General features: G+C 51.6%; 15 protein-coding genes and 1 non-coding gene across 21 annotated transcripts in view; 5 read left to right on the top strand and 11 right to left on the bottom strand.

Annotated features, from left to right (window-relative positions):
• PNPLA7 (patatin like phospholipase domain containing 7) overlaps positions 1 to 80294 on the bottom strand; it is a 135930-nt gene extending 55636 nt beyond the window's left edge. Inside the window, exons 1-22 of one of the 2 annotated variants that reach the window (XM_059486427.1) lie at positions 80186 to 80294; positions 79301 to 79335; positions 76517 to 76582; positions 75725 to 75812; positions 75091 to 75173; positions 72892 to 72980; positions 72411 to 72551; positions 70965 to 71124; positions 69270 to 69350; positions 62276 to 62404; positions 60907 to 60987; positions 60011 to 60149; positions 58999 to 59091; positions 54601 to 54701; positions 51742 to 51888; positions 46846 to 46923; positions 45827 to 46032; positions 38870 to 39001; positions 35549 to 35672; positions 22108 to 22221; positions 9278 to 9338; positions 6212 to 6361 (exon numbers count right to left, since the gene is read on the bottom strand). In XM_059486427.1, the coding sequence (XP_059342410.1) occupies positions 6212 to 6361; positions 9278 to 9338; positions 22108 to 22221; positions 35549 to 35672; positions 38870 to 39001; positions 45827 to 46032; positions 46846 to 46923; positions 51742 to 51888; positions 54601 to 54701; positions 58999 to 59091; positions 60011 to 60149; positions 60907 to 60987; positions 62276 to 62404; positions 69270 to 69350; positions 70965 to 71124; positions 72411 to 72551; positions 72892 to 72980; positions 75091 to 75173; positions 75725 to 75812; positions 76517 to 76582; positions 79301 to 79335; positions 80186 to 80204 (2317 nt within the window). In that variant the 5' untranslated portion in view covers positions 80205 to 80294. The remainder of the gene's footprint in view (positions 1 to 6211; positions 6362 to 9277; positions 9339 to 22107; positions 22222 to 35548; positions 35673 to 38869; positions 39002 to 45826; positions 46033 to 46845; positions 46924 to 51741; positions 51889 to 54600; positions 54702 to 58998; positions 59092 to 60010; positions 60150 to 60906; positions 60988 to 62275; positions 62405 to 69269; positions 69351 to 70964; positions 71125 to 72410; positions 72552 to 72891; positions 72981 to 75090; positions 75174 to 75724; positions 75813 to 76516; positions 76583 to 79300; positions 79336 to 80185) is intronic. The other variant, XM_059486428.1, reaches the window with a different exon arrangement.
• A 191-nt stretch (positions 80295 to 80485) lies between these two features.
• On the top strand, positions 80486 to 81400 carry MRPL41 (mitochondrial ribosomal protein L41). The gene has a single exon (XM_059486301.1). It carries the CDS (start codon positions 80751 to 80753, stop codon positions 81156 to 81158), a length of 408 nt encoding a protein of 135 aa, XP_059342284.1. The 5' UTR covers positions 80486 to 80750; the 3' UTR covers positions 81159 to 81400.
• A 1399-nt stretch (positions 81401 to 82799) lies between these two features.
• DPH7 (diphthamide biosynthesis 7) lies at positions 82800 to 91841 on the bottom strand. 2 transcript variants are annotated; one of them, XM_059486617.1, is made up of 9 exons: positions 91669 to 91841; positions 90789 to 90925; positions 90269 to 90356; positions 89497 to 89591; positions 87798 to 87964; positions 86927 to 86999; positions 86074 to 86139; positions 85746 to 85918; positions 82800 to 84719 (listed from the first exon to the last, which is right to left on the bottom strand). In XM_059486617.1, exons 1-9 carry the CDS (start codon positions 91804 to 91806, stop codon positions 84109 to 84111), a joined length of 1548 nt encoding a protein of 515 aa, XP_059342600.1. In that variant the 5' UTR covers positions 91807 to 91841; the 3' UTR covers positions 82800 to 84108. The 2 variants fall into 2 exon arrangements, with proteins under 2 accessions (XP_059342600.1, XP_059342601.1); XM_059486618.1 differs by lacking the exons at positions 90789 to 90925; positions 91669 to 91841 and adding an exon at positions 90481 to 90664.
• A 3286-nt stretch (positions 91842 to 95127) lies between these two features.
• Positions 95128 to 107098, bottom strand: ZMYND19 (zinc finger MYND-type containing 19). The gene is made up of 6 exons (XM_059486361.1): positions 106973 to 107098; positions 106736 to 106795; positions 104635 to 104741; positions 99880 to 100020; positions 98579 to 98759; positions 95128 to 96638 (listed from the first exon to the last, which is right to left on the bottom strand). The coding sequence occupies exons 1-6, from the start codon at positions 107021 to 107023 to the stop codon at positions 96495 to 96497; spliced, it is 684 nt and encodes a 227-aa protein (XP_059342344.1). The 5' UTR covers positions 107024 to 107098; the 3' UTR covers positions 95128 to 96494.
• Positions 107099 to 109908: 2810 nt separating this feature from the next.
• On the bottom strand, positions 109909 to 112951 carry RPL12 (ribosomal protein L12). Its single transcript, XM_059486429.1, has 7 exons — positions 112780 to 112951; positions 112621 to 112694; positions 112193 to 112291; positions 111468 to 111549; positions 110802 to 110888; positions 110091 to 110203; positions 109909 to 110002 (listed from the first exon to the last, which is right to left on the bottom strand). Exons 1-7 carry the CDS (start codon positions 112814 to 112816, stop codon positions 109997 to 109999), a joined length of 498 nt encoding a protein of 165 aa, XP_059342412.1. The 5' UTR covers positions 112817 to 112951; the 3' UTR covers positions 109909 to 109996.
• LOC132082434 (small nucleolar RNA SNORA65) lies at positions 111687 to 111814 on the bottom strand. The gene has a single exon (XR_009419801.1). It is a non-coding gene; the product is annotated as a small nucleolar RNA SNORA65 (small nucleolar RNA).
• Positions 112952 to 113438: 487 nt separating the features above from the next.
• On the top strand, positions 113439 to 140034 carry LRSAM1 (leucine rich repeat and sterile alpha motif containing 1). 2 transcript variants are annotated; one of them, XM_059486287.1, is made up of 25 exons: positions 113439 to 113521; positions 116546 to 116716; positions 118494 to 118550; positions 120914 to 120958; positions 121410 to 121487; positions 122078 to 122146; positions 122739 to 122823; positions 124017 to 124138; positions 125746 to 125836; positions 126757 to 126887; positions 127464 to 127493; positions 128082 to 128204; positions 128290 to 128429; positions 128964 to 129008; positions 129977 to 130047; positions 130811 to 130910; positions 131595 to 131682; positions 132295 to 132369; positions 133992 to 134072; positions 136022 to 136117; positions 136620 to 136718; positions 137731 to 137862; positions 138225 to 138306; positions 138421 to 138569; positions 139169 to 140034. In XM_059486287.1, the coding sequence occupies exons 2-25, from the start codon at positions 116621 to 116623 to the stop codon at positions 139292 to 139294; spliced, it is 2211 nt and encodes a 736-aa protein (XP_059342270.1). In that variant the 5' UTR covers positions 113439 to 113521; positions 116546 to 116620; the 3' UTR covers positions 139295 to 140034. The 2 variants fall into 2 exon arrangements, with proteins under 2 accessions (XP_059342270.1, XP_059342271.1); XM_059486288.1 differs by lacking the exon at positions 113439 to 113521 and adding an exon at positions 114761 to 114791.
• Positions 140035 to 143310: 3276 nt separating this feature from the next.
• Positions 143311 to 168580, bottom strand: FKBP15 (FKBP prolyl isomerase family member 15). The gene is made up of 29 exons (XM_059486550.1): positions 168455 to 168580; positions 167207 to 167316; positions 166856 to 166931; positions 166267 to 166336; positions 164755 to 164829; positions 163611 to 163709; positions 163078 to 163227; positions 162311 to 162379; positions 161260 to 161403; positions 160690 to 160835; positions 159703 to 159751; positions 158922 to 159041; positions 158612 to 158705; positions 157835 to 157938; positions 157115 to 157208; positions 156326 to 156435; positions 155521 to 155631; positions 154818 to 154912; positions 154123 to 154225; positions 150727 to 150898; positions 149806 to 149942; positions 149138 to 149293; positions 148577 to 148729; positions 148191 to 148283; positions 147685 to 147795; positions 146784 to 146891; positions 145914 to 146599; positions 145415 to 145514; positions 143311 to 144786 (listed from the first exon to the last, which is right to left on the bottom strand). The coding sequence occupies exons 1-29, from the start codon at positions 168505 to 168507 to the stop codon at positions 144586 to 144588; spliced, it is 3789 nt and encodes a 1262-aa protein (XP_059342533.1). The 5' UTR covers positions 168508 to 168580; the 3' UTR covers positions 143311 to 144585.
• A 223-nt stretch (positions 168581 to 168803) lies between these two features.
• On the top strand, positions 168804 to 196213 carry SLC31A1 (solute carrier family 31 member 1). Of its 2 annotated transcripts, none has more exons than XM_059486551.1 (5): positions 168804 to 168834; positions 189058 to 189210; positions 191358 to 191430; positions 191783 to 191951; positions 192519 to 196213. In XM_059486551.1, exons 2-5 carry the CDS (start codon positions 189103 to 189105, stop codon positions 192718 to 192720), a joined length of 552 nt encoding a protein of 183 aa, XP_059342534.1. In that variant the 5' UTR covers positions 168804 to 168834; positions 189058 to 189102; the 3' UTR covers positions 192721 to 196213. The 2 variants fall into 2 exon arrangements, with proteins under 2 accessions (XP_059342534.1, XP_059342535.1); XM_059486552.1 differs by lacking the exon at positions 168804 to 168834 and adding an exon at positions 175223 to 175277.
• Positions 196214 to 198190: 1977 nt separating this feature from the next.
• Positions 198191 to 198868, bottom strand: CDC26 (cell division cycle 26). The gene is made up of 2 exons (XM_059486475.1): positions 198716 to 198868; positions 198191 to 198648 (listed from the first exon to the last, which is right to left on the bottom strand). The coding sequence occupies exons 1-2, from the start codon at positions 198794 to 198796 to the stop codon at positions 198469 to 198471; spliced, it is 261 nt and encodes an 86-aa protein (XP_059342458.1). The 5' UTR covers positions 198797 to 198868; the 3' UTR covers positions 198191 to 198468.
• A 513-nt stretch (positions 198869 to 199381) lies between these two features.
• PRPF4 (pre-mRNA processing factor 4) lies at positions 199382 to 209311 on the top strand. Its single transcript, XM_059486293.1, has 14 exons — positions 199382 to 199555; positions 200262 to 200439; positions 201131 to 201317; positions 202062 to 202149; positions 202867 to 202946; positions 203237 to 203330; positions 204180 to 204274; positions 204485 to 204543; positions 205103 to 205226; positions 206340 to 206429; positions 207167 to 207289; positions 207864 to 207971; positions 208056 to 208174; positions 208311 to 209311. The coding sequence occupies exons 1-14, from the start codon at positions 199505 to 199507 to the stop codon at positions 208502 to 208504; spliced, it is 1590 nt and encodes a 529-aa protein (XP_059342276.1). The 5' UTR covers positions 199382 to 199504; the 3' UTR covers positions 208505 to 209311.
• A 1087-nt stretch (positions 209312 to 210398) lies between these two features.
• WDR31 (WD repeat domain 31) lies at positions 210399 to 216829 on the bottom strand. Its single transcript, XM_059486575.1, has 9 exons — positions 216783 to 216829; positions 215994 to 216123; positions 215535 to 215609; positions 214520 to 214664; positions 214337 to 214437; positions 213341 to 213408; positions 212839 to 212983; positions 211871 to 212033; positions 210399 to 210559 (listed from the first exon to the last, which is right to left on the bottom strand). Exons 1-9 carry the CDS (start codon positions 216827 to 216829, stop codon positions 210399 to 210401), a joined length of 1035 nt encoding a protein of 344 aa, XP_059342558.1.
• Positions 216830 to 219442: 2613 nt separating this feature from the next.
• On the top strand, positions 219443 to 229229 carry BSPRY (B-box and SPRY domain containing). The gene is made up of 6 exons (XM_059486496.1): positions 219443 to 219486; positions 220261 to 220359; positions 221365 to 221595; positions 223192 to 223217; positions 224292 to 224416; positions 228441 to 229229. The coding sequence occupies exons 1-6, from the start codon at positions 219463 to 219465 to the stop codon at positions 228971 to 228973; spliced, it is 1038 nt and encodes a 345-aa protein (XP_059342479.1). The 5' UTR covers positions 219443 to 219462; the 3' UTR covers positions 228974 to 229229.
• Positions 229230 to 230344: 1115 nt separating this feature from the next.
• Positions 230345 to 231751, bottom strand: HDHD3 (haloacid dehalogenase like hydrolase domain containing 3). The gene has a single exon (XM_059486474.1). The coding sequence runs from the start codon at positions 231212 to 231214 to the stop codon at positions 230498 to 230500; it is 717 nt and encodes a 238-aa protein (XP_059342457.1). The 5' UTR covers positions 231215 to 231751; the 3' UTR covers positions 230345 to 230497.
• Positions 231752 to 231828: 77 nt separating this feature from the next.
• Positions 231829 to 239380, bottom strand: ALAD (aminolevulinate dehydratase). Its single transcript, XM_059486665.1, has 12 exons — positions 239341 to 239380; positions 236075 to 236216; positions 235861 to 235911; positions 235074 to 235170; positions 234606 to 234741; positions 234124 to 234207; positions 233879 to 233967; positions 233530 to 233585; positions 232805 to 232892; positions 232236 to 232322; positions 231982 to 232111; positions 231829 to 231902 (listed from the first exon to the last, which is right to left on the bottom strand). Exons 2-12 carry the CDS (start codon positions 236185 to 236187, stop codon positions 231829 to 231831), a joined length of 1005 nt encoding a protein of 334 aa, XP_059342648.1. The 5' UTR covers positions 236188 to 236216; positions 239341 to 239380.
• A 1160-nt stretch (positions 239381 to 240540) lies between these two features.
• POLE3 (DNA polymerase epsilon 3, accessory subunit) lies at positions 240541 to 244312 on the bottom strand. Of its 2 annotated transcripts, XM_059486636.1 has the most exons (5): positions 244275 to 244312; positions 244003 to 244078; positions 243336 to 243421; positions 242550 to 242668; positions 240541 to 242073 (listed from the first exon to the last, which is right to left on the bottom strand). In XM_059486636.1, exons 2-5 carry the CDS (start codon positions 244066 to 244068, stop codon positions 241850 to 241852), a joined length of 495 nt encoding a protein of 164 aa, XP_059342619.1. In that variant the 5' UTR covers positions 244069 to 244078; positions 244275 to 244312; the 3' UTR covers positions 240541 to 241849. The 2 variants fall into 2 exon arrangements, with proteins under 2 accessions (XP_059342619.1, XP_059342620.1); XM_059486637.1 differs by lacking the exon at positions 244275 to 244312 and having other exon boundaries at positions 240541 to 242080; positions 244003 to 244264.
• Between the last annotated feature and the right edge of the window lie 31793 nt (positions 244313 to 276105).

Raw genomic sequence — 276105 nt, 5'->3', positions numbered from 1 at the left:
TTCCAACCTCCTGCCCCAGAGAAAGGGGAAAAAACCATCACACAAGACATAAAACCTCTCTTTCTTGCCAGTGAGCAAGAGACTCACTTTGGTCATTTTTCCACAAAACACCAAGGGATGCAGAAGCAGGAGTACAGGTGTCCTAGTTCTAAGTCTAATAAAACATGGACCAAGAGTGGCCTGGAGAAATGAGAGGCCCAGAGGGCAGAGTGATTTCTGAGGCTCAGAAATGGTTTCAAATCCACCTCACCAGAAAAACACACCCACATCAAAAGACAAGGCCAGTACAATACACACTGTGGAAAAATTTCAGCAGAGCAAATTTACTTGCTTGGACTCCATTAAAAGAAAATTTACTTTTGGCCTAATAAAAGTCTACAAAATTATGTGGCAAAGTCACATAACTGATAAATGAGTTGGATGTCAGAGGATCTTGTCCAGCAAAAAAATACTAAGTGGTGCCAGGGTTCAGGCACCACAGTGAACATTTCACATTTAAATCTAATCTGTGTGTAAAGATAGACAGAACTGTAATTAAAAACTCCAATAAATTATTAGCAAAGATTTTTCAGTGAGCTGTCCAATACATTATACATTTTTAGAATTGAAAAGAAGGAAAATTTAAAGGGCAGAAAGGAATGAAAGAGACACACATGTTGGATTTGAATCCCTCCCTGCTTTAGTTTGAAATTCTATGAGATCAGAGGGCTCCCACATAGAACCAGAATTTGCACAGCCATGTGGTGTCTTTTAGCTGGTCTCAGGAAAGGAACAAAAAAATAGCCGGGCAAATACTTTTGAAAAATCTGAATACTGCAGAAGAACTTCTTATTAAAAGATGCTCTCAGCTCTACCAAGATTAAGAGGAAAATAATAAAAATAGACATCATGAACACTGACCAGAATTCATCAGCATGATGAATTGCACAGCATCAAAACCTGCCCCCCTTCCTGGCACTCCAGTTCAGAGCTGGAAAATTCTGCTCCTGCTTTCTGCAAGTTGGATATTGCACAGCCTCCCTTCTTGGAGACCCAGAGCCCCAGACGGGCTGGCACACTGGAGCCAGGGACAGCAGGGCTGCAGCCCCAGGGTCACTGTGCCCTGCAGGACATTGGGGTCACTGTGCTCAGCAGGACATTGGGGTCTCTGTGCCCTGCAGGACATTGGGGTCACTGTGCTCAGCAGGACATTGGGGTCACTGTGCTCAGCAGGACATTGGGGTCTCTGTGCTCAGCAGGACCTGGGGGTCACTGTGCTCAGCAGGACCTGGGGGTCACTGTGCTCAGAAGGACATTGGGGTCTCTGTGCCCAGCAGGACATTGGGGTCACTGTGCCCTGCAGGACATTGGGGTCTCTGTGCCCTGCAGGACATTGGGGTCTCTGTGCCCAGCAGGACCTGGGGGTCTCTGTGCCCTGCAGGACCTGGGGGTCTCTGTGCCTTGCAGGACCTCGAGGTCTCTGTGCCCTGCAGGACCTTTTGCTCCGCCCACAGAGCCCAGAGCATTTTTCTTTCTATCTTTGTCCCAAGGTGAAGGCAGGTGCAGCTGCCACAGCCAGGTCCCAAATAAACCTTCCATCCCACAGCTTGTGCCATCAGCAGAGCTGCCCCAGCCCGGGCCCAGCACAGGGAGGAGCTGGAGCTGCTGCAGAGATCCAGAGGAGGCTCCAGGGGGATCAGAGGATGGAGCAGCTCTGCTGGGAGGAGAGGCTGGGACAGCTGGGATTGTGCACCTGGAGAGGAGAAGCTTTGGGGGGGCCTCAGTGCGGCCTTGCAGGGCCTGAAGGTACAGGAAAGATGGAGAGAGACTGTCCAAGGGCTGGAGTGCCAGGACACAGGGAATGGCTCCCACTGCCAGAGGGCAGGGATGGATGGGATATTGGGAATGAGGAATTGTTCCCTGGCAGGGTGGGCAGGCCCTGGCACAGGGTGCCCAGAGCAGCTGTGGCTGCCCCTGGATCCCTGGCAGTGCCCAAGGCCAGGCTGGGCAGGGCTGGGAGCACCTGGGACAGTGGGATGTGTCCCTGCCATGGCAGGGGTGGCACTGGATGGGATTTAAGGTCTCTTCCAACCTGGACCATTCTGTGATTGGAAGCTCCATGGAAGCACAAACATCCCTTAGCATTTAACTGGGACACAATCCCACTGTCTGGAAACAATATGTGAATTATCATAAATCACAGAAACACCAAATGTCAAAGGAACCAGCACAAATTGTCTGGGGAAAGCTGTAGGTGGTCCCACACACTGGTGCTCCCTGGGTGCAGAATGAACCCCTGAGGGAGAGCAGGCTGCTCCCCTGAGCTGGTCCCATTACAAATCAAATCATTAAAAAAAAAGAAATTTGAAAACAAAAATTAAACCCAAAAAAGGAATTAAGCAATGAAACCACTTAGTCCTGTCTCATTACAGGCAAAAATAGATTTTTTTTTTTTTTTCTGGAGGAAGAAAGATTCTGAGTACATTTTCAGTTTTTGTGGACAGTAAATATTCACTATCAAACTGAAATTTTCTAGTTGTCATTACTTTTATATCTCTTTAATAATACAGAAGTAGCTAAAAATTATCAAGACAAACTCCAAAATCCTGTTGAACAGATTCATCTGCAACCAGCTCCAACTCCAAGCACTGTCCACAGCCTTCTCATGCCAATTCCGGGAAAAGGAAAACCATTTCTTAAGTGTTATACTGTGTTACAACCCAGCCTGCATTCCCAGCAGGACTGGGGTCAGGCTCCTGCAGCTGATGACTCTTGCAATGATCTCAGTGCTGCTCCCTGCATCCTCCTCATTCCTTCTATCCTCCTCTCCAACCTGCAGCAGGGGAATTCAAGGCATCACTGCAATATCCTGCTAAATTCATATTAACAGGAAGGGGAAGGAATTTTCTGTAATCAATATATTAATTTGCAAAAGAAACCTAAACCAGCTGTTCTCCCCACACATTAAGGCTGCTCTCCACTGCTCTGGAACAGATTTGAAGCCCAGAGCAATGAAATTATACAGATCAAATGTTAAGTATGGATTAAATGTTAAGTCAAGTATTGTAATCAGATGCTGCCATTTAATTTACAATTAGAAAAAAGGTTGGTTCAAGGAAAAAAAAAAACAAAAAAAAAAAAAACACGTGAATAGCAGCAAATGTTCAAAGCAATTTTCCAAACTGAGAGTTCCTTTCAGAGAAGATTTTCAATTAACCTTTGTCAAGCACATTAACAGCTCTCATTTCCATAAAGCCAGGGCAGGTCTGATCCCAGCTTACACACAAACCCCAGGAGAGCCCAGCTGGGAGCTCAGGGAAGGGCTCAGGGAAGGGCTCAGGGAAGGGCTCAGGTGGCAGCGGCTGCTCAGCAAGGCCCCAGTGCAAACCTTTCCACATGCAATCATGGAATGTTTGGGCTGGAAAGGACCTTAAAACTCTTAAAACTCATCTCATTGCATCCTTTCCATGGCAGGGACACCTTCCACCATCCCAGGCTGCTCCAAGCCCTGTCCAGCCTGGCCTTGGGCACTGCCAGGGATCCAGGGGCAGCCACAGCTGCTCTGGGCAACAGCTCCCTCATGCCAAATATGCAGGTGAATAAAAAAACAACCTGAAAACAAATCAAAATTTCACTCCACTACTCAGTTCATTTTCTGTTGCAGGAAATCAGAAGAAAAAAAAATCATTCCAAAACCCATCCCCTCCCCTGAAAGCCAAGCAACACCTGCGCGTGGCTCCCAGCACTTTGTGAGGAACACCCAAACAACCCCAGCCAGAGGGCAGAGGGGAAATACAAAGTTAATACATACATGGAAATACAAGTTTAAAAAAAAAAAGAGAAAAAAAAGAAAACCTTGCTTTTGCTAAATAAAGAAGGAAAACCTGCAGGCTGCCCCCAGCCCAGGCCAGGCCTGCAGAGCCTGAGGGGGCTCGGGCCTGGTGCAGGGCCTGGTGCGGGGCCCGGGCGCTCCTGTGCCAGCGGCGTTTGGGACCAGATGGCTCCTGTGTTTGCCCACAACACTTTCCTCTTCCCACTGCAGCCGTCTGCTCCCTTTTGGCAACAACTTCAGGTGCCAAGGGTGTACAGAACCATCTCGAGCTGCCAAGCACGGCACAGGCGTCAGCACAGGGGAGGAATTTAAAAGGGTGAAGGAGGAAAGGCCAAGTGACCCCCCCCAAACCCCCCTTGGGCACTGCCTGCTGCTTTCTGCCCAAATGGGTGTTTTTATTCTGAACAGTCCATCTACCTACTTAAGTTTCTGTTTGTTTTATTTACAGGCTCTTAGTGTTGTCACACATCAAAACAAGCTGGCAGTGATCCCTAAGGAGTCCCCATTAGCAATACAGCTCCATTATGGATTTAACATTTTTCTGCCATCTCCAAAATAAGAGGAATCTTCAAACACCCCCAAATTAGTTCTCACTGTAACAAGGCTCCACCATAAGTTGCACATAAATTCAGACTTAAGAGGTTAAAGAGCTCATGCACCACTGGCATCTTCCTCTGCCTGTTCACCCAGAAGATTTTTAAGCACCAACAGGAGTGTCAGCTCCAGACACTAAAAGTCAGAAAGAAAATTACCAATAAATGTAAGTGGTTCCACCTCAAGCACCACATAACCTGTACTTTTAAATAAGCCATGAGAGAGCAGACTAATAATTTCTCAAAGGACTACAGGAGATTCACTCAAGAGATATGTAACAGCATTTGAGGATGAAAAGAGGATGTTCAGAAAATGTCAAACACTACTAATGAACACAAAATGAATTCTGAATTAAATGCATGAGTTTTGTGAGGAACTGGAATGTGCATAAGCAACTTCACCCATGGATAAAGCAATTAATGACTCAGCCATGAACTGAACACATGGTTTTGTGGGCATGAGACAGACAAACAAGCTGGCAACAAATGGGACAATGATTTCAGACTAAACTTCAGATTTCCAGTGCCAATCTGGATCTCCCTCACGAGCCTCTTCCACCAAATCTTATCGTTACCACTGATGTACAACCACAATGCAAGAATACTGCTTAAGAAACTCTTTGCTGGATGAAGTTTTTCAGCTGAGGAGGTCTGGAACACTCTCACTCGTGAGCTGGACAGAACCAGACCCTCAGGTGCCATGGAAACAGTGCCCTGGTGTGGGATGTGTCTCCTGGAGTGACTGTGGGCAGCTGAGGGCAGCCAAGACAAGGGCAGAGAGGCTGGTGAGTATTTCCAAGTCATTAAGACAAAAAAGTTTTCCATTATAATTAAGGATGGGAATAGAGAAGCAAGAAGCATGGAAAAGGCTGATCCTGACCACTGCTGCAGATTCACAGAATGGTTTGGGCTGGAAATTACTTTAAAGATTACCTTTAAAGACACCTTCCACTGTCCCAGGCTGTTCTGGCCTGGCCTTGGACACTTCCAGGGATCCAGGAGCAGTCCCAGCTTCTCTGGGCAACCTGTGCCAGGGCCTCCCCACCCTCACAAGAATTTCTCCCTAATCTGTGTCTGTGCTCACAGGGGTCCCAGGATGAGGGAAGAGACGAGGATCTGACTCCATGTTTCAGAAGGCTGATTTATTATTTTATGATATATATTATATTAAAACTATACTAAAAGAATAGAAGAAAGGATTTCATCAGAAGGCTAGCTAAGAATAGAAAAAGAATGAATAACAAAGGCTCTGTCTTGGACTGTCTGTCCAAGCCAGCTGACTGTGATTGGCCATTAATTAGAAACAACCACATGAGACCAATCCCAGATGCACCTGTTGCATTCCACAGCAGCAGATAATCAATGTTTACATTTTGTTCCTGAGGCCTATCAGCTTCTCAGGAGAAAAAATCCTAAGGAAAGGATTTTTCAGAAAATATCATGGCTACATCTGGCCTAATCCTGCCTCGAGTTTATAACCATTCCCCACCCTCCTGTGGGGACCTGGCCATATAAAAATTCCCTTTCCCTCCTTTTTATAAGGCCACAGGATTCTCTCCAGAACCTCCTCCCCAGCCCTGTGAACATCTCCAGGTGCTGCTACCCCTTAAAACAGCACGGACACCCCTGTGACAGGTGCCAGCAAGTCTCACTGTAACAAACCTCCACCATAAATTGCACATAAATCCAGACTTCAGAAGGTTAAAGAGCTCATGCACCACTGGCTTCCTCTGCCACTGTGACCCCTCATGGCACTCTGAAGTGGCCAGCAGGGTTTGTTTGCTGTGATGGCACCATGAACACTCACCCACAGCACTGAGGGCGTGCTTGAGCTCCAGGGTGAAGGCTGTGAGCGGCACCTCCTCGGACACCGGCATGATCGCCACCGTGGACAGGTTGCTGGCAGGATTCCCTGCATCCCACTTGCTGCTGGAGCTGTGCAGTCCCAGAGGATGACCTATTCACAGAGAAAACACCTGCCATCAGTCAACCAGGCTGCTAAACGTGGAATTGTAATTTTTCCTAACTCCATGCAGGCAGGAGGGAAAGTGTCACTGTGTCACCGAGCTGCTCAGTGTCACAGAAATGGAACACAAACCTCCACAGCATGTGAGAGCAGAGTTCCCACATATTTCATTTCAAGAGGATGAAGATCAGTTTCCATCATTTTTGGTTGCTGGTACAGCATGTGTGGGTTGAAGTGAGGCAATTTAAAAATATGCCTGGAATATGTTAAATGAAGCATGGATCTACCTGACCCAGGAAGACAAAGATAAAAAAGCACTTAAAATCCCTTTACCACAACTTTGGAACTGATTCCATGTGACAGTGTTCACAGGGATCCAAGGATGAGGGAAGAGATGAGGATCTGACTCCATGTTTCAGAAGGCTGATTTATTATTTTATGATATATATTATATTAAAACTGTACTAAAAGAATAGAAGAAACTATTTCATCAGAAGGCTGGCTAAGAATAGAAAAAGAATGAATTAATAACAAAGGCTTGTATCTCGGACAGAAAGTCCAAGCCAGCTGACTGTGATTGGCCATTAATTAGAAACAACCACATGAGACCAATCACAGATGCACCTGTTGCATTCCACAGCAGCAGATAACCATTGTTTACATTTTGTTCCTGAGGCCTCTCAGCTTCTCAGGAGGATTTTTCATAAAAGATGTCTGTGACAATTCCACAAGAGGAATTAGCTTATCTAACAAAACCTCCAAACCTGTTGTGTCAGTGTTAAAATATTCCAAAATTTTCCAAAACTTAACAATCCTTTTCTTATGGCATTCCTAAGCAAGGAAGGAAATAGCTGTTTTCAAAGCTGTTTTCAACAGCTCCTATAGAAAACGTGCATTTCTACCTGTTTTCCCTTCTCTGCAAAATGCAGTTTTACAGATATGGGCTTAGGAGTATTAAAATATGGAACCTCTGAAGTAGCTGCCAAGTACCTGGGAACCATCTTTAATATAATTTGGTGAGTAAAGGCAGAGGAAAAGCAGTTTTTGAGAGAAATCTGCAGTGCATGTGAGGAAGATCAAGATCTTCCCAGAAAGCTTAAGCTGGTAAAGGTCAATGTTCTACAAACTGTTCTTGTTCTGATACTCTTTTTTTCCTCTTTAACTGAGCCTTCTCAGAAAATCCCACTCTGCTGCTAATGCCTGTCAACTCAGCCCTGAGAACACAAAAACATTTTGAATTCATGTTGGGATTTCACATCTGCTTATCTCATTTCACCCAGCAAAGGCCTAAGGTGTACCATCAAGGTGAATTCTTGAGCTGAGCATGTGGAAATACTTGATATCCCCTGTGCAAACCCATTCAAAGGCTCAATGCCAGAGTGACAGACCACTGCAGGACACAAAGAAATATCAGATAAACTTTTTCTAAAAAGAAATATATTCAGCAATTGAGTTATTCATTTCAAATCTTCTAAAACAGCTCTGCACAGAACATTAAATAGTTTTCCCCCACCTTCTGGTGATCTTCAAGAAGATATCTGTAAGTTTAAACAGGTTCCACATCACAGCTCAAGCCCTTCATCTTCACAGGCCCTTCCCTCCTCAGAACTTCAATGGTGATTCTCTGATTGAACTCCTGTTTTTCTCACTAATTTTCCTCCCATTTTATGTTTCCCCCATTTTGCCTAGTTTCCCAGCCTCTGCCCTGGGCCACAGAGGCATTTCAGCAGGCACAGAAGTTTAAGTACAATTACCATCAGGCATTTGTGCACAAGGGGCTGTGCCCAGAAAGCTAGCAGGTGAAGAAAGAGCAGATTCCCTTCCCCACACTGCTCTGAAACAGCAAAGTGGGTGACCTTCATTTCCAGTCTCCTTGGAATTTGGCAAAACCAGCAACTGAAGGAATTAAAACCCCCCAACCAAACAAAACCCAAACAATCCTCAGCATCAGAGAGCCCCACAACACCCCCAGCAGTCAACAGGCATCTGTTTGCTTTCAAATGCTGCTCAAGGAAATTGGGAGAATTCCCTCCCACTCCCTTCAGTCAGTAAAGAGACTTTGTGTTGGTGCTGCCACAAACACAGAGCTGCAGAAGCAACCCATGGCAGGCCATTTCCTCCCAGACAATTCATTAAAATACTGCAAATCCAGGCTTTGAAATCAGTCTGTGCTGCTGCTGCTCAGCACAGTGCTCTCATTCCAGCCCATTATACAGCTGCTGTTTCCAATGCTCCCTTCACATTGCTCTTGCAAGAAATTCCAGGGAAATTTCACTGCACACAGGCAGCAACACTTCTGGATCTCAATTGCAAATTATTTCATTCCCACACCCAGTTAGCCATGCTCTGCCAAAACCATCATGTGTACACAGACACAATGAAATCACCATCCACGTGCACCTGCAGCTGTAACAGACCACAGAATCTCAGACTGATCTGGGCTGGAAAGGATCTTAAATCCCATCCAGTGCCACCCCTGCCATGGCAGGGACACGTCCCACTGTCCCAGGCTGCTCCCAGCCCTGCCCAGCCTGGCCTTGGGCACTGCCAGGGATCCAGGGGCAGCCACAGCTGCTCTGGGCACCCTGTGCCAGGGCCTGCCCACCCTCACAGGGAACAATTCCCAATTCCCAATATCCCATCCATCCCTGCCCTCTGGCAGTGGGAGCCATTCCCTGTGTCCTGTCCCTCCATCCCTTGTCCCCAGTCCCTCTCCAGCTCTCCTGGAGCCCCTTCAGGCCCTGGCAGGGGCTCTAAGTTCTCTCTGGAGCCTTCTCTTCTCCAGGCTGAAATTTAGCAATGCATTTCCTTTCCAAGCCTGCACTGCCTGATTCCAAATTTAAGGATGCAAGTGTGGCTCCAAGGAAGCCCCAGCATCAATGGGAATAGTCCAGGAATGAGTCTCACCTCCCTGCTGCAGACTGCCAAGGATCTTCTCGCCCAGCAAGTGAATAAGTCTGGTCACAACCTGGGAGAGAAAAGGAAAAAAAAAAGAAATATTCAGGCAGAATGTACTGAAAGTAGAGCATCCACATGGAGACTTCCAAACTTTTTTAAGATGTTCCCTCGAGTTGAGCCACACAGAGTCAAGGGTTTGCAGCTGCAGCTTCTTTCCTGGCTGTAATGTGTGGTGATTGGTCATTTGTCTTGGTTTCTCCTACCTTGTTTTACTTTAATTTGGAAAAACAAGAAAACAAAACAACCCTGGAACAGGCAGGATTTAACTTGCTTTGGGGGAAAAAAAAGATTATTTGGGGAAACATGTCAAATTGCATTTCCAGCTCTCCTCATTTCTCTCTGCAGTGCACCTGCCCCACTAAGTACCCTCAGTGCTCAGTGGGTGCTGCACCTTTTGTAGGTGCTAAAAGCTCAAAAAGATCCAGACCCTTCCCCAATCCTGGTGAACGGTTTACAACAGCCAATTTAAAATATTTGGGGGAAAAAAAGAGGAACAAATACACCCCCTAAACACCTGCAGAATCAAAACAAACTGCCTAAAAAATTGCTTTCCCCTCAAATCATGTTTGCCTGGTAATTCATGTTTGAAGACACAGATGTGGTCCCAGCTGTTTTTCCAGCAGGACTCACATAAATATAAACTAATATTCCAATAGTCAGATGTATCTCCAAACTGACAAACCTCTCTCCAACATGACCAATCAATAATTCCTGACAAGTGGGATAGCAGAAGACTAATCCTTGCAATATCAAGAAGTGACAGACACAGAAAATGCAGCATTTATTCTGAAAGCTCTACACAGATGTTTTACCAAATAAGGAAAAGACTTATTTAAATGCATTAAGGATTAATAGAGCAATCATTAAATATTCCCCCTAGACAAATAACTCTAGGTCAAAATAGCTCAGGAGGACATGAAAAAAACCCCAAAGAACTGCCACAACAGAAGTTCTCCAAGGTCAACAAGCAAAACAAGCAGCAGCCAGGTTAGCTGGGATCCTGGATAAACCACAGAACAGGCACTTTGGGATGCAGCTTTCACATCAAGGGCCAGGTAGGCATCAACACAGGTCAGGATGCTCACCTGAGTCATTTACACATCCTGCCTTACAAACTAAATCTAATGTATCAAACTCCCCTGCACTGTGAAATGCTGAGGATAAAACACCGATGTATTTAAAGTTCTCTATGGGAAATGGGGGAAGAGCAAACAGAGGCTCCCAGCACAAGGGTGACTTGCAGTGGAACACAGAAAAAGAGTTACCAAGGTTATTTCAGGGATTTCATGGCATGGCTTGGGGTGGAAAAAAACTTTAAAGCCCATCCAGTGCCACCCCTGCCATGGCAGGGACACCTCCCACTGTCCCAGGTGCTCCCAGCCCTGCCCAGCCTGGCCTTGGGCACTGCCAGGGATCCAGGGGCAGCCACAGCTGCTCTGGGCACCCCGTGCCATTTCTGCCCCCTAGAGATGACTGCAGGTTGGTGAAGATGCCACATGAACAACAAGTGACCAGGACAAACCCTTGGAAGTGCTTCTTCCTTGCCCCAGGAGCAGGCACAGTGCCCATGCCCACTGCCACCCATGTGGGGAGGACAGCAGGAAAGCTCCAGCATCCTGCCTTGTCCTGGAATCTCAGAGAGCAGCTAAAATGCTTCCCCTTGTTCAAAACACAACAGAATCTGATGGTCATCCAACCACACAACTCAACCAAACCCCAAGGCTCTGGGATTCCCCAAAGGCACCACATGTGGCTACAGAACTAACCCATCCATGGGGAGAATTCAGGGAAACAAGGAATTCTTCACAAAAATACAGACTGATGGCCCTTGCTAAAGGAGATAATCTGCCCCCAGAGCACATTTGCTATACCCAGCTCACAGGCTCCACCTAAACCTGCAGCAGCACAGCAGGACTTTCCTTCAGCAGTTTTGGGAGGTGCCATGAACATCTTACACTTCTGAAGCACTTAACCATCAGAATTTTAATTACTTACTAAAACCATCTCCTGTATTTATAACTTTTTCTGCTTTACAGGCAGCTAAGGAGAGCTCCAGCTAAGTTACAAAATATGTCCAAGGTTAATGATGGAACTAAGAATAGAACCCATTGGTCTCATTTTCCACTTGGCTGCTCCTATTACCAGGAAATATTATTTGTCTTGTTTGCTGGAGCAAACCTTACAGCCTTGGTATGTATAGATAGGGAAAATTATTTCCCTGGTGACTTTGTACAACAAGCAAAGCTGCTCCCCAGAACGGGATGAGTCACTCTGTCGCAGTCATGGCAACGTCCAAGGAACATCAATTTGGGATCCGAGCTCAGAACTGAAATTTCCACAGAGTTTTATATTACATACACCAGATATCCTCTCAGAAAAAGGCAATGTTTTCCTCTAAAAGGGACTTGTCCATCCTTCTGAGGGAGAAGTCAATACAAATCACATCCCTCCATTGACAGCAGACCTGACCTGATCGACCCTCAGTGTGCAGGGCAGCAGGAGCAGCTCTCCCAAATTCAGGGCAGCTGGGGAGAGCTGAAAAGCAGCAGGAAAAATTCATCCTTCAGGTTTCCAAGCCCCTTTATTCTCACTCCCACACAGCAGCAGGGCATGAAGGAGCAGCACAGCTCAGTGCAGCCCAAAAGACAACAAGGAAGCCAAGGGATCTGGGAGGGGACAGGGATGGCTTGGGCAGGGACAAGCAGGAATCAGCCCTTGGGCTGGGAGCAGGATGACAGAGATTGAAGGGAAACAATTACTCCAAGTAACTGTCTGGAGGAGATGGAGGCAAAGGGCAGGTATAGGGTGGTGCCTCGGTGCAGAATCTGGGCTGTGACTCAGCAGTCCCAAATCCCTCCTGTTCAGCTGCACTTTGCAGGAAACTCAAGGTGAGGCTGGGTCTCTTCTCCCAGGTAAGAAGTGACAGGACATGAGGGAACAGCCTCAAGCTGTGCCAGGGGAAGTTTAGGTTGGATATTATGAAAATCTTCACTGCAAGGGAGGTGAAGCACTGGCACAGGCTGCCCAGGGCAGTGGTGGAGTCACCATCCCTGGAAGTGTGGATGTGGCACATGGGGACATGAGTTAGTGGTGATCATGGTGGCACTGGAGGAATGGTTGGACTTGATGATCTTGGGGACTCTTCCAACCTTAACAATTCAAGGAAAGCTCTGGGAATTGGCAGTGGGGCAGGGCAGGAACTGGACTGACCTGGAGAACTCAGTGAGTTTCCCTCCTCCGGGGGTGCAGCCCCAGCCCTGCCCCACACTCCTGAGCCAGGGACAGCCTGGGCACTGCTCCTCCCAGAGCCTTCTGCCCCCTTCCCCAGCCAGCCTTTCTCAATCCCAGTGCCAGAAGAGCCCAGAACACTTCCCAGACATCTGCACAAGCAGAATTCTCTCATTTTCACCATCACCCAGGGCTGGACAGCCTTCCTGGTCGGAAGCGTCTGCTGTGCTCACTCTACAGCACATCCTGGATTTTACAGCCTCTCCAGCACCCAGCCCTGCAAACACCCCTCCTGCTGGCACAGCATCAGGCAGCTTCAATTTAAGGCTTGAAGAAAAATCTGCAAGAAGGCAACGAGTCAGAGCCCAGACAGATCAAACACCACCAGCAGGTTCCTAAATGAGGCAAAGATCGTTAATTGCCTGTAGTAAAGCAAATGCAGCTTTTGGACCCCTCACGCTGGGGATGGAGCTGAGCTTGGTTCAGTTGCTGAGGAAGGGGAATTAATCCTTGCTCATGATGAGGAACAGCAGTAGCAGTGAGTGCAGCCAGCTCAGTTAATCACAGTTAATCACAGTAACGAGCAGCAGAGCTGTGGATTGGACACTTGGCTGCCAGGACAGGTCTGCTCAGAGCTCCCCAATCTGCCAGGGAACACAGCTTCCCACCCCTGCTCCCTGCCCAGGCTGGGAGGTGACTCAGGAAGGTCACAGAGCACCTGAAGAGGCACTACAGAGGCTCATGGAGTGAGTCTGGAGCCATGGGGTCTGCCCAGGTCAGGGAGGTGACTGAGTTCACCATCAAAAATATCCCCAAAGCACACAAAACCTCTCTCTCCTGAGCTTATGCAAGAGTTTTCAGGCCAGAAGGACAAAATCTGACCTTACAGGTCTAAAAAACTGAGTAAATCTCCATTTCAAAAGCTCCTTGGGGCTGCAGGTGCATCAGTGCTGCTCTCCAGAAGCCCCAAACTTCTCCAGCTCCCACAGACACCACTGCAGCTGTCACCTCATCACCCTGGCCCAGGGCAGGATGCTCAGGTAAAACTCTTTCCAAGGGAAATGGCCATTTCTCCTCCTCCTCCTGCCACCCACTCCCCTTTCCAGATGAACTCCCAAGACATTTTTGTGCAGGGCAAAACAGGACAAAGAGTTTCTGTTTCTCCAGTGGTGTTGGAGAGCACTTCCCTCAGCACAATTCCACCTCTCCCACCCAGCTCATCACTCACCACCTCACCCACCTACAAACATCTCACCTTCCTGGCTGCTTCTGATCAACTCCATCCCAGTGAGACCCACTGAGGCTCTCCCAGCACCCCAAACCTCTCCTGTCTGCTGTGACAGTCTGTTCCACCACCTGCTAGAGAAGCTTCTGGGAAACCATGAATGTTCCCTCTGCTTAATTAATGTCCAATTACTCCACAGACCTGCAGCCTCTGCATTCATGGCAGGGCAAGGCCCAAACACCACATCCCAAGGGGTTGAATTTCCTTTCTTTAGGAAGATTAATTCCTGTTTCAAGAGCAGGATGTGGCCAGGCAGGATTTCAGCTCTGCTCTTGCTGGTGCAGCACAGAGCTGAGTGCTCCATCCATCCATCCTGGGGCTGAGGTGTTACCAGAGCACCACTGGCTCCACAGCCACTGCAATTCCCACAGCAAGAGGTTACAGTCACTCTGCAGTGCTGTATTTCCTAAAATCCCTTTAAATATTTCCAACTACTACCTACCCATGCTAATGTTCCAAGGCTGGGCTCTGGTTAAAGCTTTTGTTCCTTTTCAACTGTGAAACTCAAGAGTTCATTTACAAAAAGCTCTTTTGAAAAAGACTTCCAAGAGAATTCAGTCTGAAAATATTTTCCTGTGGACATTTATTTCACTCTGTGAATACTAAGGGATGGCCTGGTAAATTGAATTATCTGCTGATAGACAACAACTAATCCAAACAAAGCTTCCTCCATCATAGGTAACTCTTGATTCAGAGAAAACTATACATGAAGGGGGCCTACAAGAAACGTGGAGAAAGATTATTTATAAGGCCCTGGAGGGACAGGGCACAGTGAATGGCTCCCACTGCCAGAGGGCAGGGCTGGATGGGATATTGGGAATGAGGAATTGTTCCCTGTGAGGGTGGGCAGGCCCTGGCACAGGGTGCCCAGAGCAGCTGTGGCTGCCCCTGGATCCCTGGCAGTGCCCAAGGCCAGGCTGGGCAGGGCTGGGAGCAGCCTGGGACAGTGGGAGGTGTCCCTGCCATGGCAGGGGTGGCACTGGGTGGGCTTTAAGGTTCCCTCCAACCCAAACCAGTCTGGGATTCTAAATCAGGGGAAAATTTCACAAATTCAACACCAATATCCAAATTCACAGCCACAAATAACTGATGTGAGGTCTTGTGTACTACAAATCCCTTTTAGTTACAACAGAAGAAATACATAAAAGCACATGTAAGAAGAAAACATACAAACCCCAAACTATTCATCACCTGAGCCCTACCCTGCCCCAGGGTTCAGCTTTCACTGTCTGTGATGTTAAATCAAAGCTCCTATGCACAGAAGCCAAGGGCCAGGCCCAGGAAGCCTCCCCAGCCCTGGCAGGTTCCTGGCAGGACCCTCTCATTGTCTCCTGCAGGTTCCTGGGCCAGGACAGCAGCCTTGGCTGGAGTAATGAACCTGCCATGGCTGTGTCAGCCCTGCACAGCCAAGGGGGGTGTGCAGCCCTACAAACTGAATGGGGTTTCCCTCTCTGGGTCCTCCACCACCATCCAGACCCAACAGAGCAGGATGCTGCAGGGGACAGGAGCCTTGGAGGGCAGCTGTGGACTCTCCAATGCCTTTCAAGTCTAACAATAAAATGCTTCTCTCGTTCATCTTTTAAAACTTCAGTCACCCCCAAACTGCAATCACAGAATACTCTGAGAACCTCCTGAGCTGGAGAGACCCCAAGGATCCCCCAGCCCAGCCCCTGTCCCTGCCCAGCCCCCCCAGCAGCCCCACCCTGGGCACCCCTGGCAGCGCTGCCCAAAGGCTCCTGGAGCTCTGGCAGCCTCGGGGCCGTGCCCATTCCCTGGGCAGCCTGGGCAGTGCCAGCACCCTCTGGGAAGAACATTTTCCTCATTTTAAACTAAACCTCCCCTGACACAGGTCATTGGTCACCAGAGAGAAATTAAATATGTTAAATAACAATCTACTGGTGCCTCCACAGCAGAGCTTCACGTCCAGGTGTGATTTAGTTAAAAAATCTGTAAAAGGGTTTTGTGCCACACAGAGGCTCTGTGGATGAGCTGCCATGAGAAACAGGTCTGCCAAGGGTTGGCTGTTCTACAAATAAGAACAATGGGAATCAAATAGTGCAAACAGCCATTTTTACCCACACAAATACACAGAACAGCTTTTGGGAAGCTCTTTCCAGGAGCTGAGATTATCCTTGACCAGCTTTCTTAAGGGCTTTTTTTAAGGGACAAGGGAGGAGGAGAGGTAAATTAGATCCTCAGCTTGAATAAAACCAGGGTGTTATTGAAGTTTCACATGGCCCCAGATCAGACAAACACTGGCTTGTCCTGGAATCAGGGAGCTTAGCAAGGGGTCTCTGATTGAAACTTTGACGTTTGATCAGCCTGTGACAAAGCAAATCCTCAATGCTCCCTCACAACAATTCCTGGCACCTTTTCAAATGCTGCTGAAGCCCACAGAGGAACTGAAGCTTTATCCTGGGGTTGTTTGAGCTTCTAATGCTTGGGATCAATCATGTCTTGAAGAAAAATGTCATTCTGGCACTGGTGCTGATTAAATCCCCCCTCCTGCCAGCCTCACTCAATGACCACAGTGCTCCCACTGAAGTCCTTCTCACCTTTTCACATCTACTCCTCTTACAATCAAGGAACACTTACTGGAATGGGCCAGGACAACAAATGCAGAAGCACAGCCTCTCCTGACCTATCTCCAGTGCCACATCAAGCCCAAGCCATGATGCAGAATGTGCCCAGTTCTTGTGGGCAGCACTTTGAAAGGAGGGCACATTACAGAGCTCACTTTGTAAGGCAGATAACCCTGGGGAGGGCTCCAGCCACTTCACAGAGGCTCTGGCTCAAATACTCCTATGAAGATAGCAGAACTCCACTTGGAGATGGATGACAGGTTCTGAATATATTTAAAGCCCAAGGGCAGACTCAGAGAATTAAAAGAAAGATGCAGAAAAACTCTTTCTATTTCTCAGCACGCGTTTCCAGCACGCCAAAGGTTGTCTCACAGTTCAGCCCCCACAGCTCCCAAGCAGATTCTCAGCAACCAGCAGGTCTAAATTCCAAGTTAGAATTCTAAAAACTAACTCAGCTCAAAAGAGTCAAAGCTAATCTAGGAAATGTGATCCCAGCTCTGCAGCAGTGCTGGAACATCTCTGTGATCTGCTCACAGATTTTTGTGCTCTCGCTGCTGCCTCGACGCTGCTTTGTGGTGCCAGGAATCGTGAGCTGGTTCCCTGTCCTACTTTCCAGAACTGAAGGCAGGGATGAAAATAGAAAGAATCAATTCCTTTCCACTCCTGCAAGGCTGGAGAGCTTTGAACAGCACCAGAAATGAGCACAGAGGCTGTCAGGGAGCAAATGCTCTGGCTGGCAGAGAACCCTGAGGGCTGTGCTGGAGAGCTGGGGGCACCAGGTGCACAGAAACATTAATTTTGGCACAGAAGCATTAATTTTGGCACCATGGGCCACTTTCCATTGGGAATGTCTAGGATGCCATATCCAGAGTGAATCAAGGTTGAGATGCTTTCCTGAGAAGCCACAAAATGTAAGCTTGACTTCTGCAGACTGAGCAGGATCTAGAAATCAACATCTGTCACTTCTGGGTACATAATCTGGAGTTTTGGCTGTTATTTATAACTGAGGTCAGGCTCCCCACATTCACCCATCTGTTTCAGCCCTCAGAATAACCTGAGCTATGGTGGGTCACTTGGAAGATCCCAGCAGATCAGCTCTTGTCCCTCCCAGGACCAAAGCAGCTCTCAGGAGACAAACCAGAAGGCAGTCACATGGATCTCCCCAAGGATCAGCCATTCCACTTCTCCAGATTGTAGATCTGAGCTCAAGGAACTGGAATGACTGCCTGGACTAACAGAGCACGATTTCCCTCATTTCACACAGTTCTCACTGCAAGCACCACCCACGTCCTACAATTTTCTTACGCACCAGGTAATGTTTTCTTACAATGCACTCCAGAGTTGGAACCCTTCCTGCATCACCTACAAACACAGCATGGCTGGGGAAGAGTCTGCAGGATGGAGTCCTCCCACTAATTCCTAAAATAAAGGGGTTTTCAGCCTCCATAGGAACTGTCTGGAGCCTGATGAGGGGGCAGCTCCCATCTCTGCTCCCTGTGACAGGGACAGGAGCCAGGGCACGGCTGGGGCTGGGCCAGGGCAGCTCAGGCTGAGCTCAGGGCAAGGCTCTGTCCCCAGAGGGTGCTGGCACTGCCCAGGCTGCCCAGGGAATGGGCACGGCCCCGAGGCTGCCAGAGCTCCAGGAGCCTTTGGGCAGCGCTGCCAGGGGTGCCCAGGGTGGGGCTGCTGGGGGGGCTGGGCAGGGACAGGGGCTGGGCTGGGGGATCCTGGGGGGTCCCTCCAGCTCAGGGGATATTTTGTGGTTCCTTGGTTCTGTAAAGCTCAAGGGTAACAAACAGAGGGAAACCCAAGCTCAGGAGCTGCCCAGCTTTTGGCTGTTAACACACACACATACACACCATTCAGGCTCTGCAGAAGCTGCCAAGCACACCAAAAAAATCCAGTTCTCCCTTGAATTCAGAGAGGATTTTACCTGACTTGGGGAGCAGCACCTCTCTTTGATCACTGTCCAGCAAGTGAGACTCATGCCAACTCACCCTCAGCAGGCAGGGCAGGAGCATGGAGCTGACAGAGGCAGAGCTGCTTCCTGCCCTGTGTTTTTCTGCTTTGCAGAGGGAAATCCTCCACCACTGCTGAATCACCAGCCAGCTCTTGCTACCCAGTCAATTATTTCAGAGCTATTGCACCTGCTATCCCTTCATTACTTTATTACTTCTGCTTGAATGGGGAAAACAACATCATAAACCCTGTGTATAAATCACTCTCCTAGAATAACAGCCAAGGAAATAGGACAGAATTCATTTGGTCCATCCCTCTGCTCAGCACTAAGCATTACTCCACTGATTGCTTTAGAAGAGGTTATAAAAACAAGTAACAATCTTTTAGTCTTTCTGGAGAGTAGAATGAGCTTTTTCTCACTGCAACTGCTGCCATTTCAGCTCAGTCCCAGTTGCTCTGTTCCAGTATGGTGAACAGCATCTGCCCTTTCTAGCACAAGATAATTTTATACATCTGAAAATAGCTACCATGTCTTCCCTTAACCTTCTATGGGCTTTTTGTCTTTATAGGTCAGTATTTCTAACCAGCACTCAGCTGCCTCTTTGTGCTCCAGACTCTCCTCCTTTGGTCTGCCTCTGCCTTCAGATGTGCTGCCAAAGGCTGGTGCTGAAGCTTTTCCAGCATCAAGGAAATATCAGACTTTCTTCACTCCAAAAAGCATTCTGCTAGCATAGTTATGGGGTTTTTGCAACTCTGTGACACTGCCCAGGCATGGACAGCTTTTGATCCTCTCATGCCTGGATTCTTTTTCTAATAAAGTGAACCAGCCCTTGTCCTCTGCACAACATTTATCAGTTTCCAGCTCAAGCATTTCTCTCCAGTAAAATCCTTTCAAGTTTACTTTGGCTGTTCTGGTTCTCAAATTTCTACACTATAGCTTTGCTCCATCACTTCAATTCTCTCTCACTTCCTTCCTCTCTTACCTGCATCCAAAGCAGGGTGGGCAGCAGGGCAGGGGGATTGTGCCCCTGTGCCTGTGCCCAGGTGAGACCCCACCTGCAGAGCTGCCCCAGCCCTGGCCCAGCACAGGGAGGAGCTGGAGCTGCTGCAGAGATCCAGAGGAGGCTCCAGGGGGATCAGGGGATGGAGCAGCTCTGCTGGGAGGAGAGGCTGGGACAGCTGGGATTGTGCACCTGGAGAGGAGAAGCTTTGGGGGGACCTCAGGGTGGCCTTGCAGGGCCTGGAGGGGCTCCAGGAGAGCTGGAGAGGGACTGGGGACAAGGGATGGAGGGACAGGACACAGGGAATGGCTCCCACTGCCAGAGGGCAGGGCTGGATGGGATATTGGGAATTGGGAATTGTTCCCTGGCAGGGTGGGCAGGCCCTGGCACAGGGTGCCCAGAGCAGCTGTGGCTGCCCCTGGATCCCTGGCAGTGCCCAAGGCCAGGCTGGGCAGGGCTGGGAGCAGCCTGGGACAGTGGGAGGTGTCCCTGCCCGTGGCACTGGATGAGATTTGAAGTTCCTTCCAACCCAAAACATTTCCTGATGGACTTAACAGACAAAAAAGAAAACACACAAGGACAATGAAATCTTATTAAAATATTTTACCTTAAGTTTTTAAGACAGACTGAAGGCATTAACTGCATAAATCACCTACAGAAAGTCAATCTTATGTTCCTCTTTCTATTTCTAGTGGGGTTCTAAAACAAACTCATAGAAAAAAATGCAAGCTCTCACATTTTCTACCAGCTTAACATCTACTTAGAATTTCGAGACCTCAAACAGCAGCACGAATGTGTCTTTCTAACAACCTGTGTTGCAACACATTTCCTTAAAATATCTATTTTAGCATTTTGTTTCATTGCAACTAATTAGCCAGGCCATAGGCAAGTCTAGAGAAAACTGATTCCATACTGAAAAAGGTCAGGAATTTGAGGCTGATGGGCTTTACTCTTTATACATGGGAAGACATTTGAATTCTATTACAAATAAATGTTTTGAATTGTGCTATAATTGTAACACTCAAGCTCAATTTTAACTGCAAAGCAAAGAGATTCACAGCTCCACAGAGATCACTGTTCAGGGGAAAACAGCTCTGCCAGCTGGCAGAAAGGGAAGAGAGACACTGAAATAAATTCCTGCCCCAGATAAAGAGGCAGAATTAGAACCCAGCCTTAGTGCAGAGCAGTGCTCAAGGCATTGCTCAGTGTTCAGGCCAGGCTGGATGGGCTTGGAGCAACCACAGCAGGGAACAGGACAAATTTTAAGGTCCCTTCCAACCCAAACCAGTCTGTGACACTGGAATTTTACAGTCTGTATGTTTAGCAGTTGCATTTAAAATCATCCACTACACAAGCAGAAAGGTGGGTTTGAATCCTCCCTGGGTCATTCCCTCCCTCCTGGGTCAGTCCCAAGGACAGGGATGGGTGACAGCAGCTCCAGAGTGGATGGCACATGTCTGGGATGTCCCCAGTTTGTGGGGAGCTCTGTACTGAGCTCCCAGTTCATGAACCTGGGCAGGGAATCACATTAAATAGAGAGGAATAAACTCACAGGTCTGTTCAAATGAGCTCCAGGGACCAGAAGTTCCTTAATAAGCCCCAACAGAAATTCAGAAACACTTGAGCAAAAATAATCCTTACAGGGAAACCAGAAAGATTATTTGTCACTGACATAACTTCTGAACACTTATTGTCATAATTAAATTCTCCTGGCAATAACACAGATAAAACTCCATTTTGCTACCATGAAAATGCCTGAATTGAGGCTTTATATTGCACAGTTTAAAAAAAATATTATAGGTGCTAGGAAAGCAAGAGAATAAAGTATTTAAATCAGGTTTATTATTTTTGCAGGATTTTTTAAAGAAATCTGTTTTTTAAAAAAGCCTAGGTCTTCAAGACAGCAAAATGACAAATCAGAAATAATGTGAAGTAACAGCATTAAAGAATTGCCTGTGAGGCCAATGCAATGATTTAGTGCTTAGTATAATGTCCCTGATGCACTTAGGGACAAAAGAATTAAATTTCAAGTCCGTCAGTCTCCAAATTTGCAGGAGAGAGATATGTCAAGTGAATTAAAGAAGATGGATGAGCTGATGGATTCAAAGGGGGCAATCAGAGTCACAGACAGATTTGGCAGCTGCAGGAGGAGGATTCACAACCTAAAATGGCAGGAAGAGGGAAACCACCTCCCAAATATCAAAGCTGTGGAAATAAAGGTACAGAGAACTAAGGGTGGAGCCTTGGAGATAACTGGGATGGAGATAACTGAGTTGGAGATAACTGTGAGAGGGATAACTGAGATGGGGATAACTGGGATGGAGATAACTGGGATGGACATAACTGGAATGGAGATAACTTCTCTTCCTCTGAGCCCCAGGAGGAATGAATGACATTATTAAGGGATTTTAGAAGCCAAACTTGCATTTCCCATCAGTAGCACTAAGTGATTTCCACTTTGCTAACATCCTGCATTTAAGCAGAACTCCTCCCAGATCCACAAAGCAGCCCTGCATTAAAAACCTGCTACAGCTGATGGGAGGACAGAGCAAGGAAAGCTGCTGGAAGTCTGGGATGGATCCGCTCAGGCAGACCAGGAGCACGCAGCGTTTCCTCAGAATTCATCAATCACTCAGCAAACCTAGAGGATGTGGTGCTAACAGGCAGCCTGAGCCTCCCAGACATCCTTGGAGAGAGCCAGGAAAATGCTTTTAATTGCCTTACCTGGGGGAATTTGCGTTTGATGGAGATCAGGGCCCCCTCCGGGAGCTTGGCCAGCTCCGAGTCCCGCACGGCGTGCACCGTGGTGGCTCTGGGCTGGTGGGTCAGGGCCTCCACCTGCAACACAGGGACACAGTCAGGGACAGGGACAGAGCACCAGAGCATCAGGGACAGCATGAGGGACAGAGCATGAGGGGCAGCACACCAGGGACAGAGAGAGCATCAGAGACAGAGTTTCAGGGACAGAGGGAGCACCAGGGACAGAGAGAGCATCAGGGACAGCATGAGGGACAGAGCACAGGGACAGCATCAGGGACAGAGCACAGGGACAGACAGAGCACCAGGGACAGCTTCAGGGACAGGGACAGAACATCAGGGACAGAGCACAGGGACAGATAGAGCACCAGGGATGGAGAGAGCATCAGGGACAGAGCACCAGAACACCAAGGACAGAGCTTCAGGGACAGAGAGAGTACCAGGGACAGAGCATGAGGGACAACACCAGGGACAGTATGAGGGACAGAGCACCAGGGACAGTTCCCAGCCTGTACCAAACACCAAACAGCAGCACCAAGGAGCTGAGCCCTTCCCAAGGACCCCTGTGCTGCTCCCTCACAGCTGGAGCAGAGCCCTGCCTGTCCCAGGGGTGTCACCCAGGGCACCACAGCTGCCACAACCAAACCCCTGTGCCATGGGACAGCTGCAGTTCCTCACAGAATCAGAACCCACAGCTCCAGGGAGTCTCCAGAGTGGACTCAGCACCACAGCAGCCCTGAGAGATTTCCACCCCTCGGTGCTAATGGTGACAAAGCCATCCAAGAGCCAAGAAAACCCTATTTCTCTACTGCTCCCTCTTTCCTCAATGCCACCCTGAAACATTTCCATTTTATTCTAGAAGCTGAATACCAATGACCTTGAAATAATTGAGATTTCCTAAAAACTAAAAAAAAAAGTGGTGAGAGCAGGCTGGGTGAGCTTTGAGCAACCTGGGGTGGTGAAAAGTGTCCATGCCCATGACAGGGGGTGGCAACAAGATGAGCTTGCAGGTCTCTTCCAACCCAAACTAGCCTGGGATTCTAGGGGCAAATCAGCACATTTGGGCCAAAAATGAGCATTGCTTTTCCATTATTTAAAATTTTTTTACATATTTATGTTTGCCTGTGCTGTGTAAAGAGGAATGCCAGAATGGTTCAGGCTGATCCAGTCCCACCTCCCTGCTCAAGCAGTCACTCAGGGCTGTGTCCAGACAAGGAAAATCCACACCAGAACACACCTCCCTGACCAGTGCCCAATTATTCCACCTAGAAACGTCTATTTTATTGACAGTAGAAGTATAAAGAAGATGGTGACACAAAGAGAGTTAATACAGAGATTTGCTCCTTTATGGAGATTCTGCCACCATATAAAACAACCTGGGGTAAAAAAACCCAAAATGCAGCTGCTGCCCAAATCCCCACCTGCCCCAGAGCTGCCACTGCCTCTTGTGCTGTGTGGAAATGCAGAAATGCAATTTCCTGCTGGAGTCTCTTCTCATGGCCAGTGCCTTATCCTGCAGCATCCCCAGAGCCAGCAGCAACAGCCTGGTGCTCCATCCTGGGAGTTCTAGCAGCAGACAACTTTTATTGGGCTTAAAATCCATAGATCAGCCATTTCCAAAAGAATGGTTGTTGCTGTAGCAGCTGTAATTACTGAGGTTAAAACACAAACAGAAAAATCCCTCCCTAACTGCAATTTACTCACATTTCAAATCAAAGTGAACATGACTTTGCATTATTAATTTTCCACTAGAAAAAGAAATAAATAATATAACAGCTTAGAGCTGTTTGAGTTGTTTAGAAGTTGGGGGGTTGATGGTTTTATTTGTTTGATTAATTTTTGGGGCTTTCTTTCACGATTTTTTTCAAAACTTATATTGACAGTGAATTCCAATAGAAGCAATTAATTCCTCACACTACCATGGGTTCAGACACACAAAATGAGTACCAGATATGAAAATATTATTATTATTACTACTATTATTACTATCATATGCCTTGTGCAAAACACATAGCTCAGTGATCCCACTTCCACCAAGATCCCTCCCTGGAAGGCTCCATGCTCACAAAATGGATAATCCAGCCAAGTAGAATATCCTGAGCTCAAAAACTTGCCATTAGTGCAGAAAACTGAGATCAACTTGCAAATATTAACTTGGATTTCACCAGCACCAACTGCTCTGCATGCAAAACTGCACAGGGAAATTTAAAGCACCTTCATTTTGCAAACCCCAGCTTTTGTTTTTTGCTCAGGTTCCAGGGATGTTTTGCTCTGTCATCACATTTTAAACTAATTATATAGAAGGGCAAAGAAAAAATCATCTTTGTACATACATTTATGGAGAAACAAACCTTCTAAAGGCTCCCCAAAGGGCTGTATAAGATGTTCTAGTTTATCTCCCTCCCCTATTACCAGGTTTTTATCACAGGTTCTTGGCTCTGTAATTTACCTTCCTCCTCCTGAAAGCAGGTTAAGAGTTTCAGCTGTTAAAATCAAACCTTTCCTCTCAGCTCCTGACTGAGTTTAATTTGTATCAAGAAAAACGCTCAAACTGTCCGAGATCCTTTGCCACAATTTCTGTGATATATGAGAGCATAAAACCAACTGTGCTCCAAGGGGCTCCTGAGCCTTTCAGAAAAGATGAAATTTGTAAATTTGTAGAAAAGGCAATTAAATTTTAACTTTAAACACAGCCACAGGGAGGGTTTTGGAGCTCCCAAGTGGAACTTTGTCTTTTTGACAGAGCAGAGGGCACAGGGAGACCTTTTCCAAACCTCCTTCCCAAGGAGCCATTCAAATATCCAAATTTGCACCACCACCAGTCCCAGAGACCCCTGCAAGTGCTGACTGCAATTCCCAAGTGATTACAGAAATTGCACCTTGGACTGCTCTTACATACAGGTACTATGGAAATCTTTGATATTTTCATTGAAATACACCCCAGTATTCCAGCACGGAAAATATCTGTGTCCCAGACACTGCACACAAGGAAATTCACACTGTGCTCTCCCCTTGGTACAATCACCTGAGTTCCCAATCTCTGTATTTATTAACAGTCCCCATTATTCACTTATTAATTATCCCAGAGCAGCTGTGGCTGCCCCTGGATCCCTGGCAGTGCCCAAGGCCAGGCTGGGCAGGGCTGGGAGCACCTGGGACAGTGGGAGGTGTCCCTGCCATGGCAGGGGTGGCACTGGATGGGCTTTAGGGTCCCTTCTCACTAAATAATTCTGGGATTCAATAATTAATTAAATACTTCCTCTTCACTGAAGGGTGAGGGCTCTCATTTGGATCATCTGCAGGATGATTCTGAACTTTGACCACACTCTCCCCTCTTCACACCCTGTGGTTACAGAGCCTTTTTTGCACTGGTTCTACATTTCCTGCACATGGAAATCTGCCAAACCCATTTGGTTTTGGTTATTCCCATCTCCTTTGGAGATCAAAAACATTCTAGCATTGAGTTGCAGCTCTCCCTTGAAAATAACACCTTTTTACTTTGTATTTTTAATTTTTTTAAATTTTAATATTTTGTATTTTTAATTAATATTTGAGATATCAACTAATTAATTTTAATATATTATTTTAATATATTAATTTTAAATGTATTAAAATATATTTAATATATATTAAATATATTAAACTATTAATTTTAATTAATATTTGAGATTAGGATATTTTTCTTCTTGCTTAGGAAAAACCAGAAGTCTCATGCCATATCAGTATTTAAAATAATTTCAATCTTAAACCACATTCAAGTCTTCTGCCCAGTGAACCTTTGGAACAGGTTTTCTTGTTTTTCCAGGTTTGTAAAAGTACAAGACTCAGAGATCCAGCTTGAACTTCAAAATTATCAAAATCCACTTGTGATCAGAAGACTGTAGCATTATTTCCTTGGTCACAAAAAGGGAAATTTAACATTCTGATCAGTCACCACAGCTGCAGCAAACAACACAAAACCACCTCCACAGTACAATTAATAACCAAATGTTTCAAGAAATACCATTATTATCTTTCAGATCTTATTGAACCTGACTGGAGAGAATGTTTATTTACATATTTGGTTTCATAATCCCCCAAGGTTCTCTCTTGAGCTCCTTCCCAGACTTCCATTAGCATCACTCATCCTCACCAGCACGGGCACAGCATTTGCTCCAGTGCAGAGAGAACCAGTGGAATCTTTCCCACTTCAACTCAGGCCAACACAATCCTTCTCTTGCTCGAGGCAATTGTACCTCTCTGTTCTCCTCATGTCACATCCACTCCTCCTCCTCCTTCCTCACAAGCCTCTAAGGAAGTTCCACCTCACTGCCCATTTCTGGGCTTCTCTCTCAGAGAGTTTCCTGCATTTGCCATGGTTGTTGTTGTTTTTCCTCTCTCCCTCCAAGAATTCTCTGCTTTTCCTGGAGTTCCTCACTGCTGAGCCCACCTCTGCTCTTCTCTTTGCCTCCTCATTATCTGGTGTTGTTTGGTTTTCTCTCATGCAATAAACTCAGCAGGCCCACACTGCAGTGCTAATTTCACTTGGAACTCCATCTCTCTGAAATCCTGCTGTGCTTTGTTTGAGCAGCCCTGCAAAAATGCTCAGTGTTCCCTTCACCACTCCTCTGTCTCCAAGGTCAACCCTTGGCTCCCCATCCTCAAAATCCCTCTGGATCTCCAGCCCACCCTCAGAAATCTGCCATCCATAACTGCCTTCACTTCCACTGCCTCTATTTTGGGGGAATTGCACAGGAACAGTGTCTCAAATGCTGGAATAATTCAAATGACAGAGCACAGAACCATTTCCAGTGTTACACACCCCGTGGTTCTGGATAACTGATCATGATATGGCCATGGGTGAGAGCCCTCCTGCATTGCTGTGATTCTGTTGTTCCTATAACAAAAGAAATAAAAACATCACAGCTCCCATTAAAAAAAAAAACCTAAAATCAGACCTGTGCTCTTTGTGCTGTTCCAGTGAATTCTGACAGGGAGGAGGTTTGAGCAATCAGGTGGAAGGGGCAGAAGGATGGAACTGGATGAGTTTTAAGGTCCTTTTAAAGCCAAACCAGTCTGGAATACCATGATTCCCACACCTTCTCTTAGCTCAGTATCAAACAGTGACAAAACCAGGTTTTGCTGCCTCCGTCCCATACGATGCACATGATTCACAACCCTGCCTTACAAGTTCTTCCTGAAAAAAAAGTGTTGCTGTAAATCTTTTACAGGGAGGGGAAAAGCAATTTATACTCTCATGACCTCTTTTGACTTCATTTCCAACAGTCATTCCTAACAGTTCTTTACAGCTTTCCAAATGACACAGTTGGGAAGTGAAAACCAGCAAGTGGCATCTTCTGCCAGTTGCTCCAAGTACAAATTCCTTTCTGAGCTGCATTCAAGAAATCACTTTATTTGCTTAATTTTTGGTGTGTGATGAGCACAGTTCTGCTGCTCTGAGACTTCCTGGAGCAAAGTGGGGCTGCTGTAGGGCAGGTAATTTGCTGGCAGGAAAATGTTGCTTCTCCAGAATTTAACAAAGTGTTGGGTGACTTTTCTCACAGTCAGCAGCCACTAAAAATGCAGATTGTTTCCAAGTAGTTTCTTGTGGAGATTATTTCTTCTCAAGTGAGAGTTCAAGCAGATCTAGTGCATGAGGAGACATGTCCAGTGCAAATGTTCAGAGCCACAGGCCTGCTCTCCCCAGCCTCCAGCCAGGAGCACATTTACACTCCTGGCTCTTCCTTCCCATCCATTTTGTAATGCACTTCTTCAGTTCCTCTTCATTATGGCCACCACTCCAACCAAGAATCTGTCATTCTCTCACACATCATATTTCTTCTTTTCCCATTGATTTTTCCTTGCTACCAGCTCACAAAAAGCAGCAATCTCTCCTCCCCAAGGGAAGCCTCCTTCAGACCCTTGTGTAAGAGCACACAGGGGAAAGCACCAGGTACAAGGAGATCCTGGGAAGCAGGTCAGGACCCCAAGGATTATTAAATTATGCAGCTTAAACTGTGTCCAGCTCAGGTTGGGAAGGACATTGAGATGAGAGCATCCAGAGGGGACAACGAGGCTGGAGAGGGGCTGGGAACACAAACCCTGTGAGGAACCCCTGAGGGAGCTGGGGGTGCTCAGCCTGGAGAAAAGGAGACTCAGGGGTGCCCCCATCACTGCACAGCTCCTGAAAGGTGCCTGTGCTCAGCTGGGGCTGGGCTCTGTCTGCAGCAGCACTGACACAGCCAGAGCACACAGCCTCAAGCTGTGCCAAGGGAAATTCAGGCTGGATAGCAGGGAAAAGTTTTTCACAGAAAGGGTGATATTGTGGAATGGCTGCCCAGGGAGGTGGTGGAGTCCCCATCCCTGGGTGTGTTTAACAAAGCCTGGATGTGGCACTGGGGGCCAGGGTTGAGTTGAGGGGTTGGGGCTGGGTTGGACTCCATGATCTTGAAGGTCTCTTCCAACCCAGTGATTCTGTGAATTCTGTGCAATCTCATTTTCCAAATTCTCCTCCAAGACAGCCACAATCAGTGTCTGGTAATTAGCCTGACACTTGTATTGTCTTGTCTCCAGCACAGGCTTGGCTCCCACCGGGAGCACCAAGGACAGGCAGGGTCTGCCCTCACAGGGACACAACTGTGTGACACTGGGGGTGCACAGACACCCACCCCCCCTCTGGAGAGACAATCTGCCAGAGCTGCTCCCCCCATCCTGAAACACCCACCCCACTCATCCACAGCCCAGCACAGGCTCTCCACAGAGCCACCAGCTCAGCTGGGGCAGGGCCAGCACAGGGGGGACACAGAGGACAGGAATGGAAGGGCACACACCCAGGGAGGGATATGGAGGAGAAACACCAACACTGACATCTGCTGCCAGTTCAGGGGGCTCTGGAGTAGGGACAGAGGCAGCTGACAGGTAGCACACCTGTATGTCACGGCCAACATCAGCACTGGAAGAGCCACCTGTGCATTGTCACAGCAGTGCCTTGGTCCAGAGCAGGGCAGGAGCTGCTGCTGCAACTGAATCCAGTGAGGCAACATCACCAACGTTACACAGAGGCCAACCCAACACCACATGGAACATTGACTGTTTTTGGCTTGAACACGCTGCCCTCACACCCTTCTCCAGCTCATTTGCACCTGGAGCACCAGAGGATGCTCATCCCAACAGTGTTTGCTCCAGCCCCAGCTCAGAAAGACCTGAAATATCAACTTGTTTGTATCAGAAAAGGACAAAGGAGGAGACACTGCTGGAAGCAGTGAATGAGTGGGAAGAGCAACCAGACAAACTGCAAATCGATGCTATTTGTGGGAGCAGTGCCAGTGGATGAACTCAGAACACCATGTACTCTCTAAAGTTGTTCTAACAACCACCTTCTGCATCTCCTGTGTGCCAAGCTCACCCCGTGACTGAGGACAGCCAGCCCTTCTGCTGTGTGCAAAGAGGAATCCAAACCTCCCTCCCTCAATTTTTAATAGAAAAATGTATTAAAAAGCCATGAAAGGCTTACACACACTCGTGCATGGAAGTCTTGTGTATCTGTACATGGCTATATGCAAGAGCAGATCTAAAATACAGGTGAAAATGAAACAAGGCTGAGCTTGCTGTGCTTTGTAATTAGGGCAGATGGAGTCATCCCACAGGTTCTCCCCAAAGGACTGAGCCTGCATTTTGTAGCTGTGCAATGACAGTCCTGTTGCAGCTGAGAACATCATTAAGGGACAAAGAAGAGGAAGATTTAAGCTAGGAAGGGAATTGGGAAAAGCTCAGCCTCCTGTATTTCAGTTTTACTCCTTGTATACGTGTGGCTGTAGGAGAGATCTGAAGTTGCACGCGTGTTGTGTTGCCCTAAACCCAACATTACAGTCCAACCACCACCAAAAACCCTGTCAGAAGCCACCTGAGACACCCACACCAAACACCCAACAAAACCATCACATTCACCAGGCTGATGGAAGAGGATCTGCAAGGGCAGTGCCCTGGGCAGGCTGCTCCTCTTTGGGTGAATGATACCTGAACTTCCAGAACAGAAAAAGAGAGAACAACCCATGATGAGCTGCTCAGGTACCCCCTAGAAGGGAGAGATCCAATTCCTTTCAACTCAGCTTCACACAGAGTCCCAAAGCTGGCTGGAGCTTTATCAGGGACCCTTCCCCACCCTTCACTGCTGGCTCTTCCCCCAAAAATCCTTCCTGCCACCTCCACTGCACTCTGCTCCCACCACTCAGAGCCATCCAAGCATTCTGGTGGTGATAACAAGGATCACTTTTATCTCTGTCTCTCTATCTCAGTGGTTTTTATTTAATGATGCTTGCCAAAAAAAAAGAATGTTCTACCAAGGAAAACAAAAATTTTCAACGGCCTTGTGCATTTTCCAGGGTTCAAGGGGATGGATGCAATTTTAGCCTTTGCTGTTCCCAGCCCAGTTCCATGTGGCATCCCTCAAAATGGAAGACAGAAAGGAGAAGGAAGGAAGGGGTATAAAAACTGTCCTGCAGGGGATCAGGGTGTGTATCAAGAGTGAGCTGATAGCTGGAATTATCACAAGAGACTTCAGCTGGAAGCAGAAGGAGACACCCAATATCCCAAGGAATGACAGTCCAACACATGAAATCACCTGTCTGGAACCCAGCAGGTCACAATTTCCATCACTGTCTGTCACCAGAGCTCCCCATACTCAAAAAATAATGTGGTCCAGCACATCAAGCACATAAAGCCCTGTGCCATTTGGGTTTAACAAAAACACTCTCAAGATGGGCTTGGAAATCAGGACACAGCTTCTCATTTCATTCTGACACTAATTCAGTGGTGCAAATGTGAACTCATCCCTCAGGCTCCCTCTGCCTCCCTTTGGGGCTGGCAAATACTGGAGGGGGTTGCTGTTTGTGGGTTTCAATGGATGGTTTGGAGTTTTTGGCTTTGCTTTTGTTGGTTGTTTAAAATATGAGTTCACACCTAAGATGCTGCTAGGAAAATAATCATTTTTAGTAATAAATTACCAAGAGAGAGAGGGGAAAAGATGAAAAGAGAACAATCCCTTCCAGGACCATTCTTCCAGCTCTGTTCCTGAACCTCACCCACCACCAATTCCCTCAAGTGCAGCCTGTGCACAGTGTGCCTGAGGTGCCAATAATCTGAATCCACCTAAAACAGCTTTGTAGTATCCTACAGCTTCAGCACATGCAGTAGTCATGGTTTGACAAAACCACAAAAACACAAGGAATTGGTAAAAAAAATCCACATGTTTAAAAAGGCAGAGCAAAGCAGCCTTAATGTGGAGGGTGCAGTGACATTCAGCTGGCTTTGGAGCTGCCTGATAACATTAATACTGATAAAGAACAAAAGCCTGACAAGTGTAATCCTGATAGTTCCCTTTGTGTGATTCCTTTGAGGATTACACAGCAATTAAAGATTTCTAACAGTGCTACATTTCCAAAGGACAATGCTCCAATCCCCTGAGGAAATCATAAGCCATTTACAGATTTTTCTTGGGTTTCAACTTTTTAGAGAGAAAAAAAAGCCATGGCCATTTAGCTGTCTTAATTAGATAAACAGCTTAACATCTGAAAATATTTAAAATGTCTTATTTCTAAGAATGTAAAAGAGGATTTCCTGCCCAGCAGGATCAGTGTGCTGCAGCACTGGCAGCTGAGGGTTCTTTTCTGCAGTTTCTCCCTGTGTTCCAAGAGTCAGTGCACATAAATGCCTTTCTGCACTTGTTCGGCACTTTCTGCACTCAGAAGTCATGGTGTGCAGCCCTCCTGACAAGAGGAACTTTCTGGTTGCTGAAGAGAAGCAGAAAAGGTGCTGAATTAATCAAAACATGGCTGCAGCTTCCCCCCTCAGCAGGTATTTTGGAAAGGTGACTGGTTTTGGGTCAGACCCTGCACACAACATGTCCTGGGAGGGGTTTCCAGTGAACCCAGCTTACACCACCTAAAAACCCAGCTCTGGAAAATATCTGGAGTTAACTCTGAGATTTGTCTGACATTCAGGCATCTCCCCAACACCACAATCATCCTTCAGAACTCAATGAAGACAAAGGTGGCCTTGCATAAAAACCCCATTGCATTGAAGGTTCCATCCCCCTGCAGATGTTTGAAGTGCACAAACAACTTCAATCCAGCAGCAGATTACTCTGAGGAATGGCTCTGATGGGTTTGCTGCCTTCTCCTCACCCACTGCTGTCCTCCCAAGAGTGCAAAAAGCAAAGAACAGCCACCTCAACACAGGCCTGGAGTTGTGACCCTGTGCTCTGAGAACCTGCCCTGCAGCTTCGAACAAACCAGGGGAGAACTGCCCCAGCCTCAGCAGCACTGCCAGGAACAACAGAACCTCAGAGCCTGGGCCAACACCTGCTATTGATAGGCACAAAAATCAATTTAAAAGGAATCCTCTCTCACACACAACATAGTGCTAATGAGATCAAGAAAACAAGAGTAAAAACTACAATTTCCAGTGGTTAATCAAGATCAAAACCAAAGCAGCAACATCAAGAAAAGAACTGAGAGACTAAGATAAGCATTTTAAACAAGTAGCTGGTGAAGAGAAGCCCTTCCACTCCATCAACACACAAATGTCTCCTCTGACCTCCTCTGGGATCACCCAGGGCATGGCAGAAATGATAATAAAATAAGAAACATGACCCTTTAGCTGGTAGATAAAATTCACATTCCAACATTTTTCCCTATGTGCATCTACAGCAATGGACCACCAAATTAAAAGATTTCTCCTAAATGAGTCAAATCTTAGTCTCTTGAAAGCAAGACTTATGTCAACTGTATTTCAGCAGGGAGGGAATGATTTAACAGATTCATCGTTGTCCTTTAAAAATTCCTTGGAAGTTTCTAAACTGAGTTGTGACCAGATACAGTGATTGGAGCTGCCCATCACTAGGGCCAGCAGCAGCCAGTGTCCCTCCACAATGTCTCCCTGAGAGTCAGGATCCTTCTCCCCTGACAGAACTGTCCTTGTCAGCTCCTCAAGCAACTCCACAGGGAAGGAAACTTCAGTTTCTAGCCTGCTCTTCTGCCCTGCACTGACAGACCTCAGGAACAGATGCCATTGAGTCAGTGCAGGGAACAAAACATTTTGAGCCGCAAGTTGAGCCCCGGGAGCGCAGGCACACGCTTGGAAATGAACATCCTGTCTGGAAGGCTTCATCCTGCACTGCTGGGCTCCTGCAAGCAGCAATGGCACAGCCCCATCTCCTATGCAAATGACACATGGCATTTTAAAGTTCTGACACAGAGACACTAAACAAAAAGCCATGGACTACAAGGCTCTCTGTTTGGTTGGTGCTCACAATTAGGGGTGACACAGGAGGTGTTCAGGGAGGATCAAAGCCACCAGTTCACCAAAACACCAATTACCAACACCAACTGCTGCTTTCATTCCCTGCAAGCACCCAAAACCCCAATTATGTTAATGTCAGGGAAAAAAAACCCCAACCCTTCAGCAGGTTTTTAAAGGTTTATAACAGATTCTGCAGAAGGGGATAAACAAAACTTTTAAAAAGCAAAAATATCGCTTTGCTAATGCCCTCTGAAATAATGCTGGCATTCTTCACAGATCCTCCCCCATGTTTGCAAAAGGCAGCCAGAGCATGGAGACACTTCCAACAAATGGCAGAGTGAGTCAGTGGGGCTGGGAGCTGTGGGCAGGAAGGAGATGACAACGTCCACAGAGCCACTGAAGTCTCCAACGTGATTCATGTCACAACGTGGATCCAAAACAGGGACTTGTGCGCTTTAGGCACAAACTGCAGGGGTATTTCTGTAGCCCTGCCTGGGCACTCACAGCAAACAAGGCCCTGCTGCAGCAAACACAGCTCAGTCCTTCCACCAACCCACCTCCTCCTTCCTGCCCAGAGAAACAGCTGGGCCAGCCTGGAAAAACCTGCACAGAGAGGTGAAGTTTAGGCCATTTCCTAGAAACACTGAATTGTAAAAAAGCTTGGGTGGGAAAGGACCTGAAAGTCCATCCAGTGCCACCCCTGCCATGGGCAGGGACACCTCCCACTGTCCCAGGCTGCTCCACCCAGCCTGGCCTTGGGCACTGCCAGGGATCCAGGGGCAGCCACAGCTGCTCTGGGCACCCTGTGCCAGGGCCTGCCCACCCTCTGAGCACCATCTGCTGCCCTGTCACTCAAAACTGCTCTCAGAAAGTAGAACAGGTCTGTTTTTAACCTGGGAACTCTGCAAAACTCCAGGAGCTTGACAGTGAAAAGCTGCAGAACACCACAGGCAGAGGAAAGCAGGAAAATGCCTGGATGTGACACTGACAATCCCTTCTTCACACCCCAAAAGGCTTCACACCATTGTGATTAGTCACAGAAGATGTCAGCTTTAGTTCCTGTCAAACCATGTCATTTTACCTTTAATGAAGTATCCCAAAGAAATTTAAAAAAACAAATAAAAATTGTGTTAGAAGCACATTCCAGCAGTGACCTGCTTCTCCAAACACAATCCCAAGCCAACACAATCCCATTGAGTGTGGGAACAGATTCCTAAATCCTGTGGAAATATCAAATATGGGGCAAGCAGCAGCCCAGCCCAGCCCTGTCTCTGCTGGGAGCAGCACCAAAACTGCCTCATGGACCCCACAGACAAAATTTTGGATCAGCTCTCTAAGGGGAGCTTCAGGATCCTTCCCCTTCATTCCCATAAAAAGGAATTTCTTCCCATAGAACTAATCCCAATTCACACGGCTTCAGAGCTATGCTAATTCTGCCTATAAACAGATACATTTTCAGTGCTTAGTTTTCAGCTCAGAAAGCAGAAAAGGGCCTGAACAACAAGCTCAGAACTTCAGAAATCTTCTGATTTTAAATATAAAAATCAAACAAGCCATGCATATTTATGACTCCTATTTCTGCTGTTAGGTCTGAGAAACAAAACTAGGTCTGAGAAACAAAAAACGAACATAAGAGAGAAATTAAATATGGATAAATACAACAATTCTGAAATGAACAGTTGCTTTAATAGCTATAATAATTACACACTCCCTGAAAAGCCTGACAAAGCTTCGAAGTCAGCTCTGCTAACTCTGAGGAGGTTGGACCACTCACTTCCAGGGTGAGGCTCATCCAAACTGGCTCCTTCTGTGGCACTGAATTTATTCAAATCCCCAGTTAGGGCACATTCCTGCAATTATTCCAGCCCTAATTTAACATGCTGGAATAGGAAAGAGGAGGAAAGTAACCCATGGCACAGAAGAGCACTGGGCAGGAATGAAAACACAACCTTTTTTGGGTTTATCTTTCTTTTCAACCCCATTCGCCAAACGCTATAAAAACTTCCCCGTCTGAAAGAAGCCTCCCATATTTTCAACTTTGGAAGCCCTAAAGCTGCCTGAGGGATGGGAGCAGCACTGAGTGTGTCTGGCAGGGAGCAAACCCCATTTCCCAGGGCCAGGCCCCTCTCACCACTCCGATGAGGTCCCCCCGGCCGTACTCCCCGGTCAGGTGCTTCTTGCCGTCGTCCATGCGCAGCACGGAGCGCAGGCGGCCGTTCAGCACGATGTACGTGCAGTCTGACTTGTCCCCCTGCCTGCAGGGACAACAACAACAGCATCAAGGGATGGCACAGGCTGAACAACAACAGCATCAAGGGATGGCACAGGCTGAATTGTCTCCCTGTAGGAGGGAGCGTCAGGGGTAGGATGGTCGGGATGGATGGAGATGAGAGATCTCTGCAGCCAGGTCTGGAACTTGGGGTTTATTGCAAAGGGCCTGGGTGCAGGGCCCTGCTGGGAGCTGCCAAACACAGCTCAGAGCAGGAATGAGAGAAGAGAGGGGGAGAGAGGATGAGAGGGTGAGAGAGCAAAAGAATAAGAGAGCGAGGTTCCCGTTACAATACAATAAATCTTCTTCTGTGTTGAACATTCTAATTCTCACTAACCAATCTAGTACAAGATACAAATCCTATGGCATTTACATACAGCCTATAAGAATCATTACATCACCACACTGTGTTACATTTTAAACCCTAAAACCTCCTCTTTGGGCCCCTTCTGCCAAGCTGTAGGGTCTGCTCTGACCCTTGGGCCTGTCTGCAAGCAGAGGGTGTTGTTCCATCAAAAGGGGATCACCTTCAGCTGCCCACACCATTGTTTTCCATTGTTCAGTAATTAAGGTATCTTAAAGCTGCTTTCATTTCAATCTCGCTTATAGTTTCCATATTCTCAAAATCTTTAGCCAGGCAATTATATTTATAAGGCTTTCCTGTTTCATCTTCTCCAACATCTCCCTGCCTGCAGGGACAACCAACCAGCATCAAGGAATGGCACAGTCACACTTGTCCCCTGCCTGCAGGGAGAACAACAACGACCAGCATCAAGGAATGGCGTCACATTTCTCTTCACAAAGAAAATCACAATTCTTCCCAAGAATATTTCTGGGTTTCACATTCCCTGAACTTCAGAGAAATGGAAAACAATTCTTATCTCATTTGCTGTGCCTGTGTTGTGCCAAAGTAGAATGCAATGTAGAGATTGTTTAGAGTGATGGTGTTTTGTTTCCTTGGCCAATCAGGGCTGTCTTAGGGTGATGTTATGATGTTTGTATCCCCATTCCTGTGTTCTGTTTATGCTGGATATCTGTTCTGTGCCTTCAAGACTGGCTCTGAAGAGTGAAAGTTTTGTTCTGGTTTCTTATCAGCCACTCCCCCATGGCTGGCGGGACACACAGACAGGGCAGTGCATGGTGCTGCTTTTGCTTTTTGCTTTGCTTTTTGCTTTGCTCTTGCTTCTGCTCATTAGCTAGTTTAGCTAAGCAGTCCAAATTTCTTCCTGGACTGTTTCTCCTTTCCCTTTTTTGGACCTACTCAAGCCTGCTCCAGACTGGGCCCTGGGAACACTGAGAGTTTGCACCTTGTGGCTGCAGCAGCTGCCCCAGCACAGGAGGGACTGAGAACAGAGCGACCACCCCCAAGAGAGACTTTCTGAATTTGTCATCTTTTTCAGAGTGGTGACAGAGTGGTGTCAGCTGGTATTGTTCATTCTGTGTGCTGAGGGTGCTGTGCCTGTTAAACAAACAGGTTCTTTCCACTTCTCACTGAGGAATTCTTCCCAAACCATTTGGGGGGAGAAGCCATGTGGGTTTGCTTTCTGGAGGGGCCCCTTTGGAGGTTTTCTCCCAAATTTGCCCTAAACCAGGATAAGGGCCAAGTGTGTGTGTGTGTTGGGACTGTTGGCTGCCACTCACAGGACTCTGTGCAATGGTGTGCAGTGGAGTGCTTGGCAGATTCAGTTTAGATGTAATGTTATATAGTGCAATATAATATAGAATAATATAGTACAATAAAGTAATTAATTAGCTTTCTGGTAAGATGGAGTCAGGTGCATAATTTCTCCCTGCACAGGGGTCATCCTTTTGATAGAGTCCCTGTTCAGCAAATACATGTGGAGGTTTTGGATAAGTTGGTGGTTTTTCTTTGCCTGGTGTGGAAGATGCAGGGAAGTGTTTAATTGATATCTAATGAGCAAATGAGAAATGAAGCAAGAACTTGTTAAAAGGTGACTGGAAATGGGTTTAATGTGTAAATGCACAGGCTGTGCACAGGGAGCTCAGATAAGGAGTGACAGGACGAGGGGGAATGGTTTCACACTGCCAGAGGGCAGGGCTGGATGGGATATTGGGAATTGTTCCCTGGCAGGGTGGGCAGGCCCTGGCGCAGGGTGCCCAGAGCAGCTGTGGCTGCCCCTGGATCCCTGGCAGTGCCCAAGGCCAGGCTGGGCAGGGCTGGGAGCAGCCTGGGACAGTGGGAGGTGTCCCTGGATGGGCTTTAAGGTCCTTTCCAAGCCAGGGCAGTGTGGGGTTCCATGCCAGGACTGGCAGGGCATGACCAGGGTGTGAGCAGGCCCCAGGGGACAGCACAGGCTCATTGCTGCTACTCAGGAGCTCATTCCCACTGCAAGCTCAACGTGGATGAGCAGAGGAAATTCTGCAGGTCAAAGAGCAAGATCCCCAAGTGGCTCCAGATTTGGTGCACACACTTTTCTCCACCAAGAACTTTTTTGCTGGCACAATTAGGAGTGCTGCTGGGAATGTCACACTTCTGGTGGTGGAGTTAAACAAATGCAAGGAATTCCAGAAGATTTTAACAAGATATTGACAGCTAGGAGTGTTTTGATGCACAGAGTAATCCAAAACTTCCATTGGCATTGGTGCTGCAGGTATGGTTATGAAAATTACAATTATCCAGATCATGTTCTAATTAAACTGTTACTCTCCCACCACTGCAGCAACCACATAACAGCTCAATTGCATCCTAGTACATATCCATAAAAATAAGTTTTCCCAAGGTAACTTTTGCCCCTTAAACACAAAATTCCTATTTTCAATTTACTGCTGAAAAAGCCTAACTGAATTACCTTTGAGTTTGGCTGTTTGTTTCAGAAAGGCTGAAAACCTCTGAGCAATAGATCTTTGCACCCTCAACAATGCAGAAACTACCACCAGAACATGGAACTGTGTCTTAATCAATTGTATCACTTAAAAAGCTTGCCAAAACAACAGAAAATATGAGGAATAGTATAAAATAATTTAGCAACATGTAGAGACAAGAGATTGAAGCAATGTTGAAGGGACTGCAGAAAGAAAATAATCTCAAAATAGGCAAACAAATAAAACAAATGGAATGGTTGATAAATACAGCCTGAGGTTCTCAATTTACACATCCCCAAGGCAGCACAGCTCATGAAGCAGGAAAATTTCAACAAACACACAATTTTGTCCACATCTCACCTGTAAACAGCTCGTCCAGCCTCCACCTCCATCCAGTCCAGGGCGAAGTCAATCTGCCTGACAAAGGGGGACATTCTCTTCACAACACTGTGGGCCACCCCCAGCACCACACTGGGCTGCTCCCTCATGATCCTGAGGAAAAAACAAAGAGTTACTGAGCCTCCACCAACAAGAACAGCAGCCCACATGTCAGAGCTCAGTGCATCCCTCTGGGTGTCCAGAGTTGCTGAGGACCCTGCCAGGGGGCTCAGAGACCCTGGCACAGAGCCCAGAGCACCTGGGGATTTGATTTTGACCCCTGGAGCAAGTTACCAGCTTTGTATGAGGACATGAAAGTCACACAGGTTCGAATGGTGTAATAACAAAGTAATCACAGGGTGAAAATGTAGATTTTAGGATTTTTGGTATGGGGGTTATGGGGACAAGATGGAGGAATCTGGGTGTGCCCAGCCTTTCTCCTTCTTCTTGTTCTCCATTTTCTGCAGTGCTGTTGGCACTTTGGGATGGGTTTAGAGTAGAAGCTCACTGTCTAACACAGGTGATGGGTATTGGGAATTAAGTGTAAATATGTTATATGTAGTTTGTAGTATAAAAGGACAACACAGAGTGCCTGTGGCTGCCCTGCTGAGCAGATCTCAGCTGGGCAGAAAGAAAATTTTATAGATAAGAATTAATAAACAACCTCAAGACCGAAAAGTGAAGAGTCCAGACTCGTTCCTCAGCTGTGTGGGCTGGAGCAGAGACACCCTGCACATCTGGGGCAGCAATTATCAACCAAAACCCGAGACCCACGGGCACCACATCCCAGAGCAGCTGGGCAGAAATTGCCAGCCCTGCCACCACCACTCTCACCAGGCACTCTGACCAAACAGGGGCTGCCCAGCTTCAACCCAGCCCACATAAATGGCACTGAGAGCTGGCACTGTCCTAGAGCAGGATGCCAGTCCTGCTGTCTGCCCCAGTTCCCTCTCCCAGTGCAGCAGGATGGGCAGGAGCCATGTGAGCTCCTGTGTGACCGTGCTCACAGGGGTCTCAGGATGAGGGAAGAGATGAGGATCTGACTCCATGTTTCAGAAGGCTTGATTTATTTTTTTATTATATATATTATATTAAAACTATACTAAAAGAATAGAAGAAAGGATTTCATCAGAAGGCTGGCTAAGAATAGAATAGGAAGGAATGATAACAAAGGCAGCTGTCTTGGACTCTCTGTCCGAGCCAGCTGACTGTGATTGGCCATTAATTACAAACAACCACATGAGACCAATCCCAGATGCACCTGTTGCATTCCACAGCAGCAGATAATCATTGTTTACATTTTGTTCCTGAGGCCTTTCAGCTTCTCAGGAGGAAAAATGCTAAGGAAAGGCTTTTTCATAAAAGATGTCTGTGACACTGTTGTGTATGAGCCACTCTCCTCATTTCCCCTCACACAGGTCCCTCCTGACTCAGGAAAATGTTCATCCTGTCCTCAGCATCTTCCCTCCCTGCTGCTCTGCCCATCTCAGTCCTTTGCTCGTGCTCAGTTTCCCCCACATATCACATCAGAATCTTTTTATATGTAAAGTCTGAGGTGCTTAAAAATAAAACACCTGCTCTGCATTTCAAATATTCCCTTTTCCCTCTTGCAAAGACCACAAAGAGCTGAAATATCTTCTATTAAAGCTCCCCATCTTCACACTGAATGTTTTTAGTCATGCTTAAAAGTCTCTAATAATAAAGACACCATATAATTCAGTATGTTCCTCAAACTGAAAAACTGAGAAGGTTGTGCCAGGACAACCTCAAACTCCACAGTGACTGTGAGGCCTAGCAAAAATCTCACAGACACCTGGGAATTGCTCAGGAATGTCTAATTTCTCCTCCTTTTTAGACTGAAGCTTGCTTCACCCTGTCAGTGTGGGAGTGAGCACTCAAATACCTCCTGAAGCACTCCCAGGGGTGAATGGATCACACACATGTCAGGCTGTTCTGCCTGTTAGGGCAGCTTGTCTTCCCTGTGCAGCATCAAGGGCAGACTACTAAAAAATAGTTATTTCACCAAAAAGAAATAACATCTCACAAAGAAGTCAATTTGTGTCTGCAGCCCCAGCATGAGAAATGCACACAGAAAGGTGAGGGAGCTGCAGAAAACCTGCTCATGGACAAGCAGGGTCCTCCAATCCCCAGTGTCCAGCCTGGCCTTGGGCACTGCCAGGGATCCAGGGGCAGCCACAGCTGCTCTGGGCACCCTGTGCCAGGGCCTGCCCACCCTCACAGGGAACAATTCCCAATTCCCGATATCCCATCCAGCCCTGCCCTCTGGCAGTGGGAGCCATTCCCTGTGTCCTGGCACTCCAGGCCCCTGTAAATTCTCTCCATGTTTCTTGCCAGCCCCTCCAGGCCCTGCAAGGCCACCCTGAGGTCCCCCCAAAGCTTCTCCTCTCCAGGTGCACAATCCCAGCTGTCCCAGCCTCTCCTCCCAGCAGAGCTGCTCCATCCCCTGATCCCCCTGGAGCCTCCTCTGGATCTCTGCAGCAGCTCCAGCTCCTCCCTGTGCTGGGCCAGGGCTGGGGCAGCTCTGCAGGTGGGGTCTCACCTGGGCACAGGCACAGGGGCACAATCCCCCTGCCCTGCTGCCCACGCTGGGCTCAGCCCAGGGCTCAGGGGGGCTCAGGGCTGGGGCAGCTCCAGCTCTCACCCCCAGCACCCCCAGCTCCCTCTCAGGGCTGCTCCAGCTGCAGGAATGCCAGGAATATCCAATTTCTCCTTATTTTTAGACTGAAGATTACTTCACCCTTCACCTGAAACCTCCTGAGGATCGTTGTTCAGTTTTTTACATCCATGTTCCCTTCACAAGGAAGGTGCCAGATTGGTAAGAAAATCTCCTTTTTGTGTTCTCTCTGAGCACAAATCATGTCAACTGTGGATCTAATCTCACCCTAAATAACTGAGGAAGAGAGAAAGGTGTGGAAGGAGCACTGCCACTCCTTGTTCCCTAACTGGATTACAGCTCTTATGGACCATTGCAACCCTGCAGAATCACAGAAAGCCCAAGCAGAGATCCACAGTCCATGACTGACAACACAAGCAGACTCCCCAGGAGCTCTGTAGTGCCTGGGTGGGGCACAGAACCTGCCCTGGAGTCTCTCCAACACCAGAACTGTCCCTCATGGGTGCCACTGCTGCAGCCAAAGCCCCAGAGCTGCAGGGACTGTGGGGCAGCAATGCTCTCCTCACCCAGAGCTCCAATTCATGCTTCTGCAATAATGGAGCCTAAAACTTCAGTCAAAAGCCCTGGAATTGAAAGAGCAGAGATCCACAGGCACATATCCCTATTTCATGTTGAACTCACCCTACTCACACACCTGCATTTGAATGTCTCCATGGTAAATTAAAATGAACACTTGCTCTTACATTTACAACACATAAAGATCCAGCAACAAACACCATTACCAAAAAGCAGGACAGCTTTTCTCTCCTGACCCTCTTCTCTGGCCCTGATTTTTCTATGCCATCCCAACCAAGATACCAACAGACACATGGAAAACACCCAGCCCTATCCTTCTCAGCAGATTCAAAAGTTAAATAAAGCCCCTAAAAACTCCTGGATGGTTTAGCTCATTGGTTTTACTCCACATGCTTATTTAGCCCTCAAAGGCTCTTCCCACACAGGCTGTCTGCTGTCATCAATAAAAGCCATTTACTCGTTTCCTCCCTCATAATATGTATCTTAATATTTAATGCATCCAAAATACAAACTAACAGCTTCATTATTTCCACCTGGAGATCTCTCATGTCCCTCAGCTCCATGCAGCTTCCACAAGAGAATTAACACAGAAGGTGAGACCCACCCTTATGCAGGAGAAGAGAAAAGAGGTTTTTTTCCCCCATTATCAGCCCAGTTTCCTTCCTCTCACGTGGGCATTTACATCCCTGATCTTCTGTTTGGCACAGGTACTGGGAAAATTAAAATCCAAAGCTCTGCACTACAGAGGTTTCTGAAGGGACTTTGAGGATTCTTTACTAGAAAGCTCACCAAGTGTAACAATAAGGGCTAAGCAGTTTCTGTCAAAGTCTGGAGCTTCTGCAGATATTCTTGGGGATGTGGCTGCAATGGGATTTTCAGCTTAGCTGGCAAGACCAAATAAAAATCAAAGCTTTCCTGCTTCTCTGGCAAGTGCATATGATGAAACCTCTGAAGTGTGAAATTTACGGAAGCAGAAAATGTGAGAGAGCCACTGGTAGCGCAGATCCTGAATGTATTCCCCCAGAAGATCCTGGTGACAACTTGATTCCTGATTCCAGGAGCTGCACACTGAGAGCACTGCAGGCACATTCCATGGAATCAGCCCTGGATTCAGCACCACCAGCTTGTGCCACCCCTGGACCTGCACTCTGCATCTACAGCCAGCAGCACAAAAAAGGAGAAATTCCACTGCCCTGGATTTTCATGGGAAAGATTTAATCCAACACTCAATTCTCCACCCCAAGCTCCTTCCATTGCTGTGCTCTTTGCCTCATGACAACCACTGAGCCCTTTCTGCTTCACCCTCTCATTAATTATTGAGAAAAAACACAGAGTGTTCCACAGGGCAGCACAGAGGAAAACAGGAAACACATGTGACAGGAAAAGAAGAATGAAATTTTGGAGAATAACAGGAGTTTTTGTCAAATTTCACCTAGTCTGTAAGCTAAGAGAAAAAATGAACAAATTAAGATAAAAATAATTCCTCTGAGATTCCAGGCAAAGGAGAAAGCTGAACATTGTGGAACTATGAACATAGAATTTACATTAAAATGACAAAAAGAACTACATCCTATTTTATTAACAAGTTTTTCTTTCTCATAGAATTCAAAGCAAAAATGAAGCACCAGAAGAAACCTGATGCTTTTCAAAGCCCTTCTCCAATGTCACTTTTAAATATGGGCCCAGAAGTGCCATAAAGCCTGGGCTTCAGGACGAATTGTGAAGATGAAATGGTGGAATATCACAGAGCTTGTAAAATTGAGAGAACAGATAATAGACTTTAAAGGAGAAAAAGAAAGATTTGGAAAGGACCCAAAAATAATGATGAGGTGATAGATTTATGGGTCTTGATCCCTGACTGGTAAGGGGTTAATGGGAGCAGAAAGGTAATCTGGAATTAACAGGAGGTAATTCAGTTCTTGAGAGAGAAGAGAAATCTCAGGAAAATGAGCTTCAGTAAAAGAGAAAGAATCCAGTCCTCAGTAGCAAAAAAACAAGAAAAAAAAAAAAAAAGAGGAATAGGTGGAATCTGCCAGGCTGGCTGAGACAACAAAATGAAATTTGAAGCCAGAAACAAGCAGGAAAACAACAGCAGGAAAAGACAGAGAGAAAAAGTGGCTGTTTAGGAGAAATAGCCTGGAACCACACGGAATGGCACAAGTGGGAAGCATCTCTCAAAAATTAGGCCAAAGAATTGACAAGCACCTCAGAGCCTGGGAAGAACACAGCTCATCAAGCAGCACCTGCTGAGCACAGCAGGTTCAGCTCCACGGCCTCTGCCTGGGGTGGGAAAACCAAAATCCCACAGTGAGGATGCTGGGACAGAGCTGGTCAGGAACACAAACAACAACAACAATTGCTTAGAAAGGAGGAGGTTGTGCAGAGATGGACATCACAGTGGCCTACAAAACACAACAAACCCCCAGAAGTGCTCTGTGTAACTCAGGACTCATGGAACATTCCAGAAGCTGGAAAAGGAGATTGTGCATTAGACACAAATGATGTCTGTGAACTAATTCTATCTCTAAATGACAAGATCACAGAATAAATCAAGGGCATTAATCATTATTATTGGCAACAAGGCTAACCACAGCCATCATATTGCATTTTTAATTACCTGTATTTCCTTTTAAGCATTAAATCCCAAATCAGGTGCTACTTCCAAGGTCCAGGAAGGAACCTGTCTTGTAGGGGAATTATTCTCTAACCAGTTCTATAAGTGAGCATTAAAACCCCACAGTTACACCCACAACAATCACTCATAACACACTCAACTCCCTGGCTCTGTCTGGGAACAGAACTGGGGAGGTTTTCCAGCAAAAAGGAATAATTAATCCAAGACAAAGGGCTTGGCCAAAGCAGCAATTAACCAAGCAAAGTGCAGGCTCTGGGCAGATTTTTTCATTTGAATTATGAAGTATATGAGAAACTTGGGCCATAATTCCCACCCCACTGGGTTAAGTGCTCTATAGGCCTTGAACAAAGACTTTTCTCTAAGCCATTTAATATTGTCACGTTCCCTGAATTGCTCCTTGCTGGAGTTAAACCACCTGAGAGAGGGACCACACTCCTATACCCACCCCATAAAAACATGGTTTGCTGTGGGATGCACCTGCAGCAGCACAAACATCCAACACTGGGATTAAATCCATGGCATCACTGCTATTGGAAAAGACCTCCAAGGTCATCAGGTCCAAGCTTTAACTGAATGCCTCCAGGCCCACTAAACCTTATCACAAAGTGCCACATCTTGGGTGTTCACACGTTTTTTGGAGCACCTCCAGGGACAGTGACTCCACACTGCCAGAGCAGCCTCTTGAGATGTCCAACTATTCTTCCAGTGAATAAATAATTCCAAAAATCCAACTTGAACCTCCCCTGGCCATTCCCTCTGCTTCTGTCCCTGTTCCTGGGAGCAGAGCCTGATCTGTCCCACTGTCCCCTCCTGTCAGGAGCTGTGCAGAGCCACAAGGGCCCCCTGAGCCTCCTTTGCTCCAGGCTGAGCCCCTGCCCAGCTCCCTCAGCCCCTCCTGGGGCTCCAGACCCTCCATGTCCTTCTTGCACTGAGTGGCCCAAAATTAACCCCAGGATTTGATGAGTGGCCCCTCACCAGCACCCAGCACAGGGGGACAGTCACTCCCCTGCTCCTTTGTTCAATACAGTAATAAAAATTCTAAAAAATACTTTAAAAATCCCAGATCTACGTATGTTTGAATGGCAGAACTCACTCATAGAAATGGGACTTGGAGATGGAGAGGAAGCTGCAGTCTCTGTTGGCCTTGATGGTGAAGATGAGGGGCTCCCCAGTGAGCACAGCCAGCTGCCCCACCAGCTCCCCAGGGTGGGTGATGAAGAGGCAGGTGTCCTCCTCAGAGTCAATCTTCCTCTGGTACACATGGAGCATCCCAGAGACCACAAAGCAGACATTGACATCCTGGAGCAAATGGGAGGGAAAAATAAAACAAAATTAAAAAAAGAGCTCAATTACAATCCCCCCCCCAGATTTTAAAAGCAATTATCCCAGTGACAGAGCTATCATGACCAATCTGTTTCCCAGAAAGCTCCCCTATAGCTTTTGAACAATTAGGTGGTAAAATAAGATACAATAGTGAATTATTAAAAGCAGGGTATGAATATTTAAAACTAAGCAGGCACAATATTGAAAAATGCATTTCTCTTTGGGTGGTTGTGAAAAATGAAGGCTGCATCCTGAGATATCAAGGAATAACAACAGAACTGGGAGAGGAGGAGATAATGGGGAATCACAGCTGCACGATGAGGGGCATGGCAGGTCAGCAGGGCAGAGCCCAGCAGTGCAACTGCAGCTGCCCATCATCTGCTTTGCTTAAGCTCCTCTATTTACACAGGATTATTATAAATGAAGCTTGTTACATCCTAAACACACTTTGCTATCAACAAATAATGCTGGATTGGTTTTCTATGAGGGCTTTACTGCCACTGATGGCATCATAAAAGCCCAAAGTGCAGGGTTGAGAGGCTTCCCAGTCCCCAGAGCTCCTGAGGAAGATGAAGGATGACCCCACACCTTCCCACGAGGTCCATCAGAGCTGACAACACCCAGAGCCCCACCCTGGCTGTGCTGCAGCCCTGTCCTGTCAGCAGGAGGGCCCAGAGCTGGGGCCTTCACCTCCAGAAGGGGTGGCTTGGGAAGGGACAGGTGGGAATGTTTTATTTCCATTAATGTGTATAAACACCTCCTGGAGGGGCACAGACTGAGCAGACTCACCTGATCTCCCTGCCTGGACAGCACAGTGCCAGCAGTGACCTGGTGCAGTGTCACTTTGCCATTCAGCAGGGCAGGATTCTGGAGAAGAAAAGGGTGGAGGTAAAATTTACTGCTCTGTGCACAGGTAAAGGTGCCAGAATGTGAGGAACCACCCAAATAAAGTAAGAACAACAGTTAAGACTATTTTACAAGTACTTGTATCTCTTTAAAATATGGCACCTATTTTTATAATTCTCTACCCACCCAATATTTCTTCCAGAAGAGGAAAAAAGGTGTGATTTAATTGATTCATTAAGGTGTGATTTAATTGATCTATTTGAATTGATCACATTTGGATTCTTAAGGATTTTCCATTCATCAATTTCCCCCCCAGACTCTTTAAAGGGTCTTTAATGAAAAAAGATTTGTATCAGCTGGCATGAAAACCATCAAACATAAAGTTACCTTCAAAGGAAGGTGAAACTAGAGGAGATTCTCTGTATCAGGGAGTACCAGGACAGAATAATCCAGCACTGGCTGTGTCCCAGCCCAGCCCTGGGCACACAGCTCAGAGCTCATTTTCACACACACTGTCCAACAAAAGCTTCCCCAAGCTCATCAGCTCCTGTGCTCAGGCACACAACAGTGGGAATTTCACTCCCAACTGAAAAGCACATGGGAGGAAAGATCTTCCCAAAAGCCACCCTCAGTTTGGACCCCAATCCCTTGCAATGCCAAGGAGATGAGCTGGCTGAGCCTAAAAATTCTTTTGATCCAAACATTGCTTTTATCACCACAATCCTGAGTGCATAACAGACACCCAAACAGGCACAGAGAGACTTTTCCTTCCATCTCAAAGAACTGCCCACACAATCTGGGGTCCCGTGTGCAGCCAGGATCAAACCCTAATGCTTCAGGCCACCTTTGCTTTGGCATAACCTTCACTCAAACCAACAAATCACAGAGTCACAGACTGCTTGGTTTCAAAGGGACCTTAAAGCTCATCCAGTCATGGCAGGGACATTTTCCACTGTCCCAGGTGCCCCAAACCCCAATGTCCAGCCTGGCCTTGGGCACTGCCAGGGATCCAGGGGCAGCCACAGCTGCTCTGGGCACCCTGTGCCAGGGTCTCACCATGCTTCAAATAAAGAATTTCTTCCTAATATTCAATGTCAGCCTGCCCTCCTTCAGCTTAAAGCCATTCCTCCTTGCCCTGTCACTCCATGCCCTCAGTCCCTCTCCAGCCTTCTTATAAACCTTCAGAAATTCAGCATTTTATCAGCACCCTGAAGGGGCTGGGGCACAAAACAAGGCTCAGTTATGAGTGCACAGGTCAGGCTGAAGCAGTTCTGGCTCTCACAGCCTCCCTGGGTGCTTGGCTGTGCCTCAGAGGCAGAAGCACTAAAGCTGCACTCACAGGAGAACCAATTGAGCACAAGAGCAGAGCACAATGTGACCCCAGCCATCAAGTCCATTCCAGCAGGAAACCAGCACAGCAGAGATGTAAACACTCCACCAGTGTAATTGTTCTGCCAGGCTGGAATTGTTCTATTTTGGGGTGAAAAGAAATAGTGCAAGTGAAATAATCACAATTATTCTTTACACCTACTGCTGATAAAAAGAACATATTTTCATCAAAAATAGTTTTATTAAAGCCAATCTTTTTCATGGGAACATATCCAATGCAGAGAACCTGACAAGCACCTGTCAAAATATTTCAGTTCAGCAACAGCAACTCAACTAATTTCTATAATGTTTTTTCTATATTTAGACATTTATGGTTGTATAGTATTACCTATTCTCAAAGCCAAAGTTGTAACTCTGAAAGTGCCTCTCAGCAGGGGAATTCAGGCTCCCCCATGAGCTCTGCTTATCAAGAGCATTTTCAGGCTGCATCAGCTCAAAAAATAAAAAATTGCTGCCAAGATTTTCTTCATGTCTAAGACTACTTAAGTACTGGGATAGATTGTACTCAGGGCTGTGAGAGCCTCAGCATTGGAGATCTTTAAAGCAGCTCAGCCAAAAACCTGCCAGAAATGACTTGGCAGCATCTGATTGTGCCTCAGGCATGGCAGGGACTGAGTGACCTCAGGCAGAGCTTGGACTCCTCCTTTGCTGGGCAATCTCTGCCCCATGAACCAAGAAAAGAAACGACAAATGAAATCCATCCTGTCCCTCTCACATGGGTGAGACCAGCAAACCCCAGTTCAGCACTGCACAGCCACAGGGTTTAGGGTGAAATCTGCACTGAGCCCCCCAGGGAGGGAAAATAACAAAATAATTACCCCAAAAAGCTCCATTTCCCAGCAATGTGATACATGACCGCGGTACATGATTGCAGCAGGAATCTCAACAAAGTTGGTTACAACAGCAAATTTAAGAAGCAACAAAGGTTATTTCTAGGTAACAAATTAGCAGGAGTTTATGGTAGGAAGTGAAAACACAAACCAGTTATAAACAAGTTAAATACAGCAATAATTAACTGGGACAAATAATATTTTTGTCAAAGGAAATGCCCTTGTAACTCACAAAGAAGAGATGCCAGCAACACTGCTTAACCCTCCTCATCATAGATAAAGCTGAAAACACACAAAAACTGTAGGAGATTGAAAACCATTCATGACAGAGATCCAAGGAATTCAAGTTACTTAAAACAAAAGAAAAAAAAAAGAAAATTTTAATTCTGATGTCAGATACCTAAAGGCTATTTGAAATAATGCCTCTCTTTCTAGAGACATTTATCCTCTCTCTCTGTCACATAAAAAAACCTCAACTAAACAATCAAAAAACCCCAAAGCTACCATCTGTCATCAAAACATCTCAATTTTATTCACTCTGATTGTCTGCTCTGAAAAATGACAATTTAAAATGCTTTCATCTTATTTTTTAAGAGAAGACCTTACAAGAATTCATTTCCTTTCATGTAAGCAGAGCAGCATTGAACACAAATACTTTGTACACAGTAAGATTATTCTTGCATTTCTTGTAGAAGAATCAACTTTTGTATTACTACATGGGAAAAAAAATTGAGATTTCAATTTTTGACATTTGGCCACATCCCAACAGAATTTCATTTGCTTGTGAAAAACTACAGTGCTTGAAAATCCTACTTTATTTCACCAGTATTTAGATCTTTATGTTATAAATTCTGCCTATTAGGAGCTGCATTTTAAGGATACTGTTGAAATCAACTTTATCTCTGAACTGCTACTTGGTAATTACTGAGAAATCTATTCTAGACTAAAAGAAAAGTGCTGTAATAAGGAGCTTCAGTAATCTTGGCATTTTGCTTATGATCTGATAGTTGGCTCAAGAACAGAACAGATGAAGTCTTACTCCTTCTGCAACAATAATTTATTCTAAAATAATCTGCAGCCTTTCATGAGGATATAAATGCCTGAAAAACCCTGAAAATGAACATAATGAGGCAGGTAAGGCTCCTGCAGCCTGAGAGACCTCAGATCAGTGAGGATGGGGAACAGGCACCTCCAGCCTCACAACTGGGAGCTGAAAGACCCTGACAGGGATTTTGAAGCTGCAAGGGGAATAATTTTGGAAGTCAGGAAGGAATGCTAAAATCTAGAAGTAAAATCTTTTAAATTCTAGCTGGTGTTGTTTGCTGACAGCTCTGAAGGCAGGAGGAGGTGCAGCAGCTGTGCCCAGCCCCTGGCAGCAGCAGCAGACAGGAATTATTGCAGAACAGGCTGGAACAAACCAGGGCTGTCTGTGGCTGACTGAGACAGATGCTGAGCTTTCCCAAACTGTCTGAGCATCCACATGAACAGACACACCTCTGTAACGAAATGCAGCTGGAATGATGAGAACAATTTTCAATCCTTCTTACACCACCAAGTGTCTGGGCCTCTAGCTTGTCAGAGTGACCCCAAGAAGAGCTGGAAAGTCTCTTTTCCCAGCCTGGCACTTGAAGAAGGAGTCAGGGCTCTTAATTTCTCAGTCTCAAGGTTGTTTATTGCTCCTTATCTATAAAATTCTTTCTCCTGTCTAGCTGAGGTCCGCTCAGCAAGACAGTTCAGGCACTCTGCCTGCCCCCAGGGTGGTGTTATCTTTTTATACTAAAAACTACATGTACAATATTTACAATTATTTTCCAATACTTATCACCTATGTCAGTCAGTGAGCTTCTACTCTAAACCAATCTAAAAGTGCCAACATCACAGCAGAAGATAGAGGCCAAGAAGAGGAAGGAGAAAGGCTGGACACACCCAGATCCCTCCATCTTGCCTCCTGAACCCCCATTCTAAAAACCTCAAAATCTTTTTCACTTTGTGATAAATTCACTATCATTCTGCTTAATTTGTCATGGCTTGCAGATCTTCATCTAAGGTTGGTAATTTGCTCCACGGGTCATAAGCAAACCCACACAGGGGCATTTTGGGCTCTGTGCCAGGGTCTCTGAGCCCCCTGGCAGGGTCCTGGCTGCTCAGGACAGACTGAGGGATGTTCTGGGTCCTGACAACCAAGGGGCTGAGTTCAGCAGGGATCACGCACTGCCCCTGCCATGGGCACAGGAGCCAGCTGGGAGATGCTGCCATGCCCCCAGGAAAGCACAGGGACAATTCCAAACCCAAACACCTCCCTAGGATGCAGTGCCACCATGATCCATGGGTTCAGCAATCACCTGGACCTTTAGATAACTTCCCACACTCATGAGGGGGCAGGAGTTGCACATGTGCTGCTTGCACAGAGAGGGGAGATTCATGCTCTGCATTCCAGTCTGGTCTCTTGAAATGGCAGAATAATTCAAATTTATTTCAACCCCTCTAATGACCTAAACAGGCTGTTGAGTAAAACATCCAGCCCATCTCCAGCACACTGAGGAGACAAATCCACTTTTCAGTTCCTGGCAGAATGAAATGAAAAGCAAAGCAAAGGCAGTTTCCCCTTGCAATAACTCACATCAAGTTTCATCAGGGCGGAGAGGTCTCTCTTTGCTGTTTCCACAATGGCATCAATGTGTTTGCTGTTACAGGAGTCCTGCACAGCACTGTAATGGAAAACTGCTGAAGGAGTTTCTGTCACTGTCACTGTCTTCTTCAATATCGACTGCAAAGAGAAGGAGCACATCAAGGATCAGGTTAAACATCAAAACTGGCACCTACCAAAACTGGCCTTTATCCTCTGCATTCTCTACCCACCACAACTGGTGGTCTGAAAAAAAAGAAATCTAGGTTTCCAAAAAAGCAACAGCTTCCTAACTTCATTATCCCTGCATTTTTCTGCACAGCCTGACACTTGAATCAAACAAAGTTACTCATCACAGCTTGTGGAAGGGAAGGAATGAGAGACTTCACAAACTGGGCTGCTGCCAGCTTGATGAAACTAAAACTTTACCAACCCTCTACACAAAGATGGAGGAAAAGATAAAATGCCTGTCAAGGTCACAGTGAGCAACACTTTCATTCCACATTTTAAGGTGCAGGTTTCTAATTCAAGAGGGGTTTTGTGCTCCTGACTTCAAGGTCAGTATTTGTAAAAAGTAGACCACAAAAACAAAAACAGATTGATAAATAATGACTGGAAACCTACAGCTGATACAAGGTTTTCATTCCTTGCTGTAAAGGACCTCTCACAAATAGAGCATGGTCTGACAAATCCAAATAATCCATTTCATGATTCAGGGGAAGAAAATACATAAAAAGCTGCAGCAGTGGTTTCACATTGCTCACCAAGGGAATCTCAAAATGTGCAATAAAATGACTTGATGGCCACTAACATCTACTGAAACACCCATAAGTTAAAAAACAATGACACAAAAACATTCAAGGCCAGGTTGGGTGGTGCAGAGAAGGTGTCCCTGGCCACAGTAGGAGGACTGGACCAGCTGGGCTTCAGAGGTGCCTTCCAACCCAAACCATTCTGTAAATCCAAATATCCCAACTCACAGAGAGCCACAAGGGCAGCATTTTGCAGGCAGGAAGAAAACCTTCACATGACTGCAGGCAGAATGAGGTGAGGGAGGGCAGGAAGTATCACCAGCTGGGGGTTATGTTCAAATCACCAACAGGACAGAACTGCTGGGGAACGTGCCTTGAGCTATTTGATTTTCCAGCACCACTCTCATTACCTGGTTGTGACAATGGGAAGATGCCAGCAGCTCACATCCCAGGCAGCAGACCAAGAACTTAATGTTACAACTTGTTGTAGCATGTTTTTATGTTTTATAATGGTTTTGTCTTTGGATCTCCTTATTTTCCCCGAATGGTTTACCCCAAATTGTGTCCCCTCCCTCTACCTGTGTAATCCCTTTCCTTTGCTGAGATTATCCCCAAACCCTCACCCTCAGTCACTCAGCATCCCATCCCCTCCATCTAGAATGTTCTGTCCAGGACATGGAGTGATTAGCCAGAGGCCAGGGGTCAACCCTCCAAGTGTTTCTCCTTACCTTCTCCTAAATGTCCATTCGCCCCTATCCATCCCTTAATTTTTGTTATTGGTTAGTAAAATCTTATCTACTTTAGGTTTCCACCTCCCTTTAAATGTAACCTTGGCCCCTCTCCTGGGGCTCTCAGCAGGAGGCCCCCTGAGATTGTAGAGGCTCCCTGGAACTCCTGAAATAAACCTTGGATTAACCCCTGCTAAGAGTCCATCCCTTCATCTTCCACTGTTGTTCCAGCATCTCCTCTGCTGCAGGTGATCAGCCTGGCTGCCCTCTGTCCCTCTGTACCCCTGGGGATCAGCCTGGCTGCCCTCTGTACCCCCAGTGTAGCCATGATATTTTCTGAAAAATCCTTTCCTTAGGATTTTTTCTCCTGAGAAGCTGGGAGGCCTCAGGAACAAAATGGAAACAATGATTATCTGCTGCTGTGGAATGCAACAGGTGCAGCTGTGATTGGTCTCATAGAGTTGTTTCTAATTAATGGCCAGTCACAGCTGGCTTGGACTCTCTGTCCAAGACACATGCTTTTGTTATCATTCTTGCTTTTCTATTCTTAGCCAGCCTTCTGATGAAACCTTTTCTTCTATTCCTTTAGTACAGTTTTAATATAATATATAAAATAAAAAAATAAATCAAGCCTTCTGAAACATGGAGTCAGATCCTCATCTCTTCCCTCATCCTAAGGTCCCTGTGAACTCTGTCACATCCCCAGGGATCAGCCTGGCTGCCCCCTGTCCTTCTGTACCCCCAGGGATCAGCCTGGCCACCTTTGGTGCCCCCCCCAGGGATGGGGATCAGCCTGGCTGCCTTTGGTGCCCCCCCAGGGATGGGGATCAGCCTGGCTGCCTCTGGTGCCCCCAGGGATCAGCCTGGCTGCCTTTGGTGCCCCCCCAGGGATGGGGATCAGCCTGGCTGCCTTTGGTGCCCCCAAGGATCAGCCTGGCTGCTTTTGGTGCCCCCCCAGGGATGGGGATCAGCCTGGCTGCCTCTGGTGCCCCCAGGGATGGGGATCAGCCTGGCTGCCTTTGGTGCCCCCAGGGATCAGCCTGGCTGCCTTTGGTACCCCCCCAGGGATGGGGATCAGCCTGGCTGCCTCTGGTGCCCCCAGGGATCAGCCTGGCTGCCTTTGGTGCCCCCAGGGATCAGCCTGGCTGCCTTTGGTGCCCCCAGGGATCAGCCTGGCTGCCTTTGGTGCCCCCAGGGCAAAGGAGAGTGCCCCCTCCCCGTCCCCGCTCTTCACCGCGTCAGGGCAGGCCGGGTTCCCTCAGTGGCTCCCAGAGGAACCAGAACACCAACTCACTTTAGAAGTTTTTTGACCAACCCCACAAAGCAGATCCTGCCCCAGGATTCAGGCTGGGCCCTGGGAAGGGCAGACCCACCTTGGCCACGCCGGGGCTGCCGGCGGCGTCCTCGGGGGCCAGGTGCACCCGGGCCCTCTCGTAGGCCATGTCCATGTCAGACTTGGCACTGCTGGAATTGTCTGCAACACAAAGCAACACAGAAATCCTGCTGTGAGCACCTCCTGCACTGCAGCTCCTCACAAACAGCAGCTAGCACACCAAGGGAGCAACTTGGCACCTCCATGTTCTGGTTATTTCCCAGCTCCTTCTGACCTGGAACTTGAAATCCTCCCATGGAACTCAGGTGTGCAACACATCCCAGAACTCCCACACCCACTTTGTACAGGGTACAGTCATTATTTGGAGGTTTGGTGTGGGGTTTTTTGTCCACTGAGAATTGGCAGAGCACTGGAGAGAGGGAACTCTGATAACTTCAAACTTTGAGGTGTTTTTTATGCCTTTCTGCAAAACTGCCTGAGGTGCTGCTGCTGATGGTTCATTTCAGCCGCTGCATCTTATTTTCAATACTCCACAAATCCTTGAAATCCTTCATAGGGTTAACATTAAGTTTCAGGGGCCAATTTCCTCATTGGTGAGAGCAGCTCACCCTCTGAGCTCATCTGTTGCCCACCTAGATGTTGATGGGTTTGTACAAAAGGTGGGATCTGCTGAAGAAATCTTATTTATTTTAAAAGCCTTTCTGGAAAAATTAAACATATTTTCTATTCAGTTCCACATCCTTGGAAGTCACAGTGCCAGGATGTAGCTGTCCTTCCTTTATCAATCCAGGTCACCTTTTATGCCCTAAAACCAGGCTCTGCTCAAGGGGAGGGACACAGGAAGAATATAAGACAGTTATTAAAACAACAACCACAACAACAACAATAATAACAGTAGCAGTAAATCCACCAAATAATAATAACAATAACAATAATAATAATAATAACAGCAAATCCACCAAGTTTTCCTCACTGTTTTCAGGAAATTATTCTTAGTAATATTTTCACCAAACTAAAGAATTTTTTTGCAGCCAATAAATTGCCATTTCATAGGGAGAAAATTATGATCAGCAACTTCTAAAAGTCTTTCTACACAAAGCATTTTGCCCCTAAAAATTTCAAATCTTTTCTACAACTTGTCCAAATTGTGGTGCTGAAAGTCACATAAGAAATTCCCTTACAGTTCTCACTTAATTAATGAATTTGAAGTCAATGCTACTTCCATTCCTTACATCCCAATTTTAATACATCTTAATTACATTAAGACCTTGGCTGTCCCATGCACCTTCCAGGAACTTCTCTGAGTTAATCAATAATGAAAACATAACTGGGAAACTCCTCCTGTTTGAAAACCTTGAACAGGATTCCCACAGCCTAAAGATTTACAGATGAGTTTAAGAATCATGCAGAAATTGCAATTTCCCCTAACAAATAAAGCTATAATAATTTCAACCTTATTTCTATGCCTAATATATCTCCAAAGCAGACTATTCAGAAAAGTTTACATTTTCTTCCTTACACCTTTTACCTTCAGTCACTACACTGTTCTTACACTTTTGCTTTTTTAAGTACAAATTGCTGCTCAGAATAAGCTGGACCCTTTGGAACAGCAATTGTCCCTCCCGAGTGGTAAATTCTGTCACCTAAAAATTCAAAATTTTAATTCTGAATTCTTTCCCCACCTGTCCCTCTCAAGAAGCAAACACTTGAATTTGCCCAGGATTGCCACAAGCTTTGGGAATTTGGCTTTTGGAACCAGAATTTACCATTGTGAGCTGTGACCATGTGACAATACCACCCTACCATGAAGGGTGAATTCCATAAACTGAATTTCAAAAGCACAGTTTTTATTTCTGAAGGGTTTGACTCCTATCTCCCACCCCAGCCAGGCCAAGGGAAGAAGCTCACTGCCACAAATATTCACATCTACCTCAGAGTACCCTTTCCATGTCATCTTGAGGAAATGGCCTTGAGTTCTGCCAGGGGAGGTTTAGAATAGATATTAGACAAATCTTTTCATGGAAAGGGTTGTAAAATACTGGCACAGGCTGCTCAGGGCAGGGGTGGAGCCACCAGCCCTGAAGTGTTCAAAGGACACGTGGGTGTGACACCTGGGGACAGGGTTTAGTGGTGAACACAGGGTGGTGCTGCCTGGCAGTTGGACTTCAAGATCTTAAATCTCAAGATGTGCAATAAAATGACTTGACAGCCATAGCATCTACTGAAACACCTATAAGTTAAAAAACAATAACACAAAAACATTCAGGGCCAGGTTGGGTGGTGCAGAGAAGGTGCCTTCCCTGCCAGTGCCACACATCAGGGCTCTGGGAGAACAGCTCCAACTCTTAGGGAAAAAACACCAGAACAATAAAAAACAACTTCTGTTTAAATTAAAAATAGAGTTAGGAAGACTTACTTCCAGGGACAATGAAGGGGTGAGGTTGTTATATCCAAAAGGCCCTGCTGTTTTATTTCTGCTTTCTAATTCCTCAGTCCCCCAGCCCAGATGCCTCCACGAATTAATTCTCTCTTTTTCCACCCAAAGTTACTACATTTATAAAGCAGAATAGCCTGAGCTGACAGAATTTATTCCCTCATCTGCTATGCTTTAAGCTAGATAACTACACAAAAACCAAACAGATTACAGCCAGCCCCAGGAGCAACTGAGGCAGAAGTGTTTTCTCCCAAAGCAATTTTTAGCAGTGTTTATTAATTCTATCAACAAGCAAATCAAGGAGATGTTGAGATAACAGCACTTCTATGACTCTAACAATTTTCTCCTCTCTGAATTAATAACAAACATGATCAATATTCCATGGAGTCTGAACACACAGTAAGCAGTGGAATAGAATCTCAAGCACTGTCTTGATCTTTTCATTGCAGACATCAAGACACTTTCTGTGCAAGCTAAACAGTGAGAAAAAATCAGCTCTGTTAACTGAGGCAAATCATAATTACTCAATTAGATATGCTGCTTCTGTCAGTAAAAATTAGTTCTCCCTATCTGCTAAGCTCTGTGTACCTTGGCATAACTTCTATGACACATAAAAGGAGAAAGGAAGGACAAATGGACATACCCACTGAGAGGTTTGCAGGGATCCTTCCATATTAAAGCTCCTAAGAACACACAGGGACTGTTACTGAAATGTCTCAGCTGCACAGGCAGAGCTCACTGAACTGCCTCATTTACCTGGGGAAGGGGCTGTGTTCAGGGCACAGATTAATTAATTTATCACTGAATCGAGTCTGCTGGTGCATTTTGTAATTCCCAGTGTAAAACAACCTCACACACGTGAAGATCAAGCCAAGTCAGTATTTTCTCTTAATTTGTCTCCCTGGTTTAGAAAGATGATCTGCTCACCCCAGCCAAAATCCTATTTCTGCATCACATCCACCCCCTCTGGACAGCAACATGGAAACCATGAAGAATCTAAGTGGGACCCTTTACACTTGCACAGAAGAGGAACCAAATGAGCCCTCCAGTGTCAAAACTGCAGGAACTCCCCATTGCTCCCCTCTGTGCACAGCAGCAGCTTTGTGTGGCAGCAACAAGTGACACAAACCTCACCCTGGGGAGAGCTCTGAGGGCTCCCTCCTTCTTCCTTGTCTCCAAACCCTTCAACCCTCACAGTACATCCCTTTCTCCTAAGTCACTCAATAGCCAAGGTGAGCAATAAAAGCATCTTCTAAAGTAGCCAGGGCACCTTTACTCCACTGATTAAACATTTCTCTATCAGCAGTACCTGAGCATGAGCTTGGATTCCCTGGCAGAGGTTAATTTATTACTCAACTAACAGAGACAGATGCCTGTGCTCTGTGACTCCCACTAGAACTCCAGTTTTTCCACCTTGAAGCACAAAGCTGCCCTAAACACCAGCCCCAGAGGAAAATGCCTACAGTGGAGTAAGTGAAGTTCCCTAAAATGACACTGCAGCATCAAAGCAGCTCAGCCTCATAAATGTCTCCTCAGAGCATCCCATGATCCATCACCTTTATTATCCTCTCTGAAGAACATTCCTCTAAAAGCAGCAAAGCAATGTAATGTGCTTTTTGGGACAATCAGCCAAGCAAGAAACGTGTGTCATCTTTTATGTGAAAGATGATGGCCTATCATCATAATTCAGTTTGTTTCAGTAATATCAATTAATAAAGCTCCTCATTTGCAGGTCTTGGTAGCCAAATGATGTTCCCCATTGCTGATAATGACAGCAAGGGAATGCTCTCTGGGATAATAGTCCATTTGTTACTAAATAATTTTTTGACCAATGAGTTAGGAAGCAGCACACTGCAAGATGATTATGTACCATGAACAGGGCTGAAAGATGATTATCCACCATAAACAGGAACATTATCTAACCCAGCACTCCAGAGATCATGTGGCTTCCCCCATGATTAGATAAATTACATATTCCCCACAATTTTGCCAAGCACTACTTACTAGAAGCCTCTGTAGAGCCTGCATAGGGAGGTGATGAAAGGCTTCTTCTGAAAACATGCTCAGAGTTTTCTGCACCAGAAATCCTCAACATGTCTGAAATTTAAAAGCAAATGTTATAACCACAAGGTATCCCCTAATAAAGCAAGTTTCACTAACAATAAGAACCTTTAACTACCCACTACTAAAGGCTGACTTAAAGATTCTGAAACATGGACATTAAATTTAATATTAAATTAAACATTTTCCTGGTTTTGATTTAATTAATTTTTTTCCATCTGCAGAGGCAAAATTCAACTCCATCTATTTTCCTGGCTTTACCTTCAGTACTGAGTCTTTGGGCTGAAAAGACAGAAATCCAGCAATTCTTCTACTGGTGTCTAGAGAGCTGAATTTTCCCAACTCCCTCTCTGCATTCAAAATGAGGAGTCACTAATTTTTCCCCCCTTCCTTCATACCTCAGTATCATTGAGAGCACAGTAATATTTCCCCATTGAAGCCAAGGACTATCCAAAGGCTTCAAACCTGGAATGAATCTAAGACAATCCTTAACTACTCTGATAAAATAAAAATCCTCTGATCAATAGCAGTGATATCAACAGTGGATCAAGTGTAGTGAAAGGACAAAGGGGAATGGCCTCAAGCTGAAGGAGGGCAAGGTCAGACTGGATTTGGGGAGGAAATTATTTACTGTTAAGGGAGTGAGGCCCTGGCACAGGGTGCCCAGAGCAGCTGTGGCTGCCCCTGGATCCCTGGCAGTGCCCAAGGCCAGGCTGGATGGGTCTGGAGCAGCCTGGGACAGTGGGATGTGTCCCTGCCATGGCAGGGGTGGCACTGGATGGGCTTTAAGGTCCTTTCCAACCCAAACCAGTGTGGGGCTCCATGCCAGGACTGGCAGGGCATGACCAGGGTGTGAGCAGACCCCAGGGGACAGCACAGGCTGGGATTCTGTGAGTAGTACAAAAATTACAGAAGATGCCAGAGGACAGCTCCTCCATGTCTCCAGAAGCATTACCCATTTCCAGGGCTTCCCCAGACTTCTCAAGCTTCTCTCCACGCTCCTCCTCCAAGGCACTGGGTGTTTGTCTCTTCCCTGCCTTGCTGCCTCCAGCGCTGACGCTGCTCACGGAGATCAGAGGGGTGCCCTGGCCCTGCTGGGAGCAGGAGGGACAAGCAAACATCAACCAGCCCTCCCTGACACGTGTGTTCCACACCCTGGAGCCTGCACAGACCCCCAGGAACTGCTCAGCTTGTGCTCATCAGCCCCAGATCCCCAAGGGGGGCTTGCCCTGGAATCTGCAGTGTTGTCATCTTATTGCAAAAGTTCCACACCTTCTTGGTGATTTCTCATGGGCTCTCTCCTCACCCAGCTAACCCACTCTTGTATAGCACTCATCCTTATTAGACACAGCTCTGGCCTCTTAAGGGCAGGCCTGCTCCTAATCTTTGATAATCAGTGCAGCTCCCACTCCTCAGGGGTGAGATTACCTTCTGCACTCTTTATTTTCTTACATTCTATCCCCCCACACTGCAGCTCCCTCAGGGCATCCCAGCAGGGCCTGGGGACTCCCAGCTTGACTCTGAGCATTCCCTGTCCCTCTGCCACCACGGGGGCAGCATTTTCCCCACTGCTCAGGCAGAGGTGACATCACCAGCAAACATCAGAAGTGCTGAAGCACCAGCAGAGCACACTCATCAGCATGGAATGATGCACTTGGGAAGTTGCAGCCTCCCCACCAATTCCCCAGGCACCAGTGTAGGGTGGGTTTTATGGGCTGGTTATACAAGTGCCTCAGTGCTCAAGCACTGTCATTATGAAATTAGTATGTAGCATTTGCTTTATGACCTTCTGGAAGAAGGAAAAGCTCTGTGTGCCCTGCCAGGAGAGCAGAGCCTGCCTCCCAAACTCACACAGCTGAAGAGCTCCGTGGTCAGCCCCAGGTAGTTGTGCAGGGCCAGGAATGTCACCCTCTGCAGCCTCACCATGATGATCTGCAAGCAGGGAACAAAGGCAGCAGCAATGGGTTTAGCATTCTCCCACACTTGTTCTGGCATTTAGACACAATCATGCACCAGGGTACTTCAAAGCACTCTATAAAATACAGACTGTACTCTAAGCTGAAATTCCTTTTTAGCAGCTGATAAACTGAGACAGAGACAGATTCAAATGATTTACCAATGACTTCACAATCATTTGATGCACGAGAATCCAAAGTCTTACTCCCAAACACCAAATGCTTTGTGTTTCCTATAAACATCAATAGTAAAAGTGCCTTGAAATAGAAGTACTTGTGTCCAATTTTCCTCTTCATTAAAAAAATTATTCCAGCTTTCCCCATAGAGAACCTGTCCCACTGCTCCACAAGCACTCAAAGCTAACACTGGGATCAGTGGCACCTTCCTCTGCCCTGCCAGCTAATTTCCACTCCTGAGCCATCCTCTCCTTTTTATCAGTTCTCACAGAGCAAATTAATTTGCTGTTAATGATCTGTTCTCCTTCAACCAGCAGTATGAGGAGGTTCATGTGTTGCTCATAAATCATCCAGAGACCAGAACAGTTTGCAAGGACAAACAGATTCAGAAGTGATGGCAAAGCAAAAGGACAGCCCAGAGTGATTTCTGGGGTCACCCTGTGGCTGCTACACCTGTGGGACAAGGCACCAGCCCTGGAAATCCTGAACCTGATCCCTGCACACCTCCCACCTGCAGGAGATGCTCCCTGGAGAGCTGTCTGAGCCCCTGCAAAGGTAAACACAACTGACACAAAGCACAGCTCTTCCCTCAGGTGCTGACAGAGGCTTCTAAAGCGAAAATTCACATGTCAGTCTGAATTTCGTGACTCTTCCAAAGCACCAGCCCTCACCAAACAGCTCCTGAGGGTCCAGCAGTCCTGTTTCAGGACATGTGGCAGTCTGTCCATGACTCTCAGCCATTCTGGAGCACCCCAAGCTGCAGAGCCCACACCAGCACCTTTCTACTCCCCAGGGACCAAGAGACTCACACTGCAGGTCTGGCTGATTGATGAGGGTACCACAGGAAGAAACTCAATCAATGGAGATATACAGATACATAAATTATGTTTTCCTGTTTGGGATAATACTGGATTATTAACTCTAGGGCTCAACAGCCAGGAGAACAGCAGAACAATCCAAATCTCAATAAGATGTGCTGAGCAGTTCTGTATCTAGCAAAGGATGGATGATGAGCTTGCTGAGGCTCTAAACACCCTCCTGTAACCTGGAAATGAGAGTGGCTCCCCTTCCCCCTCAGCTCTACATACCTGCACCACCCTGACAAGGGTTTCAGGGTATTTCTGGAACACATCCTGGAAGGCACTGGCTGGGAGCCTCAGAATTGTGGATGGAGAGGCTGCTCGGGCTGAGACGGTTTTATAGGGAGCAGGGTGACCCTAAGAGAAAGTTCCAGAAACAGGGGGTTAATCCATCAATGACCCAATCCAATTCTCTCAAATTCCTGCTTTGCTGCTGTGCCTGACAGACACCTCTGACCACAAAGAGCCTTGAGCAGGTGCTCCAGGACCATGGGGTGCAATGAGGGTGAATTCACACCTGCACCAGAGACAGGGCAGGGAAATGAGAGCTCCAGGGATCAGGGTGAGAAAAATGCCAGGATCTGTGACACAGCTGAATTACACAGCCAGCCCCTGAAATCCCAGCTAGTCAAGGCTGCAGAGAAAAGAGGGTTCGTTGATTTTATTATCTGTGCTGACAACCAAGTTATTTGCTGCATAAACAACCCCAGACTCACAAAACCAGTGAAAAACACAACAAAATTGTACAGCAATTACAGACATAATGGAGGAAGACAAAGGCAGGCAAACTTCTTGTGTTTCAAGATGTATATATACATTTTTTCATATATACACACACTTTAAATATTCCATGTGACAAAGCCAAACAGCTTCTCTTTACTGGAGACAAAGTGGGTCTAGACCATCCTGCTCAAAGAACAGATGGGGAACTAACAAACAAATGAAAAGTGGGTAGAATACAGAGATTTTTTTCACACTGGAAGGCATGCCTCTGGGTTTGGATCTTCCTCCCTAAATGAGAATAGATTTAAAAAAAAAATCTACTGCCAAACACTTGGATAAAAAGACAGACAATGCCCCTTTCACCCACTCAATAAATTCTGGAAACAACATCTCTAATTCATAAATTAATTTACTAATCCATCAAATATTGATTTACACAGTATTGATAAGATAAAATGAGCCTTTTTGCAGCACAGAGCAGGAGCAGGGGAAGAAATGGAGTTTCTATTTTAACAGCACCTCACAGCTCCAGCAGCTTTTCCCCTCCAGAGCAATACAAGGCACCTTTTTCCCAACACTGACACACAAATGTTAAATGCTGATTACAAACCAAACTGCCTGCAAGACTTGCAGAGCATCACACAACTCAACACAAGCACTCTGAAGGAATTCCTGCCTAAAGAACCCAGCAGAACCAAACAAGAGACTTTCTCTAATCACTCTGGAAAATAAAGCTGCAGCTCTGTCTGCCTGCTGGTCTGGAAGGCTCTGTGAAGCAGATTCTAAAATTAAATTAAATTAATTGGAACCAATTTCTTAATTACACCAACTTCAGCTGACCTTTTTATAAAATCTGGGGATGATATTAATAGCCTTGATTTTCAAGCTCCTGAGGGATCTGAAATTTTAAACATCCCTTTGACCTACAGTGCAAAACTCCCAGTGTCCTCCGTTTTCCCAAGTTTCTTTTAATTAAGTAAAGAAATTAACAAATAACATTTCTGTGCTTGGGCTGCAATCAAAAATAAATGCAGCAATCCTCTTTTACAGGCCAGTTTGAAGTCTAGCTTTACATGAAGAATTAATTTGGACTACCCATACTTACATGTAAAAGAAAATGTATACAGTCTGCTTTTAAGCACTGCATTTGCCATCAACTGTATTTTCTACCAATCTCTACAGCAAAAATATAGTAGAAAACCAAGTAAATTAAAATTTTAGTTGCTGGACAATGATAAGTATCAAGTTTAATGGTGTTTCATGAGTTATTCCAAAGAGCAAACTGAGCCCTGGGTATCCCAAAACTCTGGTCCCCATTCTACCCAGTAAAGTATTTGGGTTTTTTCTGGAAATGTTCAGTGCTGACAACCTCAGAAAAACAGCTTTGGGATAATAACAGATAACAATGCAGAAGCCTTTTTCTCCAAAGAACAGCCCATTCCTCTGAGTTTTCAGCATATAATTTTGCCTCTCTGAAATCCCTGCATGAGAGCAGCTCTTCTGAAAGGGCCAACACCCTGGCTAATGGGGCTGGGACATGCAAGAACTGTCAGGGGAGTGCGAGGAGCAAATCTTCCATAATTGTCACTTCTCTCAGCTCAAAAATGTTATCAGCAGCACAGGGAGAATACCACGTTCAAATTATACTATTTTGCAATCACACACTGAGATGACAAGAACAGTTAAGTTATAATCAGTTATGAAACAGGGTTTTTTTTCAACAGAGAACTTTTTGTTCTCAGGGCAGGTAATTATTTACTTTTGTCTCGTTCCAGAGCTGAGGCATCACCTCCAAGCAGCAGCTGAACACAGGTGACAGCTTATGGCCAAATCAAACCAAGTTTGGTCAAAAAATGTGCTGCAAGAGACTTGGATGTTTCACATTCTCCCATCTGCAGTGGTAGCTCCTTTTTTGGACCCAAAAATCTGAGATGTTCTCCCCATTTCCATGGCTGGATTTTGTCTTCCTTCACTCCTTCCTGACCTCCTCTACATCAACACTGCTGCACCCAAAGCTCCTGCAGCCATCAATCACTTCTTTATAACCTCATCCATCTTGTCAGCCCTGCAGGCTCACCTTTATCCAAGTGTTTTTCCAGCTTCTTTTAATCCTGACTTTCATTTTCCCCCCCTCAATCACTGCCATTTGATCAATATCCCTCACAGCCTCTTCTTTCTCCAACTTTCTTATTCCAACCATGCCAGCAGGCCCCTGTTTTCCTAAGAGCATCTCCACATGGAGGACAAGAGCAGAGTGAACCCCAAATCTGCAGCAATCAGCACCACATCTCTGCTGGAGTTCACTCTGGATGAACATTGACTGTTCTGGGAAAAGCTCTGGCTCACACACAAGCTCTCAGCAAGAGCTGCTGAAAACAGAGACATCAACAAGGCTCAGCTCAGAGATTTCTTTGGTATTTGAGGCAGTATCAAGTCAAAGTCATTAACTGCACCTCAGAAATGTTCCAGAATACCAGGAAAGGGGCTGCAGCTACTTGGATTCCAGTTTCTCCTCAGAGTTTGGAGAAAGCAGCATCAATCTGTTCTCAGAATAAGGGGAGGCTCATGTCACAGCTGCTAACTTTGTGCTCAGCAGAACTGAAGGGACTTTTCAGTTTAAAAGCTGAAAGATTCAATTAGAAAAGTTCCTCTGGTGTGACCTTTCTTTTAGGTCCACCAACCAGATCCTGCCACTTCTTGCAGCACCCTCAACCTTCCTGCACAACTCTCAACTAAGTGAGGGACCAGCCTGACATCAGGCGCTGCAAAATCAGCCAAAAGAATCACAAACCCAGCTCAGACAACTGAAATCCTCTCTGAATGCCCCCTTTCCTCACAGCACAGCCATGTGCTTGGTGGTGCACTGAAATCTAATTCAGGTTCTGCTATCTGCAGGATGTTCTAAGACTCACTCACTGTTTTGGGATGACACTGAGGGGTCTCCTCTATTTTGATCCAGTGCTACTTCCTCTCTCCTTGCCTATTTTCATGCTACTCCTCTACCTAAAGTCTGCAAGGAACATAAGGAAGAGGGAAAACAGCAATGAAACAAGCAGCTCACGAAGCTGGGAAGTGAGGAACAAAAGAGTTGTAAAAATAAATGAGAACAAGTTTAGCAAAAAATGTTTCAAGTTTTTTTCATTACAGATTCTTCTGCAGACTGCTAACTCTGTTCAGCACACTTTCAATCATTTCTATTTTTTTTACTTACCACTGGTATAACTAATGAGAAAGAGAAAAAAAATGACAGAATGAGAATTAAAAATGAAAAAAACCCAACTGGATAAAAAATGAATGGCAACCACTTTTTTTAAAAACAAAGCCATAAAGCACTGCTACACAAGGATTTCTTTTCTTATTTTCATTTTAAATGAGCAAGAACATGACTGGTATTCATGTTCCTTTATGATGGCCCTGTTATTTAGAATATTGTCATGAAGAAAATTTAGTGGTAGAAGTAACTAATATGAATTTACAAAGAAATTATTAATTTGACAGCAAGAACTAGACTTGTTACAGTCCAAATTATTCCCTTTCTACAGAGAAAACTGTGACCATGCTTAAAAATGTTATCACTGTTGACAGGTTTTATGGGAACTACAGATATACATAATATAGATGTACAGATAATGTGGATAATGTGTGACTGCTTTTGGAAATGACAAAGAACACTTCAGAGAATCCTTTAACTCACAGAATTCACAGAATCATTGGGTTGGAAGAGACCTTCAAGACCATGGAGTCCAACCCAGCCCCAGCCCCTCAACTCAACCCTGGCCCCCAGTGCCACATCCAGGCTTTGTTAAACACACCCAGGGATGGGGACTCCACCACCTCCCTGGGCAGCCATTCCACAACTTTATCACTCTTTCTGTAAAGAACTTCTCCCTGATCTCCAACCTGAATTTCCCTTGGCACAGCTGGAGGCTGTGTGCTCTGGCTGTGTCAGTGCTGCTGCAGACAGAGCCCAGCCCCAGCTGAGCACAGGCACCTTTCAGGAGCTGTGCAGTGATGGGGGCACCCCTGAGTCTCCTTTTCTCCAGGCTGAGCACCCCCAGCTCCCTCAGGGGCTCCTCACAGGGTTTGTGTTCCCAGCCCCTCTCCAGCCTCGTTGTCCCCTCTGGATGCTCTCATCTCAATGTCCTTCCCCAGCTGAGGGGCCAGAGCTGGACACAGCACTCAGGGTGTGCCCTCAGCAGTGCCCAGCACAGGGGCACAATGACCTCCCTGCTCCTGCTGGTCAACCCATCCCTGACCCAGGCAGGAGCCATTGGCCTCCTTGGCCCCCAGGGCACTCTGCTGGCTCATGGTCAGTCACTGCTGACCAGCACCCCCAGGTCCCTTTGTGCATGGGCACTGTCCAGCCACACCATCCCCAGCCCAGAGCATTGCAGGGGTTATTGTGGCCAAAATGCAGGACTGGGAACTTGGAGTTATTAAACTTCATCCTATTGGACTCTGCCCATTCCTCCAAGCATTCCAAGTCTCCCTGCAGAGTCCTCCTACCCTCCCACAGATGGACACAGCTCCCAGCTCAGTGTCACCTGCAGATTTACTAATGAAAGGCTCAATCCCCTCACCCATGTCATCAATGAAGACATTGAACAGAGCTGGCCCCAGCACAGAGCCCTGGGGACAGCACTGCTGACTGGCTGCCAACTGGAGGCAGCACCATTCCCCAGCACTCTCTGGGCTGGCCATGCAGCTCCTCACACACAGCAATGGCACCTCTTGATGAACAGCAACACCCAAGCATGCAGAAACATGGCACAAAAGGTAAACGTGAACTGTCGCAGACATCTTTTCATGAAAAATCCTTTCCTTAGGATTTTTCCTCCTGAGAAGCTGAGAAGCTTCAGGAACAAAATGTAAACAATGGTTATCTGCTGCTGTGGAATGCAACAGGTGCATCTGGGATTGGTCTCATGTGGTTGTTTCTAATTAATGGCCAATCACAGTCAGTTGGCTTGGATTCTCTGTCCAAGACAGAAGCCTTTGTTATCATTCCTTCTTTTCTATTCTTAGCCAGCCTTCTGATGAGAACCTTTTCTTCTATTCTTTTAGTATAGTTTTAATATAATATATATAATAAAAAAATAAATCAAGCCTTCTGAAACATGGAGTCAGATCCTCATCTCTTCCCTCATCCAAGAACCCCTGTGAACACCATCACAGTGAACAACTTATTGACTAGACTTATCTTCATCCTCTGAAATCCCATCCTACCAAAATCCTTCAGGAAAACACCTTCAGGGTTTGGGTATTATCAAAGATGTTGAATTCAACACCTTCCATTTAGGCATTCCTAAAGTGATTTCAGAAAACCATCATTTTAATTCCAACTGAAACAAAATCCACCAATTTTGCACTGAACGGGATCAGCACTCGGCTCATCCTGGCCCCTGCCAAAGAGCACAGCCCTCAGCTGGCCACCAGCACCACTGATGTTACAAAACAAAATAAAATCCATCAACTGGTTTCACAGTATAATTACAGTACTAACAACTGTCAGATTTATTTTCATTAGACTAAATAAAACCAAATTCATTAAGCAACTCAACAAACATGGAAAAGCCTGGACTGCTGGGCCCCAACCTGGTCCTGCTCCTGCCTGAGAGGAACAGCAGATTTGTCTTTCCAAACAAGCTGTGGGTCTGCTGGTAGATAAATAGCACTGAGAGATAAAAGAAACAATGGGAAGGATTCCACTGATTGATAAATGAAAAAAGATATTTGCTTTTACAAATAAACTTTAGGTTTGCTGATAAATAAAATTAGACATTGAAAGATGAAAGAAACAATGGGGAAGAAAAACCCCTAAATTCTGTAAGAATTAAAAATGAAAAGAGAGGGTTATACATTAGAGGGAAATCTTTGGTATCAGGTCTTCTGGGAAGTCTGAACCTCTCAAGTACCTCAGCCAATGGGGAAAACCCCCTGAATTCCATAAGAATTAAAAATGAAAAGGGAGGGTTATACATTAGAGGGCAATCTCTGGTATCAGATGCTCTGGAAAGTCTGAACCTCTCAAGTACCTGAGCCAATGGGGAAAGAGAGAAGGGAAACGTGGCTGGAAATTGGGACAAAAAGGAGGCTGCGACCTCCAAAAATTGGAGAGATCCCAGGGGAATGCCCCATGGCCTCTGCCTTTATTGGAATAAAGTAAAAGGACTCCTCTGTCTCCTTTTTGAACTTAAACCTCTGGTGTTTGTGGATTAATTTTCCTGACATGCCTGAGCTGTGATTTGAGCAAATCAAACTGTAATCTCAGTTTTCCAGACACAAAGGGATCACTCAGATCCTCCTGCCAACCAGAAGCAGCCAGTCAAGCACACATTTCACAAGCACCCTCCACACCACCAAGCTCAGCCTATACCTGTGAAGGTCTGGGAAGAGGAGAATTATCAAAAAACCATTTTACATCCTGATTCTTCCCTAGGAATGCCCACTCCCCCAGCCAGGCTGAGTGGGACAGCAGGGATGTCCCTGCCAGACTCACCGTGATGACATCCAGGATGCTCAGCAGGCTGTGCACGCTGTCCCCTGCCAGCACCTCCTTCACCACCACCTCTGTTCCATCCTGCAAGCACACACACAGCATTACTGCAGCCTCACAGCTGCATTTGAACAAGCTTGCAGCATTTCAGAAAGCTCAGGTGCTTCTTTCTTCTCTGCTTTGATGGAAATGTGCTAACTCCAACACGGAGTTTTAAACCAGCTTTCTAAAAGTGATAAATTAAAAAAAAACTATGAGCCAATTTTTTCCAGGGATGTTGTGACCTGCTTGTCTTTGCTATGTAACACCAACAAAACACAGAGGCACAATGAGCTCCCTTTACTGAGGGGTTACCTGTCAAGAGGTTGTACAAAACAGGAGAAGCAAAATGTAAAAATAGACAGAAATCAGCAAATTTGATAAGAACTCCAAACACAAGCCCACTAAACTTTCAGGCACTGGAAAACTGCTCACATCCAAAAGTTAAACTCAAAGCTCAGTCAGGAAGAAGGTAAAAATTAAAAATTTAACTTGGCAGAAGAGATGACATGGACTGGTGCTCAACATTTTCAGACCCACATGGAAAACAAATCATCATCTTTTTTCCCATCTACCCAAAAGTGAATCTGACTCTTCATCTCCCAGACAAACCCACTGACTCCTGCTGGACTATTTTGAGGTGAGCTTGGGCTCTCCTGCTCTCTGTGCCCAAATCCTTTCTGTAATGACCTTAAAGGGTGAATGTTTCCAAGCCCATCTTGCACCCTGTCTTCCCTCAGTAACTTCTGCATCTCCTGTGTGAGGAGAATTCCAGCTGCCTCATCAGCTTTGTGTACTGCTCTCTCATCTGAGACACGAGGGACTGCTGCAAACCTTGATCTTTACAAATACCACAGCCCCAAAGAGCTGGGATTAATCCCTCCTAAACCACTGTGATTCACATGTCTAAGTTTAATCAATGCTTAATGATTCATGCCAGCCTATCTGCTGTGCCAACAGATTTCTCTCAGGAAGTGCAGAGCAGTGGGTTCTTGTTGGAACTCTGGATGCTGAGAATTTTAGACTTTCTGTGCTGACAGGCACTGACCCCCAAGAGAACACTACATTTGACCTAAGGCCATGGAGAAGGCTTCCAAAACTGAATGACAGAACTGGGATTATGAGTGTGGAGTTTGATAGGAGTGTGTAATATCAACGTGGTGGAAAACTTTGAGTTTAAGGTTTTAGAATACAGTAATATAGTAATGTTAGAATATAGTAATATTTTGGAAGTGGCAAAGAACACTTCAGAGAATCCTTTAACTCAGAGAATTCACAGAATCACTGGATTGGAAGAGATCTTCAAGATCATCGAATCCAACCCAGACACAACCCCTCAGAATATAGTCATATATGTAAGGCAAGATGGAGGTTTTGGGGCAGGGGCTGGTTCTTCTTCTTCTTCATGGGTTTAGGTGGTTTTGTGTAATTGGATAAAAAGTCCCCATTGCAAGGTAGGGTGGTTGGTTATTGGGTTAAAAATAAAAATAATTTAGGTGTCATTTCTTAATTGGACAGTTTATCCTTAAAAGACCTTGTAGAGAGAGAGCTACGTCTCCATTTTTACCTTGTTAGAGTAAAGTACTGCAGAACACACAGCTTGTGAGACTGCAACACAGCTAAGAACTAACAAACATCTGAGTCTGAACAGGTTCTTACACTTTCTTGGATGCAAACTTCCAGCTTTCCATCCTGCACCACGTAGATGCTGTCGTCCAGCTGCCCGGGACGGAAGATGTACTCGCCCTCGTGCAGCTGCACAAAGAACATGTGCTTGCACAGCTCCAGGAACAGGGGCTTCTCAAAGTGCCCAAGGACCCTGCAGCACAGAAAATGCAAAGGGAAAACCTGAAATCACCACAGCCTTTGGAAAATCATTCCTAAATTAGCAAAGCCCCAGCCACGAGGAGCAGCTGCAGGGAAGGAGCCCCAAAGAGCTCCCCAAAATAAGGTGGAGGAGCAGCAGGAAACAGAGCTGGAAATGCTGGGGCTCCTTTGGAGGAGCTCTCCAAGGAATGCAGGCTCAGAAGGAAGGACAGCCAAACTTCCTCCAGCAAACACCAGCATGGCCTGTGGAGAGGAATAAAAATAAAAAACTTGCCAGATACACACACTCTGTGAGAAAAGTTACCCCAGGAACTTCCCCTTTTAGTGCAGCTGCCCTGCCCATGGAAGCAGGACACAGGAGAAATAAAGAAAAGAGGGAAAAGCTCCTGTAATCTGCATGGAATTGCAAGTTTGGAATATTCCATCTCCTGCTGCTAACATGCACCTGGACTCCAGTCAGTCACTGCCAGGCAGAGAGAAATATAGGTTTCACACCTGATCACTCTGTACAGAGCTCCACCAGCTCACATTTATCAGGATCAATCCATCAAATCCTACTGGAACATCAATTAGTCATAGGAGACGATAATTTCACAGCAGCAAGTTCAGATGACTGAAATAGCATTTTTATTTGAGAATGACTGACCTTCAGGACTATATTCTATCACAACTGGGAGGAAAAATGAACATCCACAAGCAAAATCAAAATTACAGATTGGAAGATCTCCCCTTTGCTGTGTCAGCAATTTAACCCCTTGCTGAAGGGGCACAAACACCAACCCTTCTTCTCAGTCTGCCAAAGAGCTGTGGGGATTAAGCTGACTTTGATTTATTTGCAACCTTTTCAGGCAGAGAGGTAAAAGATCCTGCAGCCCAGGGAGCTGTCAATATGGTATCCAATTAACATTTACCAATTATGATGCTTTTCTGTACAAAAAAAAATTGCCTGATACAGCCTAAACAGAAGTTTTAAGATGCACTAAATCTGTTCCATGTTAAAACACATTCATTAGCACTATTCCCAAGCTGACACAACTAAACTACTTCCTTTTTCTCCCCATCTTTTTTTAATTTTTAAAACAAAATCAGCTATTTTCTTAATGTTTCTAGAAAAGTCATTCATTTTGTCCTTATGCTCAGATGAATTTCAGTCAACTCCCTCAGGATTCTGACCATGCAGTTGTGAAATCTGAGATTTGACACAAACTGTCAAATATTTACATCACTTGAACATCCATCAAAACCAAACTCTAAATTTCTCTTTCCATTTAACATTACCTGACATTCTTAAGCATGTACAGGACTTCTGATGGCAAGTGGGAATTCTTGACATCAAATTCAGTCAGATCTGCCTCTAGCAAAGAAGGAGGAGGTTCTTTCCTCTGCAGAGTTGGACATTCCTTCTTAATACGCAGAATCCTACAAAGGAAAAAGGAAGTTCAGGATGTTCCCTCTTTTGTACTAATAGGAAATGTTAAATTTGTACTATTGGAAATGTTAAATAAGCATATAGTAAGTATTAAAATTCATCATTCCAAGTTACACATTATCAATTAGCTAAAATTGCTAATTTTGGCGCCTTTCCTCACCAAAACCATCCCAGTCCAGAAAATCTCCCAGCTGACCCACAGATGACAGGACTGGGAAAAACCAACAGCTACAGAAAAGGGCTCTGCAAGGGGTAGGTTCCACATCACAAAGAGAAACCCCAAACCAGCCCCCATGACATGAATTTTCCCCTCCCCAAAGTCCCAGGTACCTTTTAGCCAGAGATAAAACCTTTGCCCGTTTCCGCATCCGTTGGCGAGGGACGGTGTTCCCAACCAGGGAGTTGGGAAGAGTTGTAACCTAGGGGGGAATAATGGACATAAAAACGGTCACAAAACCCCAAAACCAAAAAAAAACAACCTGCCAATTCCAACCCTGCTGAGGCACCAACACATTTACCAGCTATTAGAGTGTGAGCAGAGTGAAGAGCTCATGTAAGACCTTGGAGGATTGGAATATCTACTTCAGGATCACTTCCTTTCTATAAAGAAAGGAGAGTATATTTGGATTTTACCAATCAACTACTACAGTGCTAATGGATGGTAGAGGGGAAGAATTCCTAGCTGTGGTTCTCATTCAGGAACACTCTGCATCAGGAAGAGGAGTAAGGCACTGATCTCTGCTCTGGGACAGGGACAGGAGCCAGGGAAGGGCTGGGCTGGGCCAGGGCAGCTCAGGCTGGAGAACAAGAAGAGCACACAGCCTCAAGCTGCACCAAGGGAAAGTCAGGTTGGATCTCAGTAAAAAGTTTTTCACAGAAAGAGTGATAAAGCTGTGGAATGGCTGCCCAGGGAGGTGGTGGAGTCCCCATCCCTGGGTGTGTTTAACAAAGCCTGGATGTGGCACTGGGGGCCCGGGTTGAGTTGAGGGGTTTGGGCTGGGTTGGACTCGATGGTCTTGAAGGTCTCTTCCAAACCAGTGATTCTGGGAATTCTGTGAGCTCAGGGCAAGGCTCTGCCCCCAGAGGGTGCTGGCACTGCCCAGGCTGCCCAGGGAATGGGCACGGCCCCGAGGCTGCCAGAGCTCCAGGAGCCTTTGGGCAGCGCTGCCAGGGGTGCCCAGGGTGGGGCTGCTGGGGGGGCTGGGCAGGGACAGGGGCTGGATTTGATGATCCTGATGGGTCCCTTCCCACTGAGGATATTCCAGGATTCTATGTGGCGGTGATGGTGACAAACCAAGGCTTTTCCTTGCATTTCCTAGTTCCCAGGTGCCACCCTCTGGAGAAACACCACAACTGCTACACCAAGCAAGCCCCTCATCAAGTATTTTCAAAACGTTACCCAAAGAGTTCAATCTCCATAAAAAGTTTCTCTCCCAAAAAGAATCTTTAATTAGTTTGGAGGGATTTTTTTTCTTTTAAATAAAATCTTGGTATGTTATAAAAAACCCAGGAAGGGCAACCCCCAGCAGTTTGGGTATAATGTTCTCTGCCTTACTCAGGAAAGGCAAAAAGTAAGGTCTAAAACTCAAACAAAAAACTACCTGAAAGTATTTTCCCATGTGGAATTCTAAGCATTCTTTACTTATGTGAATTCCATATAAACAGCTTGGTTAAAAATTATTCAAATTATGAAGTTGCACATGAAAATCATCAAGAATATTAAAATTATGAAGTTGCACACACAAAATTTCCTCTCATTGAAGGCTTTTTTGGCCAGGTTCTGCTTAAAGGCTGACCTGCCACGCAAGATTCAGGGAGCATCCACCTCCTCTACGATGAAACAGCTCCAGAACTGAATATTAAACCCACCACTGTCTAATTATGTCAAAGTGTTTGAATTCACCTCAATGAAGTGTGGGAGGCAGAGGCTGGGGCAGCTCACAGGAGGAAGTGTTCCTCCACACAGGCTGACTAAGGATGGTAACTTCCCTGTACCTTATTTTTCTGCAGATGTTGGTTTGCAGTGGACACCTGGACTTGGCAGCACAGGGAACAGCCAGGACCCTGTGAGGGTGGGCAGGCCCTGGTACAGGGTGCCCAGAGCAGCTGTGGCTGCCCCTGGATCCCTGGCAGTGTCCCAGGACAGGGCTGGGAGCAGCCTGGGACAGTGGGAGGTGTCTCTGCCATGGCAGGGGTGGGATGGGATGAGCTTTAAGGTTCTTTCCAACCCAAACCAGTCTGGGATTCTGAAATATTTAAACAATCATTAACTCCCTACAGGAGTTAGATACTCATTGATTTCTTGCTACCTTCATGGACTGCAAATATTTTTCAAAGAGGAAAGGTGTGGCCAGAAAGAGAAGCTGCTGCTGCTGCACCAGCAATACAGTCAGTGCTGCAGGAGAGCTGGAACAGCCACAACATCCCAGTGACATTTACAGGCTGAAGCCCTGGGCCAGGCTCAGCCAGTCAAATGCTGCAAACTTTACACCTCTCAGCTTTACACTGGATTTCAGCAGGTGCCCTCACCTTCCTCATGATCTTCCTCCCGTAGAACATCACTTTGTCCCTCTTGCGGAACCTGTACTGAGGCACGTGGGGCTGGAGTTGTTCTGCAACAGAAGCAGCACATCAGAAACCCCCTGCACAGCTGGGAGAACACCTGAGCACAGCCTGGGCACTTTGCTGCCTCCAGAACAGCTCCTGTGGGCAGGGTTTGGGATTTAACCACCCTGGGATCCCTCATTGCCCGGCCCTGGCCAGGCCAGGCCCAGGCAGGGCTGCCCTGAGGCGCCACCTCAGCCCCAGAGCAGATAAAGGGCTCCCTAAACACACTGAAGGCTTGGGCAGCTTGAATCTCCTCAAGGAAACCTCTGATTCAATTATTTCTCCATCTGTGACACTGAAATCACAGCAGGGTTGAATTCCTCTGCAGAATTCACAACTGCTCACAGCCCAGAGAAATAAAACCTGCAGGTGCTGCCTGTGACAGCTCTGGGCTCACACCTGGGACAGGGAACCCACACAAGTTCTCCATCCTTTAAAGCTGCTGTCCTGCAAGAACCACACCTCTGCAGCAAACAACTACCACAGAAAATTACAAAAAGACTCGAGATTTATGGAAAAATTGAGTTTAAAACTTACATGGTTATCAAGTACTTACTAGACTGTCTCATTCTTCTGTACACCACAAACACAACAACTGCTATAAGCAACAGTGCAACTGCAGCTCCAATTGCAATTCCAGTCAGCTGGAAGGGGAATTTAAGGAGAAAGAAGTTAATGATTTTCAACTTCAGAAGTTACTACATACTTTTTGAAGGGCTGAAGAACACTCAGCTCAGGGAGATGTCTAAAAGCCAAGCACACTCATAAATACTGAATTTATAATTCAAACATCTCATATGCAAGAAGCTTAAACTGCATCAGTGACCAGTCCTATGATCAGATGGAAAATATTCCATGTTTTCTTCCCAAAGATCTGGGAGCTGATCAACTCAATGTACAGGGTGTGTGTGAGAGCATGGAGGGACAGGACAAGGGGGAATGGCCTCAAGATGGAGGAGGACAGGGATGGATGGGATATTGGGAAATAGGAATTGTTCCCTGTGAGGGCGGGCAGGCCCTGGCACAGTGCCCAGAGCAGTTGTGGCTGCCCCTGGATCCCTGGCAGTGCCCAAGGCCAGGCTGGGCAGGGCTGGGAGCAGCCTGGGACAGTGGGAGGTGTCCCTGCCATGGCAGGGGTGGCACTGGATGGGCTTTAGGGTCCCTTTCAGCCCAAACCCTGCTGTGATTCTAAATAACAGCAATTAATTCCTGCCTCATGCACAGTGACAGCAAAGAAACCAACACTCAGAGTTTGGCAGTGGCTCAGCAGAGCTTGTAGAGCTCAGGAGAAGCTGCTGTGGATGCACCCCCAGCCCTCAGCCAGCTGCTGACTGCAGCTCAACTTTACCATGGTGGTCTGGATCCTGTCCTCCACAAACTGCAGGATGGGGGTCCCAGCTCCTGTCACCACAGCCTGGCAAGAAAAAGGAAAGTGAAATTAGTTTTGTGTTGCTAAACCAGGGTCAAACACAGATGAGCACTTTTTTAAATCCCTCTATGTTATTCAGAACAACAAGGATGAGAATGGAATGCAAAGGACTTTATGAGACTGAAAAGAACAAGTCACAAACCAGCATATTAAAGTCGCATAAAAAGCAGATGAAGCACATGAGCTCAGCTGTGCTGTCCTGGGGCCTGTGCCCATCATTGTCACTCAGGAATAAAACCTAGCACTTAAAACTGTCTCAGAAATGACAACCCAAAACTTGAGAGAAAGGAGGGAAAGGTAAAACAATTCTTAGGAACAAGTGAAAACAATGTGAGTACAAGGACAAATACACCCCCCTCTAAGTCTTGAACCTTAAAAGCATTTGAATTAAGCACTACACATAGCTCAGGTCCCATTCCTGCCCCTGGTTCCAGACCTGGATCACAGCTGAACTCAGCTGTGCCACCAAGAGAAAAATGAAGAGCACACCAAGTCACCAAACTGGTCTCTCTAATGGAATTAATTCCAGTTTTACAGCACAAAGGAAACTCCTGCCAGACCAGTCATCCTCACACAGATCCCTGTGTTCACTGCCTTCTCAGGTCTCTTCAGCACTTTAATGTTTATCTTCCCAATATGAGTCAAACTAACTCTGTCACTATTGTTATCAGACTATTACTCATGGGATTGCAGTGAAAAGTCACAAGATTTTGAAAAAAAAATAAAAGCTGAAGATGTGTCAGCAACAGGTAGAACACCTGGTGACACAGAGTTCCTGGTGAAGTCTGCTCTGGTCACTTAATGCATTTATTTCCCCTTGACAGTGTCAGGGACACTGGGACAGGGACAGTTCTGCTGCTCCCCAGGCCTGTATGATCTCAAATAACACCAAAAATAGTAATTGCCAACTGACACTCACATTGCTGCTGCAAGGGGAGAAACAAATCCACGGGGAAAAGAATAAAACACAAACATGCCCAGGCTGGGGCTTCAGTGCAGAAAAGCAACAAGGGGAAGATGAAATTCAGAGCTCCAAGAACCCCTGAGAGGTTTTTGCAAAGTTTTCATGAGTGACAGTGTGATATTGCCCTGCTCAGACCCAGGGGGATCTGTCCCAGCCTGGACAATCCCTGTGGACAAGCAGAGGAAGCAAAGCAGCCAGGCTGAGCTGAGCAGACACCTGAGCTGTGCCAGTGAGTGCAGTGACAGCTCCGGGGCAGGAATGAGGTCACAGCCGAGTCACCAGGGCAGCTCCTCTCTGAGGAGGGCTCTGCTCAGCACCCCAACCCAGGAAACCCTCAAAATTTCCTCTCATTGAAGGCAACACCTGTGGGACCACCCTGCAGGGCCTCCCTGCACGTGAACATGAGCCCAGAGCATGGACTGGCACAAAGAGCTTTGCTGCTTTCTACCTCAGATCTGACCCTTCCAAGGCTGGTTTGCATTTCACAATGGATCTGTCAGGCCCCTTCCCCTCCTCCCTCACAAACCAGACTTCTTTGTGCTGCTGTGCAGACCCAGTAAGTGATCAGCAGGGTTCCTGAATGGCTCAGAAAAGCCCCTGGGCAGAGGCTGGGCTGTGTGATGGAGGAGAGCTCAGGCAGGCCAGATGCAGGGCAGTGTGCTCACAGTGATGTTTAACAGACAAGCTGTGCTTCAGAAGGAAGTGCAGACTCTGTGTGATGGGAGGTGCTGGGGGATCCTCCTTGTGAGGGTCCTGGTGCCTCTCCATCATTTTCCATCACTCATCACCTGCCTGCAGATTCCTTCATCATTCCCTGAGCACAGAAAGACAAGGGGGCCATTCCCCCTTGTCCTGTCCCTCTGCTTCCTGCTGTCCAGGTTTCCTTAACTCAAGGAAACTCAGGGCTGAGCAGCAACCAGTGCAAACATGCAGCAGCCCCACAAGTGCAGCTCACACCCATCCAGGGTCCAGCACCCAGCGCTGCTGAGAGTCCAGCCACTCCTCACTGCAGTCCAAGGCAAACACTGACACATTCCCTGGGCAGGCAGAGGAGGGAAAGGCTTATCAGCCCTGAAAACAAGGACTGAAAATTGGGATTAGCCCAAACACAAGGCTTCCTCACAGCTCAGAGACACCCGTGCCTTGTTTTGACTACAGAACCTGGATTTTCACAAAACGTTGTTAGCTGTGTACAAGTACATTGTGTGTGTTTTTCAGTTGAGAACTATTTCCTCTCATGGGGTTTGTTTTTCACAACTAGGGAAAGCATCATGTGCCTTTTTGGCCTGTGAGTTTCACATGTGTGATTAAAAACAAAAGTAAGAAGTGCAGTTTGCCAGAATTCTGCAATTCCTCCTTCTTTAGGATAAAAATGTATTTAAATGAAGTATTGTATACTAATGTATAAAATACTATATACAATCCTTTATTGTATATAAATGAAGAAATATATATTAATGAAGTATTTAGATCATAGTATTATTAAAACAGTTTAGAATATGAAGCAGAGCATGAATGGTCTGCAAGAAATAAAACACACACAACACACTCAATAAAATGGGACCAATCCTCAAAAGTTTGAAAGGATAAAACTCCCAGCAGGAAAGGCTCTTTCAAAGTAAAAGCACCTAAAGGCATGGTCCCAAAATGCTATCAAATTAGGCACAGCTGCTTTCAGCTTCTGGAAACACTCACAGAGAAATAAATAAGTCCAAAAATAAGAGCAAAGCATATTGTACCTGAAGGCTGGTGTTATTGTCTCCTTCATCCATGTCTGGAGGAGCAGCAGGAGCAAAGACAAAAACAAAGAGAAGACTGAGTTAAGAGATGACCGCAGCTTCCCATGCAAACTCTTGAACAACACAAGAGGAGCAATAACTTTTTAACTTTATCCTCCCTGTGTGCTGAGCAATAAAACCCAGCAGTGAAGCGCTGGGGGCCGGGACTCTCCCGAAGAACCTCCACAGCACGGGGATCCCGGCAGGAGCGCCCCGGGAGCCGCTGCACACCGAGAGAGCTGCGGGAGAGCCCCGTGCCCGGCGGCACGGCCGGAGCCAGCGCCGGTCCCTACGGAGAGCGAACACCGGGACGGGACAGAGCGGGGACAGCTCGGGGACAACACCGACCCTGCCTGGGGACAGCCCCGGGGACAGTTCGGGGACAGCACTGACCCTGCCTGGTCACGGCCCCGACCCTGCCCGGGGACAGCCCGGAGACAGCTCGGGGACAGCCCGGAGACAGCACCGACCCTGCCCGGGGACAGCCCGGGGACAACAGCCCCGATCCGGCCCGGGCAGGGACCGGCACCGACCGCGGGTCACCCTCATGGGCACCCCCGGCCGGACCCGGGTGCTCTCCCGGCTGGACCCGGGTCACTCTCCCGGCCAGCCCCGGCTCGCTGTCCCGGCTGGACCGGGGTCACTCTCCCGTCCCGGTTCCGCCAGGCTGGAGCTTGGTACAAGGGCTACGAACAAGACAACAACAACAGCAACAACAACAACAACAACAGCAACTCCTCCCGCCGGGCCTGGGGCACCGGCACCGCCGGGGGCACCGCGCGGCTGCACCAGCCCGCCAGGCCCGCGCCCGCCGCCGCGCTCCGGCGATCCCCGGCACCCTCTCACCTGCTCCTTCCCCTGCCATCACCCCGGAGCCGGTCGCGGTGCCGGTCGCGGTGCCGGTGCCAGCCCCGGTCTCTGTCCCTGTCCCCGCCGTTCCCGGTCCCCGGGCCGGGGGCGAAGGGCGCCGAGCGCAGACCCCGCCCGCTGCCGCCAGGGGGCGCGGCCGCGCCAGGCCCCGCCCACCCTCGGGCCGCTCGCTGCTGATTGGCGGGAAAAACCCCCCTGGAGCCGTTCGGCGCGCGGGCAGCACCGGCACTGCTGATTGGCTGGCGCGGCCCGGCCAATGGGAGCGGGCGGTGTTGGGGTGTGCGGAGGCGGGAGCGCCGCGGGGCCGCTCTGGGCCGTGAGGGGAGCCCGGACCCGGCACCGTTCGGGGAGCTCCCGGTGCTCGCAGGGACCGGCTCCGCCTCCGCTGGGCCGCCCGGGTGCTCTCCGGGACTCGCTAATTCCGCAGGGACCGCTCCGTTATCTCTGAGCTGCCGGCTGCCCTCAGGGACCGGCCCGGCTCACTGAGCCCCCGGTGCCCTCAGGGCCCGGTTCCAGCCCCGCTGAGCCCTCGGTGCCCGGCATGGGGCTGCTGACCCAGCTGGTCCGCGGGCTGGTGCGCGGTGCCGACCGCCTGTCGCCGTTCACCAGCAAGCGCGGCCCGCGGAGCCACAACAAGGGCCGCGGTGCCAAGAAGCTGGGCGTGCTCACCCGCAACAAGAAGTTCCTCCTCGTCAAGGAGATGGTGCCCGAGTTCGTCGTGCCCGACCTGACGGGCTTCAAGCTGCGGCCCTACGTGTCGTACCGCGCCCCCGAGGGCTCCGAGCCGCCCATGACGGCCAAGCAGCTCTTTGACCAGCTGGTGGCTCCGCGCATCGAGAAGGACGTGAAGGACGGCACGTTTGACCCCAACAACCTGGAGAAGTACGGCTTCGAGCCCACGCAGGAGGGCAAGCTCTTCCAGCTCTTCCCCAAGAACTACGTGCGGTAGGGAGCGGGCGGAGATAGCGCCGGGCAACGCGGGACAGGATCCCTCACTGAGCAGCAAAGCAAATCCTTCTGCCTTGTTCTTCTGTGATACCTGATTGAAATCTGCGGTGTGACTGGTGATGCTCTGGGAGACAGCTGTGCCTGGTGAACAGAGCCCTCCCTGGGGTTCTGAGGACGAGGAATCCATGGCGTTTCTAAATAAAAAGTACTGCAAAGTTGAAGAATTAAACTTTAAAAATTAAATTAAGACTGAAACGTTCACTCTGGGAGAAAGGAACATCAGTGAGCACTTAGTCTGTAATAAGGGCTGACCGATGAGTCCTTAGGGTGGTGTGGGGGGTTCAAACCCCCACATTTTCGGGGCTGGGCAGGGCTGTGATGGAGTGGGGGTGCTGCAGCCCCAGTGACACAGGGATGAGCCACAGTGGGCTGGCTGGGGATGGGGAAGGCTTTCTAACAGCTTTTCTAACTGAGCTCTGCTTTTTTCCCCTCCTGTGGAGCTGATCAGAACCAGTCCCACACATGTGGCCGTTACTGCCTCGCTGCTGTTGGCAGCCGTGGCCTTTCAGCCCTTCCCTTGGGAGCCTTGGCAGGTGCCTGGAGGGGGATGCAGGGCTGGAGAGCAGCAAATCCTCTGCCCTTTGCTGCCATTTCCAGCGTGCTCTTCACCCCATCGTTTCCCTCACACCCCATGGAAGGAGATCACAGCTGGATCCTCATTGCTCTGAGCAAAGCCAGGCCTGGCCCAATGTGGGATCTCAGCACCTCAGGATGGAGGCGCAGAGTGGCCGAGACCACCCTTGGGGGGCTCGGGAATCCTGGAATGTTGCCAGAAGTGTCTGGTGGCAGGATTTTGATCCTACACAGGAGACGACACCTGTATGAGGATGGGAGGAATTCACTGGGTGAATGGTGAAGGGATAAGTTAGTTAGAGTGTGAAACACAGGGTTTAGGATTTTGGTACAGGGGGGTCTAAAGAAGTAAGATGGAGGAATTGGGGCGTGTCCTGTTCTTCTTCTTCTTCTTGGCCTCCATCTTCTGTGGTGGTGGTGGCACTTTGGGATTGGTTATTACTAAAAGTGCACTGGTTAATAAGGGTAGAAGGTATTGGGGAAAAATGATAAATATTGTACACGTAACTTCGGGTATAAAGATAAGTGACTGCCCGGGGGCTTGCAGTGTGCCCATGGCTGACTTGCTGTGCAGACCTCTGTCGGGCTGAAAGAAAATCTTTTAGATAAACAATTAATAAACACCGAGACCGAGACAAGATCAGAAGTCTCTCCTCGTCCTTTGAAGCGCCGGCTCTTCAAGGCCATCCCTGGGCCTTTCCAGGCCACCTAAATCAGCCGGGAGGAAACCGTCAGCCCAAAGCCCAAACCGGGCTTGTCCCAGTGGGTGTCACCCTCCAGCCTCGCTGCCCTGGGGCTGTTCCCTGCTCTGACAGGGCAATAAAAGCCATTACAACCTTTCACACAGACACAGGGACACACCCTCGGCTTTCCCAGGAAACTGGCTGTCCGCTCTGCCTCCCAAAGAATCTCCACCCCTGGAGCCCCAGGTGTCCCAGGCCAGGGCAGGAGGTCCTCACAAGGACTGTCAAGTAACTTGATTTTTAAAACTCAACCAGAAAAAGATAAATTGCTTATATCGGCTTTATTTTAGAAACATCCAAAAATAGCATGTTTGTTTTTTCTTTAGCAAAAGCTCTTGTTTTCATTACTAATATGAATCTTCATGTAACAGTGCTCCAGAATGTTTGCTAAAATACACATTCACCCTTGAGAAGGGGGTTACAAAGCAGCAAAGTTCTCATCTGCTGCACCTCTTTTAGCTGCAGCACTGTTACACAGAGACCTGTTGCTGGTGTTTCTTTCCCTCCACACAACTCATTCTTTAGGACCCTCAAAGACAAACCGTGCAAGCTAAAGGTTACTGATCTAGTTTAAACTGGTCTTTTGTTTCTAGGAGTAGAGAAATGTTCCAGAAAGGGTTTTGCTGATGTTTCACAGTGAAAAAAGAGAGCTGATGGAGCAACCATGAGAAATCCTGCAGCCATTCCTGGAGGTAGTTAGGGCAATGCTGTTAAGATTTTGGTTTCTGTACTTACTTTAAATTTAAAAAGATGTCAAGAAACACCACTTATACTTTTTGGAGGTTTTGATCTTAAAGCTGTTCACCTTTTATAAACTGAGCTTGACTTTGGACCTAAAGGTGGCTCTGTGGAGAGCAGAAAGAATGAGCTGAATACAGAGAGGCCATGGGGGTGGGTGAGTGGCACTAAAACGTGGTGGGGTCACTACAGGATTTACCTGAGCCAGGGTGTGCTCAGGGAATGATGAAGGAATCTGCAGGCAGGTGATGAGAGATGGAAAATGATGGAGAAGCACCAGGACCCTCACAAGGAGGATCCCCCAGCACCTCCCATCACACAGAGTCTGCACTTCCTTCTGAAGCACAGCTTGTCTGTTAAACATCACTGTGAGCACACTGCCCTGCATCTGGCCTGCCTGAGCTCTCCTCCATCACACAGCCCAGCCTCTGCCCAGGGGCTTTTCTGAGCCATTCAGGAACCCTGCTGATCACTTACTGGGTCTGCACAGCAGCACAAACAAGTCTGGTTTGTGAGGGAGGAGGGGAAGGGGCCTGACAGATCCATTGTGAAATGCAAACCAGCCTTGGAAGGGTCAGATCTGAGGTACAAAGCAGCAGCCTGTGAGAGGAACTGGGACATGAAGGGAAAAACTAAATAAACCTGTCTGGCCATGACCACAGGCCTCTGAGCAAAGGCTTCCCTCTGTGCTGAAAATAAAACATCAGGAATTCCATCAGTGTTGGCCCTGAAGGACTCCCAGGCTCAGCAGTGAGATGGGAAAGCCCAGCAGAAGTCAGGGCATTGAGTTCAGCTCTCACTCTCAGTTCAGTTTTCCCCCTCTTCCATTGGGACTGGTCAATGCAGACTTCCAGCTGTTCCTTTGGATGGAGATCTGGGACTTGGCACATCTGGAGGGGTCACCAGGCTCATCTCCCACTTCCAGACATGGAGGATGTTGTCATAGAAAGAACAAGTGGCCACAATGCTCATTTCCTTGGGGCTGTCCGGAGACCTGGCTGGGTCACAGCCTCTGTCCAGCCCCATTCCATTGGCTCTCTTGGCTCCTGAGTCAGAGCCACTGGCTGACCCAGGATCTGCCCCTTGGGCAGCCAAATCTAAACCTCCCTTTAAACCAGAGCCCCTGAGCAGTCCAGCATCCCCAGCCAGCTTTGGCAATGCCCCTGTGGGTGCCACAGCAGGGCTTTCACTCTCCTCATCCAGGATTACATCAAAAGTAGCTGTGGGAGACTCATAAATTATCTTCAGGTTCTGGACCTGCAAATTGAGCCTCTCATCTCCTTGCCCGGATGCTGCCACGAGCTCCTCCTGAGGCTGGCACGCAGCAGCAAGGTCCTGGCTGGCAGGCAAGGAATCCCTTGGACACAGCCTTGACCAGTCAGCCCCATAGGCCAAGGAATTGTGCAGGACATAGGATGACAGGATGATACACTCCTCTGTGTTTTCAGCTTGAAAAAGAAGAAAAAAGATAAGTGAAATTACTTAGAAATCAAGTTGTGGGTTGTGGCAGAGTGCTCAGCAGCCACTCCAACACTGGCTGTGTCTCATGGGAAGAGTTCTCTGGTTATTCCCTTTTTCACCACTGAGTGAAGCAGGAGGAATGAGGTACTGAACATTTTTCAGCCATCTCTTAATGGTTCCTCCTGGGTCAGTAGCAGAGGAGAAGAGGGTTTAACATGCATGAGATTAAAGGGCATCACTATTCAAAGTGCCTACAAAGGCTCAAAACAGACCAGACTGGTCACACCACAACCTCCACTGAGCCATGAACACACCTGGGGGATTGCCAGGTTCTGGTTATTAACACACTGCAGATGTTCTTCCTGTCAGCTTGCAGCATCTGACCCTCACAGTGAGTTCCTTCCTCCCCCACACAGAAATGCCATCCTCATTTCCTAAGCTGTTGGTCTGCCCAAGGTCTGGAGATCCCAGGAACCCAACCATCCTCTGTCAGACTGCATTTGTGATGTGAATGCAAACAGCTTTTCCACCGTGAAGTACCTCATCATTCACATGAAGGGCTTACTGATATTATTCTGGATTAACCAGGCTGCAGAGCACTTCCTTCCTGAGGCAGTAACTGACTCCCCTGCAGGTCAGGGACTCCTGCTAACAGGCAAGCACCACCTGACAGTCAGAACCTCTCTGAACCATCACAATGCACACAAACCCAGAGTGGCTGTGCCCTCACACCAAACACAAAGGCTTTCCTCCATGAAAAAAAAGTTACAAGACATTTAGACACAAACAGACAGTGACAGGGCCTTGGCACAACCAAGCAGGCCAAGAGAGTGCCCAGATGTGGAAAAGCTGGAAGTTCCCTCAAACTGGAACAGAACCTGTGGCTGTTAACACCATCTCAGACATTCCAGCAGGAGCTGGAGCTCCCCATGACCCTGGGGGCAGCAAAGGAGCACAGCAGCACCTCTGCTCCCCAGAGCAGCCCTGCAGCACCTCTGTCCCCAGACACTCACCCAGGCTCCCACGGCAGTCCAGGATCTTGAAGCCGCTCTGCATGCAGGCTGCCAGGAGCACAAAGTCACACGTGGGGTGCCACTTCAGCCTCCACACCCCCCCTTCCACGTGGGTGTCAGCCAGAGGCTGCCTCATGTTCCTGGTGTCCCACAGCAGCACGTGCTCATCATAGCTGGGGACACAACACCAACAGGCAGAAAAGCACAGCCAGGTCAGGGCACAGAACAGAGGTAGGAAAGGCCACATGCTCTGCACCACATGGAGTTTCTGCAGAGGCAGCAGCACAACCAGGGCTGGCACACCAGGGGAGAGCTGGAAGGGACTCACCTGCCTGTGGCCAGGAGATTCTCCCGGTGGGGACTGCACTGGATGCTGCACACACCCATGGAATGTCTGCAGGGGGAAGAGACAGCACTTTGAGAAGGGCTTCTTCCTTGAATTTAAAGGATTTTCTGTCCACATTATTTCATCAAGGTGTCTCAGGAGAGGTAAGCTCTAAATTTCAGTCCAGTGACCTACCCAAGCAGAGTTTCATCTACAGAGTCCATCAGCCCTCCCAGGGACAAAACTCCTACTCACACCATCTCTCAGCACAAGTATTTTCTAGTAATATTTACCCCATAAACTGCTGCTCAAAGGCCCTAAGAATTCCAGCAGAACAACTCCATTCCCAGGAAACTTTACTCCTAAAATTAGTATTTCCATAACAATAGTCCCCAGTGTAATTTAAGTTTACATACAGAATTCCACTGGAGAGCTGTGTATATTGTTTTAACCATTTTTTAAAATAAGATAGAAAAGAGATCACTTCAAACAACTAAACAGTGGAGAAAAAAAATTTTCTAAAACACATTCCATTATATCCAAATTTAACACACACAAAAATTGCCAAAATAAAAGTGTACATCAGGATCATCCTTTTTTAGAAAGAAACTACCACATTCTTCACATGTGGACGTCAGCACTTGGTTAATGTGTTAAAGGACAAAGAGAAGAAAGTTTCTTTCATCAGAACAACTTAAGGTTGAAACAAATAGATGCCTCCATTTCCCAAGGGAGGCAGAACCAGGACCCACTATCACTGCACATGTCCGAATTCAGTGGCTTGGCCAGGGGCAGGGCAGCAGCGAGTGTTCCCACCCCACTGCTGCAGGGCTGGGCATGGACAGGTCTCACTCACCTCCTGCTGGTGAAGACTGGAGCCTCCGGACTGCACCTGGTGTCCCAGCCCTTGAGCAGGCTGTCATCCCCTCCTGCCCAGGGACAAAACACTGTGACCCTCAGCACCAGCCCTGAGCACGGGGCAAAGCAGTGCCAGGGGTCTGCAGCTCCTCCCGAGGGGCAGCTCCCATCTCTGCTCTGGGCCAGGGACAGGAGCCAGGGCACGGCTGGGGCTGGGCCAGGGCAGCTCAGGCTGGAGCTCAGGGCAAGGCTCTGCCCCCAGAGGGTGCTGGCACTGCCCAGGCTGCCCAGGGAATGGGCACGGCCCCGAGGCTGCCAGAGCTCCAGGAGCCTTTGGGCAGCGCTGCCAGGGGTGCCCAGGGTGGGGCTGCTGGGGGGGCTGGGTTGGATTGATGATCCTGGTGGTCCCTTCCTGCTCAGGGCGGTCTGTGACACAGAGCTGATGCTTTCCAGCCCTGGGATCTCTCAGAATTTAAGAGACACACAAAAAAATCACATCAGGCTCCCAATGCTCATCGCCACAGAAAACACAAGTGGTGGCAATATGGTGGTAGCCTCCTCTTTGGTAAGAAAAATAACAGAAGTCATAAAGACTGGACTCGAAGAGCTCTCTGGCTCTTAGCATACTGCAGGAGGATATAATCTTTTTCACCAATAGTCACCCAAAATACAGTTGTCAGAGTACAGCTTCCAACCCCTTTCCACCATCAAGAAAAGAAGCCTTTCACCCCTAATCAGAGGACCCAGCTCTGCCAAGGGGTGATGCAAGCAGCTCACCCAACCCTGGCAAGTAAAACCCAAAGGAACACATCCCCAAACAAGGGGCCCCTCCCCAACAGCCCCCAAGGGGATTCCCAGCCCATACAGACCTGAATACACAATATCAATGTCCCAGTAATTAAAAGCAGCAATCCAGGCCTCAAATTTGTGAGCTTCCCACTGGTTCAGGACATGCACAGAAGGAGCAGATTCATCTATGGAGAAAAGATTCAGCTTCCCCTCTGAATCACTGCTGATCACTCTTAAAGGACATCCACTACAGCAGGGTACACAAAAAACATTGGGAATTACTGCCACAATCAAATATTTCAATTCAAATAAACACTGGCAGAGACTGGCAGCATGGTGCCAGCAATGACACATTCATACAATTCTTTCCAGCTTCATCTTAAAATCACCTGCCCCAGTTTCTGCCACTCCCTGCTCTCACAGGGAGCAACCACTCACACCCAGGTCAGGGAAAGAACCACTACTGGCTCTCATCTTTCTCAGAGATGCAGACTTCTTACATGGTTCACAGTACATCAATAAACAAATTCCATGTGAAGAGGGTTCTTTTTTTTTTTTTTTTTCCTCCAAGTCAGACTGACAATGCCCTTTCAGAGCCTCTTCCCTCTTCTGGAGTACAAAGAGATGTTTTATTTCTTTGCTATCACTGAAAGCCAAAGCTGATCCTGACCTTTCCTGCTCTCTTCCTGTGCCACAGTACAGTTACAGTTTCTAGACACAATGACCTTGGAGCACTGGCAAATGTTTTGCAATTCCCAGAGCACAGATTTTCTGCCATTCCCTGACATGAGCTAGGTCCCTTCTGTTTGGTTACCTGCAACTGCAGGCACTGCTTTGGTGGCCTGGGGCTTCTTTCCAGTTCTGTATCAAATTATTCAACCACACTCCTAAAATTTGAATCTCCCAAATTGCCACATAAGAGATACAGGGCCACCCCCTTCCTGCAGAGATGTGAACAATGGACATTTGGCTTCTAGGAGAAGTTACTGTTCTCTCAAGTGACAACAATGACAGGTTTAAAGGGGCATTTCATCATGGCAACAATCATTTATCATGAAGGACAGAGACAAAATAAAGGAGGAATGTAAGAAGAAGTCTAACTGGCAATTCTACTTACTCATTAACACATTAACACACACAGAAATGGCTTTAATTAGCAAATTTGCTCTACAGCATTAAGCAATGACTGCCTGATCCCCCAGGTTTCCAGCCTCACACCCAAGGCACCACTCTGCACCTACAGAATACATGAACCCCTCCCCCCCTTCAAGGTACAGCTAATTCAGCTCATTTCACACAGCAATGCCATTTCTGAAATCTCATGTATGAGCAGTTGAGAGAAGAAGGAGCCACTTCCACACCAATTCTCTCCTGTTTCTCACTAACCCATGATTAAACTTCCTACATGCGCTATTATTAGCAGTTCTTAAGGAGAACTCCACACTAAAATTTCAGCTGTTCTTCATTTGCATCCCATTCTGGTCCTTCCTTTTAACAAAGGCAGCAGAGGACACATCCCTGACTCACCTGCTGCCATTCCCCAAAGCACAACCTCCCATTTGTTGTTGGATTAGTCTCTGCTCCTGTTCCAGTGGCCACACTGTTTGTGTTCTTGTTACCCTTACTCTGGAAAGAGCAACTTCTAGAGCAGGGCCAGGGAGCCAGCTGGGATCCAGAAAGTCAAAACCACTAAAGACTGCTTCATCCAAGCCCTCAACTTCTCCTGAAGCTGTCCCCCACACCCTGGGTGCAGCCCCAGCCTCCCTCTCCCATCCTCACCACTGCTCTCGTCCAGTGGACCAGTCCAAGGACAGGGCCAGGCGCTGTGCCCCGAGATCCACCCTGAAGCGTGGCTCCAACATGCAGCTGTTCTTCTACTGGAAACAAAAGCACTGCATTAAGACAGCAGGCACATAATGACAAGTGCACTGCTTCCCAGAGCAGGTTTTCCACAGACTGATGAGCAAATGAGGGTCCCACAGTAAAGAAGCAATGAAATGTGCCACAGCACTGTACAATCATCCAGTGCTGGCTGAGGGGCAAACGTGCACACACAGGATCCCACCCTTCTGCTGCTCATCTCCCACCAAACCCCCCTTAAACTCTGCTGCTTCTCAGGAAGCAATGAAGTGCAGCAGAAGTGGTGACCTGACTGCTGAATTCCCTTACACTCTGTGAGAGTGGCTCTGATCACCCTCTTCTCTCACCCCACTCCAAAAATCCTCCCTGTTTTTACCAGCTTTGCACTTTCTGATGTTTCCCAGTCAGGCCATACTTGTTTCCAGGGTTTGCTTGTTCCCTCTTCCTGCCTCCCCTCCCTGACTTGCAGATGGGTAGAGCCCAGCCCAGCTCTCTGGCACCATGAACAAGTTCATAGAATTTATGACAAACATTATCAGAGGACAAAAGAAGTATTTAAAAAGCTAAGCATGCTGAGGAAGCCATGGAAACCAGCTTTCCTGCAAGCCTATACACACTACCAGTAAATGCAGAGATGTAGCAAACATGGCTTAAAACAGCTTCAGCAGCAGCAGGCACTGCATCCACCCACCTCACTTCCAGTCAGGTGGAAAAATTCCACAGCACCTGTGGAGTTTGCAATGCCAGCCATGGGATGTTCTGCAACAGGAATGTGGCACCTAAAAGATCAAGTTAAACAAGTCTCCAATGTCCATCTTTCTCGTATTTTAGGAATAGAGCAAAGCCATAACTTTCATTCCAACATGCACAAGGAGAAGGTACGTAACTAAAAAAAAATCTTACATTAAGAAAATCTAAGGCTCCTCAAGTTCCCACACACCTGCAAGGAGAGGATTCTGTACAAGGGAGATCTACTATATGTTATTATATAAATAAATGAGGTACAAAGTCATGACGAGTCCAGTAAGCAGAAAGTATAAAAGGGAAACAAGGCAGTCTTTGCTCATTGGAACAAACTGGAAAGTATTTCCTTCTGAGAAGTCAGGAACTGTTCCATTAGTAACTATTGCTGTTGCTGCCATGCCAAAAAAGGATCCCGGGAGGAGCAGAGCGTGCTGCGGGGGCACCGAGCCTGGCCGGGCCAGAGTTACCATTTGATGTCCAGGATGGCGGCCGTGTCGATGCGCTGGATCTCGGTCAGAGGGATGTAGGGCTGCTCCTCGTTGTAGTGGTACAGGTAGAGCCGCCCCGTCCGGTCACAGGCCCCGCTGCTCCCCCGGGAATCGCTCTGTGGCAAAAACACGGGAAAGAACGGGGCAAGCTCAGCCGCGCTTCTGCCTCCTTCCTGGAGATCCTGCTCGGAGCGAGGGCAGGGCTGAGGCTGCCTCTTGTGCAGTCCCAGCCTCGGGGAATGAAAGGAGAGAAGGGATGACGGGAGGCAGCCACGCTCACCGGAGAGGCCCCTCTGACCCCCTCGAGCCGCCCCAGCTGGGACAAGGCACGGCCCCGCGGCGGGGAAGGGCAGAACCGGGGACGGGGATGCGGGGCCGGGCGGGGACCTGGGTTCGCCCTGCTGCGGTGTCGGCCAGCGATGGGGCCGGGGCTCTTCCCAGAGCGGTACTGGGCAGAGGCGGGGATGGGGCCGGGGCTCTCCCCGGAGAGGTACCGGGCAGAGACGGGGATGGGGCCGGGGCTGGCCCCGGAGAGGTACCGGGCAGAGACGGGGATGGGGCCGGGGCTCTCCCCGGAGAGGTACCGGGCAGAGGCGGGGATGGGGCCGGGGCTCTTCCCAGAGCGGTACCGGGCAGAGACGGGGATGGGGCCGGGGTTGGCCCCGGAGAGGTACCGGGCAGAGACGGGGATGGGGCCGGGGTTGGCCCCGGAGCGGTACCGGGCAGAGACGGGGATGGGGCCGGGGCTGGCACCGGAGCGGTACCGGGCAGAGACGGGGATGGGAGTTCGCCCTGGAACGGCACCGGGCGGGGATGGGGACGCGGGCTCGCCCCGGAGCGGGGCCGGGGCCGGGCTCACCTGCTCGGGCGGGCGCAGGTGGTAGGTGCCGCAGGCCAGGATGCTGTGCCAGCCCTCCACCGGGCACCACTCCACGGCGTCCGCGCTGAACTCCGTGTCCACCACCTGCAGCGTGCGCGTCCTGCACGGCGCGGCCATCGCGGCCGGGCCCTGCTGCGCCGCCGGGGCGGCTCCCGGGAGGCTCCGGGGAGGCGGGGCCGGCCCCGTCTGCTTCCCGGTCAGGGCGGGCCCGGGGCGGAGCTGCCCCTGGAGCCGCCTCTTCCCCCGGCCGGGCTGTTCTCACACGCGGGGCTCCGGCTGGGGTACGGGGACTCTTCTCGCCTGCCCGAGCTCCCGCCCGATGCGTCCTTGCCGAGAGAAGGGGCTGCGGCTCCAGCGCCCCCCCGGGAGGGATCCCTGCCCTGAACCCGGCAGCCGCTCACGAGGGAAATCCGGGATCAGCCTTTCCTCGCCATCCCCCAGCCCGGCCCTTCCCGAGCACACCCGGGCTGGTGCCGCTGTTCCGGGGCTCGGAGCGCTCCTGGGCGCTGCCCTGAGCCTTTCCCTCTCCCCTCGGTCCTTTCCCTCTCCCCTCGGTCCTGTCGCCGGCTCAGGGCGGGTCCCGCAGCTCGGATGCGCCCGCTGCCGTTCCCAGCGCGGTGCCGCTCCCTGCGCTCTCCCGGAGCCTGCATTGCCGCTGCTCCCTGGCCGAAGCCCTGCAGACCCAAAGGTCTCGTTCCTGAGTGAAATCAGCCCAGGCCGGGCCGTTTGCTGCTTTCCGATAACCAACCCTACATTTATTGACACTGAATTTCATCTCCCACTGTCTCATAGCATCCTTCTGCAGTTCACTCAGCCTTTATTATCATTACACTGAATAATATCATCAGTGGATTTGTCAGTTTCATTATACATTACCTTTTTGCTATTTTTTTAATATACTGGACATCCAGCTCTTTACTTCCCACCACCATAAAAACCCTCCCTTCTACTCTTCCTTTCCTGTCTTTTACACAGTTGTCTTTGTGACATTTCCCTTTTTGACCAGCAGCTTTTCTTCCTTAAGTGCCTTGAGCAAAGTCATCATTAAATGCAGTTCAAACTGCCCCAACCAAATCCCTGCTTGTATGATGCCTGGAATTGAAGCAATCCCAGTAAAGTTTTGAAGCTGATTTCCCTGTACAGAACCCACAGTGACTCCTCCTCGGTATTCAGCCATTGGTGCTACATCACAGCATCCATGAATTCACCAAGTGCAGGTGTCTGTAGTTTGAAATTCCTTCCAGAAGCTGCTGTGCCATTTGCTGTGCCATTGTACCAAGGGAGAGGTCGCCATCCCAGCTGGGAGCTCGGCTTGTTGGTCCTTGAGCTCCCTCGGAGCCGTAGGTGGCACCGTCTGCTCCTGGCCGCTTGCTGCTGCTCAGTTCAGCTGAACTTCCATCTCTCCTGCCAGCACTCCTGCTCTGAGCAGATTCCCCGTGGAGCTCTCCATATGGAGTATTCCTGTGTGAACTCCACCAGCTCTTTCACAGGGAACACACATGCAAACAAGTCACTGGATTTTCTTCTGCTAAAGCTTTCATCCTCAGGTCAGCCCTTCCCTTTGCTGTGCATCAGTCTCTGCTGACTCCAGCAGTCCCCCTGCTCCTGATTTTTTCAAAACCACTCATACAAGTTTTATGACTTGAACATTCCTTATATTCATTTTTCTTTGCATTATTTTGCCGGGTTGGTTTGCTTCTTTGCTTGTTCTACATTTCGCCTGCCAAATGTTATTCTTTCCATCTCTTACATTTGGACGCAAGTTCAGTTTACCAAGGATTTCTTCTTACTCTGAGTATCCCACATGCTCCTGTTTAATCACACCAGCCTCCTTTTGCTCTCAGTGCTGTTTTGCTGGGTGGTGAAGCTTTGCTCCTGGCCCATGTGGTGTCTTACACCATCTCCATGCCTCCATAAGCATTTTCAGTCTTTCAGCTGCTCCTTTTACCACGAGTTTCATTTAAAATTAAGTCACAAAGGAAAACTAAGACCATAACCAGATGGTGTTTTCAAGGTCCCAGTATCAGAACACCAAGACCTACAATCCACCATATTTCATATTTGGTGTTCCTTAGCCCAGCCAGGATTTCCAGTTGTGTTTTCTGCCTGTTGGGATTGGTGATACCATCCTACTTGGATAGGGAGGAGCACTGGAAGGTGCCTGTACCAACATTTCAGTGTTTACAGGGGATGTGCAGCCCTCTGTTACAGCCAGGAACGCTGCAGCCTCCTGCCCTGAGCTGGATTTACTACATTTCCCTGCAGGAAACAACCTGGATGAAGAACATCTCCATCAGGGGGAAGCCCTTGGAAAATCAATTCTTGATCAGAACTGTCCAGGTCTGCTCCCAGATAAACGACTCCAATCCTGGGGTTTTAAATGTAGAGCTATCCCTGGCCAGCAGGGTTCTCTGTGGGTCAGGAGGGCCCTTACACGAGCTCCATGCTCTGGGGTGCCTTGGGGAGCTGCCACCTTCAAGCTCCCTTCCGGCCCTCCTCACTGAGAGGGAAGGTGTTTGTGCATGCCAAGAGCTGCCAGAATCACTGATCACTGATCCAGCGGGCAGGGATGTGTTCACTGCAGTCCCCAAGATTCAAAATGCCCGTGGCCACTTCTCTCCTGGGGCACAGGGACAGTCTGGGGGCACAGATCACGCACCCAGGTGTTGTTATCTCCCTCTTATCTCCCTGAGCCTCTGCAGGATGTCTGGGCCCTTTCTTTCCACTTGGGTTGGTCCCACAGCCTTTAACCCTGTGGGCATCTCCCCTCCTGCTGTACCCCACCCTCCCACAGCCCCTGGGATCAGGAATTCCCCAAGCACCTCCATCCTGGCTTTATCCCACCATCCCTGATTCCCTCAGAGGAATTTCCCCATTGCCCCACCATCCTTGGGTGCAGCCTGTCCTTGTGCTCACAGCAGCAGCACTGAAACATCTGCACCAACTTCTCCCTGCTTGGTGCTGTTCAAGTGTTTAAGGGCTCTAAGCCTGCACTTTGTTTTGATAAACATGATTTCTGTTAATAAAATGGAAAACTGGCAGGACAGATAGCAGCTTTTAAACAGGCACCCAATACTTCTGCCCTATTCAGTGGATTACCCCAATAAACAAAATATCCCTTATGTTCCATTTTATATTAATCAAAAACTGCATTTCACTTCAAGGAAAGAATTAATGTTTCCTTTAAATAAAAAAGGTTACTCATTACAGGAAAATTTGACTGGGTCCTGCTTGGTTTTGTCATACTAAAGGGCATTTTGGGCTGCCTGAACAGAAAAGTTACAGTACAAATGTGGTTTAAGAGTGCAACTCAACCAAGTGCCTTCAAGTGAACTTCCAGCAGGAAGTTTCAGAAGTTTTTTGCTATTTCCCACAATGCTTAAAGCCAAAGGATGAAAACCCACCCAAATGTTAATAATTCAGAACTTCCTGTGCAGATATTAGAAACAGAATATAATATTGGAAGTCCACAGCAGATCAATTTTCTAACAAACTGAATACAAGCAAGACCAACATTGCAACATGAAGTGGCAAAGTGAATCCTGATTGAAAAAATCAAAATTCTAAACGGCTTTTACAAAAAAATTTTCACTAAGCACTCCAAGAAAGGCTCTGCATTAAGCACTCAGCAGCTCACATTCTTCTACTGTGAAGCAAGACTAACACCTGGCATTAAATTATCCATTTAGCTCTTCAGGAAACTCAGCTGATGTTCCTTACACTTCTAAGGCAAAAATGGAATAGAAAATAGTTATTCATGAAAAGAAAAATAGGCATGTGCTCTGCAAGGGAAATCCTCCTCCCATACTACTGTTACTCATTACTACATTAAAAAAAAATCAAAAACTGATTCTTGGATTGATGACAACTCTTAGAAAAAGTGAATAAATAATTCAAATCACCCAATATTAGATATTTAAACATCTCTGCACACGACTGGAGTGTTTCCTATGCTACGGGGAAGCCACGAGGGCGACCACATCCACACACAGCTGCTCCCTGAGCGCCCCTGGCACTGCCCTCTGTGCCAGGCTGTGGAACAGAGAGCTGACCCAGCTCCCTGGGAATCCTGGCTGCTCCAAGGCCCATCTCCAGCAGCCCCAGCTGCAGTCCTGGACCAGATCCCAGAGGATCCCTCTGCCCCACGCAGCTCCTGGGCCCTGCTCCTGCCTGCAGGGTGGCTGAGCTCCCAAGGCAGCTGGAAGGGAAGGGGAAAAAGCCAGAGAGCAGACATGGATTCATTCCAACCTTTACTTTGTTTGCTCTTTTTTTTGTTTGTATTTTTTTTTTGAAATAGAGCTTCCATGCAGAGTTCTCCAGAGTAAGTGCTGATGCCAGAGCCTGCCCCGCCGGCCTTGGCACTGCCACAGACACTTCTGCCACATGGGAGGAAAAGCTTTTGCTACATGACTTTTTTTCTTTTTTTTTTTTTTTTTTTTTTTTTAACTTTTAGGCCAACAACATGTTCTCATCTGAACATTACAGTTAATGAGTGCTATCAAGAATTCCTAACAAAAACTGTACATGAGTTTACAAACGTATTAACATATAAATAATGAGAAGCTTCCTGCCTGGAGCTCCACAGTAGTCTTTTTGCTTGAGAATATAATACTGGAAGGGCAGACCCGATCCCTTTCCACAGCACCAGTCAGAGCTGGCTTAGTCCAGTCAGCCATTCTGCTCAAGCATCACAGGGTTTTTCTTCAGTGCCTCTGGCTTTGATAAGCAGTCTGTCATACTGTGCAAAAGCAAGAGTCCAATGCCTTTGGGAAGGAATCCTGCTGCTGAGAGGCCTCTGCACCCAGTCACCGCTCGGGGCCGAGCTCCTGCTGGAAGGTTCTCTTCTTCTCCCGACAGTGCTTCTTGTGGGCAGGCCAGTCCTTCTGCTGGCACTGCGAGCCGCAGTACCGCGCCACCTGGCAGCGCCCACAGATGTTGAACTCGCGCAGCTGCGAACGAGAGGTGGGGTTAGAGGGGCTGCCCAGTGCCAGGGGAGCCTCAGCATCCCCCAGGGACACCCCTGTGACAGACATCTTCTATGGAAAATCCTCCCTGCTCAGTGCCAGGGGAGCCTCAGCATCCCCCCATGTCACAGACATCTTTTATGGAAAATTCTTTCCTGCTCAGTGCCAGGGGAGCCTCAGCATCCCCCAGGGACACCCCTGTGACAGACATCTTCTATGGAAAATCCTCCCTGCTCAGTGCCAGGGGAGCCTCAGCATCCCCCAGGGACACCTTTTATGGACAGACAGCTTTTATGGAAAATCCTTTCCTTAGGGTTTTTCCTCCTGAGAAGCTTAGAAGCCTCAGGAACAAAATGTAAACATTGATTATCTGCTGCTGTGGAATGCAACAGGTGCATCTGGGATTGGTCTCATGTGATTGTTTCTAATTAATGGCCAATCACAGTCAGCTGGCTCAGACAGAGAGCTGAGCCACAAACCTTTGTTATCATTCTTTCTTATTCTATTCTATTCTTAGCTAGCCTTCTGATGAAACCTTTTCTTCTATTCTTTTAGCATAGTTTTAATGTAATATATATCATAAAATAATAAATCAAGCCTTCTGAACCATGGAGTCAGATCCTCATCTCTTCCCTCATCCGAGCACCCCTGTGAACACCATCACACGCCCCAGCAGCTTTCTCAAGAGGAACCAGCAGCATTCCCAAGGAGCTGCACCATCAGGCAGCTGTCCATGGTCACTGAGTTCAGGTGCAGCCCTGAGAGCCAGGAGCAATCCCTCCCTGTGCCTCTGTCCATGCCTGTCACAAACAGCTGACAGGACAAGGCTGAACAGCCTCACAGAGCAGGGTGAGAGGGATATTGGGAGGAAATCCTTCCTGGGAGGCCCTGGCACAGCTGTGGCTGCCCCTGGATCCCTGGCAGTGCCCAAGGCCAGGCTGGACAGGGCTGGGAGCACCTGGGCCAGTGGGAGGTGTCCCTGCCATGGAATGAGATGAATTGTGAAGTCCCAACCCAAACCAGTCTGGGATTCTATAAAACACAAACACTCCATCATGAGTTTCAGAGAACCAGAAGGGTTTGAAGCAATCCTCTTTGCTCTTTTAAAATGAGCCTAATTTATAGACAAAATATTGGAGCATTACACATTTGTTGTCACAATGCTCCTGTTTTGTCAACTCAAGTTCTGTTTTCAACTACAAACAAACACCTGAAATTTGGAAATTAGCAGGAGGGCTGCACAAGCTCGGCCATTGCCAAATTAATGTTATCCAGGAGCTTTTGGGCACAGACCCAAATAAAAGGCAGAGCTGCCTCTGTTTCAAATCCAGGGAATTTAAGATCATTTTTGCAAATGTTCCCTTGCCCACAGCAGAAAGTGGAACACAATGGGTTTAGCCCAGTCAGCATTTGCTATCACAAGAAAAGCCCTTGTTTCTAGATAAGGCATCTGTGTGGCAGAGGCACAGCCCTTGCACAGCTCATTCTCTCTCTCCTGATGTTGCTTTATCTTCCTGCAGCAGAACTTTCCCTCCCAGCTCTCCCCTGGATGAATTGCAATTCACCTTCACCTCAGGAAATGGCAACCAGGTTATTTTTTGATTCCATGGCCATCCAAGCCCTCCTAGAATGCTCCCTGCAGGAAAGCTCCCACCTGGCTTTATGTGCACTCTGCAGAAATCCCCCTCCTCCAGCAGCCCCTAACTTCCACTGCTCCAGCTCAAACCCACATTCCCTCCTGTGAGAAAACTGAAAATTATCACAGGCTCTGGAGGTTCAGGCCAAAGAAAAGCTGAGTGGAAGAAAATCATTGCTTTAACCACTGAATGGCTCATGTAAAGCTCTACATTTTAAATAACAAATAAATCCCCAGACACACCACTGTGCCAAGGATTCCATGCTCACTGCCAGCTCTCTGAACCCACCTGTTTTTCAATCATTGTGCAGGGAGGGTAGTGACATTCATAGTAAGTGCAGGAGTTCTCCTCCTCCTCCACAACATCCCCATTAGCATTGTAATATCTGGTTACATTCAGGACAGGAAACTGCTCCTCTATGGGGTCTGTAGGAAGTTGTTGGATTGCCAGCCAGTACAGACTTTGTTCCCTGGAAAAAAAAACAAGTACAAGTTCGGTACATCAATTCATAATAATCATACAGAGATATCAATTCCAAATTTATTAATAAATAAGGTTAACATTGTATTTAGCCTCAGACTGCACATCCTGCCCATATATTGGGTGTTTTTAAGGCTATTTTAGCCTAAGTGCAAACCCCAAAAGTTTAAAGGTATCAATCAAGAAACATTTACATAGAGCAAAGTTAATTCTGTGCAAAACTATTCACACCAAGTCAAAATTAATTTTTGGCATGAAATCTGTTTCTTGTTCTTGAACCCCCAAAACCATGTAGAGCATTTGTAATTCACTACAGCTTCTCAAAATCAGTTTAATCAGCTCTAAACACCCCAATGTTAAAGCTGCTGCTCCAGGTGTTCCAGGATTAGAGTGATGTGAAGTCTGTGGGTCTGGATAGTCATTGATTATCCAGATCCATCCTGGCACAGAGTGTGATGTGCTGAGTGAAACCCAGCCTGAGGGGAGCTCCCCAAGCTGCTGCTGAGAGGTGCTGGAAGCTGAGCCCAGAATTCACCCTGAGGGAGTCCAACCCCAGCTCACAGCTCCCACCAGGAGCATCCATCCTGCAGATCCCACCAGGAGCATCCTGCAGATCCCACCAGGAGCATCCACCCTGCAGATCCCACCAGGAGCATCCATCCTGCAGCTCCCACCAGGAGCATCCTACAGATCCCACCAGGAGCATCCACCCTGCAGATCCCACCAGGAGCATCCACCCTGCAGATCCCACCAGGAGCATCCACCCTGCAGCTCCCACCAGGAGCATCCTACAGATCCCACCAGGAGCATCCACCCTGCAGCTCCCAGCTCCCACTGGGGTTTCTGAGGGACAGAAGGCAGTGAGATGTGCAATTTCCCTGAGCCTCTGCCCCGCTGGGAGGGCACAGAGGTTCCTGCTGCACCTGGCACAGCCCTGAGGGTGAGATGGGTGGGATGGTCCCTGCACAGCAGGACACGAGCACAGGCTGAACCCCAGCTGAGTGATGTGTAAAGCACCCAAAGCTTCATCCAAAAAGCTCTGCCAAGGCAAAAAACACCGAAGAATGGAGAGAACATCTGCCATTGATTCCCCTGCAGGTGCTCCATACCTTTGTTTGCTGGAGATGTCCTCAGCCTTGGGCTTCCAGCCCCAGGGCACGAGGCGCAGGTTGTCCAGGCGGTTGTCCACGGTCACCGAGTTCAGGTGCACCACCTGGAAGCCAGGAGCAATCCCTCCCCTGTGCCTCTCCCTGCAGGACACAAAACCAACCTCAGGGTCAGTGCTGCACAGGAACAGCGAAAAACAACAAAGGATCACAGCAATTCCAGAGGCAGAGCGAGCTGGGAGCTGCTGGCACTGGGCTGCAAACAGGCTCCAGGGGCTACTCCCAGGAGAAAGTGCCTTTTTCCAGCAGGTGAATTCAATTATAAATTAGTTGAATCAAATATAGAGTGATTTTACGTGTATTGTTTAGTTCCAGAGTCTACTCCTCCAGTTACTGCTGAAGATCCATGGAATTACTGGAAGGTGCCAATACTGGCTTATTATTCCCATAGGAAATTCTATCAGACACATTTGTGCAAGTCTGGCACTGGTGTGCTTATTATTTATGAAGAAACATCTCTGAACAGCAGCAGGACAGAGGTTTCACCAAGTATGCAAATCTTTTCAGACTGTAATTGTGTGTCACACACTGAAAGTCTGAAATTACCCCACAATTGACCAAGAGACACCTGAAACTTGCCCAAAACCCAAAGCAGGGCTAAGCCAGGATGGCTGCAGGGAGAAATGTTCCCTACTGCCTTCTAGGAGTTTCCATTGGCTTCTCCCCCTCCTTTTCACCTCTCCTCTCTCTGTTTCATGGACTTCACTGTCAAACATCCTCAAGCCTGGACAAGTTTTGGTATCACTTCTTGCAGGAATCCCCATGCCAGCTGAAATGCAAGGCTTGGACAGAGGGCTGTGTCCCTGTGACTGTTGTGCCATGAGGAGAACAAGGACAAGCAGAGCTGAGAGCACTCACTGAGGGGAACCCAGCACCTCCTCATGGACACCTCCCAGCAGCTTCATCCAAGCCCAGCCTGGACACTGAGCCCTGCTCAGCCTTCACTGAACATGTCAGCTCAAATAATCATTTTAATTTTGAATAGAGATTTGTCTGAGTTTAAAATATCATGCCTTTTTTTAACCTTTATAAAGCTCAGCAGAACAGGAAGCTCATTTTAACATGACTTACAATGAAAAATGTAAGATTGTGTATTCTTGGTCTAAATCCACCTAGATAGGTCTAAGTTATGTACCCTGGGGGTAAGAAAAACTCTTGCACTTCACATATGCCCCAAAACTTGGTACAATTTAATGAGGAAAATCCCCCTGGAGAGGCTGCAAGCAGCACCTCACACAGACTGTGCTGCAGCTCCCACCAGGTAATTCCTGGGAGAATTCCCTGCAAGGGAACAGAGCCTGGAGCCCCCTGCCAGGGAATCTGCTGGCCCTCCATGGAACAGGGAAAAGTTCTTCCCTTTGAAGGTAAAACCAATAAAATCCTTCTTTTGGGGGAAAAGAAACCAAACCACACACATTAAAGCAAACAAACTATGGCAGAGAGTCAGCTGAAGTGCCCTAAAGGAGGAATCCCAGCTTGATTTGGGTTGGAAGGGAATTGAAAACTCAGGGACACCTTCCACTATTGCAGGGTGCTCCAAGCCCCATCCAGGCTGGCCCTGGACACTGCCAGGGGTTCCCCACCCTGTCAGGGAACAATTCCTAATTCCCAACATCCCATCCCTCCCTGCCCTCTGGCACTGGGAGCCATTACAGCAACAGCTGTAATGCACTTCTGAGTTGCTGAGGGCCAGCAGAGGGTCTGGCAAAGGGAATCAGGAGTCCCAAGAAGTGCAGAACTGCTGGAGGAGAGCATCAGACAGACACTGGGACAGGGAAGGAGTTAAGGTTCTTAGAATGAGCCTGGGACCAAGTGCCAGCTGCAGAGATGGGACAGATAGGGACAGGAATCTGGGAGGAGACAGAGGTTCAGAGCAAGAACAGACTGTGCAGGGGGGAAAGGGAAGGGGATTCCAACACCAAGTTCAGAAATATTTTTGATTTTATTAGATGAGTTTAGAACTGCTGGAGTTGGGGAAGGAGAGATGATTAGGAGATTGTCCCTGGCACTGGGGTGGCACAGCAGTGGCACACAGCTACCCCTGCTCCTGCACAGCACAGATGTGCACCCAGCACCCCAAAAAGCAAATTCTGACCAAATCCCCTCCCACACTGAGCCAGTCTTTACCTCCTTGTATAAAACCACATTTATCTACATCACTGCCAGCTTTTCTGTGGCCTCAAGTGACAAAAGCCCAAGCAAAGCTGGAAGCTGGGCCTGGCTGGTGAGCAGCCTGTTTTAAACTCCACTGCACTGAGGTGCCACATCTGGTAATGCCAAACTCAGGGTGGACCCTTCTCTCCAAGCTCTGAACACAGGAGCATTCCCCTCCCCAGGCCTCTGTGACCATCCCAGCCCACCCAAAGGAGGAGCAAGGACAGACAGACAGACCCTGCCTTGGGAACAGCCTCAGGATGCAGCCAGAGCTGCAGGGCTGGAGCTCCTGCAAGATGCCAGGCAAACCCTTCTCCCAGGGATCATCTGGGTTCTGTTCTTTGGGTATTTCAGCAGCTCAGAGCCCAGGGCTGCAACACAAGTGCAGACACAGCAATTCCAAGCACCAGGAACCAGAACTGAGCCTGTTATAGGCAGCAAGATGGCAAGTGCTCTTTAAAAAAACCCTTAAAAACCCCCAGAAACCAGGCCCTGGATGTCTTTTTGAACATGCAGTTGGTGCTACTTAGGACTAATCCCCTTCTGCTGCTCCTCAGGGAACATCTCCATACCAGAACAGAGCTGGGATTGCTCACAGGGAGCTGAGCAGGGACAAGGCTCCTGCAGAGACCCCAAACCCTGCTTGGGGGAGCCAGGACTCCATGTGGAAATCACAGCAAGCACATGAGAGGCTGAGAACCAGCAGGAAGTTCTCCCTGTAAGAATTTTTGCAGCTCATATGAGGGGAATTTCCAGCTCTTGGATGCCTTTGGATCCCACAGTGCCTCTGCACAGGGCTCTGGGAGAAGGTTCCTGTCACTGCTGCAGCTCCAGCAGAGCCAGGATTTCCATCCCAAAGGCCTCATGATATGAGCAAAGATACCTGCTGAACTAGGAAAGAAAAAAAATTCAAAAAATCTCTTTTCATTCCATCTACCACATGCTACTCACTGTCTCTATAATCCAGAGGCACACAGCTGGGTTGGGTTTTTGATGTTTTTGGGGGTTCATATGCAGAGAATAACTGAATTCCACACCTACACCTGCAGCAATCCATGACCTTTGGTTTTCATTCACCCAAGGAGTCAGGCAGGCACTGGTAAACGCAATCAGTGCCTGCCTCTGCCCAGCTCTCCTGGCTCCAAACCCCCAGCACTGCCCCTGCTCACAAGGGAAGGACCTGACACTGCTCCCAGCCCTGCTCTGTGCTCACAGCAGCCCAAAATTGCTGTTCAGGAGGGGCAGAGACTTCACAGCCCTGCAGAGACTCAGCCTCTGACCTGCAGTGTTTGAGCTGCAGCTGAACATCAGCACCACCACCACCTTCAGGACCAGGGTGAAGTCACAGAACAGCACAGATATTTTATATCTTCTATTTCAAAAACCTGACTGCAACTTCAGAAGTGCAGCTCTGCTTGCCTGGCAGCTGCCACCCCCCTCTGTGCCTCCCCAAAATCCCCATTACACACAATCTCTTATTTTTAACCACAGCCCATGCTCGAGTGACACAATTTGAATTTCCTAACTGAATATGCTCAAATGACTTCCTAATTTGAGTGAAACAAGGCAGGAGAGGCAATGGCTGGGCTGTGTCATAAACAAATAGCTGGGATGTCATCATTTGCACAGCCCTCAAGAACTGACCTGAATAATTTTCAGGTGCTGTTTAATGCTCCTTACAGATAATAATTATTACTGTCTGAGGTTCACAGTTAGCAGCAGCTGTCAGTGATTTGCTCCACATATTGCAGCCAATTTCATAATTTCAACAAAGTTCTATGTGCAATAAGATTAAATATTAACAGATGCAGGTTAAAATCCATATTTAAAAAGCAGGCTGGAAATATTAATCTGATATTCCTCCTGTCTCCTTCCTCCTATGCAAAGCCTGGTTCTCGGGGATAAAAGGTAACCTGGAATGATGAAGGGCATCCTGGGCACTGTGACTTCCAAGGATGTGGAACTGAATAGAAAATATGCTTAATTTGTCCAAAAAGGCTTTTAAAATAAGATTTTTTTAGCAGATCCCAGCTTTTGTACAAACCCACAAACATCAAGAAGGAGCAACAGATGAGCTCAGAGGGTGAGCTGCTCTCAAATGAGGAAATTGATCCTGAAACTTAATGAAACTATGAAGGATTTCAAGGATTTGTAGAGTATGGAAAAGAACCATCAGCAGCATCACCTCAGGCAGTTTTGCAGAAAGGCATAAAAACACCTCAAAGTTTGAAGTTATCAGAATTCCCTCTCTCTGCCAATTCTCAGCAGACAAAAAAACCTCACAAACCTTCAAATGTTTGTCTTCCCCTGTCAATGGGGCAGGTGCTGGGGCAGCATTCCCAGGTGTGAACAGGGTGTCCATGACCCTGGCTCTGCTCTCCCTGCCTGGAACGTTCCATGGGCTGTGCCACGCAAACATATCCTGCACCCCAAACCCCGTGGGCACCCCTGAGCCGGGTTTGCCCCTTTCCTGAGGGCATTTGGGCACAGGGATCCCCCTCCCAGGCCGGGGCAGCCCAGGTTTGTGCTGCCTGCAGTACCCACCAGAGCAGCTCGTGCAGGAGGCGCCCCGAGCCCCGGCCCCGGTTCTTGTCGAAGGCGTAGGCGAAGATTTTAGCACCATTGCCATCAGCATCCACCTCCATGCGAGCCTAGAGGGGAGGGAAAGGCTGTGAGAGCAGCACACGGGGCACCCAGCACCCCTCCACTGGGGGGCACCCCTCATTTGGGGCATGCACCCCTCATTTGGGGTAGGCCCCCCTCATCTGGGGCAGGCTCCCCTCATTTGGGGCATGGCCCCCCTCATCTGGGGCACGCACCCCTCATCTGGGGCAGGCACCCCTCATTTGGGGCAGGCCCCCCTCATTTGGGGCAGGCTCCCCTCATCTGGGGCAGGCCCCCCTCATTTGGGGCAGGCCCCCCTCATTTGGGGCAGGCCCCCCTCATTTGGGGCATGGCCCCCCTCATTTGGGGCAGGCCCCCCTCATCTGGGGCAGGCCCCCCTCATTTGGGGCAGGCCCTCCTCATTTGGGGCAGGCCCCCCTCATTTGGGGCATGGCCCCCTTTATTTGGGGCATGGCCCCCCTCATTTGGGGCAGGCCCCCCTCATCTGGGGCAGGCACCCCTTTATTTGGGGCATGGCCCCCCTCATCTGGGGCAGGCCCCCCTCATCTGGGGCAGGCCCCCCTCATCTGGGGCACGCACCCCTCATCTGGGGCAGGCCCCCCTCATTTGGGGCAGGCACCCCTCATCTGGGGCACGCACCCCTCATCTGGGGCACGCACCCCTCATCTGGGGCACGCACCCCTCATTTGGGGCAGGCACCCCTCATTTGGGGCATGGCCCCCTTTATTTGGGGCATGGCCCCCCTCATTTGGGGCAGGCCCCCCTCATCTGGGGCAGGCCCCCCTCATCTGGGGCAGGCACCCCTCATTTCACACTTGTCCCTGCAGGGCCCTGGAGCTCGGGGGGGGGTCTGGGCAGTGCCAAAGCTCAGGGGGACCCAGCCAGCCCAGCCTGGGGGACACCCCCAGCACTCTGGGGACACCCCCAGCCCTGCTGGGCTCCCTGGGCTGGCTGTTGGCACCTCTATCCCCCCCAGCATGGGGTACTGGGGGCTGTGGGGTGGGATGGAGCCTGTGGAGCCCAGGAAAGGGCAGGGGGAGCTGGGGCTGCCTGGAGGGAGAACACAGGAATGCAGCTCTGGGGCTGGGATTCATGGCAGGATCCTCACTCTGCCCCTGGGGCTTTGCTCCAGCACTGCCCCATCACCCACCTCGCTGAGAGTGAGGGCCTGCCATTTTTCCTGCATTTCACGGTCATTTTTCCTGCATTTCCATTTTTTCCTGCCCTCTACAATGGTGTTCAAAGCTCACAAAGCACAGCAAAAACGTGCTGCATTTGGGACAGTCGGGGTGTGTTACCACCACAGGGACAGACACAGCGGCTGCCAGAGGGGAGGAATGGGCAAACAGGAGAGTTCTGGCAGCAGCACTCACAAAACCCCTAAAATCCCCAAGAGCAGCCCCAAAGCATCCACTGCACTGCAGAAATTCAGCAGATGATGGTCTCTCCTCCAAAAAAAAAAACCCTTATTTGTTGAAGTTTTGAAATCCTTATCTTTCACTTTCAAAGCCTTGGTAGAACCCATTTAGCAGTGGATGTGAAGAGGAAACACTTTTTTCTGGTCCCATAATCAGTTACATTAATAACAGTTTTCCTCATCCAAGACTAAGCGCAGAATGAACATTTTTAATGTTTGCCAAACCATTGCCAATTATCAGTTCTCCAAAAGCACACAGCTAACATTGAAAAAAAAACAAACTAGAAAATAAATCAGTAAATAGATGTTTTAAAATAACGTTCGTCTAATTGGGGAAAAAAATGAAACCCCAGAACTTTTCCTGCTTGGAATCCCCCACGTTGGGACTCCAGTAAGTTAAAAGTGATTTTTTTTCCGCCGATCGGGGGAGTTGCAGGCACGGCTCCTCCAGGGCGGCTCGGCTGGAGCAGAGCACGAGGCGAGGGCAGAGCCGGAGCTCCGGCGGGGCCCGGGGGGCGGCGGGGCCGGGGCAGCCGCGGGCGGGGAGGGACTCACGGAACCCGGGCCGGCACCGGGAGGGAAGGCGGGCAGCGGCGGGCTCACCTCGAACGAGTAGCTCTCCACCAGCGGGATGTCCTGCTCGTCGATCAGCGTGTACTTGGTCTGCAACACACCGAGACGGCGAGCGCCGTCAGCGCGGCTGGGCAAGGCCCGGGAGTGCACGGTGCGGCCGCGGCTCCGCGCGGCCCCGCCGCGGCCCCAGCGTGGCCCCGGCAATGCACAGCCCGGCCCGCCCGGCCCCGCCGCCCCCCGGCCCGGTCCCGCCGTGCCCGCGCTCACCTTGCCGGCCACGCGGCCCAGCCGGACGATGCCCAGTTTGAAGTCGGTCATGGCGGGGCCGGGCCGGGGCCGCCGCTCGCCCCGCGCCGCTGCCACGCGCCGCCGCCTCGCGCACACCCGGGGGGCGGGGCCGCCGCGCCACCGCCCCCCCGCCGCCCCTCGGCCAATGGCGGCCCGCGCCACCGCCCACCCGCGCCCGATGGACCAATGGGAGCCCGCGCCGCCCTCGCGTCACTCCCGCGAACGCCGCCGCCGCGGCCAATGTGCGCGCGGCGCGCCGCGGCCCGGGTCACGTGGGACGGGGCCCCGCGCGCGGGCGCGGGCGGCGCGGGCGCGGGAGGCGCGGGCGGTGACGTCACGTTCGCGGGAAGCTCCGTGCCGGCCCGGCGGGGGCGCGGCCGCGCTTAAAGGGACCGCACCCCCCTCCCCCCCCCGCCCACGGGGCCGAACGGGGACAGCGGGAACGGGAGCAGGGCCGGGGACACCCCCGGGACCCCAGGGAGGGAACAGGGACACCCCCAGGGCCGAGGAGCCCCGGCTGGCGTGCCTGTAGCACATGGCGGCGGCGGCCCCGCCGCGTGGCTGCGCCGGCTCTGCCCGGCCCGGCCACCCCGCGCTGCCCCGGCGGGCCCTGCGGGGGGAGCGGTGCGGGGAAATCGGGCAGCGATCAGGGGGTCCGGAGCTGGGGACGCCCACCGGGATCACGGGGTGCGGCTCCCGGCCCTGCCCAGGACAGCGCGGCATTCCCAAGCTCCCGGTGCCGCCCCGAGAGCCGCGATGCGCTGCGAGAGCCCCGTTGCGGGGCCGTGCCCTGCCCGGGGACAGCGGCACAACACCCCAGAGCTGCTGTGGGGTCGCCCAAAGAGCCTCCCTACCAGCGCAGTTACTGCCAGAACTTCCAGCCATTCCAGCACTGGGGGTTACTTCAGCATCTCTGAGGGTGTCATAGCAATTTTTTGTTTCAGATTTCAGCCCTAAGTATCCTCCACATCTTCATTTCTTCAAAAACCCCGCAAGATTTGTGGAATCCTTCTCCCAGGGCTGCTCCATCTGCTTATCCCCAGCCTGGATTGATCCCAGAGTTGCAGCTCCAGCACTCAACCTGGTTAAACCTCATGAGGTTCCCATGAGGTTGTGGAGCTTCCTTGAGCTTTTCCAAGTCCCTCTGGATGGCATCACATCCCTCAGATTTGTCACTTTACCCTCAGCTTGGTGTCACCTGCCAGCCTGCTGAGGTTGCACTTGATCCCTTCATCTACGTCATTAATAAAGGTACTAAATTAAATTATTAATTAGGAAGATGGGTTTAAATGTGATGTTAATGTAGGTTGTTATCTTTGGAACCCTCTGCCTCCTTTTGAAGAGCATGATTTGGAAAAAAACAATTATTGGCAGGGCAAACCCTCCTTCCAAGCCCTGCTCTGCTCCTACCATAGCACGTGCCCTCAGGCAGCAGGGGACAGGAAAGGCTACAGGTCCTGTCCCAGGAGAACTCCCTGAAGGAAAAGGAATCATTTTTCCAACTGTTTGCAGCACTGCCAAGTGGAGGGAACCCCACACAGGACACCCCAACATGAGGCTGAACACCTCCTGAGGCTCTCAGGGCTCGCTCCAGAGTGGATTTCCACACCAGGAGCACAAAGATTTTAGCAGAGTTTAAGGCAGAGCTGCTGCTAAGGGCCTGCAGCCTCTGCCTGCCGTGCCTCAGGCACCCCAGGGGTTTGTGAGGATTTTTGGGGAACCCCTGCAAGGAAGGGACCCAACCCTCCCCTGGCAGGGCAGCCAGGCTGGGCTGGGTGAGGATGGGACCCCCCAACCTCTGCACCCCCCTCAGCCTGTGGCCACTCCACACAAAGATTTTCTCCCCCTGTTCCTTATCACAATTTGTGCCACACAAACCCTTGGAGACATTGAGCAGGTTACAGAGCACCAGGAGCCACACCTGACCTATTCTGACAGCATACAAATTATTCCCTGTTTGAAACATGGTAACATGGTCAATCCAACAAAGGAACCAGATAGAATCCTGGAATATCCTCAGCTGGGAGGGACCCCCCAGGATCCCCCAGCCCAGCCCCTGTCCCTGCCCAGCCCCCCCCAGCAGCCCCACCCTGGGCACCCCTGGCAGCGCTGCCCAAAGGCTCCTGGAGCTCTGGCAGCCTCGGGGCCGTGCCCATTCCCTGGGCAGCCTGGGCAGTGCCAGCACCCTCTGGGGGCAGAACCTTGCCCTGAGCTCCAGCCATTCCCTGAGCATCACAAATCCCTGGAATTTCAGCTGTATTTTTTTTCCTGCTTGCTTCAGAGCAAGGCCCTACAATCAGCTGGGAGAAAATGGATAAAGCCACGAACTCTGCTGGTTTTGGCTCCACCAGCTGCATGTGGAGCTGGGGACAGGGAGGGCCCAGCACAGGCCTGGAGCCCAAGCAGAGCTGCCCAAGGCACAGCCACACCAGGCAGGGACAGACACAGCCCTGAGCTCTGGGGCTTTTCCCATGGCTGGGGACACCTAGGTCAGGCTTTGTTCAGTTTTGCTTTAGGAGTGAGGAGGGTGCAGCTCCCCTCCACACTGACAGGGACTCCGTGGCATGTCCTGGACAATTGGTGTCTGCCAAGGCTCATGGATTTGATCAAAATGGGGTTTTTCGATCACCTTTCCCTCTGTCACAACAGCCCCACTTCAGTCTCTGTGGCTGTCAAGTCACCAGGGCAGTGACCCAAATATCAGGGAGCAAAGGGCTCAAATGGATCTTGTTTTGAATAAGCGAGGCTAAACCTTCTGCTCTCATTCCTCACCCCATTTCTGAACAGCCACACTTCCATCCCTGCCCCAATCCATCCAGAATGGGCATGGACACATCCCACCAAAGGTGCTGTATTTCAGTTTCCTCAAAGGAAAATTCCCAGCATGGGACAGGGACAAATCACACCAAGAAATGTTTGCAGACAACTGGGTCTTTATTTTAATATTTAAAGTGCTACAAAAACTGAAGGAGCCTTCATGTGGCAACTTCCTTTTCTGCAGTCTTAGCTCTGTTGGAAGAAGCAAACACAGCTCATTAGTGGAGTCTTTCAATAATTAGATGTTGTACATCAATTTCGGTCAGAGCTGGGTACTCACAGCTGGGCACTCGATGGCACCACTGTTGATGTCATCGATGATGTCGTGGGGGTGTCTCCCATCAATGCTGCAGCCCACGGACTGGGCAGTGCCAAGGATCTCCTTGATGGTCCCTGCAGCAGCAGACACAGCCTGTCAGTGCTTCACCTCTGAGGAGCTTACCTGGGGCAGCCTGGGCTAGGGGAAGGTGTCCCTGCCCATGGCAAGGGGTGGAACTCAATGAGCTTTAAGGTCCCTTCCAACCCAAACGTGGATTCTGACAGAACTCCTCATAGCTCTCAGCTGTCCTGTTTCCTCAGGGGTTTGCAGCCTGAGCCTCAGGGCTCACCAGGCATCTTTAGTTCTCTTATCCAGATCTCACACCCTGGCCTCCCCCAGGAACACATTGCAAACTCCCTGTGCCCCTCTCTCCCCAGGTGTTGGGGCTGCCTGTTCCCAGGCAGCACAGCTCAGCTGGGAGCCCTCTGTGCCCCCCAGGCCGTGGAGCATTCCCTGTGCCCCCCCCCAGGCCGTGGAGCATTCATCCCCTGTGCCCCCCAGGCCATGGGGCATTCATCCCCTGTGCCCCCCAGGCCATGGGGCATTCATCCCCTGTGCCCCCCCCCCAGGCCATGGGGCATTCATCCCCTGTGCCCCCCAGGCCATGGGGCATTCATCCCCTGTGCCCCCCCCCAGGCCATGGGGCATTCATCCCCTGTGCCCCAGACTCACCCGAAAGCTCCCGGGCCAGCGAGCGGTGCCGCATCTGCCGCGCGATGTTGACGATCTCGTCGAAGGTGACGCTGCCGCTGTGCTTAACTGGGAGGGAACAGCAGCACTGAGGGCACCTGGGCACTGCCAGCCCCTGTTCCCTCTGGGAGAGCCATTCCCAGGCCACAGAGAGCTGGGGGTTTGCAGCTCCAGCAGGGCTGCTGCTCCCAGATTATCCCCAACTCCTCTTTCCAAGCTGGCATTTGTGTCAGCTCCCCTGGCTGTGCCAGGCCCTGTGCCAACAGTGTGATACAGAGCAGGGGCCTGCTCTACCCCAGCTGTGCCCAGAGCAGCTGTGGCTGCCCCTGGATCCCTGGCAGTGCCCAAGGCCAGGCTGGACAGGGCTGGGAGCACCTGGGGCAGTGGGAGGTGTCCCTGCCATGGCAGGGGTGGCACTGACGAACTTTTAAGCCCCTCCCAAACCAAACCAGTCCATGACTCCATAATTTCCTCAAACACAGAGCTCTGCTGATGTGCATCTGTTGGTACCTTGGCACTTCAGGGATGCCCAAAACCAGCCTTGTGTCCCATTTACCAGTTTGTGCTGAATAACCCCAGAGGAAGGTACTGGTATTTCCCCTCTTTTAGCCCCAAAATATTGAGAACCAAGTCCAGGGGAACACTTACTGTTCTTCTGCTTCTTCCTGTCACGAGGTGGCTCCTTCAGAGCTTTGATAATCAGAGCAGAGGCAGAAGGAACAACCTCTATCTAAATACAAAGAAATTAATTTCCCCCCCCATTCAAAGATACTCAATTAACCTATTAATTATTTCAGCAAAGGTAATTGCCAGAGCAGTGTGGGATTGATCAGCTCCCTCATGCTCCGGGTTTATTGTACTGCAGAGATCTGTCCCCAGGTTTTCGGCACAGGCCTCCCCACCAGCAGGAGAGGACTGCTTCCTGCCCGGGGCTTCCTCTCAGCTCACCACTGGAATGTACCAGCCACGGACAGCAGAACAGGTACAGTGGCGGGTGGCTACAGGAGTTGGCAAGATTTTAAATAATTTATTTCTATGCTGCTTTAAGTAAGGCTTTTTTTGCCGGTTCCAAGTTCTGTAGAAAGAACAATTTATCTGCAACAGGATGAAAGTTGCATCTTGGCAGATGAGGATCTCTTCTCGGGATCCTCCAGCCTGGCAGGTCCCAGGCTCCACATGCATCCCCCCCACCCACGCTTTAAGGTCTTCCCAGAAGACCCCCACACACCCCTTGTGTGGCACTCATTTTATCCACCTCGGAAGGATGAAGGGCTGAGTGGACCCTGCCGGGATCCGGGCCGGTGCCTGGAGCAGGCGGAGCCCGCTTGGGCTCCACGCCTGCAGCACGGGCCGGTCCCTGCGGCGTGCGGTACCTGCGCTTGCCTGTTCTGGATCGTCAGCTTCACCGTGATCCGCAGCCCCTTCCAGTCGCCCGTGGCCTTGGCGATGTCATCGCCCACCTTCTTGGGGGACTGAGGGACGAACGTGGAGGTCACACGGGCTCGGGTCAGAGCCGAGAGCCCCTGAGGGCCCCGGCTGCTGCTCCGAGTGCGGCCCTGCTGCGCGCAGCGCTCCGGGACGGAGCAGCACCGCCAGCGGCTCCCCAGCGCCTGCGGAACGCGCTGGATCCCACCCGCTTAAATTTAAATGGAATTTAATTTAAATTTACCCTTAAATTCCCCCCGGGACTCTCTTGCTCCCCAGCAAGGCACGCTTCCCACAGCGCCCGGCACATGTCTCACCCCTCCCTCCCCTCCCAGCCCCGCTGCCCCGGCCTCCATCCCCGCTCCCCGGTACGTACCAGCCCCAGGGGTCCGATCTTGGGGGCCAGCGCGGACGTGGCTCCGACCTCGCCGCCGGTGCAGCGCAGGTAAACTGCGGGGACAGCGCCGCGTTAACCGTGCCCGCCGGGCCCCGCGGTCCCCGCCCGCCCCCTCCTGCCCCGCTGCCCGCCACCTACCGACTTTGATCTCGTTGGGATCGAACTTGGGCGGCATTGCGGCGGCGGATGGCGGGGATGGAGGCGGATGGAGGCGGATGGAGGCGGATGGAACCTGAGAGCCAACCGAGGCCTTCCGGGATCTGCGAAAAGACAGCGTGGGCGGCGCGGGCCTGGGATATACCCGCAGAGATCTCGCGAGATGACCGGTAACTTATAAATAGCGGTCGAGATCTCGCGAGAGGCGAAGATAGGACCGTGGCGGAATCTCTATAGATGTGTATTTGTATTTCGATATTATATATATATATATATATATATATATATATATATATATATAGATAGATAGATAGATAGATAGATCGCTGTGTTGCAAAACGTGGATTGTGTGGAAGGGTGATGAGGCACTGGCAGGAGCTGCTCAGGGCACCGGTGGAGTCCCCGCCCTGGAGGTGTCCAAGGAAGGCCTGGCCATGGCGCTCAGCGCTCTGCGCTGGAGACGAGGCGGGGATCAGTCCCGGGCTGCACTCGGTGATCCCGGGGGATCGTTCCCGTCCCGGACAACTGCGGGACCCCGCGGCCGGGCGGGGCGGTCCTCCGGCCGCCAGGGGGCGCACGGGCGCTGCGGGCAGGGCGCTCTGGGCGGGGCGCTCTGGGCGAGGCGCTGAGGGCAGGGCGGGGCGCTCAGGGCGGGGCGGAGCGCTATGGGCGGTGCCGCTGATCACCTGAGCCGGCGCTGAGGCGGCGATGGCGGCGCCGAGCGGTGAGCGGGGTTGGGCGGGTGGGACCGGCTGCGGGACCCGCTGTGGGACACTGGCGTTGCGCCGGCCGGCACCGGGCACCGCGCCTCGGGCGTGCCCCTCGGAAGGGTCCGGAGCAGGCGGTGCCCGGAGCTGCGCGGTGTCCGCCTCGCTCTCTGTCCTGCTCTCCTCAGGTGTCGGTGCCCGAGGGCTGCGAGCCGCAATCCCGGCTCGGTCCTTCATCCTTCCGAGGCTCTGGGCCCTCGGGCACAGAACGGCCCTGTTCTGGATGAGGGAAGGGTAAAGAAGGCGAGGAGCTTGGAAGCTGTGTGAGCCTGGAAGGGGGAGCCGCAGAGAGAAGAATAGTGATGGTGAGGGAAAGGAAGGGCTGAGAGAGCGGAGAAGACGAGCGGAGATTTGTTCCAGGGCAGGCTCAGGCTGCGGCAGGAGTGGCAGCTCCAGCACAGAGAGCAAACGATGCAGGACAGCGAGCGCCTGAGCTGCACTTCGGCTGCTGCCTCCTCTGGGCCTGTTCCAGGGCCTGCAGGGCTGGCTGGTGATACCCTGTCAGACAGCCAGGGCAGCCTGTGCCTGCTGGTGACACCCTGAGACAGCCAGGGCAGCCTGTGCCTGCTGGTGACACCCTGAGACAGCCAGAGCAGCCTGTGCCTGCTGGTGACATCTCTGAGACAGCCAGGGCAGCCTGTGCCTGCTGGTGACACCCTGAGACAGCCAGGGCAGCCTGTGCCTGCTGGTGACACCCTGAGACAGCCAGAGCAGCCTGTGCCTGCTGGTGACACCTCTGTGACAGCCAGAGCAGCCTGTGCCTGCCTGGTGACACCTCTGTGACAGCCAGAGCAGCCTGTGCCTGCCTGGTGACACCTCTGTGACAGCCAGAGCAGCCTGTGCCTGCTGGTGACATCTCTGTGACAGCCAGAGCAGCCTGTGCCTGCTGGTGACATCTCTGAGACAGCCAGAGCAGCCTGTGCCTGCTGGTGACATCTCTGTCTCCCAGGGCCAGCAGCATCTCCAGGAGCCCACCCAGACCCTGGCTCACTGCTGCCTCACTCCTGAGTGTGTTTTCCCAGAGTAAAAAATTTGGTTTTATTTTGCTGTCATCATCCAAACAGCTACAGACTGGGAAACACCCAGAAAACATTCTGTGCCCTTCCTGAGCGTGTGGCTGCTCCTCAGGCAGAGCAGGGATCAGTGGGATCAGGGTTTGGTGTCCCTGGGTGCTCACTGCCTGCAGGGATCAGGGTTTGGTGTCTGTGGGTGTTCAGTGCTTGCAGGGTGGGTGCTGGCCTGGGCACTTACAGGCAGTTCTTTCAGTAATTTAATAAATAAAAATCACATCATTAAATGGTCACATGCCCAGGGCTTTTTTCACTCCTGGCTGCTGGGTTTGATGTGTCTTCACCAAAGCAAATTTCCACTTTTGAGAGCTGTTCAATCTATGTAACAAATCTCTGATCCTTCATCTTGTGAGCCCTGGTATGATTCTTTTCCTGTTCCCTGTCTGCCCTTCATGTCTTGATCCATTTTCTTGGGTGAAAACTGAAGATTTCCCACTGTCCCCATGACCAGTAAGGTCTGGCTGGAATGGGGAAGGGTGAGATGGGACAGGGACATGCAGAAATGCTCAGCAGGATTGAACATGGTCGCCAATTCCAGGATATCCTGTTGCAGGCACCTTTGCCTTCTGCTTTCTCATAAAATCTCCTTTTGTTGGTGCCTCTGGTGTCTTGCCCTTGGCTCTGCCCTGCATTTCCCTGCCAGCCAGCTTCCCTTCCTGCTCAGTGCTCTGAGTTCTCCTGGGAGCTGGCTCTGAGCAGCATTTCAGTCATCTGAGCTGGTTAGAGAGGCAGAAATTGGGGTGGCAGGGAAGGAGCCACAGAACTGCTGGAAATGAGTTTGCTGTGGCCCATGGCTGTCCCAGTGAGGGCTGTGACAGCAGGACAGGGACTCAGGGTGTCTCTGCCTCCTTGCTCCTGCACTGAAAGGAAGAGGGATAAATTACACTGAATTATTTTACTTTTACAGCGAGGATTTGTCTCTGTAAAGATTTTACAGAGGTTTTGGCAGAGCTGTCCCTGCTCAGGGCACCTCCCTGGCTGGGTGCTGTGAGGAGCTGCTCCCCAGGAGCCCTTGGGGTCTGCAGACCCAGAGCTGGCAGAGATCAGCACTTTGTGTGCAGCACTGACTCCACTGAGCCCTGAGCTGAGCAGCTGTGCCCCATTGGTGAAGCAGTGCCTCTTCTGTGCTGGGTTTTAATTGTTTAGGAATTTTAAGTGTTTAAAAAGTCACTGAAAGTGTTTAAAGTGTTCAGGGCTCGCTCCCAGCCTTAGCTCCCTGCCAGGTCCCTCTGGGAGCCCCTTCCAGCTGCAGCCCCAGCTCAGGCTCTTTGTGCTTTGCCCATTTGTGCCCCCTGGTCCTGTGCAGCCACAATAAATAGAAAATAAAACCCTTTTTCTCCTTGATTTCATTGCCCCATCTCTTTCCTTCATCTCCACTGGTGCCACCTCCTTCCCAGCTGCTCTCCCCATTCCCTGTCCAGCACAGCTTTCTGCCTTTCCCTCAAACTCTGCCAGCAGCTCCTTTTCCCCACTGCTGGGTCAGAGCCTGTCCCAGAGCTGCCTGGTGTCTGTGTCTCTCAGCCACCTGCACCCCTGATTCCACCTTTTGGCATCTTCCTGCACCTTTCCTCTCTCAGGTTCAACTGCTCTTCCCTGGAATCCTTGCTCTCAGTCCTTTGTGCCAGAATTGACTTTGAGTTTAAATAATTTGGGTTTCATCCCTGGTACTTGATTTCTTGATACAACTTTTTAATTTTTAATTCCTGCAGTGGACCCTGCATTTCTCTGATCCCTCAGCAACCTTTCTGTGCCTATCCCAGGGCTGACCCAGACAACCAACCCCTCTCAGACCTCAGCAGGGCTTGAGTGCCTCGTGTTTGTACTTCCCTGTGCTGGAACTGCCTGTCCAGCTAAACAAAGACCTTCACTGACACAATTGTTTTCTTTTTAATTTCCCCCCCAACTCATTAGGTCCCAGTTGTGCAGCCCGGGCTCCCCAGCAAGCACAGAGCCCAGGATCCCTCAGTCTTTCTCTGCAGTGACCACATGTGCCCCTGGGCAGGGCTGAAGATGCCTCTGTTCTCCAGGAAGAAGAAACCCAGCGAAGATGCTCGGAAACGCCTCGAGTACCAAATGTGCCTGGTAAGCACTGCCAGGGTCATTTCTGTCCCCTGTGCCTGGTCCTTGCATGCCAAATGTGCCTGGTAAGCACTGCCAGGGTCATTTCTGTCCTCTGTACCTGGTCCTTGGGTGCCAAATGTGCCTGGTAAGCACTGCCAGGGTCATTTCTGTCCCCTGTGCCTGGTTAGCACTGCCAGGGTCATTTCTGTCCCCTGCGCCTGCTCAGCACTGCCAGGGTCTGTGATGGTGTTCACGGGGGTTCTTGGATGAGGGAAGAGACGAGGATCTGACTCCATGTTTCAGAAGGCTGATATATTATTTTATGATATGTATTATATTAAAACTATACTAAAAGAATAGAAGAAAGGATTTCATCAGAAGGCTGGCTAAGGATAGAATAGGAAGGAATGATAACAAAGGCAGCTGTCTTGGACTCTCTGTCCGAGCCAGCTGACTGTGATTGGCCATTAATTAGAAACAACCACATGAGACCAATCCCAGATGCACCTGTTGCATTCCACAGCAGCAGATAATCATTGTTTACATTTTGTTCCTGAGGCTTCTCAGCTTCTCAGGAGGAAAAATCCTAAGGAAAGGATATTTCATAAAAGATGTCTGTGACAAGGGTCACTTCTGTCCTCTGTGCCTGGTCCTTGGCTACCAGATCTGCCTGCCAGGGTCATTTCTGTTCTCCATGCCTGATCCTGGCTCTGTGTGATTTGGTGCATCCCTGCATGACCAGTGACCATGTTCCATGAGCAGTAATTGTGTTCCTGATCCCACTAAGGTAGCAGGTTTTCTTCCTAATGCCCTTCAGGGAATTTGTGCCTTTGCCCTCCCGCCCTCACATCCCCTTGGTGCCCCTTCCACCCCTCTCTGTGTGGTTCCATGGAGTATCCCCCACCCCACCCCATCTCCTGCCAGCCTGCAGGTGGGACCCCAGCTCCCCTTTCTCCTCCATGCCCCTTTGCCCTCACAGATCTCCCAGTTTGCCTTTCATTAAAGGGAACCTGTGACTTCCCATCACATCTGCCTTGCCTTGTGCCTCTCTTTTGCTTCCCATTATTCTGATCTTCTGTCACTCTGAGGATTAACTCATTGGATGTTGCTGTTTGTTTTCTTGGAGTAGGATTTCACCAGGGTGCTCTGGCCCAGGGAATCTCCTGGGGAAGGGATGAGGAGAGGCTGAGGGAGCTGGGCAGGGGCTCAGCCTGGAGCAAAGGAGGCTCAGGGGGCCCTTGTGGCTCTGCACAGCTCCTGACAGGAGGGGACAGCCAGGGGTTGGGCTGTGCTCCCAGGAGCAGGGACAGGAGGAGAGGGAACGGCCTCAGGCTGGGCCAGGGGAGGCTCTGGGTGGATATTGGGGCATTTTTTTCCTGAATAAAGCATTTTCAGACATTGCAACAGACTGCCCAGGACAGTGGTGGGGTCACCATCCCTGGCAGTGACCCAGAGGTGTGTAGATGTGGCTTTGGGGACATGGGTGAGTGGTGTCTGCCCAGGTCCATTGCTGTTAGCAGCTGCATTGCATGGACTTGATTTGAACATGGAAAATACTTTGGAACAGAACCACAGAAACAGAGACTGGTTTGGATGGAAGGGACCTTAAAGTCCATTGAGTGCCACCCCTGCCATGGCAGGGACACCTTTCCCTGTCCCAGGCTGCTCCCAGCCCTGTCCAGCCTGGCCTTGGGCACTGCCAGGGATGGGAACCCACAAACTCTCTGGGCAAGGTGCAGCAAGAGGTGCTGGATTTGTGCATGGTCTGACTCTCTGGATGTGTTTGTTCCCTCTCCAGGCAAAAGAAGCTGGTGCTGATGACACCCTTGACATATCCAGATGTGAGCTCTCAGAGGTATGGCCTCTACACCTTCCAGCCTTCACTCACAGCTCTGATTCTCTGTCTGCTTCTTGGAAACAACTGTCAGACTTACTCTCATGCCTGTGAGCCTTGAGACAGAAATTGTTGCTGGTCCACCTTTTCCTTTATCTCCTGAGTTCTGGGGGGCTTCTTTCCTGGTTTTTTTGTTTTTGTTTTTGTCTTTTTTGGTTTGTTCTGTTTTGGTTTGCTGTTTTTGTTTTGTTTTGTTTTGGTGGGAGTTTGCCTGTTCTGTCTCATGCTTCAACACTATTTCCTGGGAATCCTTTAGAAGGGCAGAGTGGTCTCATACCCTCCACCTTGTTTGACCCTAGTTTGGGACCTCATGGCTTAATTTTGCTGCTCCTGAGGAAATTGGTTTGCCAGAGGTTGAGTATTTCTGATCTTAGAGCTACACAGTCTGCCAGCCATGGTTGTTTTCCTGTGTAAGTGAAAATCCCAATCCTGCTTCCAAGTTGCTGGGTAAGGATTTAAGGATGGAAGTCTCACCCCAGCTTGGCTTCTTTTATTGTAATCAACTAAATGAGAAACAATTTTCTGGTGTGTGGGCAGGCAGTGACAGAGTGCCAGGCACAGCTTTTCCTCAGGCAGAAACTCATTTCTATCTCGCTTTTCATTTTTATTCCTTGTCTCATGCTTCCAAAATGTTGATCCTGAACACAGGATGCCCTTGCCAAGCAAAGTGTGGAGATGTGACACCATCCTGGAGAGGAGAGCTGCCTGCTGTGCAGTATGAAATGGCTTTGCTGAGACTTTGGGGTGTTTTGTTCCAAGCTCAGGAGCTGCCAGCAGCTCTGTGTGGGTTTGCAGGTGTGTGGGACAGCCTGGGGGTGGCAGACAGAGGATCCACCCATCCAGCCCCACTCAGGGCCACAGCTAATCTGGTAAACTGTCTTGCTGTTCATTTTCATTGTTGTTTCAATAAATGGAATGAGACATCACTTTGGTTTTACAATTAACCATGGACAGGGGGGTCTGCCTGCTGCTGGTTCTGTGCTGCAGGGAAGGTCACAGTGCCCAGCTGTGCCTGGCAGAGGCTGAACTGGCACCTCCTTGGTCTGCTGTCCCTGTTCTGGCACACCAGGGTCATCCTGTCCTGCCTGGTGCTCACCTCTCTCTCTCAGCACACTGCAGAGTGGTTGTGAGGTTGCCAAAGCACAGAATGCATTTCTGTGATGAGAAAGCTGAGCCTTTGCCTGACTCATCTGCCCAATGAATATTAAATCACACAAAGCTTGAACTCCTGCCTGAGCCTCAGCCTGTTCTGTGCCACTGCTGTGTCTTGGAGAGCCACTGGGAGCTGTTTAAATGGAAACTCCCTGGGAAATACTGGGCCCAAATCACAGGGCAGTGATTTTAAGCATCACTTTTATTTCCAGCCAAGCTGTTCACACCTTACAGGTGGACAATGTAGAACTGCTTAAAAGAGAAGTCTGATGTGGGAACTCAGCACAGCATTCCTGATGTGCAGAGTCACCGAGACAACCCTTGGGGGGCTCGGAAATCCTGGAACATTGCCAGAAGTGTTTGGTGGCTGGACTTTGATCCTGCACAGGAAGCAACACCTGTATGAGGATGGGAGGATCACACGGGGATAAATGGTGAAGGGATAGATTAATTATAGAGTGAAACACAGGTTTTGGAATCTCGGTACAGGGAGGTTCTAGGGGACAAGATGGAGGAATTAGGGTGTGTCCTGTCCTTCTTCTTCTTTCTTCTTTCTTCTTCTTCTTTCTTCTTCTTTCTTCTTCTTTCTTTCTTCTTCTTTCTTCTTCTTCCTTCTTCTTCCTTCTTCTTCTTTCTTCTTCTTTCTTCTTCTTTCTTCTTCTTTCTTCTTCTTCCTTCTTCTTCCTTCTTCTTCTTTCTTCTTCTTCTTTCTTCTTTCTTCTTCTTTCTTCTTCTTCTTTCTTCTTCTTTCTTCTTCTTTCTTCTTCTTCTTTCTTCTTCTTTCTTCTTCTTCTTCTTCTTGTCATCCATCTTCGATGGTGATGGTGGCACTTTGAGATTGGTTCTTACTGAATGTGCACTTGTCAATAAGGGTGAAAGGTATTGGGAGGAAAAGGTAAATATCTTACACGTAGTTTTTGGTATAAAAATAAGTGACCGCCCCGAGGGCAGTCGGTGTGCTCATGGCTGGCTTGCTGTGCGGACCTCTGTCGGGCCGGGAGAAAATATTGTAGATGAGAATTAATAAACAACACTGAAGAATTGAAAAACCTGAAGACTCCTTTTGTCCTTTGGAGCACGGGCTGCCCCAAGGCCACCCAGAGCCTTTCCAGGCCATTGGAACAGCCGAGACACGGGACAGTCTGACATGACTATTTGTTTATTGTTTTTAGGTTCCTTATGGGGCTTTTGCAACTTGCAAGGTCTTGCAAAAAAAGGTAATGTTTTAATCAGAAATAATTAAATAATTATTAAATAATTCTATTAATATGCTTAACTATTGTTGTCATGTTTGATATGACTGTGTGGGGTTGTTTTATGGTGGCCCAGAAGGAATTTTCTTGTCGGGAATTTGTCCACCTGTGTGAAACTACAATAGAGAGCGGTTTGAGTCAGATCAATCCTGCTTGTGTTTTTTACAGTTAATTTCTGCCAGGAAAGAGCAAGTGGTTATTCCTGTCTTAGCCCATCTAAGGATATTTCTCATGTGAGAAACTGGGCTCTGGTTTAGATCTCATGTGAAATGTTTGACCTTCTCTGCTAATTCATTTCCTACTGCAATGTTTTATATGAAACTGAGTTCTTGTACAGCCTCCCCAGTTCAATCCCAACAAAATTGCTTGTTCTCGTGTCTCATGTTTATGTGACAATGAGGTTTTTCCTTCCCAGGTGCTGATTATTCATACCAATAATCTGACATCCTTAGTTCCAAAGTCCTGCAGCCTCCTGAGTCTTATAACTGTGAAGGTAATTGTGATTCTTTTCCTATTTTCCTTGATTTGAGCTGCACTAAAGCACACCAGCCCAAGTAAATCCCTTCTGGCTGGCTGGCTGGCTCAGGGATCAGTACCAGGCTGACTCCTGCCTTTTCTGGGTTCAGCTCCAGGCTGGCAGACAGCACTCACTGAGGGGTTTGTGGCACATCACTGTCAGTCCCACAACTCATTTATCCCCTTCAGAATCCCACAGTTTCCCCCTCAGGAGGGGGGGAGGGCTCCAGGTCTTGTCCCACCCTCTCCCTGCACTGCTGTTGCAGCAGTTCAGCTCATGGATCCTGCAGAAATTCCTGCTGCCAGCCTGGTTCCAAGGGGATGATTTATCCAGGTGGCTCCTCCAGTTCTGTGGGACAGCTCCCTCAGTGTCACTGCTCTCCCTTGTCCCTTGTTTGTTACTGATGCCTGAATTTCCAAAAGACCGCCAAGAATGAAGTATCCATGTCCCCTGCAAAACTTGAGCTGCTTTTCAAAGTCCCCATTGGAAGCAAAGTAATTTTCATTGTGAGATAATTCATGACTTTTGTTCCCAACCCTGTTTGGTGACATCATCTGCTTTTCCAGGTTCTGGATCTGCATGACAACCAGCTGGCATCACTTCCTGCTGATATTGGTCAGCTGACAGCTCTTCAGGTAAAAGATTTGAGGCTGCATCCCAGGTGTCTGTACAGGGCATGGAAAAAAGGAGAAAGGAGCAGGAGAAGAGCAGGAGAAGCCAGGCTTGGTTGTGTTCTCCAGCTTGGTGCAGCCCAGGTGGCTCCCATGGCCAGGCAGATGCTCTGAGCAAGCAGAGTCCTGCTGATCTCCCCAGACATTCAGGTTTTGCTGTTCCCCTTGGGGTGGTTATGTTGAGAACCCAGAGCAGTGTCTGAGGGCACACTCAGGGTCTCTCTGCTCAGGGAGAGCTTTAGGTGAGAGCTGGAGTTGGGGAGGGCTGCCCTGGACACTCCAATTCCCAGTTCCTGCATCTGGATCCTGCACCAGATGTTGGTGGTGAGCAGTTTCTCACTGCCCCTGGTAGCTTGGCATGCCCTTTTTCCATGGGATATCCATACTTATCCATGGGATATCCATATTTATTTATATGGAAAATACATTTTTTTTTAATCCTGAAAGTGCTATCCACAACCAATTTCAAGTTGTCTGAAAGTCCCAGCAGCACAGATGTGTAGAAGACATGAGACTTGGATGAATATTTTGAATATCTCTTCTGTTAATACCTTAGGTCCTAAACCTTGAAAGGAATCTTTTAAAAAGCCTTCCACAATCTATAGGAGACCTTGCACAGCTCCAGGTCCTCAATGTGAAAGGTATGGAATGGGATTGCTCTGGACAAAGCACATTTTTCTGGTCATGGTGAGCTGCATTAGCAATTATTCCTTTCAATCAAGGCAAACACCAGATGGTTTACACTCAGAGTGCTGAGAAGGAGCACAAGGAAGGTTTGAATTCAAATAGTTGGCAAGGCAGGAGAAATGATCTAAGCAGAAAATGTGTCAGCCTCAGGCCCTCCAGTAAAGCAAGCAGAGCACTCAGCCAGGTAAACTGGATTACAGTTGGGTCCCCCAAGCCCCAGAGCTGGCTCCTGTGTGTCTCCATAGGTTTGCAGAGCCCAGGCACAAAAGTCACACCTCTTTTCCAGACTCCTGGACATTCTCCAGCTATGCAGTGCCATAAATCTGGGAGAAAAAGGAGATTTAGTTATGTGGAGCTGTTGCTGAAACAGGGAAGGCAGTGGAGGGTGAGGAGCTTGGAAGGGCAGCTCAGATCATTGCCTGTCTGTCTGTCTGTCTGCAGCACCTGGGCTCTGAGCCTGGGGTGTGCAATCTCACACTCAGTCCCCTTCTTCCCATCCCTGGGGCTTAAGCCAAGGGAAGAACATCCCATGTTACAAATATTCACCTGATAAAGAGCACAGATCCAGCCTGCAGCAGTGACCTCAGCTGAGGAGGAGATCTGGATCCCAAATTGCCCTTGGTGGGCAGTGCCATCCTTTGAGTCCCTGTGTGACCTGGCACAGCCTCATGTGTGTGGTTATGGATTGGTGCTGGAACAGATGAGCTTGGCCCCTGGTTTGGGAAGGCTGGAAAAGGCGACTCAGGGCTGCCCCCATCACTGCACAGCTCCTGAAAGGTGCCTGTGCTCAGCTGGGGCTGGGCTCTGTCTGCAGCAGCACTGACACAGCCAGAGCACACAGCCTCAAGCTGTGCCAAGGGAAATTCAGGTTGGATATCAGGGAGAAGTTTTTCACAGAAAGGGTGATAAAGTTGTGGAATGGCTGCCCAGGGAGGTGGTGGAGTCCCCATCCCTGGGTGTGTTTAACAAAGCCTGGATGTGGCACTGGGGGCCTGGGTTGAGTTGAGGGGTTTGGGCTGGGTTGGACTCGATGGTCTTGAAGGTCTCTTCCAAACCAGTGATTCTGTGAATTCTGTGAATGGTGTGGATTCTGCGATTCTGTGAATCCTGTGGTTCCATGGTTCCAGATGCCTTTCTGTCCCTGCAGGGAACCAGCTGAGGGCGCTGCCCGGGAGCGTGAGCGGCCTGCGGAGCCTGCGGGCTCTGGATGTCAGCGGGAACGAGCTGCAGGAGCTGCCCCGGGGGCTGGCCCACGCCCGCAGCCTGCAGGTACCGCCCTGGGGCCCTCCCTTCCCTGCCTGCCTCCCTCAGCTGGGAATTAATCCAGCCCACCAGGGGATGTTTAGGGTCTGGGCAGGATTGCAACGGGGCTGCTCACACTGTCCAAAATTACTTTTATGTACCTGCTCTGGTCTTTTCTGATAATTTTTACCATTTTATCTGATCATTTTGTCATTTAATCATGACAAAAGCGATCCCCAGAGAGTGAACCCCTAGATTTTACCTGCCAGGGCTGTCTTTAAGAGCACAAATCGTGCTTCTGTCACCCTGGCAGATCTCCAACTTGTTATCAGCTTTGATATGTTTACGGCTCTCTGAAGTGCACATTCAGAATGGGAAAAGCAGCAGGATTTTTATGGATCTGTTCCTTCTGGCTGCCAAACCTGTCAGTGCTAAATGCTGCAAGTGTGAGGCAGCAGGGCTGCCTCAGACACCAGCAGGAAGGTGTGAATAAATGCTCTCCTGTCTCACACAACATTTTGCTTCACTTCTCATGAGCACAGCCTGAGTTGAGGCATCTGTGCAGATTTGCCCTCTGTGCTTGATAAAGTGGTTCCTTTCCTGCTGTGCCCTTCCCTGCACAAGGCACCGTTGGGTCCTTTGGTGGCCACAGTAGGACAAAAGAAGTGGCTCTTCCCCTCTTTCTTTATGGGACTCCTCTCCATGCCCTGGTATCACCCCATTTCCATGCTGAACTCCTGACATGGATAGGGAATGTCTGAGCTGAGAAGTGCTCTGACCTCTGGTACCTAAATGAAATGCCAGTGCCTGCATGAGGGGAATGTTCAGTGGATGGCCAGCTCAGAAACTTCCAAATAAGGGGCACTGGAGTCACCTCTGAAAGGTGCCAGACACCCAGCAGGGATTCTGGGGGAACCCAGAGCACAGGCAATATTTCTCTGTCTGTTCTGGGGTGCCCTGACCCCCAGGGGAGCACTGACCTTGACCCTCATTCATGGAGAAAGTTTCCTAGACTTCAAGATAGACTGGAACCCACAAAAGTGTGAAATAGATTATATAGAGCAGTGTAGGTGTATCACTTGGTGAGAAATTTGGATTTTTTTATTTTTGGTATGTTGTGGATGGGAGCAAGATGGAGGGCACAGGGTGTCATCCTTGGTTTCTCCTTCTTACTTCTTCTTCCTCCTTCTCCATGGGTTTGGGTGGAATTTTGTAATTGGGCAGGAAAGTCTGCATTGGGGGCTCTTTGGGATCAGTTATTGGGCTAAAAGGGGAAATAATCCAGGTGTCAGCTCTTAATTGAGTAGTTTAGTCTTAAAATACCTTGTAACCAGAGATTGTTGGCCATTTTGTGGCTTCTAATGAAAAGCTGCCCAACTCACAGCAGTGAGACTGTTTAACTGATCAGAAATAATAAACACTTGAGTCCCAACATGAATTCCTGTCTCAAGTGCCTTCAATCCAGAGCCAGAAAAACCAGAGACTGGTACTGTCACAGGATTCAATACAGCCTCACATTTATGTTAGGATTTAGGGTAACATGAAGTAAGATTTTGGGGACCTGCAAGGAGAACTGCAGCTGGCCTCTGTCTAGACTCAGAATAACCTGGAGCTCTGTGTGTTCTGTTTTGGAGACTCTGACCCTGGATGCCTCTGCCATGACCTACCCACCCCCTGAGATCTGCAGTGCAGGCACAGAGGCCATCCAGCAGTTCCTCTGCACAGGTAAGCCAGGAGCAGCTGGGCTGTGCCCAGAGATGGCATTTCTGGAGGACAGACATGGTGTGAGCCTGCTTGGGGTGGTTGGTGATGCCCTGCACATCTGGTTACCTGTCTGTGATGGCAAACAGCACAACAGAATCCTTCCCTGAGCCCTGAGTCCTTCCCTGAGCCCTGCCACACTGGCATGCAGAGTGGTTTGTTAACAATCACAGTGGCTGGGTCAGGCTGTCCCAGTGGCCATAAGAGGTCAGTGCACCTCCCGTGGTTATTTGGGTTTTCTGCTGTGGGAGGATTAGCCATTGTCAGCTGTCACTGCCTTGGGACAAGGAGAGACACTCAGGAGTCACTCCAAGTCCCTGCTGCTCTCATTTTCTGTGAGGAAGGACCTGGGCCCTGCAGGTTGTTTGGAGAGAGGTGAAAACAGATGGAGAACTCAAACTCATAGATAATATACTGGGAGTTTGCAGCCACTGTGTTTAATACAGACAGGGAGTTTTGGTGAAGGTTTTATGCAGGGGAAATGCCTTGCCAGCCATTGGGATATTCCCTGAAAAAACAGGACAGTCAGAACTTATTTTGGTCTTCAGCCGTGCAGAAGTCACCAAGCTGCACCTGTGTGCAGAGTGTGTTTCTGTCTGAGCAGATGCTTGTCCTGGTGGGGATGGAGTGGCCCCACCTCCCCCCAGAGCTCCCTGTCCATCCTGCCTGAGCTGAATCCTGGTGGGAATGGAGTGGCCCCACAGCTCCATCATTTTTTTTGCCATCATTAAAGGCAAAATGAGCCCAAGCTGGAGGAGCTCTGCCAGGCACTCCCTGATGTGTGGGCACAGCTGGAAGCAGCCCCACACAGCAGCCAGCTCACAGCCACGGTGCCAAGGTGGTCTTTGAGCCTCAAATGTTATTTTGTGTCTGGTGCCTTGCAGAGTGTGGAATTGCATACTCCCCTCCCTCACAGCACCTGCCCCCCACGCTGGAGAGCGATGGAGGAGGAACTTCAGTGGATGGGGCGGACAGGACAGTGGAGAAGTACCTGGAGGAGGAGAGTGAGTGGCAGGTGAGGCTCTCCTGTACCAGAGGGTTTGGGATTTGTCTCTGTGCTCCCCCAAAGCTTCTCACAGCACTTGGCTCATCATCCCTCATCACCTTCTCCTCCATGGGTTGTGTCTTTTGGGATTGAGGGAGTAGCAAGGGTGGCTCATCCTTCCTCAGCTGGGCTGGTGTCACCACACTTATTCCTGAAGACACCTCCCAAGGAACTGTCCCCATCCTTGAAAGCAGTGATGGAGCCAAGAGACAGGGGTGACAGGGGGACATGGAGTGTGCAGTGTGTTTTTGGGGGGACAGCAAACTGCAGAACCTTGTGCTTCCCAGCCAAGTGCTAGACATGTTCAGCCCTACCTGGGAAAGGGGAGGCTGGGCCAATAATTGTGGTAATTCCTGTGCTCTTTGGCAAGTGCAGAGTCACTGCCTGTGCCCCTGGAGAAGCCTGAGGGACTGGACTTGGGGTTTGTGTTGCTGTGCCTTTGGTTGATATCTTCACTCGGTATGGGGAGACTGTACTGTGGAATAATAATATCTACACAAAAGTACTTCTGGGAATAAATGTCTGCTGGTATTGCTTATTTTTCAGAACAAATTCTTGGATTATGAGAAGAGGAAGGTAAGGATCAACTCCTGCAACTGCTTTGTCTGCAGCATGGGTCTGCTTCTGCTTTTTGTTTTCCATCTTTTTATTTTGTTTCTCATTCCCCTCACCTGGCTGCACTTTTAGTTTGTTCTTTTTGTTTCCCTGGTCTCTGTCTCTTCCCCTGTGCATGGCTCACTTTGAAATAGCCAGAAGCTCCTGCCTTGCAGTCCCCAGTGATTTTTGCTCAAGTTGCTCAGAGCTGGCTGCTCCCTTCAGACTGGGGGGTCCTGTGCCATGGGGAGCTGAGCCCAACCTGCATTTTGGGCTTCCCTGCACGTGTTTATATTGGCTGGTTTGGTATCAGTCAATGCCCAGGGAATTCAGCTCCATGACATGAAACAGTTTAGAGATCATTGTGAAGGGAGCAGCAGCTTCTGCTTTCCAGTTTTTGGGTTCCTAAGGAGAGAACATTCCCCTCCCCTAGACAAGCCTCCTGTTTGCCATTTAGCTTCCCTTCTCCTCTTCAAAGGGCTTCTATCCCTTGCTTTACCTTTTTGCCTGGTTATGTTCTTGCTGGGGAAGGAGATTCCTGTCCTTCATCTTTCTTCTGATTCCTCTCAGGAAAGAAAAACTCAGGAGAAGCTGGAGTTTGAGCGGCGCCTGAACGTGGGGCAGCGAGAGCAGGCCCTGCTGGTGCAGCAGCTCAACAGCCACAAGGATGAGATCCTGCAGACAGTGAGAGAGGTGGGTGTGCTGGGCAGGCCCTTCCAGGGCACCCAGTGCCTTCCCCAAGCCCAGCACCTGCTCCTGGTTTCCCTGCTCTGGGCAGGAGCAGCAGAGGCTGGAGCAGGGGCTGTCGAGGCACCAGCGCTGTTTGGAGGAGGAGAGGCTGAAGCTGCTGCAGCAGCTGAAGGACACAGAGCAGGGCATTGCCAGCCGGATCCAGAAGCTGCTGGAGGACAACCAGAGGTGGGTCTTACTCTGATTTTTTTTTTGTCATGTTGTTTTGGGCAGTTGATTTCATCTCTGAGTGTTTTGGACCTGGTCAGGATCGATGTCTGGAGGAGCTGCCTTAGCTCCTGCACTGCCAAAGACCCATTTCAAGCACATGGAATCTGCAGCTTATAAAAACTGTTTAACAGATGTGTGATGTTGGGATTTTTCAGTGCTATGGAAGAAATTTGAATTCCTCATGGAAAGTGCAAATTTGAAGTGTTAAGTTGCCCCTGCCTGTGTCTGCTGGGTGTCCATGTGAGCTGGTGCTGATGGGAGGTGCCCAGCCTGCTGAAAGCTGCTCTGCTGTGCATGACAGCAAAGTTGTTTTCTCTCAGGCACATGGGGGGATTGTTGGGGTTGTCCTGTGCAGGGCCTGGAGTTGGATGATCCTTGTGGGTCCTTTCTGAGTCAGGATTCTGTGACTCTGATTCTGCCCTCTGGGCAGAATGTTCTACTCAGGATGTTCTACTCAGCTTGATGAAAACCTTTTGTTTTATCTTTTTTAAGGCAAAAACGAAGTTCAGACATTCTGAAGTCCTTGGAGAATGAGAGGTGAGTCTCTGAAACAAACTTGTCTGGAAAAGGGGTTAGAAGCTGGGAAGAGAGCTGGGAGCTTCCTGTCAGAGTCACAGTCTGAATCCACTCTAAGCCAGGTGAGGTTCCTCTCACACCTGGCTCTGGTTACTGTTGGAGGCAAGAACACTGGACTCAGAATGGCTGGTCCTACCCAGTCTGGCACACCCAGTCACAGAGTGATTTTACCTCTTTTTCATCTCTGGATGGTCCTAAATAATGAGTTTGGGAACAAAACTCTATTCCAATATCAGAGACCAGCAGAGATCCTCCATCTGCTGGCAAGCAAGGCAGGTATGAGTGTGTTCCAGCAATGTATTCAGGCGGGGAGGAGCAGGTGGGAAGCAAATCTGCCATTGAGCCAACACTGTGAGCTAACTCTGCACCAAAAGTGACTGTCCCCAGCTCTGCCCTGCCTGTGAGCTGCCCCCTCCCTTCAGCCAGCTGGGCTGTGGCCCAGTAAACTGGGTGAACATCATCCAGTTGTTTGTCAGGCTGTTCCCCAGCCACACCAGCTCCTGACCTGGTCAATGGTGGGGGGAATGTGCTGGAACAAGGGCAGGGGTGGTGGGGAGGGAGGCCAGGCTGCTGCCTGCAGTGGCACTGCTCACTTGGGCCAGCTCTGCAGGGCTCATCCAGCTCAGCAGAAAGGAGAGCCAGGGAAGGGCCTGGCACTGTTTGGGGAGAGCATGTCCACGTTGTGTTGATGTTCTGTCTCCAGAAAAATCAATTTCCCTGTCTAAAGCTACTCTCTCTGTGGTTTTGAGCAAATGTTGTCTCCCATAAAACTTAGAGGGTCTTCACCAAAAAATCACTGAGCTTTGGTGTCTCTGATAAGCCCAACTTTCCTGAGCAGGGTGGACCTGCCCAGCCTTGAGGCTCTGAGCTGGGTGGGTAAAGGAAAAGGGATCTTTTGCAGGAGTGGCTGAAGTGTTGTTTGTTGGCAGAATCAGGATGGAGCAGCTGATGGCAATAACCCAGGAGGAGACGGAGCAGCTGCGCAGGAGGGAAGTGGCCTGTGAGTCCAGCCAGGGCTTTGGGAGAGGGGGTGAAGGGGCACCAGGAGCAGCTGAGGGGGCTCAGCCTCGAGAGGAAGAGGCTCTGGGGAGACTTTCTCACTCTCTACAACTCCGTGAATGAAACAAGGGTGAATCCAAATGGGGGTCAAGCTCTGCTCCCGGGGAACAAGGGACAAGAGAAGAGGAAGCAGCCTCAAGTCCCCCCAGGACTGGCAGAGCCCAACCCCTGCTCTGGGCCAGGGACAGGAGCCAGGGCACGGCTGGGGCTGGGCCAGGGCAGCTCAGGCTGAGCTCAGGGCAAGGCTCTGCCCCCAGAGGGTGCTGGCACTGCCCAGGCTGCCCAGGGAGTGGGCACGGCCCCGAGGCTGCCAGAGCTCCAGGAGCCTTTGGGCAGCGCTGCCAGGGGTGCCCAGGGTGGGGCTGCTGGGGGGGCTGGGCAGGGACAGGGGCTGGGCTGGGGGATCCTGGGGGGTCCCTTCCTACTTCCCAGGAGATTCTGTGATCTCAGGGTTGGTAGGCAGGGACTGGGCTTCTCTTACACTGCAGAGGTGCAGGCACAGACAGGGTGGAGTTTGCTGAGCTCTTTTCCCAGTAAAGAGCCACAGGTGGGTGGGTGTGCTCTGGAATCAGAGAGGTGGGAAGAGCAATGAGAAAGGAGCCACTGTTGGTTGCAGTGACTGCAGCAGCAGTGGTGGGTGAGTCCTGCTCTGCACACCCAGGCCAGGCAGGCACTGACAGCCCCTCTGTCCCCTCTGTCCCCAGCTGCCATGCAGCAGATGCTGGCTGAGACCTACAAGAACAAACTCCTCCAAACAACCTCTGAGTCTCGCCGGCAGGACCTCGTCAGCCAGGCCTGCTCCAGGTGCAGGGGGTGTCTGTGTGAAATCCCTTTCTTTCAGCAATGTAATTCCCATAAGTACACCAGGAACCCCTGGAGATGGTGGAATGCAGTAGGACAGCTGTAACAGCCCAGGACAGTGCAAATTAAACTGTCAGACTGCCTTAAATGAACCACCTTCTAACCACCACAATTTGCATGTAAATCACACTTTGGGGGAACTGTCACTTTTTTGCACTGTTTATTTTGCCTTATACATTCTGCTAAATATGGAGGGTGGAGTTAGACCAGTTGTATTCCTGTTTTCTGAGGCACTTCAGTGCCAAACTGTGGCCCAGAGCTGCTCCCCTCAGCTCCCAGGCTGCCTCAGGGGTGCTGTGTGAGCATAAGGAGTACATGAGTGTTGTGAGTGTTGCTGAGCATCCTGGCTCACTGTTTACAACAAGATGAGAAATTTTAATCTGGCAACATCTGGCACTGACCAAAACCAGCCTTGTGAGCCTGTGACCTGCTCAGCAGGGCCACAGGAGCCTGTGGTGCAGGTTTGGTTTGGGTGTAGGGAAGGAGATGTTAAATTTGTAGCCTTCAGCTGTGCAGTGCCACTTCTCCTGTTCATTAAGAAATTCCTCCTCCTGCTTTCCCCACTGCCTGCTTTCCTCTGAGTCCCAGCCCCAGCATTAACCCCATGGCACATCCATCTCCTTGCAGCCTGGCTGAGATGGATCAGAAGTTCCAGCAGATCCTGGCTTGGCAGCAGCTGGACCAGAGCAAAGCTGTCAGTGAGATCTTGCAGCAGGTAGGCAAAGGAGCAAACTGCTCATGGGGGATGGAGGAGAGCAGGATCCAGAGTGGGTCACAGGAGCAGCAGGGGCTGGGCTGCATGCAGAAGTGATTTTATTTAACACTACATGCTAAACTTTGAAAATATCTGCTGTTCTGCCAAACTAACTTGGGTGGTTGAAATAAAAATTATTTTTTATCTAGCCAGCAAATTTGCAGAAAGGACAGAAGCACAACTGACACAATGATTAAGAGGGGATTTTGAGACAGAAGTCCTGTCTTTTGGCAGGTTTCCTGTGGGACTTGGGACAAGCATTTGCAAAGTTTGTTCTCAGAAGTGCTGGGCAGCTGTGCCCTGCAGCACAGCCTGGCTGCTCAGTGCTGCTGAAAAGGAGAGCTGGGCTCACACAGAGCATTCCAGATGAATGTTTGAATGACATTAATATTTCTCTGTGTGTCTCCAGGGTGGGCTTTACCCATTGGGCTCTCAGCTGTGTTTCAGGACGTTGTTGCTCAGAGCAAGCACCAGTCAGGGACTTGTTCCTGAATCCCTGCCAGGCAGCAGCTTCTGAGCCCATCAGCAGCTGCACCAACCACCTCACTAAGCAGGGTTTTGCCTGTCCCTCAGGTTGAGATGCAGAAAACTGCCTTTGAAGCTCTCCAGGTGAAGAAGGATCTTATGCACAGGCAGATCAGGAACCAGGTGAGTCAGCAACAGAGGAAAGAGCAACCAGCCCCTCAGCTCATGCTGCTGTTTGCTGAGACCCTGGGAGGAAGAACAAAGTGCTGTGAGCACAGAGCAGGGTCTGAGGACATGAAGAGCTCTTGGACAGTGATGGTTGCACTCCAGCTCTGAGGGAGGCAGTGTCAAAGCAGGTTTTGGCTTCTGGAGGTGGTGGCATTTCCACTCCTTCAGTCACCTGCACTGCTCTGGGGGTGACCTGCAGTTGCACCTCAGATTTCCTTCAGGCTGTGTAGTTGGCAGGGCTGTTGCTTCCACATGAGCCCACTGCATCTCCATCCAGCACATCAGAGCTGCACCTTGAGCCATCAGTTCACCTTTTCTTTCCCATTCTCAGCTCCATGCCTTTCTGAGCTCCATTCCACAGGAGGTGCAGTGATGTAGGTGGGGGGAAGAGCAAGAGCTGGTGGAGAAAGTAGGGGTGGATGATGCAGGAAGGTGGAAAAGTGGCAGGGCATGATGCAGGATGATGGAAAAGTGGCAGAGGATGATGCAGGATGATGGAAAAGTGGCAGAGGATGATGCAGGATGATGGAAAAGTGGCAGAGGATGATGAAGGATGATGGAAAAGAGGCAGGGGATGATGCAGGAAGGTGGAAAAGTGGCAGAGGATGATGCAGGAGGGTGGAAAAGTGGCAGGGGGTGATGCAGGATGATGGAAGAGTGGCAGAGGATGATGCGGGATGATGGAAAAGAGGCAGGGCATGATGCAGGAAGGTGGAAAAGTGGCAGGGGAGGATGCAGGAAGGTGGGAAGGCAGCAGTGGTGGATGCAGGAAGGAGGGTTGCTGGTTTCTGATACTGCTCCAGAATCTTCCCTCTCCTGATTGGACACAGAGTAAAAGTCTCAGTTCAGGATTTGGTGGATAGACTTGAGGACTTGGATATTTTGAGTGCCCCAGTGACCAAATTCTGCTGGAAGCCTGTGCTCTGTCTGACAGCTCCCATCATTGCCTGGCTTCACCATAAGGGCCCTGCATTTTGCTCCCTCTTGCTCTGTGAACAAAGGGGGTTTGTTCCTTGATGCCAAGGCTGGACCTTTCACCCTTGGGACCCCTCCCACCCTGTGCTGCAGGGGCAGAGCCCTGGGGTCAGCAGGAGCAGCGTGGCCTGGGGACAGTTGGTGGCCTGGCAGAGGGGTGAGCTGGGCTCTCATCTTGGCTTTGCTGTGGGACCCTGGACCTTCACCTCTCTGTGTCTCAGTTACCCCACCTGAAAGAGCAGGTGTTGTTCTGGGATTGCTGGAGTGCCTGGAAAGCAGAGAACTGTCCCAGGAGTCTGAGCTGGGAGGGTCTTGGCTCTGCATTCCAGGGTGGCTGCCAAAGGTTTGGGTGCACAAACTGATTGCAGTGTGAGCTCCAGACCTGAGCAGAAGTGCTCAGAGTAGAGAGACAGCTGGAGTGGGGGGACACAGCTCCTCACAGGTAAAAGAAGAGGCACCCTCAGCACACACATCACCAAAGGGCACAAGCAGCACCTCTGGGTGCTCTGCAGTGCTGCCCTTGCCAGTCAGACCTCATTTAAAACGAGCATAAATCAAAGTCATTTTAAATGTCAGTAAAAAATGTTTCATCTTCTGTTTAGATTAAATTAATAGAAACAGAGTTATTGCAGCTGACACAGCTGGAGGTAAAGAGGCAAGAACTGGACACAGAGACACTGCAGGTACGTGGGGCTCTGGGGCTGCCCCCCACCCTCCCTGCTCTGGGATTGCTCCACCTGCTTCCCTTGCTCCTGGCACTTTCCAGATGGGTTTATGCTCAGTCAGGAGGTTCTTCTGCACAGGACACCAACCCCTGTGTGTCCTGGGGATGTGGGACACCAACCCCTGTGTGTCCTGGCAATGTGGGACACCAACCCCTGTGTGTCCTGGCAATGTGGGACACCAACCCCTGTGTGTCCTGGCAATGTGGGACATCACTGCTGCTCCCAAACATGCCCAGGCATTCTCAGCAGAGAGACAGAGGAGCCCTGATAGGGATGGGCAGTTCCAGGTGTGCTGGGTGGGGAAGGATTTTGCAATCCAGTTGTTGGCTGTTCCAAAACCACCTGCCTGCTGTGCATTGCATGTCCTCTTGCATTGTGTTGTGTTTTGGTTTTGGCATCATCAGCAGTCACACATTGAGGAATGCCAGGTTTAGCCTCAGCAGCTTGGCTTTAAATTTTGTTTTGTGATGATTTGCATCAGTTCTTTTCTTCTGTGTGCCATGTGCCAGGTCAGGTCACCTGTTTATTCAGCCCACAATCAGTGACAAACAGCCAGGGCAGTGACAGAGCAGTGGGAAGTGCTGGCTCCAGGCAGCAGTGCCTGTCCTGGATCCTTCAGGTGCCAGGTTTGGGTTGTGCTGCCTGGACTCACTCAGCTCCTCTGTGTCACTCTGTGCTGTTGGAGGGACCACCCAGAGTTCCTGCAGGGCAGCCCAGGTGTGAGCACAGGAGCTGCAGGGCAGTGCAGGGAGCAGAGCTCTGCACCAGGAGCTGAGGAACGAGCCCTGAACACCTGGGTCTGCCTGATCCCCCTGCCCTTGGTGCTGTGCCCCCCACAGGGTCCCTGCTGGGCTGGGGCAGCTCCTCCTGTCATCTGTTGTCCCTGTCCCTCCCTGGAGGTGCTGGTGCTGCTGCCTCTGTGGTCCCCTGGAGGTGGGGCTGGCCTGGGAGGGGCAGCTGCTCCTCTGCTTGTCCCTGTGCAGGGTCCAGGTGCTGATCCCAGGCTGGACAGGCCTGGCAGCCCCCTGGGACAGTGGACAATGTCCCTGCCTGTGGTAGGGGGTGGGACAAGATGGGTTTTAAGGTGTCTTCCAACCAACCTATTCTGGAGTTCTGTGATCAATGAAGGTGTCCCCAAACTTCAGGGTGTAACAGGATCCTTGTCCCCGTGTCCTTGTGGCTGATGGCCTCTGCTCAGAGATGGGTGAGGTGGGACTGAAGCTGCAGAGGGGCCATGATGGGACATTCCTGAGCCAATTAACTCTGCACTGCCAGGGAGTGGCTGCAGGGATGCCTGGCCTTGTCCTGGTGTGCTTGGGGTGAGACCCCAGGGGAAGGAAGCATCCCAAGGGCAAGGGGACCTCACTGTCCTGGTAACCTGCAGGACTCCAGACCTGCTTTCAGGTGGTCTTTTCTCAGCTGGACAGGGCTTGGAGCAACCTGGGACAGTGGGAGGTGTCCCTGCCCATGGCAGGGGTGGCACTGATGGGCTTTAAGGTCCCTTCCAACCCAAACCAGGCTGGGATTCCATGATTCTGAGGAGGGGTACCAGGGATACCTTTGGCTGAGCTCCTGATGGAGTGAGAAGGAGCAGCTGCAGCCAGGGTGGGCTGGGGCTGACAGAGCAGTGCAGGGCTGAGGGAGCAGCTTCAGCTGGAGAGGATCTGAGCTGTGGGGCACAGGGATTGCACAGCCACAGGGGCTGCTGTGGGTCTGGCAGGGGCTTTGCTGGGAGCAGTGGAGGCAGCAGTGTGGGGCTGGGGCTGCAGAGTGGGGCTGGGGCTGCAGAGTGGGGCTGCAGAGTGGGGCTGGGGCTGCAGAGTGGGGCTGGGGCTGCAGTGTGGGGCTGCAGAGTGGGGCTGGGGCTGCAGAGTGGGGCTGGGGCTGCCAGAGCTCTCCCCTTGCAGGAGGCAGTCACGGAGCAGCGCCGGGCACTCGGCTCCCTCCTGCAGCAGCTGCTCAAGGAGAAGAAGCAAAGGGAGGAGGAACTGCAGCAAATCCTGGTAATGAAGCCCCTCATGCAGAGCTGTGGGTGAGGAAGGATCTGGGTTGGCTGCAGGGAGAGCCCATGGCTCAGTGTGGGAGTGAAGGGGAGCAGGGCAGGGCTGTGTCCAGGTCCAGAAGCCAGTTTAGTCCCAGGGAGTTGTAACATGAACCTGGGGGCCACAGCAGCACTGCCTGGGGCAGCGTGGGCACCATCATCACCCCCAGTGACCCTGCTGGGAAGGGAGGGGGCAGCAGGATGAGCACAAGGGATGGGAGTTGTGGTCTGAGCCTCAGGAGATCAGGCCACAGGGCTGGGGCAAAGGGAGCAGTGAAATGCACAGCCCCGTGTGGGGTCAAAGTGGGGCCAGCCTGCAGGAGGCAGAAATTCTGTCTGACCCCATCACAGGGCTCTGGCTGGGCCCTGCAGTGCCCAGGCTGGGGGTTCCCTCCTCACACCCATCCCTGAATCCTCCTGGCCTTGTTCCCTTGGGTGGTGAATGAATGGAGTTTTTTTTTCAGCTGGAAATGGAGGCAAAGAGCGAAACCAAGCAGGAGAACTATTGGCTGATCCAGTACCAGCGCCTGCTGAACCAGAAGCCCCTGTCCCTGAAGCTCCAGGTGCTGCTGCTGTTCCTGCTGCCACTGTGGCTCTGCTTTGCTCTGGGGGGAGCAAGGAGCCCCCTGAGCTGAGGCTGGGAGCAGGTCACAGAGCCCTCACACAGATCCAGTGCTGCCCATGGTGCTCTCAGCTCCCTCATTCCTGCCTGGGGAGGGGTGGAGCTGCCCAGGTCCCTGTGGTGCCAACACCTCAGCTGTTCCTAGCAGGAGCTGCTGTCCCAGCCCCAGACTGCTGGTCAGGAACAGCAAACTCTTGAGTACCATCCAGGCAAGGCTTCTTGTTCCAGCTGAGCATCCAAAGGGCTCTGCTTGGCTCCCCAAATCCCCTTCAAACACGACTGAGTGCAGCAACTCCTGCCCATTCCTGCCCCTCATGGCCTGAGACAGGACTTTATGCTGGTCAAGTCCCCTCAGGGTGGGCACAAGGAGCTGATCTGAGCTCTGCTTGTGCTGTAGATTGGCCTGAGCTGGCAAAGCAGGGGCTGCTGCAGACATGCATTGCCGAGGGTGGTGTTTCATGTGTGAGGGCAGAGCTCCCCGGGGCTGCAGCTCCTCCCGAGGGGCAGCTCCCATCTCTGCTCTGGGACAGGGACAGGAGCCAGGGCACGGCTGGGGCTGGGCCAGGGCAGCTCAGGCTGAGCTCAGGGCAAGGCTCTGCCCCCAGAGGGTGCTGGCACTGCCCAGGCTGCCCAGGGAATGGGCACGGCCCCGAGGCTGCCAGAGCTCCAGGAGCCTTTGGGCAGCACTGCCAGGGGTGCCCAGGGTGGGGGGGCTGGGGGATCCTGGTGGGTCCCTCCAGCTCAGGATATTCTGTGATTCCCAGACCTCAACAGTTTGAACTGTGCCCATAAAACCCCTGGGGCCAGAGCTGCTCCAGCTGTTGGGTTTCCAGGCTTTGCTGTGTTTGGATGCAGCAGAGCTGGAGCAGGGCAGGCCAGGGATGGGCACAGCCCCAGCCCTGCTGCTGCCTGGCCCCAGGGGCACATCTGGGAGCTCATTCCATGTTTTGCAGGAGAAGGGTTTGGAGCAGCAGCTGGTGGCCCTGCTGCTGGAGCTCTCTGCTGAGCAGTACGTGCCCATCTTCGCTCACCACCGAATATCCCTGGACACGCTGGGCACCATGAGTGCCAGTGACCTGGAGAAGGTACGAGACAGAGAGCCACAGGATTGTCCCTGTCCCTGCTCAGAATCCAGCTGTGCCTGGCTGGATGCTCTGCTGTGTCACCTCCCCACAGGGACAGGTGTCTGTGCTGCTCTGTCCCTGTGGGCAGTGGCTCTCCCAGAGACCTGCATGGTGAGCTGCAGCCTGGCTCCCTCTTCCACCATCCTCCAGGTGCTCTCTCTGTAGTAGAAATAGCACCAAGGAATTCCTGGTGTCTGGCAGAGGGGGCTTTCCTTGGCATGGCCACGTCTTGCCAGTAATGCCCAGGAGTTTTCAGTGTTCCCTTGGGGACATCAGCCTGCTGTCTGTCCCTCTGGAGCCAACACGCTCCTCTTTCCCCACAGCTCGGTGTGACAGAGGCTGGGCTGCAGCATGCCATCCTCAGGCGGGCTCGGGAGATCCTGGCTGTGGCCACGACCATCCCAGGTACCCCCAGTTGTTTTCTGCCACGTTTTACACCTGCCGTGGGTGTGTGAGGAGGGCAGGAGGGCTGCGGGGGCGATGGCAGCGCTCAGGGCACTCAGCTGGCTGTGCTTGCAGAGCTGCGGAGGGCAGAGGACAGCGAGGCCCCTGCGGGCCCCGAGCCCAGCGCTCCCCTGGAGGAGCCCCCGGGCCCCGCGGCCCCCACGGCCCCGGCGCTGCCGGGGGACGAGCGGCAGTCGGAGTGCGTCGTGTGCATGGAGCGGGAGGTGAGAGCCGCCGCCGCCCGGGGTGGAGCCGGGCGCGGAGGGAGGGCGGGATCCAGCGCTGCCCCAGCTCTGCCCGGCCCTGGCAGTGCCCGGGTGCTGATCCCGCCAGATCCGGGCACGGCCGGGCTGGGCACGGCAGCGGGGACGGGGGAGAGAAGGGCAGGGCAGGGATGGACAGGGCCGGGCAGGGACGGACCGGGCTCCGTGCGGGCTTGGGCAGGAGCTCGCTGAGCTCCCCCGCCGGGCCTGGGCAGCGCTCACGGGGCTGCTCTGCTCAGCTCAGCCCCGCCGTGTCCCGCCCCGTGTCCCATTGCATCCTACCCTGTGTCACATGGTGTCTGTCCTTCCTCGTATCCCATTGTGTCCTGCCCCGTGTCCCATGGTGTCTGTCCTTCCTCGTGTCCCATCGTGTCCTTCCCCCTATCGCATCGTGTCCTGCTGGGCGCAGCCCTGCCCCGCACACCCAGGGGGGACAGAGATCGGGGTGTGGGGCTCTCTCCCCACGCTGAGCCCCCGCGGGTGCTCCCCAGCTCCCCGTGCCGGGAGCGGTGTTCAGGGCCAGCAGCACTCTCCGTGTCCCCTCTGTGTCTCTCCCCCAGCCCCAGATGATTTTCCTGCCCTGTGGCCACGTCTGCTGCTGCCAGGGCTGCTGCGAGCGGCTGCTCTCGTGCCCGCTGTGCCGCCAGGACATCGCGCAGCGCGTCCGCATCTTCCACAGCGCCTAGGGCGGCCCGGAGGCCCCGGCCCCGCTCGGGCTGTTCCCGCTGCCGCTCCTGTCCCTGGAACAGCCCGCGGCTGGCGCTGCCCTCCCCACGCTGGGAGCCCCTGCATCCCCCTCGCAGCTCCCCGGGGCTCCTGCAGTGAATCCCTTCGCCCTTCGTCCCCGTGCCTGGGTGACAAACCGGGCGCAGCTGCGGCTCCTCCTCTCTGGCAGAGGTGTTTGCTGTCAGAAAGGCCCCGGGGGCTCGCAGGGACACGGGGAGCGCTTCCAGCAGTGCTGCACGGAGGGAGGGGAATTTCCCGTGGGATCATTCGGTCAGGACATGCTGTTCTGAGTGTGCTCACAGTGCCGTGCACCTCTGTCATGCCAAAGGTCTGGGGCTTCGGCTCTGGAGCCCCACGGAAGCTGTCTGGGTCTGAGCCTTAGGAACTCCCCAGCCCCCGGTTCCTGCAACACCCCCGGGACTGGAGGGACCTGCCCTGGCCAGGGGAGGCCGTGGGGGTCCCTCATCCACAAACCAGGTGGGCAGAAAGTGCTGCTGCCACTGGGGCAGGGCTGGGGCTGTGCCCAGCTCAGGACCATGGTGTCTCTGCACTGGGGAGTGGGGGCTGCTCCATTGTCATTGATCAGTGACAATTCCTGTCTGCCCTCAGCTCTTGACCCTGAAATATAAAAATGCTGCCACGAGCCTTGTTCCACCACAGCCTTCCCCAGGAGCAGCCATTAAATGCAGCTGGTTTCTGCTGGGGGTGTTTGCTCACTCTTTCCTTCTGCAGGGGGGGTGGCTGGAGCAGGGACAGGGCCACCACCCCATGCCCGGCTGTCCCAGTGTCACCTCCTCCTTCTCGTCTCCTTGTCAGAGAAGAATTTGAGCCTCTGGGCCTCCTCCCAGGGTGTTGCTCATCGTGGAGCTGCCCCAGGGATGTCCAGGCAGGGGAGACCTTGGACCCTGCGCTTGGCTTGCCTCACATGAACTGCCCCATGCAGAACATCCCTGTGGGACACGTGTGTGGCCTCGTGGAGGTGTCCTGGGGACGTGCCACAGCACCAGGGCCAGCGCCTTGGGAACACCCTGGGGATGTTTTTCCAGCCTCTGTTTTCACGTTTTGCTGCCCTTGCTGCCCATCAGAGCAGGCAGGTCCTTGGGGAGGGACAAGAGCTGCACCAGGAGCGGCTGGGGCTGGGATGGAGGAGGGGAGCCCTGGGCGGTGCCCGAATGAGGGCAGGGAGGGTCATGGAGCACCCTCACCCCTCCAGGCTCCCCCTCTCTCGGCATTCCCTGGGGTCGGGGAGGAGGAGAGAGTCACAAGCCCTGGCCTGAGGGAGGAGCAGGGAGAGAGGATCCAGCCCCCGCTGCGCCCCCTCCCCAGAGGCAGCCAGAGACCACACGGGGATCCCACAGGTCCGGCCGGAGAGGAGGGAGAGTCCCGAGGGCTGCCCCGACACCCGGCCGGCAGCAGCGAGGCTGCAGCACCCCCTCCATCCCTCCCGGTGGCCGCCGGGCCGTGCCAGGGGCGGCGGGGGGTGACAGGAGCTCAAGGTCCGCTCGGGGACAGTGAAGAGGAGCCAGCGCTTCCCGAGCCGGGCTGCGCTTCATGGGCAGGGCCAGCACGGCCCCACTGCAGGGACAGCCCCGCTCAGCCACGGGGCTCACAAACATCTGGAGCATCACGGGGCACTTTCTGAGACTGCGGGGGAAAGTAAAATAATAATTAAAAAAGCTCCCTTCGGCCCCAGCCAGCCCCAGCAGTGCCGGGCAGTCGGGGGCTGCAGCCCCGTCTATCCCTAGAGCCCTGAGGTGGCGGTGCCGGTGCCGGTGGCCGGGGCCGCCTCCTACACCGGGTGACAGACCCCAGGGCTGGTGGGAAATGGGTGCTAAAGCTGCTGCACCCAGAGTTCAGTTGGTCCTGAAGTTCATTAACAGCGATAGAATCCGTGCTTGGGATGTGGTAATAACATAATGGATTTGGAACGGGAAAAGGGAAAGAGCAGCAGGTGTTTAGGGGCAGCAGCAGCTCTGCGGTGGAGGAGGAGCGTTCCCTGTTCCCGGTGCCGCTCCAGCGCCCGCCGAGCACCCTGGGGCCAGGCTGAAGTTCAGGGGGGGGGGGCGGTGGCCCCGGCCCCCTCAGCCCTCCCCGGGCTCGGCCATCGCCGCCCCCCGCCTTCAAAAGCGGAGGGGCCGGACCGTGCCCGCGGAGCGCGATGGCAGCGGGGCCCGAGCCCGGCCGGGAGTGCGGCATCTGCTACGAGGCGTACGGGGGGGCCGGGGGGGGCCCGCAGCAGCTGCCGTGCCGCCACTCGCTGTGCCAGCGCTGCCTCCGCAGGCTCGTGTGCCGCGCCGCCAGCGTGGCCTTCGTCAGCTGCCCCTTCTGCAGGATGGTGACGCTGCTGCCCGAGCCGGCCCCGGCCGCCGCAGCGGAGCCGGGAGAGCGGCAGCCGGAGAGCGGCGGTGCCCCCCCGGAGCCCGGCCAGGGCTCGTCGCGCTCGGTGGCCGCGCTGTGCTCGTCCCACGCCCCCGTGTTCGCCGTGAGCAGCTCGGTGTCCCCCTGCGGCCTCCGCCGCGGCTCCGAGGCCCCTCACGCCTTCGTGCTGGGGCTGCTGGGCCGGGGGCTGCTGCTGGACACGCAGCCCCCGCTGGCCTCCATGGAGAACCTGCGCCTCGGCTTCGCCGCCGGCATCCTCGTGCTCATCGTCTCCACCTTCTTCCTGCTCGTCTTCCTCAAGTAGGTCCGCATGGCGCAGCGGGGCTCCCAGCCCGGTGGATGGAGCCGGTGATGGGTCAGGGACTGCTCGGGCCGCGGCCACGGCTCAGCACCCGCCTGGATCCAGCCCTGGGGCCCGCAGGACGCTCGGCTGCCCCGCACGAGAGCCCCCGGCCATCAGACTCTTTAAAAATTAACTTAATACAGTGCTTTCCTGCCCCGGGGCCCGGCCGTGCTCTCGCTCCGTCCCGAAGGCCCCGGGCCCGCTCGGCGGGAGGCGCCGTGTGGGGCCGCGGGGGCCGGCGGGCTGAGGGGCGGGAGGATCCCGCGGGCAGCGCTGCCCGGGGCCGAAGCTGTTCCAAGGCCACTCCAAGGCCTTTGCAGGGAGGAGAGAGCCCGGAGCGTGCCCGCAGAGCGAGGAGGCAGCCGGGGACGGGCTCCAGGATGAGACAGCCGGGAACGGGCTCGGCCCCTCAGACACACCAGACATTAAAGCCAGCCATGGGTCCAGCGCCGCGTCCGCAGCTTCTCTGTGAGTCCTTGAGCCTCGGCAGGCAGGGCAGGGGCTGAGCACCAGGATGGAGCGGGGGGGGGTCCTCTCCTTCCCGGCTCTCAACAAAGTTCTGGGCACGTCCTCAGCAAAGTTCTCTGCACTTCAGCCACCTCAGGCCGGAACTCAGGTGGGACCAGGGTCAGCCCCAGCACAGCCCCTCAGGCAGCATCGTCCTCCTGGGCCCTGGCACATCCCTCCTTCCCCGGGGCTGCTCTGCCTCTGGAAACCCAGAGCTGCCCCCTGCACCCCAGGCAGGTGCTCACGCAGGCACAGACAGGGTTAATTTCGATCCCGAGTCCAGGCCGGGGTGGGGAAGGGGGTGTGGTACCTGCTGGGCCCCAATGGGGTGTGGGGGAAACAAGTTTCAATCCCAACTCTCGCACCCCAATCCCTGCTCAGAGCTCCCAGGCACAGAGGAGCTGAACCCTTCTGCAGCCCCAGAGCAGCTCAGCAGGGACTGGGCTCTGCAAAGCCCCAGAGATGCCCAAGATCCCCTCCCCTAAAATGTGAGGGGAACCAGGCAAGTGCCCTCTGTGACCATCAAAGTTCTTTGTGCTCCAGCTTCTCAACCCAACCCAATCCAATGTGAGAGCCCAAGGAGCCACAACAGAAAGGGACCTTCTCTCCTTTCCCAGGAGAGGGCTTCAACAACAAGAACAGAGAACAGCTTCTAAATAAAATTATGCCCAATTTAAGTCAGAGCAAAGTCAGTTTTCAGGTGGTAGATGAAGCCAGACTAAAGTAAAGCCACTGCAAGCAAAAAAATCAGGTTTAATTGCACTTTATTGTCCAAGAAGTGAAATGCAAATCCCTCAGGGTGTCTATCTGTAATGGGGAATGAGAAGTGGAAGTTGTTATTATGAGCAATGATCACCCCTGGGACCCTGCATGGATGGGTCCAGAGGCCACATGAGGGGCATTGACACTCAGAGCAGCACAAGCACCCCCAAAATCCAGTTCCAAACACCCTCACACTGAGCACTGAGTGATGCCCAGGAAGGCCCAGCTCAGGTCACCCTGCACAGCAGCAGGGTGGCTGTCACAGGCTTTGGTCTCTGCCCCAATTTCAGCTGCATTTGGCAATTTGTGGTACTGAGGATGGGGCACATGGACCTGCCACACCCCCAACAGCAACAGCCAGTGTTCTTTTGGGTGTTTTCCTCCCAAGAAATAATCTTTAGGGGGACAGAGATCTGATTCCAGTCAGAGACTGTAAAGGCAGGTGTAGAAATGAAACCATAGAATTAGTAGAGTTAGTTTAAGTCCTTTGATTTTATGCAGGGGTTTATTGTAAAGACTTCTGGGGTGAAGTTGTGTTAGTACCCACGAATGGAGAATCAAAGTGCTGTGAGAGCCCCAGGCTGTTTGCCCAGCTCTGTCCTCACTCCTTTCCCCTCCTGGTCCCCTCAGAGTGCAGGGAGACCCCAGCCTGGCCAGCCCAGCCCCTCTGTACAGCCTGACTGGTGCTGGGATGGTCACACTTGAACAGCAGCACAGCCAAAGGCACGGGAGAGGGGCTGGGCTGTGGGGAAGGACTTGCCAACCACACAGCACAGCCCAGAGCTGGGGGGCTGCTCCCACAGGGAAACACAGCCAGCAAAAGCCTCCTCAGCTCTGGGCTCAGGAGGAGCTGAGCTGTGTCTGACACACAGCAGGGACTGAGCTCCTTGTACCATCACAGCTCCCAGGCCCAGCAGCAGAGCCCCCCTGAACCACCTCAGCCCTCACAGGAACACCTGACTGGGATTCCTGGGGGAACCTCCAGTGGCACATGGCTCAGACAGTGGGGAGAGGGTGCAGAGTCCCTGGGAGCCACCTGGGGACTGAGAAACATCCAAAGACTTCATCACTGGGGAAGGAGATTTTAGTCTGATTTTTGAACAGGGTGTTGCCACTGCAGGCTCCTGCCAGACTTGCTCTGCTGAAGCTCTTCACCAAGTTCCTATTTGCAAAAGGTTTGAGATTAATGAATCCAGGGCTCAGGGGAGGGGGACAGGGGGTGGCTCCTGCACTCAGCCCAAGCCCAGAGCGTTCGGCAGCTCAGCGTGACACGTCTGAGCACGCACTGGTGGAGGAAGAGCCCTCTGCTGCCAGGTCCCCTGCACAACCACGAGTGGCAGAGGAGCCCCCTGCTGCCAGGTCACCTGCACACCCACGAGTGGCCGAAGAGCCCCCTGCTGCCAGGTCATCTTCATCATCATCACCGAAGAGCGGCAGGGGAGGGGGACGCCCCTTCATGCTCTGCAAGGCACACCAGAGGGAAACTGCTCAGCCCCAGCAGCTTCCTGGCATTTCCTTATCACCACACAAACTGCTCTGCAATCTCGGCCAGCTCTAAGGAGAGCTGGGAACAAGAAGCCTCATTACCCAAGTTTTTATTTCTCATGTGATGGTTTGCTGTTTAGATTAGATAGCAGGAAAAAATTCTTGATGGGAAGGAATGTAAAGCATTGGCACAGGCTGCTCAGGGCAGTATGGAGTCACCAGCCCTGGCAGTGTTCAAAAAGTGGGTTGATGTGGTACTTGAGGACATGGTTCAATGGTGAATGGTGCTACATGGATGGCTGGACTTGATGATCTTAAAGGTCTTTGCAACCTTGAGGATTCTGTGGGTTTATGATTCCAGGCTAAAAAGGACTGGAGAGGGGCCAAATACTAAAAGCCTTCAATTAACCTGGCAAGTCCCACTGATTTCATGCCAACAGAGTCTGTCACCACTGCCTCAGCCAAGCCAGCCCCTCCCAGCTCAGTCACCCACCCCAGATACTCCTGATTTACACAGGGAATGCATGGGGAACCCTGGGCTCAGCCAGGCCCCCACTGCCACAGGGAGGATGTTACAGATCAGAGCAAACACCCAAATACATACCACCACCATATCAATATCCTCCTCTTCCTCCTCCTCCTCGGGAACCTCACGCTCCAGTGGTTCAGGAGATGCTGTTTCAAAGTTGTCATCCTCAAAGAGGCTGCAAGGAGATAAAGAATGAGCAGCTGGCTCTCAGAGGATGGCATTTGCTTTTACAAGTTCTGTTGCTGAGAGATGGCAAAGCTTTGGCATGGAGGGAAGCCTTTGTGGCAGGTACTGCTCAGCAGTGCAGGGCAACTCTGGGCCCTGGCAGGCACCAGGGTCACTGCAGAGGAACTGCACACCCCCTGGGAATGTTCTCCACTGCCTCCAGCAGACAGCAGGCTGCTCTGGGGCTGCTCCCAGTGCAGTGTGCCCTGGGCAGCCTGGTCTGTGCCACCCAGTGCCAGCCCCATGAGGGGGCTGCAGCCCCAGCCTGTGCTGTCCTGCAGCAGGGACACACCTGGGCCAGCTGCTGTCCCAGCCCCAGCTGACCCTGGCACCCAGCACCCCCTCTCACCTGGAATTTGTGTGCCTGGGATTGGAGCCCAGTTCCTGAGATCCTGCAGCTTTTCCCAGGACAGCTGAGCCTGGCTCTGCTCTGCTGGACACTGAAGCAGGTTCCTGCTCAGAGTCAGCTCCATCCCATGGGTCTGTGCCATTCTCCTCCTCCCCATTAAAGGGAGGAGGTTCTAAACCTCCCCCAGCCTCCTCTGCCTTCTGCTCCACAGCTGGAGGTGCTGCCTCATCCCCCTCTCCTGGCTTGGCTCCTGGAACAGAAGGCACAGCAGAGGGATCCTGTTCTGGGCCAGCCCTCCTGATGGGAACACTGTCCAGCCCAGGAACAGGCTGTCCTGCAAGCACAGGCTCCTTCTCAGCATCCAGGCTGGAACCAGCTGTGCAAGGCAGATGCTCCTCCTGAACCTTCTCTTCCTCTGCCACCCCACTGCTGAGTGTCTCCTCAGGAGCTCTGGGCCCAGCAGGGTGAGGAGCAGCCTGGCCTGGCTGCAGGGAGCCTCTGGTCACTCCCCCAGGGTCAGCTGGGGCTGCAGGGCTCTGTGCTGGGCTGTGCTGCAGGGCCTCTCTGTGCTCAGTCCTTGCTCCAGGTGATCCCTCCTGTCTCCCTGCTCCTGTGCCACATTCCTCATTTTCACTGCCACGCTCTGGTTTCTCCTGCTGCCTGTTGAGCAGCTGCAATGTCACAGTCTGGAAAAGGGAGTAGAGAGAACACAATTACACCCTAAATACAAACCATCCCAGATCCCTGAATCACCTCCTCCTACCAGGCTGCTCTGCCACCCACAACAAATCCTCCTTCAGTTATTTCAGTCTCACAGCACAGATGGGAGGTTTCAGCCCAAGGCTCTCTCTCCTCTCACCACTGCCATACCTTGATAGTGTTCATGACCACCCCCAGGACTGTCCTGCCACTGTACATCTCATCCAGCTCAAATTCACCCCGAAGAGACTGAAATACACCGTTCATGATCTTCTTTACCTGCAAAACAGCATGACAGGAAACAGAGATACAACTCATTAGCATGTGAAGCACTCAACACCAGGCACTTCTCCAAGGGAAGGAACAATAAATCTAAACACACACAGGTAGTTTTTCAAATAATTGACTTTCCAAACCAGAAATCCCTCACCACATCAGGCCACCTTAACCCAGACCACTCTATGTGACCCAAACTTATCCCCCCAAACTGAGGCAGGCTGCACAAAGCCAAGGCAGACTTGCACTTCTTTCTTATTTAAATTTTTAAATCTAAGCCTCAAATGTAGAGTTTTAATAAGAAATATAATCTAGGCAACAAAGTGGGCTGCAGGAAGATGGAGTAAGGCTTTACAAGGGATGGAGAGACAGGACTCAGGGAATGGCTCCCACTGCCAGAGGGCAGGGATGGATGGGAGATTGGGAATTGTTCCCTGGCAGGGTGGGCAGGCCCTGGCACAGGGTGCCCAGAGCAGCTGTGGCTGCCCCTGGATCCCTGGCAGTGCCCAAGGCCAGGCTGGGCAGGGCTGGGAGGAATCTGGGACGGTGGGAGGTGTCCCTGCTCATGGGAGGGGATGGAATTGATGAGCATTAAGGTCTCCTCCAACCCAAACCATTCTGTGTGCCCATGACTCTAGGATAAGATCCCATCCTTTCTTCCTCTGTGGACTGTTACTACAAGCACAGTGCTCTGTGGAGAAAATGAACTTTTTCCTTCTTATGTCAGTTCAAAGAGAAATAATTCAAGGTAAATGCATTTGCTGAGGAAGGAGAAGTCCTGGAGGGTCCAGCTCACTTGCTCAGTGTAGTCTGCAGGGGAAGATCCATCCTGATCCTGGTGCAGCTCTCGGAGCCGTTCCTCATAGCGAGCCCTCAGTGCTCCCATGTCTGCCTGCAGGGCTGAGAACTGCCAGGGGAGAGAGAGAGAGGCACCCTCAGAGCTGCCCCCACAGCACAGCCCCACCCAGGGTCACCTGGCAAGGGCTGCAGTGAGGCACTAACTCTGAGAGGGGCTTTAAGCATGGCACAAAAGATTTGGCTGAAAGCAACAGCACCAAAATAAGGACAGCCAAGCCAGCCCTGGAGAGTCACAGTTGTGTCATCAGCTCCTCAAATGCCACCAAGAATAAGTGGGTGCAGCATCACTGAGATCCCAGTGAGATAAAGGCTGGGCCTGTTCTTATTTAAAATTATTCCTTCCCCACCATATTCTGGAACTCCCATCCTCATTATTCTGGACTATCCTGAGGTTGCTGTTCCCTGCACTCCAGTTCCCATCCAGCTGCTGTGTTATTCCTTTACCTTCTCTTGGATAGGCTCCAGCTCCTCCAAACGTTGCTGAGCCTCAGACAATTTTTGCTCCTCTGCTTTTTTCGAGTGTTTGAGAGCTGTGAGCTGAAACACAAGAAGCAGAGCAGGTCCAGCCCCTGGCAGTGTCACCCACTCCAAGCAGCCACTCAGGACAGTACAAGGAAGTGGAAGTTGTAGCTGTTGCTGCAGTTCAGCACTATCAGCACCTTGGCTCTCCCTCCACCATAATAAACCCAACCCAACCCCTGCACATAGCCAAGATCAAGCTCCACAACAGGCAGGGAGTTAAAGTCAAGCCCCAGTTCGGTGGGAGAAGACTGCTGGTTCCAGCTGCTGGTGTTTAGTGCCCATTACAGCAATGAAGAACAGATCTTTACCTTCTCTTCCAGCTGGGCCAGCTGGTGCTGCAGGGAGTCCCTCTGCTCACACAGCTCCTGGCACTGCCGGGCGTGCTGCTCCTTGGCTGAGGCCAGGGCACGCTCCCACTTGGCCTCACACTGGGACTCCAGCTCTGCCTGGATCACTGACAGCTGCCCAAGGTACAAGAGACCATCAGGAACACACACACAGATCTGTGTTTGCACAGGAGGTGAGAGCCAGGGCTGGACACCCACAGACAGAGTGCAGCCACCAGCTCACACCCACACCTCCCACTTCAGCTCCAGCCACAACCCCCCAGGCAGGCCAGATGATCTGGCTCAGATCTCAGACCTCTTGGCACAATTCTAAACAACCTTTCACTCCTCACAAGTCCCACATTCTTCTCTCTACTACAATCTCAATTTGGTGCCTCTCCTTTCCCCAGTTTGATACTAACCCAAGAATTCAAGCAGGCAATCCTTTCATTCTTCCCCTAGCTGAGCACTTTCACATTGTTTCCTACCTGAAGGCTCCCACAAGCCCTCCAGACCTGGAGCAGCAGCTCCCTGGGTCCCCACCTGCTCTGCTGCTGCCTGGTCAGTCGAGGTCCTGGCCTTTTTCAGGAGCTGCCTGAGCTTGTCCAGCTCCTGCTGGTACGACCTGCGAATCTCCTCCATCTCCTCCTCTGCCTGAGCTCTCTCTGACAGCGATTTCTTCTTCCTCTCTGCAAGATTCTGCAGCACAGAACATGACACACAACAGGCCAGACTGCACCAAAGCAGCTTTTCTCCCTCAGGCAGAAGGAAGTTCTTTGGACAGGGAACTTCATCATTTGAAATCAAGCTGAGGCTACCTCAGAGGTAAGGAAGGTTGACACATTACTGGGTAAGACATCAAATAAATAAATAAAAAAATTTTTAAAAAAGTAAATAAAAAATTAAATAAATAATAATGACTAATAAAATAAACAATAAGCAATAAGTAAATAATAAATCAAAAATAATAAAAATAGCAAAAAATATTCAATAGGTAAATAATTATTCAATTTAAATAAATAATAATTACTAATAAAAATAATAATCACTAAAATAATTTTTTAAAAATGAATTAACATAACCACAAAGGCTCCACCAACCTGTAGATGAGTTAAGATTTACTTAACATACATATTTAATAGCAAGAACCTTTGGGTTTTGGGTTAACCTTCAGTAAACAACTGAAACTGTGTTGCTGGCACTGGACATACCCTTTCCAGAGTCTCCTTTTCCACCCTCAGGTCTGCCAGCTCTTCCTCCAGTGCTGCAATTCTCATATCCAGCTGTTTGCGGCTCTGCTTCTCAGCCTTGAACCTGCTCTGAGTGTCCTGAGAGGCTTCCTGCAGCTCTGCAAACAAACCCCCATTTCCCTGTGAGCTTGGTGCAAACCCCACTGCAGGGGAGCACATTTTGGGGGCTGATGGGGAGGAACAGGGTCTCCTGCACAGTGCAGTCAGCAACTCCACTTGTGCCTGCAGTGGGGACTGGGCTTTATCAAGAGCAGCCTGTTCCAGTGCTTTGCAACCATTTCTGTGAAGACATTTTTCCCAATATGCAACCTAAATTCCCACTGGCACAGCCTGAGCTGTTCCCTCTCCTCCTCCTCTGTTCCCTGGGAGCAGAACCTGACCCTCCCAGCTGTCCCCTCCTGTCAGGAGCTGTGCAGAGCCACAAGGGCCCCCCTGAGCCTCCTCTGCTCCAGGCTGAGCCCCTGCCCAGCCTCTCCTGGGGCTCCAGCCCCTCAAGGTCCTTCTCATCACATGGAGTCCAGAAGTGACCCCAAGGTTGAGGGTGGGGCCACAGCAGTGCCCAGCACAGAGGAATGAATGAACACCTCATGTTTATCTCAGCTTTCCATCCTGTAGAGCAGCATCTCTGGCTGCTCTACAGGATGTTGGACAGAAAAGCCAAGAGATTGTTCTACAAAAGGCATCCCTGGAACAGGATGATTTTGTTTGTTGAGTCATCCCACTTTGCCTTCAGTGGTGACAAGGTTGCACATCCCTCAGATATTTCAATGCACCCATATCCTTCCATCCCCTGTGCCTGATCCTAGGGAAAGCAGGAATATACCCCAGAAGACAGGAAAAACTACAACTTATCAAAGAAAAGAGCCATGAAGGAGCTCCCACCTGCCACCTGTGCCTGCAGCTTGTTGAGCTCTGCCTCCTGTCTCTCTGCATCCTGCACAGCACAGGAGAGCTGCTTCCTCAGGTCCATCTCCTTCTTCTGGTGGGCAGTGAGCTCCAGCTGCAGCTGGGAAACCTGGGCTGTGGCAGCTGCCAGCTCCTCTGCAACTTTGGCCTGGAGCACAAAATGGAGCAGGAAAAGGGAGGAGGGAAGAAAAGGGATGTGTGAGGAAGCAGCAGAATTGTTCTCTCAGGAAGAGCTGGATATCAAGGACACATCTCCAGAGTGAGGAGGCAACAGTGACTCTTCTGCCATGTCAGTTTTGTCCAGGCTGACTAGAAGGCTGCACGAGGCCACCAACAACCTCACCACCATATCAGCTAAACCCAGTGAGTTTTTCTGAAAAGGTTAAATAGGTTTAAGCCTGGTACCAGTGCCTGGTGGCTCTGCTCAGTTTTCAGGCTATGAAAACATCTATTTGAGTAAAAAGTCTGGGCTCCCACATATAATTGTCTTCCATAAGCTTACAAATCACTGAAGAGCCACTTAAACACAGGCTGGTCCCAGCCAGGAGAGCAGCCTGTCCCCAGAGCACACAGCACGAGGTCACCTTGGCTGCCTATGGGCAAGGCTGGCATTTCCCAGCACAGCTCTCAGTCATTTGGGGACCTGTTTAGGTTTAGGATTGCTGAGAGTCAGTGATTCACCCAAAGCCAGGCACTAGCACAGCTTGTTAGACAACTTGTAAACAATGTTAGCAGAGGCTCAAGGCATCAAGACAGACACAAAGTCCCATTCCCAATCCTGCTGAGTGACACACAAACTTCAGAGGACGCTCTGCAAAGAGAATTTGCACAGGGAATCCCTAAACACCTTCCACACCTCTGCCTATTTTGAGATTCCCAACAGATTTTTCATATTCTTGAAACAGGTAAGGTCAGAAGAACTGGATTTTCTCTCTGCTTTATTCCCCTCAGAGAATTCCCTCCTCATGAGGGCCAACACCTTCTGGCACAGAAGAACTGCGAGCAAATTGTTCCAGCAATGGTGATGATGAGGATGTGCTGACCTGGAGGGCTGGGATACCACAGCACTCATTTTACAGAGGAGGCAGCATTTCACAGAGTGGCCAAAACCAGATCTGCTTTCCTCCTGTGCTTCCATAAATGTTCCCCTGCTACACTGACTCCTGGCTAAAACCAAACCCCATGGCACAGCTAAGGACACCTGAAGGTTATTTTAACCCTGGCCTCTGTCTTTAATGGCAAATAAAGAAAACAAAATGAGGAGATCCTGTGGCAGGAAGTGTTACAGAAGTTTCTACAGAGGATGCTTCAAGTCCACAGCTCAGCTCCAGCTTTCAGGAATCCTGGGGGGCCTGTACCTGCTCTGCCAGTGATCCTGCTCTCCATGGGGAGGGAACAAGCAGCAATGTGAGAGAACTCTTGGAAAAGGCTCCCTGAGAAAGAGGGGGCCAGTGGGGAGACACTGCCAGTTTCTAGCCCTTTTCCAGTGAGGGATCTGTGCTCACTCAAGCTGAGACAATTCTTTCCATGCCAATCAGTTTCTAGCTCAAGAGGAAGCTGGGCTGGCACTGCCTAGGGCACACCCATGTAGCAGCTACACAGTCACAGACACTGCCTCACCTGGTCCCAGCCCCGATCCACTGGCAGCATGTGCTGGGAAGAGAAAGCAGCAACAGGAAACAGGAAGGGTTAACAACACAGCTGGAAAGGCAGAGGCATTCATCAGCAGAAAAGCAAAATGCTTCATAACAGGAGCCTAAGGCATGCCAGAGAAACCTTTAAATTACTCCAAGGACTGTAAAAGCTTAGACAGGAAAAGGAGTGAAGCCTGATGTAAAAAGAGAGACACTAAAGGTGTCCTTAGCGTATGTCACACTGCAGAGCTGGGAGCAGTCCTGGCTGTGACCTGCACTGGAGAGGTGGGGAATTACTTATGGGTCACAAACCCTCACCTAAAGCTGTGACTTGCTCTGCCAGGGCCAAAGATCCACAACCTAAAGCAGTGAGTAACCAACACCTCTGTGACCCTGGGTACAACCAAATAAATGGTGAGTAAAGCTGTGTGTAAACAATGGGCAAACAGCTTCCAATCAATCCTCTTCCCATGGGAATCAGGGACTGCAGGCCCAGGGCAAGCTGGGTTAGACAAAGGGAAGAGGAAGGAACACCAGCCTTCATATTTACAGTCAGTACTCCCACAGAAGCAGGGGGAATCTCCCAGTGCAAGGCAGGGCTTTCCTGGCCTGAAGTCTGTTCATGGAACATCATCCCTGGGCACTGGCTGCTCAGCCAGGGGGTCCTGCTCAAGATGAGGCCCAGAAGACTCCTGAGGATCTTGTACTTCCAAAAGATGACTCCTCCCCAAGTTTCATTGTACCAGCAGGATGCTGTCCTCACTGAGGAGGGAATTAAATTTATTATTTCAGTCTGACTTATTCCTGGTTAGAATCTCTGACACTCCTACATACTGTGGGTCTGGGGTGGAAAAGCAGCTCCTTCCCTGCCTGCTCTCAGCACTATCAGCCCTTCCCTGCTCTACTCTTGACCACCCTTTGGAAAGCTGCAGTTCTGCTCAGCTTTAGGTGCACCAAGCTGTGGTTCTCACACAGAGGAAGCATTTGTCACCTCACATTTCAGCATTTGTCACCTCACATTTCAACTGCAGAGAGCCAGCTCAGCAGCAGAGCACAGAGCAAGACTGGACTTGGTGCAATTTAAGAAACCAATGCTTGAGAAAGCAGAGCAGGCACCATGCAATGGCAGAGCCAGAGCAGCACTCCTGGGCTAGGCTGGCCTGCAGGGATGGTTCAGGGTATGCAGCCATGCAGAAATGCATTTCACTGCTTTAAAAGCTATTTCCCAACAGCTCTTGTCATAAAAGCACAGAGTGTTACTGGGAGAAACAAACAGCTTCTGATTAGCATTAAAAAAAAAAAAAAAATCACAAAAGTGCAATGAAGAAACTCCAGTAGGAAATACATTTTTTCTTGTATCCATATTCACTCCGTGTTATATAAAAGGAATAAAACTCTTCTGCATCTATCAGTGCAACTAAATAACTGAAGTATTTCCAACTCAAAAGCCCTGAAAAGCCCTGTGATACAAAATTCCACAACACACTGGCCACATGTCTACACAGTTAACAATAAATCACACACTCTCCTACAAAGTAACAACATTAAAGTTATGACAGCATAAAATGGTTACATCTCTGTGATGCTTTGGTCATGAAAGCCATCAAAACATCCTTTTTTTTTTTTTTCCTCAAAACAAAATTCAGAACTGCAGCTGCCTTCTAAGAAAACTGCCTTGACTAACAAGGCCTCAGCTTGTTTTAATGCAGAACCCTGGCTTTGTTCATGGCACTGTTACCTTCTCCTGCTCTGCATGCAACACTCTTGCCTGTGTGCTCTCGTTTGTGGTCTGCAGGGAGTGGTTCCTCTGCTCCATCAGCAGGTTACTCTGCTCCACATACCTGTGAACAGGGAGACTCTGTGGGATTGCTGCAAGCACAGGGCCAGGAGCCAAGGGCTCACACAGAAAAGGAGACATCCCAAAGCACAGGAGGTCTGTGCTGAATTCATGACAAGTCCCAGACAATCTGATGTGCTGATCCCAGAGGGGTGGGAGGGCTGTGCTTGCACAACAGAGCTTTTATCACCTGGGGTAAGTCCTTCACCTCTCTGAAAATGTTTCATGTTCCAAGAGTTTTGGTAACTTGGTAGCACCTGAACTTCACAAAGGGCACCACAACCCCTACAATTTCTTCACCGCACTAAAAAGCCAGCAAAAATAAAGTAACTCCCAGAAACAGGGCAAGTGTGCTCACAGACACATGAGGGAAAAGAAAAAGGGATTTTGTTCCCCTTTTACACATTCATGTTTACTATAAACCAGAATTTTGGGTATAAGCCCTGCAGAGAAGGTGGGAGGAATACCACACTTTAAATACATTAGAAAAAAAAAATCAAAATATCAAAATATGGCTGTCTCCTAACAAATCCCCCTCAGTTATGCCCAAGTGTCAGCTGCAGAGTCTGGAATGCAGTGAGGCTCCCAGCCCTTACCTCTGGTTACGTTCAATCAACTCACTGATCTTCTCATTCTGCTCCTCAATCCGACTGCTCTTCTCAAAGATCTCCTGCTTCAGTCTCTCATTCTCCTAAAGCACAGCTCAGCATCAATATTCAGCTCACTCAGATTTCCTTGCAGCAGCTCCTAGACCTTTATTTGCACAGAGGCAGGACAGTGGTGAGGCTCATCCCTTCTGTGGGAGCAGCCCAGGGAGGCACCTGCCACATTCAGCAGAATCCTGGCACAGGACAGCGGCTGCCAAATCACATTCTGGAAATTATTGTGTCTGGTTGGCTTCTTTACCCACAAACCTCAAGTTTTTAAGGCTGCTGCTTAGGAAGGCTTCAAAGCATAAAATTAAATGGTGAATAGCAGAAGCAGGTGGTTTCTACAATGTGAACTTCAGCTGAAGGCTGGGGGCTAAATCCATAGTGGCTTGAGAAGCTGAACTTCTCCTACACAAACCTTTTGTCAAAGCCCATTAAATACCCACAACTCTGACTCAGAAAACACCCAAACCCCAAAATGCTGAGAGGAGCTTTTTGGAGGGGGAAAGAGGGATGGAAATCATTCTAAGTCTCATCCTCATTCTGACCACACAAAACCAGAAGCCATGGGAGGCTGGACATTTGCTCTCCTTAGGGATAAAGAGAGCCCCAGGTGCTGATGGCAGTGACAGCAGCTGCCCATGCTCACCTGGATGATGCGCTGGATGTTGCTCATGATCATGGAGGCCTCCATGGTGACAGAGGAGATGCCAGGCAGCAGGGAGCTGCTAGCACTGCTTTGCTTCTTCAGCTCCTCCACCTGCAGAGAGAAACCATTCTTAAGCCATTTGAAATCAATTTATGGGTGTAGGTGAGAGTCAGACATGTGCAAAGAGGCATTTCACTCTTCCTTCTGCTCAGCTGTAGGGAACAGGCACTGAATCAAGTGTGACACCTCCCAGAGGGCAGGGAATCCCCCAAGCTATGCACCACATGATATTCGAGACATTAAGGCAGCACTTTTCCCCAAGCCTAAGCTTTGTTTTTACACAGCAGCTGAACTGCTGCCACTTGAAGGTGTGATAATATTGGAATTTTACTCATTTACTGTATGCAGGCATTTAAATAGAGCCAACTGCTCTCAGCACACCTGGAGAGTAGAAATGTCCTGGGCAGCCAGGTGATCCATTTTACCCATCCCTGGGCAGCCAGGTGATCCAGTTTATCCATCTGATCCATTTGATCCATCCCTGGGCAGCCAGGTGATCCATTTTACCCAGGTGATCCATTTGATCCATACCTGGGCAGCCAGGTGATCCATTCTATCCATCTGATCCATTTTACCCATCCCTGGGCAGCCAGGTGATCCATTTTACCCATCTGATCCATTTTACCCATACCTGGGCAGCCAGGTGATCCATTTTACCCATACCTGGGCAGCCAGGTGATCCATTTTATCCATCTGATCCATACCTGGGCAGCCAGGTGATCCATTTTACCCATCTGATCCATACCTGGGCAGCCAGGTGATCCATTTTATCCACGACTTTGCTCACAGCCAGTCGGATTTCAGTGTTGTGCTGCCGAGCTTCTGTCATCAAAAAGGAAGTGACATCTCCAGGGGCTTGAAGGGAAAGGAGAGAATTTATAGTGACAAGGGGAAATACCTGCAGGGACACAGCAAAAGCTGGCTAGCATGAAGCCTGCCACCAGCTAAGCCCAGAAATTAAAAGGACATGGTATCTGGAAAATGAATAATGTAGGTATTTCCCAAATAAACTCAGGCAGGTTTGAGTACAGGAAATTCTTGAGCCATGTGACAGCTCAGCTCAACAGCAAAGCCCCCAGACACACCAGAGCAGCAGAGGGACAATCAGATCACAGCAGTGAAGGTCAGCTTCTGCAAAAACAGGCTCCAAGAAAGGCTCAGTTCACTCAAGACTTCACCAACTGGGATGACTTAATGGTTCTTTAAATGCCTTTGGTCCTTCCTAGGTTTTGCCTTTTCCAGTTCAATTCTCTCCCTGGCTGGTAGTTTTAATTATAACTGGAAGCACCATCTACCATTCCTTTAGTAATACCCAGCCCTAGGAAGACACAAATTCCAGCCCCTTTCACACTGCACAAAGCTCTCCAAGGTAAGAAAGAGGTGAGTGTTTATTGGGAAGTGCTTGCCCCTATTTGGTATTAAAAAATAAGTATTTGTGAAACAGCAGAGTGGTACCACAACCATAAATCATCATCACCAGCTGTTTATGCAGGAGCTGCAGCCCTCTGAGAAGCAGATACCCTTTAAAACATACCTTGGTAAGGAGCAGGATACATCTGACCCACAGGCTGCAGTTGAGAGGCAGATGCAGCAGTTTGGGGGTAAGCAAATGCCACTCCTGGATATGCCTGGCAGGACAAGTTCAAGAGGTTAGAATGTTTTGCTGTTTCCCCATGTCCTCACAGTTTCATATTTTTTGAAGCCCAAGAGCAAGGATGATGTTTGGAAAGAAAAAAATCCAAGAATTAAGGAGTGTGAAAGTCAAAATACACAGGAGTCATTGTGAAAGGAAAATAACACTTCTTTTGAGGGTTAGTTCCCACCTTCACTCAAATTTCAGCAAAACTGTCATCCTATATTTGTGAGAGTCAGATCAGCATGTGAACAGCTCCCTCTGATGTTAATTTGAACACAAGGTTATTTCCTTAAAAAGGCTCAAAAAGCACAGCACAATTTCAGTGCAACTTTACTGCCCATTGCTGAGGAACTTGAAAGTTTTATTAGTATCCACTACAAAACCAGGTATTAACAAAGCCTGGTTCATCCTTAGTTTAAGAACCCATCACAAACACAAAATAAGCCCTTTTGGAATAAATTTTAAGAGGCATATGGTAAAAACCTGAGAATGCCCAAGAGTCACAGGAAACAGCCTGGAATTCTCACCCTTATTTTGAAATCCTTGCTCCCAGCAATGGAGAAGACTCAGGAGAAAGGACAGAAGTGCCAATGTTCTCCTTGATTTCATTTTTAGTACCTGAAAGCCTTGTGCTCCTCCAGGCAGAGCTGAATGGGGCTGGATCGTTGCAGGAATTAAAGCAGCAGAAGATACTGAAGGTGCAGCACCAGATGCTTGAGGTACTGAAAGGGAAGAAATAAATTCAGCAATGCTCAATAAAACAGCTCAAAAGAATTTAATTCACACAGTGTGAAATGGCAAAAAAAAAAAAACAAAACATCAACAACCAAACCACTGAACAGACAAAAGTTTAACAAAAGCCTGTCTGCAACCTTGTGAAAATTAAATCCAGACAAGCAAATGATAATGGGTCAAGAAAAGAGTAACTTTCACAGAATCCCACTTCTGGCTCCACTTAAACAACCTCTTTTCATTCAAACAGGGAGAGCTCTGAAGTTCACTGACACAAGGTGTGACTCAGAGGGCTGCTCAGCTGACCAGCAGCTGATGTGACCATTCCATGATGGGAAGGCACATCCAGCCCCATGCTGCCCTTCCTTCACTTGGATTTCCATCATTCCTACAAGTACTGCTCACTGGGAGAGGATTTGTAACATTCCATTTACAATCCCATAGCCAATCTCAGTGCCCAGTGACAGGACAGCTCAGGCTCTTCCTCAAGCACAGGACCACAAGGAAGAAACACTCCAAGGATTCTCTTGTGCTCCAGTGGCTCATGGATCAGCAAGCGTTATCAGAAGCTTCCAGCTGATATTTCAGCTCCTGGAAGGAATCCTCTGTTCCCCCAGCCCCCCTGGAGTGGAAAGGGAGGGCAGCAGCTCCCCAGCACGTTACCTTGTGTGGACACTGTGGGCAGCACTGCCTGGGCTGGCTGGGAGGGTCTGGTTGAAGCCACTGGTTGTGTTGTCCCTCTCAGAGTATTGGGATCCTAAAAATATTTCTGCATGTTACAAGAAACACCAAAGAACAAGGCCCAAGGTCACTTGAGACAAGGTGCTACCCCAGGAACCCAAGTGGGACCTTTCTGTCACAGAACCAGAGCACATTTCCCTGGACAAGGGCAGAGCCACTGCTCCAGGTCCCACTTCAAGCAACCCCCAGTGCAGGAAAAGGAGTGAAGGAGTCACCCTGCTGTGGCTGATACCTCTATTTCTGAGTCACTGGAGTCCAGCTGGCTCCCTGCTGTCCCAGCAAGGAAAGGCAGCATGGGCTGTCCCATTTTGGCCATCCGAGAAATCAGCTTTGCCTTTGCCACATCTGGGTTCTAAAAGAAACATTTAGTTACTCTCCCTTTGTCTCAGCCCAGGCTTTTGGGGTATTACAAACACTTCTAAATCTCAGACTGAATTTCGACTCAATTTTTCAATGGCTGTGTGAAAATCTGGTCTTCAAGCACCAGGATTGTTAATCTGGCTTGTTTTATACATCCTCTTTCTGGGATGACAGTGCTGTCACTACAGAGGAAAATCTATCCCTGCACAAAACACCAACAAGAAAACGTGTGAGCTCAGGAAGCTGCTCAGCAGCTTTTTCTGCCTGGAGGCACAAAGTCTTCTCATGCAGCTCTATAAACTTACCCTGAATATCCCAATGCCTTTGTTATCTATTTTAAATTTATCCATTTATCTTGAAAGACAACCAGCCTTGTGAGCATCCACATGGTCAAAGTCACTTTCATTTAAGAGTAGGAACTGGGGCTGGGGGTCTTCAGGTCCTGGTAATCACAGAATCAGAAAGGCTGGAAAAAACCTTTAAGGTAATGGAGTCCAACCATTAATTCCTACAAAATCAAGGCCCTAGGCTGCTCTAAGGTGAACATTTCAATGTCTTGCATGATGCTCACTTTATCTTTAGCAGTACCCAATGCTTAAAGTGCAAATAAACTTCTCTACTCAGGCTTCAAGTCAGGAGAAGGCAGCACTTACTGCAAGCTGCTCACTGATGGAGTTGGACTTGGCCCGGACAGCTGGCTCCCTGCAAAGCCAACAGGAGGGGAGATCAGCCAGGAGCAATTCAGGAGCCAACACTCTGGATTTATAAACACTGTTAAATACACCTCTCCCTAGGGAAGCTGCTTTCTCACACCATGAGCATTTCCTTTAGCCCACACTTCTGGAACAGTCTTTGCAGTGTTATCTGTAGATAAGCTCAGGACACCACTGTGGCCCCTTGGAACAGCTGATTATAGCAAGATAATTTTGTTGATTGCTTTAACAACCAGGTTCTGGTATAAATAATTTTAACCAAGTTCAATGAACTACTTATGGCAACAAGAGCAGCACTTGGACTCCCTAAAAAGGGTGACTGACCCCTTTAATTTCAGGAACAGAACATAGAATTATTAAGGTTGGAAAATACATCTAAGGTTGAGTCACCAACCACTAACCCAGCCCCAGCATGTTCAGCACTAAACCCCATCCCCAAGTGCCACATTTGCATTCTTTGAACACCTCCAGGGATGTTAGCTCCACCCTGGGCAACCTGTGCCAATGCCTGACCATTCTATCAGTGGAGGTTTTCCTAATATCCACCATAAACCTCTCCTGGAGTAACTTAAGAGGTGATTTCCTCTCCCCAGTAAATTACCTGAGAAAAGAACCCAACCCCACCTGGCTACACCCTCTTTTCAGGGAGTTGTGGAGACTGAGAAGGTCCAAACTGATGCCAATGATATCAGCTGAGACAGCTGCTAGAGCAGCACCCACACAGCTCAATCCCACTGGATCTCAGGAATGCTGGAATGATTTCCTTCACTTTGGAAGTCAGCACTCAGGCAGAAAATTCCAGCAAGTCCTGTTAGCAAGCTCTGCTCTGCCACATGGAAGGCACTGAGCTGGCACAGGGACCCCACATTTGCCAAATGATGTATCAGCATTAACACAGAAAGCTGTTCAGGCCATGCTGCCTCTTACCCAGGCTTTGGAGGGATGGTGGAGGGAGGCACTAAAGCAGAGTCTGAGGAGAAGCCATCTGAGCTGGGAACTGGAGAAGGTGCAGGAGAATCCCTTGAACTGACACTCAGCCCATCTGAACCAGAGCTCTCCTTTGCCAGCTTCACCTTAAAAAGCATGAAGTAAAAAAAAAAGATTTATGTTTTCTGGGTTCCTGTAAAAATTGCCATCAATTTATTTGTGATGCCACTGCCTGTGGAGCTCCTGCACTTCAAGGAAAAGCAGCCAATTGATTCAGAGCTGGGGAAGCTGAGTCTTTGCATCCTCTCATTCCTCCCACAATATTCTGTTTTCCCAAGTGACTCACAAATAAGACAGCTAAAAGATCCCAAGACAGTTACAACAGACTAACAGCCTTGAGGGATTTTCTGGGTTTAGGGCTCTTTTTTGGGTTTGCTTGTTTGAATTAAAGATACACATCTTGCTGAGGTTTCTAACAGCTTCTGAGCTGGAGTTCTCACACCACCAGCAGGCTGCCCCCTTGCAGACACAAAGCAGATGGAAACCAAACACGTGGCAGGAAACACTCACCCTCCTGAGCTCCACCTCAAACACCAGAGTGGAGTCTGGGGGCACTCGAGCAGCCACGCCCTGAGCCCCATAGGCCCAGGCTGGAGGAATGATGAGGAACCTTCGCCCTCCTTTCTTCATGCCCAGCATTCCTTCTTCCCAGCCCTTTGGTGTGCACAGGCAACAGAAGAGAGAGCAACATTTAAATCAGTGACATTATTTACCTCACAGGTTCCAAAACATATAGAGATTCTTGCAAAATCCTGTTTCTTTCTAATGTGCAGCACTAAACCTTTGTCTTGCCACAAATCCTGGCAGCCAGTTGTAAATCCTAGTGTTAACTTGAGAGTAAAGATGCAGCTGCAGCACACAGTGGCAAACTCACTCAGTATTCTGGGGAAGAACTAGACTCCGAAGAGATCTGAATTGTTCTGGTTAGACTTACAAGGCAACCAAAGAATATAGCTGTAATGAGGGACATGAAGTCAGAGCAATGCAAACTGCCCAAGAGATGCCAGCACTGAACAGGATGGCTCAAACAGCCAGGCAAAATTAGTAAGAACAGGATAAAACAAAGTAGACAAATAGCACACCTTCAATAAAAGCTAACTTGTAACAGGTCATACTTGAATTATACAGGATTATACAGGTCATACATGAATTACTCAGGTCATGGAAGTGACCTTAACAAAAGCATCTCTGACTCAAACCCTGATTTTATGGGATAGCATAAGGGAGTATCACAACACCTGGATGAAAAATTGTTTCCTTTAGAAATAGGGTTCCCCAAGAACAAGGGAATGGATGAAATGACTTCTAGGAAAAACAAAGACAATAAAACCCCAGCTCCTGAAAACAGAAGTTTCCTTTTTACCAAAGAGGACAACTCCTGTCCAACACTGATGTTGAAAAGGAGACTGGGCTCTATTGTGCAAAGCTTGAGTGAGTCACTGTCACAGAATGTTTGCCAATAAATGAAGCAGAAACAGCAAGTATGAATCCTGAACAAGATCTGCAGTAATTCAAAGCTCTGAGACTTGAATTATTGCGATGAAAGCGCCAGAAGTTGTACCTTGATGACCTTTCCAGAGCCCAGCTTCAGCCGCAGCAGCTTGTCTTTGTTAACATTAGAGTCAAACACCTGAGAGTTGAACAAGAACACAAAACACATGGATTTCCCAACTGCTTCAAGATTCTGAATGCTGCTTTACACATTCCATAAACTCCTAGAACCTCTGGCTAAATGCTATTTCCCATGCCACTGCTACCAAAATTAATTCCCAGCCATAAGAGAGAGCTTTAGTCCATTTCCTGAAGTACAATTTCATGAAGTGAATGATAACTGGAGACTCAGACTTGCTTTAGGACAGGGCTGGGTCAAGCAAAGCACAGCATTAAATATTCATGTGTGAGAGTGCCCACAGAAGTTTTAAAGCATTTCAAACACTTTCCCCTGAACATAACAGAATAATAGAAATGTTAAGGTTGGAAAAGCCCTCTAAGATTACCAAGGCCAACCATTCCCTCAGCGCTGCCCTGTTCACCACCACACCATGTCTCAAGCACCACATCCAGATATTTTTTGAGCACTTCCAGGGATGTGACTCCACTGCTGCCCTGGGCAGCCTGTGCCAATGCTCAACAACCCTTTCAGTGAGGAACATTTTCTGTAATATGCCAGAATCCCTTGATATTCTATAGGCAGTACAGATGACCCCACTTACAGTGCCCCAAATGCCCAGAGTACACTTTAACATCAACCCCAGTACTATGGTGGATGAGCAGGCTCCTGCCAGGACTGTCCCACTCAGCAGTGGGAGGTGGCAGAGCTGTCCTTACCTGTCCAAGGCCGTTGTTCTGGAACAGCCATCCTGTATAGGCAACCTCCAGGGAGTCTCCTCCTTCCACCCCCTGCCCTTCTCCCAGGAGGAGATCCTGGCAGAGGACTGAGTCCAGGGCTGGAGAGCTGTTGCACTTGGCAATGCACACCTGCAGAGGGAAAGCCTGGCAGTGTCTCTGGCCTTTCATGACAAGTCCCACTCATCAATCTGATGCATTCCTTGCTGTGCTGATCCAGCCCACATTAGAAATGCACTCCCAGAAACACACAAATCTCCTTGTGCTGAATGAACACCCTCTGCTCTACAGAACCATTGATATGCAGCACTTGGGAATCCTGAGAAGCAAGAGGAGCAACAGGCTCCCAGCCTCACAGAGATTTGTTTTAATGAACAAAACTCAGGGCAGGCTGCTCTTGGATCTGTCTCCATCACAGTTATGCACTCAAAGCTGAACTCCAGTGAAAACAAAGCTTGATTTACCCCTGCTGTAAAGCACCATCAGAACTGGCTGGCCCAGAGGGGAGCAGTTACCTGCTTACTGAAATCCACTGCTGCCTTTTCTGACTCAAACATGATGGACCAGTTCTGCCTCTGATCATCATAGAATGTGCTGTAATTGTTGGGCTGAACCTGTGGGAGAGCAAATCAGCTCCATCTTAGACATTAAATGAACTCAAAACCCACATCCAAAAGAAGCTTAAAAATAAGAGCTACTGAAATAAGGCAGGAAGAACACTGCTGTTTACTGCCCAAGTTCAAAATTAGCCTTTATTTATGTGCTCTTTATCATGGAAGAATTATTATAACTCAAATATGTGAGCAAATATTAAGTGCTGCCTACATGCTGCAGTTCACACATGAAGGTGAAAGATTTCAGAACCTCCCTTGAAGCCTGGTTCTTTGATATGTACTGAGAATTTTTAAGTGAGAGTAATTTACATGTCATAGTTTATTGTATTTAGGCTTCCAGAATCAGCTGGAGAAATCACTTCCTCCTCACTTCTAAACCCATGTATCAGAAGTGACTATAAAACCCATTAATTTTTCAAGAATGTGCTTATAAAAAACTAGAGAGCAAGGTCTAAGCTGGGACAGAAATTGCATTGTTTTAGAGTGAAATTTCTATCTCTCATACAAAGAAATTTGATGCCATCTGATGACAAGCTAAGAACAGTAAACCATCACATCAATTTTCTGTAAAACTGGCAGAAACCAACTTCCTGAGAGATTCCATTTTAGAGCTCACAATCTCCAGATTGTTCTCAACAGCAGGAAAATGCTGAGTGTAAATTTTCTGAGAGAAAACATTTCCTTGCTGTCATTTCCTTCTGCTTACTCACTTGTGTTCTCTCAGACACAACTCCAAATTCTCAGCAAAAGGAATTTTGCTGGTTTTATCCAGGGCTGCAACCCCCAAACATCTCTGTGAGCACAGGTAATAATTTACCTCCTACAGGAACCTTGGTTTGGAAATCTCCTGAGGAGGTGTCAGCCAAAGGGAACTGTCACAGCCTCTTGTGCAATACATGAGGGGAGCAGTCACACTGGGACACCTCCTGCTCTGTCACTCACATGTTTGATCTCAAAGGTTACAAGCCAAAGCTTAAGGAAGAATTTTAGAGCCAAACTTGTGTTTGGTGTGATCAAAAAAGGCTTTTCCAAGCCAGAGTCTCACCGTGAGCACAAAGCCTGGGTGGATCCTTGCAGAGGTGATCTGCTGCTGCTGGCTGATGTAAAGGAGGATCCTGTACTGGATTCCACAAGGAATGACACAAGGAAAAAGAAGAAAAACAGGAGCTCAAAACCTCTCCAATTCTAAGGTGCTTTGTCACACACAGAGCCTAAGGCTCAGTATTTATTTGTCAAGTATATCACAGCAAAAATACTTCATACAGTTCTGTGACACTTATTAAAACTGATTTATTCTCAAGGGTTTTATTCAGCTGCAGCAACCAAGCAAGCAAAACTCATTGTTTTATAATAAACAACGTGCTTTAACTAATCCCACATTTTTCACAGTTACAGTGGAAAAAGAGGGTGCACTAACCCTTCCAGACACAGAACTCACCACACATGGCATCAAACCATCAGAGTCATTTAAGTTGGAAGAGACTGAATGATCCAAGATCACCCCCCCAGCCCTGCCAAGGTCACCACTGACCCATGTCCCCCAGTGCCACATCCACAGGGCTTTTAAACCCCTCCAGGGATGGGGACCCCACCACTGCCCTGGGCAGCTGTGCCAGGCCCTGACCACCCTTTTGGGAAAGGCAATTTCCCTCAAGAGGTTTGTGTGTGAAATCTTTTATCTTTGCATCAACCTATTGACACAACACACTGAGTTGGAAGGAGTTTTCCAAGTACTAAACAACACAGATATGAGATTTATTGACATATTTGGCTCTACTAAACATAATTATTATGGAAATGTGTTTCCCTTTGTGCACCTGCACTGCACACAGCTCAGTGGTGAGCTGGGAGTGACCCAGTGACTGCTCCCAGCTGGATGTGAGACCACACAGGCAGCCTGAGGAAAGCCGGTTCAGCTTTCTCTTGCACTGCCTGTCCCCCCCAGAACAACAGCTCAACACTTCCCACATCACTGACTCAGGAATTCAGTCACCAAACTAAGATTTATTTTGTTCTTGCCGAAGAAGCAACTTAGTGAGACATGAATGAGGACTTGGGGGACATGAAACATCCCAAATACCAACACCAGGGAGGGGTGAGAGTTTTCAAAGTAGGTTTCAAACACACCAAGTTACTGGGCACCTCAGTTCTCTGTTCTTCAAGGAACACTTGGGAAAAAAAGATGCTTTTGATACTAAATGAACAAAACTTAAGCAAAGCATCTCTGTACTGCTGGACAGAACTTTCCTTTATACCCATTTCCATGTGTACAAATGCATGATCCAGCTGTAAAAGACATTCTGAATAAATACCAAAATGACTGCCAGAAACACTGCAAACTATTTCAGGCACGAGTTGTAAGAGATCTTACAAACTCTCAGACTGCAGGAAAGAAAGATGTCACCATGGTGGATGGCTGAGCCCCAGGAAAACCCAGGGGGCAGAAAGGCAGCAGGAGAACAACACCAAAAGCAAAACACCTGAGAGCTCACCAAAACACCATCTCACAGCAGTGAGCCCTCAGCAGGGCAGAGCTAGGGAAGGAAGTGTCTCTCACCTCTTTGGTGGTGTGGTTCCCCACTACAGCTGCTCCATACTTGCCTTGCTTCAAGTACTGCCCATTTGTACTGGAAGATAAGGGAGACATTCAGCGGCACAACTGCCCCAAAATCAGAATTCTTTAGAGTTCAGATCCCTTTTCCCAGGTATAAAATGTCAGGCAGTCTTGCTTAGCTTAGGGACATTCCTGCTTGCCCTCAGGCAAGAGCACACATCGTGGAGTGAGCTGAAAACTCCTCTCACAGATCCCGGGCAGAAATGTTTCTCCATCAAACAGTTTTAGTGCTCTCACTCTGCTCATGCCTCAATTCTCAAGTGCATGAGCCACAGGCATCTGACAGAGCAGGATCCCAGCCCAGCAGCCAGGACAGAGCTCCCAGGCACAGCCAGACCCAGAGCTCGCTCTTTACCTCAGAACTGCCCCACCAGAGCTGCAGCACAGCAACTGAAACTGCTCTTGAGCAGCAACTTCAGTGCCTTGCAGCATTCCCACCATGCAGAAAGGGCTGAAAACCAGTGTCTCTTCCCATTTATGCAGGAATGCTCCCCTCTGGGATCAGGGACAGGCTGCAGCAGCAGTCACTTACTATCGATAGGCGAGCACGGCCGTGGCCGCCAGCACCGAGGGGGCTCCCGAGGCTGCCGGGGCCTTCTGGGGCTGCCCTGTGGGGACAGAGAGCAGGGACAGCTCTCAGAGGCACAGCACGGGCTGGGGACACCAGCACAGCATGCTCCTGCCCGCCGGGAGAAACAACTCCAGTGGGAATTACAGAGAAATAAAAACTTGAGTTCCAAATCACCCAGGTGCAGGAGGAAAACACCCCAAGGACAGCTCAGGGAATTGTTTGCTCTGCTGCTCCTCACGAGGGTTTTCCCCCCACACACACACACACATGTGCTGCTGAGTGTGCTCCCCATGCTCAAGCCCAGCTACTCACCAGCTGCTGTCTGACCCTTCTTGGGCTGCTTTGGTGCAGTGAACTGGAAGAAATCATTTCCCTGGCTTGAGACTGTTTGATCCAGGCCAAAGAGAGAGGCTAATCTGGCTCTAGAAAGGGAAATAAAACCATTAAACCTTATTTAACAGGGCACTATACATAATGCACACCCTTAACTAGAAGTTTGATCAAATACAAAGTGTTTGGCATCACTTTGGGGCTGCAGGTTAAGTTGCTTTATGCTAATTAACCATTTAATTTTGAATAGGCAGAACTTGTATATGAAGATGCTGGGAAAGTAGCTAAGTTATGTTTCATTTCCTCAAAAATCAACTGAAGGTGTAAGAACTGAAACTACACAAAAAAATAGAAGTTACTTTGAAGCAATGACTAGAACTAGCTTGACATAAAATAGCTGATTCTTACAATAGCCAAAATAATCAGTGACAGAGAAACCACCATTCACCTCCTGGAGTTTTTTGTCTTTAACTGTCCAGGAAACAGATTCTCCCATTAAGTTTTAAAATGGCAGAAGCTCTCCCAGCTACGGGCAGCGGGTTTAATGCTGGAGGTTCCGTCAGGACACGTTGTTTGCAATTTCACTGCTTCAAGGCCAGTTCTACTCAATCTATTGCTGATATCACGGGGCAAGGGAATAAAAAAACCAAAAGATGACACCACTGCCAGTGAATGTCCTTTAAAAAAATAACTAAACTTCCTATAGAGAGGATTAGTTTATAAGAGAAGCTCCTGGAAGGGTGTGTGGAGTGGAACTGCAGCTCTTGGAGCAGGAACAAGTCAGCGATCCAGACCCGGGATGTGCCGCACACAGCCCCGACCCGGGGGGGGTCCCGGGAGGAGCCAGCCCCGGGCACGGCCCCGGAGCGGCTCCGCCAGCACTGCCCGCCGCTCCTCGCTAAACTGCGAACACCGAGCGCTCTGCCCCGGGAGCCCGGAGCGGCTCCGCCTCCCCCTGCGGGAGGGTCCCCGAGCCCAGCGGGGTCTCAACCCCCAGAGCCCGCCCCGGGCGCAGCCGGACCCGTCCCGGGCTGCCCGTACGGCGCTCCCGCAGCGGGTCAGGAGCCTCGGTCACAGGAGGGCAGCCCCGGCCCGGCTGCACAGAGGACGGCCGGCCTGCCCGCCCTCACGGCCGCGGGCCTTCACCGGGGCCACGGCCCCGCGGCCTGTCCGAGCCGCCGCGCCCACCTGGCGGCGGGGAGGGAGTCCCGCCGCGCCCCCGGCGCTCACCCGCTGGCCGGGGACAGGAAATCGGCGTCGTCCTCCTCGGCCGCCGCGAACATGGCCAGCGAGCGCCGGGGCGGGAACGGGCGGGCGGCGGCGGCGCTTTACGGCCGGCGGCACCGGCACGGGCGGGGCGGGGCTTGGGCGGGACGTCACAGGGGGCGGGGCCTCATCAACGCAGCGCGGGGCGGAGGCGTGGCTTAACAGCACCGAGGGGCGTGGCTTGTATCATACGTCATCGGCGGAGTTTTGATGGACACCCGGAAAGGGGCGGGGCTCCGTGGGCACGGCCGAGGGCGGGAACTTGGGGGGGTTTATGGGTCCGCGGAGGGGGCGGGGTTTAGCGGCGGGGGCGGAGCAAGGCCGCGGCTCGTGGCGCTCGCGCGGTGAGTGACGGGCGGGCTCGGGGAGGTCTCGTGCCCCCCGCGCCCCCCACCCCATCCCGGCTGAGGGGCTCCATGGGCGCCCCCCCCCCCCCCCCTCCTCAGGCCGGGACCGGGGAGCTCGGGCCGGGGCCGCCGGGCTCCGAGGGGATGGGCAGCCCTGGGACGTGAGGGTGGAGGTGCGGGGTGAGCTCGGTGTGGGTGCCGGCAGCGCTCCCCGCGCTCCGGGGGAGGCGCTCGGGCCGGCCCTGCGGTTCCCAAGGTGACAGCGGGCCCGGGCTGCCCTTGCCGTGAGGGAGCCGTGACCCGCCGGGCTCCGGGCTGAGCCGCAGGGCCCGCACGGCTCCGCTCAGGGCCCGGTGGGTCCGCGGGGCTCGGGCGGGAGGGCTGGGGACGCCCGGGCGCTGCTGTGCTCTGCTTCTGTCTCTGGGTACCCAAGGGCACCAGCCATGCGCTGCGTTCTTTACCTCCCAATAGTTCCTTGCCTCTGAGCCGGCCCTCTGAAGCAGTTTCCCACGTTTCTCTCGCACCTTGATAAATACACCTTATTGTTGGTTTGCTTAATGAATTTTTTGTAGTCTGGTGTGGTTTTCCTGTGTGGTTTTCCCCCTCTTGGAGAGCTGATATCTCTATGTGCTTTGTGAGACCGGCTGGCTTTAATTTCACCTTAGACACAAATGATGTCGAAATGCAGAAGAACAATGTGCAGGAGGTCAGAATGGCATTAAGGGCTGATATTTCCTGGCTTTGGGTGTTTGCTGGCACTGGTTGGAAGTTTGTACTGTCGGTTACTGACTGGATGTTTGAGTCTTAGCAGGAAGTTGCCAGGTCTGTTGTGGAGCTGAGTTTGCAGTAATTCAGGAGTTTATTGCAATGATTGAGATATCAATAATTCCACTTCTAAATGAAGACGATAAAGGATATTGTTAAGCAGGGTATTGTTATCTCCTTTTATGTTGCAGAATGTGTGATGAATTTAGAATGAAACCTTAAAAGGGTCAGCATCTTATTTCTGTTAAAGAAAACCAAAAGCCAAACCCACAATAATTTGGTGTAAATTCCCAGTGGGAGTAGATTGTTCTCAGCCAGGTGGGCATGAATTTCCTTCCAATGGGAAATGTGCTCCCTTGGATGAAGGGAGTTTGTTGCTTTGGCTCCTGTATTTCTATCTGGATGGTTGTTAATGTAGTTTTGTTTTTTAAGTGCTGAAGACCCATGTGGCTCAGTCCTGGTGTGGTACTTCAATTTACATTTTTTAGGTACAGGAATCACAGAATATCCTGAGCTGGAGGGACCCCCCAGGATCCCCCAGCAGCCCCACCCTGGGCACCCCTGGCAGCGCTGCCCAAAGGCTCCTGGAGCTCTGGCAGCCTCGGGGCCGTGCCCATTCCCTGGGCAGCCTGGGCAGTGCCAGCACCCTCTGGGGGCAGAGCCTTGCCCTGAGCTCAGCCTGAGCTGCCCTGGGTTAACTGAGGCCATTCCCTCAGGACAGAGCAGAGCCTGGAGCTGCCCCTGAGTGGGAACTGCAACCCCTGCTGATTTCTGACCTCAGTTTCCCCTTCAGGATGAACAATCCCAGTGCCCTCAACTGCTCCTGGTGTGGCCCTTTCAGACTCTTCACCACCTTCCTAGCCCAGTGTTATACCTGTGTATATTTCCATTTTTTTTTTTTTTCTACTAGGATTCAGCACTGGCCAGTTTTAATGCCATTGTGGGAAAGAGGCTGTAGCAGCAAAACCTGCAACACTCAGCAAGCATCACATCTCAGCCACTTGCCCTTTTTTAATGTATGCTTTGTTTATAGTCCTCATTTGTATATAAGCGTGCAGTGGGCTTGTGGTTCCACTCAGTTCCCAGGCAGAGGCCAATTCTTCCTGTTTGTGCTCAAACTCCAAGCTCCATAATGCTTACTAGTCCTGCTTTTTGTGCCCAGGTGGATGAAACGCTCCTCACAAGTGTTTATTAGGTTGATTTTTCAGTCTGTTTGATCTTAACTTGCCTCTGCTTGAGCCTGAGGTCAGCAAAGCTTTTGCAGGATTTTTCATGAGTAACAATATGGGATCTTACAGGGTAAGTTAACATTCAAATTAATAATCCCAAATCCTGCCATTTATGATGTAATGTTTCCTGAGGCTTTCACCAGGCTTTGGACTCTGCATTAATTTTTCCCATCCTTCATTAAAAAGGGGGCCCTGGGAATAATGTGTGAATGTTGCTGTTTAAATGAAGATTGGTTTTGTATCTCAGGATTTATTGGTGACTGCTCTGCTGTACATTACAAAATTAAAGTGATGCTTTTTGCTGCAAACACAAAAATTGTTGCAATAAGCAGGATTTTGCTCCTTTTGTTCTCCTCCCCCCCAAAAAACAAGGTACTGAAAATATAAGAACTGGCAGGAGTTGCAGGCTCCCACACAACTTTGGGTTGAGAATGGAGGAAATTTTTACAACCACTTCCTACTCAGATTTGGCTGCTTTTCATATCAGATTTCTCATCTAGGCCAGGTTGGTAACCAAGCTGAGAATTAGGATAATTTCTGCCAGTAGAGAGGAGGAGTTAAATCACCTCTCCAGGCACTTTTGCATGTTTGCTTTTTTATTTTAAAGCTATCATCCCTGACACTGACTCTGACTTGCAATGATACAAGGACAAAGTTTGTGGGGTTTTTTTTGGTTTTTTGTTTTGGAAAGAGGTTTGGGAGGATTTTTCACTTCACTTTTCCCTTCCCAATGGAACTTCAAGATTTGGATTAGTGAGACACTGTATCCCTGAACCAAAGCTTAATGCCTGAGAAGGGAGGGCATTGAGAATAATCTTTGCCAGTTTTACATTACAAATAAATGACAAAATCTGCCATGTTCACAGGGTGAGTTTTGAGCAGGGCCATGAGGAGTTTCCTTTCAGCTGGCTTGTTTTCCAGTCAGCCATTAGGCCCAAGAGAAGACAGAACTTTTTATTCTTTGAACTAAATGAACTATTTTCTGCTTTTCTCCTTGGTTTCTCTGTTTGCTGTGAAGACCCCTCTACCCAAGAGAAAGCTCCATGGCTCTGCAGAGCTGCCTTCCCTGCTCTGGCCTGAAGGTCACCTGAAAGTTAGCAGGAGCCTGCAGCAGAATTTTGGGAAGTTGGGCTGAAGGACATTGCCAGCATGAACTTCTTTCTCCACAGCTCTGCCAGGAAATCACTGGGAGTCTTGGCAATTTTTCCTTAGGGAAGGATGGAAAAGACTCAGTCTAGTTTATCTTGTTTTTCTCTGGAAAATCCAATCTTAGTTAATCCACTCCATTGCCTTTTGTTTCAATCTAATTTTCTGGAAATGTTCCCAATCAGGTCCTGGAGAACATGATGCCAGTGGTTTTTTCATTAACCTTTTTTTCATCTGAAAGCTGGAATCTGTTAATGCAGAGAATAATGGGACTAGTTATTGTAAACAAATTAAACTCCTATTTTGTGTACTTTCTAAAGCCTTTCATTTGTTGGTCCTGGAATTAGATTTTCCTGGTTTAGAAGCCAATCTAGAAGTGGGAGGTTGTGATGAAATAGCTCCTTTTCAGTTTTCCTTTTTTATTTCCAAGTTTTTAATGTCATTTCCCATTCTCTTTTCTTCCCTGTGCTATCAGTTCATATCTACAAGGGTCTCCAGCTGATTTCCAGTGGCACTTCAACAATGTGACTGCAGCCAGAACAATGGCTTTGCTTCCTGCTCTTTTCCTCTCTGTGGGTATAACCTTAGAAAAATCTCACATTTGCTGTATCACAGATGTAAACAGCATTTATCAACTGCTAAAAAAGTTGTACAAGATTACAAAAGTTGTGATCTTTTCCTTTTATTTAAGTGACTAGAGCAGTCCATGGTGGCTCTAGAGCACAGGCCAAATGCTCTGAGTGGTTGAGGCTCTTCTGTTCTCAATGCTTGCTGTGAATCCTGAGAGAGATTCACAAAAATCTCTCTCAGAAAACTGGGAGAAGACTGGGAACAGAGTGGAGCTGTTCAGGCATGGAGCTCACAGTGAGTGCCCCAAGCTCTCCTGAGACTCTGGAAGAGCCACTTCACTCCCATAAAGCCTCTTTTCCCACACTTACTCATTAGTTATCATGGGTTCAGATCTCATTCTCTGATGAGAGCTTGGAATATGAGCTTTGTGATATATTTAGCTGATCTTCTGGCTAACCAGGATAAGGAGAACCCTGGCAGTCTTGGCTGGTTTTTGTGCCTAAGCACTGCATCTCTTGGGGGAAGGAGTGCCTGGCAGATGCACTTTCAGACTTGTTTCACATTAGACAGAATATAATTGGCCCTGGCTCTGTAGGATTAAGAAGTGCTTTGAGGCCACCTGTGAAGTGCAGTGCTCATCCTGAGCTAATGGTGTGAGCAGACTGGCTGGCCTGCTCCAGAGAGCTGGGAAAAGAGCTCCTGGAAAGGGAAACAGCTCCAGCCTCCTCAGGGAGAGGCTCATCCCTGGGACCCAGCTGCTCCTTGTCTGCTGTCTCTGATGGCTGCTGGGACAGTGACAGCAGCTCTTGTCACCCTGGCTGGGCTGGGAGCAGAGATCCCACCACTCACTGGCTTCCCCATTAACCTTCCCTGCTCCAAAAGCCTTCCACTAAAGAGGCTCAGACAGCTCACTGGCACAGCTGCACTGCATTTTTAGCTTTTACTTGGGAAGGAGAAGCACAAACGTGGAGCAGAGTCAAAGCTCCCATTGGAGCCATCCCAGCTCACTCTCTTGCAGCCTGGGGAGGTCACTGCAGTGCTGCCATCAGTGTGGCTCCATGGGAGGGCATTTCCAGTGGGTAAATCAACCCTTGGACATCAGTGATAAGGGAAGGGGGAGCACAAGCTCCAGAGGAACACACCCAGCCTCGGGGTGCAGTGCAGGTGAAATGCAGTCAGTGTTGCAGTCTGGTTTTCTTGGATCCCGTGTTTGTCTGAGCTCCTGGACTAATGGATTTGACAAGACACTGAGTCATGATTTCTGGGTTCACTGCCAGGTGAGTTTTATACAAATCAAATTATCACTGGCTTTGGTGCCCTTCATTAACTTGGGATAAGACATTATCTCAAGAGGATACTGAACTTTAGTGTTTCAGGTGGTGTCACGTGAGGCTGAACTGTGCTGGAGGAGCATGTTACAGATCCTGTAAGGCTGAAACCTGAACAGCTGCAAACAAAGTTAGCTGGAGTTTCACAGCTGCCCTCATCTTCCTGTTATAGGCTTGGTTATACTTGTACAGCCATTTTTGTGCTCTTTTCATAAAAGACACAGAGCAGTATGTGGGATATCCTTCTGTAGGGGTGGTAAAGCCTAATACACTTAATTCTGACTATTTTGCTTCTAGTTTAAAAACCTTTTGGCAGCAGCCTGACTTTCCTTAATTTTCTGAATTCCTCAAGTAAAACCCTCCAGGACATCACAGCAGGATCATGTGCCCTGCTTGTCAGTTGATCCCATTTTGTGTAACTCTTGCTTGAAACCACAGCCCCCACCACGAGGCCCCTTGTGTTGCAGCCCACAGCACAGCTGCTCTTGCACTTTTTCTGCTTTGCCCTTTTTATTTTCCATAGCAGTTGTTGGCTCCAGCTTTCCAAGCAGAGGGGTCCCAGAGCCAGGACCCTGACAAGGTTTGTCCTGTACAAAAAGTGTTGAAGAATTTCTGCACAATTGGTTATTTATTTGCCTTGGTTTTTTTTTTTCTCACTTCCCAATGCTCCTAAAATCTGTGTGATAGCTTTGAAAACATCATATTTCTTCATGATGGGGCAAATGGAGTCACAGGGTGATTTGGGGTGGAAGGGACCCTAAAGCTCATCTTGTTCCCTCCCCTGCCATGGCAGGGACACCTCCCACTGTCCCAGGCTGCTCCCAGCCCTGCCCAGCCTGGCCTTGGGCACTGCCAGGGATCCAGGGGCAGCCACAGCTGCTCTGGGCACCCTGTGCCAGGGCCTGCCCACCCTGCCAGGGAATAATTTCTTCCTAATATCTTATGTAAACCTGCTCTCTCTCAGTTTGACTACTACAATACTTAAATACTAAAATAAACTAAGCTTGGTTTGTTGCAATATCCAGAAGAAAGCAAACCACTAATTTATCTGATAGAGACTTGAATGTTTGAAATGTGTTTTGATTAATGTGTTGGGAAGTAATCTCTGCAATGCACTTAATCAGAGAGTTCTAAAATCTCTTTGCATTTGTGCAAAGATCTCTTGAGGGAGACTCAGGAGCTGCTTCTGCTGCTCTGTGGATCTCTGTGTGAGCATCCAAGTGCTTGGTCTGGTCCTAAGCTAATGTGAGCAGTAGTTAATGATTAGCCTTTGATAGAGATAATGATGTGCTTGTCAGCATTATGTGAGGGTTGAGAAACTTTGATCACTGTCAGACTTGGTGCCTCTCTGGAGAAAAAAGCTCTGCTGGAGTTGGTAGATGGAAAACCTGTCTCTGGAAGAGTAAGTACTCAGCATTTTTTAGCTCTGAATCATTTCTGCTTTGGATTAGCAGCGTTGTGGCTGTCCAGGGGTTTGAAAATGCTGAAAAAGCCAGCATTCAAAGCCCTTTCCCAGAGTGTTTTGTCACTCATAGAAAAATTGTTGATGGCTTTTGTTCTGGCTTTCCATGCCCTACAGTCATGGCTCTTCCTGTCAGAAGAGTGTCACGAGGCCAAGGCTCTTTCAAAGATAAGTTCCTTTCCAGAGAATTGAGTTGATTGCTCTTTTCCTCTTCTTGATACTGGAGATCTACCTTGCTGAGATTGTATTTTCAGTGACTCAGTAATTTTAATAAAACCTCCAATAGTTCAGTTGCATTTTCAAAGGGAGAATGCTCTGTTCTATGGATTGGGGCTATGAATCTTTTCTCTGAACCCTTACAAGTATTTGCATTATTGCCTGGAAGCTGTTTATATATCACTGTACCATCCACTTGCTGTTTGCCAAGATCATGGATCAAGAGTAGGAAGGTGCCTCTGGTGATGGATATTTGCCCTTAACCATCTGCCAAAACAGAGGTTGACTTCCTGGACTTAATTAAAAACCCACTGGAATGGATTTTGCTGCTTGTGACCTGAGTTCTACCTTGCATTTTGCCTAGGAACAGCTTGAGGCTTCTCAAAACAAGTGTTGGAGGCACAGAGAATTTGATTCTTGGCTGTGGTAGAACAGGTTCTTGTGTCAGGGACACTCATGGATGGTGCTGCAATGAACACACATCCATTTTTCCTCTGCAAGAAAAGGTATTTTTCTAAAAGTCAGTCTTGAGAGCTCTTAGGTCTTTAGTCAAAGCCTGCATTTCAGAGGTGACCCTGACAGGAGCTGGAAATCCCAGGGTGTCCCAGTAGGAGCTGACATCAACAGTGGCTGTTGAGGAAAGGTTTGACACAGGCTGGAAGGTGGCGGCTCCAGGGAAGGGAATGGTTGAGTGGCCACCTTAAAATGCTGTGTGTGCACATGGACATGTTTCTGAGGGTAATTACAGACCAACACCTGCCTCAATATGAAAAGAAAGGAGTGAAAGGGAATTGCTCTGCAAAGACACTTTCCCATGTGTGTGGCTGTACTGGACATGGAGAAACGTGTGTGGATTGCTTAAACCAGTATGTGTCATGTCATATGTGTTGAATGGCCTCCTAAAAAATAACCAGGAGTTTTGGAGTGTGGTTTGCTTGTTATTCAGATTCTCAAAACACCTGAAAGTCGCTTCAGAACTTGTACAAGTGTTGTCTTTTCTGGGCTAAGTCAGATTATAATGTTGAAAAGCAGCCAGAGAGGGAAAATGAACTGTGTGAACATGGGCAAGTAGGGTAAGATCTGGGAATCTCCAGTGAATCGCCTGTGCTGGACTCCCTTTTATGAGGCCTCTAATAAACCAGTGCCGTCCATTTATGACCCTCAGGTTTATTTTACCTGCATGGGACAAAGGTATTTATGCTGTTGCAAGATAACATCTGTAAAGAGGCAATAACAGATAACATCTGTAATTAACTGACCTGGGGGTGCTGGTCAGCAGTGACTGACCATGAGCCAGCAGAGTGCCCTGGGGGCCAAGGAGGCCAATGGCTCCTGCCTGGGTCAGGGATGGGGTGGCCAGCAGGAGCAGGGAGGTCATTGTGCCCCTGTGCTGGGCACTGCTGAGGGCACACCCTTGTCACGGACATCTTTTCATAAAAATCCTTTCTTTAGGATTTTTCCTGTCTGAGAAGCTGTAGCTTCAGCAACAAAGTGTAAACAATGGTTATCTGCTGCTGTGGAATGCAACAGGTAAATCTGTGATTGGTCTTGAGTGAATGTTTAAATTTACTGACCACTCCCAGCAGAGCTGTTCTTGCTTTCTGCCTGGACACAGAACTTTGTAATTCATTCCTTTTCTATTCTTAGCTTAGTAAGCTTCTAAGAACTTTTCTCTCTATTCCTATTAGCATAGTAATAATGTAACATATAGCATAAAATAATAAATCAAGCCTTCTAAACATGAAGTCAACATTCTCGCCTCTCCCTTCACCCTGAAAAACCCTTGGAAGCCCTGTAACACACCCTGAGTGCTGTGCCCAGCTCTGGCCCCTCAGCTGGGGAAGGACATTGAGATGAGAGCATCCAGAGGGGACAACGAGGCTGGAGAGGGGCTGGGAGCACAAACCCTGTGAGGAACCCCTGAGGGAGCTGGGGGTGCTCAGCCTGGAGAAAAGGAGACTCAGGGCTGCCCCCATCACTGCACAGCTCCTGAAAGGTGCCTGTGCTCAGCTGGGGCTGGGCTCTGTCTGCAGCAGCGCTGACACAGCCAGAGCACACAGCCTCCAGCTGTGCCAAGGGAAATTCAGGTTGGAGATCAGGGAGAAGTTTTTTACAGAAAGAGTGATAAAGTTGTGGAATGGCTGCCCAGGGAGGTGGTGGAGTCCCCATCCCTGGGTGTGTTTAACAAAGCCTGGATGTGGCACTGGGGGCCTGGGTTGAGTTGAGGGGTTTGGGCTGGGTTGGATTCAATGATCTTGAAGGTCTCTTCCAACCCAATGATTCTGTGTGTGATTTCTGTGTGTGATCCTTCCCCTGTATTAAAGGCCCACTAATGCACTTCTAGGACACATTGAATTATTTTGGCTCTGATGAAACTTGTGCTTCCTTTCTTGGGAGTGCACTTTTTGACTCTGATTTCATTTTGGGTCTCCTGAGATTATTTTACAGTTTCACAGGGTTTAAGGCTCAAAGACACCATGAAATCAATCTGGCCAGAGCTGTTTATGCTCTGTAACCTGGTGTGTCCTTCCCACTCCAGCCAACCATGGAGCAATGGTTTGTCAGGATCAACTTGCAATTAGTTCTCTGTCTTGCATCCTGACATATCTGTCATTCCTTGGAGGTGGAGTGAAGAGCCTGAAGAGCCACAAACAACAATTTGTGTCTTCATCCTGTGGACAGACACGTTTTTGTGGGAGACAGGTTCCTTTCCATGGGTACAAATGGTGCAGGAGGTGTTGAATGTGCAGGAATCTGGATGCTGAATTAGTGGGCATGATAAAGAACCTTGTATGCAAATGGTGAGGGGTTTTGTTTTTGTTTCATTTGGAGAGAAAACTTCTCCCTTCATTTAACAAGTGCCTGTTGTAGGTAGAGGAATACAAGCTAGAAGCTGTTCTTGATTAGGGCATATGAAATAGGAAGTGAAATTCTCTGCTAGGCCTGGTTTTTCTAAGGAAGCAGAAGTTGTCTAATCTTACAGAACACACATCTTGCAAGGGGTTCCAAATATTAATATATTTTTATATTAAAGAGTTTTTGAAGAGTATCACAAGGCTCAGGACTGTCCCATTTGTTCTCAGCAGGATGGTTCCTGCTCTCTGGCCATATGGATCACATCTCCCTGGTCACCATTCCTGTGTTTGGTTGTGTAACATCTGAGCAAAAACCACCACTGAGGATAAGGGAGTATCTGTTTATTCAGGAATTATGTAATCTTGGAAAATATTGGCCACATGGCCCTGCTTTTCTCTCTCCACTTCCTGCTGCTGTCCTGTGTCTCCTCCCTGCTCAGGATCCTTGGTTGTCCTCAGCTGAGGAGTGAGTGCTGAGAGTTTTCAGCAGGAGGTTCCCAGGTGGCTCCTGACTGAGCCTCACCCACCCTCCTGCTCCTCCATCTCAGCACAGCTCTCACTCCCCTGCCCTTTGAGCCATTCTGCCTTGTCTCTGCCTAAACTCCCTCCCTTCCTGCCAGATTTCTGCTCCCTGGGTGCTGAATCCTGGCGATTTGTGACCTGGATTTGTGTTGCTGTGCCCCTGGTGATGTGAGGAAGGGAGGTGAAGCTCTGCTGGTGTGGCCTGCTGCTCTGCAGACCTGGGCTGGCAGCTTCAGAAGGCTCTGAAGTGCTCCTGCAGATGCTCCTGAGGATTGCCTTTGATGGAAACTTGTCAGTCCTAGCTCTGAATTCATGCTGGCCTTGGCTGTAAGGAATTTTGGTGTTTGCCATGCCTTCTGTCCTGGGTGTTTCATAAAGAAATTGTAATGTGGTGTAGCAGTTTGTCTGGGCTAAAATGTAACACCACAGTGTGGCATCCTGTGCCAGTTTTGGTGTCTCTGGTGCTGTGCTGTGCACAGAATCACTGTGGTACAGCATCTCTGCTTTGGCAGCTGTGGGAATGGCACCTCAGCTCTTGCATGTCCTGAGGTGCCTCAATTCTGCCACTGTCCAGAAATGTCTGAGCTCTTGTGTGCCAGAAAGGGGACAGGTGCCTCATCCACCCAGACAGAAAGGGGAACAAAGGACAGCATGGGGCAAATAAGGGATCCAAAAAGGCTGATGGTGGAGGAAATGAAAATGGGATGGAAAACCACTGTCCATGTACAGAATGGAGGAAATTGTGCTCTTGGTGGGCTTGAGCAGGACAAGGCACTCCTGAGTGCAGAGTGGATGTGCTCTGGCTTTGACATCCCACTGACATTGATGTCCTTGCTGGTTTTGCCCAGAGGGCAGAGCTGGCTGGGGCTGTTCTCTTGGAGAAGTGACATGGAAAAGGGGGAAGTTTTGTGGCAGATGAACAGGGAAACTGAAGCGTGTAAGAGATCCAATCACCTTTTAATTGGCACCTTGTCACTATTCCTCTTCAGTGCCTGCTGATACAGCAGTTCCCTTTATGAATACAATCCTGGTTGGCATTTATTGGCAATAAAAGCAACCTGTGGTTGACATGTCTGTTCCTGGCCAGTGCACAGGTGACTCCAGGCCAAGTGAGCTCTGCTTTCTTCCCTGAGCTCCACTTTGGGTTTGCTTGGTTTGTTACAGTCCCTGGCTGGGGTTCTTCAACACAGCCAAGGCTGGAATGTGCTCTGACCCTTGGGAAGTGTCCCACTGGGGACTTGAGGGTAATTTGGGTTCATGCAGGTTGAAAGTATTTGTGTTTTACCAGAATGGGAGCAGATTGTTGCTGAAAACTCCATGTCAGGGCATTCTTGATGTCAACTTCTCCAAAATGATTTTGCTGTGCTCTGCCTGGCTGTCCTTTGTGTGGAGAAGTGTCCCTTGTGTGGATAAGTGTCCTCAGCCCTGTGACAGCCCCAGCATCTGTCTGGCACCCAGAGCTCCCTCCCTTGAGCCAGGCTTCTGTGACAGATGTGCCCTGAGCAACATCTGCCAAACAGACTGTTTTGTAATCCTGCACCCCATGGCATTCACAGCAGCTGCCAGACCCAATCCCAGTGGAATTCCTGGTGTCATGTCCTTCCTTCTGCTGTGCACTGGGCAGGGCAAGGCGTGTGCTGCATTTGCAGAGGCATGGGAATGATCCAGTCACATGCACCCAGTGCTGGACTCTGAGCCCCAAAGCCTGAGCTCCAGACCATTGTCACCACAGCAGAGGGCAGGGAGCTGTGCTGCTGGCTGCTGTCCCATGTCCTGCCAAGAGTGGGGTGCCCTGGGGAGCACCTGCACATGGGGACCCCAAGATCTGGCCCAACAGTTGGGGACACAGATCAGTTTGAGATTGCAGTGCTTCTTTCAAAGGAAAACATTCACTGGGGTGTGTGGGATTCCTGTGTAGATATGAGGAGCTTCTACCCCCTGAATTGCTGGATTTGTGAGGGACAGACTGAGGTGTGACAGTGCTGGTTCTGTCACCTGTTGCTAAAGATCCCTTGTGGAAGGGATCTTATCTGTGCTGCCAAGGCAGGGGTTGAGAGGTGGCCAGCACAAGCAGAGGGGTGTTGGAGGGTAGAGTAGGATAGAAGAGGAGTAGGAATGTTAAGTTGGAAGGTACCTTCAGTAATCATCTGGTGTAGCTGCCTGGTCTCAGCTCGATGGAGGCAGCAGAGGATCACTGTTGGATCTCCGTGCAGAGCTCTGTGTGCATTCCAGGTGTTTGCTCCTGGGCTGGGTCAGACTTCTCTGCAGAAATGAGTCCACAGCCAGGAGGGGTTGGCAAGGACTCCTCAGTTTTGCTTCTCACGAGGATCCTTTGAGTGCTCTGCTGTCTCCTGCAGTTTCTGTATGGCTGAGGAGAATGCTTGACCACAGGGGAGGCTCAGCCTGACTCCCTATTATTTTTTCACCTTTACACAGCTCTTGCCAGCATTTCTCAGCCTTTCCTGTGATGTTACCATGCTTAGAGTCTGAGGTTTTGTGCTCTGCAGGGTTGTTTTCAGCTGCCTTTCACTCCACTGGGCCTGTGGTTAACAACATGGTGTGTGCTTCACTTAATGAAGTTCAGTATATTGTCCTGTAAAGAACAATCTGTCCTGGGTTATTTTTACTTCTTGTTCAAAGATTACAGATTTCCTGAGGCGTCTGCAGAAGCTGGGAAATTAGGAATGACCATCCCCTTCTAGCAAAGCCTCTGACAGAGGGTGATCAGACAGGTTTGCTATGAAAACAAACTCCATCAAAGGGCCATTATTGTAGCCATGCTGAGAGGAAAAGCTCTGGCCCCTCCTCAAGTAATGGGGGCTGTGCTGAGTGCCTGTGACCAGCTTTGCTGGAGTTGTACAGCTGAGGAATGCTTTGATTCAAAGCAGAGGACAGGACTTTAAGGATTGAACATATGCTGATACTTCATCATCTTGTTTTAATCTTCGTTTTAATTAAACATTAATTAATACATAGAACTGCATCAAGCTGCCAAATGATGTGGTGCAGAGTCAGGAAGCTTGTGTGAGCCAGCATCCCAGCTGGAATCCACGGTGTGGAACTGGGGCACTGTTTGGGGTGTTTGCCATGTCTGTGGGTGCTGTGTGATGTGACCGTGCTCACAGGGGTCTCAGATGAGGATCTGACTCCATGTTTCAGAAGGCTGATTTATTATTTTATTATATATATTACATTAAAACTATACTAAAAGAATAGAAGAAAAGGTTTTATCAGAAGGCTGGCTAAGAATGGAAAAGGAAAGAATGATAACAAGGGCAGCTGTCTCAGGCTCTCTGTCCAAGCCAGCTGACTGTGATTGGCCATTCATTATAAACATCCAACATGGGCCAATCACAGATGCACCTGTTGCATTCCACAGCAGCAGATAATCATTGTTTACATTTTGTTCCTGAGGCCTTTCAGCTTCTCAGGAGGAAAAATCCTAAGGAAAGGATTTTTCATAAAAAGATGTCTGTGACAGTGATGGCTCCATATGGAAGGGGCAGGCTGAGCCTTGGGGACACAGCAGCATGGTAAAGAGAGGGACAAACACATTGGTACAAGAAACACAAGGATTTGGTAATAATAAAATAAGCAAATGGTGGCAGCAGGAGGCCTGGGGATGGGTGTTTGGAGGAGCAGGAACTGCAGGGAGTGATTCTGCCTGTGCTGCAGAGAACCTGAGCTCAACTCTGCCTTAAAGCATCACCCCCAAACCTCCCTGGGTGGCTGATGTGGGTTTGCTTCATTCTCCTCCCACATCCTGCCTGTGGGGTTTGTCAGGATCTCCTTAATAAGGGTGTGTCTCATCCTGGGCAAATCCCATCAGCTGTGGGCATGGCTCATGGACTGCAGAGTGGTTTTGAGGTGCCAAAACTTTGTCATTATCTCCAGCATGCACAGCAGTGCTGTCATGGTTCCAGCTGGGATCCTCCGTGGAGGTGAAGGATCTGTGTGGGTTTCTTCCCTCACAGAACATGGAAGCCCTGCACATCATTTCAAAGCCCATTCTTTGCCTGTGCTGGGGGAGCTGGGCTCTGGCTGCTCCCAGCTTGGCTGCCTGTCCCTGCTCACTGCTTCCATCCTGGCATTCCTTCCTCAGAGGCTGCCCAGCCATTGTCTCCTTTTGAACCTGAACACAAGATGCTGTCTGCAGCCCTGCTCAGCTCTTTCTTTGCCCATTATTCTCCACTCCCTGCACTGCAGCCTCTGGCATCTCTGGCTGGACATTCTCCAGAGTGCCTGTCATCCTTCAGAACTTCTGAAACCTGTGGGTGGGAATAGCTCAGCCTGCTCTCAGGTAGACAGGGAGAATCACACTGTGTCACACTGCGGGTTCCTGCTTGGCTCTGCTGATCCAGTTTGAATCCAGCAACCTTCCATGATCAGGGACAAGCCCCAGGAAATCCAAATTTGTCCAGCCTCACCCTCAGTGTGTATTGGAGCTCTGGAGCTGTGCCCTCTCTTTCCCTTTATTCTATAAAGGGAATAAAAATTATCTATTCTATACATTATATTGCACATTATATTGCACATTATATTGCACATTATATTGCACATTATATTGCACATTATATTGCACATGATATTGTACATGATGTTGTACATGATATTACACATGATATTACACATCATATTGTACGTCATATTGTACATCATATACATTATTTATTATATTTATATATATATATATATATATATATATATATATAATTATATATATATATATATATATAATTATATTGATTTATTCTATTTATTATATAAACCCCTTCTGGTGTGTTGAGCTTTTGTGAAGCCTTAAACTTCTGGAAGAAGCTTTAGGATGAGACTCCAAGGTGGTGAGGCAGTACCAGGGCAAGCCACAGTTCTGCTGTGAGCTCACAAACATTCCTTGAGTTCTTAAAATAGCTCTAAGAGCTCCTTCTTCAGGAATTGTGCAAGGGAAACCAGAGGTGTGCAATTAAATGTGCTGGGCACAGCACAGTCCCTCCCTGTGTCTCAGTGCCAGCCTGGGGTTGCTGGAGCTGCCTGGGAGGGTTCCAGGGAGAATTTTCACACTGGGAAACAGCAGAGTGTATCTGTAACACGTGTTGTGCTGCATTACTGAGGAATGTGGTGTTTGTTCCCTGGGTCTTTAAAGTGTGTCTTTACAGCCTGCTGCCACAGCATGAGCAGGTGGCATTGCTGTGTCCCTCAGCTGTGCCTTTAAGCAGCCCTGCAGCTCTGCCTGGCATCCTGGAAGAATCACAAGTCCACCCGTTTGGAAAGGAAGCAGTTAAAGTGGAAAAGTTTGCCAGGAAATTGAATAAACTAAAAGCAGTGCTCAGGTCTCCTGATGAGGAGCTCAGTGGAGCCCAGGGCAGTGAACAGAGCTGCAGTGTCTGCAGGCTGCTGCTGCCCTCCCACTCCATTGACAGCACTGCTGAACAAAAAAGGGATTGGGCTGGGGACCACGAGCTGGGAGCCAGAGGAGCTGGGGCTGCCAGCAGCACTGCTGTAAGTAGAGCAACTCCTGGGTGCCTTTTCCATTCCTTCTGTGCTTTTTCTGTAGCATTCCTTTGTGTCATGCAGCACTGAGCCATATGGGATAATGTAAGCAACAGGTCTTTGCTTTTCCAGCTTGCTATTTTTAATAATTTTCCCTTGGCTTTCTCTCAGGAACTTTGATTTTAATTCTTAGTAAATATTGCCAAGTGTTTCTCACTTGTTCAGAAGAGAGGGAGCTCCTGACCTGTTCTTGCTATCAGAAGTGTTGGTGGAGAGACTTTGGGTATGAATTATTCCAGCTGTTCTGAGCAGGAGCCAGTCCTGTGCTGGCCACTGCAGCAGCACCCTCTCTGTGGGACAACAACTGCTCCAAAGGACACTGCAGAGAGGGGGTTTTAGGCTCTGGTCCTTTTGGGCAGAGCCAGTGGAATTTTATTTCTTGGGTTTTCTGATCTGGTTTAGGAAAGCTGAGGCAGTATTCAGAAGGGAAGAGTTGATGCTGTAATGGGCATTGATTTAGGGCTCCAGTGTAAATCCTGTTGGATTTCTGATTTGGAAAGGGGCTTCATTCCCTTTGGGACTTCAAGGAAGATCTGTTTGACACTGAGCTGATTGTAAAGTACTTCCTGGGAGCTTACTGGATCCTTCCCATAGTGTGTCCTGTTTCTGCATGTCCTGTGTTTCTGCATTGGAAGGTGTATTTTCCTTGGGATTTGCACAGGAAAAACTGTGATTTGCTGTGAATTTTGTGGGACTCTGGATGAACACAGCAGAAGGAATAGATTGGGAAGCTGTGGAGGGGGTTATGTGAATGGCAGTGATCTTTGGCTGAGACCTGCCTGAAAGGACTCTGCTCTGGCTTTGACATCTCATCTGATCCAGCACCTTTACCTGCACTCGTGTGTACCCTGGCACCTCCTGCCTGTCCTCCCCTTCTCTGTGGCTCCTCTGTGGTGTGTGTGAGGTGAGGTGAGATGAGGCAGCACTGCTTTGGTGTTGGCTGGGGTGAGGGTGAGTCCTGGTGCTGACATTTTGCTGCTGCCAGATCCTGCTGCACCTGTGCTGAGCCAGCCTGGTGTGCAGAGCTGCCACGGCGGCAGGGCTGGGACAGAAACCTCAGAGTGAGCAGGGCCTGCCTGAGCTCCTGCTTAAAGAAAGAGAAGTGTCCTGTGTGCAGCTCTGAGTCTTGCAGTTTTCCCTCAGAATCTGAGGGGTTGTGAAATGGAGGCTGTGGCTTCTCTCACCTGGGGTGACAGCACTGAGAGGGAAAGAAAGAAGCCCTGGAGGAGAATTTCCTCATTCCTCTCTCCTGTTCCACCCTGTTTGTTTTCTTAGGCAGTAGGTTACTGCAGAGCACAGAAATCACTGTGTGTGTGTGTCCCTTGTGGTAAGCACACCCTGGGGTCTGTCCCCTTCAGGTGTTCAGGGTACCTGAGCCTGAGGCAGCCAGGGGCTGTGGCAGGTTCCTCTCCAGGGCTGCATGCTCAGGAATCTGCTCCAGTGCCTCTCCCTCTCAGGGCAAACATATGGAGCAGGCAGCAGCCAGAGATCAGTCACCCATTCAGACAGAAATACCTGCTGAAAGGCTGCCTTTGTCCAAGGCTAAGCCTATTTAAAGAATTTACAATAATAGAAGCTTGTGGGGGGTGGATTTTTTTCTTTCAGGTATGGAGTCAGCCTTGTTAAAGCACCACCTTCTTGTGACACACAGAGCTCCACATCTGTCAGCTTATTTCTTAGGAGCTGTGCAAACCAACCAGGGATTTGCAGCTTGTAATATCACACACCCATTAACCTGCTGTTGCCCTATATATTGTTTTTTACCTTGAGACTTAGGTAGGGATCTCCCAGGTTGTAAATCAGAGTCTGATTGTCCACTGGAAAGGATTTATTTTTAAACAGAAATTTAGCCATTTACCTTCAGTGACACAAAACACAGCTGAAGTGGCTCAGGTGAGGTTATTTACTCTTAAGCTACTTAAAACCCCATCCTTTCAGGATCTCATAAAATGTCCTTCAGCATTGGGTGACTGCAGCAAGGGCTTGGATTTGGTGTTGGAGCACTGGGATGGCAGAGTGGGAAGGAGATACCTGGGTGAGGGTCAGGTTTGCCCTTTGTAACCTGTACCAAGGCACAGGCAGCCACTCCTGAGCACCTGAGCATGTTCTTTGTTCCTCCAGAGTAAATATCCTGAAACACATCCACTGTTTCTCCCTTTCTGCAGACAAATGATGATTAGTGAGAAGGAAAGGAGTGGAAAGCTGGACACAGCCCGGCCATGAGGGCAGTTTTACCTGGTAACCAGCCAGGGCTTCTGTGGAGCATTTTGGAACCTGCTGAGCTTGGCAGGAATGTGAAATCCTAAAAGGAATAAATAATCATTGGACAGAAGCTGGTGAGGATGTTGTATTCAAAGGAAAAGCAATGGATCAGTCAATTGAGAGAAAAGGGAGGAGACAGGGACAGCTCTAAACTCTGCTCTGGGCCAGGGACAGGAGCCAGGGCACGGCTGGGGCTGGGCCAGGGCAGCTCAGGCTGAGCTCAGGGCAAGGCTCTGCCCCCAGAGGGTGCTGGCACTGCCCAGGCTGCCCAGGGAATGGGCACGGCCCCGAGGCTGCCAGAGCTCCAGGAGCCTTTGGGCAGCGCTGCCAGGGGTGCCCAGGGTGGGGCTGCTGGGGGGGCTGGGCAGGGACAGGGGCTGGGCTGGGGGATCCTGGGGGTCCCTTCCAGCTCAGGATATTCCATGGCTCTGTGATTCCAGGAGATTTTGGCTGCAGGAGAGGGGAAGTTCTTGTTACGTCTTTCCTCTCCCAGCACATTTACCTTTGATCCTCAGGGTAAAGCACTTGGGCCATTCTTCTTCCTTCCCTGATGCAAAAGACAATTTGAAGTTTGTGTGTTTTGGCAGAGGATTCTTTTCCCAAGTGTTTTGGGACTGCAGTTCTAGAGCCTGAACATTTCAGCTCTTGAACAGGATAATCTTCCAAGCTGTGCCATGTGGAAATCACACTGGGCATTCTGCATTGGTGTTCCATGGGCATTCCATTCCCTTAGTGAAGTTTTTCTCTGTCAGCTGAGCTCCTGCTTGCATTATTCTCTCTCCTATTTATCTCCCAGTGAACTTTTTTCTGGTCTCAATATTTAAGCACAAATCAGGGACAAAGTGAGCTAAAAAATATTAGCAGAAATATGGGCAGGGAATTCATTCTGCTTTAGCCAGTGCCATTGGATTCCATGATTCCAAGTTACTGTCCAGGGGAGTATTGTGAGGTTGTCTGATGAAATAAGAGATGGGCTACAAACTTCTGCACAGAGATGGAGAACATACCTGAGCTGTGGGTACCTGGTGTCCCTTCTTGGTGCTTCCCTGCATTATTTAATTTCTGTATTTGCAGGGTATTACTTCTGTCTTTCTCGACTTTCTCCCTGTCACTGCTGACTTTGTTTCCTTACCTTCCCCAAATCTTTAATTTCTCTCATTGCTCACTCCAGTTTAACCCCAAAGCCCTTGGATGTCCCTGTCATGGGGCTGCCCTGGCCCTGCTGTTCTGGGCCACCAGTGGCCCCTGCACAGTGTCACTGTCACACACTGAGCCAGCTCCACCACCAGGTGCCTTTCAGGGCTTTATTTGCTACTTCCAGTTCAGAAAGCTCTTCTAGAGTCTCATTTCCTCTCTTCAGTCTAAATATAGCCACGCCTACCTGTTCAAACACAATGCTCATTTTAGCTTAAAAAACTGAAAAACCACACTTGTATACTCTCCTGATGGTTTATGTGGAAGGAAGTCTGTATCTCATTTCTTTTTAAACTTTAATTTGATGAAGTGTCCAAGCTTTGTTTTTTATTTCCCTTGGTTTTACTCCAGTAGGACAGATGCTGTGCTTTCAGGACTGACTGGTATTCCCAGGTTATTTTCTCTCCTGTTGCTGTTTGAACCTGATGATTTTCATTTCCCACCAGCAATTGCCAGCCCAGGCAGTGCTGGGCCAGGCTGCAGCAGCCATGCCCACAGGTGACTAGAGAGGGTATTTTTATTTATTTATTTTTAGTGTATCCAGACATCCCTGATTTGTGGTAACCAGATTAAGGATTGGGACTGGCAGGCTCTTGAGTGTTTCTCTCACTGTGGGTAATGTGATTACAGGGGAGATGTGGCAATGTGAAGCTCATGGAAATGAAATTGGATTGCCTGTAGCTGTTGCAGACCTTTGCCTGACAGTAGGTCTTGTTCCAACTAACACAATTTCTGTGTTAAACATGTTCCCAATAAAATGCTTAACTGTCAATTAAGAGAAATCCTGTAATCTGATCCTTTAGTATATGCAATTTAAAGTGGTGCTTGTGATGTTTTTGCCTCTTGAAAGACTGCTCTTGGGAAGGGGCTCTGGTTTTTTCCTCGTGTAGATAAGAAATGTTCCTTTATGCTGATCTCAATCAAATGAGGCTGCAGAGGGACAAACCTCCTCTGAAGTGTCCTGCTGTGTGCTCTCTGTAGCCAGAGCAGGACCATGAGGGAGCTCCAGGAGTTGTCCAGAGGCAGCAGCTCTCAGTGTCTTGGAATATTTTCTCATGCAGCAGCAGTAGAGAAACCTCATTCTGTTCAGAAAAGGGCTTCATTGTTTGTTTGTTTTTCAGGGTCCCACTTTTCTATGTGCCTTTGTGAATCTCTCTGTGCTCAAGATGTCTCACCACATGAACAGCTCCACACTGCCAACCTCACATCCTCCTGAGCACCAGCACCCCACCAGCACAGCCTCAGGCCATGGGGGCCACAACATGATGATGATGGTGAGTGTGGAATTCACCAGAGAGCTTCTCCTTGTCTGTGTGCAGAGTAACCTGTCCTCTTAAACACTGTGCTCTGGAGAGCTGGAAATGAAGCTGAGCTTTGGAAGGCAGGAATTCATCCAGGTTAACCCCAGATCCCATTGTGGGTCTTCTGGATGAAGGATACAGAGCAGGAATGGATTTCACAGCTGGAGATCCTTTGGCAAAATTATCTTTTCTTGGAAAAAACCTTTCCAGCAGCCAGCCTGGTGTCTGCTCTGCAGCCAGCTAAGGGCAGAAATGCAAAGCAAGATTTTTCCTGCAGGAAACAGATGGATGGAGTTCTCCAGGCTGGCAGGGGGAGCCCCAGGCAGCCCTGAGGGGGTTGCCCAGCAGTGTGAGGGGCTGTGCTGAGCTGTGCTCTTCCCTCCTGAACCCTCAGAGCACACTGCTGGGAGCACAGCAGTGCCAGGGCATTTGCCATGTTGGCATTAAGGCTGCATTGGTCCTGACTCCTGCTGCTCCAGCTGGCTTTGATTGCAGCAGGTTCAGACTTGTGCATTCTGGCATCACTGAGGCTTTCAGAGATCCTGGCAGAGTTTCCATGGAGGTGGCTGGAGGGTCAGTGTTTGTGTGTAGCCAGTTCTAGGAACTTTTTCAGCTTTTTCTCCTTTTCCTAAATACTTCTGGAGTGAGTTTCAGATTATTAAAACATGCCTGTTTATGATGAAATTTCAAAAGGAGGGGAGAGAGGGCACATTTCTATTTCATGTGAGTGTTCTCAGGAGTGGATTTTGCAAACCATCAGTTGGGGTTTGTTTGCCAGCTCTGTGCCTGAGGAGAGAACCAAGAATCTCTGCTTCTATTTCTATTGCAACCAGTGTCAGAGCAGGAGAGGAGAGCACCAGAACAGCCTTGGTGGGCATGGCCCATGTGGGGCTCTCAGTCCAGCACTGCCACTGCTCTCCTTGTGAGCTCTTCCCATCATCTCAGCTCAGTTTTGGCATCCCTGGGCCATAACTTTCCATGTAAATGTCATTTCTTTACAAATGTCAAGTGCTCACTGGATAGTTACAGGACCCTGCCCTGCCCTGCAGCTGAAAACTGTGAGTAATTGCACCAGATTTTGAATTCATATTGCAAATAAATCTGTCAGGCAAGGCAGTACATAGGTGGAGCATCTTAGATAACAGACTGAGCACATTTAATGTGTGTTTTCCCAATCCTCACTGGTACCAGGTAACAGGCTCAGGTTCACCTGAAGTTCTTTGCTTTATGTGGGTTTTGTTTTAAATGTAAATATGTTCAATTCATTGAAGAGATGAAAGTACTCTCTAAAAGGTGTTTTACAGTAAATTCTGCTCTGGGGAAAATGAGCTGATTCTTATAGATGCTGAAATGAATCATAATTCTGAGCTTCAGCAAATAACCTTAATTAAGCAACGAGGGAAGTTCAAAGAGAAGTTCCTCTTGCTTGGTCAGGACTTCCCATGTGAAAACCCTGTGTGCAGCTGTGCCCAAGACATGCCAAGCTGTTTTTACCTAGTTTGTATCACCTCCAGCTGCTCTGGGGATCTTTGCTGTTTCCCCTTCCCACAGCATTCCCTGTGCAGGCTCAGGCGCCCTTGTTTTCACCCAGGGTAGCTGTGAAGTGGCCTCTGTTTGCCTCAGGATATTGGGAATTCCATAGGGAGACAACAACTGGCACAGTGCAGGAGGGGACCAGAGGACTCATCTGTGCAACCTCACCTGTATCATCCAGACAAGGTCCAAGTGGGGAGGGGAAAGTGTCCTGTACCCAGTTCCTGAGGGGATGGGGAGCCAAGGAGGAGCTCCATGGAGACATCCCCAGTCCCTGAGCACTGCTGATGCTGAGGGAAAAGGGGCTCCAAAGGCAAGGAGAAGGCACTTCCCTGGAGTCCTGTGAAGGACAGGGCCTCCTGCCCAGGGCTGCCTGAGGAGCTGGAACTGGAGCCTGGAGCATCTCATCCCTGCCTCACTTGTGTGTGTTACACCAGATCTGCTGCAGAGTTCCTTGGAGTTTAGGTGCTGACCAAACAAACAAATCTGAGTTCTTGTTCTGATACAAACCCCATTGCCACACCTTGCTTGAGCTCCTTGGGATGAGCTCTTCACGCTCATCTTGGTGTTCTTTGTGTTTTGGGCAGGCCATGACTTTCCACTTCAGCTGTGAGAATGTGCCATTGCTGTTCTCTGGACTTACAATCAATTCTCCTGGAGGTTAGTAACACTGTCTTGTGCAGCCAACAAAAGGTTTGCAGTTGGTGTTTCAGGATCAACGTTTCAGGAATTACTTTGTTACTTGTGCTAAAATTCTGTGGACATGCTGTGTTGAATCTGGTCTAAATGACATCTGTGGGGTGAAAGAAAAATTTTTAGAGTTCAAGAATTTGGTTTTATTAGCAAAAGTGATTGCTGCTTTTGCAGTGAGAGTGTGGATGAAATTCCCATTTCCCTCCTATCTGTGCATGCACACGGAGCCTGGCCATGGCCTGTGCAGCACAGTTCAATCACACAGTGGCTCTGCTGCCATTCTCCTGCCCAGAGACAATGGTGTTTCCTCTCTTGTCAGAAATGGCTGGTGCTTTTGTGGCTGTCTTCTTCCTGGCCATGTTTTATGAAGGGCTGAAGATCGCCCGGGAGTGTCTGCTCCGGAAATCCCAAGTCAGCATCCGCTACAACTCCATGCCAGTGCCCGGCCCCAATGGCACCATCCTGATGGAGACACACAAAACTGTGGGGTAAGGGCTGCACTTCATCCTAAAGCAGAGCTCTGCAGCTGGAACTGGCACAGAAGGAACTTTGTGCAGCCAGTTTTGATCTCTGGAGAGCGTCCTGGCTCCAGACTGGGGTGCTGCGTGGCTCTGGAGGATGAGGGACACCTGGGCACCCTCAAGGATGGGGGAAAAAGGAAGAAAGCAGCAAGGAGCCAGATGGGCTTGGGGTTTTTGTAGTGAACACATCTGGGGGAGTTCTGAGGAAGTTTGGATGTTACATCCAGTGACTCTGACAGAAAACGCTCAGAGTCCTTTTGTTGACAGGTAGTTGTGTGCAGCACAGGAGCCAGTCAGCTTTTGAATGGGGTGGGGGAGTAAAAGAAGCTTGGCAAACTATTTCTCAGCTAAAAATGTGTCCTCCCAGCAAGCTGCATGGAAAACCACAGCTCCAGGTGCCAGGAGTCCCTGCCCAGGCTGGTGTCACCTTCTGTGCCACCCCACACCCTCCTTGCTGCCCTGGCCGCTTTCTCTTTGGGGATGAGCATTTCCCACCTGTTCCTTTTGCTGACTTGTTTGGGTTTGTGTTCCCAGGCAGCAGATGCTGAGCTTGCCCCACCTGCTGCAGACTGTGCTGCACATCATCCAGGTGGTGGTCAGCTACTTCCTCATGCTCATCTTCATGACCTACAACGGGTACCTGTGCATCGCCGTGGCCGCCGGAGCGGGCACCGGGTACTTCTTCTTCAGCTGGAAGAAGGCAGTGGTGGTGGACATCACAGAGCACTGCCACTAGCACTGGGGGTGCCTCTCCACCCCTCTGCTCCCTGCCAGTGCAGCCACACGAGGACTGGAGCATTCCTAAGCTGCCAAGAGAATCATGATAAAGAAAATCAACTGGAGTTCACTACAGGTTCCTGGAGGGGTGCAGGGATGTGAGGAGCTGGGACACGCTGCTCCCCTTGGCTCCTGAGAGTCCATGGCAGCCATTCCTGGCCAGGATTTGCTTTATTCTTAGATTATGCTGTGATTGAAATTAGTTGGCTGACAGAACTGTAGAAATTATTTTAAAAGGAAAACAAAACCATTTTATTTTTAAATTGTAAATGCTCATCAGTGAGGGTTTAATGAACAGTAGGAAAAGATCAGTTGCCAATAATGTGTGAATGGCTGTTTTAATTTTGATTTTTTTTCAATGTGTACATAATGCCAGGGGAAGAGATTGCCCTGGCATTGTGGCTTTTGGGGCCAATGACACCTTTTGCTGTAGGACTCAGCCTCAGAGGAAGATTTGGTGCTGCACATCAGACACATTCAGGTGTGTCCTGGCAAGGGAGGACTTTGACCCAAGGATGTGAGCTGTATGCTTCAGGGATTGGATGAAATTGCCCTCCAAGCCCACCAGAGATGATGAGTGCTGTCAATCTGATGTATCCAGCAGCTTTACTCAGCCCCCAGGGAGAACACTTGAGTTGGGCTGCTTTCCCTTGCCAATTATGGAACAGATAATGGTTCTGTATTTACAGGGCAGAAAGATTCCCAATAAAGCATTGAAGCCACAGGTACTTCATGTGGAGCTGCACCTGGATGGAACTAGGGCCAAGCTTTGGGTTACTAGAACTGGTTCTGTGAATGAGGCAAGAGCTAAATAATGATTTCATGACACTAAAGTGAAAATGGCTGGAGGGTATTCCTGGCTGGAGGTGAAGAGGGAAAACAACCACATTCCTGTAAAGGAGAGATCTGGGGAAGAGGAGAAGGAAAATACAGGACTACAACAGCTTTCAGCGTCTTCTCAGGTGAAATTTGGAGCAGTGTGGGCCAATCAAAAACTATTCCTGACCCAGATGGCTCCTCTTTATCTGGATAATCACAGTGTGCCCATGCTGGATGTGCAGGATCTCAGTGCAGTGAGGGAACTCAGTCAGGGCTGTGGGCTGTGCCCAGGCTGTGAGGGGGCAGAACCACCCTCCTGCCAGGCCAGGCTTGGGGAGCAGCCCTGGTTTAGCACCTGGATGTTAAAAAGCTTGTGCAGAGCTGGAGGTGGTGGTGAAAGCTGGAGTCTTCCCTCTGCCCAGATTGCCCAGTTTGTGCCTGGAACTGGCTGGAAGGGAAGACAGTGGGAATTTGGGAAGGGCACTGAGAACAGGCAGCGCTGTCAGGCTGGGACTGGTGTCTGGGAAAGGCCATGAGAACAGGGAACCCTGCTGGATAAAGCCTCTGGGCACACACAGGAAGGGTTTTTTCCCCTGAAGATGCTGCTGGTGACTTGTGGCAGCAGCTGTGTGAGGAAAATTGATCTTGGAATGATTTTTTAGCCCCTGAGCCTTAGAGGGTGAGGCCATCATCCCTGTGTACCTGGTGCTCCGTGGTGCTGGTGCTGCTGTCCCTGCCCAGAGCCCACACTCTGTAAGGAAATCACAAGTGCTGCTACCAGGGCTTGAGCTGCACCTCCTGAGAGCCCTCCTGGGCTGATGCCAAGTGTTTGTTTGGACATCTTGTTTGCTCTGGACAGTGCAACTAGAGAATAAAAGGAACTGAGTTAAAAGCAGGCTTCGGTTCCTATGTAGCTGCTTTCTGTAGCAAATTCACATCTGAGTGAGAGAGGCAAAGTTCTTTTCATGGAAAAGTTCTAGCCACCTCCTGCTGAGGGACAGGAAAAGTGCTAAAGTGCTTCCTTCCCCAGTCTGATCTTTGAAGGGATTCTGTCTGTGACAGAGCCTCCTGTGCCCTCTCTGCACCTGTCACAAAGGTAAAACTTTGCTGTGCCCTCCAGGCTGCCATGGAGGGGAAACCTCACCCTCCCCATCCCTGGAAAGCTGGGAGGAATGTTAGTGTTGGACAGAGAAAATGGACAATCCCTTCCCACTGCTTCTGGAACTGAGAGGAAATCTGAGTGTTGGTCAGAGAGAACTGGAGCTGTTAAAAGCTGGAGATGGTGGTTGATGGGGGAGGTTTGCACCCCTGGAGGAGCTCAGGGTGACACTGCCACTGCTGCCCTTGGTTTTTCTGGAAGGGGCTGCAATTGTTGCCATCACAATGACAGGCTGGAGTGAGGAGTGGCTGTGTGGTGGCACTGGTCACCTCATATACCTCTTGCTGTGTCTTTCTTTGGAAGAGAAGCTGCTTGGCCTGATCTTGCTGTCACCTTTTAGCCACTTTTCTGTGTATCCAAGTGGCCAGACTTGAATTCTCTGAGGGATGATTTGGAGATCAGGCTGTGGCTCTTCAGTGTCATTCTGGTTCTTGTTAAGCTTTTCTGTTTGTACCACCTGTGCCCTGGAATTGTTTCCCCCAGAATGAGCTTCTCTCTGCCCGTGCTGTCCCCAGAGGGGGCACAGAGCTTTCTGCAGCATGCCCAGGGAGGGGACACTGCCCTGGCAGGGCACGAGGCTCTCAGGTGCCCCAGCTGCTCCCACAGCCTGCACGAGGGGAGGTTTGGGAAGGTGAGAGGGGAGGTGGCTGAGGAGGGCAGGTGAGGCTGTGTCCCTTGTGCTGAGGCTGTGTCCCCTGTGCTGTGTCCCCTGTGCTGTGTCCCCTTGTGCTGAGGCTGTGTCCCCTGTGCTGTGTCCCCTGTGCCGAGGCTGTGTCCCCTGTGCTGTGTCCCCTGTGCTGTGTCCCCTCTGCTCCGAGCTCCTGGGGCTCAGCTGGGGAAGGGCTGCTCCTCCTGCCATGGCTGTGCTTTCCCAGTTCAGTGTGACAATCCAGAGCAGCCATCGGCCTCCTCTGTCCCAGCCTCCCCTGCCACCATGGCAGCACGGTGTGTCCTCAGCCGGGCTGCTGCGTGCTGTGGCACAGCCTGAGCAAAACCTGAGCGAAGCCTGAGCAAAGCCTGAGCAAAGCCTGAGCAAAACCTGAGCAAAGCCTGAGCTCCCTCTGGCGGGATCGGCAGCTCTGGGACAGCCCCAGCCCCTCGGCTGAGTTCAGGTTTGTCCTGGCAGCACGGGGAGGGCTCCAAGGATGACCCCCGTGTCCTGCTCGGGTGTCTGTCCTGCTCGGGGGTGACACCCTGTGCCCGTCTCTGTGCCCTGCACACGCAGTGTCACCGAGGAGGGAGCTCAGAGCAGCTGGCCCGGTCCCTCAGAGGGCTTTCGTTGCTTTTCTTTGAGTGCCTTTTGAGTTTGTCTGGAGCCAGTCCCACCCAATCCAGCAGGATTTCTAGTTTTGTTTACAGTGGACTGTCAGGTTTGTTTTTATTCTTGCTCTTTGTGGCGGTAACTTGTCTGATGTTACTGTGAATATCAAAAATCTCCTGTACATAATTAACCAATAAAATAGATTGCATTTTACTCTGGTGGGGCTGTGTTTTGGGAACAGTCCTTGGTGCAACCCTGGGAGGGAGCAGCAGGGCCCAGAGCTCCTGTTCAGGTGCTGGGGGTGGGTGAGCAGCAGCATCCCCTGGGCCTCCCCAGCTCCCTGGAGCTGCTGCAATGGGGATTCACTGAGAAATCTTTGTTCCAGCTCAGTCACACTTTGTGGGGAGGGATGGGAAGAGGAATTGGTGCCTCCCAGATCTGCCTGCCCTGGAGAGGAGTTTATGGAGCTGTAACAACCTCTGAGGTGTCCTCTGAGAGCTGGAATGGCAGCCCAGCAGAGCAGCCCCTGATCAGTGTATTGGTGTTAGACAGAATGCAGCTTTTTGCTAGGCCAGCCTGGGGCTCCTTCCAGTTGGAAAAGTTTGGAGTTCTGTACATTTCCCCAGCCTGACCTGGAATTTGATGCACCTACAACACAGGAAGCCTGCATTTAACTGAAGTCTGCTTTGGAGGAATGCTGAAAAACCAGCCCTGGTCATTGTGCTGGAGATGGTTGGAAACAGCCCTGGCCAGGGGCAGGGGAGCCTCCAGCTCCTGAATTCAGGCCCAGGGCTGTGGCAGCCTGCCCTGCTCCTGGCCCAGGCTGCAGGGAGCAGATTCCTGAGCACCAAGAAACTGCTCAGGATTTTAAGTTGCTTCCTTCAACTCACCCCAGTGTGTGCCAGACCCCTCCTGAGTGGGCTCTGCCCCAAAACTCACCTAAATCAAATCAAAACCTAAATCAAATCTGACCTCACCCTGCTCAGCACCTCAGGAGGGTAAATCCAAGGACCTGCTGAAGAAATCCACGTGCCCTTGGTGTTTCCAGGTGCCACCAGCCACAAGGAACTGTTTGGTGGCCTTTGCTCCAAGCAGCAAAGAGCCCTGAGCTCCACTGCAGGGGTGCCAAACCAGGGCAGCTGGGGCAGAGCTGGATGGAGGTGGAGCAGGGAAGTGTAAAGGAAAAGCTGCTCGGTCAGAGGATCTGGGCTCTCAGACCCATCCATGAGGCCAGCCCGTGATCCAGGCCTGCAGGCACTCCCTGCCCAGGGCCCAGGTGACACTGACTGAATGAAGCAGCTCTGGGATGTATTTGGGATCTGGCACCCAGAGCTGTGGCACCTTTATCCCAAAACACTCACCAGACACTTCCAGAACCTTCTCCTCAGTGGGGCCACCAGGGTAGGGTGTCTGTTGTGTCTGTTTCCCTTGTGATTTGACTGAAATAAAGCTTGCTGGTTATGGGCAAATAACTATTTCAACCCCAGTATTTTGATATTTCAGCAAAAGGATTTGCCTCAAAAGTAGTAAAAAAAATACAAATAGCAACAGCCAGATTGCCATGTAAATACAAACAACTTTGAGCTAAAACAGATTTGACAAACTTCCCAAAATGATAGAGGATTGAGAGAGGATTCAAAAGATTAAAAATTATTGATGGGAATTTTGTGTATGTGTGTGCTACCCACATGAGCCTAATGTGAGCAGACATGTGGATGAAACTGAAAGCAACTTGAAAAGCTGGTGTTTGTTATCATTTAAAGATTGCATTTTCAAGAGTTCTTTACATTTTTCTGATGCATTTAGCAGAATAGAGAGGAAAGAACAGAAGGAAAGGAAAAGGAGAAGAAATGAGTTCTAAAATCGAGATCTCCTTTCAGACACTTCCAAATGCTGTTGCAAACAATTCTATGACCCAGCTCATAGGTGAGCTCTGTGAAATACAAATTACTAGAAAAATGGAGGGGGAGAAAGAAAAGCAAGAGAAACCTGTGGGTTTGCTAGATCTAACATTAAATAATAAGATTGATTCTCTCGGAAGGTTCAGGTGGCCACTCCAGTCTGCTTTAAGATCACCAGATCACTTTCCCAGAGGATCCTCCCGGGGTGTTTCATCCCCCTGCTCACAGCACGGAACGGGGGGTCCGGGTGTTCCCACCCCCACCGGTCACTGCAGCTGTTTACAGCAGCTCGTGGGATTATCATCACTTTATTATAAAAAATAAGTGTTTATTTAAAACAAAACACTCGGCAAAGGGGCGTTCACGGCCGTGTTAACCAAACTTAAAAAACAAAAATGTAACAGCTCGGAGAGGAGACAGCGAGGCCCGCCCGGCGCGGCCCGCCCGGCTGAGAGGGCCGGGGCTGCCGGGGGGTCCCGGGGCTGCCGGGGGGTCCCGGGGCTGCCGGGGGTTCCCGGGGGTACCGGGGCTGCCGGGGGGTCCCGGGGGTTCCCGGGGCTGCCCCGCTCAGAACTCGAAGGTGCCGAAGTGCGCGGTGCGGCCGCCGGCCTTGGGCTGCGGTTTGTACCCGATGCGTTCATGGATGAGCTGCTCGCGGCTCTTGTGCTCCGTGCCCAGCGCTCCGATCGCCGCCGCCTCCTCTCCGCCCGCCGCCGCCTCGGCCTCGTCGCGCTGCTTCCTGCGGCTCTGCGGGCGAACGGGCCGGTCAGGGCCGGGGGCGGGCCGAGCCCCCCGCGCCCGGCCCCGCGCGCACCTCCAGCTCCTTCCGGACGCTCTCGAACTCCTCGATGTCGTCCAGCTTCAGCTCCAGCCGCGTCGGCTTCCGACGGAGCATCGCGACCGGCGGCACCGCGACCGGCGGCACGACCGAGCGCTCCCGCCCTCAGCGGGCCCCGCCCGGCCCGCCACAACTCCCGGCGTGCCCCGCGCGAACCGCCCTCAGTGGGCACTACATCTCCCGGCGTGCCTCGCGCGTACTGCCATTAGCGGGCACTGCATCTCCCGGCGTGCCTCGCGCGTACTGCCATTAGCGGGCACTACATCTCCCGGCGTGCCTCGCGCGTACTGCCATTAGCGGGCACTACATCTCCCGGCGTGCCTCGCGCGTACTGCCATTAGCGGGCACTACATCTCCCGGCGTGCCTCGCGCGTACTGCCATTAGCGGGCACTGCATCTCCCGGCGTGCCTCGCGCGTACCGCCATTAGCGGGCACTGCATCTCCCGCCGTGCCCCGCGCGTACCGCCCTTATCGGTCACTGCATTTCCCGCCGTGCCCTGCGCGTACTACCATTAGCGGGCACTGCAACTCCCGGCGTGCCCCGCGCGTCCTGCCCTCAGCGGGCACTACATCTCCCGGCGTGCCTCGCGTGTTCATCCCTTAAAGAGCGATGCAGTTCCCGGCATACCTTGCGTGACCCGGAAGTGGCCGTGAGGCGCCGGAACCCGAGCGCCGCGAGTCTCGCCCCGTTCCCGCTCTCTGGTTCCCGTTCCCCTTCCCGGCTTCTTATCCCTTCCTGGGCTTTTCCCGGTCCCGCTCCCGCCATGGCCACCGCGCGGGCACCGGCGGCTCGCGGCGGGGCCCGGCCCCCCGAGGTGAGTGTCCGGGAGATGGGGGCGGCTCCGGGCCCGCAGGAGCGGGAGAGGCCGCGGGAATCGCGGCTGCTGATGCTGTGCGGGGTTTACGGTGCCCCGGTGACAGCGGAGCTCTAAAGGAGCCCGCAGGCTCCCGTGTTTCCCGCACTTGTGCCCAGTCCTGGTTGCTCGCTCGGGCGGTTCGTGTGAGGCCTCTCCGGGGGGACGGAGCCGGGCCCCGCTCACTCCTCAGCATTCCGGGGAGGGAGCTGGAGCTGGGGCATGGCATCGCTCCTGGCCGTGCTGGTGCAGGAGGAGGAAAAGCTCCGTGTTCTAAAGCTTGCTCCAAAAATACCTCTGCAGATGATAAATAAAAGGGGCCCAACATTGCCTGATTCCAGCAATTTAATGTTGGGTTTTACATTTGTGCTTTGGCCTTCAGGCAAAAACCTCAGTGTCCAGCGGCTGCTCCATCCCTGGCAGTGCCCAAGGCCAGGCTGGGCAGGGCTGGGAGCACCTGGGACAGTGGGAGGTGTCCCTGCCATGGCAGGGGTGGCACTGGATGGGCTTCAGTGCCCTTCCACCCAAGCCAAGCTGGGGTTCTGAGAGGTCTTTGCCCAGCCCTGTTGTCCTGGCACAGGCAGGCTGTTTGCTGCGTGTCTGTCCCCATGCTCTGTGTGTCTGTGCACTCTGTCCCTCACTCTGTGCCCCCCGTTTCTCCCCTCAGCCCCCCAAGGCCAAGGCAGCCGAGGAGGCCGAGGCTCCCCCGGCCAAGCGGGCGCCCATCTTCTACGGGAGCCTGGAGGAGAAGGAGCGCGAGCGCCTGGCCAAGGGCGAGGCCGGGCTGCTGGCCAAGGAGGGCATGAAGGCAGCCATGGAGGCTGGCAACATCAACATCAGCACTGGTGAGCACGTGCAAGCACCCTTTGTTGTCCCCTTCCTGCAGATGCGACGCTTCCAAATGTCTCTGTGGGCAGCTCGCTGCTTGGATCTTCCTATTCCAGAGGCATCCAGGGCAGGGGGGATCTGGGACAGCTGAGGGAGGGATCCAGGGGCTCTGGGAGGGATCCATGGGCAGAGGGGCTTTGAGAGAGCTGAGGGAGGGATCCAGGGGCTCTGGGACAGTTGAGTGAGGGATCCAAGGGCAGAGGGGCTCTGGGACCACTGAGGGAGGGATCCTGGGGTTGAGGAGCTCTGGGAGAGCTAAGGGAGGGATCCAGGGGCACTGGGAGAGCTGAGGGAGGCTCTGGGGTCCAGGGCTCTGGGACAGCTGAGAGAGGCATGCAGGGGCTGAGGGACAGCTGAGGGAAGGGTCCCGGGGCTCTGGGAGAGCTGAGGGAGGGATCCAGGGGCTGAGGGAGGGATCCTGGGGCTCTGGGACCACTGAGGGAGGGATCCAGGGGCCGAGGAGCTCTGGGAGAGCTGAGGCAGCTGTGCCGTGTCCCTCTCTGGTCACATCCCAAACCCTCCCGTGTCCCTGCTGGGGGTGGCCCTTGGGGCCGGGGACACTCTGGGTGCCCTGCAGAGACCCCTGGCAGCGCCAGCCGTGCCCCGGGCCGTGCTGGCTGCGTGTGCTGAGGCCGTGCGTGTGCCCAGGGGAGGTGTTTGACCTCGAGGACCACATGAGCGAGCGGCAGGCCGAGGTGCTGGCGGAGTTCGAGCGGCGCAAGCGCGCGCGGCAGATCAACGTGTCCACGGACGACTGCGAGGTCAAGGCGTGCCTGAGGGCCCTGGGGGAGCCCATCACGCTCTTCGGAGAGGGCCCTGCGGAGCGCAGGGAGAGGTGCTGGGCCTGCACGGGGAGGGGACGGCTGGCAAAGCACAGAGCTCCTCCTGGCAGCTGGGCTGCACAGAGCCCTGTGCCACAGGGCAGCTGCGAGAGCTGGGGGGGCTCACCTGGAGAGGAGAAGCTCCAGGGAGAGCTGAGAGTCCCTGCCAGGGCCTGAAGGGATGGAGGGACAGGACACAGGGAATGGCTCCCGCTGCCAGAGGGCAGGGCTGGATGGGATATTGGGAATTGGGAATTGTTCCCTGTGAGGGTGGGCAGGCCCTGGCACAGGGTGCCCAGAGCAGCTGTGGCTGCCCCTGGATCCCTGGCAGTGCCCAGGAAAAGCTCTGGGTTCTAAATCTTTTTTAAAATATACCCCTCCCTTTTATTTATATATAAATAATATATATTTATTATATTATTTATATATGGGACCCAACATTGTCTGATTTCAGCAATTTCATGTGGCATTTTACTTTTGTGCTTTGGCCTTCAGGCAGAATCCTCAATGTCCAGGGGCTGCTCCATCCCTGGCAGTGCCCAAGGCCAGGCTGGACAGGGCTGGGAGCACCTGGGACAGGGGGAGGTGTCCCTGCCATGGCAGGGGTGGCACTGGATGGGCTTTAAGGTCCCTCCCACCCCAAACCAGTCTGGGATTTCTGTTCTAAGGACCCCAAGGCAGAGGGAATCTCACAGTGATATTTGTTAGGACAGCTGAGAATTTCCTGACTAAATGAAGCTTCATGATTTCCCTCCCAGGTTAAGGAACATCCTCTCAGTGGTTGGCACAGATGCATTAAAGAAGACCAGGAAAGACGATGACAGGTCCAAAAAGTCCAAAGAAGAGGTGAGGGTGTCTCCTGTCCCTCAGTGCTGAGGGAGGGATGGTGTATCCAGCTCTGATATATCCAGGACTCTGCCTTTGGCCAGCCTCTGGATTCTCATGCCATCCCTTTTTCTGTGTTGCCCATTTCAGCAAATCTGTGGCAATGTTTGGTCACAGTGAGGAGCACCAAGTGTGGTTTTTACTCACAGACCCTGCTCTGTGCTGCTCTCACTGTGCAGACCAGGAGAGCAGGTGTGTGGGCTCTTACCTACTGCAGCAAGTCCCTTACTTTCCTTCACACTTGGGAAGAAAAAAATATGTTCCTGCTGCTGCATCTGTCTCTGCCTTTGATTACTCTTTCTGTTTCTGTATCTCTTCTGAGTCTCTTTTGCCTTACTATTTTTGAGCTGTACTGTAAGAAATAATTTCTGCAGCTCTCTCTCTTTACTGAGTAATGTGTAAACAAGGAGGGAGTTACATGTCAGTAAATGCAGATGAGTCAGGGTTCAACTGGAATGTTGTGTGAAGTGGCAGCATGTCAGGATTGGATCTGTAGGGCAGAGAATTTGATTTATCTCCCCAAATCCTTTTCCTGGGGCTTAATTGTGCAGAAAGCCCTTAAAAAGAGGCCAGAGCACAGCAGGGTTTGGGGCAGGTGCTGCTGGGAGGAGCTGAGGGGAATGAACACAGGGGCAGCAGCACCAGGGCTTTTCCATCACTTTTATTCCTTTTTTACAGTATCAGCAAACCTGGTACCACGAGGGCCCACGCAGTCTGAAAACAGCCAGGCTGTGGCTGGCCAACTACTCCCTCCCCAGGTGAGAGAAAACACAAAACATTGGTCAAATCCTGCTGGGGGGAGCATGGGAAATGCAGGGAGTGGGGGGCAGGTCCAGTGAGCCCAGAGCTGGAGCTCTCAGGGACTGATCCAGGGAAGAGCAGGGAAAAGGCATTTCCAGGGGCAGGAGGGGATGTGTGGGGGAAGAGCAGAGCAAAGGCATTTCCAGGGCAGGGAAGGGGCAGGGGGGGAAGTTTAAGGGGAAGAGCAGAGCAAAGGCATTTCCAGGGGCAGTTCTGGGGGCTCCCACCCCACCTTTGCTCTTCCCAGGGCAGCAAAGAGGCTGGAGGAGGCTCGGCTGCTCAAGGAGATCCCTGAGGCCACCAGGACATCCCAGAGGCAGGAGCTGCACAAATCCCTGAGGGTAGGTTTGGCTTTGGCAGCTGCTCCACTGCTGTGCTCACAAGGTTTGGCTGATCCTCTGAGAGCCCAGCAGGAATTGAGCTGCCTGAGGTGCTGTCCACATGCACATCAGTCTGTGCAGTCTTGGGAAGTTCTGCTTTTCCTCTTTCCCTGTGTCTCTGAAGCCTTTTCTGACTCCTTCAGAGAAGGAAGGAGGAGATGTAATTTCTCTCCAGGGAGATGTAATTTGTCCCTGGCATGGCAGAGGGTGCAGAGACATCCCTGTCCTGCCTTGCCACTCACCTGTGAGGCTGGAGGAATGTATTCCTGCCTCTGGCTGGGGAGCCCAGGAATGCCAGGGAAATACCAACTCTGGGTGCTGAACATGGTTGGGATGACTCTGAGATGCCCTTTGTGAGCATGCTAAGCCAGATTCCCAGCTTAACCAAACAGAGAGGCTCAGGCAGAGTGTGCTGCCCCCCTAATCCTGTTTACTCCAGAGGATTTGTTCTCCCCTCTGCCCTGTCTGTCTGGTTGGATTCTTTGGATGATCTGTGGGCAGATGCCAAATTCCAGCCAGCTCTGTGTCAGAGCTGCAGCTGCAGAGCTCTGGGGCTGGGGGCACATACCATGGGTGTTCCTGGGGGGCTGAGCTGTGCCCCCAGGCTGAGCTGGGCCAGACTTGTCCTGGCCCTCCTGCCTGGAGCTGGAGTGGCTCTGAGGCAGCGTCTCCCTTTGAAAGTGACTTCCCAAGGGCCTCTGCCTCCTCCTGTGCACGTTTGCCTCCCTCACCTCAAGCTTTGGCTGGGGATAGCTCTGGGCTGGCTGTGCTTCAGTCATTTATTGATGATTTTCTTTGTGTTTCTTACAGTCCTTGAATAACTTCTGCAGCCAGATCGGGGACGATCGCCCGCTGTCCTACTGCCACTTCAGCCCCAACTCCAAACTGCTGGCCACAGCCTGCTGGTGAGCCTGCCTTGGCAGCACCTGCCCTGGGGGCTGGGGGAGCACAGGAATGGTTTTGGAGCCTTGGGAATTGTGAGAGGCTGCTCTGAGCTCTCATCACCTCATTTAGAGCTGAGCAGAGATTGATTGATCAAGAACATTGATTGATCAAGAACATTGATGTGTTCCTTGCTGTCCTTCTCCACTGACATCCATTCCTTGTGTTCACAGGAGTGGGCTGTGCAAGCTCTGGTCTGTGCCTGACTGCAACCTGGTTCACACCTTACGAGGTACTCAGGGGCTCTCACTGAGGCTTCTGCTTCTTTTGTTTCTCTCTGTGCTGAGCTCCCACATCTGAATTGCTTTGTGGTTTTAAAATGTTGTGTTCAGGCAGGTTTCTGTCTTATTGAGAGCATCCCTTGGCTTGGGAGCATGGGAATGTGTCATATAATGAGAAGGGAGACCTGGCCTTCAGCTCAAACCTCAGCTCCAAGTTTGCTGTTTCTGAACAATTTGGTTTGGTTTCCAAATCTGGTTTGAGTTGCTTGAGTAACAAACAGCTGCAGTTTTGGGCAGCTCACTTGACAACAGTGAGGTTCTTTGAGTAGTGGTCACAACTTGGACTAAATACAGATGTGAGGACAAATCCTTTGATTCATGTGTTGAATTTTTGAGGGTTCCAAACCTTCATTTTGGATGCTCTGCCTTGGGTGCTCCTGGAAGTGCAGTTTGGCTGGGGGTGACAGGGCAATGTCACCTCCCTCCCCAGTGCCAAGGAAATGCTGCTTTTCTGAAGAACTGGCCGGGATCCTGTGGCAGATTCTGAATTTTGCTTTTCTTTCCGTTCAGGACACAGCACCAACGTGGGGGCCATCGTGTTCCACCCCAAGGCCACGGTGTCCCTGGACAAGAAGGACGTGAGCCTGGCCTCGTGTGCAGCTGATGGCTCTGTCAAACTCTGGAACCTGGAAAGGTCAGAACTGTTCCAGATGTGCACAGCTGCAGCATTGCTGTGCTGGGGTTCATATTCCATGTTCCTGCAGACATTCCTGCCAATGTGACCTTTCCTTGTAGCTGCCCCAGTGCCCTCCCTGGCCTCAGTATGTGCCACCCTGTTCAGCAGGAAGAGAGATCACCCTGATTAGGGAGCCCAGGTGAGGGAGATGGTCTGAGAGGGGCTGAGGCAGAATTGCTGCTGGGCATTGCTCAACTGCTGGGGGTGATGGATGGAAAGTCTGGGGACTGTTTCATTCTAACAGCTCACTAAGGAGAAAATTGCCCCTCTTGGATATTAAGAAATGAATTTTTGAGTGGTTGGAAAGCACCAGGATTTGGAGAGGGATTGATCAAATAAATGCACAGACACAAAAAGTTCTGCCTGTGCTGGAAACAAATGACTGTCAGTGCACAGAGGAGCTCTGGCAGATGGGCAGCACCTCCCTCAGGCCTGGGAGAGGAGAAGGGTTCAGGTACTGAGCCTCAGCATCACCTGCTTGAGAACTGGAGCCTCAGGGCTCCTGGGAAGGGCAGGCAGCTCCAGAGGAACAGTTGTTTGTCCTCAGCTGAAATCACAGTTTGTAACAGCAAAAGTGCCCCTGGGCAAAGGGACAGGGGGTTGTTAGGCTCATGTGACCACATCTCTCTATTAACCTGTTGGAAAGAAGCTTCAGTGCTGTTCAGAGGGTGTGTGAGTGCTCCTGACCTGCTGCCTGTCATTCTGGGAGAACAAATGTTCCCTGCATCCTGCAGAACAGCAGGAGCTGCTGCAGTTCAGGATGTTGTGTTCTCAGAACTTCCTGCAGTTCAGGTTTGTTTCTGTACTTCCAGAAGTGCTAATGACAAGGGCCTTGTTAATTTTCATTAATAATCATCATCGTCCCAGGAGAGCTTTACAGCCAACAGGAGGTGTGGAGAAAGGGTTTCACTCAGACCTTGGAGTGTGGCAGAGTTCAGAGTCATTGGCAACAGCTCTGCTGTTCCTGCCTGGTTTGATTTCCTCAGCAGAGCTGCTGCTGCCATCACAGTGTGTGAGCAAGGCCTGGCTCGAGCCAGACCCCAGTGGCCAATGGTTTGTTCTGTGTTTCAGTGATGAGCCCGTGGCAGACATCGAGGGACACAGCATGAGAGTGGCCCGAGTGATGTGGCACCCCTCAGGGAGGTTCCTGGGCACCACCTGGTACGGACACCTGGGCACTGGCATCCAGAGGTGACCATGGGCTGGTGACCATGGCTTCCAGAGGTGACCATGGGCTGGTAACCATGGCTTCCAGAAGTGACCATGGCTTCCAGTGACCATGGCTTCCAGAGGTGACCATGGGCTGGTGACCATGGCTTCCAGAAGTGACCATGGCTTCCAAAGGTGACCATGGGCTGGTGACCATGGCTTCCAAAGGTGACCATGGCTTCCAGTGACCATGGCTTCCAGAAGTGACCATGGGCTGCCCAGCTGGTGGCCCTGGTGTCAGGGCTTGTCCACAGCAGCTGGGCAGGGCTTGGCCATTGTGAGCACAGCTGGGCTGCTGCAGTGTCAGGGACAGCAGGTCGTTGGGATTCCTTTCCCTGTCCCTGTGTGAGACACTGGGAATAAAATGCTCCCAGGGTTGGTGAAATATCCTGTTGTTCTCCCTGGAGTTACATGGAGACCAGGGGAAGTAGCCTCAAGTTACACCAGGGAAGGTTTAGGTTGGATATTGGGGAAAAAACGTCCTCACGCAAAGGATGGCCAGGCACTGGCACAGGCTGCCCAGGGGTGGAGTCACCATCCTGGAAGTGGTCACAAAACACCCAGAGGTGGCACCTGGGGATGTTGGTTAGTGGTGAATGTGGTGGTGCTGGGTTAACAGCTGGACTCCATGGTCCTGGAGGGCTTTTGCAGCCTCAGTGACTGTGACTAAGGAGAGCTTTGTTCCTCAGCTACGACCACTCGTGGCGCCTGTGGGACCTGGAGGCGCAGGAGGAGATCCTGCACCAGGAGGGGCACAGCAAGGGCGTCTACGACATCGCCTTCCACACCGACGGCTCCCTGGCTGGCACCGGGTGAGTGCCCCCTGCACCAGGGCTTTTCCTGGCACCAGGGACAGTGCTGGGGAGTGGCTCCCACTGCCACAGGGCAGGGATGGAGGGGATAGTGGCAATTAGGAATTGTTCCCTGTGAGGGTGGGCAGGCCCTGGCACAGGGTGCCCAGAGCAGCTGTGGCTGCCCCTGGATCCCTGGCAGTGCCCAAGGCCAGGCTGGGCAGGGCTGGGAGCAGCCTGGGACAGTGGGAGGTGTCCCTGCCATGGCAGGGGTGATCTGTAGGGTCCCGCTCAGCCCAGCCCAGTGTGTGATGCTGTGTGGGGGCCTGAATATATATGTATTGTTATGGAGAGAGTCCCTGTAAGGTCTGTGTGGGTCCTAGTTACTCCAAACGAGCCACAGCTGTGAAGTCCTCAGTTGGGCAGCAGCTGTAGCTCGTGAAGGTAACTGGAATAAATAGGGGTGGGTAGAGAGCCCAGGAGGAGCCCCTGAGAAGACATATGAAGAACTGTGCTGCAGAGAAGAACAGCTTGGTACAGTATGGGACTTGAGAAGTATGAATACAACAAGAATACAACAATGCTGTGCTTGCAGAGGCCTGGATGCCTTTGGCCGGGTGTGGGACCTGCGCACGGGCCGCTGTATCATGTTCCTGGAAGGGCACCTGAAGGAGATCTATGGAATCAACTTCTCCCCAAACGGGTAAGGAGGGAGCTGGCACTGATGTGGGGGCCGTGAGTGTAAACTGCACTCCCTGAACACTGCTCTGCCTCCCCTCCTTGGCAGGTACCACGTGGCCACGGGCAGTGGGGACAACACCTGCAAGGTGTGGGACCTGCGGCAGAGGAAATGCATCTACACCATCCCTGCCCACCAGAACCTGGTCACCGGCGTCAGGTTTGAACGTGAGTCCCTGCTGCTCCCTGTCCCTCCCCTCTGGCAGCTCCCATGCACACCTGCAGCTCAGCAAGGCCTGTTTGTGAGCAGGGATGTCATGTGTTCATTGCAAGCCTCACTTCTCCTCTTTCTCCTCCTGTGCAGCCAACCACGGGAATTTCCTGCTCACGGGCGCCTACGACAACACGGCCAAGATCTGGACCCACCCTGGCTGGTCCCCCCTGAAGACACTGGCGGGGCACGAGGGGAAGGTGATGGGCCTGGACATCTCCCTGGATGGGCAGCTCATTGCCACCTGCTCCTACGACAGAACCTTCAAGCTCTGGACAGCTGAGTAGCTCAGAGGGACAGGTTATGGACTGGGACAGGGACGTTCATGACTTTTGGCTGCTTTTTTATATTAAAAAAACAAAACAGGAATCCAGTGTGTTACAGCAGCTGCAGTGATGGCTGCTCTGGAGTTTGGGTGTGTTTGAAGCACCACTGTTGGCCTGGGCTTGGTTGTTGTCAAGTCTTGGGAGTTTTCCCACATTTTGGACTGGTTTTATACTGCAGGTACCACTTTCTGCTGTATTTTTGATCCATGTACTTCTACCCTCCCTTCCAAGTTCGCCTCCCAGGTGTCCTCCAAACATTTGCAGTAACCACGAGCATCTCAGGTTTGGGGTGTGGTTCAGCTTCTGTTACTGCCCTTCTCACCTTCCTTTTTGGTAGGAGTGTGACTTCAGACTTGATTTGCATTTAGGGAGAGAGCCCAGAGGGAGAGGCATGTGGTGCTCTCCTTCCCCTGCCTCCACATTGGATGGAGATCTGCATCCCCCTGGATCCACTTACAGTAGATGCCCAAGGCCAGAGAATCTCTTCTTTTCCAGGTACCACCTTGTGTCCTCCTCCATGAGTTGTCCCATGGACTGAGTGTTGCAAATCCATTTCAGCATCTCCTGTTTGGGGTTTGCTGTGTGAGGTCACTCAGTGTAGGATTGTCTTGTTCTGCCCTGCCCTGGGGAGAGCTTTTGTACTTATTTGTTGTTTAAATTAAAGTTTTGCAAATAATGTGCCCTGGAAGATCTAAAGAGGTTTTGAATGTGTATCCTGGGCTCTGGGTCTCACAGGGAATGGAGAAATTACAGGAATTTCACAACGCACAGTTTGATTTCTGATGGTGTAAGAAGGAGGGGTGAGGGTATTGGGTTTGTTCAGTCTGGAGCAGGGGAGGCTGAGGGGGAGGCTCAGGGTCTGCAGCTTCCTCTGAGGGGCAGCTCCCATCTCTGCTCCCTGTGACAGGGACAGGAGCCAGGGCACGGCTGGGGCTGGGCCAGGGCAGCTCAGGCTGAGCTCAGGGCAAGGCTCTGCCCCCAGAGGGTGCTGGCACTGCCCAGGCTGCCCAGGGAATGGGCACGGCCCCGAGGCTGCCAGAGCTCCAGGAGCCTTTGGGCAGCGCTGCCAGGGATGCCCAGGGTGGGGCTGCTGGGGGGGCTGGGCTGGGGGATCCTGGGGGTCCCTTCCAGCTCAGATGGAAACCTTCAGGAGTAAAGAGAAGACAGAATCACCTCCCTGTTGTCAGCTGGAGAGCAGCTCTCTGTTCCTTGGGAACGTGAGCACAGTTCCTTCCAGGGAAAATACAATGGAATGAGAGGCCAGCAAGTAACAGAATTATTTCATTGCAGTCTCCTCTGGTCCAAGCCCAGGTCCAGCTGTGTGTGCTCAGCCTGGTGCTCCAGTTATGTCCCTTGGTCCTGGTGTCTCATCTCCTCCCTCTGCCCATCCTGTGCCTCTCTCTGGCTGCAGGGAGGCTTTGTAAGGAAAGTGCAGGAGGCTCACTCAGGAGCAAGGGCTTGGCCTGAAGGCTCCCAGGGTTTGGCTTTTCTCCTGGACAGCTCTGAATGCTTCTCTGTCACCCACAAACCAACCAGCAGCTCCCCAGCCCTGCTGCCGTGCCCCACAGGCACAGAGTCCCTGCTGCCCACCGTCAGGGCAGCTCTTGGGGGTTGCATCCCCTCCTGGGACAATCTGGGGGTTTCAGTGCTCAGAACGCTGCCACCTCCTCAAGGGACAGTGTCTGACGGGGGTTTCAGTGCTCAGAACGCTGCCACCTCCTCAAGGGACAGTGTCTGACAGGGGTTTCAGTGCTCAGAACGCTGCCACCTCCTCCAGGGCCAGTGTCTGACGGGGTCCCGGTGCTCAGAACGCTGCCACCTCCTCCAGGGCCAGTGTCTGACGGGGTCCCGGTGCTCAGAACGCTGCCACCTCCTCCAGGCTCAGCTCCGCTCCGCCCCTCACTCGCAGCACGTGGATGCCGGAGTTGGAGCTGGCGCAGAGCAGGGTGCGGCTGTCGCAGGCGGCCAGCGAGGCCAGCGGGCCCGAGCCCTCGAGGCACAGCGTGGCCAGGCAGGCTGCAAGGGAAGGACAAGGGAGGGAGGCTGGGCTGGCTGGGATGGGGCAGGGCCACACCAACCTCCCAGCTCCAGGCTCCGCTCGCCTCAGGTGGGTGAGTGCTGCCTGCATCCACACTTGAACACCCTGGGGTGTGCCCCTGGTACAGAGAATCACCCTGTGCTCTGCCCAGTCAGGCCGTGGCTTACAGGGATCCACACTGGGCTCAGGCTCTGCCCCTTCCTGGGAGGGGAAGCAGGGCTGGATGGACCTACAGCCCCCACTGGGCAGAGCTGCAGGATGTGCCTGGAGCCATTTCCAACATCCCTTTTTCTCCCAAATTTCTCACAGTTCTCCTAAGGACTGTGCTACACTCACCACACAGTTTTGATGAATCTCCAACAGGGAAAGAGAAATAAGATTTACTCAGGAGCCTTTCTGTTTGTTATTAAACTCCCTGAGACAGTTTGTGCAGAGACCCCAGGGCCAGGCTGAGCTGCAAACAGAGCTGCCCTTGGCCTGGAGCCTCTCCTGTGACCTGCACCCTTCCAGAGCAGCTGGATCATGGCTCACCCAGCTGGGAAGGCAAGAGGATCAAAGCTGCTGCCAGCCCACAGCCAACCTGGGTGCACAGGAATGGAACAGATAAGGGAACAGAAGGTCCTTCTCTGCAGGAGAGCCTCAGGTTTCTATTTTCATCCCATCTTAAATGAGTTCCCTTGGAGAGGGGCTTAGCCCTGGGGAGTGTCTAATGCTGTGAAGCTGAACAGCTCCCAGGAGGTCTGCCTGCAGCACAAGGGTTACTGAGAACCTGCTGCCATGGCAGGGCTTGGCAGGCAAACAAACCCCTTTGTGTCCAACTCGGGAGGGACTCGCCCTCACCACCAGGTTCAACCCCAAAATGCCCACGATTCCTCTTCAGGAGGACAACCAAAATGAGGGTGTTGGCTGACCAGCCCTCTGTTCTCCAGTACAAATTCTATTCCTTACACCTTTCTACTTGTACCTGCAGAAATCTCTGGAGTTCCCCTGCTCTTTTTTTCTTTTTATAATTTGTCCTTTCATGGCTTAACTCTGATGTACCTTTAAAAGTTCTCTGGTAATTCTTCCTTTTAGCTGAGAGAAGATCCCTGTAATCTGAGACATGCAGCTCCTTCATGTTTGTTGAGCCCTGGGTTTGCTCCGGGCATTTCTCCACCCTGCCCTGCAGGCTCGGAGCGAACTCCAGAGATTGCAGAGTCACCCTGCCCAGCACCACGAGGAGACAGAACTGGGGAAGGTGGGTTTGTTATCCAGGAGGAAGGAGCAGAGTGGGCAGGAGCCTCCCCTACCTGCAGTGCCTTGGTCCCAGAGCTTCACTGTGCTGTCGCTGGAGGATGTGGCAATGCTGGGGGCGAGCGTGGGGCCCCGGGGCAGGAAGACACACGAGGTGGTGGTCTGGAAATGCCCTTTGTACTCACACACCCGGCCCCTGGTCTGCCTCAGGTCCCAGAGCTGCAGAAACAGGCAGGGGTAGAGCCCCAGGGAGTTGTTTTACCGAGACAGGAAGGTGGGTTGGGATAAAAGGCTACTGCCCTTCATGCTCACAGTCTGGAGAACATCAAAGCCCAAAGGATTTTCAACAGGTGACTGAGGACATGGCCACACCCATTACAGCCAACAAGCTAAGACTGTGCAGGCAGATAAGAAGTGCCCAGCCTGCTCCCATCCTCAGCCCTGCCCACCCTGGGATGGGATAGTTTCATCCTCTTGATCCTCACACAAAGGGCTGAAAATCTGCAGGACTGAATCCCTGGTTTGGAAACACCTGAAGCAAAGGATTCCTTACAAGATTTCTGCAAGAACCTTGTGTTCCTCAATGGCATCCATTGTTTTTTCCCTGTGAGTTTTACTGAAATGAAATGAAATTCCAGACTGGTTTGGGGTGGAAGGAACCTTAAAGAAGCTTCAAGAGTTTCAACTCACAGATGCCACTCACTAGATCAGGATGCTCCAAGCCCCATCCAACCTGGCCTTGGACACTTCCAGGGATGGGGCAAATCCCAGAGGTTTAATCAGGAGGATCAACTGCTGCTGTTCCCCAAGCAAAACTTCCCAAAGGGACAGGCAGGAGGACACCAAGGCCAAGGCAGTGGGAGCACTCAGACCCTTGTGCAGCTCTCCGTGTGTGCCATGGACGTGGGAGGGCAGGGAGCAGAGCCCAGGGCTGGCTGCCTTGAGCAGTGCTGTGCTGCTCTCCCTGTGTGCCATGGGGTGGGAGGGGATGGAGGAGGAGCCCAGGGCTGCCCGGGGCACTCACGGTGGCCTCGGCGCCGTGGCCGCCGGAGCCGCTGCTGCTGCTGCTGAGGCAGTACCGCCCGTCCTGGCTCACGTCGCAGCACGTCTGGATGTGCTGCTTGGCTGGGAACGTGTGGGCCACCTGCAGCTCCCGGCTGTCCCACACCCTGCAGGGAACAGCAGGGGGACCCTGAGGCATCATCACCACCGTGGCTTCCCTCTGAGCCCTCCTGCACACCCCGGCTGTGCCCACAGCTGCTCCCAAGCTCTCCCTGCATTTATCCGTGCTGCATCGCTCTCCAGCTCTCTTTCTCACAAATTCTCCTTTTCACCTGCAGTCACCACCCAGTGCTGCTCCCAGCCCGTCCCTGGCTGCAGGTCACACTCCAAGGCCCAGGTGAGCTGGCAGGTGACTTTTAGCCACACCAGCAGGGGTCACGACAACCAACCCCCACAACAGCCTCGGGCTGTACCTCCCTGCTCTCTGGCCACAGGGAGAATTTACCTGGTAGTTTTAAATTTACCTGGTGGTTTTATCCTCTGAGGTCTGGATGACATAAGGCTCCCCAGGAACCCAGCACAGGTGTGTGACCTGTGGAAAGGGAAGGATGAGCAGGAGCCACCTCTGTGTGCAGCCCAGGCTGTGCCTGCCTGAGGATGGAACCACTGAGCTCCCATCCTGTCCCTCCTCCTGCTGGGTTGGGAGCTGGAAGTGTTGGATGAGGACATTTTCTGCTCCTCTGCCAGGTCTAGTCCCAGTGGTGATGGAGGCTGGGAGGTGGCAGCAGCAGGACACAAAGCCATGGGAGCAGGGACAGCACAGGCACCAGGGCTGGCACCCACCCCAGCTCTGGGCTGGTACAGGAGGGAATGCAGCCCCACTGCACAGGCCTTGTTCAGCCAGGAGAAAAGGAGACCCAGGGGGATCTTCTGGCCCTCCACAACTCCCTGACAGGGGGTGCAGACAGGTAGGGGTCAGGTTTGGCTCCCAGGGAACAAGCAATAAGAAGAAATTGCCTCAGGTTGTGCCAAAGGAGATTTAGATTGGATACTGGGGAAAATTTCTTTGCTGAAAGGGTGGTTAGGCATTGGCACAGGCTGCCCAGGGCAATGGAGTGACCATCCCTGGAGGGATTTAAAAGCCATGCTGATGTGGCACTTGGGGACATGAGTTAGTGGTGGCCGTGGCAGTGCTGGGGGAATGGCTGAACTCTGTCTCAGAGGTCTTTTCCAACCTCAGTGATTCCATGACTCTGTGTGCTTCCAAACAGCTCTGAGTTAGAGCATTGATAAATTGCCACAAGTCCCTTGGTACCTTTGTGCTCCTGGGTTTGTTGTTACCTGGAGAAGAATAACCAGCCTCAAGCTGAGCCTGCCCAGGTGCACAGTGTCCCAAGGGCTCCCTTTGGCACCAAGCTCCCAGAAAATCCTCTCTGCACAGCCCCACATGTGAAATAACAATGTAGGCAGGGAGGGGGGATGGATGATGGGATGGGATTGGAGGAACCAGCAGATCCTACCAGGTTCCTGGAGATTGCAGCTCTGCCCAGACACTCCCCGGTCTCAGTGTCCCACTTGCACACGGTGTTGTCCCGGGAGCCCGTGCACAGCTGGGAGGCGTCTGCAACCACAATTAACATCAAAAACAGGGCAGGAAACACTGTCAGTCAGTCCCTGGGGACTGGGAGTGTAATGTCCCTCACCTGGGCTCACAGCCAGCCCAGTAACAACCAGGTCATGTCCTGGGAAGTGCTGCCTTGGCCCCTCAGTCCCGTGAAGCTCCCACATCATCACTGTCTTGTCCCGGGACGCGCTGAAGACTCTGCTGGAGTCGAGGGCTGAGGTGACCTGCCAAGGACAGAAGGAGAAGCTGCTCATCCTCACACCCAGCTCACAGGGAGAGGAAAACTCTGCTGCTGTCCTGCCACAGCTCAACACAGGCAGGAACATGACTCCCAAAGTCTGGCCTCCCAACTCTGTCCCGTATCCCCTCAGAGCCAGGGATGGTGCATGGGTGCTCTCAGGTCTTGTTCTTAGGAACCATTCCTTTTATAGGAAAAATGTCCTTGCAAACCCACGTGAGCCCAGTGCACAGCTGTTTTGAGCACTGAGGTGAACAAAAAGCCCCCTTTGTCTTTGCAGTACCCACTGGGGCTGTCCCCTGTGGAGGTGCACTGGCCACACCACACACAGCTACAGCCCCTCTGCTCTCCAGAAACCTGCTTGGCTTTATCATCCCAATTCCAGAAAGGAAATGAAAGCCCTGCTATTCCCAGAATATTCCAGCTATGGCACATGGCATGGGTATTCCCAGAATGTCTCAGCCAGGCATGGCTGATTTGTGGAATAATGTCAGGTCTAGCAGAATGAGGCCTGAAGAAAAGTGAATGGCATCTCTGCATCAAAAGCTTGACCTCATAATTTATCCTGAGCTTCTGCTATACAATCTCTTGGAGGGGAAGACAAGCTCACATCCAGACCTCCTGCAGCCCTGTTTATTCTGAATGCAACACTCCATGCTGCTTCCAAAAGTACCTGTTGGGACCTTGGGAAAAACCTAACGTGTTCTGATCACAGAATCATGAATCATTAAGTTTGGAAAAGACCTTTAAGGTCATCCAGCTCAACCATCCCCAGCTGGACACCAGGAATACCCTGATCCCACCTTTCTTGGAGCACAAACCAGTGCTCCATCACCCCTGGCTCCCCAGCTCTCACCTTGGTGACCTCGCGCTCGTGGCCGGTGAAGCGGCGCAGGGCAGCCCCAGACCTCCAGCTGGACACAGCCACACTCTGCAGGGACAGGGACAGGGGTCAGCACAGAGCAGGGCAGGGAGGACAATCACACCAAGGCTTGTGCACAGTCCACAGCACAGGGAACAGGCTCCTCTGGTTTTCAGCTCCCTACAGCACGTACAGCTGTCCTTAAAGGCAGGTGATGTCAGAGTCAGTTGGCGATCCCAAGCCTGGGTGGGAGGATTTGATGTGATATGAGCTCTGGAGAGGTTACAAAATTTGATTCCATGTGCTTCAGGGTGTGCCCTCACCCTAAGCTCATTTTTCCTTTCTAAATTCAGGCACCGACACAGCCACCATCCACGGAAATGTTCAAAGCTCACATTCCAACCTTACTTGTGAAGCTGTTGATGTATTATCCTGTCCCAGGGGATACCTCACCTTATCCCTTCCTCCTGACACGCACAGGTCTGGTTTGAGGGCAGCCACAGAGGTGACAGCATCAGTGTGAGCAGGGCTGTGCTGCCAGGAGGCACCAGCAGGTCCCGTCTGTCCCACGGAGCCCTCGGCCCTGCAGAGGGACAGGGACAGCAGTGGGAGTGCAGGGGCTGGAGGAGAGGCCGGGTGCCATCCCCTGGCACCTCCTGACACGACAACACCTGTCTTGGAAAGCCAGACAGAGGCTGTGAGTGAGATGGAGCAGACCTATCCCAGCTCCAGAGCTACTGAATATTTAATTGTCCCTCACTCTGTGCTGGTGCAAAGAAAAGAGATTTTGACCTCACCAGCCTCCACAGTCCTCACATGGGTCAGGCTCTGCTGCTCTTTGCTGTGACACCTCCCAGGCCATGAGTCCCCCCACTGCCACCCTGTGCTGCTCTCCAGGCACAGAACCCTCTCCCTGCTGCCAGGAACTGAAATATTTCATCTTGGCCATGAAGGCTGGTGACAGGCTCTGAGGACACAACAAAACTGTTTGGGTATTTGGAGCTGTTGCCCTTCAGAGCTCTGCCTCAGCCATCACAGAGCACAACCACTGCCATGGTTTTGTGCTTTGCCATTCCTGTGAGTGACACTTGGGATTTCAGCCCCCCAAAGAAGCTGAGCAGACTTTAAAAGTGAGGATTAGAAATGAAAATCTGGTTCAAACATCCAATAATGAAACTTTGTGCTCTCTTCCCTCTCACACCTGGTTTATTAACAAGACCTGATCTCCCAGCGTTGCTTTACCTGTATTTGGTGGTGTTGAAGCTGATTTTACTCTGCAGTTTCCCCATTGTTCTGGCAACCAGTGGTGGGTGTCACATCAGCACCTGGGGCACCTGCTGTGGGGACAGGACCTGTGGGTGAGGGGACACGGCACCACCAGGGATCCAGAGGGGTTTCTGTTTGTCACACATACAGGATAAGGTGCTGGTAATGTATTATCTACATCCTAACTCCATTCAGATTAAGGAGAAAACCTCAAAGAAGGGACATCTGGAGGTCCTGAGTGGAACCTTTAGATTAGAGCAGAGCCAGCAGCAGGGTGAGCTCACTGGGACCTCACACTGAGCTTAGAAATGCCCAAGCTCGGTGAGGCCACAACAGACATGGAGCTGCTGCCTGGCACTCTTTACACCTCCTGTTGCTCCTGGATCTGGTCTGGACTTCCACACATCCTGGAGATCCCAGTGTTTGGCTTGGAGAAGGCAAACACCTTCAGACTGAAGCTGTGCAGCAACAGGCGGGACCAAGTGCAGGCACAGGCAGCCCCAGCTCAAGTGAGGCAGCCTGGCAATGCTTGAAGTGATCTTTCCATGAGCTGAGGAACACTTTGGGAAGAGTTTCCACGTCCATACACCAGTTCCAGGCATGGCAAGAGCATGTGGATAACCCAGATGCACTCAGCCAACAGCTGCTGGCCAGGCTGGGGCCAGGCTGGTCCCTGCCCAGAGGGGACAGCACAGGCAGAGCCTGCAGACCCAGCCAGGTGAGGAGCAGCACCTCCCCCAGGTCCCCACAGAGCCAGCAGAAAGCAGTCTCAGTGACAGTGAATTGTCACAGACAATAACTGCCTGCAGCTTAGCTCAAGGCACACTAATTGGATTTAGTCTGCTGGGCTGCCCATCTTCCACGGCTGCAGCATTTTGCTAATCAAAATCAGGGACACAAAACCCAATCTGCTTTTTTTCAGCAAAAAACTGCTTGAAGGTTCTGCCCACAACAAAAAAAAAAAAAAAAAAAAAGTGAAAACCAAATCCTGGAAGCACTGAGCAAAAGGTTTCTACAAAATTCCCTTTCTAATTTTACCCTGACATCCTTTGTGATTAGCAATTAGTAATACCCAGTTAATCTCCTGCTGTTCTGTCCATGAGTTTGCATGTTCCAAAGATGTGAGGAATGATCAATCTCACAGCTGAGGGGCTGTGTTAATTTGGCAATTTATTCTTACAATCAGACTGAGTGCCCCAATCATTTCAGTCCATCAGGAATGTGATTTTTCTCTGACAGTGGGAGAAGTCTGGAAGTTGGAAAACAAGACTCTAGGAAAAGCTGAGGGGGGAATTCTGAGTTTTTAATGATGGTTACTGTTTCCAACCAGCAGCTAGTTCATGTTCATCCCTACCTGCACATCCACTCACAGGGAGCTGCCCAAGGCCAGGGGAGGCTGCAGGGAAGGTGGGAGCCTTGTCCTGTGTCTCACTGTTCTCCTGCCTCTTCCTCACTGCAAGAAAGAGCAGATTTCTCTGCATCCTGGATGAGAACAGAGTTCAGGCAGGATGTTAATCCAAGGTTTTGCTGTCTTTATCCCAACACACGTTTATCCATCAGCTGCTCCACCACAAAGCTCTAAAAACTCAGGGATCCTACAACAACTGATCCACACCAAGCTTCACCTCCAGCAGCCTGAGTTTCATGCTGGAGGATGCCCTTATCCTCCCTTCCCTCCAAATCCATCACTTGACACAAATCAAATGCATTTTTTGCTGAATTGCTTTAGAAAAATAAGCCATGCCGCTGCCTCCACCTGTCCAGGCTCTGCAGTGAAACCTGTGCCCTGGGATAAGGAATGTCAACAACCACAGCAGCAGCAGCACAGGGACCCCAGAGGAGCTGCCCCATCCTCATGGGGGAATAAGCATCCCTTCGAGGAGAGTGTTTGGCTTTGGGGAGAACGGGGGTGTCGGTCTGACTGAACCCAGGATGTTCCTGGGTTCCTGGGGCTGGGTGTGACCCGCAGTGGTGCTGGCAGGTCTCTGTGGATGGGGGTGACCCTGTGGGGTTAAATGGGAACATCCTGGGTCTCTATGGATGGGGGTGGCCTTGTCAGGGTCAGTGGGAGCATCCTGGGTCCCCTGTGATGGGGGTGTTTCTGTGGGGTTAAATGGGAGCATCCTGGGTCCCTTGGGGTGGGGGTGTCCCTGTGATGGAGGTGTCCCTGTGGGGTTCGACGGAAGCATTCTGGGTCCTTGTGGTGGGGGTGTCCCTGTAGGATTAAACAGGAGCATTCTGGGTTTCTATGGATGGGGGTGTCCCTGTGGAGTTCGATGGGAGCATTCTGGATCCCTATGATGGGGGTGTCCCTGTGATGGGGGTGACCCTGAGGGGTTCAATGGGAGCATTCCGAGGGAGCCCCTCAAGTGCCATGTGCCGCTGGCAGGGGCGAGGCGGGGCAGCCCTCGTGAAAGGTTTGTGAGGAAAGGTTTGTGAAGAGCCGCGTCCCTGCGCTGGGGCAGCCCTGCGGCCCGGCCCGGCCCGGCCCCGCCGCGCACTCACCCTCAGTCACCCTCAGCAGCCCCGGCGCCGTCCCGCCCGTGCCGCCGCCCGCTGCCGGCTCCCGGCGGGGCCGGGCCGGGGCGGAGCCGAGCCGGGAGCGCTGAGCGCGGCCGGGCGGGGCCGCCGCCCCCGCGGCAGGTGCGGGCACAGCATGGCCCGGGCCGAGCGGCTGCGGGTGAGCGCCGGGGACCCCGGGCCGGGCCGGCTGAGGGGAGCGCGGGGCTGGGCTGGGCTGGGCGGGGCAGAGGGGCCGTGCGGCGCTGGGGAGTTCCGGCGGGACGGGGGGTCCGGGCGGGCGTGCGTGCGGGGAGTGTAAGGGCTCCTGGGGGGGTACGAGCGTCCCTGGGGGGATATGGGGCTCGCTGGGTGTGTATGGGGGTCCCAGTGGGGGTATGGGGCCACAGGGATCCCTGAGGGGGTGGGAGGTGCCGGACGGGATGTGGGGTTCCTGGGCTGTGTGGGGCCGCGGGTGTCCCAGACCGGGTGTGGGGTCCCTGGCAAGGTGCGTGGGGCCGCGGGGGAGCCTGGCAGGGTGTGGGGTTTCTGGGGCTGTGTGGGGCCGCGGGGGTCCCTGGCAGGGTGTGGGGTCCCTGAGGGTGTGTGGGGCTGTGGGGGTCACACCTGGCACGGTGTGAGGCCGCGGGGGTCCCTGGGGTGTGTGGAGGTCCCTGGCAGGGCGTGGGGCCATGCCGGTGGTTCCCATGGGGAGCTGGGTGCTCTGAAGGAGCCCCTGGCGGGTGTGGAATCACCCAAGGATGGGAACGGGCGCTCTGCGAGGGGCTCCCGGCAGTGTGGGAGCTGTGGGGCCCTGGCGGGTGTGGGGCTGTTCGGGGTCCCCCGTGGCGATGGGGGCTCTCTGTGGGGTGGTGCAGGGCACCGGGCGGGTGTGGGTGTGGGCTCGGGGCCCCGTCCAGCCCCGCAGCCATCCCCGCGCTGCTCCGCGCCCCAGAACAAGCTCGTGGAGCGCTGCGAGCGGATCCAGCTGCAGAGCGCGGCCATCGCCCGGCACGTGGACGAGGTGCTGCCAGCCAAAGACCAGGACGTCCAGGTGAGTCCCGGGGCTGGCCCTGCCTGCTCCCTGCTCGCCGTTCCCGGAAGGGATGCTCAGCTCCCGGGGGAATGTGGCTGTGGAATGGAATGCCAGGGTGTGCCTGGAATTCCTGCTTCATTTGCCTAGAAAATGTGCACAGACAGTGGTGTGAGGGTACAACAATCAAACATCTTACTAGGATCAGTGCCTTAGAATTCCTAGGTTTATTTTATTTGTTCCTTGTTGCCATTGAGGATGAGGACAGAGGACAGTGATAGAATCATAGAATCCCAGACTGGTTTGAGTTGGAAGGAACCTTAAAAACTACTGTTTCAACCCTCAACTATAGGCAGGGGCACATCCCAGTAAGCCAGGTTGCTCCAAGTTCCATCCAGCCTGGCCTTGGACACTTGCAGGGGCAGCCACAGCTTCTCTGGGCACCCTGTGCACCTCACCACCCTTGCAAGGAAAATTGCTTCCCAATATCCTCTGGCTGTGGGAAGCCAATCCCTCTTAGTCCTGTCTCTCCAGGCTCTTGTCCCAAGTCCCTCTCCAGCTGTCCTGGAGCCCCTTTAGGCACTGGAAGGGGCTGTAAGTTCTCCCTGGCATCCTTCCTTCAGGCTGAGCACCCCAGCTGTCTCAGCCTGTTCTGTTTCTCACCCAGAGTGAATCTCTGGAGATTTGCTGAGGACAGAACTTTGTGCCTGTACCGGGGCTGGCTGAGGAGGCAGTGGGCAGGTTTGGGCTGATGTGGTGCCGTGGGCTCAGTTTACAGACTATCACCAATGGCTGAGCCCCAGGGGCACAGGCAGAGCTGCTGGGGCTGCTCTCAGGGCTGGGGCAGGGCTGATGCCCCCGGGGCTGGGGCAGGGCTGATGCCCCCGGGGCTGGGGCAGGGCTGATTATCCCGGGGCTGGGCAGGGCTGATTATCCCGGGGCTGGGGCAGGGCTGATGCCCCCGGGGCTGGGGCTGCCCCCGGGGCTGGGGCAGGGCTGATGTCCCGCTGTGTCCTTGCCTGGCAGAGCGCGGCCAGCGCGGCGCGGGAGCTGGTGGTGCAGAGGCTGCTCCTGGTGGGCAAGGCCTGCGAGAACGAGGAGCAGCGGCTGCTGGAGAGGGTGCACGCCGAGGAGGAGAGGGCACACCAGAGCATCCTCACCCAGCAGGTGCACTGGACAGAGGCTCTGCACAAGCTGGGTGCCCTCCGCACCTACCTGGTGGACATGATCACCAGCCTGGATGACCAGGGCCTGCTGGTGAGTGCTGTGAGTCAGGCAGCCCAGAGCTGACCTGCACATCGTGTTCTGGGACTTGAATGCAGAGTTCAGCAGCTGCTGTGCTGCCAGCAGGGAGGCAGAGGTGGGCAGGACATCAAGAATTCACAGGTGAAGGATCACACACAGAAATCACAAAGAATCACTGGGTTGAAGAGACCTTGAAGATCATTGAGTCCAACCCATGCCCTAACACCTCAACTAAACCCTGGCACCCAGTGCCACATCCAGGCTTTTTGTTAAACACACCCAGGGATGGGGACTCCACCACGTCCCCAGGCTGGCCATTTGCAGACATTTTTCAGGTCTGGCTCATGGAACCTCCTTGACCTAATCCTGATAAGCCCCTGTGGTTTCTGGTGGTTCCTGGAGCATCTGCTCTGCCTGATCCTGCTCTTGCTTGCAGTGAGGTCCAGAACCACCCACGTTCAGGTCTCCCAGCTCTGGGCTTGTAGTTGCCCTTAGGCTGGACAGCCAGGACAGCTCTGGGTTGTGAGCTACTCTTACAACAGTTGTGCCATCAGTTGTGCCATCAGTTTTCTAGTGTCTGGTTTAATCAAAACTGACCCTTGGGAACACCTGCAGCTCTTCTGGAAAGTTCCCTGTGTTGCCTGGCTTAGCCCTGTTAGGGAGATTTGTCATGCAGAGCAGCCTGTGCTTCCCCTTGCTCAGTTCCTTCTCTGGTTATTGAATCATCTGGCTTCACCCAAGTGATTCCTCCCATTTTAGATGTTAGCAGGACCTCTGCCTTGCCACCACCATGCTCAGCCTCTGCTTCCCACGTGTAAATTTGTCAGGAGAGGAGCAGCAGTTTGGCTTGGAAAACAGACCCAATCCCATGGAAAGAGGGCAGATGCTCCTTTGGTGGGAAAGGCAGTTCCTATCCTGTAGCTGCACCATAAAGAGGAGAGGTTGGAGACCTGGATCCATCACTGCCTGTGGCAGAGAGCAGCCACACCCTCAGTTTCTCCTTTGGAAGGGAATTAGGGGTTCATGTGTTCTCCACCCTGGGCTGTCAGTGTTGGTACTTGTGCCTATCTGGAATCAGCACATGGCATGCCACAGGAAAGCTGAAGGCATGCAGAGTGAGTGCACTGCTTGGGTTTGAGCAGGGATCAGGTATTTCCTTATCACTCTGCTTTACCTTGAGAGTGCCTCATGGCCAGCAGGTACAGAAACAAGGGGACTGACCATGAGGTCACCTGACTCTTGGCTTTGTCCCTCTGCAGCCTCCCTCCTTTGCTGGAAGCCCTGGGGTTGTTTGCTGGGAGCACAGGCTGTTCCTGCAGCCTGCCCTGGTGGGGTGGGGACAGAGAGGGAACAGCAGGCAGTGTCCCAGCCACACGTGCAATGTGTTGCCTTCAGCCATTCCCACTCATTTTCAGAGTTGGGAATGCTGCAAGTGAAGAAAATGGATGTTGGATGCTCCTGCTGCTGCCCAGGGCTGGGGTTGGGGTGAGGGGTGGCTTCTCTGGGTCAGGAAGGGGAACACTGCTCCCCAGGTCCTGGGCTTGCTGTGTTTGGGGTGTCTTCTGTGGGGGTTTAAGCTCTGATGACTCTTTCTCTCCTTGTCCCCAGCGTGCAGAACAAGAGATCTTCGAGAGGTCAGTACCTGGCTGCTCCTGCTCCTTTCCCTGCTCCTGCTCCACACCTGCCATGTGCAGCAGCTCCTGTGCTGTGTGCCATGACTCAGACACCCCATGACACCTCTTTTATCCCTCGTGCTGCTTTTGTTGTGGATAAAAGCACAGAGATGTCAGCGTGGCTTCTTATCTCTGCTCCTTGTGCTGTGCTGCACCTGGACATGCTCCATGTGCTCTCCCAGATCAGCAGTCCTTGCTTATGGGAGAACTTCTGCAGCTCCTCAGGAAACCCCAGGGCTTGCTGGGGGATGGAGCAGGCCTGTGCCAGGCTGTTGGCAGCAGCTGGGATGGTCTCTGCTCCATGTAGGGGGTGGCTGGCACAGCATCTGCCCAGCTCTGCATGGGCAGGGAGAGCCAGCTGCAGGTCCCAGTGTCCCCAACAGCCCTATCAGTGACACTGGGCTGCCGTTCCTGAGGAAGCACCTTGGTGGTGGTGGTTTTTATTAATCTATTTCATTTGATTTGAGTCATTTATTTCTGTGGCTGCTGTGAGGATGCTGCCCAGAGCACCTGTTGGGGGTATTTGTGCCTGTGGAGAGTATGGAATGTGCCCCAGCACATCCCCAGCAGCTGTGCCACAGCCTGTCCTCACAACCAGGAGTTCTGCAGGCCACAGGAGCCAGCAAAGCCCTGGCTCTGTGCTGGGTGGAACCTGCTGTCCTGGCTTGCTCTGTGTCCAGACTGTGGGGCTGTGGCAATGGAGGGAAATCTGATTCTCTGCCTGTTCATTGTGCTCCCCTGTACCCTGATGGCTGCTCACAGACACATTTATTTACCCTGTGTCTGCTGAGTGAGGAGCTGTTGGCTCAGGTTGCTGGGATGTGTTTTACAACACTGCAGCCCTTTCACCAGGAACTGTGGGCAGAGCCAACCCAAAGTATCACTGGGGGTGAGAGCTGGCCCAGACACCCCTGCTGTGGTCTCTGCAGCCAGAGCTCCTCTTTAACCTCTGCCATACCTCCTTGTAATCTTTTAAACGCCTTCCAGCACAATAAATCATTGTATTTTGAAACAGCTCCTCTTTTCCTTTGCTAGGACAGAGCTGGCAGAGGGAATCTTGGAGCCCCAGGAGTCCTTGAAGTTAAACTTTAATCAGAACTGTGTTCAGAGTCCACTGCTGCATCGACTGTGGGCCTGTGCTGTGCTCTGCTGCCTCACAGGTCAGTGCCTTGCTCAGATCTCTCATGCTCCAGGGATTCCTGCATCCTCTCTTGTGTTGTGCCCACAGAAACTCCCTGGTGCTGTGTCCAAACTTCCTCACCCTGTGTCCAAACTTCCTCACTCTGTGTCCTGCCCCTCTGCTCTCCTAGCCCTTGTTTCTTGGAGCCCATTCAGGGAGGCAGCAGCAGCTGTGGCAGATGTAGGGGGTGGCTCCAAGCACTTGTGGCTCCAGGAAGAACTGGAGTTTGAAAAGATTGTGTGTACTATCAGCTCTGTGGCTTTAACATTGTGTGGTTTCTTTTGCTGTTTCCTGAGTCTCTGGGTGACAGCAGTGAAGCTGATGCTGCTGTGGGAATCTCTGGCACAGAAATCTCTGTTCACAACGTTTAGCACTGGGCTGCTGGGGACTTTGAGAGAGTGATTTCATCTGGGGGGTGTCTGTGATGCTGCCCAGTGCAGGGGCAGTGAGTAGATGGAGCAGTGTTCTGATCACAGGCTGAGGTGGTGGCTGTGCATGAGCTGCTGGTTCTGGAGGTGTTTGTGCTCTGGCTCAGCTGAGGCTGCACTGGAGGCATTGGCCGGGCCACTGACAGGCTCTGGGACTGGTTTACCTGGTTGGTGCTGGCTGTGTTAAGCAGGGAAAGACTTTTTTCCTCTGGCTGTGATGTGCTTGAATGGCTGGTTGTGAAATGTTTGCTTTTACTCTGGTTTCATTCTGTTGTTAGAGTATTTCAAATGCACTTTTTGTTTCTCAGAGATGGCAGTATCCTTCATAATTTGCCTTGTGAACAATCCCTAGCGTGTTTTTCCAAAACTGCTGTACAAACTTCTGATTTCTGCTCGTCTTGCTGTGATTTTGATGAGCTATTTTCAGTTTTTCCCTGTTTCCAGGCCCATCTCCAAACTCTGCCCTTCAGGCTTTTATTGCTGTCATGGTTTTAAGTATTAGCTTGAGAGTCTGTGCCTATCAAGCAGTACCATCATGTGTTTATCTGCTGCAAACTCTGGTGTTGCTTTCCCTTTGTGATTAATTTCCCTCTTTGGGATCTGTGAGTGCTGGCAGTTGAGGAAAGTGTCCCTGCAGGGGTTGGCACTAGGTGATCTTTAGGGTCCCTTCCAGCCCAAATCACTCTGTGATTCTGTGCCAGTCCCTGCAGTTGTGCATTGATAGTGTCACAGAATTCTGTGCCAGCCCCTGCAGTGGTGCCTTGACAGTGTCACAGAATCCCAGAATTGTTCAGGTTGGAAAAGACCTCTAAGACCATCCAGTCCAACCTGTGATCACCATCTTGTCACCCAGCCCAGAGCACTGACTGCCAGGTCCAGCTGTGCCTTGGCCACCTCCAGGGATGGTCATTCCACCACCTCCCTGGGCAGTCCCTTCCAGTATTTAACAGCCCATTCAGTGAAGAAATTCTTCAAGCAGCTTCTTGAATCAGTCAAGCAGCTTCTCAATGTTCAGAGCTGTGGAGTCAAGCAGGAAGCCTTTCCCTAATTTCCTTTGCTGGGACAGAATTTTTGTAAGGATTCCTCTCCCAACAGTATCCTTGTGAAATGTAATGACTTTAGGGCATTTGATTCTTGTGGTGGGTGTGCTGATGCACTTATTACACAGGAATTTCATTCTCTGTGGGGTTTTTTTGAGTGTGTGGTTACATTTCACATGTCATTACTGCATGCTGAGGATGCCTGGTGTATCCTTGTGGATCTCATCAGTCACCAGGCCACTCTGGACTAAGCCTTAGAGATTTAATATTAAACAGCAGTGGTCTGAGCTTGTCTTAAGACTCAGTAATGTGAAATGTCACTCTTTGGTCCTTTCTCCCAAAAGCAAGTGAGCAGGTGGCTGTCTTGTTTATGAAAACAGAAAATTCCAAGCCTTGATGGCTCACTCCATAACCTCTAAAGTACTTGGAAAGCAGCTGCAAAAGGGCCTCTATGTCACTCTCAAAAATAAACATCATTCCTTTGATGCCTTCACCTGGCATCCAGCCTTCTGCATCACTTGTGTTTGGGGTTGGCAGCTTCTTCCTTGCACCACAGGGTGATGTAAATCTCCTGGCACCGTTTTGGGAGGGATCTCAGTTCATGGGAACTTGGATTTTTAACAGCAGCCAGATGTGCTGCAGCTCCCCCAAATGTGCTTTCCAGAGCTGTTAACCATGGGAATTTATTGTCCCAGCACCCCTCATGTCCCAAGGCCACCCTGATGGATACAGGACACAGAGAAAATAGTGGAGTCATTCATCAGAATTATACGTGAAAATCCAGCTTTAATCATGACAAAACACTTGTGTGAGGGGCAGAATTTGCTGATCTGAATTCCTGTGCTGTTGCTTTACCTGCACTTCCCCTCCCTCAGATGCTCCCCTGGAACTGCAGCTCCACAGCAGAGCAGGGTGGGTGTCACTGGGGTGGTGTTTCCCCACATGGACCAGCAGGATGCAGCCCTAGGTCAGCTGTGTGTGACACAACACGAGGTTTGGTGCCCTCCTTCTGCCAGAGGAAGCTAAAGTCTGGTGCTGCTGTGTTTTCTATGAATTCAGAGCAGCTCTGGCTTCCTGGAAAGCCACCCTGCACAGCAGCAGCAGCGTGGGCAGCCCAGAGCCCTGTGGAGAGCTCAGCCTTGGCTGCTGTGTGGGGAAATAAATCATCAGATGAATGAGGCTGGCAGCTCCTGCTGAAGGAAGTGCTGGCTTCAGCTCCTCTTTGGGCTCACTCTTGCTTGCAATAACTCCTGCCTAACGTGCACAGGTGCATGGCACTGATTTGCAAAGGGATAATTCAGCCTCTGTTCGTCTGCCAGGGAGCACCTGGGCAGGTGCAGCCTGAGGGAACCCTGGAGCATTGCTGGTGGTGTTTGCTACTGGAGGGATTCTGACCTGGGTCCTGGAGCAGGCTGGGCTCTGGGATGACCCTGTTGAGGTCATCCTTTGGTTCTTTAAGGTTCTCATCATGCTGTGCTCTGGATGCTGAGCAGAGGGTGTTGGGCAATGGCTGGCACTGCCATGATGGGGTAGAGCTGCTGGCAGGGATGGCAGAGCCACTGAGTCACCCCTCCAGCCCTCTTTCCATGGTGGTTTAAGACCTAAAATGAATAAAGTGAGGGTGGGGGAAGGCAGGGCAAGGAAGGGCACCTGCTGGAAGGACCTGGGTCTCCTCAAGAGCAGGTGAGTCTGCTGAGCATCAGCCTCACCCCTGCTTCACCAATTTAGAGACTGAGGGACACACTTCTGCAGTTCCACAGCTGCACACCACAGAGGGGTCTCAGGGGGAGCATGCAGCCATGGCAGGGCACCATGATCTCAGAGATCTTTTCCAATCTCTACAGTCCTGTGCTTCCATGACTTTGAAGTGGTGCAGACCCACAGTGGGTGCTGTGTCCTCTGGCCAGCCTGGGCTGCTTCTGGCTGGGTTTGTGCAGCTGGGCACCTCTTCTTTCACAGCTAAGCCAGACCCAGTCACAGCCATGCTCAGCTCTAAGACTGGTGCCAGCTCCCAGCACCTCAGGGCGGGTTGATCAACACCTGGGGCTTTGTAGCAGGAAAGAGATTTCCCTGCCAGGCCCTCTCCAGTCCTGTTTTTCCAGCTTTGCAGGTTTTCTGCACACAGCCCTCCCAGGCTTGCCAGGCTCTCAGCTTTCCTGGCTGGGGGAGGAGCAGCCAGGCCCTGCTCACCCACCGTGGGGGTGGGAAAGGACAGGAGCTAGGTTTGGATCTCTCCCAAAAGTGGGGTGAGCCAAAGCTGCTAAGTTCTGTTCTGTGGGAGTCAGGCCAGGGTCAGAGGAAGATGAGCAAGCTGGAGAGGTGTCTGGTGAGTCTGGGCTTTGGCGAGTCTCTGCCTTGTTCTGGCCCTGGCTGAGAGGAGAAGCTGTGGCACCCAGCCTGAGCCCAGCACTGTCACCCCCAGGAGCAGTGTATGAGGAGAGGGTGCTTGTGCTTGTGTTTCTCACAGCCATGACTACCTCAGGTGCTTCAGGTGGTGGCCACTGCATCAGTGCTCATCACGTGGCTTCTCTTGCAGGCTCACAGGAGATTCACATCGATGAGAAAACCCTGAGCCCCCACCTCAGCCTGTCAGAAGACAAGAGAACCCTGACCTTCAGCCCCAAGAAAGCAAAGGTGGACTCGGGCTGCCCCGAGCGGTTTGACCACTGGCCCAACGCTTTGGCCACTGCCCCTTTCCACTCGGGGGTGTGTGCCTGGAAGGTCAGCGTGGAGCAGAGCTGTGCCTACAAGCTGGGAGTGTGCTACAGCTCCGTGCCCAGGAAGGGCTCTGCCAACGAAGGCCGCCTGGGCTTCAACGCCGCCTCCTGGGTGTTCTCACGCTACGACAAAGAATTCCGGTTCCTGCACGCGGGGCAGCCCCAGCCCGTGGAGCTGATCAAGGCCCCCGCAGAGATCGGGGTCCTGCTGGACTTTGCAGGGGGGGAGCTGCTCTTCTACGACCCCGACTCCTGCGCCATCCTCTTCTCCCACCGGCAGCCCTTCCTGGAGCCCGTGTTCCCTGTCTTTGCCGTGGCACACCAGAGCATCTCGCTGGGCCCCCGTGTGTGACTGTGTGTGCAGTGCCCGGGGGAAGGGAGCTGGGGCAGGGCTGGGGGCTGTGTCCAGGGCCCTTCAGACAACACCTGCCTTCACACTACACCTGTCCTCCTGTGTTCTCTGCAGCTTTCCTCTCGTCCCACAGCCTACACCCTGTGCTGGGGTGAGGGGTCTGGCAATGCCTGTATGGCCAGCTGCTCCTAGGTGAATTGTGTGCTTTCTGCCCCACCAAAGGCAGCTTTCCAGTCTGCTGGTGGGCTGGAAAAAAGAGGAGAAATAGTGAGAGATATTTGTGGAGAAGTGGCAGGGAGGAGGCCCATGGAAAGGGACACAGTGTGCTCTACAACTCCTTGGCAGAGGGAGGAGCCAGGGAGGGTCAGGCTCTGCTCCCAAGCAACACAAGAGGAAATGGCTTCAAGGTGTGCCAGGAGAGGTTCAGGTTGGATTGTGGAGAAAATTCCTTCTCTGGAACGGTGGTCAGGCCCTGGCACGGGCTGCCCAAGGCAGTGATGGAGTCACCAACCCTGGAGGGGTTTAAAAGGCATTATGGATGTGGCACTTGATGACATGGTTTAATGGTGGCCTAGGCAGTGTTGGGAGAACAGCTGGACTCCATCCTCGAGGTGTTTTCCAACCTAAATTAATCTATGATTCCCTGACTGGGACACAGCTGGAGACACTTTTGGGAGGAGCTACCCCACTGCAGAGCAAGGACAGCACAGGGGGCTGTCCCCTGTGGGGGAACCATGCTGGCACAGGGGCACTGCTCAGGGGCTGTGGCCATGTCCAGGCAGAGGAATGAGCAAAGACCAGCAGAAAGAAGCCAAAACTGAGTGTCCCAAGGCAGTGGGGTTTGAGTGTAACGTGGTGTAAACATGGGGAGCTGATGGCAGCAGGCAGGGAGGAAGGAGAGGTGTAGGCCTGGAGCTGAGCCGGAGAAAGGGGTTTAAAATCATCTTTAAAGGGTCATCTTTATTTCATTACCTGAACCAGTAAAGTTTGTTAATTAGCAATTCAATAAGTGAAATTGCCCCGCTCCAGGCTGTTTTGCCCACAGCAGGAGACCTGCAGGCACCTCCTGGCTGCCTACCGCTGTTGGGAAGGGGGGGATGTTGGTGAGATGGCAAAGCTGGGGTACACTGAGGGTGCAGAGCCTGGGCAGGGGTGCCCTGGGTGTTCTGTGTGGGCAAAGCTTCCCTGGGACAGGGCCACCACTTGCACTGGGGGATGTTTAGGCCTGTCCCCGGGGTGAGTGAGAAGGGATAAACCTCAGTATCTGCCAGAATGAACCTCTGCAGTGACCCAGTCGCAGCCCTGTTAGGGGAAGACACCACAGCTGACCTTCTGTGGTGGTGTTAGAGCCATGAAACACATTTGCTCTGCTGCTGGGCATCAGAAATGTTTTATTGCATGGACACTCCTCCTGCTCCATAGGCAGCTCAGACTTGCTGCTCTTCCCTGCCCACCTGGCAGAAAGAAATCTCCTGTCAGGACAGTTCAGCACTAGCAGCAGCACTGGACCCCTCGGAACCGCAGCTACTCCTTCTCGATGCGAGCCAGGAGGTGGCTGAGCGTGGGCAGGACGTGCTCGGGGGGCACCTCGGGCCCCTCGGCGTGCCCGGCCGCCCGCAGCAGGAAGCTGTGCATGCCCGCGGCCCGGGCCGCCCGGTAATCCCGGCTGTAGTCATCGCCGATGTGAGCCGCCTGCTCGGGCCGCGACCCGCCGAGCCGCAGCGCCTGCTCGAAGATCCTCCCGTCCGGCTTGGCGAAGCCCGCGGCCTCGGAGGTGAGCACGAACTCGAAGTGGTGCCGCAGGTTGCAGTTCGAGAGGATGGCTTCCAGCCGCCCGTCGAAGTTGGACACCACTCCCATCCGGAAGCCGAGCTGGCGGCACCGGCTCAGGGTCTCGGCCGCTCCCGGCAGCAGCTCCCAGTTGTTGGAGCTGCAGTAGTCGCGGTAGAGCTTCTCTGCCAGCTTCGTCAGGGCTGCCTCGTCCTGCACGCCCGAGAGCTTGAAGCTCTGTTGGACAACGTCCAGCCACCACTGCCGGGAGCTGAGCCCCTGGCCGTGGCCGTAGTTGGGGAAGCGCCGGCTCTGGGCTCCGTACACCTCGCGGAAGGAGCGTCCCAGAGCCTCGGGCTGCACCTGCAGCCCCTGGGCCCGGGCCTCGGCCGCGTAGCTCTGGCCCACGGGCTGCCGCAGCCGCAGCAGCGTGTCCTTCACGTCCCAGGTCAGCAGGCGCAGCCTGAGCATGGCCTCGGCAGCGCCCGGCGACACCGCCGAGCCCGCGGTGCCACTCGCATCCGAGGGCTGCGGGCACACCGGCCTTCTGTCCGCCCCAGGACGAGCGTCGGTGTCCCTCCGGCGGGGCTCAGGGGCACTCTGGGGTCAGCACGGAGACACGGCAGGGAGGGCAAACCCTGCTCCGAGTGCCAGGGGCAAATTCTCCCAGGCCGGGACAGCGACACTCGCCACGTGGGTGCCGCAGACGGGGCGAACTGGGGCAGCGGAGCTGGACAGGGGCTGGGGGTCAGGGGCACGGCCGGGCTGTCTGGGGAGGGTGTGCGGGGCACAGCCGGGGTGTCGGGGGCGGGAGCACCGCTAGAACGCAGGTGCGGGCTCACGGTGTCCCCGCGGGTCCCGGAGGTGCGGGGCGGTGCCGGCGCTCACCGGGCCGAGCTCCCGGTGCACGGGGGCTGCGGGCTGGGGGGGCGCGCAGTGCCGGGACCCACCTGCGCCGCTGCCCGGAAGGGCCGCCCCTAACGGTGAACCGGCCCCTAGCGGAGAACCCGCCCCTACCGGAATTCCCTCCCATCCCGGAGAACCCGTCCCTCCCGGAGAACCCGCCCCGGCCGCAATGGCCGCGCTCAGTGCCGGCCCGCCGCCTCCCGCAGCCAGCGCAGAAGCTGCGGTGTGAAGTAGGTGATGATGATGTCGGCCCCTGCGGAGAGACGAGACGCTGGAGCCAGCCCGGGGGCACACGGGGGATAGAGAGGGAGCCACGGGTGTTGCAGCCTCACCTGCGCGCCTGAAGGCCGTGATCGCCTCCTGCACCGCCGCCTCCAGGCTGAAGGCGCCGGCCTGCGCCCCGTGCCACAGCATGGCGAACTCCCCCGAGACGTGGTACACGGCCAGCGGGTGCGTGGGGTGCTGCGGGAGCGGGTCAGTGCCGGGGACGGCCCGAACTGCCCTCCGCACACCCCGGTGCTCCAGCGCCCTCCCCGCACAGAACCCACAGCCCCAGCCAGAGCCCTCCCTGCCCCGCAGGCCTCACCCGAGCCTTGACGTCCCTCACGAGGTCCAGGTAGGGCATCCCCGGCTTCACCATCAGCGTGTCCGCGCCCTCCCGCACGTCCCGGTCCTGCCACGGCAGCGCGGGGACAAGAACAGCTTGGTTTTGCCCAGGAGTTTGGAGCCGTGGTGGTTTTCCCAGGAGGGATCACAGGAGGCTGTGAGCCCCTCATGGCCAAGGTGGCTGGAGCTCCCCTCACCACACACGTGGTGCCTGGGGAGAGCTGGTGGCTTTGCGTGCCTGCACCTGACACCCCCAGCCAAGGAGGGCATGGGGACAGCAACTCAGCCCTTGGGCACACAGTGGGACCAGCTCTCCCAGGCTGGTGGTCCTCGTGTTTCTTTGGCTCATGGAAGCGGAACACCATTCACCATTTGCCTCCCAACCTCTTGCTCGCCCCAAGCCCTGCAGGTGCGATCACCCAGGCCCTATGTGAGTGTCCCACCCCACAGGCATAACCCCACCGCCTACACTCACCCCACTGAGGGTGTCCCACCCCACAGCCATAACCCCACACTCACTCCACTGAGGGTGTCTCACCCCACACTCACCACAGCGCGCAGGGCCAGCCCGCGGGCGCCCGGGGGCAGCTGGTAACAGCGCCGGTCCCCAAAGGCCGGTTTGGACAGCGCCGCGTCCCTGCAGAGGGGCAGAGGGTGAGGAACCCCTGGCTCCCACAGCTCCAGAACCACTAGGACAGGCCGGGACAAGCTCTGAGCCACTGAGCCAGAGCAAGGGGCACTCCCAACACAGCTCAGCACCCAGGGATTGCTCTGGGAGGTCCTACAGGCCCAGGCTGGCCCTGGGAGCTGTTTCAACACCTACTGCCCCCCTCATGCACAGAATCTGGGTAAAATTATGTCAGGCTCTTTTCCAAGGTAGATTCCTTGGAAATACCCAGCCAGGGTCAGGCTGTTCTTGGGACAAGGTCTAACAGCTGACTCAGCTGAGGCTTGTCCCTGAAGTCACCCTGTGGGGCAGCACTGACTGCTGACTCCTGACTGCTCCTGGAAGCTGCAGGCAGCTCCCTCTGCCTGCCTTGCCACCAGCACCCAAGCAGGTGAAGGGTTGGGATGGAAGATCGCCCTTCAGTGACCTTGCTGCCAGCCAGCCTCTTCTGGGCAAGTCCTTTTGCATGGAGAAGTAGGAGTAGGGTGCTGCAAAGTGACCAGTGTGCCCCAAGTACAGCCCAGGCTCTTGGCAAGCGCCTTTCCCAAATAACTGCCTGGGAATGCACTCCCAGCCAGCCTGGCCCCAGCTGGACACACAGACCCACCTGAAGGGGCCGTAGAAGCACGAAGCAAACTTGGCACTGTAGCTCATCACCGAGACCTGCAGGGCAGAGAGGGGCTGTGAGGGCAGGGAGCTCAGGGCCACATCCCAGTGCTGGGACAGGAGAGATTCCCTCCCGCAGCTTCACCCTCCCGCTGCCGCACGTCTGGCACCTCACCATGCCTGGGCACTCCCCCCCAGCCAAGGACATTCCTGTTCTGTGTGTGCCAGGGCAGGGCAGTGCTCGTGGCACCAAGGGGGGTTTGTCCCTCCTGCCCCTTGCCCTGTCCCGCTGTGCTGCAGCCTCCGTGGGGGTGGTTTGTGCCTGTGGCACACACAGAACCCTGACTCACCTTGTTGCCCAGGTCGTTGGAGATCAGTGCCTGCTTTATGGCTGCAATGCGCCCGTCCATCATGTCCGAGGGGGCCACGATGTGGCAGCCTGCAGGGACAGACAGCACAGGGCTGTTGGAGGCTCACGCCCCTGCAGGGGAGCACTCCCAGTTGGAGCCAGGCCCAGGCTGCTTTTGGGTCTGCCCAAAGCAGAGAGGGCCAGCTCTGAGAGCCAGTCTGGGGTGTCACCGCCAGGGCTCCCCACCTGCTTTGGCATAAGCCAGTGCCACCTCGGCCAGGCGCTGGCAGCTGAGCTCGTTCTGGATGGTGCCATCCTCACGCAGGATGCCTGGGAGACAAACCTGGGTTAACACAGTGCAGGGACAGCTCGGTCCCCAGGGGAGTGGGGCTCTGGGGACAAGCTGAGGAGATGCTCAGAGCAGCAGTGGGGAACCTGGTGTGTTCAGAGAGGTGGATAAGGACCAGGAACCTGCTGGGAACTGGACACAGCATGTGGGTGCTCCAGGGAAGGGAAGGCAGAGATGGGGCACATGGAGGGGTGCTCAGACTCATGGGCCTAAGGGAGGGTCTGAACCACCCATGCCTCCCATGCTGTGGTCAAAACCCAGGAGAGGTCACCCAGACTCAACTACAGCAGTACAGGGAAGCCAAGTCTTGGAGCAGGAGCTGGCCAGACCCTCAGCAGAAAATGGCAAATCCCAGAGGCTCCCACAGGCCCCTGCTCACCACAGTGCCCATGTGAAGTGTAAGGGCACAGGCAGACATCACAGGCAATCAGCAGCTCTGGGAAGGTGGAGTGGATCTTCCTGATGGCCTGGATGGCAGGAGTGCCCTCAGCATCAGCAGCAGAGCCTCTCTCATCCTGTGAGGACACAAACACCTCAGCATGCACAGCTGACACTTCCCACTGGCTCCTCCATGGCAGAAGCTCTGCCCAGGAAGCATTTCCTGAACTGTGGGACCCTGTAAGGCTGGATGGTGGGACTCCACTGAGGGAAAAGGGTGATGGGCAGCTAGGGCAGGTTTTGGGGTCACCTGCAGAGCTCTGGGGACTTTCTGGGTGTGATAATATCCTATCATATCACAGCCAGAGACCCTGAACTGCTCCTGTTTGATCAGGAGACCACTCCCACCCAGCCCCCATTGCTCTGACAGCCCTGTGGCTCTCCCAGCACCCCCACACCATGCACTGACCTTGTGCACCTTGCTGGGCACCCCAAAGATGAGCACACACTTGAGGCCGTCTTCGACCAGGGGCCGCAGCATCCCCTCCAGCTTGTTCACTCCATACCTGCAGGGCAGAGGACAGCAGCTGCCAGGCACCCAGAGCTGCCCCGTGGGGACAGCTGCCCTGGCACTGGGATGCTGCTGCCCTGGGAGCAATCCAGCATCTCCAGGCAGTGCCTGCAGCTAGAGGGGAGGTGTTGCCTGAACACTGGGAGGAACAATCTGAGCCCTTATCTGGGGCTCCAGGAATGCTATCAGCCCGGCAGGGACACTGCTCTGGAGGGATGGGCATACCCTGCCCTTGGATCCCTTATCTTGGTGGCCCTGGTGCAGCTCCAGGCCCCTTTCCCATCCCAGCTCCCCTGCCCACAGCCCTGCTATGTTCAGCAGATGCAGAGGGAGCTGCCAGTCCAGTGGGATCCAGTGCAGGACCAGACCCCACATCCTTGCAGAGGTTTTCTGGCTGCTGCTGGAAACCCTTCCAGCCCCCCTGTGTGCCCAGCCCACACAGCCTGGGAGTGCTCTGGGACACAGGCAGCCCCTCGTGCTGTCCCTCCCAGCACTGACACTTTGCCAGCATTCCCTGCATGATTCCCTCCACTCCCTCAGTGGATGAACATTTCCACCTTGCCTGATGTGGGGATCTCCAAAGCAGGAACCAGAGGGTTGGGACCCTCCCCCTGGCTCATGCTCAGGGCATATATGTACCCTCCCCAGACACAGCACAGCAGTGACTGGGGGGCTGGATTCATACCTGGCTTGTCCAGGAAGGCTGGGAATTTGCTCCACGGCATCAGGGCTGTCACTGTGGGAGGTGGATGGGACAGAGATGTGAGAAGGAAGCCTCTCCCCCAGACTTGTCCACAGGAGCTCTGCACCTGTTTAGGAGCTCAGGGGGTGCAGGGATGGGCCCAGCCAGACCCCCTGAGCCAGGTCCATCCCTGCCCCCAGAGCTGGGGCTCACTCACGTGACAAAGATGGGGTAGATGAGGTTGGAGGCATCGAAGGTGGTGGCTGTGCACTGCCAGGAGCGCAGCACGGGGTGGAAGTAACCACTGTGGAGAACAGAGTCTGCCTGCATGGTGGGCTCTGCTGTCAGGGAGGGAGACTCTGAAACACCAAAACAAACAGGCCGTGGTGAGCTGCTGCTCTTGGCACACGTGAGGAGGGGCTGAGATCCAGGCAGCCCTGCAGGACTGGCCCTGTCCCATGCCAGGCCATGAGCTGCAGCCCAGGCAGCTCCACCTACCCCGGGCACTCTGGGTGCTGCAGGACCCCCATCAGCAGTCACAGCCCTTCCCATTAACAGGGGTGTCACTGACTCCTCCCCACAAACCTCCCAGTTCTGTGTATGAAACCCCATTTCCAGCCACTGACAACCCCCCTAGCAGAACCACGTTCACCCTCTGCAGGTTCCTTTCCTTGAGCCCCAAGAGGATCATTCTTCATTCATTTCACTTTTCCTTAGTGCTGAGAAATTGTGGTTTTGTATGGAAAGGACACAGAGCTGCTCTGGGTCATCTTTAAGGTCCCTTCCAACCCAAACCATTCCATGATTCTGTGCAGCACCACGTATTTATGGCTGCAGTGTGAAGGGGCAGTTCCAGAAGAGCAGGGGCACTGGAGGCATGGGACCATCCAGGGCTCTAAAGCTCTCACACAACTCTCACAGTTAAACAACTCCAATGGCCACTTACTGCTGGATAAAGAAAACCATGGAGTTAGGCAAAACTGATTTCAGAGATAACAAAACTCACACATAAATCAATCATTAGTTATCTCATGGCTGAAGCTGCTTTTGTAGCAATGTTTTACTCTCCAGCAGATCTAGTAATAATTCTGTGATCAGCCCATTAAGAATTACATTTCCATGAGGGCTCAATTCCCCCCACCATGCTGCTGGTGGATGTGATGGAAGGGCCGTGGGAAGGGAGCTCTCCTGGGACGAGGTGTTTGGCTGCAGCGCAGAGCAGCAGCTGCACGACCCCAGCAAGGGATTGTTTGTGCAGAGCAGCTCCAGGGACTGCTGGCTGCTCACACAGGGCCACATCCCCCGAATGCCCTGTGCAGAGGAGCTGGGGTGCCCTGGGAGACAAAGCCAAGTGCCTGCTGGACAGTGTGGGGTTTTGGAAGCTGAGCCTGAGGGAGCTGAGATGGGATTCTGAAAGAGCAGGTGGGTTCCTGTGAGGGTCCTGGGCAGGGCCTCCCTAGGGAGATGGAGCAGCCTTGGTCCATCCCAGGAGGGGTCATTAAACCTCTCTGACCCCCAGCCTGTGTCCAAACTGTCCCTGGAGAACAGACTGGGATCAGAGTGGCCCTGGAGGCACAGCTCCAGCTCCCAGCACAGAATCCAGGACACAAAGTTTTACACCAGAACTCACGACACCAGCCAGTAACAGAGCTGGGAGATGGCTCAGTTCTTCTGGAAAACCATTAATATGAAGTGTTTCACCTATTTTACACACTCAAGACCCTTAAGATGTTCTAATGTGGAGCCAAACTCTGTCAGAGCAGCCCAGTGCACAGGACACTTGGAACAAAGGGGAATTGTGTTCAGTCCAGGGCTGGAATCGAGCCTCTCATACCCCAGGGAATCGCTTCTGCTTGGGGATGAGGAAAGGCCCCTCTTGGTTAGAGGCTTACACGTATAAAAACCCCAATAAAAACATCAGGTGGTGCTCATGGGGGATACAGAGCAGCTGACAGGAACCTGGCAGCGTCATGGCATCCCTTGGCAAGCCATTTTTAGCCCTTGGAACGCTGCTTGCTCCAGGGAAGGGGACAGCCCTCGGGTGAACCGGAGCTGGCAGCTCCAGCAGGCGCCTGGCTCCAGGCAGGGCTCCCGGCAATGGCAAACAAAGGGCTCAGTGAACAAAACCCACCTCGAGAATCCAAAAAATGCTTTAAACAGTTAATCCCACCCGAGGGAGGGGAGGGGTCCGGGTGGGGCCAGCGGCACCAGACTGCATGGGACAGATAGAGGCCACAGCTCCCGAAACCGCGCTCGGGAGGAGGAGGAGACGGCGCCGGCCGGGATTGCAGGGCCGAGATAAGAGCGGCACGGGTGGGTCCCGGGCTGCCGGGCCGGGTCCTCCTTCCCAGCCCCACGTCCAGGACGAGCTGCTGCCCACCCAGGGCACCCGGCGGGACCAGGGGGCACAGCGGGAAGGAGGGCACGGCCACGGGGACATTGCGCCACCCTGGGCTGGGGCTGCCCCTCCCGAGATCCCGGCAGAGCAAATTAACCTTTCCCCAACATCCAGGGCCCAAACCGGACTTTCTAAAGCTCTTTGCTCCGCGCACACCGGAGGAGTTCAGGGACAGGTCGGCAGCAGAGCGGCTTCACCTTTGCTCCTTCCACTGCGGCCGGTCCAAAGCCGCAGCAGCCGAACCCGCAGCGGTGCCCAGCCCGTGCCCAGCCCGTGCCCGCGGCACTGCCCCGGTTCCTCGCTGCTCTCCAGGGACGGGAAGCGCCTTCCCAACGGGAGAACCCGGCACACGCCGGCCCTCGGACGGGCTGGAGACAGAGCCGGTGCTGCTCCGGCTCCCAGGAGCTGGCAGGGTTCGTTCCCTCGTCTCGCCTCATCCTGGCAGCAAGAGGTGTCCCGGCATTTCAGGACACACACACACACATGGCCTCAGACGTGAGCGCAGTTATTTAGCTAAATCCCAGGGACATGCAGGATCCCAAAATCCCAGCTGGGCTGGGGACGGACTGGAGTGTTCTAGGAAAGTGGAGCTCCCCAGGCACAAAACGGAGCCGTGGGTTAATTAATAGCCACTAATGAAGGCCAAGCTGTTACAGGGTTAATTAAGAGCTACCTACGAAGGTGAAGCTGTTAGGGCAGGTTTCTCGCTCCAGGACGGGAACGGGGATTCTCCGGGGTCTGGAATTACACCCCAGGACAAGAGGGATCTCCGGACCGACGCCAGCTCGCAGCATCACACGCTGCTCGGTGCGTCCCCCGCCGTTGCCACGGTTACGGAGCAAAAAAGGAGCAAAAACCGAGCAAAACTGAGCAAAACCTGGGCTGTCCTTACTGCGTTACCCCGGGCTGCCCTTCCTGCCTGCACCCAAGCACGGCCGGGCCCCATCCCTGCAGTCATTTTCCGGCAGCCCTGCAAGGGGCCGAGCTCGGGGAGCGGAGGAGGCGCGGACGCCCCGGCCCCATCTCCGGTGCCCACTCCCAGCCCCGCTCCCGGTCCGGTTCCCGGTCCCGGTCCCGGCACTCACCGATCAGCGCGTCCGCTGCGGCCGTGCGACAGTGTCCGTGATTTGCATAACCACGCCCACAATCAGCATGGCCCCGCCCCTGCCGAGAGGCTGGCGGGAAGTCTCGCGGCGGAGCGCGGGAAAGGCGGCGCGGGGGGACGGGGGCGGCGGCGGAGCCGGGATTTGGGGTCTGGGGCCGGGATTTGGGGTCTGGGGCCGGGATTTGGGGTCTGGGGCTGGGATTTGGGGGTCTGGGGCCGGGATTTGGGGTCCAGGGCAGGGATGGGCCCGGGGGGGGGGGCACGGGGCACGGCCTCGCGGTGCTGCGGGGGCAGCTCTGTGTGCTGGGGCCAAGCAATCCAGTCCCGGGGTGCTGTAGGGGCACCTGGAGCCAGGTTTGGGCGTGCTGCAGGGGGACTCACAGCCAGGTTTTGGGGTTCTGGAGGACACGGAACAGGGCTTTTGGAATGATGGGAGGGGAAGAAGGCAGGTTTTGGGGGTTCATGGAGGCTGGAGCAAAGTTCTGGGGTGCTGCAGGACCCAGAGCTAGGTTTTGAGTGCTGAGGGGGACATGGAGCAGGGTTTTGGGGTGCTGGAGGGCTATGCAGTCCAGTTCTAGGGTGCTGTGGGAGGACCTGGAGCCAGGTTTTAGGATTCTGGAGTGGCTGGGACAGGGCATTGGGCTGCTGTGAGGGTTTGGAGTGCTGCAGTGTTTGGTTTAAGGAGCATGGCTGAGAGGCTGTGGTGGTGTGGAGCAGGGTTTGGGGTGCTGCAGAGGCACCTGGAGCAGGGTTTGGGGTGCTGGGGGAAGCCCAGAGCCCTGCCTTGGTCTCTCAGAGCAGGGGAGATGCCAGGATCAGGTTTAGTGCAGGAATTCTGCAGCTCCCCCACCAAAGCACCATTCCCTGGCTCACTCCGGTGCAGAAACCCTGGATCCAGATCCTGGATGATCCCCCCAGCCTGGAGCCTCTCCCTGGAGCTGACAGCTCCTTCCCCCAGCAAACATCAGTGACCTGGAAATCCCCTCCTCCTTTCCACAGTCCCTCCTCCTCTCACACAGGCCAGGCTGCAGCAGCCTTCATCGTCCCCTCATCCTCCTCCATGTCGGCTGCTCCAGAAACCTGAGCATTTCCTGCTCCCATCCCACTTATGCAACCACAACCTGCTCATTTTATAACTGACCAAAATATGAGACACCCATTTCTGTAAAAAAAAGCTGGTTTTATTTAGATCTCATTCCCTTCCAGAATATGCACCCCAGATATGTGCTGAAGAGAAAAAAAAAAAAAAAAAAAAAAAGAGAGGAAAAGAGCTGGAAGGTGGGTGTTTATCAGAAATGTGGGGAACACATCATCAGCTGAGACTTTGCACAGCCCGACTGGATGCCAGCAGAAACTCGACAGCAGAAAATCTGTGTTGGTTCAGTTCTTTTCAGAAGCTGGGCTTGTGTGCGTGTGAAAATCCAGCGAGCCAGAAAAGCAGGAGGGCAGGGTGGTTCTTGTGGGCAGCTGCCACCATTTTTTGGTGGAAAGGATCCAGGATTCCTCACAAGTGCTATTTCAAAACTGCACATCATCAAAACCTGGGGGTTTTAAATTTATCTAAAACTTCCTGAGGGAGAAAAGGCATCAGAACTAAGAGTTCAAATGGAAAAACACAAACCTAAACCAGCACAAGGGTCACCAAGAGCTTCTCTCAACCCTTCCTTCCTGCAGGGGCCTTTTGTGAAGCCACAAGGGCCCCTGGGTGGGCACACACGCCCTGCCCAGGCACCCCTGGGATGGAATTAGCCCATCCCAACTGGGAAAAGGGGAAAAGACAACCACAATTCCCCACTCTGCTCTAGCACATCTCAGCTTGCTGCAGGTGAGACCACCAGACCCCAGTGTGGCACTGAGCTGTCACACCCCCAGCATGGCACAAAGCCACCTGTTTTCAGCCCTGCTCCTCATCTGAGCCCTCCTTGTGCTCCAGATTTTGAATCATCTCCTCTTTGTCTCTCAATGCACTGTCACTGTACAGTTTACCCCGTGTTTTTCAGATTTGGGTTAGTCTGGGTGAGTCAGTGAGTGAACTCGTGGTCCCTGTGCAGCCACCCTGAGGCTGGAGGACACAGTGTCACTGTCACAGCACAGCAGGCAGAGGAGGCACAGCCAGGATGCAAGGAAACAAAGGGAAACAAACAACTCAACTGGATCAAAAGCTTCAATGTGCAGCTCCCAAGCCTCTGGACATCATCACCTACATTCTACGCCCCAGAAGTGATTTGTGAATGGATTCAGCCCCTCATCTTCAAGACTCTCATGTTCTCCTGGCCAGTTTCTGCACTGAGCACCCACCAGTGCTTTTTTCCTCTCTTTCAGAGCCAGCCCAGCATCAAAAGCCCAGGAAGTGCATGCCCATAGCCTGGGGAGAGCCAAAGCCCAGCAGGCACAGGGAGGAGCCACCGTGCCAGGGAAAAGCTTCAGCACAGTCCTTTATGTACAAATTCCAGCCAAAAGGGACAGGCCACAGAGGGCAGTACAAAGCTCTAAAGGACACTCCAGGGGACGCAGCAAGGTCGATTTACAGCCTTTACATCCCTCTGAGCACACCCCAGCTCAGTTGTCCACCTCTTCCTCATCGTTTGGTTCTTCCTCCTCCATCCTTTCATCGTCATCATCATTGTCCTCCTCTCGGCTCTTATCTTGCTCCTCCGAGTCTGCCTTCTTGTCTTTATCTTTCCTGGCCTCTTTCTTTCCTTTCTGCTCCCGCCTGTAAACTGAGGAGAGGGAACAGTGAGGGCTTGGCACAGCACAGACAGGTCAGTGGCTGAGATCCAACGTCCACTTGCTCTCCTGGCTTTGGAGGGGAGCAGGGAACTCAGAGCACAACTCACCCTACGAGCTGAGCTGTGCTGAGCAGCTCCATAGGAAATCAGGTTAAATTTCAGCAGAAAAATGCTGAAAAGGATGCAGGAGGTCACATTTACAGGCAGCACCTACGGCTTTCCTTAGATAACATAATAGGGGAGTGAGAGCAGATGAGACTTTCTCAATCCTCATCAGTTGTGCAATAATGTTATCCCAGTCCCGTTAAGGTGCACATTAGTTACTCCCCAGGCAAACTGCAGTGGAGGATGCTGGGCAAAGAGAAGAGAAACAAGACAGGCAATAAGTGTTGCTTGTCCAGCGTTGGAGGAAACAGGACTCAGTGCCTCAGAGTCCCTGGGCACTCATGGAGCACGGTACCTTCCAGGGATTCCTTCAGAGGGGCCACGAATCTCTGGAACTCCATCTCCTCCATGGCAGAGAGCACGTCCCCAGCATTCAGGGTTTTCCTCTTCCCCTTCATGGCAAAGTTATTTGCACTAGGGAGAACCAAAAAGAGAGGTAATAGGGAACTGTTAGCAATTCCATCTTGACTTTAATAATCAAGTCATAAGCAACTTAAAAAAGCCATCCACAAAACATTTAGGGTTTTTTTATCATTTACTAAAGAAGGTTTGAGACATTTTTGTTTACACTGGCTGTCTGTGCTTTCTCACAGTGTTAGTTTCTGCTTGCACAGACCTTTTCTATGAGCAGGAGAAGGAGAAAGCCTGAACCTTGACTGTGACAGTTCCACACAGCCCTAGAAGCACCTGACACGAGAGAAGTGACTGCCTGCAGAGATTATGCCAAACCACCCCAAAATGTGACTGTGCCCTCTGTGGCAGCTCTTTCCCTAACACAGCTTCATGATGAAGAGCCTGACAATGAGTCAAGTGCCCCTGCCTTTGCCACGAAGGCTGTGCAGCCACGTTCTAAGGCTAATGGCAGTTTGGGACCCCTCTTTTTGGGACATGGCTGTGTTCAGAGCCCAGCTACCTTCCCACGGGCTGCTCTGAGCAGTCCAACCCACCTGCTGCAGCCTGGCAGACTGGTTTATTTATATAAACAGAAAATACAGAAAAACAACACTGGGAAAGAGTCCTCAGGCCAGCAGAGATGAATTATCAATCAAGTGCCCCAGTGATTGCTGCACCAAGTCCTTACCATGATGTTGCATAGAGCACAAACACGCTCGCTGCTCGGGAGATCGCGCTCCGGGCTTCTTTGGAAATATTGACTCCATCAGGAAGCTGAAAAACAAATACAACTTTTATCAGCAGCTGCTAAAAACAAACTCCAAAACTGAAGTGCCAGTGTGTTAAGGCACTCAGAGGGCTCAGAAGAACTGGGAACTGCTCTGGGTGCTGTCACAGGAGCTCTGCTCCCAGTGGAAGCCCAGGGCAGTGGGAATGTGTCCCTCAAAGGAACAAAGCTGAGCAGAAGCGAGTGACTCTGGCATTTGGGGTCTGGCCACTGTCTGCAGGTAACTCATCCTGTGACTGCCCAGCTCCTGACATGCCTGCCAGGCCCAGACCCACCCAGCAACACCTCACAGCTCCAGACCAAACCAAGTAAACTAACCAATGGGAGTTATTCTGGATTTTTATATAGACACGGACTTGTGTACTGAAGTTTTAGGGGGCCTGGTTCTCACAGTGCCACTGCGGGAGCTGCACCGGTACAGCTGCAGTGAGGGGGCCGCAGCCCCGGTACCCCAGGGGGACAGCCCAGGGCAGAGCCCCGCGGGCGGGGACACAGCAGGGGCCGGGGCCGGGGCCTCCAGGGCCGGGATCTCCCGGGGCTCCGCTGGGCCGCGGGGCCCGGCACCCACCGCCTCCTTGATGATGCGGGTGATGACGGCGTTGGGCAGGTTCAGGTCCTCCGGTCTCTCCGCCATCCTGGGCCTCCTGCAAGGCAAACGCGGCGTCAGGGGCGCGGGGATGGGCGGGATCGCGGTGGGACAGGCGGGATCCCCTCAGGACAGGGGGATCGCGGTGGGACAGGCGGGATCCGCTCAGGACAGGGGGATCGCGGTGGGACAGGCACTTTCCCCTCAGGACAGGGGGATCCCCTCGGGACTCGGCGCTCTCGGCCCGGCCGTACCCAGCCCGCGCTCCGCCGCCGCCCCGCCCGCTCCCGGCGCGCACCGCGGCCCTGCCCACACGGCGGGAAATGGCGACGGCGCCTGAGGGGCGGGCAGCGGGAAGGGAAAGGGAAAGGAAAGGGAAAAGAAGGAGAGGGAGAAGGACCAGGAGGAGAAGCAGGAATAGGAACAAGATAAGGGCAGGGATAGGGACAGGCATAGCTATAGGTGTAGGTACAAGTGTAGGTGTAAGGCCAGGTGATGGTGAGGGGACAGGGACAGGTGCGGGACAAGTTCAGGTGAAGGAACAAGGACAGATTCAGGTGTAGGTACAGGACAGGTGCAGGGGCAGGTTCAGGTGCAGGGACAGGAAGGTTCAGGTGCAGGTGCAGGGACAGGCTCTGGTGGTCACACCGCTGTCACTGAGGGGCTGTCAGGGCTCGGAGCAGGGCCAGGCACAGGCACAGCGTGGGGCCGAGCTGGGGCAGCCCTGGGCAGAGCTGGTGCCTCTGGGATTGTTCCCAAGGTGCCCCAAAGTCCCTGGGATCAGTAAGGCTCACTCCGAGGCTGTGTGACACTGTTAGTGACTAAGGCATTACTGTATCCTTGTGTGTGGCTGACAAAGCTCCAGCCTCTGCACCAACACTAATACAAAACTTTTCAATTTATTTATACATTTTAGCAAACAAATTAGTGTTCATTGGCTCTAGGTTACATAATTCTCTTCATTAGTTACCGTTTTCTCTGCTCTTGGTTGTTAATTTCTCACACTTCACGCTAATCTGGTCCCCATACTTTATTACTTTTATAATCTTTTTCTCAGTCAGGGAATCTCCAGCTTTCCAGGCCTTAATCTCCTCTGCATTTTCTGCTTGCTTCAACACCCTTGAAGGGTCATAAATTTAAGGTCCCAGATGTCCAATCTCCAACTCCCTTTGGCTTTGTGTATTGAAGCTTGGCAGCGTTACTTTTAGCAAACTTGAGGTTTTGGTTATTTAGTGATCAAAGAAATTGTAAGAGCTTGTGAAGAAACTTAAATAGTGCTAGCTGAAAGTGGGCACTGGTTGCAATTAATTAAAACAATTAGTTAGGAAAGTTGCATCATTTCCAATGGGAAATAACAGCTGTTTTACCCCACACTGGTGTCTGGCCTCTTCCCTTGTTGCTGTGTGAGGGCACAGGGCTGTGAGCTCCTCCATCCCTGCCCCACTGACCCCATGCCTGGCCTAAACCCTGTAATTCCATGAGACTTTATCCCTGTTGATAACCTGACCAGGTAATTAAATAAGCTCAGAGTGCAAGAAAGCAGATTAATGCTGTGTTGGGGTGATACTTGAAATTGTGAGCAGTGATTGACAGCAGAGCTCTTTTCCATGGGAAATGGGAATTCCCTGTTATCAAGGGCAGCGTTTCTGTTGCAGGGAGAGTTGACAGAAGCTTGTGAGCCCAGGTGAAGGTAACTGTGGTGGACATAACGCTGTGCTGGGGGAGGCACACACTGAGCACAACCGTTCCAGTTCCACTGGATTAATAAACTCCATCCCTGCTGTACAAACGGTGTGTAAATTTTGGTTTTAGCTCCTTTCCATGTGCTCTGTTGTTCCCCACCTGTTTGGTGTGGCAGTGCTGGCACTGGGGAGGGACATTCACAGGCGGCAGACTGAGCTGCTGTGACAGTGGCTGTCACCCTGTTCTGAAGTTCTTCTAAGCCTTCTGATGTTTACATTTTCAAAATAGAGTTTCTCACTGACTTTTCATGTAAATAATGATTGTTTTGCATTCCTTTCTGGAGGAGGAGAGAATTGGACTGTTGGTTTGACCAGTGTGGTCGGAGAGGTGGCAATCTCATCCTCCAATCCATGGTCACTTTTGGAATTCCATAAATATTGAGGTCCAGAAATAAATGTGCCTTTTTTGCCTTGGACATCTCAGCATGTGTGTTCATTTTGTGTCCTATTGTGACAGTGACCATGGCAGGTTGAGCTGCTGTGACAGTGCCCATGGCAGACTCAGATCCTGGACAGGGGTTTTGTATTTGTTGGGAATGCCCCAATGAAGGCAGGAATGATGCATCTGACTCCATGTTCTCAGAAGGCTAATTTATTACTTTATAATACTATATTATATTAAAGAATATATTTAATATATTTTAATATAATATATTGATATAATTATATATTAACTATATATAATATATACTATATAGAATATATATAATACTATATTCTATTGAAGAATGTACTATATTCTATTAAAGAATACTATACTAAAGAATACAGAAAGGATTCTTACTGAATGCTAAAAAGATAATAATGAAACTCCTGACTCTCTCCAGAGTCCTGACACAGCTTGGCCCTGATTGGCCAAAGAGTGAAAACAACTCCCAGCAGAATGCAATGGAACAATCACCTGTGGGTAAACAATCTCCAAACACATTGCACATGAGCACAACACAGGAGAAGCAAATGAGATAAGAATTGTTTCCCTTTTCTCTGAGGCTCCTCAGCTTTCCAGGAGAAAAATCCTGGGTGAAGGGATTTTATCAGAGAATGTGAATGCCCCACAGGGGGGTGGCTCAGAGCTGTTGGAGCCCTTGGGAGCCACTGCTGCTCATTTTGGTTTCTTAGAAAAAGAAGCTTTTTTAGAGCATGAGGTGTTTTTGTCCATGAACTGAGAACCAAGCGAGGTGGTGGTGTGGGAATGCCTGGGGAAGGGGCGGGATGGAGCAGAGCCAGGAATGGGGGCTGCTCAAATCCAGGGATTCAGCCCAAAGCTGCCCCATTCATCCAGCTCTGTGAGTCCTCTGGACACAGCAGGCTCTCCTCCTGGCCCCTGGTGTGAGTCTGTATTTGTTTTTAATGACAATGTCTGTAGGTTGGTACACTGAGTCCCAGGAAGGGACATTGAAGCCCATTCCATGGCAGGGACACCTCCCACTGTCCTAGGCTGCTCCCAGCCCTGTCCAGCCTGGCCTGGGACACTTCCAGGGACATTTCCAGGGATCCAGGGGCAGCCATCCATCCTGGCCTTATATCCTGTAGGTCCAGAGCCTTTATATTAAATCAGCTGTCTAGTCTTGTTTCACTGCCATGGGTAAAACACAGAAGATGTTGAGCATGCAATGCTCAAATTTACTGCTGTGAGTCACATTTTACACTGGAACAAAAATGTTGTTGCACGTAGCACAGGTATAAATACAGAGGAGCAGCAGCTCAGCCCAGCCTGAGAGGGAAAGCAAAACCATGGGACAATCAATATTGTCCTTCTGTACCTCAGGGAAAGGCTATAACAGATTTAGATTTAAATGCTTTGAGTTAGATATTAAGAAAACACGCTGGCAGGGTGGGCAGGCCCTGGCACAGGGTGCCCAGAGCAGCTGTGGCTGCCCCTGGATCCCTGGCAGTGCCCAAGGCCAGGCTGGGCAGGGCTGGGAGCACCCTGGGACAGTGGGAGGTGTCCCTGCCATGGCAGGGGTGGAATGAGAGGATCTTCAAGGTTTCTTCCACGTTCTGTGATTCTGTTCAATGGCTCTGCACTGATGTCAGTAGATGAACGCTGTGAGTTTTAAGCCTGCAGTGACGGTGGGCACTCCTTTAGCCTGCTTGTTTTTCACAAAATTGCACCAAAATGTGACATTTATGGTTTAGCTGCAGGCAAAGAGCTGACCCAGCAGTGTTTGTACTCCTCAGAATAGCACAGAGGGGCTTGAATCTCACTTGACCTCTGTGAAAATGACACTTCAGTATCATCATGGCCAAAGGAAAAAAATATTACTACAAAAATACAGAGTATTCTGATGTAGAACAGTCATGGTGGAACACCTGAATTGTTTCCAGCACTCCTGAAGCCCTGTTTGGATGGGAGCCATCCAAGCCCTGTAAATAAGAGGCTGCTGATGCAGTAACAGATAACTCTTCCTCTTGTAGAATCAGGGATGAGGTGTGCCAGGACACGGTGCACAGAAAAGTTCTGAAGAGCAAACCCTTCCCTCTGGGCTCTCCCTGCTCTGCTCAGAATGTTTTGGGGCTGCAGGATTCACTGTGAGGGCCTGAGAAGCGTTCAGTGCCTTCCTGTGCCCTGAGTCACTTCACACCTCTGCCCTCGTTAGTGCTGAACGGAGCCGGGGCTCGGGTGACTCAGGGGGACAGGACAGCCCTTAGGAGGCACAGCAAACAGCAGGGGACACAGGGGACACACGGCAGGGACACAGGGACACATCCCAGACTGGTGTTGGGTGATGCAGGGACACATCCCAAATTGCTGTTGGATAACCCAGGGACACAGGAACACATCCTAAACTGGTGTTGGATAACCCAGGGACACAGGGACACATCCCAAACTGGTGTTGGATAACCCAGGGACACAGGGACACATCCCAAACTGGTGTTGGATGAAGGAAGAGACACAGGGACACATCCCAGACTGATGTTGGATAACTCAGAGACACAAGGACTCATCCCAAACTGCTGTTGGATGGTTTGCACTTCCCAATTTAAATTTCCTTGGGAGACTGTCTACGACTGCTCCGTTTTTAAAATTCATTTTCCTTTTGGCTATGGAAGAAGAATGAATGTGAAACACTTGGCAGTATCCTTTTTAAAAGGAAATAAGATTTTGCTCTAAATATTTAAGTGCATCAGGGCTCTAACAGAGCTGGTGCCTGGAATGATCCCATTTTTCCTTCCCCTCAGGACAGGCCAGGCACTGCAGGCAGGAGCGCGGTCCCCAGAGGATGGAGCTGTCCCTCAGAGGTGTCACTCACACTCTCCTCTTCCTACCTCAGCCCCTCTAAGTTTAGCTCACCTCTGATGAAGGCCTCCGAGTGCAGCACTTTTCAAAATATCTTCCTGGCATTCTTTTTTTAGCCATAAACTAATTCAGCAGTTTCAGCTGTCAAAAAAGTGCCAGCCTGAAATTCTGCTGATTGAGTGGACCTTCCTATGTGACCTAAGCCAGAGACTTGGACAAATCCTGTGTTCCAGGTCAGGAGCTATTTTCAGCTGCGTGGATGGGCTATTGCATTAACTGTAACTTTGTTACTCCCTTTGGAAAGTGCTTTGGGAAGGGAAGCTGTAGGGTGACCTCTGTGTCACCTCTGGTGGTGTTCACTCGGGTTTGTGGCACCATGAATCTTGCTCTGTTTGTGCCCTGCTCCAGCCAGGGCTCTGCAGCAGGGTCAGACATCTGTGCTCTCACCTGCACAGACCATCCTGGTGCTCTGCAGTAACACAGGGACAGTGAGTGCTCCCAGCTCCCAGGGTGTCAGAGCTCAGTGCATCCCTCTGGGTGTCCAGAGTTGCTGAGGACCCCCATCAGGGGGCTCAGAGACCCTGGCACACAGCCCAGAGCACCTGGGGAATTGATTATGACCCCTGGAGCAAGTTACCAGCTTTGTATGAGGACCTGAAAGTCACACAGGTTTGAATGGTGTAATAACAAAATGATCACAGTGTGAAAATGTAGATTTTAGGATTTTTGGTATGGGGGTTATGGGGACAAGATGGAGGAACTTGGGCATATCCAACCTTTCTTCTTCTTCTTCTTCTTCTTCTTCTTCTTCTTCTTCTTCTTCTTCTTCTTCTTCTTCTTCTTCTTCTTCTTCTTCTTCTTCTTCTTCTTCTTCTTCTTCTTCTTCTTCTTCTTCTTCTTCTTCTTCTTCTTCTTCTTCTTCTTCTTCTTCTCCTCCTCCTCCTCCTCCTCCTCCTCCTCCTCCTCCTCCTCCTCCTCCTCCTCCTCCTTCTCCATTTTCTGCAGTGCTGTTGGCACTTTGGGATGGGTTTAGAGTAGAAGCTCACTGTCTAACACAGGTGATGGGTATTGGGAATTAAGTGTAAATATGTTATATGTAGTTTGTAGTATAAAAGGACAGCACAGAGTGCCTGTGGCTGCCCTGCTGAGCAGATCTCGGCTGGGCAGAAAGAAAATTTTATAGATAAGAATTAATAAACAACCTCAAGACCGAAAAGTGAAGAGTCCAGACTCGTTCCTCAGCTGCATGGGCTGAAGCAGAGACACCCTGCACATCTGGGGCAGCAATTATCAACAGCAACCTGAGAGCAGGGAAAGGAATGCCTTCCTGATTCTGGGTAGTGGGATCACACTCAAACAATATGGGCAATAATCAGGTTGTGCTCAGCTAATTGATCCAGCATAACAATTAATCCACAGAGTGGCTTAAAGGTGCCCCAGTAAGGTGGGCTAATGGTGTAGTGTGCCACTACAAAATGGGATCCAGCTCCTCCTATGTCTGCCAAATGCACATTAAAGTTGACCCTACAGGAGTGGAAAGTCCTTGAAGTGAAAGTGGTTTAGGGCTGGGCAGCTATTTTGGAAAATGTCTTGTGCCTGCTCTGTTGTGTTCTCCCCTAGACATCACCTTCTGACATGGAACAGGAGCTTTGTCTGACCCTGCTTTTATTTTCTTTAATATTCTTGAATATCCTTTCTCCTTAAATATTCTTGTAAAGACTCCTCACTGAGAGGGTGGTGGTCACTGGCACAGGCTCCCTGGGGAAGTGGTCGTGGCACCAAGGCTGCCAGAGCTCCTAGGACATCTGGAGGATGTGATTAGTGACAGGAGTTCATTCTAGTCCTGCAAGGGAGTGGGGCTATGATCCCTTGTAGCTGGAGAGACTCTATGTGCCTGTTCCCATGCCTGGGCTGAAGGGGGGAGTCAGGATCAGAGTTCTGGGGGAGAAATGAGGCAGCTGCCCTTGGAGCAGCAGCTTCACTCTAACACCAGCTTAACTGAACATAAAAATGTCAGAGACCCTTGGTTTACTCTGTCCAGCCTGGCAATGGGGAAGATAATGATGATCCAGATGACAAAGGAGATCTCTGTCAAGAGAAAGGGCAACTTTCCCCTTCTGTTGTGCCCCAGGACAAAGGACAATGGCTTTAAACTGAAGGAGGATACACTTAGTTAGATATTGGGGAGGAATTGTTCCCTGGCAGGGTGGGCAGGCCCTGGCACAGGGTGCCCAGAGCAGCTGTGGCTGCCCCTGGATCCCTGGCAGTGCCCAAGGCCAGGCTGGGCAGGGCTGGGATCACCTGGGGCAGTGGGAGGTGTCCCTGCCATGGCAGGGGTGGCACTGGATGGGCTTTAAGGTCTCTCCCATCCCAAACCAGTCTAAGAGTTCTGGCATTTGATCTGTCTCTCCCCATCACATGCCAAATCTGTTTGGGTGCCAAATGCCAGAAATATTTGATTTTCTGTGAAATCAGTGAGCTAACCTGGCTCTCTGGGAGGCAGAGCAGTGTCAGAGCTGGGGAGCAGAGGTACCTGGGAGGAGAGCTCAGTGATTTCCTGCAGCTCCAGACTGCAGTTCAGCTCAGGTGACAGGCAATAACTTCCTAAGCTGTTTTAACTTCATTACTTTGATCCATTTGACCATTCTAAGGCCAAAAGCATAATTCCCAAGAGACCTTTTGCTATATTGAAACTGATCTCTTTTATGAGAAGGGTCACTAAAGACCCAGCTTGGTTATTACATTGTTTTTATTGCATTAAAATAAATCAACAATGGATTAATACTCAGCATTTGTCAAAATGCGGCAGCAGGACTGGATGCTCAGATCAGACATCCTCTAAGAGACCTGGAATGTCTCATGGTGCTGCTCTTGTGTGTCACTGAGGGTCCAGAGTGCAGGAGAATGGTGCTGTGAGCTGATGTGCTGCTGTAATTCACTGGGTTTTTAATCAGGTTAAGGTGCAAGACAGGTGTGTGTTAAACACCTGGCCTGAGGAATTCCCACTGCCCCAGGGAAATGCAAAAGCAAGGACAAAGCCTTGAGCTGGGAAAATTGTCAGGTGTGGGCCCAACCCACTGTTATCCTGCAGGCTAGGCATGGCAAAAGGGGAAAAGGATGAAAAAAAAAGAACAAAAGAATAGTTTACGATGCCCCATTAGTGAGAGCAGCCTCTCAGCCTGCAATCAGACTGAGCTGTGTGCCTTTAATGGGGAGGGAATCATGGAACCCCAGCCTGGTTTGGGGTGGAAGGGACCCTAAAGCCCATCCAGTGCCACCCCTGCCATGGCAGGGACACCTCCCACTGTCCCAGGGGCTCCCAGCCCTGCCCAGCCTGGCCAGGGATGGGGAATCCACCCCACACAGGCCGCCTGTGGTGCTCTGGTGGCTGCTGCTCTCTGTGATTGCTGCTCCTCACTGTGGAGGCTCCTCCAGCCTAGAGGAGATGCTCTGTACAGGATGTGTCTGGAGGGATCAGGGAGCATCCCTGTGCTCAAAGGGATCCCTCTCCTGAATTCAACCTGGATATCTCCCTAACCAACCCCAGGGCAGCAGGGGAAGAAGCCAGGCAGTTTCTGCAGGTTTACAGTGTTCAGATGGGTGAAAATCTGAACTGAAATAAAACAAGAGTTTCTTGCTCTCCCATCTTTTCCCTGCTGCTCTCCTCCGGGACAGGAGCTGGTTTATGGAGCAGCTCTTACACAAACCATGCTGTGCTCACAGCTGCCTTGGTTTCAGCCAGTTTGGCAATGGCAAAGGGACAAGATGAACTGTTTCCAGCAAGCCTGGCCCTGTTGGAGGATGGGCACAGCACAAGTGGTTGTGCATGGAGACTGTTCTGTGCTCTGCATCCCTGGCGAGGCACCAGGGGCTGTGCCAGCTCCTGCTCACGTGGGGTTTGTCACTGAGCCTCTGCCTGCCCTAGAAATGCTCTGTGCTCCCATCCTGAGCTCTTGCAGCCACCCCTCAGAGCCCAGGCAGGGCTGTGGCTGCTCCCTTTGCATGTTCAGAGTCTGCATTTCATAGGGAAGGGGCACAGAGGGAGGTTTAGAAAAGAGATCAGCCAAAGCATAAATTTGTTACCCTAAATGATGGGTGCAAAAGGCCAAACACATGAAGTCCTGTGGAGAGACAGGGACACAGTTTGTGTCAGACTCTGGATGTTGCCAGGACTCTGATATTTTGCAGCAGCTGAGCTGAGGGCTGTGCTGGGATCCTGTGCTGGCTGTGGGGACCCTGTGGAAGGGGATGGATGGTTTTGTGAGCAGGAGCAGCCCATGAGGCTGGGGCAGTGCTGGTTTGACACCCAGGGCTCTGTCCTCTCCCAGCTCCATTTTCCAGGAGTGTGGAGTCCTGAGTGCATCAGCCTGGAAAGGAGGAGACAAGGGAGCTGCAGGACAGCAAAGGCAGCAGCAGAGACCACGCTGGGGATGTTGCTGCTGCTCTGGCTCAGATCTGGGCTCCAACAGGATGCTCACACTCTGGGATGTGGGCAGAGAAGGGGTGGTGTACCTAAAATACCCTGGAAGGAGGAGAAACCTTTTTTGTGCCTCAGATTGGAAAAGGATTTGCAATGTGCCAGTCTGCCTGTTTGCTGGGCTCCTAACTGGAGTTTTCCAGGGAGAAGCTGAGCTGTGCCTGTGCAGAGGTGGTGCCAGGGACAGCAGCACCTCAACTGGGCCCTGGGGAAGAGGGGCTGCACTGTTCCCACTGCTGGAATGGTTTCTGTGCCTGCCCTATATGCCAGGCTCTGCTAATCCCAGAAATCTGCCCTCAGGATTGCCCTGAAATAGCCCAAACCCTCCTTCCTGCAATCCTCTTACCATCTGGGCAGCCAGATAATTTTTCCCAGCCTGATTTAGTTTCTCTAGTTCCAAAGTCAGCCCCAAGCCTGTGGGTTTTCTGTGTGCCCTTTTGCCTGGAATAACTGTCTAAGCACGTGTTTGGATTTGAATATCCAGCCAAAGGCAGACCCTGGTGCTGGCAGGCTGGAATCTGTGATGGAGAACGGTGTTAAATTTTAAAAGAAAGTCATTAACTCCCAGGCCAACCAGCTGAATGAGCAGTTTGCTGGAGACTCCAAGAGAACTGCAGGTTAAGGTCAGTTCCAGGCTGGAATGTGAGGGGGGAAGTCAGGAGGAGTTGATTTTTGCTGTTGGGAGCCAGGAGAGAATAGAGCTGTTGCAGGACCACCATCTCCCCCAGCTCACAGTTTAATTTGTACCTCCCCAGCTGGATCTCTGCTCCCTTGGGACATTTTTATACTGGTTTGGATTGGGATTTCCCCCTCCCCTTGCAGTGGTAACACGAGCAGAGGCTCTGGGAGCTGAATCTCCTCAGCTGGAGAGGATCTGACCTGCGAGGGAGCCATGGAGCAGCCCCGTGAGTGCTGGGGGTTCCTCTGCCTTTGAGCACTGCTCATTCCCTGGGGAGGAGGGGGTTGGATGGGTGTGCAGACATCTCTTATGAAAAATCCTTTCCTTAGGAGTTTTCCTTCTGAGAAGCTGAAAGGCCTCAGGAACAAAATGGAAACAATGGTTATCTGCTGCTGTGGAATGCAACAGGTGCATCTGGGATTGGTCTCATGGGGCTGTTTCTAATTAATGGCCATTAATCAGAAACACAGTCAACTGGCTTGGACAGAGAGTCTGAGACACAAACCTTTGTTATTATTCTTTCTTTTTCTATTCTTAGCCAGCCTTCTGATGAAATCCTTTCTTCTATTCTTTTAGTATAGTTTTAATGTAATGTATATCATAAAATAATAAATCAAGCCTTCTGAAGCATGGAGTCAGATCCTCATCTCTTCCCTCATCCTCAGACCCCTGTGAGCACGGTCACAGATGGGTGGTGGCTCTGTGGCGGCTGCTCATGGCAGCCAGATCTGGAGCCTGGAGGAGATGAGGGTCTGTGTCTCCCCTGTTCCTGTTGTGGGGGGCTGGAGATGCCCAGCTCCCCGTGGGATCGTGTTTGATCTCAGGGCTCTCCGTGCTGCAGGACAGAGGGGATTTGAATCCACTGGGTTTGTGTGTTAGGAGTGATTTCTGCAGCCAGAGAGCCTCAAACCCTCTGGGAGCAGGGCAGGGAGAGCTCTGGGCCTGGGAGCCCCACAGAGACCCTTTACTATAATTTATTTATTATTAGTTTGAAAGCCCTGTCCCCTGGGACTCTTTCACCCCAAGCTGTGCTTTAGCTGGACAGACAGAGCATTTATTACTGCCCTGTTTGCCTCTTAAAAGCCTTTTGCAATGAGAGAGAGAGAGAGAGAGAGGAGATTTGTGTGAGCCTGGGAAGCTCCTGGGAGACAGGGGAGTGTAAATAAACAGCTCTGAGTGCTGGGAGAGCACTTGAGAGGAGCCACACAAACCACGGTGCTGGGGCTGGGACAGGGACCAGGACACTCAGGGCTGGGCAGGTACAAACCCTGCCCCATCCCAGAGGTTCAGGATGCCTGGGATTGTGGAGGGAATTGTTTGATGCTTGCTCAGGAAGCTGCTTGGTGATGCCTGTCCTGTGGGCTGAGCTGTGCAGTGAAAAATCCGTATTGGTTTGGTTTGGTTTTCTCCCAGGTGCAATCCCAGATTGGTTTGGTTTGGTTTGGTTTTTCCCAGGTGCAATCCCAGATTGGGTTTGGTTTGGTTTGGTTTGGTTTGGTTTTTCCCAGGTGCAATCCCAGATTGGTTTGGTTTGGTTTGGTTTTTCCCAGGTGCAATCCCAGATTGGTTTGGTTTGGTTTGGTTTGGTTTGGTTTGGTTTGGTTTTTCCCAGGTGCAATCCCAGATTGGTTTGGTTTGGTTTGGTTTGGTTTGGTTTGGTTTTTCCCAGGTGCAATCCCAGATTGGTTTGGTTTGGTTTTTCCCAGGTGCAATCCCAGATTGGTTTGGTTTGTTTTTTTCCTGGGTGCAATCCCAGATTGGTTTGGTTTGGTTTGGTTTGATTTGGTTTGGTTTGGTTTGGTTTGGTTTTTCCCAGGTGCAATCCCAGATTGGTTTGGTTTGTTTTTTTCCTGGGTGCAGTCCCAGATTGGTTTGGTTTGGTTTGGTTTTTCCCAGGTGCAATCCCAGACTGGGTTTGGTTTGGTTTGGTTTGGTTTGGTTTGGTTTGGTTTGGTTTGGTTTGATTTGGTTTGGTTTGGTTTCTCCCAGGTGCAGTCCCAGACTGGTTTGGTTTTTCCCAGGTGCAATCCCAGATTGGGTTTGGTTTGGTTTGGTTTGGTTTGGTTTGGTTTGGTTTGGTTTGGTTTGGTTTGGTTTGATTTGGTTTGGTTTGGTTTCTCCCAGGTGCAGTCCCAGACTGGTTTGGTTTTTCCCAGGTGCAAATAAAGTTGCTGGGAAAAAGCTTTAATTTTGCTGGGTGGCACATGGAGATCACTGGGAATGTCAGCAAATGGATTCAGCTGAGCAAATGAAGAGTTTTTGATTATCCTGAAAGGAGGAGCACTCAGAAGTGCCTTAGGAATGACCTGGATCCCTGAGCAGGGCCACCCCAGCTGTTTGCTGGCTCCTGCCTGTCCAGGTCAGAGCTTTGGTGCCATTTGTCTGTGTCTGTGGGGCTCTGGCATCAGCAGAGGGACAGAGGGGGCTGTGGCAGCGTTGTCCTTCAGCCCTCCTGTGCAGGAGGTGACAGCAGCACTGACTGTGACCCCAGGCAGCCCAGGGCCTCTCCTCTGCATTACAAACACACCCATGAGAGAGGGAATTTGAGCCTTTGTGGGGTTTCTCTGCAGACCCCAGGGCTGGGATGATGAGGGGCCCCCAGACCCTCCCCGTGGGCAGGACAGGAGAGCTCTTGGAACATTCTATAACATAAACACACTTCAGTTCCTCCCCAGCACTGCCTGTTGAGGATGGGATGAAAATGAAGGTGGGATTAAAGGGTCCATCCCCACCCCAGCTCTGTATCCTGGGCTCTCTTGCCTTTCAGCAAGATGTGCAGAGGATGTGACACCCCCAGTGTCAGCCTGTGATATTTGGGAGCAGCTCTGATGTTGGAGCTGTGCTGGAGCTCAGGGTTTGCTCCTGGGAGAGCCAGAGCTGCTCCCCTGGCTATGCCCGTCTGCAGGGAGAGCCTGGAGCAGCCATGGGATGTGTTTGGGAATGCCAGGGTGCAAACATCAACCTGGGCAGCTGGGACATCCCTGGGGGATGCTGTGGCATTGGCTGTGTGCCTGGCCAGGTTGGCTCCTGGCTGGAGAGCTGCCTGGGATGCAGGATTGCTCCTGCCCGCTGGAAAAGGACCCCTTCCCTCTCTGTGCTCCCCTCCTTGTGCTTCTGGGTTTGGATGACTCTTGGGTTGGCTGTCTGTTCTCTGCCCTGAGATGTGTGGGATGGTGGTTCTGTGGCAGCCTGCACTTTTAAGATCAAGTCTGGACTCTTCACTTTTCGGTCTTGAGGTTGTTTATTAATTCTTATCTATAAAATTTTCTTTCTGCCCAGCCGAGATCTGCTCAGCAGGGCAGCCACAGGCACTCTGTGTTGTCCTTTTATACTACAAACTACCTATAACATATTTACACTTAATTCCCAATACCTATCACCAGTGTTAGACAGTGAGCTTCTACTCTAAACCAATCCCAAAGTGCCAACAGCACTGCAGAAAATGGAGGACAAGAAGAAAGAAGAAGGACTAGACACACCCTGATTCCTCCATCTTGTCCCCATAACCCCCATACCAAAAATCCTAAAATCTACATTCTCACCCTGTGAATACTTTATTACAACACCATTCAAACCTGTGTGGCTTTCACATCCCCATGCCAAGCTGGCAATTTGTTAGAAGGATCAAAATCAAATCCCCAGGTGTTCTGAGCAGCATGCCAGGGTCTCAGCCCCCCAATGGGGTCCTCAGCAACTCTGGACATCCGGAGGGATGCACTGAGTTCCCACAGATGACTGCATGAATCCCTTCCTCAAGGACCTGCAAAGCAGCTGTGCCAGATGTGGGGAGCAGGTTTTGTTCTGGCAGAGCAGCTGGAGCAGCCTCTCCCCTCCTGTGTCCCCACATTGCACCAGAGCTCACCCTGGGCTTGCTGCCTCACGTCCCTGCTGGGGAGGCAGCAGCTGTGGCTGCCCCGGGGGTTCCTGGCTCCTGAAGGATTCCAGGGGCTGCAGGGCAGCTCTGGGGGCTTTGGGGATGCCAGGCAGACAGGAGAATTTATGCGGTGGCTCAGACTTGCAGGGATCAGTGTGACTAGGCTGCACCTTCTGCTCACCTCCCACACCTCTGGCACTTCCAGCTGGGAAAGGGGATCCAGCTTCTCCTGGGCTCCAGCCAGATGTGCTGTGGGGGCAGCCAGATGTGCTGTGGGGGCAGCCAGACGTGCTGTGGGGACAGCCAGACGTGCTGGGGCTGCTGAGGAGCTCCTGGTGCTGTCTCACAGCTGCTCCTGCTCCCTGCCCTGCCTGTGCACCCCCTGCCCTGTGACGAGGGCAGCAAAGGCCATTGCTGTGCTGCACAGACACTCAGCAATTACAGAATAAATCACATTTATAAATCAGCAATTACAGAATAAATCACATTTCTGTTCCTCAGCCCTCCCTGAGCCCTGGATCCCGAGGCTGGGGGGACAGGAGGGGATGGGGAGCTGAGGAGTGCTGAGCAGCCCAGCTGTGCCCCCAGATGTGCCTCTGCCCTGGGCTGTGTGTGCAGGGGCTCCAGCAGCACAGCAGCCATGGCCATGGTTCTGTGTAGGAGTGTTGGGGGTAGGATGGTGGGGACGGATGGAGACGAGAGATCTCTGGAGCCAGGTCTGGAACTTGGGGTTCATTGCAAAGGGCCTGGGTGCAGGGCCCTGCTGGGAGCTGCCAAACACAGCTCAGAGCAGGAATGAGAGAAGAGAGGGGGAGAGGGGATGAGAGGGTGAGAGAGCAAAAGGCAAGAGAGCACAGTTCCCATTACAATACCATAAATCTTCTTCTGTGTTGAATATTCTGATTCTCACTAACCAATCTAGTACAAGATACAAATCCTACAGCATTTCCACACAGCCTATAAGAATCATTACATTACCACACTGTGTTACATTTTAAACCCTAAAAACTCCTCTTTGGGCCCCTCCTGCCAAGCTGCAGGGTCTGCTCTGACCCTTGGGCCTGTCTGCAAGCAGAGGGTGTTGTTCCATCAAAAGGGGATCACCTTCAGCTGGCCACACCATTGTTTTCCAGTTGTTCAGTAACTGAGGGATCTCAAAGATTGCTTTCATTTCAATCTCACTTATAGTTTCCATATTCTCAAAATCTTTTGCCAGGCAATCATATTGATAAGGCTTTCTTGTTTCATCTTCCCCAACAGTTCTGGGTGCTTCCCAGGGCTGCAGAGGGACTCTCACAGCCCAAGGGGACCCAGCTCTGGGCCTTTCCCACCCCACTGGTTCCTGAGCTGCACATTGCCCTGCTCCCATCCTGGCTGGTGCCTCATTGCTGTGCTGTGGGGAGGAGGGAAGAGGAGGCTCCTGCCCCTCTCCAGCAGGAAAGCAGGAGCTTGGGGTGGGAGCTGGAGCAGAATCCCTGCCAGGCCCTCCCCAGCTGTGAGCACCCCCAGGCCTGGGCAGTGCTGGCTGCTCTGGGCTCCTGCAGGGTGCCAGGGCCAGGCTGGCACTGCGGGCACAGGCAGCCCCAGCAGAGCTCTGCTCTTTGTCTGGAGGCTTTGGAAGCTGCTGGGGTGGTTTTTGTCCCCAGCAGTGCCCAAAGGGGCCTGGATTTATGGCAGTGGTACAATAGGTGTCCGTGGCAGTGATGGATTGGGTTGTGCAGAGCATTCCTCCCTCCTTCCCTCCCTTGTTTGCTCTGTGTCTCTCCTGCTGCTTTTCCTTCAGTTTGAGGCAGTTTTGCTGGTGGAAGTTCAGCTGAATCAAACCAGTGCCCCTTGGCAGCCTTTGGGAGAAAAATCAGCTTTTCCAGTGAGCAAAGAGCCTCTCCAAGCTGCTGCCTCTGCCCAGGGGCTGTGGGGATGGATCTATTTTTTAGAGATATTTTGGGGTACTGGAGGCACTGGGCAGGGTGTGGTGGGTGCTGTCCATCTGTCCATCCTGGTGCACACTGGCACGGGGCTGAGGGACACTAAAATCCCATCTGATGCTCTTTTGCCTTTACAGCTGCTGTGAGAGTGGCTCCACCAGGGCTGAGGGACTGCTCTGCCCCTCTGCCCTTCCAGGGAGTTCTGGGGTTCAGAACTGGGGACCCCCCATCTGGGGCTCCACAGCTACCCTGTGTTCAGGGCTCAGCCTCACCAATGCCACCCTGCTCGTCCCTGTGGACAAGCCTGGGCAGATGTTCCTGGTCCTGGGCAGATGTTCCTGGTCCTGCAGAGTTCCTGGACTGGGAGATCTCTCCTCCAAGGCCCCCAGTTCTGGGTCTGAGCACTTTTGTCTGTCTCAGCATCAGATCCTGTGGCAGGTTGGGATGGCTGTGAGTGAGAAGGGCCAGGCTGGGGCTGCTGGGGCTTTGTCAGGGCACTGGACATTAGGAAAGCATCCAATTCCCCCTTGTGGAGCCTCCTCTGAGCCCCAGCACATCAGCAGGGCTGGGCTGGAGCTGGCTCTGAGCCAGAGTCCTGCAGGAGTGTCCAGCTCTGGGGCCACCCACAGCAGGACCTGGAGCTGCTGGATGAGTCCAGAGGAGGCCACGGAGCTGCTCCAGGGCTGGAGCCAGGCTGGGAGAGCTGGGGGTGCTCACCTGGAGAGGAGAAGCTCCAGGGAGAGCTCAGAGCCCCTGCCAGGGCCTGAAGGGGCTCCAGGAGAGCTGGAGAGGGATTGGGGACAAGGGATGGAGGGACAGGACACAGGGAATGGCTCCCACTGCCAGAGGGCAGGGCTGGATGGGATATTGGGAATTGGGAATTGTTCCCTGGCAGGGTGGGCAGACCCTGGCACAGGGTGCCCAGAGCAGCTGTGGCTGCCCCTGGATCCCTGGCAGTGCCCAAGGCCAGGCTGGGCAGGGCTGGGAGCAGCCTGGGACATTTGAAGCAGACATGGAACTGGATGGTCTTTAAGTTCTCTTCCAACCCAGACCACTCTGTGATTCTCAGCCTGTCCTGAACACCCAGTTCAGGGCAGCATCTCCAGTGTCCTGGACAGCAGCTTACACATTAATAAAGATCTGACAGGGCTGGTCATCTGTTCTAAATAAAATGAAACTGTGCTGAGCAGAGCCTTGGGATGCACTTGGAGTGTGGGATGGGAAGGGCCACAGCCAAGGCTGCAGCTGGGGCTCCTGCTGGGGTGAGTCCCTCTGAAGGTGGCTCTGTCCCCTCTGTGCCACTGCATCGAGTGCATTGCCATCGCTCCTCTCCTCTGTGCTCACGGGGAAGGCTGGGCCAAGGTGGGCACAAACCCCCGGGGCAGAGAAAGCTGAGGCTGCAGCAGAGCCTGTGAGCTCCTTGCTGTCCCTGCTGTCCCTGCTCCCTTCCCTGCTCTCATCTCCTCTCTCCCGGCAGGTCCAGGGCAGAGCCCCGCGGTGCTGGAGCCTCTCCCATCACCCAGGGGGCCACAGCGGGCCGGGCAGCCGGGAGCCCCGGGGAGCAGGAGGAGGATCAGCCGTGCCCGAGTGAGAGGGAAAGGTGAGTGAGGGGTGTGAGGGTGTTGTGGGAGATGAGACAGGAAAGCTTTATAAATATGATTGTCTGGCAAGAGATTCTGAGAATATGGAAACTAAGTGAGATTGAAATGAAAGCAAGCTTTGAGATCCCTCAGTTACTGAACAACTGGAAAACAATGGTGTGGCCAGCTGAAGGTGATCCCCTTTTGATGGAACAACACCCTCTGCTTGCAGACAGGCCCAAGGGTCAGAGCAGACCCTACAGCTTGGCAGGAGGGGCCCAAAGAGGAGATTTTAGGGTTTAAAATGTAACACACTGTGGTAATGTAATGATTCTTATGGGCTGTATGGAAATGCTATAGGATTTGTATCTTGTACTAGATTGGTTAGTGAGAATCAGAATATTCAACACAAAAGAAGATTTATGGTATTGTAACAAGAACCTCGCTCTCTCTCATCCTCTTTACTGCACTCTTGTCTTCTTTCTCTTCATCACTCTGCCTCCCTCTCTCAGGCCTGCTCCCAGCAGGGCCCTGCCCCCAGGCCCTTTGCAATAGGCCGCAGTTCCAAACCCAGACTTCAGAAATCTCTCATCTCTGTCCATCCCAACCATCCTACCCCTTTCACTCCTGCAGGGGGGCTCTGGGCTCATCCCTGGCCAGGGCTCTGTGGAGGGGTCACCGTGGGCAGGATTGGGGTGTGTGTGTGCTCAGCAGCCTGGGCTGCATGGAGATCTCGTTCTTTTCCATCCCAGAGAGATCTGGCCCAGCCTAGCCCTTAGGGAGGGCTTTTCCCCCAGGAACCATCTCCACCATTCCTCCACACCCTCTGGAGCTGGAGCTGAGCCCTGGTACCCCCACTGAGCTGTGCTGCAGCACCCAGAGCTGATGGGCGCACCCAGCTCCCGGGTGATGGGATGGGCTGCTCTGGGCTCTTGCAGGGTGACCCCATAAGCCTTGGGGGCTGTGGGGCTCTTTCCCTGCCACATGAGAGCCAAGCACGTCACCCATGCCCTGCCATCCCCTGCTTCAGCTCATTGTCCCAGAGCAGTTCTGCTGCAGCAATGTCCCCAGGGCGCTGTGCTGGCTCCCGCCCCGTGCTGAGCAGCTGAGATGTGCCAGCACAGGCAGGCCGAGGGGCTGCTGACACCAGCGAGGGTCTTCTCTTTGCCCTGCAGCTCATTCCTGGGGCACCATTGGCACCATAGGGTGGCTCCGGGGTCCACGGGGGCGGGCAGGGCACTGTCCCCACTATGGCGCTGTCCCCATCGTGGCACTGTCCCTGTCCTGGCACTGTCCCACCCTGGCACTGTCCCCGCACTGCCACAGGTAGGGAAGGGCATTGTCCCCACTGTGGCACTGTCCCCATCCAGGCACTGTCCCCTCCCTGGTACTGTCCCCATCCTGGCACTGTCCCCCCACCCTGACATTGTCCCCATCCAGGCACTGTCCCCATGCTGCCACAGGTGGGGAAGGGCACTGTCTCCACCCCAGCACTCTCCCCATCCAGGCACTGTCCCCAACCTGGCACTGTCCCGATCCAGGCACTGTCCCCTTCCTGGCATTGTCCCCATCCAGGCACTGTCCCCGCACTGCCACAGGTGGGGAAGGACACTGTCCCGATCCAGGCACTGTCCCCGCCTTGGCACTGGCACTGTCCCCACCGTAGCAATATCCCCATCCAGGACTGTCCCCATCCAGGCATTATCCTACCCTGCCACTGTCCCCGCCCTGGCACTGGCACTGTCCCCATCCAGGCACTATCCTATCCTGCCACTGTCCCGATCCCGGCACTGTCCCCACCCTGTCCCTGGCCCTGTCCCGCCCTGGCACGTGTCCCAGGTGCGCTCCCGTTCCACCCCGGGGCCGATGGGAGCCGCTCCGTTCAAACCGCGGCGGTTTTTCCGCGTCCCGTGGCAAGATCGGCTCCAATCGCCGCGGCTCCCGATTAGCGCTGCCGTGCCGTGCCGTGCCGTGCCGTGTTGTCCCATGCCATGGATGCCAGCGGTGAGCGCGGGGTCTCGCTCTGCTCCCGCCGGGCCGGTCCCGTCCCGGGCTCGTCCTTCTGCCTCAGCACGTTCGGTAAGCGCGGAGCCCCAAGCCGGGGGTGCCCCCCCGGCCGGGGAGCGGCTCGGGAGCTGCTTGGGACGGTGTTCACAGGGGTTCTTGGATGAGGGAAGAGACGAGAATGTTGGTTCCATGTTTCAGAACGCTTGATTTATTATTTTATGATATATATTACATTAAAACTATACTAAAAGAGTAGAAAAAAAGGTTTCATCAGAAGGCTAGGCTAAGTATAGAAAGGAAGGAACGATAACAAAGGTTTGTGTCTCAGACTGTCTGTCCGAGCCAGCTGGGCTGTGATTGGCCATTAATTAGAAACAACCACATGAGACCAATCCCAGATGCACCTGTTGCATTCCACAGCAGCAGATAACCATTGTTTACATTTTGTTCCTGAGGTCTTTCAGCTTCTCAGGAGGAAAAATCCTAAGGAAAGGATCTTTCATGAAAAGATGTCTGCGACAGCTGCTCCTCGCAGGAGCCGGGGCCGGGCAGCAGCTCCTGCCCCGCTGAGCGGCGGCAATGCCGGGGCTGGAGCGCGCTGAGCCCGGGGCGGGGCCGGAGCGCTCCCGGTGTCCCAAACCCAGCCCGATCTGCCTGGATGGACACGGGCTGGGGCAGGGCTGCCTGACGCTGTGCCCCGGTCGGACAGAGCCCCGCTTTCCTTTTCTCTCCTCGGGGTCTCTCTGTGGCTGCCTCAGGTGTGCAGGGTGGGTTCGGTGGCCCCGGGCAGCGCTGGCTCTGCGGGCGGAGCTGGCCCGGCTCTGGTTCAGCTGCGGGCCCCAGGGGAATCTGGATGTCTTGTGGATGTCCTGGAATTTGTGGATGTCTTGTGGATGTCCTGGAATTTGTGGATGTCTTGTGGATGTCCTGGCCGCTGTGTTGTTACAGACATCTTTTATGAAAAAACATTTCCTTAGGATTTTTCCTCCTGAGAAGCTGAAAGGCCTCAGGAACAAAATATAAGCATTGATTATCTGCTGCTGTGGAATGCAACAGGTGCATCTGGGATTGGTCTCATGTGGTTGTTTCTAATTAATGGCCAACCACAGTCAGCTGGCTCAGACTCTCTGTCCGAACCACAAACAAACACATAACAAACACCACCACAAACACATAACAAACCTTTGTTATCATTCTTTCTTTTTCTATTCTTAGCTAGCCTCCTGATGAAATCCTTTCTTCTATTCTTTTAGTGTAATTTTAATATAATAGATAAAATAATAAATCAAGCCTTCTGAAACATGGAGTCAGATCCTCATCTCTTCCCTCATCCTCAGACCCCTGTGAACACTGTCACACTGTGTCAGGACTGTCCTGGCAGCAGTGTCACACACAGGCAGCTGGGTGCCCCTTCTGGGTGCTGCTTTCAAAGCTTCTCTTGCTCTCGTGAGCAGAGCAGGTGAGCATGCACTGAGCTCCTTCCTAGGGATGTTGTCCCTTCCCAGGGATGCTGCACCTTCCCCTTTTGGCCTTCTGAGTACCAAAGTGCCTGGAAGCTGAAATCCTCCTGTCTCTGTCTGTAGGATAAAGGCCAAATGATGTGGGTTCTGTGGTGCCTCCTGGCTCTGGTACCAAGTGCAGGCCAAACATCATCTCTGCAGCCACAGTTCCCCTCACGGGCTGAGCATCACTGCTGAGATGTGGAGTTGTGTTCTGGGCTGCAGAGCCTGGCAGGGCAGGGCCAGCACTGCCCTCTCACTGAGGGTGACCAGGAGGGAGTCTCCCAAAGGGCTGTGCCAGGGCAGAGACTGCAGTTGGTTATTTTGGGGTGCCTTGTGCCCATGGGGACCTCCCACCCAGGCAGATCTGGCACTGTGTCCTCTGGCAGGATCCCCACTGGCATTTGATAGATGCTCTTGACTGTCCCAGCCAGGCCCAACGCTGTGTTTTTCCCACAGTAAAGCAGAAAAGCATTTACGAAGAACCCCAAATTTTCCATTTGTCAGAGACCATCAGTAAGGAACAGGTTTCCCTGCTTTTCTGCTCCCATAGAAGGTTGCCCTGTCCCCTCCCTTAGCCTGGCAAACTTCTCTCCTGGGTGGGAACCTGTTTGATTACCATCTTGTGCTTGTTCATGCCCATTTTCATGCCCTGTTCTCCTTGTGCCAGCTTTGTTCCTTGGCAGGCATTGCCTCTCCTGGCCTTGTGGGTGCAGGTGGATGGGGCTGGGAGCTCTCTGTGCTCTGCAAGCCTGGCTGAGCTCTGTGATGGGATGCTCACCCAGGAGCTGCATGTGGCTTCTCCCTCTGCCCTTCTTCTGCACTTATTTTAATTTGTATTAACCTTTATTTCACAGAGAGGGCCTGGGCAAGCTGTGTCAGGGCCTCTCTGCTGGGGCTTGTTTCCCTCAGTTCTTGTTGGGGATGTATCAGGAGATAAATCAGGGGAAAGGGTTTTCCTGACCCTCTGCATGGGATTGAGGTGGGAATGCAGCCCATGGACCTGCCTTGGCAGGGTTTGTGCTCCTGCACACCCAGGTGTGGCACCAGGTCCCTGCTCTGCTCCTCTGGCAGAGTGCCCAGCTCTGTCTGAGCACAGGCCCTGGCACAGCACATCCTTGACACCAGCTTTGGCTGCATCATTGCTCCCAGAGCAGCTTCCCTCTCTGATCCTTAGTGCCTGGGGCCAGGCAGGGGCTGGGATGTGCTGGGGGCTCTGATTTGTCCCTTCATGTGCTTGGGAGGCACTCAGGAGCAAATGGATTAAGAGAGAAACATCCTCTGTTCCTCACAGAGGGGAGAGCACCTAAAATCCCAAACCCTACCATGGCCAATTTGTGTTTCTCCCCAAAAAGGCAGAGCTGCCCCTCTTCTCCCTGCTCTCCTGTCCTTGTGCCAGGGACTCTGTCCCCACAGCAGTGACACACACAGGGGGCAGGGTGACCCCATCCCTCTCTGTGCCAACCCTTGGCCCCTGAGCTCCCCAGGAGCAGCCCCAGCCACCCCAGGGCAGGACAGGACAGTCCCCAAACTGGCACCCCCCAGATTAACCAGCACAAAAACTTCCCTTCTCCTTCCCCTCTCCCTTCATCCCCCTGACTCCTCCTCACTGGGCTGCACTGGGGCAGTTTCCTTTGTGCTGTGACATCTGTGGTGTGCTGACAGCAGAGCAGCAGGGCTGTGGGGCTGGGGCAGGGCTTTGGTGTGAAGTCCCTCCTGTCCCTGGACAAGGAACCTCCGTGTCCCAGTGCAGGCTCTGGGGCTGGGGCAGGGCTCCCTGGGCTCCCTGGGCTCTCTGGGTGGATGAAAAGGCTTTTCCCATGGTGGGAGAGGGTTCCTAGGGAGGTCCCTGCTCCCATTCCCAGTGTGGATGGGCAGTGTGAGGCTGGGGCTGGTGTGGGTGCCGGGGTGATGGGGAGGCTGTTCAAGCAGGGATCCTGGCACAGGGGGTGTCACTCCCTTTGGCAGGGACACAGAGTGGCAGCGACTGGGGGTGCACAGAGCTGTCCCCAGAGGGTTCCCACAGCCCCAGAGGTCTGCAGGAGGCAGAGGGGTTCCACTCCTCCCTTTGCTCCCTCACCTTTCCCTTGTGCAAATGCACACAGACACCATTTCCACGTGTCCATGCACACATGAGCTGCTCAGAGCTTGGACCTTTTTTTTTATTTTAAGTGAAAAATGTGTTCTCTGAATTGTTTCAGGTTAAACAATCCCATCAGATATCCCCTCCCAAGCAAGCCCAAGCCCTTGGGTGTGTCTTTGACAAAATGAAATGTTGGGTTTTAACTTGCAAGGTGTTTATGTGTCTGTATGTTATGTTTACTCACCTGTAAATGATGTTTACTCACTTGTTTGCTGTGTTTTGTAAACTGGGGAAGAGACAAAAATGGGATCTTTGCTTTGGACTAAGGGAAACATTGTGGCAATGATGTTTTCAGTCCTTGGATTCTCCAGGGATGTTGGGAAATGTTTAGTTTTGGGTCGATCTAGAACAGTTACATGACTAGAGACCTTTCAGTGCCATTAAAATCTGCACATCCTGTTGAGGCTGGCAGGCCCAGCTCCCGGGGAGCCTTTAGGGAGGACACCCAGAGGGGAAGCAGCTTATCCTGCACCCTGTAACCATCACACCCTGTAACCATCACACCCAGAGGGGAGCAGCTCACCCTGCACCCCATAACCATCACACCCCGACCCTGAAGTCGCCCTGGGCTGAGCCCTCTGTCAGTCTGGGCCTTTGGGGGGATTTCTGGGCTGATGCAGAGCTGCCAGTGCATGGAAAAGCGAGGGGATGGGTGTGAGCAGGCTGGTAGAGCAGTGCCCTGGGTGCTGTGCCCTCGCCCAGCAGGGCACACTCTGCTCTCCTGCCCAGGGCTGGCACCAAGGCTGGCAGTGCTGATCTCCAGCCTGAGCCTCTGTGAGCTGGGGGAGGGCAGGATGTGCCTGGCCCTGTGTGAGCCCTGCAGCTGAGGGGTGGCTGGGTCCCTCAGCGTGCCCCTCAGCCTGTCCCCTGTGTCCCCTGTGTCCCCTGTGTCCCCAGGCCAGCTGAAGCTGTCCATCCCTCAGCCTGTCCCCTGTGTCCCCTGTGTCCCCAGGCCAGCTGAAGCTGTCCATCCCTCAGCCTGTCCCCTGTGTCCCCTGTGTCCCCAGGCCAGCTGAAGCTGTCCATCGCGGCGCGGGGCCGGGCGCTGGCGCTGCACGGTGAGTGTGCCCTGGGCATCCCCAATGAGCCACCCTGGGCTGGGGTGGGACAGCACTGCATGCTCCTCCTTCTTGGTCCTGGTGGGAACAGCCCTGTGGTGCAGTGGCACAACTGGGAGCTCTTTGGTTAAGGGACCAAACTGAAATTTCCAGAGGCCTTCATGTGTTTGCACCTATGTGTATAAATTACTTTTATTCCACATGAAGAGAAAAAAGGCAAATACACAGGAAAGGAAAGTCTGGAATGCTTTGTCTCTGCCAGAACTCTTTTGCCATATTTGCCAGGATTTCCAAACTCTTCTGTTGCCTCCAAATGCTGCATTTTTAACACCAGCAGTATTTCTTCAATGAAGGTGTTTTGATGGTGATTGTCAGAGAGGCCAATGGGAGTGTCAGAATTATCTTTTTTTTTTTTTTTTTTTTTGGGAAACCTGTCTGGGGGTCTGGCACAGGCTTTACCCCAAATCCCTCCATCTGGAGGAGCCCCAATGTGAGCTGGGTGTGAGTGGTGGGGTCTTGTCCTGGCACATCCCAACACATTCCAACACACCCCTGGCACACCCTTGGCACACCCCTGGCACATCCCTGGCACATCCCTGGCACATCCCTGGTACATCCCTGGCACAGCCCTAACACATCCCTGGCACATCCCGGGCATGCCCCTGGCACATCCTGGGCACAGGCCTGGCACATCCCATACACATCCCTGGCACGCCCCTGGCACATCCCAACACATCCCTGCCATATCCCGACACATCCCTGGCACGCCCCTGGCACATCCCTGGTACATCCCTTGCATATCCTGGCACATCCCTGGTACATCCCTGGCACATCCCTAGCATGCCCCTGGCACATCCCTGGCAACATTCCTGGCACATCTCTGGCACATCCCTGACACACCCCTGGCCCATCCTGGCACATCCCAACACATCCCTGCCATATCCCGACACATCCCTGGCACACCCCTGCTACATCCCTTGCACATCCTGGCACATCCTAGCCCATCCCTGGCACATCCCATGCACATCCCTGGCATGCCCCTGGCACATCCTGGCACATCCCTGGCACACGCCTTGCCCCAGGCAGCCTCAGGGTCCCAGCAGTGGGGCTGAGGCAGCGGGGCCAAGCAGCGTGGGGCAGTGCCAAGGCAGTGGCAGTGCAGTGCCAAGGCAGTGTCAGTGCCAGGGCAGTGTCACAGCCGTGCCAGGGCAGTGCCAGGGCAGTGCTAGGAAGGGCCATTGGTGTTTAACTGGAGGATCTGTTTGGCTCCAGGGGAGGTCGGGCACAGGGAATTGCAGTTTGTGCCACCCGGATGCTGAACTGCTCTGCCCCAGCTCAGCCCAAGTGCATTTATAGCACGGGTGGGTTAGAGGGAAACCATCAACCCCTGCCCCTGTGTGAGGGATCAGCCTGGGGAGCAGAGGGCTGTGGGGTAGGGAGATGCCTCCCCTGCTGCTCTGGGATGTGAACATTTCATTTCCTTTCCAGTCATGGAAGCCAAAGGTCTGATGGGAGCAGAGTGCCGTGTGTGCAACTCCTATGTGAAGGTGGGTGCTCCTGGGGCTTTGCTCAGGGACCTTGTGGGATCTCAGCACCTCAGGACGGAGGTGCAGAGTGGCCGAGACCTCTATCAAGCCAAAAGAAAATCTTTTAAATAAACAATTAATAAACACCGAAACCAAAAAAAGATCTAAAATCTCTTCTCGTCCTTTGAAGCGAGAGCTCTTCAAAGCCATCCCCGAGCCTTTCCAAGCCACCTAAACAACTGAGAAACCAACAGGACCTTTGTGCTTTTTGGGGACAATTTTGGGGTTGGTTCCTCCAAGCTTGCTCTGCACTGTTTTTCCCTTCCCCTCCTTTCTCCATCCTGCTCTGGAAGAGCATCCCCAGCATGCAGGGACAGCTCATGGATTTTGTTGGCAGTGTCTGGGTGAAGCAGAAAAGGGGAGGGCAGGACCCTGCTGAGGGCTGTGCCAACCATTCCTTGCAAGAACCCCCCAGAGGGTGCCCCAGGCCTGCTGGGGGTGTTTGCTGGCACAGGGTGGGTGATGCTGGGATGGGCAGCTCCTGACAGGGCTGTGGGTCAGACCCAGCCAGCCCTGTGTGCATCACTCCTGATTTTTCTGCTCTGTTCCCTCCCTCCCCTGCCCCGAGGGGTTTGAAATGCAATTACCTGGCAGGAGAAGGGTGGGGTGATCGCAGCCAGCCTTAGCATGGGCTCAGCAGGATCTTTGAGCTCAGCCATCCATACCAGTGCCTGTGCCAGTGTCCTGCCAGGGCAGCTGGGGTGTGCTCTGGGAATGTTAACACTGCTTGTTTTCCTCCCAAAGATGTCCATTGTGCCAGATGCTGGCTGCAAGTGCAGGCAGAAGACGAAGACAGTGCCAGACAGCAAAAACCCTGTGTTCCATGAGCACTTTGTGTTGTGAGTATGGCAGGGCAGGGGCAGCTCTGGGCCATCCCCGTGTCACACAGAGCCCGTGCCACTGTCCCAGGGCTCCCTCCCCACGCCACAGCCCTGTGTTTGCTTCTGCTTTGTGATCTCTAATAAACACTGAGCACGCCTGAGCAGCCCTGCTGCTGAGATGAGGAGTGACAGACATTATTCTGCTGCTTTTTGTGGCTGGAGTGCCTTGAACTTTTGGGCAGAGCTCTCAGCACACCCAGCATGGCACTGCTGCTCCTGCATGCTCAGACCTTCTTGCTGTGCAGGAGCTGGACAAACACACTGCATTTCCAAACCTGGCACCTGCAGTGGTGTGACTGAGGAAGGTAAAAGGGTTTCCTACAGCTCCAGCACGTCTCTGCATGGGGAAGAGTGCATGGCTTAGTGTTTGAGTAGAGCTTGTCCCTGCTGGTGACAGGGGCTGTGCCAGCCCTCTGACCCATGCAGGGCTGGGTTTGGCACAGGGTGCTGCTTTCAGTGCATGAATTGGGGCTTGTTCCTTGCATTTATTTACCCTTTGGTGCTGGATGTGTCTTCCTGCAAGATTATTTCCCCCTGAAGCCACGTGAGTGGTGTCCCCACACCTGCCCAGGAGGGGTCCCATCCCCTTGCAGCTGTCAGGGTGAGCAGATTGCTCCTTGGGGAGGTGCTGCAGGGCTCTGTGCAGGGACTGGGGGGGAACACCTGGCTGTGAGGAGGCTGTGGCTGTGAGGGCAGCCCTTGGGGGGGGCTCCTGGGGGTGCTGATGGGCTGTGCCCTCCTGTTACAGCCCCGTGAAGGAGGAGGATGAGCAGAAGCGGCTCCTGGTCACAGTCTGGAACAGAGAGAGGAATTCCAGGTAAGGGGCTGCCAGCTGTCAGAGGATCCTTTTCAGGTGGGGCTGCTGTGGCAGAGACCCTGTCCCCTGCTCTGGTCACCCCGTGTGAGCTCCTCCAGGGCCTGAGGGCTGGCCCTGACCTCAGGGCTGCTCTGTTCAAGGCCTTGGGCCAGGGATGTCCCAGCTGGTCACACTCGTGGGCAGCCAGTGCTGGGGAGCATCACGGGCAGCAAACCCTGCCCTTGGCACTCTGCTGGTGCTGCCTGGTGGCCTCCAGCATTTAAACCCCTGTGGCCACTCGTGTCTGCACTGTTGGCCAAAGCCAGGTGGGGCTGGGGTGGGCTGGGACCTGCCCTCCCTGTGGGGACAGTGCAGGGGGGGCACAGGGGGCTGGCACCTTGCAGGCTGTGCTGCCAGCCCAGCAATGCCACCTTGGCCAAGCTCCTGCCAGCACCAGGTGAGCTGGAGGTGACCAGGGGGCTCCAGCCCAGCTCCTCCTTGCCCTGCAGGTGTGCTCACACCAGGGGCATGTCCTGGGCACTGCCTGGCACCAGCATGGGCAGGGATGGTTGGGATTAAACGGGATGCCAGGGGGGATCTGCTGCTCCAACAGGCGTTTGCTGACAGTCCCTGAACTCTGGTTTGTCCTGCAGGCAGAGTGAACTCATTGGCTGCATGAGCTTTGGTGTGAAGTCCCTCCTGTCCCTGGAGAAGGTACCTCCGTGTCCCAGTGCAGGCTGTGGGGCTGGGGCAGGGCTGTGGGGCTGGGGCAGGGCTCTCGGGGCTCTCGGGGCTCCCTGGGCTCTCTGGGTGGATGAAAAGGCTTTTCCCATGGTGGGAGAAGGTGCCTGGGGAGTTCCCTGCTCCCATTCCCAGTGTGGATGGGCAGTGTGAGGCTGGGGCTGGTGTGGGTGCCGGGGTGGTGGGGAGGCTGTTCAAGCAGGGATCCTGGCACAGGGGGTGTCACTCCCTTTGGCAGGGACACAGAGTGGCAGCGATTGGGGGTGCACAGAGCTGTCCCTCCCCCCCAGTTTGCAGGGGGGGGACACAGGACATGGGGCCAGGCTGGCACGGGTCACATCTGACCCGTGGGACACACTCAGGAGTCTGCCCGATTCCCAGCAGTGTGCTGATGGGCACAGGGCAGCCACAGAGGTTTTTTGGCTGTTCCTGCAGGAGTTCTGTGCCAGAATCCCCGGCCCTGCTGCCGAGGGTTTGGTCACAGTGCTGCTGCCCCAGCCTGGCTGCTGCTGGTCAGTACAGCCGGCTCTGCTTCCCGGGCAGGGCTCACAGCGAGCGCCATAGCCTGGGAACGCTCCATCCCGGGGGAGTGCTCCATCCCAGGGGAACCCTTCATCCTAGAGGAATGCTCCATCCCAGGGGAACCCTTCATCCCAAGGGAACCCTTCATGCCATGGGAGTGCTCCATCCTAAGGGAACTCTTCATCCTATGGGAGCTCTTCATCCCAAGGAAATGCTCCATCCCATGGGAATGCTCCATCCCAGTGCCCAGTTCTGTCCCTGGGCAGCAGACTGTCTCAGCAGGCTGCAGGGGTTTCATGGAAGCATTGATACATCCCCTGAGCTCACAGACTCACAGATTATCTCCACAGGGAGCATTAAGTCCAGCTCCTGCACAGACAATCCCACCCAGTGCCTGACAGCGTTGTCCAAAAGCTCCCTGATTTTTTAAAGTTTCACAGCTGAGGTGTGGATGTTTTCTGCATAGCAGGACACAAAAAGGAGCTGGTGGTGGTCTCCTGAGAGGTGGGTGAAGCATGGCCTCCTCTGAAATTTGGACAAATGAGGTGCAGCTTTTTTAAAACAGTTTGGTGCTCACAGGGTCTCAGCAAGGCTGAGATGAGGTCCTGTGCCCTGGCTGCTGCATGATCCTGCTGGATAGCCCTCTGAAAACCTGGAATCTGCTGGATATCCCTCTAAAAACCTGGAATCTGCTGGATATCCCTCTAAAAACCTGAAATCTTGGTGCTTCAGTAAAATCCTGGAGTCTTGGTGCTTCAGTGTTGCTCATTCCCCCTTTCAGGGAGGATGGAATTTTAGCAGTGGCTGAGCAGGACTGTGGGCTGTGTGTGTGTGAGCAAATCTGGGCACCTCTGGGGCTGTAGCTGGGGCAGCTCCTGCCCTGGATGGGTGCAGGGGGCAGAGCAGCTGCCCTGCATGCACATCTGCCCTGATGCACATCTGCTCTGAAGCACATCTGCCCTGATGCACAGCTGCTTCCCTCCCCACAGGAGATCAGTGGCTGGTATTATCTCCTCGGGGAGGACCTGGGCAGGACCAAGCACCTGAAGGCGGCCATGAGGAGGCTGAAACAGAGCTCAGGTGTGTCCCAGCACAGGAATGTCCCAGGGGTGTTGGCAAGGCTTGCAGGAGCAGTCACTGCTGTGTCTGAGCCTGTGTGTGGAGCAGCCCCAGCCCCATTCACCCTGTGGGCACTGCTCTGCCCTGTGGGCACTGCTCGGCCCTGTGGTGCTCAGTGGGCCCTGGCATCCCAAAACCTTTGTGGGGTGGGGATTTTGGCTGGTTCAGCAGTCCCTGCTCCTCACTTCTGGAGCTCTTTGGGGACCCCAGCCCTGCAGCCATGTCCCTCTCTCTCTTGCTTGGCTTGTCCTCATGCTGCCTCCTGCCTCTCAGACTTGGGGCTCATTGCTGTGGCCACTCTCTCTTTGTCCCTGGGGTCTGGGCTGGATGTTTGGGGGCTTTTTCTGCTGCCTTGGTCTTGCCAGGGATGGAGGAGCAGAGGCTGGCGCAGGTCAGGGTGGGCAGCAGTGCCTGTCCCAGGTGTGCCTGGGGGGATGTGCCCATGCCATGTAAAGGTCCATGTGCAGTGTGGGCTTGTCAGATGTGCTGTCACACTCATGGGGACTTTTCCTTTTTAAAAAATGTTTTAAAAATCATTTCAGAAGTCAAGCCAGGAGGTCAAGGTGCAGCCCAGGAGAGCCAGGACGCTGTGAGCCTGCAGCAGCTGAAGGTGGGTGTGACAGGGCTGTGACCCACAGCACGGGGAACATGTGGGGTCAGTGCCTGCCTGAGGGGTTTTCAGGGAACCAAGGTGTGGTGGTGTGCACAGGGGTCCCAGGTTGAGGGAAGAGATGAGAATGTTGACTCCATGTTTCAGAAGGCTTGATTTATTATTTTATGATATATATTATATTAAAACTATACTAAAAGAATAGAAGAAAGGATTTCATCAGAAGGCTGGCTAAGAATAGAAAAAGAATGATAACAAAGGCTTGTGGCTTGGGCTCTGTGTCTAAGCCAGCTGACTGTGATTAATTAATTGGCTGACTGGCCATTAATTAGAAACAACCACATGAGACCAATCCCAGATGCACCTGTTGCATTCCACAGCAGCAGATAACCATTGTCTCCATTTTGTTCCTGAGGCCTTTCAGCTTCTCAGGAGAAAAAATGCTAAGGAAAAGATTTTTCAGAAAACATCGTGGCTGCACCAAGGGACAGTGTTTTAGTGGGGTTGATGCTGGGATGAGGGAGCTCTGTCACCTCCCTGTCACACCATGGCTGTCACAGGCAATTTGTTACCCCTGCCAGGCCCCAGCTGGTGATTTGGGTGCTGACCCCCATTGCTCCAGGGATCTCCTGTTTTCCAGAGTATTCCCACTCCAGCCAAAGCCCCAGCAGTGCCTGGGCTGGCAGGGCTGGGCTGGCAGGCTCCTGCCCCACCCCACGGGCCCTGCCCGGTTCTGTGGCTCCTTGGACACGTCTGCTCCTCTCCTCCTTCCAGGACCGTGTGCTCTGGGAAGGGAAAGGCCCACGGTGGAGCCTGGGTGATTTATAGGAGAGGCAAGGATGGGAAATGGGAACACAAACACATGGTTTGCATCGGAAACGGGGCTCGGGCGGCCCCGTGATTTATCTGTGCCGAATTCCGCCCTTCCCCGAGCTTCCCTCAGCTGCATTTGCAGTTATTTGTTTTACAGCACAGGGCTGAGCAAGACAAACAAAGCCAGCGCCCCTCTCCTCCCTTCCTCTCCGTCAGTCGCCTCTGGCTTGAGCAGAGCTGGCTGGGAAGGAAAGCTGCTCCTCCTCCTCCAGCCCCAGCCTGGCACTGTGGCTGCCCTGACAATGCTCTGATGGCTCTGCCACCATGGCTCTCCTGGCAGTGCTGAGGCTCCTCAGCTCCCTGCCTGGCCCTGCCACCCTGGTTACTGTGCAGGAGAACCTGGATTTTGGGCTCCCTCCAGCCTTCCCTCCTTTATCATCCCCCTGTAGGAGTGTGGAAGGTGTTCTCTCCTGTTGGAACCCCATCTCCCAACTCTGGCAGAGGGGCAGCTGAGCCCTGCTGCTGCCTGTGCTCAGAGCTCCTCTTGGCCTTTAATTCCCAAATTCCACCATGGATGCAGCTCAGTTGACCTCGGCGCTTCCCCCTCGGTGACTTTATGAGCACAAAGCACAGGGACGTGCATATCCTCTGGGTCTGTGCTTTCAAAACCAAACTTTTTCTTGGTTTTTTTTTTTTTTTTTTGCTTCTACAAACCCAAACCTCTGATTTTTTTATGAGTGTGGAGTCATGTCCTTCATGGAGCGAGGCTCTCACAGCCAGTCCTGTGAAACG

The sequence above is a fragment of the Ammospiza nelsoni genome, chromosome 20 (assembly GCF_027579445.1).
Source record: "Ammospiza nelsoni isolate bAmmNel1 chromosome 20, bAmmNel1.pri, whole genome shotgun sequence".
Lineage (NCBI taxonomy): Eukaryota > Metazoa > Chordata > Aves > Passeriformes > Passerellidae > Ammospiza > Ammospiza nelsoni.
The sequence above is the reverse complement of the archived record's forward strand: the minus strand, read 5'-3'. Positions and strand labels throughout refer to the sequence as shown.

Bases quoted from the DNA above. Each gene is read 5' to 3' on its own strand.
- PRPF4 (XM_059486293.1), top strand. From the start codon at position 199,505: ATGGCCACCGCGCGGGCACCGGCGGCTCGCGGCGGGGCCCGGCCCCCC. The intron at 204,275-204,484 runs GTGAGCCTGCCT...TTGTGTTCACAG, and splicing joins CTGCTGGCCACAGCCTGCTG to GAGTGGGCTGTGCAAGCTCT. The intron at 207,972-208,055 runs GTAAGGAGGGAG...CCTCCTTGGCAG, and splicing joins ATCAACTTCTCCCCAAACGG to GTACCACGTGGCCACGGGCA.
- CDC26 (XM_059486475.1), bottom strand. From the start codon at position 198,796: ATGCTCCGTCGGAAGCCGACGCGGCTGGAGCTGAAGCTGGACGACATC. The intron at 198,649-198,715 runs GTGCGCGCGGGG...GTTCGCCCGCAG, and splicing joins GCGTCCGGAAGGAGCTGGAG to AGCCGCAGGAAGCAGCGCGA.
- POLE3 (XM_059486636.1), bottom strand. From the start codon at position 244,068: ATGGCGGAGAGACCGGAGGACCTGAACCTGCCCAACGCCGTCATCACC. The intron at 243,422-244,002 runs GTGGGTGCCGGG...TTTGTTTTTCAG, and splicing joins CCCGCATCATCAAGGAGGCG to CTTCCTGATGGAGTCAATAT. The intron at 242,669-243,335 runs GTAAGGACTTGG...GGTTCTCCCTAG, and splicing joins GTGCTCTATGCAACATCATG to TGCAAATAACTTTGCCATGA.
- WDR31 (XM_059486575.1), bottom strand. From the start codon at position 216,829: ATGGGGAAACTGCAGAGTAAAATCAGCTTCAACACCACCAAATACAG. The intron at 216,124-216,782 runs GTAAAGCAACGC...GTCCCTCTGCAG, and splicing joins TTCAACACCACCAAATACAG to GGCCGAGGGCTCCGTGGGAC. The intron at 215,610-215,993 runs GTGAGGTATCCC...CTGTCCCTGCAG, and splicing joins TGTCAGGAGGAAGGGATAAG to AGTGTGGCTGTGTCCAGCTG.
- RPL12 (XM_059486429.1), bottom strand. From the start codon at position 112,816: ATGCCGCCCAAGTTCGATCCCAACGAGATCAAAGTCG. The intron at 112,695-112,779 runs GTAGGTGGCGGG...CTGTCCCCGCAG, and splicing joins TCCCAACGAGATCAAAGTCG to TTTACCTGCGCTGCACCGGC. The intron at 111,550-112,192 runs GTACCGCACGCC...CTTTGTATTTAG, and splicing joins TCCAGAACAGGCAAGCGCAG to ATAGAGGTTGTTCCTTCTGC.
- BSPRY (XM_059486496.1), top strand. From the start codon at position 219,463: ATGGCCCGGGCCGAGCGGCTGCGG. The intron at 219,487-220,260 runs GTGAGCGCCGGG...TCCGCGCCCCAG, and splicing joins CCCGGGCCGAGCGGCTGCGG to AACAAGCTCGTGGAGCGCTG. The intron at 220,360-221,364 runs GTGAGTCCCGGG...CTTGCCTGGCAG, and splicing joins CCAAAGACCAGGACGTCCAG to AGCGCGGCCAGCGCGGCGCG.
- FKBP15 (XM_059486550.1), bottom strand. From the start codon at position 168,507: ATGTTCGCGGCGGCCGAGGAGGACGACGCCGATTTCCTGTCCCCGGCC. The intron at 155,632-156,325 runs GTATGGATCAGA...TTCTCTCTGCAG, and splicing joins TGGATCACCTGGCTGCCCAG to GTGGAGGAGCTGAAGAAGCA. The intron at 145,515-145,913 runs GTGAGAGGGGGT...ATCTCCTTGCAG, and splicing joins CCCAGGCACACAAATTCCAG to CCTCTTTGAGGATGACAACT.
- MRPL41 (XM_059486301.1), top strand. From the start codon at position 80,751: ATGGGGCTGCTGACCCAGCTGGTCCGCGGGCTGGTGCGCGGTGCCGAC.
- LRSAM1 (XM_059486287.1), top strand. From the start codon at position 116,621: ATGTGCCCCTGGGCAGGGCTGAAGATGCCTCTGTTCTCCAGGAAGAAG. The intron at 137,863-138,224 runs GTACGAGACAGA...CTTTCCCCACAG, and splicing joins GTGCCAGTGACCTGGAGAAG to CTCGGTGTGACAGAGGCTGG. The intron at 138,307-138,420 runs GTACCCCCAGTT...CTGTGCTTGCAG, and splicing joins TGTGGCCACGACCATCCCAG to AGCTGCGGAGGGCAGAGGAC.
- DPH7 (XM_059486617.1), bottom strand. From the start codon at position 91,806: ATGGCCGCGCCGTGCAGGACGCGCACGCTGCAGGTGGTGGACACGGAG. The intron at 90,357-90,788 runs GTAACTCTGGCC...TTGATCTTTTAG, and splicing joins GCCATCCTGGACATCAAATG to GTGCCACATTCCTGTTGCAG. The intron at 87,965-89,496 runs GTGAGGATGGGA...ACCCTGCTGTAG, and splicing joins TCCACTGGACGAGAGCAGTG to TGGATGTCCTTTAAGAGTGA.
- SLC31A1 (XM_059486551.1), top strand. From the start codon at position 189,103: ATGTCTCACCACATGAACAGCTCCACACTGCCAACCTCACATCCTCCT. The intron at 191,431-191,782 runs GTTAGTAACACT...CTCTCTTGTCAG, and splicing joins TACAATCAATTCTCCTGGAG to AAATGGCTGGTGCTTTTGTG. The intron at 191,952-192,518 runs GTAAGGGCTGCA...TTGTGTTCCCAG, and splicing joins GAGACACACAAAACTGTGGG to GCAGCAGATGCTGAGCTTGC.
- HDHD3 (XM_059486474.1), bottom strand. From the start codon at position 231,214: ATGCTCAGGCTGCGCCTGCTGACCTGGGACGTGAAGGACACGCTGCTG.
- ALAD (XM_059486665.1), bottom strand. From the start codon at position 236,187: ATGCAGGCAGACTCTGTTCTCCACAGTGGTTACTTCCACCCCGTGCTG. The intron at 234,208-234,605 runs GTGAGCAGGGGC...TTTGTCTCCCAG, and splicing joins CACTTCACATGGGCACTGTG to GCATCCTGCGTGAGGATGGC. The intron at 232,112-232,235 runs GTGAGGCCTGCG...CCGCTCCCGCAG, and splicing joins TGAGGGACGTCAAGGCTCGG to CACCCCACGCACCCGCTGGC.
- ZMYND19 (XM_059486361.1), bottom strand. From the start codon at position 107,023: ATGACCGACTTCAAACTGGGCATCGTCCGGCTGGGCCGCGTGGCCGGC. The intron at 98,760-99,879 runs GTATGGAGCACC...TTTTTTTTCCAG, and splicing joins GACATCTCCAGCAAACAAAG to GGAACAAAGTCTGTACTGGC. The intron at 96,639-98,578 runs GTGGGTTCAGAG...TCTCGTTCGCAG, and splicing joins GCACAATGATTGAAAAACAG to CTGCGCGAGTTCAACATCTG.